General features: G+C 37.4%; 1 protein-coding gene and 2 long non-coding RNA genes across 9 annotated transcripts; 1 reads left to right on the forward strand and 2 right to left on the reverse strand.

The window, feature by feature from the left end:
• Nucleotides 1-14,902: 14,902 nt before the first annotated feature.
• Nucleotides 14,903-224,843, reverse strand: MSRB3 (methionine sulfoxide reductase B3). Of its 6 annotated transcripts, none has more exons than XM_054238310.2 (7): nucleotides 224,337-224,843; nucleotides 173,218-173,326; nucleotides 171,537-171,614; nucleotides 135,114-135,197; nucleotides 124,775-124,803; nucleotides 28,885-28,982; nucleotides 14,903-18,476 (listed from the first exon to the last, which is right to left on the reverse strand). In XM_054238310.2, exons 1-7 carry the CDS (start codon nucleotides 224,731-224,733, stop codon nucleotides 18,306-18,308), a joined length of 966 nt encoding a protein of 321 aa, XP_054094285.1. In that variant the 5' UTR covers nucleotides 224,734-224,843; the 3' UTR covers nucleotides 14,903-18,305. The 6 variants fall into 6 exon arrangements, with proteins under 6 accessions (XP_054094285.1, XP_078192249.1, XP_035112081.1 ...); XM_078336123.1 differs by lacking the exon at nucleotides 135,114-135,197 and adding an exon at nucleotides 191,712-191,838 and having other exon boundaries at nucleotides 224,337-224,502; XM_035256190.3 differs by lacking the exons at nucleotides 135,114-135,197; nucleotides 224,337-224,843 and adding exons at nucleotides 191,712-191,838; nucleotides 223,694-223,794.
• On the reverse strand, nucleotides 161,527-164,530 carry LOC144577591 (uncharacterized). The gene is made up of 2 exons (XR_013521773.1): nucleotides 164,415-164,530; nucleotides 161,527-161,684 (listed from the first exon to the last, which is right to left on the reverse strand). It is a non-coding gene; the product is annotated as an uncharacterized LOC144577591 (long non-coding RNA).
• On the forward strand, nucleotides 224,680-238,881 carry LOC103795294 (uncharacterized). 2 transcript variants are annotated; one of them, XR_008473792.2, is made up of 3 exons: nucleotides 224,680-225,024; nucleotides 228,209-228,366; nucleotides 235,691-238,881. It is a non-coding gene; the product is annotated as an uncharacterized LOC103795294 (long non-coding RNA). The 2 variants fall into 2 exon arrangements; XR_622834.6 differs by lacking the exon at nucleotides 235,691-238,881 and adding an exon at nucleotides 232,660-232,869.
• The last annotated feature ends 12,559 nt before the right edge of the window (nucleotides 238,882-251,440 follow it).

Consider the following 251,440-nt stretch of genomic DNA (forward strand, 5'->3'; position numbering starts at 1 on the left):
TTGTTTTTCTGTGTATAGATTAATTCACTTAGCATAATGTCCTCCAGGTTCATCCATGTTGTAAATGGCAGGATTTCCTTCTTTTTAAAGGCTGTATAGTATTCCATTGTGTATATATATTCCACATTTTCTGCATTTATTCATCTATTAATGAACACTTGGTTGCTTCCATATCTTGGCTATTTTGAATAATGTTGAAATGAACATGGAAGTGCAGATATTTCTTCAACATATTGATTTCAATTCCTTTGGGTATATACCCGCACAAAGCACTTTATTTTAATCCATTTTCTTCATATCACTGATTTAAAGGGGAAAGATGTGATGACAGCATTGTGAAGTTTTTCCTGTTGCCACTAAAACAGCCTCTTAAAAAGAAAGAACCCTGATTTAGAGAGAAAAATATGAGTACTAATTTACAATTCAAGGAGAATTGAAGGAACATTGATTTGATACCTGCCAGACAGCCCATCAATGTCACAGTGGCAAAAGACAAGACCTGTGGTAAGACCAAAGCTCTTCATTGGTTGAATGGACCCTAAGTGAAAGAGAGCTGTGGTCAGATCTGCCAGTAACCTTTTTGCAGGCCCTGAAGCAAGATTACAAATAGAAGCACTTATACCTTGTATATAAATATTTTAAAGTTTTAAATTAAGCTCACAGACTCTTACATAAAATATTTTTTCTGTTTCACAAATTTATTTTCATAATATTTAACAAATATTGCTTCATAAGAACAAAATGTTAAAATATGGGTAAATATATAGTTTTTATATGATGAAAAGTCAGTACAATAGCAAAAGAGTAAATTTTTTTGTTATTGGTCAGGTATGGGTATTCTGCTGATGGTCAATGATATTAAGGTGCATAATAAAATGAAAACATACATAATTCATAATTTATCATGCATGATTTTCATAAAATTGATGGTGTTTACTGTTAAGTAAAATCTATGTTCAATTGTAGTAATGATATGAAGAGTTAAAATATAAGTAAAACCATGTTCAAAATATATAAAATTTGGACGTTTTTTCATCAAAATATATATTAAAGTAAATGTTAAATATAATTCAAATTACTTTTAATTTATAAATTCAAAAGTTGTTACCAATAACACGCAACATTATCTCTTAAATTTAAAAAGCAAAATATAAATTATAACTGATAATAAAGTTTTAAATCATACTTATTTAAGAAAAGCTGGGTTTTTATCTAACTTTTTGGAAATCTTTTTTTTTTCTTTTCCGATGGAGTCTTGCTCTGTCACCCAAGCTGGAGCACAGTGGTGCGATCTCGGCTCACTGCAACCTCCACCTCCTGGGTTCAAGTGATTCTCCTGCCTCAGCCTCCCAAGTAGCTGAGACTACAGGCACACACCCACCATTCCTAGATAATTCTTTGTATTTTTAGTGGTGACGGAGTTTCACTGTGTTAGCCAGGATGGTCTCGATCTCCAGAATTTGTGATCTGCCCTCCTCAGCCTCCCAAAGTGCTGGTATTACAGGCATGAGCCACTGTGGCCTGGCCAAAAATCTTTTTTAAATCAATTTTTCTTAAGCCAGATGCCATGGCACACACCTGTAATCCTAGCTACTTGGGAGACTGAGTCAGGAGTTGAGGGCTGCAGTACATTGTGGTTGCATCTGTGTAGAGTCACTGCACTCCATCCTGGGCAACATAGTGAGATTCAATCTCTAAAAAAAACTAAAAATTAAAAAAACACAAACTTTATTGAGTATAAATGATATGCAAATAATTGCACATATGTAATATATACAATTGGATGAGTTCAGACATATGCACATGCCCGGGAAATCATCACCAGAATCAAGGCATCACCTTTCGAAGTTTCCTTGTGCCCTTTTATTCATTTTCTATTTTGCTTGTTTTTTGTTTTTGTGGTTAGAACACTTCATGTGAGGTCTACATTCTTAACGTATTTTAAGTACACAGAACAGTATTGTTAACTATGGGCACTGTGCTGTACTGCAGATCTCTAGAACTCATTTATCTTGTATAACTGAAACTTTATACCCATTAAACAACTCCCTATTCCCCACCTTCACTCCCTATCCTTGGCAATCACCATTCTTCTGTCTGCTTCTATGAACTCAATTGTTTTAGAGACCTCACATAAGTAGGATCATGCACTATTTGTCCTTTTGCGATCACTTATTTTACACTTAGCATAATGCTCTCCAGGTTCATTCATGTTGTGCATGGCGGGATTTCCCTTTGAATAATATTCTGTTGTATGTATATACCACACTTTCTTTATCCATTTATTCACTGATAGATATTTAGCTTGCTTCTATGTCTTCGCTACTGTGAATAATGCTGCGAAAAACATGGGAGTGCAGATTGTTATTTCAATCTATTTATATATAAACCAAGAAGTGAGATTGCTGGATCATATGATAGTTCTATGTTTATTTCAGAAACCCCCATAGTGTTTTCCATAGGGGCTACATCGTTTTACATTCCATCAACAGTGCGCAAGGATTCCAGTTTCTCCACATCCTCAGCAACACTGTTATCTGTTGTTTTGTCTTGTTTGATAATGGCCATGCTGAGAGGTGTGAGGTGATCTCTCATTGTGGTTTTGACTGGCAATTCTCTGATGGTGAATGATGCTGAGTAACTTTTTGAAAATCTTAATTAAACCTCATTCAACACTTTTTTAAAAGTAAAACTAATTTTATTAGTTGTATTAGCTATAACCAATTTTAACTAATATAGTGTCAATTAATTGCCAATGTAAAGAATTAGTGTTTTGCTTTGTGCATTTCAAGTTAAGACATAATATATACAAATTTGACAGAAATATGCATTGTTTAATGGCATAAAATATTCCTCAGCCACCATGTGCAACTGTTATGAATACACAAATACTTTTAAGCATTTCCTGAACCACCTTTTTGGACACAAAATGAGGCAAGTAAATGGACCCTCAGGGCTACAAAAATGACTTTTTGTTAGTCATAACAATAGATTATAAATTCATAATCTATTACATTCATGCCGAGAAAGAAGGAGTTGACAAGTTAGTGAAAACTGTGTTCTCCCTAACCTGGGTACTGCTGCCTCAATCCTTCCTTCACTCAGATGCTGTGTCATCTTCAGTCGCAGAAGTAGAAGGAAGCACAGACCCTCACAGCATTTGAACCATCAGTCATTGTTAAGAACAAAGGGCAAAAAATATGGAAAGTATATATCCTGGGTCCTGAACAAGTCCTGAGAACAGAATTCTTTTGGGGTGACAGTCGTATTGTCAAACACTCAGCATCAGATTCTAAGAGACCAAAATGCACAATTATTTGTGATATGCTGGGGTTTCCAAAGCCCAGAGCAGGACCTTCTTGCCTGGGTATAAGGAAGGTACCACCCGGTGGTTCAACCTCAAGGCCAAACAAAGGAAATTTAGGTTAGATTGTAAAATGGTATATGCTATGTTTATTCTTTTATTCATTTTTAACCTGCATATTTTTCCCTATGTAATTCTTACAGTGAATAGTTAATACATGAAATTATGACCACCCAGCATGGGACCTTGGGCCAGTCACTTTTTCCTGTTTTCTCATCTGTGAACGGAGACCAGTGAACTAACTATATAATTTCTGTCTTAACATTACTAGCTTTTGAGTTGCTATCTTCTTAAGAAGAACGTTTTAGTGAAGGAAAAGCAAGGGGCTGTATAGTTGATAAGACCTCATTAGCTCTGTGATTTGGGGCAAGTTATCTCATATTTCTGGACCTCAGATTTTATAAAATAGAGAAATTTATGACTGCATTGGAGGATAGTATTCAGGATTAAATGAATTAATACATACTAAGTGCCAAGCAGAGTGTTGTGTGCACCGGAAATGTATAGCAAAACTAACATTTGGAAGAGAAAGCAAGAAGAAATATGTGCATGCATTTATGTATGTGTGCATGATATGCACATGCCTGCACATACACATTTATTGGAAACATTTAGGACATAGAGCATGGGATCTGGGGTTGGAGAGGTGGAGAGTGGGTTGGAACTCAGAGAAACACAATGCAGAGTGGAGAAATAAAACATTTTAAATTGTCATTAACATTCTTCGAAAAATGAGAAAATATTCATTTTCATTCTCTCTTTCTTTCTTTTCTTCTTCTTTCTCCTTTTTTTTTTTTTAACGGAGTCTTTCTCTGTCACCCAGGTTGAAGTGCATTGGTGTGATTTTGTCTCCTTGCAACCTCTGCCTCCTGGGTTCAAGCAATTTCCCTGCCTCAGTCTCCCGAGTAGTTGGGACTACAGGCATGTGCCACTATACCTCGCTAATTTTTGTATTTTCTAGTAGAGACAGGGGTTCACCATTTTGGCCAGTCTGGTCTTGAACTCCTGGTCTCAACCCACCTGCCTCAGCCTCCCAAAGTACTGGGATTACAGGCATGAGCCACTGAGTCCAACCAAAAATATCATTTTCTTAATAAGAAAAGGAGGTAAAAATGGAGCAATGAGGGAACAAGAGCTGTTGTAAATGAGGGAGGAATATATGAAAGAGATATATACATTATATACATATATGTGTGTATGTGTATGTGTGTGTGTGTGTATCTAGATAGATAGATAGATAGATAGATAAATACAGATATATATCATGATAGGTGTAAAAAAATAAGTAAAATGGTTATAAAGTAATGAAAGAAAGTTTCCTAGAAAGGAAAACAAAAGAATGATGTTATGGAAATACAAGAAAAATATAAAAATTAAATCAATCCTGGAAATACAACATCTGACTAATAGAAGTTACAACAATAAAGAACAGAGAAAACAAAGGATAGAGGCAAAAACATAACATGAGAAAATTTCTCAGAATGGAAGAACACATATCTCTAGATTGAAAAGACCTACCAAGTGCTTTGCAAAACCAATAGGAAAAAGCCCTCACTGGGCACATCATCTTTTCCAAACTCTTACAAAGGATCAGACTCTCTCGTGGGTATCTCAACAGTAACCCTGGAAAATACAAGTCAGTAGAGCAATGCCTCAAAATTTGAAGAGAAAAAGGATTTCCACTTTGGAACTCTATACTCTGGATATATTACAAAGTATGAGAGCAGAATAGAGTTTTCAAACATATCAAACTACAAAACTTTAACCCTGCATGTGCCTTTTCATGGGAAAGCTGAAAGGATGTACTGTGCTGAAAAGAGGGCATAAGTAAAGGCAGCTGGTAACAAAGGACCCAGCACAGGAGAAAGGTGAAAAGGATGCTTAGGACAATGGCAAAACAAGGATCCAGGGCATCAGCTATACAGAGGACCTAGAAAGTAACCAGTCTTACTGGAGCACAGAATTGTGGAGAGTGTGTATGTGAGTGTGTGTGTGTGTGTGTGTGTGTTCTCAGAATGGATATTTCTTGGAATAAAATGTAACTAGTATATTTTCTGACATACTTTGGAAAGTAGAAAAATGTTTTAGAAGTTATTTTAGAAAGCTATCTTCTATGATTTGAATGTTTGCATTTGTCCAATGTTGAAACTGAATCCCCAAGGCAACAGTGGTAAGAGCTAGGGCCTTAGGGAGATGATTAGGTCATGAGAGCTCTACCCTCATAGATAGGATTAGTGCCTTATAAAAGGGTTGGAGGGAAATAGGTAGGCCCCTTTTTGCCTGTCTGCTCTTCTACTATTTAAGAGCACAGCATTTAACTCATCTAAAGGACACGGCAATAAGGCACCATCTTGGAAGCAATGATTGGGCCCTCAACAGAAGTGAAACCTGCTGGTGCCTTGATCTTGGACTTCCAGCCTTTAGAACTGTAAGAAATAAATTTCTGTTCTTTGTAACTTACCCAGTCTCAAGTATTTTGTTAAAGCAACACAAACAACTAAGACAGTGCCAGAAGATGTAGAAAAGCTTAACTAGAGAGTCAATGAAAGAAATAGTTTCGTAGTTTACCTATGAAGAGAGAATGATATGGGAACCAAGGCTCAGTAGTTGGGGTAAGGATGTTATCCAACTGGCCCTTCCTAAATTCCCACAGTACATATGCATTTAGGGGCCCGATTAAAATGTAAATTATACCTTGGAGTTATCATGATCACCTCTCTCATTCATGTTAGGAGCCCAGGAGTGAACAAACGCACATAACACGGTATTGGGAAGTAGGGAAAATTTTTTTAATAATTATAATAATTTTTATGTAAAATAATAAAAAATAAATAAAATAAGCTTTATCAGTATAGGTAGTCATCATTTTGCCTGATTCCATTATGCACAAATTTTAGTTACATCTTCATTAAATAATACTAGTCTACTAGCAACATAGCTCATATTTCAATTCCCACAGTAGGTTAACTGTGGGCAGCTTCATAAAGTATAAACAAATAGGAAAATGTAGCCAAGAAATGAAAAGTGATAATCCTGCAAGTGAAATAGAATCAAACATAAATGGCAATTATAGAAGAAACAAGGGACCATGGATGTCCACACTGCCACCCTTTGAGATACTCTAGGTTTGCAGACAGAGAATGTAGTGAAGGCAAACTTATTGACATAAATGAGGAAAGTGGAGGTGAGGAAAAGGATAAAAATGTCTCAGAAGAAGTGATACTGGCAAAAGAAAAAAAAAGTCACCTCTTGGAGATATTTTACAACATTGAAAGGGGCAAAGGGCGAAGTGTTGGAAGTGGATCCAAACATAGAAGGGATATGATCATTCACCCAGGCATAGAAAAGATGGCCTCTCTGCCACTGCTTTTCCTGCCGCACTGACAACAACAACCATAATCTGAAAATAAGACATCATCGATATCAAATAAAAATAGAGGGATGCATTTCCAAGCAAAAGGTTTTTAGTAAAGGTAAATATTTTTATGCCATATTAAATAACATTAAAATTATTTTTAAATTCATGTTTTAAATATTTTTCTCATCTTTTAAAATTATTCACTTTTTGCATGTATTTTGGAATGTGAATACTATATTACTATAGTGGTGAACATACATAATTTAGAAGTTAATGTACATATTACATGGACATGCCAACATTTTTTATTTATAGACGTGTAGGATCAAAAAGTTTGGTGACCTCCATTTAAAAGCACAGGCTTTACAGTCAAATGTCTTTTCTGGATGCTTTCTAGATACATAATCATGGTGAAGTTATTTGCTTCCCTGTGCCTTGGTTTCTTCATCAGCAAAAGAGGGATAATAATATTACCTACCACAGGGGTTACAAACCAAATGTCTATATGAGATAGGTAGGTTTAAAAAAAAGTCCTGTGGCCTTCATACTGTATATTTTATTTTTTCATTTTGATAGAAGCAGGGGTACAAAACATTTGCATATTTTAAGAAACAATGAAACTGTGCAAATATAAAGACAAATGGGAGCCCATGAGAAATGGCGAGGCTTGTGGCAAACTGGAAATGTAATCATTACCTCAAGTGTACAGCTGCCAATCGCACTACCTGGCAGCTACCCAGAACTGCCAGATTCTCCCTCTATTCCAAAGAATCAAAAAAGTGATATTTTTACGTGAAATCTCCTGGTTTTTAAATATTGGCAAAAAAAAATGTTCTAAAAGGAAGTCAAATACCACATGTTCTCACTTATAAATGGGAGCTAAACAATGTGTACACGTGGACATAGAGAATGGAGTAATAGATACTGGAGACTCGGGCATGTGGGAAGTTGGGAGGGGGATGAGGGATCAAAAATTACTTGTGGGGTGCAATGAACACTATTTGGGTGATGTTTACACTAAAAGCCCAGACTTCACCACTATGAAATATATCCAAGTAACAATATTAGCCTTGTACCCCTTAAATCTATTTTTAAAAGTATGTTCTAGAGAAGATTCAGGTAAAGAAAACTTGCATTAAATCTCCAGTCTGTGACTTCTATGTTGCCCAGAAAATCAAATGAGATCATAAATATTAGTCTAGCCTTTAATAAATGCTGGAGGTAGGTGGTAGCTATTGTCTAACAGATTAAGCTCCTAGTTCTGTGGGAATTGCTCAGAGAACAGACCTAGGTGGGGTGTTACAAGAAAGGATAGGACAAGGCAAAGAAAATGAGAGAGAAGAGGAGTGACAGTGAATTTCACCATCTATTTTGCTAAGAACGGATTCTAGCTACCCTTTTTTCCAGGCATTGATTTATTTAAAATGTCTGTCCTCAAGAGGAGCTCCAAATCTGGTGAGGGAGACAGTTATTCAAAGTGATGAACTCTAGAATCAAGACATGAACAAGTGAAAGTGGAAATACAGTCATGCGTCACTTAATGATGATACATTCTGAGAAATGTGTCAGGCAATTTTGCTGTTGTGCAAACATGATAGAGTGTATTCACACAAACCTAGATGGTACAGCCTACTGCACACCTAGGCTATGTGGTATAGCTCATTGCTCATAGGCTACAGTCCTGTACAGTATGTTACTTTCCTGAATAGAGTAGGCAATTGTGACACAACGGTATTTGTGTATCTCAACATACCTAAACATAGAAAAGTAACGTGCTGTGCTATAGCTACTACAACATCAGTAGGCAATGGGAATTTTTTAGCTCCATTACAGTCTTAAGCGACTACAGTCATATCTGAGGTCCGTTATTGACTGAAATAATAACCATGGAGTAGCCATGGCAATATCTGAAAATAAGACAATAATCCTCGTGCATCACATGATCATACACTTACGCCAGAGGAGGAAAGGAAATTGGCAGTATACATCACGAAAGAGATGCTATTGGAGTCTGGATTTGAGGGATTCCTGAAGCCTATAAATCAAAAAATGCAAAAGGACATTTCAGGCAGAAAATATTATAGAAAAGGATGTGCACCTTCAGTACATAGTAAAAAGTTTACAGTGAGGAAGAAATGGTGAGAGAGCAGCCAGGATGGACAGGTCGTAGCCAGACTCCAATGGGCCTCTGTAGACTCAGCTACAGTGTGTCTGCACCACATCCTACAGTGGATGCCAGGTGCTCAAATTTATAATGTCAAAAGATCACTGGCTGCATGGTGGAGGCTGAGAGGAGGGAAGAGAGCCTGGAGACAGGAAGCCAGTTTGGCAGCTGTTGCAACATAGTGAGAGGTCCAGATAAGCTCTTGATAGCCTTCCCTGAGCAGAGGGCGTAGAATAGAGGTGGAAGCAGATATGAAGGACCTTTTAGAGGCTGGTTTCTTCTCAGATATGGGATGCAGAAATGGAAGAAATGACACCGAAGCTTCTCTCTAAGATCCTCCTCTTCCTCTTCCTTCGGTTGTCTCTCTCTCTCTGTATATATACATACAAGGTATGCCTGTATGTGTGTGTGTGTGTGTGTGTGTGTGTGTGTGTTTATATGTGTCCATGCCACACACACATGCATATATATATATACATACATACATGTATATATACACACGCATACATACGTACAGGCATACCTTGAAGATATTCTATGTGTTTTGTTAGACATCGTGGCAATGAAGTAAATATTTTAGTAAAGCCAGTCATACAAATTTTTTGGTTTCCCAGTACATATAAAAGTTATTTTTATACTATTCTGTAGTCTAGTAAGCCTATGATAGCATTATGTCTAAAAAGTGTACAAACCTTACTTAAAAAGACTTTATTGTTAAAAATGCTAATCATCATCTGAGCCTTCAATGAGTCATAATTTTTTTGCTGGTGGAGCATCTTGCCTCAAAGTTGATGGCTGCTCACTGAGTGAGGTGGACATAGCTAAAGGTGGGAGTAGCCATGGCAATATCTGAAAGTAAGACAATGGTGAAGTTTGCTGCATTCATTGACTCCTACTTTTATGAAAGATTTCTCTATAGCATGCAATGCTGTTTGGTAGCATTTTACTCATAGTATGACTTCTTACAAAATTGGAGTCAGTACTCTCAAATCCCACTGCTGCTTTATCAACTAAGTTTATGTAACATTCTTTTGTTGGTGGGGGTGTTTTAGTATTTTTAATTTTGGCTCTTTTTTCCATTCTATGTACTTCCTTGTAAAAGTTTACATAATATTCTAAATCCTATATTGTAATTTCAGAGTTTACAGCCTCATCCCCAGTAGATGCCATCTCAAGAAACCACTTTTGGTGCTGGATGTAGTGCCTCACGCCTCTAACCCCAGCCCTTTGGGAGGCAAGAAAGGAGAGTAACTTGAGCACAGAAGTTTGAGACCAACCTGGGCAACATAGCGAGAGCCTGTCTCAAAAAAGAAAAAAAAAATCACTTTCTTTGCTCATTTGTAAGAAGCGACTCCTCATCTGTTCAAGCTTTATCATGAGATTGTAGCAATGCAGTCACATCTTCTGACTTCACTTCTAATTCTAGTTCTCTTGCTATTTCCACCACCACAATAATCTGCAATTACTTCTTCCACTGAAGACTTGAACTCCTTAAAATCATTCATGAAGGAGGAAATCAACTTCTTTCAAATTCTTGTTAATGTTGACATTTTAACCTTCTCTCATGAGTCATGAATATTCTTCATGGAATTTCAAATGATGAATCCTTTCTAGAAGGTTTTCAATTTACTTTGCCCAGATCCACCAGAGGAATCATCATCTACATCAGTTACAGCCCTACAAAATGTATTTTTTAAATAAAAAGACTTTAAAAATTGCGATTTGATCCATGGGCTTCAGAGTGGAGATTGTATTAGCAGGCATGAAAACAACATTCACCTTCTTGTACCTTTCCATCAGAGCTCTTGGGTAACCAGGTACATTTTTCAGCAGAACTATTTTGAAAGGAATCAATTTTCTGAGTAGCAGATCTCAACTGTAAGCTTAAAATACTCTGTAAACCATGCTGTAAAGAAATATGCTGTTACCCAGGCTTTGTTGTTTAATTTATGGAAAACAAGCAGAGTAGACTCAGCATAATTCTTCAGGGTCCTAGGATTTTCAGAATGATAAATGAGCATCGGCTTCAACTTAAAGCCACCAGTTACAGTAGACCTTCACAAGAAAGTTAGTCTGTCCTTCAAAACTTTGAAACCAGGTATTCGCTTCTCCTCTCTAGTGAGGAAAGTCCCAGATAGCATCATTTTCCAATAGAAGCTGTTTCATTTACATTGAAAGTCTTTTTTGGTGTAGCCACTTTCATCAATTCCCTGGGCTGGATCTTCTGAATAACTTGCAGCTTCTCTATCAGCACTTGCAGCTTTACCTGCACTTTTACATTGTAATGACTTTTTTCTTCAAACCTCATGAACTATCCTCTGCTAGCTTCAGACTTTTCTTTTGCAGTGTCTTCACTTCTCTCAGCCGTAATATAATTGAAGAGAGTCAGAGCCTTGCTCTGGATTAGGTTTTGACTTAAGGGAATGTTGTGGCTTGTTTGATCTTCTATCCAGATGACTCAAACTTTCTCCATATCATCAATAAAGCTGTTTTGCTTTCTTATCATTCATGCCTTCCCAGGAGTAGCACTTTTAATTTCCTACAAGAGCTTTTTCTTTGCATTCATACCTTGGTTAACTGTTTGGTGCAAGAGACCTAACTTTAAGCCAGTGTTGGCTTTTGACCTGCCTTCCTCAGTAAACTTAACCATTTCGAGCTTTTGATTTAAAGTGAGAGACATGTGACTCTTCCTTTCACTTGGACACCTAGAGGGCATTGTAGGGTTTTTCACTGGCCTAATTTCAATATTGTTGTGTCTCAAGAAATAGGGATGCCAAAGGAGAGGGAGAGAAACCAAAAAAGTGACTGGTTGTTGGAGGAGTCAGAACACACACAACATTTATTACGTTTGCCATTTTTATAGGCTCAGTTAGTGGTGCCCTAAGACAATTAGGAGAGTAACATCAAAGATTACTATATAACATATTGCTGTAACTGATGTAATAACGATCATTAAAAAGTTTGAAATATACCAAGAATCACCAAAAACCGACACAGAGACATGAAATGAGCACATGCTGCTGGAAAAATGGCACCAAAAACTTGCTTAATGCAGGGTTGCCATAAACCTTCGATTTAAAAAAAAAAATGCAGGATCTGCGGAGCACAATAAAGTGAAGCACAGTAAGATGAGCTGTGCCTGGATATATATACACATATATATGAATGCCTTGAAAAGGAGAGGGGGTGAAGCAAATGAAAAATAAAACTTCTGAGATGATCTTAGACAACCACTACTTCTCAAAATAACCAGAAATGTGTTTGAAAAAGTGACAGATCACACCCCTCCTCTTTCTCTGAACCACCTTGTTTTCTTCTCTTCTGTGTGAAAGACTGTGTATTTTTCAAGACCCAGCTGCACTTTCATCTCTAAGTGAAGCCTTCCTTGACTGCCACTCTCCCTGCTTCATCACTTTTCTAGGGGAGGATAATTCATCCTACTCCCAGTTGAGTTTTCATTACATTTTATTTGCACTTCTGTATAACCCTATGCAACATAGGGTTGATATGTACAATGAAAGGTGATATGTAAAGGTATTATGCATAATTAGCTACATTTCTGTTTTTCCAGCTAATTGCACCACACAGGGAGTCTTATTCAGTTTGGGGTTTCCTGTGCCAAGTATGGTACCTGGCACCCTAGTACGTGCTTAATAAATCATGCTGAATGTATGAACTTCATATTCCAGAGGGATAGGCTGGAAATAGAGATGGCAGTTGGTTTTGCTTGCAGTTTTTATTGTTGTCGTTCTTTGTCTGGTCTTGATGCTGTAAGTAAGGTAAAGTTTGTGGTAGTACCTAGTGGGGTAAAGATTTAGCATTTGTAAAATTTTGGCATGATCTGCAATCCATATTAGAATTCTGGGATTTGGTAGTGAAGAAAAAACACTAAGGAGATTTGAAGAGATCTCTGTTCCTTCCCTAAAGTTTCTCTGCCTTTTCCCTAAGGACATAAATGGAAGACTTGGGCATAAAGAATCAGGAACCCCACCGACCATGTGTGGGGAAAAGACCCCTCCTATGTAATTGGATGTAAAAAAAAAGAAAATCTCTTTTAGACAGGCACAGGGTTTTGGCTGAAGTTCAGCCACATACCTATTCTAAGCTGAATTTGGGTATAGCCCTAATAATTGCAGTTACTCTTTAGAGAAAGAACCCAAGAGGTTTACCTGGAGATTTTTTCCAGATGTAAGCAGGTATGTGAAAAGCGCAGTAATGAAGATGTAAACCGGATGAGGCCATTTTGTGCCCTATAGTCTTTCCTCCAATCGCTTGAATGCTAGGAGATGTTCCCCAGCAATCATAAGGATGATGCAACACAGCCATCTAACAAACACCAGATGCCTGAGTAGCCTTATAAGCTGTGGTGTTAAAGAGAAGGGGGGCAAAACCCCAAGTATGAATGCCTCTGCAGTTATCAATCTGTCATGAATTGTAATCAAACAGAAACAAACCTCTTTATTCCATCAGTTCCTGGGAGAGGTCCATCAGGTGTCCTGCAGACATGCTCTGAGTGTGGTGAGAGCTCACAGGAACCTGTCATCCTCCTTCACCCTCCCATGGCAGAGTCTGACTTAGTGACCTTGGTAAAGACACCCCACCCCCACCACCTGGGCTTTCTATCTTTCTGGATGAGAAAGGATGTGCTGGATCAGCTATGCCAGAAAGTGAGTATTTTGGTTAAATGCATCTTTAGTACCACCTCTATTCTTTTTTTTTTTTCCCTCCATGTGAATCCAGAATAGGAAAGAAAATGGAAGAGATGGGAAAGGTGATACATAAATTTATACACTGAGGCCTGCTCTCTAATTCTTGACATTACTGTGATGAACCCTGCCATGGATGTCCTGTGGTTCTAGAAAGGCACTGGGAAGCACCATTGGGAAGCCCAGGCTCAGCCCAGAAACGCAAATAGTTTAAGGTGGTGCTAGTGAATGAGGACAGGCTTGTCCTCCAGGACAAGATAAATGGGCAGTGAGGAACAACAAGAGCTAAAAGGCATGACATTTTGGGAAAACTATCCACCCACCGCCATAGAAAGAAAATTACTGATGAAAAAAAGCCATTTTTGAGGGTCAGCTATAAATGCTTTTAATATTAATACTAATTGAAGTTTTCTCACTAAAAGTTCCAAGGCAGTGGTTCTCAAATTTGAATAAGCACAAGAATCACATGGATGGTTTGCTAAAGCGCAGTCTGCTAAGGCCCCAGCCCAGAATTTCTGATTAAGGAAGTCCAGGATGAGGCCTGGAAACTTGTATTTCTGGCAAGTTCCCAGGTGATGCTGATGCCTCAGTGCCTGAGGACTACACTATGAAAAGCAGGGTTCTAAGGTACACTACATAAAGTTGCTGGCCTGTGAATTTTAAGATCCCAGGAATATGACTTTAAAAACGGGCTGAAAAATAAAAGTCTTCATCACTCCACTTCTGCCCCCTAAAGTAAATAAATCGACAAAACAACTCAACATTTCAACAACAAATAATACAATACCAAAACTCATCTGTAGAGATGGCTTTTAAAGGTAAAATCATCTGTGAGCAATGGAAAGCTCCTAATATACTGCCCTAGAATCCAACCCTCGATGGTAGCATAAGTTTCCTATCAATTTTTTTAACAGAGGCCAAAGCATCAGTGTGGTATCATTCCTGCATTTTTACTCACAGAGTTGTCCTGGTGGAACTCACAAGTCCATATTTTAAGCAAAAAACGTACATAAGCTGCTGAAGATTTTGCTGAGGTGAGGTGAAGGTTGAGTAATTCTACAAATGTTTCCCTTTCCTCTAGCCTTTCAGATCCCTGGAGAACTCTCCCAGGGCCTGTGGTATGGAGAGTTGAACTTGACCCTACTGTGAGAGACCCAACTTCCAAAGACTGCATCAGATGAAAGGCTCTCTATACAGACTGCAGACTTGTCAGCTGGTTAAGGAGGCAGACAGAGCAGTCTACTAAAAACTGCAGTCCATGTTTCTGTGCTGAAAATAAGAGGAGTCTTTAGGAAGCAAAGAAGAAAATATTTTATAAAGAAATTTTATTGCATAATTCTTGTATACAATAAACATTGGAAAAGGGTTTTAATTAAAATTCATGTCTTTTTTCAAAAGTTTTGAACTGTCTGGAGAAAAATTACTACAAAGCTATCTAAGGCAAAAATAATATTTAACCTTCAAAACAAAAGATAATCCCCTTCACCATTTTTTTTTGTATTTAAAGCAAGACATTTTAAACACAATTAACATGGAAAAGTTTTCAAATTGCTACATTATTTGCATTAAGAATTTAAATGCATCTAAGAAACACATGGGGCTATTCTCTAAAACAACAGATACTGCTGCCTTCTTTAGATCCATTCTGCTTGAATGTAGGTCTGTACTTTTTGTACACTAACAGAATCCTGCATCTTCTAATGGTACAGTAAGAGCTGGAATGCAGAGAGGAAAAGTTCCATACACTTCCTATGTTAAATGGCATAACTCCCACAGATCACATACACCTCGCCATATTGACTCACTTCATTGCACTCCATATCCTGCAAAAATAAATCTAGTGCTTGACAGCTGACATTATTACTCACTGACGTTTTAGTAATATATTTCTTTCACATAAGACAGAAATATACTGAAATTTGATGCCACTTAAACCCAAAAGCAATCTGGAATTAAACCACATGCATACACCCCACTTTTCTTCAATGGATGTTGCATTTTTCTTAAAGTTGATCCTGGAAAATGTGGTAGAAGAAAAACTGGCTTTCCGTGAAACAAAGACTAAGGATTAGAAAAAGAGGGGTTTTTTTTAGTGAAATGTTAAGTTCTATAATAAAAATGAAGGAAAATGGCAATACAATCTCTGTGGAGAGGGATCAGTACAGCCTCTCACCGATCCTCCTTGTCTACCCTGATACTGTGGCCTGCATCCCAGAGACCCCAGGGGAGGCTATCCCACAGAGCTAGAGCAGCCAAGAGATGCTGTGTGTGCCTCTGAAGGATGAGCTGCAGGCTATGGCAAAGCCCTAAGAGACCCATTTCTGTGGCCACCCCAATATGGAATCCTGGGGTCGTTAGGAAATATTGGAGCTTTTTCTGTGAGATTTGGAAAGACTTGTAGGATGGTCTCGATGTTGATGGCTGAGGTCTGGTCTTAAATTTTATACCTCATTTCTAGAAGCCTATTAATTCCAGAGTGAATCCAGGGCCTGGGGTGAATGTCTTGGAGCTGAGAGGGCATCTGGATGCTCAGATAGAAATCTCTTATGTGAACATCCAGATAAGAGTAGGGCTTACCTGGAATCACAACGTTGCAGCGTACGTAACTATGAAGAGGCCACTGGAATGTCAGGCTTCTTAGGGAGGTGCTTGTAGAGAGAGACATGGAGGAATCTGGACATGGCCACATTGACACTGTTTGTCACAGCTTTTCATTCTAATTTCCTGTTGTTTCTTTATAATTGTCAAATGTCCCTCTTTCTTTTTCTTTCTTTTTTTTTTTTTTTTGTCCCGGTGCTTACAAGGAAAGCTTTCAAAGATTTACAAAAATATTTTTTTTTTAAAAAAACTACAATTCAGGATTAGCATTCAAAGCTACAAACACAATGTACATTCATTACACACCATACCTTCACACCTGGCTACAGCAGTGTTGACTAATATCACCATTGTTTATACTTGTGAAAACTTTATTGTGCACAGTGACATCCATTCCACCAGACTCAATGTTATAAAGCAACGGAGCAGAGCTTCTCAAAGTAAAACTAGCTGTGTTGCTACAAAGGGAAATTCTGGCTCTTGGCCCAACTATTTCCATACCAATCAGCTAAGTCAGCCTCCTCTCTGCTTCTTTCCATTTCAAATGCCTGGGCTTTGGCCTTTGAGGCAATTAGAACCAGATCAGTTTAATTTTACAACACTGATCTCAATTGTCTAGCAATACCGTGAATTTGCCCTGAGAGTATCGATACATTTTACAAATATTATGAGTCCCAGTTTATACATGAAGAAATAGGCACAGAGAGGCTAAATGGCTTGTCCCTTGTCACACAGAAGATGATGTTGAATATGAAACTTGAGCTTCTGTTTTAGCTTTCCATGTGAATCCCCATGTCTCTCCAGAGGTCACTTGAAGCTCTGTGCACAAGAGCCCCCACTTGGATTCTGTTTGTTATCTGTAGTGTCCTGTCCACTTTTCAGCCCAGCACTGAATTTTTCAGTACCCAAAATTCAGTGCTCTCTGCTTGGTCTTCTCTGCTCTCTGTCATTCCTGCTGCCTTGATGAAGTGTGTCATCCTCAATATTTTATTTTACACAGTGGAATTTACCAAAATGCCCTTCCAGCTGCAGCTGCTTTTAGGTGTGGAAAGAAAGACTTATAAAAAGGCAATGGGCAGGTGTTCTTCTTTTTTAATTTTAGACCAAGTGGGCTCAATATTTTACAGTTGTCTTACATTCCAATGCCATTTTCCTTTTCTTTTTTCGACAGGATCTTGCTCTGTTGCCCAGGCTGGAGTGCAGTGGTGCGATCTCAGCTCACTGCAGCCTCTGCCTCCCAGGTTCAAGTGATTCTCCTGCCACAGCCTCTGGAGTAGCTGGGACTACAGGCATGCACCACCATGTCCAGCTAGTTTTTGTATTTTAAGTAGAGATGGGGTTTTATCATGTTGGCCAGGCTGTTCTTGAACTCCTGACCTCAAGTGATCCACCCACCTCGGCCTCCCAAAGTGCTGGGATTACAGGCGTAAGCCACTGCGCCTGGCCTCCAATGCTTTCAATGGAAAATAAAATAAAATAAAGGCCTAACAGTGAGGTAATGTTTACTTCTCTGCCACAGCATTCAGTATACCCCCTCGGATCTGGCAACAATTTAACATAAGGAAAGACTTTAGACCTTCACACCCTTTTAGTGAGGAAAAAAATGACCTTAGCTCAAACTTTCCACAAAGCTGAGCAGTCTTATTAAGACATCATTCCATCCTTATCTTAGGTGAGTCTGTGCAAAGGCCTCAAGGCCACATGTCTTGCAGGTCTCCATGTCCTGCACTTCCCAGCTCTGGTCTCTACACTGCAGAGGAGATCTCTATTTTCACTTTTGAAGACCACCAACCTTCTGCTTCTGAATCAAAGGAGGAAAAACTGCAAAAGAAGCCATGTGTTCAAAGAAAAGAATGCCAAAGGGTATAAGTGGCTTGTGAAGAAGTTTCACAAAGCTGTCTCCATTTTCTAAAGCTATAAACAGTTCTTGATCTAGTCAATAGCAAAATACATGGATGGCCAGGGCTTCTGTTTAAGCAAAAGAAGAAAAAATATCAATAGCACAAAACTGCCCTTATAGTTTTTGAAAAAATATATCTATTTAAGATAAACAATTTTGATTTTTTTAATAAGCTGTGCATTAAGTACACTTTGTTTCCATCATTCTCCATTACTCTAGAGCTCTGCTTTGTCTGCCTGGGCTGGGCTGGCAACCCCACTGCCTCCCTCGGCGGCGGCACCATCGCTATCCACAGGTGTGAAAGATAAGGCAGCCGAATTTATGCAGTATCTTTTCCCAGTTGGACGAGGCCCGTCATCAAAAATGTGCCCAAGGTGAGCACCACACTGAAAGAGAAGAACAAAATGTAAGCAAAAAGCATGCACAAAACAGGCTTTCAGAGGAACTCACATTAAACAGTTTAAATGGATGACCGACCTGTAGAGAAATGAAGGAAACTATCGTGGATGATTTCTAATCCGCCTGTCAATAGCCAGAAAGATGGTTTCTGGCAGGCTTTGCACCACATGCTGAGAATAAAAAACACTAGAATTGTGCATATCAGAAATCATTTAGTAGCCACTGTATTTTTTGATCTGTGAAGTCTCTCAGCCAGCTGAAAAATGACTGCCATAATTTTATGAATCAAGTTGACCCTTGATCTTCCCTTGTAAGAAACATGGCAGAATAAAATCTTTCCCCCTGGCATTACTTTTGGCTTTGGACGGGTGGGTTTCAGATATGCAGAAGTCCACTGAAAAGATACTGTTTAACTGGCCATGACAGAGGTGATGTTTGCTTTCATGGGCAGTAAAACTTAACATCAGACAAGCATTGGATGTTCTTGGAACCCAGCTAAGCAATGGCAAGGCTCAATAGATTTATGTCACAGTCACCAGTGCTGCAAATGTAGCAAAAGGAAACATCTCTAGCGCACACAATTGTTTTTTTCCTGGCTTCCAATAAGTGGACTGTCATGCTTGCTTCTTTATCCAAATGAACTATAATATAAAGAAAAGGAATAAGCTGTTTAGCTAAAATCAATTTTACTGACTACTCAAAAGCTGGGGAAGAAGAAACCTAAGGTCTAGACAGAGACAGAAGGAGTATCATTTTGATGTTTGAGAGAAATTCAGCTTCAAGAAAGTCTGTCCAAAAAAACTGGCTCAGTGAATATCTGTGCAGTAAGTGCTTTGACGCTGGGTACAGCTTCGGGAGATGAAGATACATCTCACACTCTGAATATCTCCTACCCTTTTCTAGCAGGGACGGGGTGAAGGAGATGGAGAAACTGGTGCAGCATATTCACAAGCAGGCTGTGAAAATCCATCATTTATCATGGAACAAAGAATCGAAAGCCTGAGGTAAATGACTTCCATTCACTCACTTATTTATGGAGTGCCCGCTACATGCTGGGCACTGTTATAGACTCTGGAGTACAGACAACAATCCCTGGCCTCATATAGCTTATATTCTAGTAGGAGAGACAGAGAGTACACACAAAAAAACAAGTGAACTATAAAGAATGAAAGGTAGAAAGCAATGCTAAGGACGGAAAAAAGAAGGTGATATGAAATGTCAGATAGGGTGGTCAGGAGAGGGCTCCCTGGACTGACTTTGGAATAAGGACCTGGAAGAAGTGAATCTCTAGGGGAGCGCACTTCGAGGAGAGGAAGAGTCAAGATTTAGGTAACAGTATGAGAGAAAAGGCATGTCAATGATTTGTTAATTCTCACTGTGCTGGTCTGGTGTATAAAACACAAGTTTCAAGTAAAGAGTATGAATTGACAAGGGACTGGGGCTGAGATACCAAATGGAGATGAAAAGAGAAAAATGAGGGAAAGTACTCATTACAATGAAAAGCACCAGAATCTTAGTTTCCCTGTTGAACATGCTAAGCTCAGTGCTCAAGCATTCCCTAGTTATTAATAAATAGCACAAATAGCAACTTTGACTGTATGGCACTTCCATGCTAAAGGTTCATTCTCATTTCACTGCCAGCATACTGTGTCAGTTTATTAAAGAGCTAAAAATGAACCCTGAACTGATTTGATCTATTGCCTAGAAAATACGAAACAGGCCTAAAAAACAAATCTTGTATTATTTTACCACATTCTATGCAGGTTTAGGTAATATCAAGGCTGACAGCTCAGATTGCTTTTCCTTTCTATAAACAATTGATACCAAATTTTTAGGCATCCACAGCTAAGATGAACCAGTAAAAATACATATGCTTGCCCAATTGACACAGGAAAACCCCCATTTCTGCCTGCCAAAATAGTCAAGGTGCTGTCCAACAGGAACTAGTGCTCTCGGTGACCAGTGTATGTGCACAATTATTGATCTCAGATGCAGCCCCAACACTTAGAGCATTTGGCATTTAAGAGATGAAGTTTTCACATACCTAAAAGCCTTAGGGGTGTGTGTGTGTGTGTGTATGTGTGTGTGTGTGTGTCTCTAATGAGAGAATACAGCTAGTTGGGAAAAATAAATAATATTGCCTTTGCTAATAATCTCTTGAGCATCTTGAGAACATAGTTCTATTTGTACTACACCAAAAATAAACTGTAGTAAGGATATATTTGAAGGTGTTTAAAAATAAGTTATATGGTCTTAATTTCCCAAATCATATTTTAAAAATCCAAATTACAGTAACTGCATCTGTTGAACTGGGTCCGTTTTCAACCTGTAGTTTCATTTGCTAATCTGGAACTAGTATTCTGGTTAAATAGAATGGAAAACACTGATTCTAGATGTGTTCTTAATCCAATGCAAAAGAAAAAGAAGCGAGGAAGAGAAATTATAGTAAGAAAAAGACAATAAAAACCATTTGCTAACAGATATATGGGTTGAGGATAGGGGTAGAAAAATCCTCAGAAACTGAGTCCCCTGAAAATGATAGTTACGGCTTCATTATACTTGCCACAGAGTGTTCTGGAAGTCACAGCAGCCTTAGGTTACTGAGGGAGAAGCAGCATCTCAAAACATAGAAAGGAGTTTATCTGATCTGTGGCACCGCACACATGCCCACCCCACTGCCAGAAAAGCCATTTGTCCGAGGGAAGCCTAACTTACATAGTGCCATTTGTGCCTCCTCCCAGGTAAACCTAGTCTCCCAGAAAGGAATGTTACCCGGTTTCTTTGAAAAGCACACAAGCCCCAATGGCTCCTCCCTGAGAGGTCGAGCATGAGGTCCATTCTTTGCAGCTTCTAGCCTTGGGAAAGCTGGGAGGATAAATGGAAGTTGTCAGCAATGCATTGTTTCTTTAGCTGGCTGCAAGCTCTGCCTTCCAGGCTCCAGCCAACTGGCAATATTTTGGGATCTCTCAGCACACCTGGTTGTAACTGAAACAAACTGGTTGCTCATTGAAGAAATCTCTGAGACCTGCTGTTAATGATTTATTTCAGGATGGAATCCTTAGTGTGAATTTCGAACATTGTTTTTAATGCTTATGTGTTTCTTTATTTCACAGGTAAAGGTACCTGAATATTCTAGTCTTCATTCTGAAGAGCATCAGATTGTTCAAAAGAAAACAATTGAATTCTCACAAGAATCCTTTATCACCTAAGCCTCCCTCTCAGAAAAGCTGGCAGCTAAAGAACCTGCAGAGAACCAAGGAAAAGGATCTCCCTAAAATAAGTATTTGAGCATAAAATTTAACATAATTCCTTAAAATCTAACTGCAGTTCTCAATTGTATGTATAGAAACACCAACAGTGTATTCAACACGGTTACATTTTTCTGCACTGATGTATTTCCCACTGTCTTAGAGGGTTTCTCCTAGCTATTCCTAGGATGTTTGGGCTTTATTATTGTCATTTTCTCTTAAGTGTTTGATCTATGACAAGAAGCACTTTCAAAGCAGGGCTTTTACACTTGGGCACATGGGGCAGGATGGGAAAGAGAAAACAGTTTGAAGAAGAAAAGCAATTTACTTTGCCAGTAGTATTCTGTTTTCTCCCACTGTTATTGAAGACACTTGTGTTTAAGTGGGGGCTTTTTTCCTCTGTGTTTGTGATATTAATCTTTTGCCAAGGAAATGACTGTGAAGTCACCAGTTTAGCATTATGATTTTACTGAAAGATCAAAAAAAAGAGATGGGCTGTGAGTCTGAAGCCCTATTGTAACACATGGGTATCTTTAATCATCAGCAATATATAAGTTGTCATCTGCAGAAGATTAATAAGGTTTGGGGGTTTTACCAAAAACTGCTTAACTTTTGAAAAATGTTTTCCATTGGTGCATATTTACCTTTCTGTTGATTTGGCTGACTTAGAACAAATTAATAATGATCTTAAACAAACTTAAGGGACTATACCATAGACTCAACAGTAATAGCAGCACTCATAAATAGACTCCAATGTGGGTAAATTCAAGAGATCTGATGGTTTCCTTAAAGATTATTACAAAAGTTAAGTGATTTATTAGACTCCCATTTGCTCCAGATGTAGAATTTTGATCTGAAGAAGAAAGAATTCCCCAAGTATTCTAGAAGGAGCTTACTTCACTGAGCTACAGCTTAAACCATGGAAATCTTACCTCTTTGCACTGAATTTAAACTCCTGACAAAGCATTGCTTAACAGGCTGGGGTTGAAGGATTAGGGAGAGGCTGTCAAATGATTATTCATAGTAGTCAGTGAAACTGGAATAGAAGCAATGTATTTTATCACTAACTGAAAATATAAATTAAATTAAGGAAAATTCTTTAGAGCTGAAAATTGTTACAAAATGGCTGCTGCTGAAGGGAAAATATATGTGCCCACAAAGTGAGCAAACTGAAGATGAAGATTCTCTTTGGAAGAGAACTAAAATGTAATTTCTCAGCTCAATATGTGGAATAACAAAAGAGAACAAATAAAATTGCAACAAAAATCAGAAAGTTCTTTTAGAAGAACCTCACTGCAAGACTTCTAGAAAAAGTGGTGGCAGGACTGAGCTAATCTTAACTCTCTCAGTAAAACTTTACTAAAAACATTATCTGAGAAGTCACTGGACACATGGACAAACCTCTTTACAATGTACTGTAAACAGGCAGTAGGCTATTAGCTCCCAGTGAGTCTACAATTCCTACACAAATATGAGGGCTAATTCACTGCATGCATAGTGTCATCCCCACCACAATTTTTTTAAAAAAGGATCCTAAACACTAAAGTGAGAATTATGTAGGAACCAAAAGAACAATGAAATACTGCCATATTGACAAACTGCTGAGGAAGTTGAGCCAATTTAGGTTTTGTCTATGAAGGCTCAGTTCATTTTTAGAAGTTGGTAGTTAAAGTTTCTTCCTATTTCTATATTTCATCTTTACCAAAGGAAAGAAGTATGCCACATAACATATCCAGCTGAAAATGTCTACAACATACTAAAAGCATCTAATAATTTTTTATAACACAAACCATATTGATGCAATTCAGTCCAGAGAAAAGACAAGCCATGTAAATTCAAAATATAACAAGAATTTTAGAAAGAGAGCAAACCAGAGAAGTTTCCCACACTATCTCACCAGCAAAAAGAAAAAGAACATCTTCAAAAATGGGAGAAGTTTTGAGCAGGAGAAGCAACTACATGAACTGAAAAACTATAAGGTAAAAGAAGATAAACAGATAATGAAAAATAGTGCAAAAAATGGGAAACTAGGAAATAAAATACAAATGGTTGCTCTAGTATGGGAACAATTAAATCTTTTATCAAGTCAAGGTGGAAAAAAAGATGCCTGACAAAAGAAAAATTTAAAAGAAAATCATAAAATAAAAGGAATATAAATGTGCATGGAATACACAAATAAAAGACAGAGAAACTGAAATGAAAGATACCCAGTCCACTTGAATTCGTTATGCTGTTTTTTTGTGCTTAGGTGGCAGACATCCCCTGCTCAATCCACAAGGGCACGTGTCTGGCACACATACCATTCTTTAGTGCTGGAACCTCATTCTCTCCTACATGAAACTTACTTCACTATAAAGCATGTATTTTTTTTCTTTTTTTTAATTGTATTTTAGGTTTTGGGGTACATGTGAAGAACATGCAACATAGTTGCATAGGTACACACGTGGCAGTGTGATTTGCTGCCTTCCTCCCCTTCACCTATATCTGGCATTTCTCCCCATGCTATCTCTCCCCAACTCCCCACCCCCTGCTGTCCCTCCCCTATTTCCCCCTAACAGACCCCAGTCTGTGATGCTTTCTTCCCTTTGTCCATGTGTTCTCATTGTTCAACACTCGCCTATGAGTGAGAACATGCGGTATTTCATTTTCTGTTCTTGTGTCCGTTTGCTGAGATTGTTCAACACCTGCCTATGAGTGAGAACATGCGGTATTTCATTTTCTGTTCTTGTGTCAGTTTGCTGAGAATGATGGTCTCCAGGCTCATCCATGTCCCTACAAAGGATACGAACTCATCGTTTTTGATTGCTGCATAATATTCCATGGTGTATATTTGCCACATTTTCCCTGTCCAGTCTATCATCGATGGGCATTTGGGTTGGTTCCAGGTCTTTGCTATTGTAAACTGTGCTGCAATGAACATTTGTGTGCATGTGTCCTTATAGTAGAATGATTTCTAATCCTTTGGATATATACCCAGTAATGGGATTGCTGGGTCAAATGGAATTTCTATTTCTAGGTCCTTGAGGAATCACCACACTGTCTTCCACAATGGTTGAACTAATTTACACTCCCACCAGCAGTGTAAAAGTGTTCCTATTTCTCCACATCCTCTCCAGCATCTGTCGTCTCCAGATTTTTTAATGATCGCCATTCTAACTGGCGTGAGATGGTATCTCAATGTGGTTTTGATTTGCATTTCTCTAATGACCAGTGATGATGAGCATTTTTTCATAAGTTTGTTGGCCTCATGTATGTCTTCTTTTGTAAAGTGTCTGTTCATATCCTTTGCCCACTTTTGAATGGGCTTGTTTGTTTTTCCTTGTAAATCTGTTTGAGTTCTTTGTAAATTCTGGATATCAGCCCTATTACCCTGTCAGATGGGTAAACTGCAAAAATTTTTTCCCATTCTGTTGGTTGCTTATTCACTCTAATGACTGTTTCTTTTGCTGTGTAGAAGCTGTGGAGTTTGTTTAGGTCCCATTAAACCATTCAGGACATAGGAGTAGGCAAGGACTTCATGACCAAAACACCAAAAGCATTGTCAACAAAAGCCAAAATAAGCACGTATTTTTATACGTACCTTAGTGGAACAAATTCCTCTCCCTGTTTTCTTTAAATTTAAGAGTTCTAGTTAAGAAAGAGTCACACACTTTTGAAATATGAGAAGTGAACTGGTGAAAAAAGAAGCCAAAAGGGAGCAGGTCAGTGTTGGTTTGTCACACAACTGTTAGGAAAGAACAGGAACAGTCACCTTAGGCTTTAACCACGGGGCCAACAGCTATGCTTAGTTTGGTTTGACCAAGCATGCCTGGTTTAACATTCTTTTAGGAATGTTGCCTAATGTTGGCATTGTTTGTGGGTTTTATTTCTCTTTGGTCACTGGTCACTGTAGGACATCTTCTTAATGATCTTTCCTAGACTACTACTGATGTTAAGAAAGAAGTTTATTCCAACAGTGAATGCATGTTCTCACTCATAGGTGGGTGTTGAACAATGAGAACACAGGGACACAGGGAGGGGAGCACTACACACTGGGGTCTATTGGGGGGAATAGGGGAGGGACAGCGGCGGCGGGGGTAGGAGTTGGGGAGAGATAACATGGGGAGAAATGCCAGATATGGGTGAAGGGGAGGAAGGCAGCAAATCACACTGCCATGTGTATACCTATGCAACTATCTTGCATGTTCTTCACATGTACCCCAAAACCTAAAATGCAATAAAAAAAAAATTTAAAAAGAAATTTAAAAAATAAATAAATAAACTTTATTTTAAAGCAAAAAAAAAAAAAAAAGAATTAGTCACAAAGCTATTAGAGAGTAGGGCCATAAGGAAAGTTAATATTATATGCTTCATTTTTTCTGTACCTTTTAAATTTAGTTTTCATAAGATTCAATGATTGAAAATGGGTTCTGAGTGAAAACAAGAAAAAACAATCATGTAACAGTATTTGTAGCTTAAAAAAGAAAAGAAGCAACTGTTAGTCTTAAATGAGGCTTACTAAGTACTATGTACCTAATATACAAATTAATGTGAGCCCTCCTACTTATAGTTTACAGTTTTGTGAAATATTTTAGATTGTTGGGCAGAGAATCTCAATTTCTTTTAGTGACAGTTATAAAATCATCAATTAAATTTAATTGAATTTAAAACTAAATTGTAGGTTGGGCGCAGTAGCTCACAAGTGTAATCCCAGCACTTTGGGAGGCTGAGGTAGGTGGATCACTTGAGCTCAGGAGTTCGAGACCAGCCTGGGCAACATGGTGAAACTCTGTCTCTACCAAAAATACAAAAAATTATCTGGGTGTGGTGATGCGTACCTGTGGTCCCAGCTACTCAGAGAGTTGAGGTCAGAGGATTGCTTGGGGCTCAGGAGGTGGAGTTTGCAGTGAGCCAAGATCGTGCCACCGCACTCCAGCCTGGGCGACAGAGTAAGCCCCATGTCAAAAAACAAACAAACAAACAAAAAAACCCCCAAAATTAAATTGCGTTAAGACAACTGCCAGGAGATCATGAGATTTTTAAATTTCAATGACTCTTTTCAATCTGTCTATCTATGTGGCACCATAAAGAGCTCTGGAGAGTGCCCTAATTCAAGTCTCAGCTCTGCCACTTAAATTTATATAAACTGACCCAAGTTTACTTGCTCTCTTTGTGCCTCCGTTTCCTCAACTGTAAAATAATAGAGAAAAAAAAACCTACCTCTGAAGGTTACTGTGAGCATTAACCAGAGAAGCTTTTAAAAATGCTGCTGCCTACACTAAACCCATCTAATTACATTAGACCCTCTAGGGGTGAAACCCAGCACCAGAAAGTTCTATTATCACCATCAGAGACTCCTTTCTGAGAAACAAGAGTGAGCTGAAAATGTGATTCAGATAAAATATGAAGTCTAATTTTCAAGACAGAGAGTAGTCCTCACACTTGGAGGATAGGACACTTGCCAGTCTTTTTTTTTTTTTTTAAATAAAATAAAAAATTCATCAGATGGTTAGGTTAAAACCAATCTCCCTCTCCACTTGGTGGTAAATATTCCATCTACTCCCTAAAAATCTTACGCCTGGTGGAGGGGGTTAAAGAAAAATGGATAAAAGGCAGGTAAAGAATGCTGAGGGAGGCCGGTATGGCAATCACTTTGCTATTACTACTGCCTGATTATGCTCATGTACCACTGATATGTCCAATAGATTCCCCAACAAAATACCAATGCCACAATGTTGCAGACTTAACATTTCACTTACTTAAAGCAGATTAGAAGAACAAGACTGCCTTCAATAGAATATGGAGCTGCTCTTATTCCATGTAGAAGGATATTCTATGTCTCTGTGTTTAAGCACAAAATACCCACAAGTTCAAGTCTCTCGATTGTGGGTGTCAAATTAACTAATTTTGCCTCCTCCTCAACACATGTTCATTTGCTTCCTTAGAGCCAGCATTAATTTGATTAGAGCAGAACAGACGGAACTAATTAGAAAATCCTTTGAAATGAGGATGTCTACACATTAGGTGAAGCAGAAAAGGAATTACCTTATCTCATAGCCAACCTACCACTGAACTTTCACTTCCCATATCCTCTCTTCAACCAGCTTTCTCACACCCACCTAAGAAAAGCCATTTCTAAGGTCTTCCTTGAATGTATTTGGATCACTGCCATTAGAGGCATTCTGATTGAAGTGGGTACACAGAACTGTAAGGTGAGGGAACTTATCAAAACATCAGATTATACAAAGCCACATAATGAAATCTTCATACGCCCCAAGAACAGCACACTCTTCACTTTACTGAGCCAACTGAAGATGATTTTGTTTTTACCAATGATTTTGTTTAATAGTGGTGAAGCCAGGCCGGGTGCGGTGGCTCAAGCCTGTAATCCCAGCACTTTGGGAGGCCAAGGCGGGTGGATCACGAGGTCAAGAGATCGAGACCATCCTGGTCAACATGGTGAGACCCTGTCTCTACTGAAAATACAAAAAGTTAGCTGGGCATGGTGGTGCGTGCCTGTGGTCCCAGCTGCTCGGGAGGCTGAGGCAGGAGAATTGCCTGAACCCAGGAGGCGGAGGTTGCAGTGAGCCAAGATTGCCATTGCACTCCAGCCTGGGTAACAGGAGCAAGACCCCATCTCAAAAAAAATATAGTGGTGAAGCCAATAACTGACTTTATTTATTTATTTATTTATGAGACAGAGCCTTGTTCTTTTGCCCAGGCTGGAGTACAATGGCATGATCATAGCTCACTGTAGCCTCGACTTACTGGGCTCCAGTGATCCTCCTGGCTCAGCCCCGTAAGTAACTGGAAGTGCAGGCATATGCCATTATGCCCTGCTAAGTTTTAAAATATTTTCTATAGAGACAAGGTCTCAATTACGTTGCCCAGAGTGGTCTTGAACTCCTGGCCTCAAGTGATCCTCCCACCTCGGAGGGAGTGTTGGGATTACAGGTGTGAGATATCACACTGGCCCTGACATCCACTAGACTTGCTAAACACTTGAACATAGGCATCCTCAAACTTCATATAGACTTCATTATGCTTGTCTGTCCTTCTTGTGACCAGTCACTTGGCCTTAGTTGCTCTATCTAGTACCACTAGGAGTCCTGAAAGTGTTTGTATTGCAGAGGGAGCAGCATATTGTTTTCAGAGAGGATGAACTCACCTGAGAGCAGCTTGTTTCCACCCTGTGCATCCCATAGGAAAAGTCATCTGTGAATGTGATTGCCTCAGAACTGATCACATCGTGGAATGAAGGCCAACCTGGAGAACAGCAGGTACAGGAATCAAAGCAGAGAGGAGAGATATATAGCCTTGGGTTAGAATGCATTTTAAAGAAATACTAAGCAAATAATTAAAATTCTTAGTGTTTGTTTAACTTTTCAACCTGAAAAAGAAAGGTAAAAAGCTGAAGGAAAATATATTTTATGAGAGTACAATTATTTTTTAACCCTTTCTCACATTCAGATTATAGTTCCATTGGGGTTTGGTGCTTCATGAGACATTCTTAGACCATCATATAGTTTTCTAGAGCATCCTTGAACTTAGACAGTTCTCTCTCACCACTCTTTCTTTTATCTTCAGAGTAACTGGGCATGGCCCTGAAGCACTATCTTCCGTTATGATGTTTTCTAAAGCACAATCAATTAGTCTGGCTGTTAACTTTTCAACCATTCCATGCCTCCTTAGAAAGCAAGCTTTTTCAGTACTTAGTTTGGACAGTTAAAATATTAAAAAAAAAAAAAGACTATCCTGTTGTCACTGTCTTCATCTAATTTCCTGGAACAAGGGCTATCTGGAAATCATAGCATCTATTTATTTTCATGGGCAAGAAGCTTGCTCACTTCATAGGAGAGACTCATAGAGCATCACTCCTCAGACATCTCCAGGTAGCACCTTGTCTCACAGAGCATCTTTTTCCAATTTTTGTTGATTCTAGTGATTTTAAAACTATATGTTCACTTTAAGAAACTTGATGGTAAGTGGATCATAAGATTGTACAAATGTTTTGAGTGTATGGTCAGGTTTTATGTTCAGTACTTATGGGCATGTTTTTATGTTTCCCCAAAATATGTCTGGAGTTACTGAGCTGAAGCCTGAACCCCCAAAATGATGAAATAGGGGTAATGTTGCTGAATTGCTGGTGCAATTTTTTATCTTTTTCACAAGCCAAATTTACTTCTTCAGAAAGGAAGAAGCCCTTTAAGAACTTAGTACTTTGTGTTAATACACCTATTGAAAAAAACAGAATGCAAACTTCAACAATATGATTTCCAGTTTCAAACAAAACATATTAGGGCAAATCCCCCAAGCTCCTTCATCCCCCACAATGCCAGAGTATAGTATTCATAGTCAGTGCTAGATTTAACACCAAGAGTTTTAACACTTTCTAATTCCTTGATTTGAGCTCAAAATTGCGACAAAGCACCAGGAAAGCCTGAACCTTCCAGACTATAACATTTCACAAAAATAGTTATGCTGAGACATACTAGCATTCTTAAGAAAATGAATTTCTTCCCATTTTCTAAATTCTAAAGAGAATTTGAATATATTCTAGGCTATAATATTTGGTTTACAATGGTTACTTGACACATTTAGGGGTTCTTCTTTGTTAATGACAGAAGTGCCAATTGCTAGTGAAAACAGGTTTAATGGTGATATTTGAGGACATTGAAAAATAAAGTCATTTATCTATGAAAATAAAGAAAACATTCCATATTTTCCTTTTCAACCCTCAAGGGCATAACTCATTTAATTGCAATGTAAGGTAACTAATATTATGGGAGGGACACACTTGATTCAGTAGTAAACAGGTTTAGGAGTTTCATTGTTGTTGTGTTAAATTTACCGTAAAGCTACCTTACCCCAGCACCACATAGTCCTATTCCTAGAATTCAAAATAGGTATAGAGAAATATATATACATATCTATTTTTCCTTTATGCTACATTGCATCTTATATTTATCTTATTCTAGGTATCACCCTGGATTTAAATTTATTTTCATGCTTTCCTCCCTTACTAAGTAGTGAGCACCTTAAAGGCAGAGTCTAAACTCATTGACCTGAGTATTCTCATTGCCTAACACAGTGTCCAGTACAAAGGCACAACTCAAATGTTTCTTAAACTTATTTTCAGTTAGCTGTAAATAAGCAAATGAGATAAATAATCACAGTACATCAGAGAGTTCTGCAAGAAAGAAAAGAATAAAATCATACTCCTTACGGACTAACTCAGGAAGTAGTGCTAGTTTCTCACTGCGGTATCAACTTGGCTCAATCATTGTAATTAAGCTTCTTTGTGTAGGGGAGAGGTATACTCTTGTGTATTTAGGAGAGGAGAAACATGAAGTTCATCTAGTTCACTAATTTTACAGGGTTTTGGGGTTGGGAGGGAGCAGAAGGATAAGTTACCTGCCAAGGTTACACAGGCAGCAAGTAGCAGAGCCTAAACGAGGATATGAATATTTTGACTTTAGGACTCTTTCCTTATGTTCCACTTTCTTCCTCAATTTTTTCTTCCTGAATTAGATATGTACAGAATTTTCCAGAAAACTATATTCAAGAATAGAGCAGGATGATGGAGGGTGAAACAGAGTGGAGGTCTCAAAAGATTTCAGTGTTTCTGGGAAACTGTTGACGCTTGAATAGTTTGTTGTTCACCATAGCAGTATTTAAACATTAGAAGAGACATTCAAAAAATAAAAATAAAGAAAGACATTTCAAAGCTTCCTAAAACTCATATGTCCCTTTGCCCTTTAGAAGAAATGGCAGATTTCAAAATGGAATATTCAGTATGTCAACCCAAATCTTAATTAGTGGAGATGGACAGAAGAAACCATGCTGGAGACTGTGGTCCCTGTGATGGAACACATTTCAAAAGAGAATCATGGCCAACTGGGCCAATAGGGTTAACAAAGGAGAATGCTGAGTTGCTCTGCTAAGCTTTCTCAGAAAAAGTGACATGCTATAAAAAGAGGACATCAGAAAGGTAAGTACTTAATGACAATCAAACCAAGAAGGACTTTCCCCCAATAATAAACTGTCTTACGGCAGAGAAGCCACAGTGATGACAGCACTTTGAAAGCGGAATTCCCTCATCATGTGAAACTATTTAAAGAAGGAACTCTTCACTGCTGTAAAAATCCTCAAAGGAAACCTTGCCCCCACTCCTAATAATAATGAAAGTGCTTCAAAGGGTGATAGGCAAAGACTGAAGCAATCTGCATCTTGTTGAGAAAATTATCTTGAGCAAAAGGGTGGGGGAAGGGGAGTGTGTTTATGTCAGTTTTGACATTAAAGAAAGATCATCCATCCTCCTTTCTCTAGGATTTTTCTTTTGGTCTTCTAACAAAACATTATTTGTTTTGGATGCATTCCATGCACTTTTTAAAAGAAAAGTCATGTGAAAAACTAAACAGGGTCAGTTCACCCCGCCCCCAACATATCCTTTTGTTTCTATTTGATGAGATTGGAGGCCTATTATCATTTCATTTCAAAGAATATAAACTGTACTTTTTAGATACTAGCCTATTATTACCAAGGATGCCTTATTTTCAATAAGTAGGTTCCCATCCCTAGATAGCAAATAAATACATGTACAACTGAAGCAGGCAAGTTGAAATATGGCAGTTCTGCTTAAATTTTATTCACCCATCAGGTCACATTCATCTGCAGATATAATGTCATACTTCTCATATCATGTCAAGCAACTCCAGGATATGCTCATTTTCATCTCAATTACAAGAGCAAGTAATCCAGATGAGTAGTCGTAGCTCCTTTGGTGCTTGCCATATCATCTACACTAGAATGGATTGTTTTTTTAAATTGCAGTATAAATAATTATTCCCCCTCCAACCCATAATGTAGCTTAATAAATCTGTTCCCAGTCTACTTGAACCCATAATTGAATAATGGCATAGCTTTCCACAAGTAGTATTCTATTGACCAATTCTAAATGTTTCATGCCAACTGCCTCAAAAGAAAAACTTTCCAAGGTCTCTATCACAATCAATTCCACCTTTAAGAAAAATCTGTGAAACAATTTGTTAAAGTTAGCAACAAAATATAACCAAGCTGAAGTCAATTCTATCTGAACCACCTCTAAAAAATGTGGCCCTCACTATCCTATTCTTAATTTAACAAGAATTGCTATACAGCTTTCACTTCCCCTAATCCTTCCCCACCCTAAAATAAAACTTAGAAGCCTTGGTAGTCAGCTACATGACCCATCAGTAGAACCTACCAGAAACTACTTATGAATGAGAACTTACTGAATTGAAAGATAATCACACGTTTTGTTATTTTCAAATGTAAAGTAAGTTTGAACACAATGAATCCCACTGGGTTTGGGTGATGGTTTAATAACAATGATACATATTTTAGCACAGTTTTGGTGAGACAAGTTGGAGAAACAGGTCCTTATTTTTGTATTAGTCCTCAGCTCTCTAATTCCTGGGCCATATTTCAAAATTTGTAGTATTTTGATTATTTGTAGCTGGAATCTGTTGACCTCACTGGCTACAATTTACCTTACTACCTAACTCAAGATAAATAATCCAACTCCTTATGTAGTCCCTCTGCTAACAAGAATTGTTTGAAGCTTAGAGCCCTGACTCTTGCCAAATTATTTAATACTGACTTGATCTGATGTTTCAAGTGAACTTCTATCTCATTTAAAAACATAATTCTTTATTCCCCTTCAAAGACCCATTTGGTTGCAATATAGTCTTCCAAAAACTTAAGTAGTAATCAACCAAATACGTTCATGTGGTAGCAAATCAAACAAAATGTCTCATAATGAGACATTCCGTGTCAATTCCCCCATACCCACAAGCAATCACAATCAATAGATTTTCTGTTTAAGTCTTTAAAAATATGCTTATGCTGCTATCTCTTATTTCATTTTTAACCTGTGCTGTCCAATACAGTAGCTACCAGTCATGTCACTGTTTAAATTTGAATTAATTATAGTTCCTCAGTCACACTAGCCACATTTCAAGTTCTCAACAGTTATAAGTATCTAATGGTGACCATATTAGACAGCAAAGGTGTACATATAGAACATTTCCACCAGGATTTCCAGAGACATAGAACATTTTCATCATTTAATAGTACTGTTTTAGACATTATGAATTGATTTCTTCTTATGAAAGAGTAATATTTAGTATTCATACCTACATAATCTCCCCTCCCTTCCCCTTTCCAATTTTTCGATACTTAGGTTATTTTTAGTTTCTTTAAAACCTCATTGGGTAATGTCTGCCTCTTGAACAAAATGTAAGTAAAAATTAAAACAGAGGTTGTTTAATTTACCACTGTACTGGCAACAAACTAAAAGAGTGTCTGCTACATAAAAGTTGTTCCAAAAAAATTATCTCATAAATGAACAATCGAATGCATGAATATCTGTAGCTGAAGAGAATACCATTCAGCTACCCATGCTGTAAGATGGCCTTAGAACCCTCATTTTTCCCTCCACCTATCCTTTCCCTCATTCCAATGACCAACCGTAATTAAGTCTTTGGTGCCTGTCTATAGATTCTAAGAATTGAAAACTAAGAAACATTATTCATATCATTCTGCCAAATGGTTACTGCAAGAGGTAATCAAACTGATTTTCCATCTTTTACACAGCAACACTTGTTAAAAGGCATGCCACACTTCTTTTTTGTCTGGATTTTGACTTCGTTGCACAACTGTACAAACTTCTGTATTCAAAATTTTATTTTTTGAGTTTTTAATTACAAACATTTCAAGCAAATTCAAAGGCATACAAATAACAGACTAGGTATCCATGATTTAACAGATGTTCACTGCCTAGGTTTCACAGGTATTACCTTGTTTTCTGTATTGTCTTCAGGTTTCTTTCTCCCCCTAACAATTACAGTGGATCTGCTGCTAACCTTGTTCCTTACTCTTACGCCTCCTGGTACTCCAAAGACAATTGCTTGCCTACCATTCCCACACTTGTTTTGATTCATCTTCTAAATTTGTCTATATTCAGAAGCAATAAATACTCTTTTAAATGTTTGGAATTTTATATAAATGACCTTGCATTGTAGGTATTTTTTGGCAACTTATTTTTTCACATTATTGTTGGTCTCTGGCTTTCTTGGTATCAGCATCATCTTACTTTATAAAAGAAATATCTTTTCAAATATTTCTGAGAATATTAACTAGAGAGTTTTTTCATTTTATTTTTTTTATGATTCTCTAAAATATCTCTGCTCCCTCTGGGGCAATTGCTCTTTTTATCTTGTTTTTAAATTTCAAGTTCTTGGTTTCCTTCATAATCTTTGATGATCTTTGATCAACAGTTCCTATTTAAACATGGAGGCCAAGGTCAGTTATCCTACACATCTGATGGAGGCTTTCTCTGCTATTAGATGTGGTATGGGTTTGTATCCTTAGCAGGCCTTCCCTCTGAATATAAAAGCTGCCTGGGAACTCCAGGACTGTTGTCATCAGTTGCTGATGGACAAAGTTTCGTCCTGGAGTTCCCTGAATACCTCAGGGGAAAATGGTTTACTCTGGAATATCAACGCCTCAGTAGCAGCCCCAATTATCCCAGACAGGCTGTTTAATAACTTAAGAGAGCAGTCTCCCAGGCTTGTTTTCTTGTGGGTAACTGATGATCTGTCATTCTAAATATGAAGATGAGGAAAATGTGAAACTGGTCTAGTTGTTCTTTAGACTTTCAATTAAGCACCTTGTGGTCAGGACCCCATTTTGCTCTTGCCAATTCTGAGTTCTTTCTGAGCCTTTTTGTAATTTGCTGGGCATCTGCAAAAACTCTTTGTACATATTTTGGGCTGCAAATTTCTTTAATTGATCACATTCATTAAATGCATTTCCACCCATTTTTTTTTTCCCTGGAAAAACTTTAAGCTTCCTTTTCTATTCAAGGTTCCCTACCCCACTCCAATTCTCTTTGCAATGAATTTCTTCTTCTTTTACTCCTCCTCTTCTTTTTCTTACTCTCACTTAAAGAGGTCTCTTGAGAGAGAGGGGAAACAAACATGAATGCTCAGTTTAACATCTTGAATAAGAAGGCAAGAATTCTTTTTAATAAATTGCAGACTTTAGTCTCTTGATCTAATATTTCATTTGAAGAAGCAACAGATTTGAGGCATCATAATTTTTCTACTAACTACAATTACATTTTAAAAATCTTAATAAAAATCGCAAAATCTGTGTAAGTTTTAGCAGCTTAAACTGGCTCAGATTTAACTCTGTAGCTAGAAACTTATTATGGGTTAGCTGTATAGGATTAATATGAACTTTTATGACATCTGAAATGGCAGCTGAGTTAGAATTGGCAGGTTAGAATGGTCTCTTCATTGTCTAGTTCAGTGGAAAGGAACTTCTTAGACCAGCTTTCAAGTTTATATTTGCTTGGTATTGTTTGAGAATTTATTGTGTTTCTGCCCTCCTGCCATTGCAAATATAAGGACATGTTGCACTATATGCTGATGACATGATTTCATTACTTCAAGCAAACAACAGTCTCAAGAAGCAAACTAGTTCAGTCCAGACAAAGAGTGTAAGAGTAAATGTGACAAAAAGAAAATCACTGGTTTTGGCAAACATTCTCCCATGCTTCATTCAGCTTTATTAAGAGGTACCTGCAATAAAAATGATACTTAAAATATTTATCTTGGCTGGGCGCAGGGGCTCACACCTGTAATCCCAGCACTTGGGGAGGCTGAGGCAGGTGGATCACCTGTGGAAAGGAGTTCGAGACCAGCGTGGCCTCGAACATGGTGAAAATACAAAAATTAGCTGGGCATCGTGGCACATCTCTGTAGTCCCAGCTACTTGGGAGGCTGAGGTGGGAGAATTGCTTGAACTGGGAGGCAGGTTGCGGAGAGCCAAGATCATGTCACTGCACTCCAGCCTGGGAAACAGAGTGAGACGCTGTCTCAAAAAATATATATATATACACATATATATATGTATATATATTTATTATTATATATATTTTATTATATAGGGAATTTAGAATATGCATAAAATTAGCATAACCCTATAGACTCTAAAATTCATGCAGATAAAAATGTAAACAAAATTTAAAATTTAAATGCAATGTACTTTTCAAAAATTAACTTTATTTTGGCTACCAGTTGCCTTGGTTTCTCATCTAGCTGTCCAGGAACCCAGTAGTTGTAAATGGTGGTGGCACTAACTGCCAGGGGCATTCTGGATAAAATGATGATTGGGGTCCAACTGAAGGCTTTTAAGCAGCCTAGTAACATGATCAAATTTGTATTTTAGAAAAATGTTTCTGAAAGCAAGCTGGAGAGATTCGGGATAAGAGGCAACATGGAAGTGGTATATCAGATGAAAGACTGCATACTGGAACAGAAATAATAAAACTCTAATAGGACTGGAAAGCAGGGAAGTTTACAGAGCAATGAACAGAGCAGAATTCACTGATTTTGGTGACTGTGGTACATGTGGGACAGTGAAGATGGGCAGAATCATATTATTACTAGGTTTCCAGCCTTTGTGACTAATTGAATCATGCTAGATATACATTTTTACAGAGAAAATAACAAAATTAGTTGCTAGTGGATGTAGGAGTCAAAGGAATATGTGGGATCAGAATGAGACCCAAGCTCAAGATGCAGATTGGAAAGTCATCCGAACATAAAAGACAGTAAGTAATTATCCGAACATAAATATCCTGGGTAAGGATATTTAGGAGGGGTGAATATGGAAGGAGGGGAGAACCAGACAGATATTTAAATGTTGAGCAAAAGAATAAAAGTCAGTGGGATGGAGGAAAAGAAAAGAGAGCACTTCAAGAAATAGGAAGAGGACGAGGGAATCAGGACAGAGTCTGAAAAAAAGAGAAAATTGCTTAAGGATGGAGTACAGACAACAGTTACATAATTTACAGAAAGGACAAGTTAAGTAAGGGCTGAGAGGATATTGCAGATTTCAACAATTAATATTAGATTGGAAAGCACAGTAAAGAAGAGACAGGGAATGGAGACTGTAAAAGGAAAGAAGGTAAAATAGGTTGATAGCCACAGGAAGAATACAATGAGGTTTATTTTAAGATATTTGGAATCAAGGTCCCTATCACTCATCCCATCTTTCTATTTTCTAAAGTGTTTAAAATGTCACAATATTATTTTCCTAATGAAATTTCTGCAATAAAATTAGTGATATAAAAATATTTAGACATGTTAAAAAAAACTTAAGCATTACTCAAATGCTCCTAAGGATACTGAACAGAAGCCATATTTGAAGAAAGACTACAAGAATCTTTTTTATTTTTCTTTTATTTTTAATTTGTTTGTTCTTGTTCCCAGTATCTTGTAGTCTACCAAACTGAGAGTCATGGCTGTAATGCTTTAAATGACCGTTGTAATCTGTTTTGCTTTCTGACACAAAATAGGTGCTCAATCAATATGGCTGGAGAAATTAACCCAGAGCTTTAATCCTAGGTCAGATTCCCATGTCAAACATGTTTGTGGCACCCAGTAGCAGTTTTTTAAAGCAATGTATCATGGTTTGCGATTATTTATTTATGTGGGGAATTTCTGATTAATATTTGCTTCTTTCACTAACTACTGTGAGCCCATGATTACCTTATTAACTACTACTATGCCAATACCAAGCTCATGGAAATATTTCTTAAGTGAATTATAAAGAAAATATCATCACATATTTCATTATTTACATTATATTTACAAGATTTGACATAATTAAAAGATAATTTCCCACTTAGAGTAGTCAAAATTATAGAGACAGAAAGTAGAATGACAGTTGCCAGGGAATGGTGGGAAGATGGAAAGGAGCATTATTATTTATGGGTCTAGAGTTTCCATTTTACAGAATGAAAAGAGTTATGAAGTTGGATGATGGTGATGGTTGCACAACAATGTGAATGTGTTTCATACCCCTGAACTATACACTTAAAATAGCTCCTATGCTAATTTTCTTATGCATATTTCACCACAATCAAAAATTAGAGAAAAGAAAGTATGATGACTGCCCATAAGCCAGGATAGAGTAGCTGAATCAGTGAGCTCCTTGATCTTCGACTTCCTAGCCTCCAGAACTCAGAGAAATACATTTATTTTGTTTAAGCACACTCACACTAAAAGATAATCACTTAGCCTGAATATGACTATCACTAGGCCAACTGAAAAAAAAATTTTTAAATAGGCAAAGAATTTCTACTGTTTTACTTTAGACATTTTTTTAACAAACATCAAATTTATCGTGTTTACGTTTCCCGCCTATCAAAAATAGTGCATTTCTTCAAAATTGATTACTAGTTTCAGATGTACAAACAGTGTAGCCGTATCACCCATAATCATTTCAGGCATTTGAATCTATTTAAGGACAATATGACTAAGACTGTCAAGAACACTGAGGTGTCCTTTGGGCAGTGTGAACATCTGGTATCTATTCTCTTCAGAGATTAATAATGTAGCTGTACTGCAGCAAGCTTTACTAATTCCTTTGAGCCCTGCACAACATTTTTAAATGGTTCCAAACACACAGGATCTCTAATTGGTATGGATTTCATCCACAGGTTTCTTGCGATCTCCAAATGTCTCAGCAAATCCTAAGCAGGAATTGACGGGCCAGCTTCCCTATTTCCCTTTGTGAAGGCAGCTATTAATAATATTTTTCCAGGTTCAATAAAATTACTGAACTCAAATCATTTCAACCAAAAAACTGGAGAGGGAGACTTTATTTTCCCTGGCCTGAACACTGTCTCTTGCTACTTTAAATCACAGTTAATGTTTTTAAAAATATATCTTACACAGAAGTCAGTTGTAGACCTTTAGCATCAAAGGACCTGAGCCACATCACATGCAACAGCCTGACCTTTAGCCATAATTTCTAAGTGCCATTAAAAAATGTCTCTCAAAATGGTTTTAAATTTAGTGTTGACCTAGTAACCTTGATCCAAAAACATTCAACTTTAGATGATTATTTTATTTTGCTTCCAAAAGCTCTTCAGTCCAGCAAGGCATCCATTAGGCAGCCTCACAAGGAGTTTGAAGTTTGCTTAGAATTTATTAGCTACATTAGACAGGAAGATGGTGATGTGGGTTGCTTGCTGAGCAAAGATTATTTACTGTGCTTAACTGACCTTAAAAATACCAAGTGAGATATAGGATGGGGAAATTCAAAGAAATACAGCAACATGCAATTCAGACTAAAAATGAAATAATGTACCATTCAACTACAGTCCTGAATTAGGACTATTCACTACAAAGCATTATTTGGGACTCTAATACAAACTATTGCTCACATTTCTTGGTTTGATACTTATCAAAAATTTCAGAGTAATTCCTCTCATAAATATATGTACCTGATGAAAATGTAAGATTACTTCTAAGGGGCAGTTAAGTCTTAACATTCTTTCACTTATCTAAATTTTCTCCTGACAGTTTTCTCTAACTGAAACCTCTCCAAATTCTGAATGGGGTTTAGATCTTTATTCTATTACATATATTTTAAGTACTACAATCTGAAATCAAATATTTCCTTGTTTTTATAAAACTTCTATGATTATTCATGAGTCTACATCACCTTTTTGTGATATGTCAAAACTTAGTCCACCTACTAAAATTTCAATTCTGAAAACCATTCTTGAAAAGATAGTTTGAAACAGAACAGATTGCTCAGAAAAGGTATTAAGAACATATATTTTAGGGCAAAATAATTACTTAGAATTGTTTACATGACAATTGATGTTTTGCCTTTGTGGCAGGCAGACACATGGCAAAATTGAAGCAATTTATCAAATACTATACATTCCCTAATATATTACATTTTAAAAATAGATTACTTCAAAATGGCATGAAGGAACCCATATCGAACCAAAGCATACTCTATTACTACCCCTTCTTTTTAAGATCCTTTAGGGAAATCTTTGCCAACCCCCAATGCTCTACTTTGTCACATATGTATCACTTTCTAATATACCATAACTGTTTATTATGCTTTTTGTCTCCTGGCTTTATTTACCCTGCTAGAATGTAAGCTCCAAGAAGGGAAAGATAATTTTTTTGTTCCCAATGTATTCCAAACTCCTCAAATACATTTTGGTTGAATGAATTTTCTATATGCACTTCTGTTACCCTGGAAATCTGAAATTTAAAGACAACACTAGCTTTGGTTTTAAAATACACAGATACAAGTCTTTATAACAGACGTAGTTATAGTCTCCAGGTAACTTATTAATATTTATTGAAAATTTTGGCACTTGATGACAGTCTTCTCTAAGTCCCAAACAACTGCCTACATTCTAGAAAATTTCAATGAAAGTAACCCACTCATCGCTCCTAATATTGACAGCTCTAGGAGTACTTCAGAGAACTAAAACTAAGTCCATGGCTCGAGCCTGTAATCCCAGCACTTTGGGAAGCCAAGGGGGGTGGATCACCTGAGGTCGGGAGTTTGAGACCAACCTAACCAACATGGAGAAACCCCGTCTCTACTAAAAATACAAAATAAGCCGGGAGTGGTGGTGCATTCCTGTAATCCCAGCTACTTGAGAGGCTGAGGCAGGAGAGTTGCTTCAACTCGGGAGGTGGAGGTTGCAATGAGCTGATATCCCACCATTGCACTCCAGCCTGGGAAACAAGAGTGAAACTCTGTCACAAACAATCGAACAAAGTCCAGAGAGCCAGGGCTCTGCATCAAGACCCGTAGGCACGGGGGGCCCTTGTAATTTGATGGTTTCAATGGCTTTGAAACCGACCACTGACAAGCTTAAAATGCGTTAAAATGAGATGTCATCACATGAAGAGTGTTGAATCTCAGATGGATACATTTGGCAAAGACACTATGGTACTGCACTCATATTTTAATGTGTCCACTGGACCTCTGTGACAAAAAAAAAAAAAAAAAAAAAAACAAAATTTAATAAAGGTCCAAGCATACCCATAATATAACCCATGACCTACAGGTTAACATATTATTTTGTCAGCTGGGCAGTAATATTTAAGTCTGACTCCACTAAATGGTAACTAATTAACAGGCAAAAGATACGGCCCCTTCCTACTGAGTAGGCACTAAATAGATAACTGTTAAATAAGTGAGCCAACATAAGGCTGAAGAAATATTAACAAAAATTGTGAAAATGATATTACAATCAATCAAAGTATATATTTCAGGATTTTTTTTTTTTTTTTGAGACAAAGTCTCACTCTTGTCCCCCAGGCTGGAGTGCAATGGTGCGATCTCAGCTCAGTGCAACCTCCGCCTTCCAGGTTCAAGAGATTCTCCTGCCTCAGGCTCCCGAATAGCTGGGATTACAGGTGCTTGCCACCACACCCAGCTAATTTTTTTATTTTTAGTAGAGACAGGGTTTCACTATGTTGGCCAGGCTGGTCTCAAACTCCTGACCTCAGATGATCCACTCACCTCAGACTCCCAAAGTGCTGGTATTACAAGTGTGAGCTACCACGCCTGGCCTATTTTAGATATATATATATATTTTTAATTTTTATTTTTTTCCTTATAGTGAAAGTGGTGTGGCAGTGTTTCTAATTTGCATTTCCTTGGCAATAAATGAAGTTGGATGCCTTTTCATTTTTTTTTTAAAGAAAAAAAGGAGAGGAGAGGAAGAAAGAGGAAGAAAAAGAGGGAGAGAGAACAGGAATATTGCTTCATTCTAAAAATGGGTATGAATAATGGCTGATCAATATTTTGTGTAAAGTGGAGAATGTACATTTTGTGTATTTAAAATGGAGAGCTCTATAAATATTTATTGAGTTTACTTGTTCTGGATCTGAGTTCAAGTCCTAGATGTCCTTATTAATTTTCTGTCTCGTTGAGTCTAAATCTCATTATGGGTCTTATGTATCTGGGTGTTAAGATCTCTTATTGTTGCATTGATCCTTTTACCACTGTATCTTTGTTGCTTTGAAATCTATTTTATCAAATGTGAGAATCGCAACTCCTGCTTTTTGTTTATTTATTTATTTTTGCTCTCTATTTGGTTGGTAAATTTTTCTCCAACCCTTTGTTTTGACTCTTTGTGTATCTTTGGATATAAAATGGGTCTGTATGTAGCATACCGTTAGGTTTTGGCTGTGTCTTTTGATTGGGGGATTTAGTCGATTTAAATTTAGGGTTACTGCCATTTGATGTTAACTGCCATTTGATGTGATATTTTTAATAAACATCACCTCTCAAGTGTTTATTTCTTACGTCACTAGACCAGAGTAATCCATAGGTTACTATTTCTTGGTAGTATACTGTGGGCATCTATGAAATCTCTCTGATCCTACCTAGTTTGGGTGGCATGAAAGTTTGGAAGCCTTAGTCAGCATTTGCAAACATAAAGTGTTACAGCAGTATTATAGCATTACATAGTCTTTTGATATTTGGCTTCCTTTTAGTATTTAAAAAATTACAAGAGTCTCAGGAAGGTATTATTAAGTTTTTATTTTATGCATTATTTGTAATGGCTTTTTCAAACAATTTTTACCTGCCAATTAATCTCAACTTTTTGCTCAGCCCCTGATGTTTCCCTTGGTTTCTGGCCTCTTAGATTGCTTAATGTTATTGCTTTCTTAATGTATTATTGCTCTTTAAGAATGTTATATGCACATTTATTAACCACATATAAATGCATAATTGTGAATATATCATATACATCTCAAGTATAAACTTTTTTTCCTTTTTTTCTTGGTCCCTTTCCCCATCTTAGAGAAAACGTATGTTAACAACCTAATGAGGGTTCTACCACATTATGTTCATGTCTGTATAGCCATACAAAAATAAATAAATATCTACATACAGATAAATGTGAATGTTCTAGTAGCTGCGTAATATTCCACCGTGCAACCATCTCCTGAATGATTGTTTCCAACTTTTTTTCCTCTATGAAACATAGGGCAATGACATCCTTACATATACGCTCTTACATATGGTGGAATTTTCTATCAGTATGGGACAAATTCTTAGGCCAAAGGGCAAATGCTAGGCCACAGAGTATTTTGCATTTAATAGATATTTCTAGATAGCTTTCCAAAACTAATACAGTTGAATACTCTTTGCTCCATACCCTCAGCAACAATAGGTGTTGCAGCTTTTATAAATTTCCAGCAAATTATTGCCAGTAGCTCATTTGAGAAAAATGTGTATTTCATTGACTACATGTAAGGGAGACAGCTCTTAATGTTGGCTATTTGAATTTGCTCTTGTAGAACTTGCATCTTCATATTCTTTGTCCATTTTCTATTGGGTTAGTTGTTTTCGTCTTAATTGGTAACAGTTCTTTGTACATTATAGATATTAATTACTGATATCTGCATTATAATTATTCTTCTATATCTATTGTTTCTGTATTTGACTTTGCTTATGATTATTTTATTCAAATATAGTGGTCCCTTTCTTTTGCAGTTTCTGGGCTACCAGCTTTGGTTAAAAAAAATTCCTGCCCATGAGCTATGCACACAGTATCCTTTATTTTCATATAGGATATTTGTTTTGTTTTGTTTTGCATTCAGATCTTATTCTGGAATTTGGCTACGTATATGGTATAATATTACAGTTTTATTTTCTTCCATACAGACTACCAATTGGGCTACCAACAAATTTTAAACTGTTCATTTTTGACTGAGTTGAAATACCACGTTTAAAAACTGTCATTTACACTGTTTTCTGCAAGTCTGCTCTACTAATCTATTTTATTTCCTATGCCAATTTATTATGGTGGCTGGTCTTATATCAGGAAAGGCAAGTATCTCCTACTGTATTTCTTTTTCATAGATATTTCTGCTCTAGGTTTTTTTCTTTAATCAGGTTATTATAAGTTAATCTATTTTTTGATCTTTCTAAGAAGCAACTTCGGCTTCATTTATTCTTTCTACTATTGTTTGATGTTTTCTGTTTCATTAGTTTTAGCTTTTATCTTTATTCTGATATTCCTGGCATTTTTATTGTTTTTTTTAATGAAGTTCCTTTATTTTTCATCTTTTCTCTGTAATAATAAAGGTATTCAAGATTACAAAATTTCCTCTAAGTTTAACGTTCATTGTCTCCCAGAGTTAGATGTTTATTTCTAGTTTTATTAGATTATTATAAAAATATGGCCTATACAAAATCCCTACTTTCTAAAATTTAAGATTTTCTTTGTAGTCACATACATGATATATCATCTTTTAATGTTCCACGGGAATACAAAATTATATTTTTTATTTGAAAGATGTTTTTTATTTGAAAGATACTTCATCTACTAAATCAAGTTGATTGTTCTATTTGGTTATCCTGTATCCTTAGTTTGACTATACATATGTCTCAATCTGAGAGATAGATCAAAGTTAACCACTATAACGATGTATTTTTAAATCAAGTTTTCTTTCATTTCTAAGATTCTGATTCATATATATATTTATTGTTTATGTTAATTTATTCCTACAGGTTTATGATTCTTCTATACTTTTCATGAATAGTACCTTTTTATTATCACATAATTCCCCCTTTATCTTTCTGTACTTTTTAGCTTAATTTTCACTCTAATATTAATATTGCCATTTCTGCTTTCTTTTTTAATTTGCCTTGGCCTAGTTTCTTTTAACCATAAAGCTTTCTTTATACTTTGTTTCTTGTAAGTGGCAAATAACTAGAACTTAACCCAACCTCTGACAATCTATCTTGTAATGAGGGAATTCAGTCCATTTGTATTTGACTTAACAAGAGACATATCTATTTTTCTTTCATTTTGCCTTATATTTATCCATTTTACATGTGCTTGTCCCCCTTTTCTGTTATTCAGATGAAATTCCTATTCATTTCATTTTTGCCCATTAAGTCATTTTTCTTTTCGTGTATATGTGCTCACAAACACCCAATTATCTACCGTCATTGGAAAATCAGATACCATTTCCTCCATAAATACCCAATGGCTTCCATATCGAGATGCTATATTCTTCATTTTCTGCTTCTCTTTCCTCCCACCCAAGTAAAATAAAGCCTTTGGAAAACTCTCATTTTCCTCCTCTCTGCCTTCCTCTCCCCATCTGTAGATGTTATCCTGCTATCTTTCTGTCTTCCAGGATGAGAAACTTAATACTAACCTGATACTTCTCTGGTAAATTTGGAAGCTTATAATATTTGTCTTTATCCTTAAATTTTGAGAGTATCATCTGGCTAGGCTTTACCTTCCTTATTAATCCTATGTAGAATTTAGTGAGCCTATTCAGTCTATAGACTTGAGTTGTTCTATAGGTCCAAAAATGTTTCTATTATTTGCATGTTAAGCCTCCTGGATCTATCTTGCAAGTCTCTTGATTTTTCTTTCATGATTTATACCTCTTTGTGCTTTTGCTCTGTGCTTTCAAATAGTTCTTCTAGGCAACAAATTTTGGTCTTGGATTCCTTCAATTCATCTACCGAATTGTTTAGGTGGGAAATTGTGATATTTTCAAATCTCCAAAACACTTTTTGGAGAGTCGACATGAATTCCCTTAATTGTATCAGACAGGATATTTCAGCTGCAAGAAATAAATAACACAAATAAAAGTGCCTTAAGCAATAAAGGAATTACTGTTTCACATAACAAGGAGTCATGTTTAAGTGCTTCCATGTTGGTCAAGTCAGTGGCATAATTATCTCATCAGGGCCAATGTCTGTCCTTCTCACAATGTCACTGATGTCCCCTCATGGTCACACGATGGCTACAGTAATTCCAAACACCACAGGCAGATAAAACAACATCCAGTGAAAAAGGAAGCACTTCAGCCAGTGTGTCTCTTCTTTTTAGTGACCAAAAATCTCCCAGAAGTTTTTTCCCTAAGATCCAACTGACCAGGAATGGAGCATCTGTCCAACTGAAATCAATCACTGACAAGGAAATGTAATTTTATGATTGGCTTAGATCAACTGTTATTCACCTGGGGAATATTCACTTTTACCCTGAGCAAAAGGGACGAGTATAACTGGAATATAACTGGATTATAACTGGATTAGACAACCAGTGGCATGACAGCTGACTTTTTTTTCTTGGTTTAGTTGTCATCTGTCTCTTGTAGGCATTCTGTTTCATCAGGTGTGTGTCTATTTGTTCAAACTGATCCTGTCTCACTGCTGGACTCCCTTAGATATGTTTTGTTGTTGTTGTGTGTCACTTGGGTTCAAGCCTGATTATTAATATAATCCAAAATCTGGTAGTCCTACAGATAGTGAAAATCCAGACACAGATGAACTACCAGATCTTGCTGAGAGAATAAGAGGATAAGAATAAGAAAAAGCCTCATGTATCCAAAATTCCTGTCATAAATAGTGATGCAGCTCAGATGTTTAGCTGCTTCTTAGTCTCTGGGAGCAAGAAGGCTGGGTACACATAGAAGTGTCTATGCTGATCTCTATTCTTGGGGTCCATAAATCTCCTTAAGTCAAACTCCTTCATGATCTGTCACATTCAAAATCCCACCACCATGCTCTATGACTGCTCTCTGGTCCCTTAGTCCACGGGGCAAAAACTTTACCCAAGTTGTCCACACCAAAATTACTGTCTCTATTTAACTCAAGAGGTTCAGAAAGCCTGGAATAGAAAGCATAAGGCCACACACAGAACCAACTTCAATGAATATTATTGTCATTATTTGTGATGTTATGCTAAGTGCTTTATATTTATTGTTGTATATATTGCGTACCCACCCTATTTTTCCCATTTTACAGGTGAAGAAACTGGGGTTTAGAGATTATTATGTACCTTTCACAAGGCCACTTTATTGTGCACCATTAAGTGAAGTTGGTGCACAAATCTAAGAGTGTCTCCAAAATTCTTTCTTCTAAATTCCACACCAAACAATATCTGTGGCAGGTCAGAGAGTTGATAAGTTGAGACAGTCTATTACAGAATATAACTAGTGATGAACAGAAATAATAAAATAGTAAGAAGCTAGAAACATTTCTGAAAGCTCGAAAAGTTCACATTCTACCAGATGAGTAATGATTTTTGTAAATTTTCTTCTCAATAAATAATATATAATGAAATCCTGAGTTGCTTGTTTAACGTTCAGTGAATTTTTTAAAAACTCCAGAAATGATGAAATGATGATGTAAAACCAAAATCAGGGTTTCTTGAATTTTTGTTGTTGTTCCAGGGACCCTTTGGAAGTCTAGTGAAGCCTACAGGAAAATGTCTTTAAATGCATGAGAACAAATACATGGGATTACAAGGAAAAAAAAAATCTTTAAATGGTGCTATCAAAATACTCAAAAAAAAAAAAACAAATGCGTTAGTAAAAATGTGCTTCTTTATTAACACATTACATAACAAGCATCAATGGTGTATCTACTAATTATTGTAATTTGGAAGCAGTAATGAGTATAAATGTTATTTTGAGATATCTGTGATGACTGTTTTATACAAAAATATCTGTGGTTTCTTTTCTTTTTTTTTTTTTCTTTGAGATGGAGTCTTGCTCTGTAGCCCAGGCTGGTGTGCAGTGGCGTAGTCTTGCTCACTGTAACCTCCACATCCCGGGTCCCGGTTCTAGCAATTCTCCTACCTCACCCTCCCAAGTAGCTGGGATTACAGGCATGAGTCACCATGCCCAGCTAATTTTTTTATTTTTACTTTTTAGTAGAGATGGGGTTTCACCATGTTGGCCAGCCTGGACTTGAACTCCTGACCTCGTGATTTGCCCGCCTCAGCCTCCCAAAGTCCTGGGATTACAGGCATGAGCCACCAGGCCCAGCCCTGTGGCTTCTATTGGTGACAAAGTCATAGGTATTTCTGTGAGTTATCTATAACATATATCATAATCGAAGGAAATTGTCATTAGTTAAAATAAAATATGGATTTTTCCCCATCCTAATTCATGGATCTTCTAAGTTTAATTCAAGGACCTCAAGTCAAGAACTCCTTATCTAAAGCCTATGCCTAAATATTCCAAAAACACTGTATTGAAATTTCTCATTCCTTCTTGGGCTGCACTATCATGACTCTTCCTAGAATATAACCATTTTTCATCTAAGTAGGATGTATTAAATGGAAAAAGCATGGAAGATACAGTTTAATTTAAACACACATACATAAAGGTTCAAATCACAGCTCTGCCATTTGCTGTCTGTGAAATCTCTGACAAGTAATTTAACCTCACTGGTCTCAATTTCCTCTTATATAATTTAAAATTAAAAATATACTTTCTAGAGTTATTTGTTATTATTGAAAAACAGACAAAATATCTTGACTCTCCCTAGTAAAAACTTAATCCAATTACATATACCAAACTTCAGGGTTCACAGACCTTGGGTTACTAATTCCAGCCTTATCTTTTATTGCTACTTTGATAAATTCCTTTCTTATGAGAAATGAATGTCAAGACCGTTACCTTTCAGAGTAGGAGAAATGTTGCCTCTAAATCTATCAACTCTTTCCTAGAAATCTTCACAGGACGTTATCAAAATTTTTCAAAGTGCTTTGTAGGAAATATAACCTGAATCTGGGTCATCGGTTTAGTGTAACATTACACTGGTGTGAATAAACAGGTGTACAAATTTTTAGAAACTTGATGTACTACTCTTTGTTCAAAATCAATATTGCTCAGGCTATAACTGACAAAGTATTATGTCCAAATCTGGATTTAACATCAAGAGAATATGTGGAGAAACTGGCAAAGATTCAGAAAATATTCACAAATATAATAAAAGCATTAAAAATCCCTGTACAAATGGCTAAATGAACTAGCAGCTAGGATTATGTAGCCTGGAAAAGAAAATACTAAAGAGTAAACCCAAAACAGTCTAGAAGTATATGAAAAATATTTAAAAATGTATATTTGATCTCAGCCAAAAGATGGAAAAGCAACACACAAAAATTTTAAACAAGGCGCAGTGAGTCAGAAAGAGATCTTTACTGCCTCTTACACAACAAAAGAAGTGGGCTTCAAATTACAAATCAGGGACTTGACTTACATATATTTTTTCCTGTCTCTTAATTATAGCATCATCACTCTTTTAGTTACCAATATTCAAAGCACATCTGTGGTACTCCTATATCCACTTAGTCATTAAGTGCTATGGAGCCTACCTCTAATTTCCATTCCACAGTCACCATCAAAATATGAAGTCTCACCATTTTCTATCTAGAAAACATCTAATTGGTCTCCCAGATACAAGGTTCTTACTGCCTAAATCAATCCCAGCTCTACTCTGCATGAGCTATGAAACTTCTGGCAAGATACTTAGGATGTGATTTACTCATCTGTTATTTCACAAAGCTGCTTTGAGGACCAAGTGATATAATTATATGACTGCATTTAAAATAGCTGATCACCACACACATATAAGGGATTTATATGATAGTAACCTCCAGATAGAAACAATCTTCAACAGCCTCCTATTTGCTATCTCACTAATGGAAGGAAAATAGAGTATTTTGAGGAGGATCTTCTTGGTTACATCAATATGCCAAGCTCCTTCCCACCTTCCTCCTTCATTCACGCTCCTTCACTGGACTGGAATTTTGACATCTCCAAATCCCAACATTGATTATTATGTTGCTCAAGTCCCATCTGTTCACTGAAGCTTTCCATAACTATTCTTCACTATTTCTGAATGGCTATGACATCTATCAACACCTATTATACAACCTAAAACTTACTCAATGATATCTGTTGTCTTATCACGTTGGACTTATCTTCCCAGCTAAATATTAAGCTGCCTGCATCCTGCGTGGACAAAGTGATCTAAAGGATATAACATAACAGAGGTAGAAGGGCAGATCAAAACTAAATCCTACAGGAGACAGACACCAGAATTGGGACAGAATGATCAAAGGAGAAATGCCAATTCCAAAGGAGCTGGACAGAAATTAGGGGATAGAGTCAAGAGCTTGAAATCAGATATAAACATCGATGTGTAGGTCTAGCTCCCAGGTATGGATACAAAGCAGACAGTAAAATTCTACTTGTGTAGTTTTCAAAAAAAAAAAATGGAGAAAGAATGGACCCCACACACGAAATAAGGAGCCCTTAAGCCAAAAGATTCCATAAAAGACTGCTGCAAGAGTAATTTGAGCATACTTAGAAAAGTAAGCACCTCAAACTACAAAGACTCCCCACCACTGAGGATTTTAAAGAATATGCCAAGATCTTTGAAAATAAGGGAAGTGATCAAGAACTCCCTGTAGATCAGGTGGTCCAGAAAACCTGAACTGCCACATCTAGTGAGGCACCAGAGATACACAAGTGGAATGGGTCATCTGTTGGTGGGCTGCAGGATAGGAAGCTAAAAGAGAATCCTGGAGACAAGCAAAATCCAAAGCCAAATAGCAACTCTGGGAAAGGGAGTAGTGTAGAGACTTAAAGATTTCCTTTAGTAGAAACCAAATGAAACAAAATGAGTTTTTGAAAAGATAAATATTTTCTCAGTCCTGAAAGCTAGGAAAGCTATCAACATCATACAACAACCTTGGAGAAAGGCATCACAGTGAAGCAGGAGGGTGATGAAATTGAGAAAAGCCAGAGTGATAGTTCCCAGGTCCGTGGGCTTATTTCACTCAAGGATCATTCAAGAAGTTCTATTTCTTAAAAGCAGTTGGATGTTCTATTTTAATTTAGTTTGATATATTGTTGCCATCCCTCCATTTTTGACTTTTGTGATATTTTGCTTTCAGCATCCTTTTTAGATAGGATATTCCTTTCAAGAAACTTGATTCTTTAAACCTGATATCTATCTATCTCTTAAAGGGAAAGTGTATCCCTAATATTTATATAAAAATGGATCTACTTCATCTCAACCTTTGTCATCTTATTTTTTTCTGATTTTATATGTCATTGTGATTTCCCTTCTCCTTAAATTGTTTCCTTAACTGAGGATACACTGGACTTTTTCTCTCGTGAGTTGGAAAACATATATAGTATTTTTCTTTTTAGAATTACCTTCAATATTTCACATATATTATAAGTTCCTTTGTATTAATTATACATTATCAACAGCATCTGTTGAAAACCTTGTGTGTAAGAAGAGAATATCAGGACACATTACTTACTGTCACATCATTCTTTCCTAATTCTACTGTTTTGTTTGGTATAATCTGGAATTTTTGACTCAAGTTATTACTTGTGAAACTGTCCAGTTTAACCTGATGTGCCTGTGCTTCCAAAAATCCTGTTTGACTTTGTATTTTGTGGGAATTCTATATATAAAACAATGACTTAAACTTAATTCTATGTTTATTGTTTTAATGCTCATAAATATGCTTATATGCTACAGTTTCTCCATAATGGAGGTCTTTATTTTGGTTCATTTCCCAGCTGCATGGAATATTTCATTTGGTAATTTTTTTCAAGAAAGTTATGTAAACAATATGCTTCCTAAATCACTTACATCTAAGAATATCTCCCTATTCTTTCATAAAGGAATAAATCTGACAGGATATAGAATTTAGGCATTACAATTTTCTCTTTCTCAAAACAAAGGTCAAATTGTTTCATTGTCTTTTGATGAATAAGGCTGATATCTGAAACGATATCTGAAACATGGCTGATTTTTTGTTCCTTCAGAGATTTGTTTTTTCTGTTCACAAGCTTAAAATGTATTTTTATGAGTTTTGCTTCTTGAAATTCAAAAATTTCACCCGAATATGTCTAGGTGCAGCTATTTTTTCACTAATTCTCATAGACACATAGTAATTGTGTCTTTAAAACTTGAAATTCCTGGCCGGGCGTGGTGGCTCAAGCCTGTAATCCCAGCACTTTGGGAGGCCGAGGCGGGTGGATCACGAGGTCAAGATATCGAGACCATCCTGGTCAACATGGTGAAACCCCGTCTCTACTAAAGATACAAAAAATTAGCTGGGCGTGGTGGCGCGTGCCTGTAATCCCAGCTACTCAGGAGGCTGAGGCAGGAGAATTGCCTGAACCCAGGAGACGGAGGCTGCGGTGAGCCGAGATTGCACCATTGCACTCCAGCCTGGGTAACAAGAGCAAAACTCTGTCTCAAAAAAAAAAAAAAAACCTTGAAATTCCTGTCTTTCTTCATGTATGTCTTATTGTTGTTTCCTTTATTGTTCTTTTTTTTCTGTTTTCTTCTTGAAGGATACCAATTTTCCTCTTAGTCGGATCCTTGTTTTCTATAGACCACATCTATCATCCTATTGCTGAAAATTTTCCAATCATTTTCCTTATCCTCTGCATTACAGAACAGTTTCTCAAGTGGTCCTCCACAGTATTAATCATATATTTAGTAGGTTCAATTTGGTTCTTCACTGCTTCTAGTGAGGTTTCCAATTCTGCTATAGAATTGTTAGTTTCTTTCCAGGATTTTCTTGATTCTACCAACTCTGTTATATCTTAGTCTGTGATCACATTTCATCTTTCACCCCTTTCATAGAATTTTCAAAATCTTTTCTTGAGAGCACAAATATTTTTCAGTAATAAATATTTTTAACATGTATATTTTCCCCCTAGAACTTTGTTGTTTTCATCTGCTTACATTGCAGAATATTTTGAGGTGCCATGTTTGTTTTCTTTTTCCCACATCAATGGGAAGAAGCATACTTAGGCCCCAAAGTAATATGAGCATATTTCCCTTCTATACATTATTGCCCACCTACATACTGTTAGAAGTAGTAACATGTATATACTGTTATATGTGCACCTATGTACTGTTATATGGAGGGTTAGAAATTTAACTAATTTAATTTTACACTGCCAGTTTGGTAATCTAGTACATTGAGGGAAATAGCTGACACCAAGTGGTACAGGTCATCCTCATTGAAGATATTGGTTTCTGTATACCTTTCACTGTGTTTAGCAAATCTTTTATGCCAAGGATCATTTTTCCACATTCATTTTACTCTCTGAGCTGGCCTCCTGTCCATGCTCATGATGAGACTGTGTCTGGTGTTCATTTGATTGCTAGCTATTGTCTGGCCCAGCAGGCAAAGGTCCAAATACCTCTAGTGTTGTGTAATGGTAATTGCCTTTAGACGTTTCCATTCAGTTGCTTCTCAATGTAATTGTTCCACAGTGTTTAAAGGATTTCCCAAATAGAAAGTTCCTCATGTGTCCCATGGACCAACCTGGCCTCTAGCTGTCAACCCTCCAACTTCAGAAGTATTTATTTGTGTTCTGATAGGAACACTCTTAACTTACAACCATACCACTTTCTCATGAAGAAGGATAAATTTTCCCTTAGTATCTTCCATTAATCACATTCTAGTCTACTTTATCTGGCAGAAATTCTCAAAGTTTAAAATATGTTTTAATTCCTTTATTTTAACTGAAAATTGGGAGAGTACAAATGATGTCTTTTCATTTTGCCATTGTGCCTCAAAGTCTAATTTCTCTCTTTTAAATCTCTAGGTATAGGTAGCTCATGCCTATAATCCCAGTGCTTTGGGATGCTGAGGCAGGAGGACCACTTGATCCTCGCCTCAAGATCAGGATTTCAAGACCAGCCTAGGCAACACAGTGAGACCCTGTCTCTACAAAAAAAAAAAAAAAAAAATAGAAATAAATACAAATCTCTAGTTATGACGGTTTTAGAAAATTCTTATATAGAACTTTTAAAAAAGATAATATTAAATAAAAATGAAGGTAAATAACATTAGATAATATATAAAATGTATACACATTATTATTGTGGTAAAATATACATAACAAAGAGATTACCATTTTAGCTATTTTTAGGTATACAGTTCAATGGTACGAAATACATTCACACTGTTGTGCAAGTAGTATCATCATCGATCTCCAGAACTATTTTTATCTTCTCAAACTGATGATCAGAACCCGTTAAATAATAACTCTCCAGACGCCCTCTCTCCAGTCCTGGTAACCACCGTTCTACTTTCTCTATATATAAATTGAACTATTCTAGGTACTTTACTAAGTGAAACCAGGTACTTTGAACTAGGTACTAAACTAGGTACTTTACTTAAGAGAAACTATAAAACATTTGTCTTTTTGTTTCTGGCTTATTTCACCTGGCATCATGTTTTCAGTGTTTATCAATGTGTGGCATGTAACAGAATTCAAATCATTTTAAGATTGAATAATATTTTATTTTATTATACACAATTTTGTTTATCCATTCACCAATGGATATTTGAAGTGTTTCTCCTTTTGGCTATTATGAAGAATGCCACCAAAAACACTGGAGAATACTTGTTTGAGTCTCTGCTTTCAATTCTTTTAGATATATAACTACAAGTGGAATTATGGGATTATATGGCAATTCTATGTTTAATTTTTTGAGAAACTGACATATTGTTTTCACATTGAGCATACCATTTTACATTCCCACTAGTAATGAACAATATTCCAATTGTTCCACATCCTCTCCAACACTTATTAATTTGTTTTTTAATAAGTTATCCTAAGGGACTCAGAATATATTTTTAATGAGTCACTGTCATATTCACAAATCCCTTTATCTCAGATTAACATAAAAAAGGGGTAGGAGAGCAATATTTGTCTGGAGAAAGACCTTTTCCACTGTAAAAAAAAATGCTTACATTGGCTATCTAACATGTGGCCCTAGCATCATTAGCAACGTATTCAAAGCAATTAGGCCAACAGGCTTAAACCATTGCATCTCTGACTGGTACAGATCTGTCTCTAACTGCTTTAAGAATTTACTCTAACTGATAGCAAAAAAAAAAAAAAAACTTTTACAGGGGATGGGGAGACAGGCAGGGGATAGGGAGACAGGCAGCAATGCCAGATATCTTTGTTCCTATCTTCATCTGCTCAAAAGGTGAGTCAACCCATTTACCTTAGGATTAGAAGAGCTAGGAAGGGATATAGATAAATAAGGAAATTAATTGCTTTAATTGTCACCATGTGTTAACATATATATATATCTAAACCTCCCTTTCAACTCTCTTATTTTGTTGTGGAACCATAAAGCTTTTTCTCCCTTTTTTAATTTTGGAATCCATTCATCTTACCTTACCATAAAACAGTCCTGTGCCAGAATGTGGTTCTTTTCTCAAGGGTCTAACATTTCAGTTTGTTATAAACAGCATATGGATATAGATTATGTAATAATAATATGTGCTACATTCCAAGGACTTATATTTTCTGCAAATATGTGAATAGCAAGTAATTTTGTATTGATTTTTTTCTACTTTCAAGATAATATACTAACCAACCAGCTAAAACATTAATTTGGTATATTTCTTTGTGGTTTATAGACAGAACCCCTTCTTTTATTGATTTAAAGGTTTTAAAAAGTTATGTGCTGAAGGTAGCCACAATACAAATAATATATAAGTACCTAGCTTTTGGGGTAAAATTTTAGATTTGTTCTTAAAAAAAGCAAAGATATTGAAGTCTAGTAAAAGATTTCCTAGTAACTAACTTCTGAACAATTTAATAGTGTCAATATTCTGCTAGCCTTACATTTTTTGTTTGTCCCATACTGGTTGAATGTAGCCAAAGAGCACACCCAGACTTAGGCTTCAGTCTCCTCTGTGCATAGTCAGTTACCGCCATTTATGAACAGAAGAGTTAGGCACTATCTTTTAAAACACACGAAGACAGGCACATGTAGAAGAAGCTCTGCACATAAGCGGAGTGTGTGTTACAATAATCACTAAGAATTTCTGAAACTCACATGTCAAAAAGTATCATGTTCACTTCCCAGAATTTTTCAAATAGGAACACACAATGGTTCTGGCTTTCCACTATAACCTGACTTTCACCTTCTTCAAAAAGAACCTTAAAAAAGGAAGAAGAAGAAGAAGTGAAAAGGATATCCAAAGACATTTCTTATCAATAGCTACATGGTCCAGTATATTTGTAATTCTATCCCCTTTTCCTTTATACCCAGTGAGTGATGAAAACCTGATGGGACTGGCAAGCAACATACTAACATCAAATCACTGGGGTGTGTTCACAGAAATAGACAAAAATGGTCCTAAGCAGGGACAAAACAATTAATGCTGGAAACTGTATAGGCAGCAAGTGAAAACGTATCTGTCATGAGAGAAGGAGGCTAAAAAGTTTAAGAAAATTTCTGAACAAAATTTCTAAGACTAAAGCAATGAAAGGGATTAATTTTTCAATTTTCTTGAAAAACAGGAGTCAACCTGTGACCCAGCTCCCCAGGTATTACATGCAGGCCTCAAGAATACAGTCATTTAGGAAGTAACTGCTTCAAAGAGTCCAGCTAAAACTACAAAGATGTGAAATTCCAGTCAGACACCAGAAATTCTCTGGGGAATAAAAGAATTTTATGACTCATAAGATGAAAATCTCCTGAATATTCACTAAAGTAATCTAATGAAGTATTGTCACTAGGAAAGGAGTTTGATGAATTTATGTGTTATGCAGGTAAATATTAAACAAAACAAGAAATTGAGCAAACTTTAACCTGTATTCATTTGTAAGTTTTCCTCTCAGGGTAAAACTAACTTTAAGGGCACCAGACTTTCCTGTATGAAATGGCATTCTATAGGATGTCACATTTTTAACTTCTAGGATTCCAAGCAAAATTTCATATCTATTTTTCAAAAATAAAACAGGTCCGTTTAGAAGTAGATCCAGGATTCCAATGTGGGTCATTTTGAAGGTTCTTAGTCTTCAAATTTAATACAATTTGAAAGAAGCTATTAGAGCTGAAGGTAAAGGCTTAAGACAGATGCCAACGAAATGAAAAAGAAGGAGGTCAAGTTTTTCCTGGGGAAATTAACAAACAACAAAAACTAGAGACGCTATCATTTTCTTGACTTTCAGACAATGCTTAAGCATAGGAGAAAATCTACACCAAGGAGGCTACCCTGACCTTACTACTTTTTCCATTTCTTTTTAACTTAATTCTAATTCAAAACTTTGCCTGTTCTGCATGAAATTCTTTTCTAGTAACAGGTTGTAAAAATAGAGCAAGCACCCAAATGCCTATCAATGATAGACTGGACAGGGAAAATGTGGCACATATACACCATGGAATACTATGCAGCCATCTAAAATGATGAGTTCATATCCTTTGTAGGGACATGGATGAACCTGGAAACCATCATTCTCAGCAAACTGACACAAGAACAGAAAATCAAACACCACATGTTCTCACTCATAGGCGGATGTTGAACAATGAGAACACATGGACACAGGGAGGGGAGCATCACACACTGGGGTCTGTTGGGGAGAACCAGGGAGGGACAGTGGGAGGTGGGGAGGTGGAAAGGGATAACATGGGAAGAAATGCCAGATATAGGTGATGGGGAGGAAGGCAGCAAACCACACTACCATGTGTGTACCTATGCATCAATCTTACATATTCTTCACATGTACCCCAAAACCTAAAATGCAATTTAAAAAAAAAGATATAAGAAAGTTAAAAATATTAGAGCAAGCAATGAAAGCCCTCTGTTTCATCTTTTCCAGTGACAAACAGGGTATAATGTGCAATATATATTATAACTACACATTAGATTGCAAATTACTCTTATTTAATTTAGTCTAGTGCTTAGCTGCACCTCTGAAACATCCGTCTGCATCCTTCTATTTTGGTTTGATTCTATAGTCCACTTAAAACAGTAAATGTTTACATTAAAAGGACAAGAGAATGTGTGATGTATTTTAACTGTCAAAAGTATTGTGAACAGCAGCAGCTGGAAGAAGAATGTGTCATCCACTTTACTGTTATCCTGAAGCCTTTCAGATTCTTCAGACAAGCAGTTATATCCTTCAGTACTCAGGAAAGAAGGAAGGAGGGAATTGCCTTGTCATCTCTGAAAAAAATGTAGTAAAATTTCTAGAATTTAAATGTGATCTTTGCATTGGATTCTACACTAACTTTCTGCTAGCGCAGGGACTGAACTTGTCACTGGAAATGGAGTTCTTCTTTAGTTATTTTAGCTCCCTGGATCATACTGAGACAAAAACCAGAAGCAAATGAAAGGAGCTCCATCTAGGGCTTTGCTTAGAGGTCTGTATGAACTGTGTGTATCCAGTTCCTCTGCAATCATCATTCACATCATCCTGAATTCATTATGATATGGCCGTTGTTAAGGGCCTACCCATAAGACCAAACACTGAAAACAAGTTGTTTCCCTTAATGTTTCCAGATCTGGTAAAATTCCATTAATAAAACTGAAGAGAGAAATGTATGACACTCTTACTCTATTGCAGTGGCCCCAGTGGGAACATGGCTGTAGAGAAATGAAGTCTAACGTTATATTGAAGGATAAGGACAATACATGCAGAATTAGATTTCAGATTTAACACATTTAGTTCAAGAAATATTTGAAGGTGGACAAAAGCCTGCATGATCCAACTCCTGCCTACCTCTCCAAACACATCTCGAACCACTCTTCCCCCTGTGCTTCAACCACTCTGGTCTTCTTTCAATTCCTGCAAAATATCAAGTACTTGCTTTTTCTTCTGCTTTGAACACTCACCCAAGCTCTTCATGTGGTTGTATTCTCACATTTTTGACCTTAGCTCAGATATTACCTCCCCAATGAGGCTTTCCATGAAATGCCTATGTAAATAAGTGTCTCCCTCTATCCATCACCATAATTCCCTATCATAGCATCAAAGATATCAAAATTAAATAAATCCTTTCTATTTCCTGTATGGCTCCTATCAAATATCATCCCATTGACTTGTTTTCTTGTTTAGTAACTCCTTAACAGCAGGAGCCTTGTCTGTTTGCCACTGTATCTCCTGTCCCTCAGATATTGACTTAATGGATGTGTTTAAAACTATGCTAGAGGCCAAGAGTAAAACAACATGCAGCCATAAAAAAAACTTATAAAGACAGATGGGTGTGGTGGCTCACTCATATAATCTCAGCACTTTGGGAGGCCAAGGCAGGTGGATCACCTGAGGTCTGGAGTTTGAGACCAGCCTGACCAACATGGAGAAACCCCATCTCTACTAAAAATACAAAATTAGCTTGGCATGGTAGCACATGCCTGTAATCCCAGCTACTCAGGAAGATGAGGCAGAAGAATCACTTAAACCTGGGAGGCAGAGGGTGCGGTGAGCTGAGACAGTGCCATTGCACTCCAGCATGGGCAAGAAGAGTGAAATTCCATCTCAAAAAAATTATATATATATAAAGACAATGGAGACTGGTAAGTAATCATAATACACTAAGACGACTGTTTTACAAGAGGCACATTAAGTCTAGTCGAAAGAAATCCCATGTCTTTCTTATGGGGGAAAAATAGTACATTCCAAGGGAGGACACCCTGTATGTAGGAGCACAGAAACAACAGTAACAGCACAATGCATTCTGGGGAATTCATTTGGGTTTTCTAAAATACCAATTACTAAAGATGGGGGTGGGGGAGTCAAGAAATTGATAACAGAGAGAGAATGGTCCAGGTTATGAAAGCCTTTGACTGCATGCAAAGAAAGTGATAGTTCATCCTGTAGTCAATTAGAAGCCCCTGGAAAAACTCTGGGCAGAAGGGTTACATGATCAGATTTTCTAATGCCAATAATGTTATACTCCTCTTTGAAAACTTATTTTGAAAAACTCAATTAGGGAAGGGCCTGAGTCTACACTGTACCTTATATACTCAATGCTCAGTTCATTAGAGCTGGTGTTCAACTGGTGTTTAAAAGAAGGAATAAATAATAGAGACATAACCACATTGGCAGAGTAGGAGATATCAGCCTTCTCCCTTTAGTACCCCCCCAAAAATAAACATAGAGAGCTATCTACAAATAAAATATCCCAGAGTCCCTAAGATCCTATCAAAGATTGTGCAACAATACGGTGGAGCAAAAAAATATACACACAGAAAATAAATTACTGGTAAGATCAGCATACCTGAGATGCCAGGAACAAAGAGGAATAGCAGAGGCTGTATCAGCCATGTGGTGGAGACCACCATGGTCCTCAGCAGCCTGTTCTGCAGATGACAACGGTATATTTTGCCACTAAGATAACAATCCAGTATTCTTCATAGGGAAGCCCAGAGAGGAAGACACAGCTGCACACACTTCTCCAACCCAAGAAGTGGTTACTGTTGTGCTGCTTCAGAAAGGGGCTACCAACTCTCCAAATCCCATATGTGCCTCAACTCTGGATACCTCTTGAGTCCTCACACTCTAGACTTGGACTCTGTGGCTGCATTAGGTTCGTCCACATTTCAGACACTGGAGCATTTCAGACACTGAAGCTTGTTATTATCATAGCAAGCTACTTTGTACCCCAGGACCTAGAGTTAAGCTCTTGCTGTGCATGGCTACACTCCAGGAACCAGCTCAGCCACCACAGAGAGCTAGGTCCTGCTCTGACTCCAAAGCCACTGTAACTGCACACATTTGTGCTCTAGTTTTTGACTCCCCAGCTACTTTACAAGAATCTGAGCCTTACATACTGTTATCAATGTGACAGTGAGAATGGCTGCATACTGGACACCAGTGCCATTATGTCCCAGATCCCAGAGCCATATTCCCTCCCTGTATGCTTCAGGCCTCAGCTCCATGGCTGCTCCATGGGCACCACTGATCAGACACTAATGCCATACCAAACTGCAAGTGGGCCCGAAAGCCAAATCCAGTGACCCTGGAAATCCCCTGTGCCACAACTTCTTCAGTGGAAGAAAAAGAGATCAGGAGGACCTTAACTGCCATTATCATAAAAAACCCAGAAACCCTCAGTGCCACTGTGGACATCCACAACAACAGCTGCCGAATATCACTGCTGTCTTCATCAACACTGACCTCAGCTGACAGATCTGCAGAGGCATACACAACTGCACCCTCACTGGTCCTAGAATTGCTACATCCCCATTCAGCAAGTTTCCTGGATGCCTTCCATAAAAGAAGGTTTTTCCTTCTAGCCCATGAAATCTGGAAAAGGTAATGTTTCACCAAATGTGCAAACATTAAAAGGCAACAAGAAACATAAAAAACCAGGGAGACATACCACTACCAAGAGAACACAATAATTTCCCAATAGATGATCCTAAAGAAATGAAGATATGCAAACTGCTTGAAAGAATTTAAAATAATTCTTTTAAGGAAGCTCAGCAAACTTCAATACAATATAGAGAAACAATTCCATAAGATTAGGAAAACACTGTATAAACAAAACAAGAAATTTAACAGAGATTAAAATTACATTACAAAAAGAAATTCTAAAGCTGAAAAACACAAGGAATAAAATTTAAAACTCAATAGAGAAGCATAAACAGCAGAACTGATTAAGCAGAAGAAAGAATCTGTGGACTCAAAGACAAGTTATTTTAAAAAATAGTCAGAATAAAAGAAAAAGAATGAAAAGGAATAAAGAAAGCTTAAAGGATTTATCAGATAGTATCAAAAGATAAAATAATCATTTATAGGATTTTGGAAAGAAGAAAAAGATAAAGAGCCAGAAAGCTTATTTGAAGAAATAATAACAGAAAACTTTCCAAATCTAGGTAAAGATACAAATATCCAGGTATAGGAAGGTAAAAGGTCATCAATCATATTCAATCCAAGTAAAACTACAGCAAGACATATTATAATCAAACTGTCAAAAATTAAAGATGAGAGAATTCTGAAAGCAGCCAGAGGAAAAAAAGCAATCACATTTAAGGGAATTCCAATAAGGCTCACAGTATATTTCTCAGCAGGAACCTTACAGGCCAGTAAAGAGTGCAGTGATATAAGTGCAGGGGGAGGAGGGGACTGCCAATCAAGAATGTCCAGCAAATCTGTCCTTCAAAAATAAAGAGATAAACACTTTCCTAGATAAGCAAAAGCTAAATGAGTTCAACATCACCAGACCATCCTAAAAGAAATGCTAAAGGAAATACTTTAAACTTAGCAAACAGACAAAAAGTAGAACATAAAAACATAACAGGTCGGGGGCAGTGGCTCACATCTGTAATCCCAGCACTTTAGGAGGCTGAGGCGGGCGGATTGCTTGAGGTCAGGAGTTCAACACCAGCTTGGCCAACCTGGTGAAACCCCGTCTCTACTAAAAATACAAAAAAATAGCCAGGCATGGTGGTGCATGCCTGTAGTCCCAGCTACTCAGGAGGCTGAGGCAGGATAATTGTTTGAACCTGGGAGGCAGAGGTTGCAGTGAGCCAAGATGGCACCACTGCACTCCAGCCTGGGTGATAGAGCAAGACTCCATCTCAAAAACAAAAACAAACAACCAAAAAAAATTACAGTATGCAACTCACTGATAAAAGTACCATGAGTACTTAAATTTAGAATACTTTGATGCTGTAATGATGGTGTGTAAATCATTTATATTTTTAGTATGAAAGTTTAAAGACAAAACTATTAAAAATAATAGCTATGATAATTTCCTGAGGGATATAGAATAAAACAGAAGTAAACTGTAACAGCAAAGTATAAAATGTGAGAGAGAAGGGTGGAGAAAAAGTGTAGGATTTTGTAATATAGTCAAAGTTAACTTGTTATCAGCTTAAAATAGCCCATTATGACTATAATATGTTTTATATAAGTCTCATAGTAGTCACAAAACAAAAAACTAAAGTAGATATATAACAGGTAGAGAGTAAGAAATCAAAAATACCACTAGAGAAAATTATCTACTTACAAAATAAAATCATAAAAGAGAAAGGAAGAAATGAATCTACAAAACACTCAGAAAATATTTTTAATGGCAGTAAGTCTTTAACTATCAATAATTACCTTGAATGTAAATGAATTAACTTCTCCTATCAAAAGACAGATTGGCTGAATTAATCAAAACACAAGACCTAACTATATTCTGCCTATAAGATATTTACTTCACCTTCACCTATAAGGACACACATAAATTAAGAATAAAAGGATGGAAAAATATATTCCATGCAAATAGAAACCAAGAAAGTATGTATAGCTCTACTTATATCAGATAAAATGGATTAAAAGTCAAAAACTGTAAAATGAGACAAAGAAGGCCATTCATTATACAGTGACAAAGCAGTCAATTCTTCAAGAGCACAGAACAATTGTAAATACACACACACACACACACACACACACACACACATATGTGACCAAAACCAGAGGACCTAAATATATATATAAAGCAAATATTGATACAAATGAAGGAAGAGATAGATTATAATAAAATAATAACAAATAACTTCAATATTTCCACTTTCAACAGCAGACAGATCATCCAGACAGAAAGTCAATAAGTAAAACACTGGACTCAAACTCACTTTACACCAAACAGACCTAACAGACATACAAAACATTCTATGCAAACAGCAGCATAATACACATTCTTTTCAAGCACAAGTGGAACATTCTCCAGGACAGATCATATGTTGGGCCCCAAAACACATCTCAACAAATTTTTAAAAAACTAAAATAATATCAGCCATCTTTTCCAACCACTATAATATGAAACAAAAAATCAATAATACAAGGAACTTCAGAAAATTCAGACATGTGAGGAATTTAAACAGCATGCTCTTAAACAACAAAATGGTTGAAGAAGAAATTAAAAGGAAAATTTAAAAATATCTCAAAACAAAAATAGAAACACACATCCTGACACTTATAGGATGCAGCAAAATCAGTTCTAAGAGGAAAGTGTATATCAATAACTGCCTCCATCAAAATAGAAGAAATATCTCAAATAAACAGCCTACTGTTACATCTCAAGGAACTAGACAAAGAACAAACTAGGCCAAAAGTAAGCAGAAAGAAGAAAATAATAAAATTCAGAGGGGAAATAGAGACTAGACAAAAAGGAAATGTTCAATAAAATCAAGTTGTTTTTTTGAAAAAATAAAACAAGATCAACAAACCCTTAGGTAGATTAAGAAAAAAAAAGACAACAGAATCAGAAACAAAAAAGGAGGTAGTACACAAATACCACACAAATAGAAATGATCATGAGTCTAATATGAACAGTTATATGCCAAAAAATTGGATGACCTAGAAGAAATTAATAAATTCCTAGACACATACAGCATACTAAGACTAAATCATGAGGCAAAAGAAAATGTGAAAAGACCAATAACAAGGATGGATATTGAATCAGTAATAAAATGTCTCCCATCAAATAAAATCCCAGGATCTGATTGCTTCACTACTGAATTCTACCAAACATCTAAAGAAGTACTAATACCAATACCAATCCTTCTCAAACTCTTTCAAAAAACTGAAGAGGTGTGAATACTTTTAAACATATTTATGAAGCCACCATTACTCTGATATCAAAGTCAAACAAGACATTATAAAAAAACAAACTATAGGCCAATATCCCTGATGAATATAGATATAAAAATTCTAAACAAAATATTAGAAAACTAAATTGAACAACACATTAAAAGAATGGTTCATTATGATCAAGTGAGATTTATCCCTAAGGTGCAAGGGTGCTTCAACATAACCGAAACAATAATATGATACACCACATTAACACAATGAAGGACAAGAACCATATGATCACCTCAACAGTAGTAGTAACAGCACTGAACAAACTTTGACATTCTTTCAGAATAAAAACTATAAACAAATTACATATAGCAGGTGTGTGCCTCAACAACACAATAAAGGCCATATATGACAAGCTTATAGCTTAAATCATACTCAAAGGTGAAAAGTTGAAAGCATTCCTTCTAAGATCTGAAACAAGACAAGGATGCCTATTCTTCCCACTTCTATTCAACATTGTACTAGAAGTCCCAGTCAGAGCAATTAGGCAAAAAGATGAAAAATAAAAAGCACCCAAATTGGAAAGGCAGAAGTTAAACTGTCCCTGTTTGCAGATGAAATAATCCTATATAGAAAAAAACCACCAAGCATGGTGGCTCACGCCTGTAATCCCAGCATTTTGGGAGGCTGAGTCAGATGAGGTCAGGAGTTTGAGACAAGCCTGGTCAACATGATGAAACCCCACCTTTGCTAAAAATACAGAATTAGCCAGGCATGGTGGTGCACACCTGTAATCCCAGCTACTTGGGAGGCTGAAGCAAGAGAATCACTTGAACCCAGGTGGCAGAGGTTGCAGTGAGCCAAGATTATGCTGTTATACTCCAGCCTGGGCAAGAAGAAAACAAAACAAAACAAAACAAAAAAGAAAACCCTAAAGATGCCACTGAAAACCTGTTAGAACTAATAAATTCGTTAAAGTGGGAGGATACAAAATCAACATACAAAACTCAGTTACATTTCAATACACTAATAATGAACCACTTAAAAAAGAAAACGATCCCATTTATAATAGCATAAATAAAATATTTACAAATAAATTAAACTATGGAGGTGAAAGAACTTTACCCTGAAAACTATAAAATATTGATTTAAAAAATTGAAGTAGATACAAATAAACAGAAATATCCTATGTTCATGGATTAAAAAAATTATTACTGTTAAAATATTTATACTACCCATAGCCATCTACAGATTTAATGGGATCATTTCAAAATTCCAATAATAATTTAATTATACATTTAAAAATAGCTAAAGGAGTATAACTGAATTGTTTGTAACACAAAGGATAAATACATGAGGTTATGAATATTATACACTGTATGCCTATATCAAAATATCCCATATACCCCATAAATATATATACATACTACATACTCACAAAATTTAAAATTAAACATTTTCAGGTCCTAAATATATTTGTTAATTTTCTACCTCCATTATCTGTCTAATACTGGCAATGGAGTGTTAAAGTCTTCCCTTATTGTGCGGGAGTCTAAGTCTCTTTGTCAATCTCTAAGGACTCGCTTTACGAATATGGGTGCTGCTGTGTTGGATGCACATGTATTTAGAACAGTTAGTTCTTCTTATTGAATTGAGCCCTTTGCCATTATATAATGCCCTTCTTTGTCTTTTTTGATCTTCATTGGTTTAAAGTTTGTCTAAAAATAGGATTGCAACCCTTGCTTTTTTCTGATTTCCATTTGCTTGGTAGATTTTCCTCCGTCCCTTTATTTTGAGGCTATGCATGTCATTGCATGTGAGCTGGTCTCTTGAAGAAAGTACACTGTTTGCTGGGTCTTGTTTCTTTATCCAGCTTGCCATTCTGTGCCTTTCAAATGGGGAATTCAGCCTGTCTATATTCAAGGTTAATGTTAATGTGTGGATTTGATCCTGTCATTGTGTTGTTAACTGCTTATTTTGCCAACTTGTTTATGTGGCTGCTCTATAGTGTCACTCTTCTGTATACTTAAGTGTGTTTTTGCATCAGCTGGTAATGGTCTTTCCTTACCATATTTAGAGCTCCTTTCAAGATCTCTTATAAGGCAGGTCCAGAGGTAACAAACTCCTTTGGTATTTGCTTCTCTGAAAAATATCTTATTTCTCCTTCACTGAAGAAGCTTAGTTTGGCTACATATAACATTAAGTGTAAAACTCAAAACTATAAAAACTCTAGAAGACGACCTAGACAATTCCATTCAGGACATAGAAACTGTCAAAAATTTCATCATGAAGATACCAAATGCAATCACAACAAAAGCAAAAACTGACAAATGAGATCTAATTAAACTTAAGAGCTTCTGCACAGCAAAAGAAACCATCAACAGACTAAACAGACAACCTACAGAGTGGGAGAAAATATTTGCAAACTCTGCATCTGACAAAGGTCTAATAGCCAGCACCTATAAGGAACTTAAACAAATTTACAAGAAAAAAACAAAAAACCACATTAAAAAGTGGGCAAAGGATATGAAGAGACACTTTTCAAAAGAAGACATGCATGTGGTCAACTAGCATGAAAAAAAGCTCAATAGTGCTGATAATCAGAGAAATGCAAACAAACACCACAATGAGATACCACCTCACAAGAGTCAGAAATGCCATTATTTAAGAGTTAAAGTATAAAAGATGCTGGCAACATTGCAGGAAAAAAAAGGAATGCTTATACACTGCTGGTGAAAGCATAAATGAGTTTGATCATTGTGGAAAGCAGTGTGGCAATTCCTTAAAGAACTAAAAATGGAACTACCATTACCCCCAGCAATTTCAGTACTGAGTATATACCCCAAAAAATATAAATGGTTCTACCATAAAGACACATGCATGCTAATGTTCACTGCAGCACTATTCACAATAGCAAAGACATTGAATCAACCTAAATGCCCATCAATGGAAGATTGGATAAAGAAAATGTGGCACATATATACCATGGGATACTATGAAGTCATAAAAAATATCATATCATATGCAGGAACATGGATGGGGCTGGAGGCCATTACCCTTAACACACAAGAACAGAAAATCAAACACCGCATGTTCTCACTTATAAGTAGGAGCTAAATGATGAGAACACACGGACACAAAGAGAGAAACAACAGACGCTAGGGCCTACTTAAGGGAGCAGGGCAGGAGGAGGGAAAGAATCAGAAAAATCACTATTGGGTACTAGGCTTAGTACTGGGGCAACAAAATACTCTGCTTATTTACTTTGCAAATATTACTCTGTACAACAAGCTCCTGTGACATGAGTTTACCTATATAACAAACCTTCACATGTACCAACAAACTGAAAATAAAAATTTTTTAAAAATAATAAAGATTTTTAAAAATTCTAATGACACATTAAACAGAAATAGAAAACAGTCTTAAAATTTGCATGAAACCACAAGTGACTCCCATAAAGCCAGACCAGTATTAAGGAAAAAAAAAAAAAAGCTGAAGGCATCACATTACCTGATTTTAAAATCTGCCACAAAGCTATAGTAAACAAAACAGCATAGTACTGGCATAAAAACAGACACATAGACCAATGGAATAAAAGAGTCTGTAAATAAAGCTACAAACTTAGGGTCAATTTATTTTTGAAAAAGATGCCAAGAACACACAATGAGAAAAGGATATTCTCTTTGATGCTTTTTAAAAAACTACATATCCACATTCAGAAGAATAAAATTCGAGCCTCATCTTACATATAAAAATCAACTCAAGGTCATTGGTAAAGACTGAATCCTCTCCTCTTGCTTTCCTCCCCAGACAGCATGAACTTCACCACTCGCTTCACCTTCTCCACCAACTACCCATCCCTGGGCTCTGTACAGGCATCCAGCTATGGCACCTAGCCAGTTAGCAGCAAAGCCAGCATCTACACAGGCACCAGGGGCTCTGGTTCCCGGATCTCCATGTCCTACTCCACCAGCTTCCGCAGTGGCTTGGGGTCCAGGGGCCTGGCCGCCGAGATGGCTGGGAGTTTGGCAGCAATGGGAGGCATCCAGAATGAGAAGGAGACCATGCAAAGCCTCAAGACCACCTATCTTCCTACCTGGAGACTGAGAACCAGAAGGTGGAGAGCAAAATCTGGGAGCACTTGGAAAAGAAGGGACCCCAGGTCAGAGACTGAGTCCATTACTTCAAGACCATCGAAGACCTAAGGTCTCAGATCTTCACAAATACCATGAACAATGCCTGCATCATTCTGCAGATCGACAATGCCCATCTTGCTGGTGATGACTTTAGAGTCAAATATGAGAAAGAGCTAGCCATGTGCCAGTCTATGGAGAGCAACATCCATGGGCTCTGCAAGGTCACTGATGACTTCAAAGTCACTCAGCTGCAGCTGAAGACAGAGATCAATGGTCTCAAGAAAGAGCTGTTCTTCATGAAGAATCACAAAGAGGAAGTAAAAGACCTACAAGCCCAAATTGCCAGCTCTGAGTTGGCCATAAAGATAGATGCTCCCAAATATCAGGACCTCGCCAAGATCATGGCAGACATGTGGGCCCAATACGACGAGCTGGCTCAGAAGAACCAGGAGGAGCTGGACAAGTACTAGCCTCAGCAAACTGAGGAGAGAACCACAGTCATCACCACATAGTCTGACAAGGTTGGAGCTGCTGAGATGACGCCCACGGAGCTTTAACATACAGATCAGTCCTTGGAGATTGACCTGGACTCAATGAGAAATCTGAAGGCCAGCTTGAAGAACAGCCTGAGGGAGGTGGAGGCCTGGTATGCCATGCAGATGGAGCAACTCAACAGGATTCTGCTGCACCTGGAGCCAGAGCTGGCACAGACCAAGGCAAAGGGGCAGCACCAGACCCAGGAGTACAAGGCCCTGCTGAACATCAAGGTCAAGCTGGAGGCTGAGATTGCCACCTTCTGCCACCTGCTGGAAGACGGCGAGGACTTCAATCTTGGTGATGCCCTGGACAGCAGTAACTCCATGCAAACCATCCAAAAGACCACCACCTGCTCGATAGTGGATGGCAAAGTGATGCCTGAGTCCAACGACACCAAAGTTCTGAGACATTAAGCCAGAAGAAGCAGGGTACCATTTGGGGAGTAGGAGACCAACAAAAGTTCAGAGGTTAAAAAAAATCAACTCAAAATGAATTAAAGATGTAAAGATAAGACCTGAAACTGTAAAAACTACTAGAACGAAACAGGAAAAAGCTCCATGACATTGGTCTGGGCAATATTTTTTTATATATAACTGCAAAAACACAAGCAACAAAAGGTAAAATAGACAAATAGCATTATATCAACTAAAAAGTTTATGCACAGCAAAGGAAAAAACAGAAGGTACAACTGAGAGAACAGAAGAAAATCTTTAAAAGCTCACAACAGATAAGAGTGTAATATACAAAATACAAGATAAAGAACTCCAACAAGTCAATAATAAGAAAATAACCCAATTTTAAAATGGACAAAGGACTTGATAGATAACTTCTGGAAACCCTGTCTCTACTAAAAATTCAAAAATTAGCTGGGTGTGGTGACATGTGCCTGTAATCCCAGTTACTTGGGAGGCTAAGGGAGGAGAATCGCTTGAACCTGGGAGGCGGAGGTTGCAGTGAGATGAGATCGAGCCACTGCACTCCAGCCTGGGCAACGAGAGCAAAACTGTGTCCCAAGATCCAGTGAAGATGTGGAGAAAAGGGAACCCTTGTACACTGTTGATGAGAATGTAAATTAATACAGCCATTATGATAAAAAATTAAAAACAGATCTGCCATATGATCCAGCAACCCACAACTGAGTATATATCCTAAGGAGATGAAATCAGTCTGTTGAGATATCTGCACTCCCATGTTTATTGCAGCATTATTCACAATAACTAAGATGTGGAATCAACCTAAGTGTCCATCAATAGATGAATGGATAGCGAATGTGGTATATAATCACACAATAGAATGTTATTCATCCTTTAAAAAGAAGAAAATCCTGTAATTTGAACACCTTGGAAGAACCTGAAGGATGTTATGTTAATTGAAATAAGCCAGGAACAGAAAGACAAATACCGTATGATCTAACTTATATATGGAATCTAATAAAGTTTAACTCATAAAAACAGAGTAGAATGGTGGTTACCAAGGGTAAGGGGTAGGGGGCCTGGGGAGATGTTGGTCAAAGACACAAAATTTCAGTCAGGAGAAATAAGTTCAAGAGACCTATTGTACATCATGGTGACTGCAGTAAATAACAACCTATTATATGCTTGAAAATCGCTAAGAGAGTAGATTTTATGTATTTTCACTAAAAATCATAAGTATGTGAGGTAATGTATACGTTAAAAATAGCTTGATTTAGCCATTCCACAATTTATACCTATGTCAAAACACCATGTTGTACACCATAATTATATACAATTTTTGCTTGTCAGTTAAAAAAAGGAAATTAACAAAAGAAAATAAACTATTATAATCTATTATCTTCTTACTAACACAGTAAAAGTTAGAGGTAATGTCTTCAAAGACTATTCCTCATTTACCTGCCTGCTAATGTCATTAATTCCCTTAATGAGGGGCAAACGTCAATTAGGCTAAGTATTATAGGACAAATAACTGAGGCACAGGCAAAATACTAATTAAAATTCATAATAAAAATGTATGAATAAGCCATGATCTTATAGTTGAACAAATAAATGTGTCTTGATTTGGGAACTAGTAAGGAGGGTCTTCCAGAATCAGAAAGTAAACTAGAATCTATTAAAGAGGATTCAGTACTTTTTATTTTATTAGAGAAAGAGGTGCATGTACCTTCAGTGGTTATGTTGCCTGAGCAGGGGATAAAATGGATCCTATATATGAATTTACCAATATAAACCAAGATGTACTAAAACCCAGCCAGGGCCAAAATAGAAAGAGAATCCAAGGCTACACACTATTGAGTTGGCAATGGAAGGGCAACTGTAGACCTTTAGGTTTCCCTGCCAGTACATGTTCCTCTCACAAGTGTCACAAAGGATAACATGGTTACATGCTAAGTAACAATAGTCAAGTCAACTATTGCCTGCATTACGGTACTAGTGGCACCTTAATATTATAGTGGAGCTGAAAAATTCCTATCACCTAGTGACATCTTAGCCATCATAACATCTTAATGCAACGGATTACTTTTTCTATGTTTAGATATGTTCAGATACATAAACACCAGTTATAATTGCCTACAGTATTCAGTACAGTAACATACTGTGCAGGTTTGTAGCCTAGAAGCAATAGGCTATATACCACAAAGCCTTGGTGTGTAGTAGGCTATCCCACCTAGGTTTATATACATTCTCTGATGTTCACACAATGACAAAATCACCTAATGACAGACTTCTTCAAACGTATTCCCATCATTAAGCAACATATCTATATATTGTTACACCGGGTCACAAACAGTCCTGGAATACCTAATGGATAGGTGTTTTTCAAATTCCAGGACTCTATTTTAGTATGAAGAGACAGAATCACAACCAGGGCAAGTCTCCCTGTGTTCTGAGTGGTGAAGAAGAGATGTATGTACACAGGCATAACTATGTGTGTACACAGGAGCTAACAGTGAATGGGGAATATTTACTGTTTTAGAAATTGGAAAAAACTAAAGCAAAGTTGTACCAAAGGACTGGCTTCCTTTAAGATGTATCCAAGTTGACTGAGACAACAAGCAAACCATTTGTAAGATGCCTCTGGGCTGCTTCATGCCTTATCCTCTGTACTTGTTGACACACTTTGTAACACAGTAAACTTTGTCCACACTCACCAATCCTCCCTGGAGGCCCCAACCTTACCCAAGTATGCACACACATAGGGCCAGATTTTGACTTGGCATTGCTCTCTGGACTTTGAACTGGTGGCCAGGGATGCAGTCCTTAGGTATTAGGCTTAAAGTTTGCAAGACACAACTTGGCACTATATGTCTGCCAGGGGCAGAAGTGAAGGTTAAATCCATCAGTCTTCTAAGGTCATGCAGAGCAGTTGATCTAGGATACGGATGGTAAACCCTTCTGGGAAGTGTACAGTCTACCTTTTTTTCAGTCTAATTTTTAGACCAGAAAACAGAAGAGAATTACACCCTTGACACAATGGTAGAAGCATATTGAGTAAACAACCTTATATTTTACTAGTTCAACAAATGCTTATTTCAATTTCTCTAAATTGTCTTGTAAGACCAGCAGAAATTTCAATCTTGTGCCTCAGGACCTACACAACCTGAAACAGTGTTAAGCAGGGTCCTAACCCAGGTGCTGTCTATGGGACATAAGAATCTGTCCTTCCTGTAGGTTGCAAGCTACAAACTTCAAAAGTCCATGGCCTTCTATCAAACATCATCTCTCAAAACTCCAGACAGCCATCTGGGGCTGCTGTCAGAACAGGCTGGAGAGATTCTAGATCAGCTTTCTCATAGCTCATGAAAAGAAATTCCTCTCTTAAGAAACCAGGAAATTCAGTAAAATTGCAATGACCTCACTTGGAGGCAGAGGGGTTTGGTCAAATTATAAAGCATCCTAAAGTGTAGTTAGTTTACCACTTTTGCAAGTGTTACTGTTGTCTTCTTGAATTTCCTCCTGTCTCACAGTTACTCCCTCCATGTATCCTGTGCTGGTTGCTTCTCTTTCCCCAACTTCCAAATAGTGCAATGCCCCCATACTCTGATCCTGATCTCTAACTAAAGCCATACCCCAATGGTTATCTTAGTCACTCTCACAGCTTTATATACCACCCGTATATCTTATGACTCTCAAATTTTTATCTCTAGTCTAGCTTTCTCTTCTAAACTCCCACATTTCCATGGGGATGACCCACAGACACCTCTAACTTAGCATGTTCAAAACTGAATTACTGATTTCCCTCCCCACTCCCCCAGGCCCCCACCTAAATTTATTCTACCTGAAATCGTCCTCACTTTTATTGCTGCAACTCCATCTTTCTGGTTGCTGAGGCAGGAAACCTTGAGGTTTTCCTCAACTCCTTTCTCACACAATTCATTTCCTACTGGGAAATACTATTGGCTCCATGTTTAAGTTACAGTCATGTGTTGCTTAGTGATGGGGATGTGTTCTTAGTGAGATATGTGCTGTTAGGCTATTTTGTTATCATATAAACATCACACAGTAAATTTACATAAACATAGATGGTATAATCTGCTACACACCTCAACTACATGCTATCGCCTATTGCTCCTAGGTTACAAACCTGCATGGCATGTTGCTGTACTGAATACGGTACGCGACTGCAGCACAATGGTGAGTATTTGTGTACCTAAACATATGTAAACACAGAAAAGGTGAAGCAAAAATAGGGTATTATAATCTTATGGGATCACCATTGTATATGCGGTCCAGTTGTTGACTGAAATATGATTGAGGTGCATGACTATGTATTGAGAAACCTACCATACCTCATTCCTATAGCTGCTACCACCTGATGTGAGCTACCATTCTCCCCAGGCTGTATTACTGCAACGGCCTTCTAATCATTCTCTCTGCTTTCACCTGAGGCTCTCTATAGCTTATTCTGTATATAACAGCCAAAGTGAGCTTTTTAAAATAGAAGTCATACCATGTCACTCCTCTATTCAAAATCAGCTGGTGGTTTCCTGTTTTACTCAGAGTAAAATCCAATGTGTTCACAGTGGCCTAAAATCCCCTACAGGACCTGACCTTCATTTCCTCTCTGACCTCCTGCTACCCCCCTCCTCACTCACTCAAGTACAGCAATACTGGCCTGCTTCTCTGTTCTTCATAAAAACCAGGTATATATTTATCATAAGGCCTTTGTACTGTTTCCCCCAGGCTATCTACATTTTCAGCTTCCTTGTCTTCTGCATATGCTTGCTTAGATGTCTTTTTCTCCCTGAGACCTACTCTGATCCTGTTTAAACTGTGACTGTACCCCTGTCTTCCCTAGCATTCCCAATCCCCCTCATTCTGCTGGGGTTTCTTTTAACAGCAGTTACCTCCTAATATATTTTAAAATGTAGATACTTCATATGCATTTCTTTAATTGTCTGCCTGCCTCTCGCCCCTAACTAGAATTTAAGATCTGCAAGGGTGGAGATTTTTGACTGTTTTGTTTACTAGTATACATAAGCACCAATAACAGTGATTGGCATATAGTAAAGCACCGGAAAGATATTTAGGATTACTGAATAAGGAATGAAACTAACCTGTGAAGAAAGACTAGAGTTCACGAAGCAAAAGAAGAGAACAAGCTAAAACAGGAACCAGAACATCTCAAAGCCAAAGAACAGTACTAGAAAGTTATCCAAAGTTCAGTATTTCTTTACTGAGGGCTGTCAGGCAACAGGCATTTGATTTTTTGATAGGAAGTCAGGCAACCAAGCAAAGAAGGATGCTGACCTCAAGAGTATTTATGATAAAGCAGCTACTATCTGCTAGATATTCATAGAGTTAGCATAAAGATGATGGAAGCAAATATTTTGGCCTTTCCACATAAAAGATACATGCCACTAAACACTCGTAGCTTAAGCCTGCCTTTTATCTCAGTCAGGAGATGGGTTCATCTTAATATCTTATGTACATTCTGACCTTTTAGCAATTTGAAGAGACACTGTTGACATAAGGTAAGCACTACTTACCAAGAGATGAGTGTAGGAGCTCTTAAGTACAACCTACATGGTTTGGCTCTGTGTCTCCATCCAAATCTCATCTTGAATTATAATCACTATAATCCTCCCATATCAAGAAAAGGACCAGGTGGAGGCTGCTGAATCATGAGGGCAGTTACCTCAATACTGTCCTCATGACAGTGAATGAGTTCTCAGAGATCTGAGGGTTTTATAAGGGGCTCTTCCTCCTTCACTAGGCACTTCTTCCTGCCACCTTGTGAAGCAAGTGCCTTGCTTCCCCTTCACATTCTGCCATGATTGAAGGTTCCTGAGGCCTCCTCAGCCATGCTGAACTGTTTCATTGAAACCTCTTTCCTTTATAAATTACCCAGTTTTGGGCAGTTCTTTATAGCAGTGTAAGAATGGACTAATAGAACAACTTACCATAGACCTCTCAAAGAGTGGGAAACCATATACCTCTCAAAGAGTGGGAAAGAAAATTAATAGGTTGGTGCAAAAGTAATTGTGTTTTTGCCGTTCTTTCAATGGCAAAAACCACAACTATTTCTGCACCAACCTAATAGTAGTATCTAGGGGGTACAATGATCAATGTAATTACACAGAGCTAGCTGTATTTTTAATATGTTGTTTAATAAGAAAGACACAAGCATTAAAACATCATTTTCAATCTTAACTATTGAGCTCAAGTTAATTATGATGGTCTTGAGTTACTTAGAAACCTTTGAATACAGTACACAATTTCAAAGTCCACAGCAGGCATGTGGCATGACATCTCCTGAAGGACATAGGTGAAGGAGAAATAAAGTAACTACTTATTCTTCTACTAGGGACACAAGATGGGAATATACATAACACTGCAAGTACTAGGGTGGTTATTTTGCACATTTTCAGTGAAAGCAACCTTAATCTTTTTAGTAGCTTCAGTGTCTAATAAGATGGCTCTTGTTTAAAGAAAATATGCCAAGTTATTGAATGGGAAAATCTTGAACAGGCTTAACCATGTAAAGAAATAACTGTGATATTAAAAATAAAGTTAAAATCAAAAGGGCTTGAAATTTAGTAAAAACATGACTATAGTCATAGGAAGTGTGGTCTTGTGAACACAGCCCTGAATTCTTGAATAGGTTCTCCCACATGAGACCTTGAGTAAGCCATGTGCTGCCTTTCTAAGCTTGTTATTTGTAAAATGAGAATGTTAGACTACATGATCTTTTATGTTCCGTTTTCAAGCACTAGCATTCTGTTCCTGTAAAAACAAATAATGAAAAATCACATCCTATGTTTTTATAAACATATAAATCTATATATTAAATAAATCTATATATAAAACATAAGTATATAATATAAATTTTTAGTCATATTACATATATTATATTTTAGAATATATTAAATGTAAATATACTGTATATAAATCTAGCTTACTTCTGCATTTACTGTATATAAATCTAGCTTACTTCTGCATTACGAGATTGAGTAGCAATACAACAGTGATCCTATCTTATTTCTCTTTTATTAATAACCTTTTTTTTGCCTTTCTATAAGGCATGAATGACTGAATGCCTGAAAACTACAAACAGCTAATAAAGGGAATTTCATAAGGATTTAACCATTTGCGAATCTAATTGATCATAAATATATGGTGATTATTACAAATTTTTCAAAGGTAAAAGAGTACAAATTTTACATTCATTTCTACATGTGAGGTTTTAAAAAGGAGTTCTCAGTATAATGGATAGCATATGTACAAAAGTTGCACTGGTGGTCATAGGAAGGACATATTTTATTCAACCACAGAATAGACAGATATGTAAAACATAAAAAGTAACAACACAAGTAAGACGTCCCTATGGAAGGCTCACATTCCCATTCCTCTAAACTTTTAAAAGAGAAAAAAATGTCACTAATCAAAAAAAGAAGTAAGATCTTCATGGCGTATTCAGAGCTAGAAACACCCATTATTCATTTGATATATCTCCTACTTGTATGATTGCCACTGTTACGTAAGTAGAAAAGAGAAACAATAAAAGTGTACACCATATCTGAAAATGGTCCTCTATTTACTGAGTTTTATTTATATATTTGAAAAGTATACTTAATTGAAAAACTGCACAAAGAGTATTCAACACATATCCAAGTCATTCAACAAAATGAGAATAAGATTATGTATCCCATAAAAGGGTGAAGGTGGGGAGTTTCACATGGCAGAAAGGTAAATGTGAAAAAGCCAGAGAGCGCAGCAAATATAACTCATATATTCCATAATTGAACAAATTCGCTTTATTTCTGCTTTGGTCACTGTTTAAAAAAATAAAAACAGTAATAGTCAGAAATGAATGAGTGTTTACTAAATTATGACAGGTATTATGCTAACCTTTTAATTAAATTCTCTCAACAACACTGTGGCACTATTTTTTTATATCAGTTTTAGCGAGAGCTAAAAATTATTAAGCAATTTTCCAAGATTACACAATAAGCAAGTGGCTGAACTGGGTTTGTTTTGTTGTGTTGTGTTTTTGAGACAGTCTCACTCTGTCACCCAGGCTGCTGTGCAGTGGAACGATCTCAGCTCACTTCGGTCTCAACCTCCCGGGCTCCAGCAGTCCTCCCACTTCAGCCCCCCAAGTAGCTGGGACTACAGGTGCACACCACCACACTCTGCTACTTGTTGTATTTTTTGAAGAGACAGGGTTTCACCATGTTGTCCAGGCTGGCCTCAAGTGATTCACCTGCTTCAACCTCCCAAAGTCCTGGGATTACAGGTATGAGCCACCATACCTGGCCTGAGCTGGAGTTTCAATACAAAGTCCATGCTCCTAATCATTTCCCTAACAAAATGCCAACAAGCATTGATCTGGTGCCAAACAGAAAAAACATAAATAAATCTAAAAACATATCAACCAGATAAAATAAGATGATCTAATATCCTTAATATACAAAGTGATCTTACAAAGCAATAAAGCATACAATACCCCGATAAAAAATACACAAATGACATAAACTGGCAACACATGAAAGAAAAAAATAAGTTGAATAATTATATTATAATATTTAAACTCAATAATTAAATAATCGAATTAAAACATGAATGACATACTAGGTTTCAAATATGGCATGCCACATATTATAAAGAATGAAGATATTAATATTGAAAAAAGAGAGAATGGAAAAATGGAAACACCCATAAAATTCAGATGGAAATTAAATCAGCACAAATTTTCTGGAAAGCAATTTGTCAGTAACTACTAAATGTGTTTATGACAAGACATGGAAGTACTCATTACCACTCCTATTCCGATTCTAAGCATTCTGTTTCTTAAAAATCAAAATATAAAGCTCAAGTAGATGACTTACTAAGAAACAGCTATAATAAATAAAACCCATAAAAGTTATTTTATACTAAATCTAGATAACTCTTGATAATATGGCTTTGAAGTATAATGTAACACATAGAAAAATTTTATAGTTGGATGAGGTATTTTGTTAAGAAAAAAATTACTAATAATCTGGAAGCAAATTCTCAATTATTTTAAAGAAACTGAAAAGGCAAAAGAGAGGAAAAGGTAAAATTATACAGTCATAGTGCCACATGATATTTCAGTCAACAACTGGAACACATATACAACAGTGGTCCCTAAGATTATAATGTCATATTTTGATTGTATTTTTTCTATGTTTAGATATGTTTAGATACACAAATACTTAACACTGTGCTACAATTGCCTGTAGTATTCAATACAGTAATATGGTATACAGATTTGTAGCCTAGGAGCAATAGACTATGTCATATAGCCTAGGTGTGTAGTAGGCTACACCATCTAGGTTTGTATAAGTACACTCTATGATGTTTGCACAATGACAAAATTGCCTAATAATGCATTTCTCAGAATGTATTTCGATTGTTAAATGATTCATGACAGTGTGTATGTATATGTGTGTGTATACACACACACACCTATATATATACACATACAGGTATATACTTGCAGTAACTACTAATGGGTACATATATGTTTTATATGTAGATATATAGATATGTATTATATATATACTATGTTACTGTAATTAACAAATTGCTGGAGGTTCAGTGTGAAAAAGCTTAAGAGTTTAAAACTCCAGAGAGGCCCATTTTTGGAAGGAGGGGACACACTTTCATAAGTTTTACCTCTGGAAGTCCTACCAGGTTGTCACAGCAAAAATCAGAGTAAAGTCCCCTGTGATTCCATCAGCGGGAAGGGAAAAAGCAGCCATTTTTAAATACACCCAGATGATTGCGTTCTATTTAACAAGGCCTGCCCTCAAGAGAAAGTATTTTACCAGAGCATAATCAATTTGTCATTTACTAATCAACCCGGGAGAAAGAAAATACCCTACTCCAGCCCACTCTAGCCTTCTGTGTTGGAAAAGGAAAATATCCAATCCTGGCCCTTTCTAGCTTTATTGTCTCAACAAATGTGGAAGGGTGAGACTGAGTCACAGCCCAAGGGCACAGGCTCACTGAAAGTCTAAGACCTAATTATGGGTTTCTAGAATGCATTCCCCCTTCCCATATCTTGCCACAAGATCAGAAGGGCTCCTGTGTAATAGCAAAAGATTACAATCAAAAGAACTACACATCTCAAACCATATTTAAGAAGTCTCTAGCCACAGAAAATAGTAAATGCAGTCTACCTCCTTGCCAGATAAACATGAAACTTCACACTAGAGGCCTGTTTACTTCAGTTCCTTTTACTCAGTATATCACATCCAGCTTTCAACAAAAAAAGATAAGGCATAGTGAAAGACAAAAACACATTTTGAAGAGACAGAGTAAGCATCAGAACCAGATTCAGATAGGACAGAGATTTTCTAATACTCAGACCAGGAATTTAAAACAACTATAGTTCATATGCTCTATTGGAAAAAAACAAGCTACATTGCAAGAACAGATGATAATGTAAGCAGAGCAATGGAAACTCTAAGAAAGAATCAAAGAAAAATGCCAGAAATCAAAAGCACTATAACAAAATGAAGAGTCCTTTTATGGGCTCATCAACAGACTGGACACAATTGAGGAAAGAATCAGAGAATTTAAAGGAAAGCCAATAGAAACCTCCAAAACAGAAATGCAAAGGGGGAAAAAATGAAAAAAAACAGAACAGAATATCTAAGAACTGTGGGATAATTTTAAGGGGTGTCATATTTGTTTAATAGGAATATCAGAAGGAGAAGAAAAAAAGGAATATAGAAAATGTTTAAAGTAATAATGGCTGAGGATTTTCCAAAATTAATGACAGACACCAAACCATATATCCAGGAAGCTCAGAGAATACCAAAAAGGATACATACTGAAAAAATCTATGTCTACAAATATCGTATTCAAATTGCAGAAACTGAAGACAAAGAAAAATTTTTGAAAAAAGCTAGAAGAGAAAAAATACTTTACCTACAGCAAGAATAAGGATAAGAATTATGTCACACTTCTCAAAAACCATACAATGAAGAAGAGAGTGGAGTGAAATATTTAAAGTGTGAAAAGAAAGAAAGATAAAAAACGCCAGGACAGAATACTGTACCCTAAAAGATTTTAGATTGAGAAAAAAAAGGGAGAAAGTAATAAAGCCTTTCTTAGACGAGAGAGAGAGAGAGAGAGAGAGAATTTCCCAATTATTCATTGAAAAGACTATCCTTTACCCATTGTGAGTTTTTGCCATCTATGTCAAAAATCAATAGACTACAGATGCATAGATTTAGTTCTAGACTCTCTATACTGTTACTGATCTGTGTGTCTGTTCTTATGCCAGTACTATGAGGTTTTGATGAGTACAGTGTCTTAGCCCATTCCCACAGCTACAACAAAGTATCTTAGACTGCATAATTGTATAAAGAGCAGAAATATATCACTCACAGTTCTGGAGGCTGGGAATTCTAAGATCAAGGCACTGGCAGATTCAATTTCTGATGAAGGCTGGCTCTTTTTGCTTCCAAGATACTGCCCTGTGTGCTAGGTCCTTGCATAGTGGAATGCAAAAGGGCAAAATGGGTCTAGCTAGTTCCCTCTAATTCTTGTACAAGGTACCAATCCTACACTTGAAGGCAAAGCCTCCTAAATGATCCCAGCTCTTAACATTATGACTTTGGGGATTAAGTTTCAACGTAAATATTGGGGAGGACACAAACATTCAAACCATAACATAGATTTGTAGTATATTTTGAAACCAGGTGGTGTGATGCTGCAATCTTTGTTATTTTTGCTCAAGATTGATTTGGTTATTCAGGGTCTCTTGTCCTTCCATATAAATTTTAAGATAATTTTTTTCTATTTCTGTGAAAAATGTTATTTGGATTTTGACAGAAATTGCATTAAGTCTGTAGATACTTTTGGTTATACAGACATTTTAACAATATTAATTCTTCCAATGCATGAACATAGGATATTTTTCCTTCAAATTGTTCCTTCTTCAATTTCTTTTTATTTTTATTTTTATTTTTAATTGCATTTTAGGCTTTGGGGTACATGTGCAGAACATGCGAGATGGTTGCATAGGTACACACATGGCAGTGTGTTTTGTTTGCTTTCTCCCCTTCACCCACATTTGGCATTTCTCCCCAGGCTATCCCTCCCCACCTCCCCCCCCCACTGGCCCTCCTCTTTTCCCCCCAATAGACCCCAGTGTTTAGTACTCCCCTCTCTGTGTCCATGTGTTCTCATTTTTCATCATCCGCCTATGAGGGAGAATATGCGGTGTTTCATTTTCTGTTCTTGTGTCAGTTTGCTGAGGATGACGTTCTCCAGATTCATCCATGTCCCTACAAACGACACGAACTCATCATTTCTGATTGCTGCATAATATTCCATGGTGTATATGTGCCACATTTTCCCAATCCAGTCTATCATCAATGGGCATTTCGGTTGATTCCAGGTCTTTGCTATTGTAAACAGTGCTGCAATGAACATTCGTGTGCATATGTCCTTATAGTAGAACGATTTATAGTCCTTTGGATATATACCCAGTAATGGGATTGCTGGGTCAAATGGAATTTCTATTTCTAAGGCCTTGAGGAATCGCCACACTGTCTTCCACAATGGTTGAACTAATTTACACTCCCACCAACAGTGTAAAAGTGTTCCTTTTTCTCCACATCCTCTCCAGCATCTGTTGTCTCCAGATTTTTTAATGATTGCCATTCTAACTGGCGTGAGATGGTATCTCAATGTGGTTTTGATTTGCATTTCTCTAATGACCAGTGATGATGAGCATTTTTTCATATGATTGTTGGCCTCATATATGTCTTCTTTCGTAAAGTGTCTGTTCATATCCTTTGCCCAATTTTGAATGGGCTTGTTTGTTTTTTTCCTGTAAATCTGTTTGAGTTCTTTGTAAATTCTGGATATCAGCCCTTTTTCAGATGGGTAAACTGCAAAAATTTTTTCCCATTCTGTTGGTTGCCGATTCACTCTAGAGACTGTTTCTTTTGCTGTGCAGAAACTATGGAGTTTGATTAGGTCCCATTTGTCTATTTTGGCTTTTGTTGCCAATGCTTTTGGTGTTTTGGTCATGACGTCCTTGCCTACTCCTATGTCCTGGATAGTTTTGCCTAGATTTCCTTCTAGGGTTTTTATGATGCCAGGTCTTATGTTTAAGTCTTTAATCCATCTGGAGTTAATTTTGGTGTAAGGTTTCAGGAAGGGGTCCAGTTTCTGCTTTCTGCACATGACTAGCCAGTTTTCCGAGCACCATTTGTTGAACAGGGAATCCTTTCCCCATTGCTTGTTTTTGTCAGGGTTATCAAAGATTGTATAGTTGTAGATATGTTGTGTTGCCTCTGATGTCTCCGTTCTGTTCCATTGGTCTATATCTCTGTTTTGGTACCAGTACCATGCTGTTTTGATTACTGTAGCTTTGTGGTATAGTTTGAAATCCGGTAGTGTGATGCCCCCCGCTGTGTTCTTTTTGCTTAGAATTGACTTGGCTATGCGGGCTCTCTTTTGGTTCTATATGAAGTTCATGGTGGTTTTTTCCAGTTCTGTGAAGAAAGTCAATGGTAGCTTGATGAGGATAGCATTGATTCTGTAAATTACTTTGGGCAGTAAAGCCATTTTTACGATATTATTTCTTCTTAACCATGAACATGGAATGTTTCTCCATCTGTTTGTGTCCTCTCTGATTTCGTTGAGCAGTGGTTTGTAGTTTTCCTTGAAGAGGTCCCTTACGTTCCTTGTGAGTTGTATTCCAAGGTATTTTATTCCTTTTGTAGCAATTGTGAATGGCAGTTCGTTCTTGATTTTGCTCTCTTTAAGTCTGTTATTGGTGTAGAGGAAGGCTTGTGATTTTTGCACATTGATTTTATATCCTGAGATTTTGCTGAAGTTACTTATCAGTTTCAGGAGTTTTGGGGCTGAGGCGATGGGGTCTTCTAGGTATACTATCATGTCATCTGCAAATAGAGACAATTTGGCTTCCACCTTTCCTATTTGAATACAGTTTTTTTCTTTTTCTTGCCTGATTGCTCTGGCTAGAACTTCCAGTACTATATTGAATAGGAGTGGTGAAAGAGGGCATCCTTTTCTAGTGCCAGATTTCAAAGGGAATGCTTCCAGTTTGCCCATTAAGTATGATATTGGCTGTTGGTTTGTCATAAATAGCTTTTATTACTTTGAGATACATTCCATCGATACCAAGTTTATTGAGGGTTTTTAGCATAAAGGGCTGTTGAATTTTGTCAAATGCCTTCTCTGCATCAATTGAGATAATCATGTGGTTTTTGTTTTTGGTTCTGTTTATGTGGTGAATTATGTTTATAGACTTGTGTATGTTGAACCAGCCTTGCATCCCTGGGATGAATCCTACTTGATCATGATGAATAAGTTTTTTGATTTGCTGTTGCAATCAGCTTGCCAATATTTTATTGAAGATTTTTGCATCTATGTTCATCATGGATACTGGCCTGAAATTTTCTTTTCTTGTTGGGTCTCTGCCGGGTTTTGGTATCAGGATGATATTGGTCTCATAGAATGATTTGGGAAGGATTCCTTCTTTTTGGATTATTTGGAATAGTTTCAGAAAAAATGGTACCAGCTCCTCTTTGTGTGCCTCGTAGAATTCGGCTGTGAACCCGTCTGGACCTGGGCTTTTTTTGTGTGGTAGGCTCTTAATTGCTGCCTCGACTTCAGACCTTGTTATTGGTCTATTCATAGTTTCCGCTTCCTCCTGGTTTAGGTTTGGGAGGACACAGGAGTCCAGGAATTTATCAGTTTCTTCCAGGTTTACTAGTTTATGTGCATAGAGTTGTTTGTAATATTCTCTGATGATGGTTTGAATTTCTGTGGAATCTGTGGTGATTTCCCCTTTATCATTTTTTATTGCATCTATTTGGTTGCTCTCTTTTCTTTTTAATCAATCTGGCTAGTGGTCTGTCTATTTTGTTGATCTTTTCAAAAAACAAGCTCTTGGATTTATTGATTTTTTGGAGGATTTTTCGTGTCTCAATCTCCTTCAGTTCAGCTCTGATCTTAGTTATTTCTTGTCTTCTGCTGGGTTTTGAGTTTTTTTGATCTTGCTCCTCTAGCTCTTTCAATTTTGACGATAGGGTGTCAATTTTGGATCTCTCCATTCTCCTTATATGGGCACTTATTGCTATATACTTTCCTCTAGAGACTGCTTTAAATGTGTCCCAGAGATTCTGGCATGTTGTGTCTTTGTTCTCATTGGTTTCGAAGAACTTCTTTATTTCTGCCTTCATTTCATTGTTTATCCAGTCAACATTCAAGAGCCAGTTGTTCAGTTTCCATGAAGCTGTGTGGTTCTGGGTCGGTTTCTGAATTCTGAGTTCTAACTTGATTGCACTATGGTCTGAGAGGCTGTTTGTTATGATTTCAGTTGTTTTGCATTTGCTGAGCAGTGCTTTACTTCCAATTATGTGGTCAATTTTAGAGTAGGTGTGATGTGGTGCTGAGAAGAATGTATATTCTGTGGATTTGGGGTGGAGAGTTCTGTAAATGTCTATCAGGTTTGCTTGCTCCAGGTCTGAGTTCAAGCTCTGGATATTCTTGTTGATTTACTGTCTGGTTACTCTGTCTAATATTGACAGTGGAGTGTTAAAGTCTCCCACTATTATTGTGTGGGAGTCTAAGTCTCTTTGTAAGTCGTTAAGAACTTGTCTTAAGTATCAGGGTGCTCCTGTATTGGGTCCATATATGTTTAGGATCGTCAGCTCTTCTTGTTGTATCGACCATTATGTAATGGCCTTCTTTGTCTCTTTTGATCTTTGTTACTTTCAAGTCTATTTTATCAGAGATGAGAATTGCAAATCCTGCTTTTTTTTTGCTCTCCATTTGCTTGGTAAATCTTCCTCCATCCCTTTATTTTGAGCCTTTGTGTATACTTGCATGTGAGATGGGTTTCCTGAATACAGCGCACTGATGGGTTTTGGATTTTTATCCAATTTGCCAGTCTGTGTCTTTTGATTGGTGCATTTAGTCCATTTACATTTAGGGTTAATATTGTTATGTGTGAATTTGATACTACCATTTTGATGCTAGCTGGCTGTTTTGCCCGTTCGTTGTTGTAGATTCTTCATTATGTTGATGCTCTTTAGCGTTTAGTGTGATTTTGGAATGGCTGGTACTGGTTATTCCTTTCTATGTGTAGTGTCTCTTTCAGGAGCTCTTGTAAAGCAGGCCTGGTGGTGACAAAAATCTATGAGTACTTGCTTGTTCGGAAAGGATTTTATTTTTCCTTCACTTATGAAGCTCAGTTTGGCTGGATATGAAATTCTGGGTTGAAAATTCTTTTCTTTGAGGATGTTGAATATTGGCCCCCACTCTCTTCTGGCTTGTAGAGTTTCTGCCGAGAGATCTGCTATGAGTCTGATGGGCTTCCCTTTGTGGGTGACCCGACCTTTCTCTCTGGCTGCCCTTAGTGTTCTCTCCTTTATTTCAACCTTGTTGAATCTGACGATTATGTGCCTTGGGGTTGCTCTTCTTGTGGAATATCTTTGTGGTGTTCTCTGTATTTCCTGCAATTGAGTGTTGGCCTGTCTTGCTAGATGGGGGAAATTTTCCTGGATAATGTCCTGAAGAGTATTTTCCACCTGGGATTCATTGTCTTCGTCACATTCTGGTACACCTACGAAATGTAGGTTAGGTCTCTTCACATAGTCCCACCTTTCTTGGAGACTTTGTTCATTCCTTTTTGCACTTTTTTCTCTAATCTTGGTTTCTCGTTTTATTTCATTGAGTTGATCTTCGACTTCTGATATTCTTTCTTCTGTTTGGTCAATTCGGCTATTGAAACTTGTGCATGCTTAGCGAAGTTCTCATATTGTGTTTTTCAGCTCCTTTAATTCATTCATATTCCTCTCTAAGTTATCCATTCTTGTTATCATTTACTCGAATCTTTTTTCATATCTTTTTTCAAGGTTCTTAGTTTCTTTGCATTGATTTAAAACATGTTCTTTTAGCTCACAAAAGTTTCTCATTATCCACCTTCTGAAGTCTAATTCCATCATTTCGTCACAGTCATTCTCCATCCCGCTTTGTTCCCTTGCTGGTGAGGAGTTTTGGTCCTTTCTAGGAGGCAAGGTGTTCTGGTTTCGGGTGTTTTCCTCCTTTTTGCACTAGTTTCTTCCCATCTTTGTGGATTTATCCACCTGTCATCTGTGTAGTTGCTGACTTTTCGATTAGGTCTCTGAATGGACACCCAGATTGTTGATGATGAAGTATTTCTGTTACTTGGTTTTCCTTCTACCAGTCTAGCCCCTTTGCTGTACGACTGCGGAGGTCCACTCCAGGCCCTGCTTGTCTGGGGTGCACCTATAGCAGCTGCGGAACAGTGAGGGTGCTACTAGTTTCTTTTTCTGCTATCTTTGTCCTAGAATGATGCCTGCCAAATGTCAGTCTTTTGGATATAGAGGGGTCAGGGAGCTGCTTGAGGAGACAGTCTGTACTTTATAGGAGCTCGATTGCTGAGCTGTGAGCCATGTTGTTCATTCAGGGCTGTTAGGCTGCTATGTTTAATTCTGCTGCAACAGAACTCATTTAAAAAACCCTTTTTTTCCCAACTGATCTTTCTGAAGGGGTTGGGGCTTTATTTTTGAGTGTCTGCTGTGCTGTCCTGCCCAGCTAGGAGGCAGTCTAGTCACTATTTTCCTGCCGAGGCTCCGCCCTGCTGGTGTGAGGTTCGCCCTGTTGCTGCAGGCTCTGCCCTTCTGCTGTGGTCTCCGCCCTGCTGCCACGGGCTATGCCCTGTGGTGGAGTCTCTCTGTTGTACCGGGTTGCCTCGGCAACGGCAGGCTGCGTCAGCAATGGGTGTGTACCTCAGTAGTGGCTGATTGCCTTGGTAATGGCAGACGCCCCTCCCCCACGGAGCTGCACTTTAAGGGAACCTCCTCACCGGGAGCATTTGGAATCGTTGTTTTGTTTGTCGCACTGCGCTACCCCAAACGCTGTGTCCCTGGGATTTCCTGGGCTGGCTCACTGTCCAAGTCCCATTCAGTCTCAAGTTCGGCCGTCTCAGGTCTCAGTTTGCCGGTTCAACAGGGCACCCCTAACCGTGCGCTTTTGTATGGAGCACTGTGGAGCGCCTCTGCACTCCGGCGTGGGCCACAGCCCCACCGGCTGCTGGCTACACCAGCCAAAACCTCTGCCTGGCGTCCCACGTCTCTTTTATACCTGGGAATTTCCCCATTCTGTGGGCAACTAAGATCTGTCTGGAAATGTGTCCCCAACTCACCCTCTCCGCGCATCCAGCGAGAGCTTCAATCCTGGGTTGTTCTCACAGTGCCATCTTGAGTCCTCTTCCCCTTCTTCAATTTCTTTCATGAACGTTTTATAGTTTTCAGTGTACAGAACTTTCACTTCCTCAGTTAAATTTATTCCTAAGTATTTTATCTTTTTAGTAGCTATGGCAAATGGGATAGTTTTCTTAATTTCTTTTTTGGATAATTTGCTGATAGATTATAGACATGTGACAGAATGAAACTGGACTCATCTCACACCATATACAAAAACTAACTCAGATTGGATTAAAGACTTAAATGTAAAACTTGGAACTGTAAAACTACTTTATCAAAACACAGAGAGAAAGCTCCATGACACTTGTCTGGACAGTGTGTTTTGGATATGACTCCAAAGGCACAGACAACAAAAGAAAAATAAACAAATGGGATCACATCAAACTAAAAATCTCCCACACAGAAAAGGAAGCAATCAACAAAGTGAAGAGACAACATACAGAACAAGAAAAAATATTTACAAACCTTATATTTGATAAGAAGTTAATATCCAAAATATATAAACAACTCAAATTCACTAATGAGAAAACAAATAACTCAATTTAAAAATGAGCAAAAGACATGAATAGATATTTCTCAAATGAAGACATACAAACAGCCAACAAATATATAAAAAAATGCTCAACATCACTAATTATCAGGAAAATGCAAACCAAAACCACAATGAGATATCATCTCATACCTACTAGGGTGGCTACTATCAAAAAGGTGAAAGATAACAAGTGTTAATAAGAATGTGGAGAAAAGGGAACATTGTATACTGTTGATGGGAATGTAAATTATTATAGAAGTTATGAAGAACAGTATTGAGGTTGCCCGATAAATAAAAAAAAACTACTATATGATCCAGAAATACCACTACTGGGTACACACCCAAAACATATAAAGTCAGTATGTTGAAGAAATAGCTGTACCTCTAGGTGTACTACAGCATTATTCACAATAGCCAAGATATGAAATCATATTGTTGTCTTTCAGCAAATGACTGGATAAGGAATATATGAGATATATATATCTTTCTTTTTTAAGGCCAAATATTATATCTATATATCTATCTATAGGTAGATAGATATATAGATATAGATGATATAGATATAGATATATAAAAAAAACTGTCATATGAGACAACATAGATGAACCTGGAAGACATTATGTAAACTTAAGCCAGGAACAGAAAGACAAATACTGCATGATCTCACCTATATGTGGAATCTTAAAAAGTTGAATTTATAGAAGTTGAGTAGGACTGGCATGGTGAGTCATGCCTGTAATCACAGCACTTTGGGAGGCTGAGGTGGGTGGATCAATTGATGTCAGGAGTTCAAGACTAGCCTGGTCAATGTGGTGAAACCTGTCTCTACTACAAAAAAAATTAGCCGGGCATGGTGGCACATGCCTGTAATCCCAGCTACTTGGGAGCTAAGGCAGGAGAATCGCTTGAACCCAGGAGGCTTTCAGTGAGCCAAAATTGCATTATTGTAGTCCAGCCTGGGCAACAGAGCAAGAATGTCTCAGAGGAGGAGGAGGAGGAGGAGGAGGAGGAGGAGGAGGAGGAGAAGGAGAAGGAGAAGGAGAAAAAGAAGAAGAGGAAGAGTAAGAGGAAGAAGGGGAAGTAGTTGAGTAGAATGGTAGTTATCAGGGGCTGGTAGTCAGGCATTGGGAGGGATTGGGGAAATGTTGGACAAAGTATACAGAATTTCAGTTATATAGAAAGAATAAGTTCTAGAGCTCTATTGTGCAACATGAAGACAATAATTAATAACAAGGTATTATATACTTGAGAAAATTACAAAAAGAGTAGATTTTAAGTGCTCTCACCACAAAGAAGTGATAAGTATGTATATATTAATTAGCTTGACTTAGTCATTCCACAATGTATACATATTACAAAACATCATGCTGTACACCATATAGAAGAAAATTTTTTTAATTTAAGTAATTTGTTGCCACTAACCTGAGTTGCAAGAAATCTTAAAAGAAGTTCTTCAGAGAAAAGGAAAATTGTATAAATCAGAAATTCAGATCTACATAAACAAAGAGCATTAGGAGGAATAAACATAGGTAAGAAATTTTTTTTCTTTTCTTATTCTACCTAATGGATAGAATAAGAAAATAATAGTTTGTTCATAATAGCAATAGTAATACAAGTAAATCACTTGGATTCAGTGTTTATAACCTATGGACAAGTGAAAGGAATGACAGTGATGACAGAAGGGATGAGATAAAATATTTGGGAATATTCTGTCATAAGACACTTCGCTACCCACAAAGTGCTATGGTGCTATTTGAAAGTAGAACTGGATTAGTTGTAAGTGTATATTGCAAACTCCAGGGCAACCACTATAAAAGTTAACAAAGCTGGGCACAGTGGAGTACCTATAGTCCCAGCTATTCAGAAAAATGAAGCAAGAAGATCACTTGAGCCCAGGATATGAGGTTGCAGTGAACTATGAGTGTGCCTGTGAATAGCCCCTTCCTTCAGTCTGGGCAACATGGTGAAACTCCTTCTCCAAAAAAGAAAAAGAAGAGATGGCTGGCAAGATGGCCAAATAGAAACAGCTCTGATGTGCAGCTCCCAGCAAGATCAATGCAGAAGGCAGGTGATTTCTGCATCTCCAACTGAGGTAAATGGGTCATCTCATTGGGACTGGTTAGACAGTGGGTGCAGCCCACAGAGGGTAAGCAGGGTGGGGTGTCACCATACCCAGGAAGTGCAAGGGGTTGGGGAACTTCCTCCCCTAGTCAAGGGAAGCTGTGAGCAACTGTGCTGTGAGGAATGGTGCACTCCAGCCCAGATACTCAACAGAGACCTCATACAGGAAAGCTCCAACTAGCATCTGATGAGTGCCCATCTGGGACGAAGCTTCCCAGTCTTTGCTGTTCTGCAGCCTCCGCTGGTGATACCCAGGCAAACAGGGCCTGCAGTGGACCTCCAGCAAACTCTAGCAGACCTGCAGCAAAGGGGCCTGTTGGAAGGAAGACTAACAAACAGAAAGGAATAGCACCAACATCAACAAAAAGGACATCCACACAAAAACCCCATCTGAAGGTAACTGACATCAAAGACCAAAGGTAGATAAATCCATGAAGATGAGGATAAACAAGTGCAAAAAGGCTGAAAATTTCAGAAAACAGAATGCCTCTTTTCCTCCAAAGGATCACAACTTTTCACCAGCAAGGAAACAAACTGGACAGAGAATGAGTTTGATGAATTGACAGAAGTAGGCTTCAGAAGGTGGGTAATAAAAAACTCCTCTGAGCTAAAGGAGCATGTTCTAACCCAGTGCAAGGAAGCTAAGAAACTTGAAAAAAGGTTAGAGGACTTGCTAACTAGAATAACCAGTTTAGAGAAGAAAATAAATTACCTGATGGAGCTGAAAAACACACCACAAGAACTTCATGAAGTATACACAAGTATCAGTAGTGGAATCAATCAAGTGGAAGAAAGAATATCAGATATTGAAGATCAACTTAATGAAATAAAGCATGAAGACAGGATAAAAAAAATAAAAAATAAACAAAGCCTCCAAGAAATATGGGAGGAACTATGTAAAAGATAAAACCTATGTTTGATTGGTGTACCTGAAAGTGACAAGGAGAATTGAACCAAGTTGGAAAATACTTTTCAGGATATTATCTAGGAGAACTTCCTCAACCTAGAAAGACAGGCCAACAATCAAATTCAGGAAATACAGAGAATACCACAAAGATATTCCTTGAGAAGAACAACTCCAAGATACATGATCATCAGATTCACCAAGGTTGAAATGAAGTAAAAAGTCTTAAGGGCAGCTAGAGAGAAAGGCTGGGTTACCCACAAAGAGAAGCCCATCAGACTAACAGCAGATCTCTCTGCACAAACCTTACATGCCAGAAGAGAGTGGAGGCCAATATTCAACATTCTTAAAGAGAAGAATTTTCAGCCCAAAATTTCATATCCAGCCAATTTCCAATGTTCTTAAAGAGAAGAAATTTCAATCCAGAATTTCATCTCCTTCATAAGCGAAGGAGAAATAAAATAAAATGCTGAGAGATTTTGTCATGACCAGGCCTGCCTTACAAGAGCTTCTGAAGATAGCACTAAATATGGAAAGGAAAAACTGGTACCAGCCACTGCAAAAGTGTACGAAATTGTAAAGACACTATGAAGAAACTGCATCAATAAATGGGAAAAATAACCAGTCAGCATCATGACAGTAACAAATTCACACATAACAATATTAACTTTAAATGTAAATGAGCTAAATACCCCAACTAAAAGACACAGACTGGCAAACTGTATAAAGGATCAAAACCCATTGGTGTGCTGTATCCAGGAGACCCATTTCACATGCAAACACACACATAGGCTCAAAAAAAGGGATGGAGGAAGATTTACCAAGCAAATGGGAAGAAAAAAAAAAGCAAGGGTTGCAATCCTAGTCTCTGACACAATAGACTTTAAACCAACAAAGATCAAAAAAGACAAAGAAGAGCCTTACATAATGGTAAAGGGATCAATGCAACAAGAAGAGCTAACTATCCTAAAATATATGCACCCAATACACAAAGCAAGTTCTTAGAGACCTACAAAGAGATTTAGACTTCCACATAATAATAGTGGGAGACTTTAACACCCCACTGTCAATATTAGATCAATGAGACAGAAAATTAACAAGAATATTCAGGATTTGACCTCAGCTCTGGACCAAGCAGATCTAATAGACATCTAAAGAACTCTTCACCCCAAATTAACAGAACATACATTCTTTTCGGCACCACAACACACTTATTTTAAAATTGACCACATAATTTGAGGTAAAACACTCCTCAGCTAAAGCAAAAGAATGGAAATCATAACAAACAGTCTCTCAGACCACAGTGCAGTCAAATTAGAACTCAGGATTAAAAAACTCACTCACAACTGCACAACTACATGGAAACTGAACAACCTACTGCTGAATGACTACTGAGTAAATAACAAAACTAAGGCAGAAATAAATTAGTTATTTGAAACCAATAAGAACAAAGACACAAAGTACCATAATGGGACACAGCTAAAGCAGTGTGTAGAGAGAAATTTATAGCATTAAATGCCCAGGAAAGATCTAAATAAAAAAGCAGGAAAGCTCTAAAATTGACACCCTAACATCACAGTTAAAAGACCTAGAGGTACAAGGGCAAACAAATTCAAAAGCTATCAAAAGACAAGAAATAACTAAGGTCAGAGCAGAACTGAAGGAGATAGAAACACAAAAAAGCATTCAAAAATCAAGGAATCCAGGAGGTGGTTTTTTGAAAGGATTAACAAAATTGATAGACTGCTGGCTAGACTAACAAAGAACGAAAGAGAGAATGAAATAGACACCATAAACAATGATAAAGGGGATATCACCACTGATCCCACAGAAATACAAACTACCATCAGAGAATACTATAAACACCACTATGCAAATGAACTAGAAAATCTAGAAGAAATGGATAAATTCCTGGACACATACACCCTCCCAAGACTAAACCAGGAAGAAGTCGAATACCTAAATAGAACAATAACAAGTTCCAAAGTTGAGGCAGTAGTTAATAGCCTACCAACCAAAAAACAAAAGTTCAGGACTAGACATATTAACAGCCAAATTCTACCAGAGATACAAAGAGGAGCTTGTAGCATTCCTTCTGAAACTACTCCAGGAAACAGAAAAAGAGGGACTCCTCCCTAATTCATTTTATGAGTCCAGCATTATCCTGATACCAAAACCTGGCAGAGACACAACAAAAAAAGAAAATTTCAGGCCAATATCCTGATGAATATCAATGCAAAAATCCTCAATAAAATACCAGCAAACCAAATTCAACAGCATATCAAAAAGCTTACCAATCACGATCAAGTCAGCTTCATCCCTGGGATGCAAGGCTGGTTCAACATAGGCAAATCAATAAACATAATCCATCACAAAAACAGACCAATGACAAAAACCACATGATTATCTCAATAGATGCACAAAAGGTCTTTGATAAAATTCAACACGCTTTCATGCTAAAAACTCTCAATAAGCTAGGTATTGATGAAATGTATCTCAAAATAATAAGAGCTATTCATGACAAACCTATAGCCAATATCATACTGAATAAGCAAAAGCTGGAAGCATTCCTTTTGAAAACCAGCACAAGACAAGAATGCCCTCTCTCACTACTCCTACTCAACATAGTATTGGAAGTTTTGACCAGGGAAATCAGGCAAGAGAAAGAAATAAAGGGTATTCAAATAGGAAGAAAGGAATTCAAATTGTCTCTGTTTGCAGATGACATGGTTGTATGTTTAGAAAATCCCATCGTCTCAGCCCCAAATCTCCTTAAACTTCAGCAAAGTCTCAGGATACAAATCAAAGCGCAAAAATCACAAGCATTCCTATACACCAATAATAGACAAACAGAGAGCCAAATCATGAGTGAACTCCCATTGACAATTGCTACAAACAGAATAAAATACCTAGGAATACAACTTACAAGGGATGTGAAGGACCTCTTCAAGGAGAACTACAAACCACTGCTCAAGGAAATAAGAGAAGACACAAACAAATGAAAAAAACATTCCATGCTCATGGATAGGAAGAATCAATATTGTGAAAATGGCCATACTGCCCAAAGTAATGTATAGATTCAATGGTATCCCCATAAAGCTACCATTGACTTTCTTCACAGAATTAGAAAAAACGACTTGAAATTTCATATGGAACCAAAAAGAAGCCCATATAGTCAAGACAATCCTAAGCAAAAAGAACAAAGCTGGAGGCATCACACTACCTGACTTCGCACTATACCACAAGGCTTCAGTAACTACAACAGCATGGTACTGGTACGAAAACAGATATATAGACCAATGGAACAGAACAGAGGCCTCAGAAAACACCACACATCTACAACCATCTGCTCTTTGACAAGCCTGACAAAAAAAAGCAATGGGGAAAGATTCACTATTTTAAAAATGGTCTTGGGAAAACTGGCTAGCCATATGCAGAAAAATGAAACTTGACCTCTTCATTACACCTTATACAAAAACCAACTCCAGATGGATTAAAGACTTAAACATAAGACCTAAAACCATAAAAACCCAGAAGAAAACCTAGGCAGTACCATTCAGGACATAGGCATAGGCAAGGACTCCATGACAGACACACCAAAAGCAATAGCAACGACAGCCAAAATTGACAAATGGGACCTAATGAAGCTAAAGAGCTTCTGCACAGCAAAAGAAACTATTATCAGAGTGAACAGGCAACCTAAAGAATGGGAGAAAATTTTTGCAATCTATCCATCTGACAGAGGGCTAATATCCACAATCTACAAGGGACTTAAACAAATTTACAAGAGAAAAAACAACCCATCAAAAAGTGGGTGAAGAATATGAACAGACACTTCTCAAAAGAAGACATTTATGTGGCCAATGAACATTTGAAATAAAGATAATCATCACTGGTCATTAGAGAAATGCAAATCAAAACCACAATGAAATACCATCTCACACCAGTTAGAAAAGTGATCACTAAAAAGTTAGGAAACAACAGATATGGAGAGGACATGGAAAAATAGGAACGCTTTTACACTATTGGTGGGAGTCAACCATTGTGGAAGATGGTGTGGTGATTCCTTAAGGATCTATAACTAGAAATACCATTTGATCCAGCAATCCCATTACAGGGTATATACCCAAAGGATTATAAATCATTCTACTATAAAGACACATGCACATGTATATTTACTCCAGCACTGTTCACAATAGCAAAGACTTGGAACCAACCCAAATGCCCATCAACAATAGACTGGATAAAGAAAATGTAGCATATATATACAGTGAATACTATGCAGGCACAAAAAAGGATAAGTTCATGTCCTTTGCAGGAACATGGATAAAGCTGGAAACCATCATTCTCAGCAAGCTAACACAGAAACAGAAAACCAAACACCACATGTTGTCACTCACAAGTGGGAGTTGAACAATGAGAACACATGGATACAGGGAAGGGAACATCACACATCAGGGCCTGTCAAAGGGGGCTAGAGGAAAGATGGCATTAGGAGAAATACTTAATGTAGATGACAGGTTGATGGGTACAGCAAACCACCATGTCACATGTATATCTATGTGACAAACCTGCACATTCTGCACTTGTGTCCCAGGACTTAAAGTATAATAATTTTTAAAAAGAAAAGGAAGTATAACTGTATTCTGTCAAATGATTATGGTAAGAGTAGAGAGAAAATGAAATCATATAAAATGCTCAATTAAAACCAAGATAGGCAGGAAAATAATGGAAAACAAAACAAAAAACCAATGTCAATAAATAAAATAAAATGACAGACGTAGTAGATATTAATCAAACGACAGTGGATGATTACAAGTAGCAATACAAATTTGCTATTACTACAGTGATTATATTAATAATCACTTTAAATGTCAATGTTCTAAATATACCACTTAAAAAGCAGAGATTGTCAGAATGGATCAAAAAACAAGACCCAGATATATGCTGTCTACAAGAAACCCACTTTTAATATGACAAGAGATACAGATAAAAACGAAAGGAATGAAGAAACACATATCATGCTGGCAACAATCAAAAGAAAGCTGGAGTAGTTATATTAATTTTAGACAGAGTGAACTTCAGGACAAAAAAAATTATCATGGATTAGAGGGGAACTATACAATTATAAAGGGATCAATGCTCCAAGAGGACATAACAATCCTTAATATGTGTGCACCTAACAACAGAGCATCAAAATACATGAGACAAAAACTGACAGAACTTCAAAGAGAAACAGACAAATGCATTATTGTAGTTAGAGACTTCAACACCCCTCTAGTAGAAATGGACAGATCCTGCAGGTAGAAAATCAGTACGGAAATAGTCGAACTCAACACCACCATCAATCAACTGGATATAATGAACATCTATAGCTTACTTTATTCAACAACAGTAGAATACACAGTCTACTTAAGATGAAATATTTACCAAAATAGACCACATCTGGGTCATAAAACATATCTTAGCTTTTTTCATTTCTTGAGATGGAATTTTGCTCCTATTGCCCAGGCTGGAGTGGAATGGCATGATCTCAGCTTACTGAAACCTCTGCTTCCTGGGTTCAGGAAATTCTCCTGCCTCCACCTCCTGAGTAGCTGGGATTATAGGCATGCTCCACCGCACCCAGCAAATTTTTGTATTTTTAGTAGAGACAGGTTTCACCATGTTGGTCAGGCTGGTTTTGGACTCCTGACCTCAGGTGATCCAACCACCTCAGCCTCCCTAAGGGTTGGGAATATAGGCATGAGCCACTGCACCTGACCCATAAAACACATGGTAACTAATTTTAAAAAATAAAAATAATACAATGTCTGCTCTCAAGCAACAACAGAATTAAAGTAGAAAACAATAACAGAAAGATAGCTGGAATATCTGAAAATGCTTGGAGATTAAACAACATACTTCTAAATGACACATTGATCAAAGAAGAAAACACAAGTGAAGTTAAAAATATTTAGAACCAAATGAGAATGAAAATACAACTTATCAAAATATGTTGGATGCAGTGAAAGCTGTGCTTATAGGAAAATTATAGCACTGAATACGTATATTAGAAAAAAAGAAATGCCTATAATCAATCATTTAAGCTTCCATCTTAGGAAACTAAAGAAGGAAGTGCAAATAATCTTCAGCAAACAAAAGAAAAAATAAAAATTAGAGCAGAAAGCAATGTAATTAGAAATAGGAAATCAATAGAGAAAATCAGTAAAACCAAAAGTAGGGTCTTTGAAGAGATCAATAATATTGATAATCCTCTAGCTAGGTTAACTAAGAAACAATGAGAGAAGGACAAATTACTAAAATCAGAAATGAAAAAGGGGTAATCACTATTGATCCCATGGACATTATCAGGATAATAACATAATATTATGAACAATTCTATATCCACAAATTTGATAATCTAGATAAAATGAACAAACTCCTTAACAGATATAATCTATCTGTTAGATTATCTAACATAAGAAGAAACAGATAATCAGAACAGGTTTATATCTATTAAAGACATTGAATCAATATTTAGTAACCTTACAACATGGAAAGCACCAGGTCTATATGGATTCACAGGTGAATTCTACCACAAATTTGAGAAATTAATGACACATATTGTCTACAATCTCCTCCAGAAATACAATTGATTTTGTATATTGATCTTTTACTCTGCAACCCTGATGAACTTGTTATTAGTTCTACTAGATTTTTACTGGATTCCTTAGGACTTTTTTTTTTTTTTTTTTGAGATGAAGGAATGCCACCCAGGCTGCTGCATGGTTGCAATTTTGGCTAGTGATACGATTTTGGATCACTGCAACCTCTGCCTCCCAGATTCAAGTGATTCTCCTGCCTCAGCCTCCTCAGTAACGGGGATTACAGGTGCTTACCACCACATCTGACTAATCTTGTATTTTTAGTAGTGACAGAGTATCACTGTCAGGCTGATCACAAACTCCTGACCTTGGTGATCCACCCGCCTCGGCCTCCCAATGTGCTGGGATTACAGGTGTGATCCACAACACCCAGCTAGGATTTTCTTTATACAAGATCATATCATCTTTAAATAGAGATAGTTTTACTCACTCCTTTCCAATCTGCATGCCTTTTATTTTATTTTATTTTTCCATTTTCTTTTTTGGCCTAATTGGCTAGAACCACCAGCAAAATGCTGAATAGAAATGGTGAAAACAGGCACTCTTGCTTTGGGGAACGCATTCTGTCTTTTCACCATTAAATATGGCATTAGCTGTGAGTTTTCATGTGTCCTTTATCAAATTTAGGAAGTTTTTTTCTACTCCTAGTTTGTTGAGTGTATTTATTATGAAAGTCTGTCATATTTTGTCAAATATTTTTTCTGTGTCACCTTTATTATTTTGGTAGCTTATTACATTAATAGATTATTCAGTATCAAACCAATCTTGCATTCCTAAGATAAATCACACTTGGCTACATTTTATGTGTTGCTGTATTTGGTTTGCTAGTATTTTGTTGAGAATTTTGTGTATATATTCATAAAAGATATTGATTTATGGTTTTCTTTTCTTGTGATCATTGTCTGGATTGGCCATCAGGGTCATAGTGACCTTGTAGAATGAGTTGGAACATGTTCCCTCCTCTTCTATTTTTTGCAAGAGTTGTGAATAATTGCTATTAATTCTTCTTTAAATATTTCATATAATTTATCAGTGAGGTGATCCTGGCTGAGACTTGTTTTTGTGGGTAGTTTTTTGAGCACCAATTTAATCTCTTTACTTGTCTATTCAGTTACAAGTATATGCTATTTCTCAAGTCAATTTCAGTAGCTTCTATCTTTCTAAGAATTTGTTCATTTTATCTAAGCTATCTAATGTGCTGGTATTTGCTTGAATATTTTAAATGAATGTGTTAGTTTTATTTTTTATTACATAAGTAATACATAAGTATATCTTCAATTCTAAAAATTCAAGCAAAACATGCTTTAAATAAAGTTAAAATTCAAGCATAAAGAAGTCTTCAATATATATATGTAAGCACATAGATGCATCTAATTCATATATATGCATGCATACATACAAACATGTTTTACATAAATGGTTTCATATTCCATATATAATTCAGTAACTAGATAATCTTTCCACCAGTCTACATATTCCTACTTAGTCAGAGTACAGAATAATTTATCTTACTTATAAATAAATACTTTGTATTATTCCTACTTAGAGTACAGAATGATTTATCTTACTTATTTACAAATACCTTGTATTAAAATGTATTTTAAAGCCATAAAGAGATATTATGGATAAATATTTAGTGGCATAATATTGAGCAGGTTACAAAGCAATATACTCAAGATAAATTCATTTTTATTAAAAAACTTTTTTAAGAATCTAGAAGTACACACACATCCATTCTCACACATCAACTAGTCATAGGATTATAGGAGGTTTTCTGTATTTTATAATATTTGCATTATATGTGTGTATGTCCTTTGAAAAGGACATACATATTTACCTGTAAATACATATATACATATACAAATATTTGTGTATGTATTCATAAAAGACACTGATATATAGTTTTCTTTTCTTGTTACCATTGTCTGGATTTGCCGTCAGGGTCATAGTGACCCTGTAGAATGAGTTGGGATGTGTTTCTTTCTCTTCCATTTTTTGGAAGAGGTAAATATACATATATATATACAAAACAAGAATAGTAAACGGAAACCATAAAATAAGATGGTAGGCATTCAATTTGAAAATAAATATTCTCATAATGGGTAAAAAGTAAAAATGAAAATTCAGCTATATTATATTTCTAAGAGGCATACATAAATGTAAGTGACAAAAAGATGGTCAAATATAAGACAATAGCAAAGATAAATGCATACTACACAAGGAAAACAGGGATAGTACAATTACTATCAGACAAAAAAAATCAATTCCAAAAACAGTGACTGAAATTAAAAAATGATATTTTTAATAGAAAGTAATAATTCACAAGATATAATACTAAAGGATTTTTATTTACTATAGAGCAGTAAGCTATATTTAACAAAAATTCTCTAAAATACTAAGAAACTATGTAATCCTCAAATATTGTGGAAGCTGTTAATGTACATCTTTCAATACAAAAAATAAAGGTAAAAAATGGGGAAGAAAACTGTATGAATAATAATTAAGTAACCTTACTGAACAATGGAAGTCTTTCTGTGCATTTACAACTACAATCAGTTCCAGAGCAACAAATCAACAAGAGGGAGTATGAAATGGAAGAAACAGAACACACTCTTGAGGAATCTTAGAGAAAGTAATACTGAAGAAGTCAAAATGTCAGCCAAATTTACAGGCTCTCAGCTATTTGGCTGAAATTCAGGGACAACATTCTGGATCTTAGAAAGTGAGTCTGACTTGAGAGGAAAGCAGTTCATGGCAGGTTCCTGACAACAATGACTGAGAAACAGTAACCAAGCAGGAAGGAATGAATTGGGGTACCAAAGGTATTACTTGGGAATCAGACAAAAGACCAGTTCTATGAATTGAGACACAGTCAGTAAACGACTAGCCATAAATTGTGCCCTAATGCTGAACTATAATACGTGGGATTAGAGCCAGATAAATCCATTCATTCCTCTTTCCTTGATTTACTCTTTTATTAAGCAAATATTCATTGAATTTCTATTAATAATCAAGAAGTATGGTAGATGCAGAGGTAAGATGGTAGAAAAAATAGACACCCATTACTTCTACCCTGTGTAATTTATTTATGAATACTTCTAACAATGACCGGCAGTTCACCCTCCTTCTACATGCACATTAGACTTATCCAGGGAGCTTTTAAAACAATGCCAGTGCCTGGGATCCGGCAGCAGAGACTTTGAGTTGATTGGTCTAGTATGGGCCCAGGCATCTCTGTTTTTATGTGTGGCTAAGATTCAGAAAAACTACTCTAAATGCAATTTGACCTGGTAACAAAAGTTAGGGTTTGGCTTAAAGTGAGTGTAAATACTAACAATTCCAGCTGCATGTCATAGTACTACAGTAGCAGGAAAATCAGGCCCTTTAGAGTTTTATCATTCAAGAAACTCTACTTTCGAAGTCTTCAATTATCCTCTTCTCCCCTCCATCTGTGAATTCCTGGGATACTATCCCATTTTCTTTTAGCACTTGGCTCAAATTTTCTTTTTCTAATCCAATTTTTCATGATCCTCTACAACTTCAACAATTATATTGATAACTCTTCCAGCACTCTGGCTTCCTCTTTAAGTACATTATAAGTTAAAAATACTTAGTGAACTAGCCTTAAAATCTAATTTTTCTGTTGTATTGTTCCTATAGTAAAATATATTCTAAGTCCGAAACAACCAATTTACAAATGAACTTTTGAAAAACAAGCTATTCACCTTTTTGAGAACATTCTGTTTATCACATACATACTGGCCATTATTTGATATGACAGTATTACTTGTATGAATATAAATTATGAACAAATAAACAGAGCCAGGGGACCCACATGATAAGTTTCAGTCTACATCTGTAAAGTCAGAAATTAAAAGTCTACAACCAGAAACAAATATCCTAGATATCTCTATTTAACCAACAGCAGCAGCTTCTGGCCTCTGAAGAGAAGTACACTCCTGTCACTAATCACTTTCTCACATTTTCTGGGAATCCAACTCATCTTTACTTTTAACTTAAATATGTTTCGCTGTTAGTCTTATATTCAGTGAAAATATTATGAGACAATCTACCCAGTGTTGAAGTAAATCTACCCCCTCTTAGCTTGAGATGATTGGTTCCTTTGTTTCTGGTTGGTTCTCTTCCTTCTCCTTTAATGCTTGCACCCTGCCATTCACTGAAGAGTTCCTCTTTTCCCTCCTCTAACATTCTGTACAGGTCAACACGTTCCTACTGTTCAAACACTTAATGGAAAACTCTATGCAAATCATGTTCCGTCTCCTTTTCATCATGAACATCAATACTTTATAAAAGAAAATTTAAAAACAACTGGAACATACTGAAAGCTTATGGACATACAAACACCATTTTACAAAAATTCCTACTCTATGGCAAAGACAGTGTGGGTAGAAGGATTAGGAATTAATATGTATAACTTTTGTCTTTCTGAATACATATTCTTTTAAATTAAACTAGAAAATCATAGGAAACTATAAGAAAGATAATAAATCAACTGTAATCTTATCACAATGAAATAACTCTCATTAACATTTTAGTGTATTTCCTTTTGGATTTTTTTCCATGTTGAGAGTGTGGTATCTGGCCTGCCCCTGTTATTGGACATTTAGGTTCTTAAGGGTTGTTTTGCCACAATAAATAATGTTCCATGAATATTCTTTCACATTTATCTCTGAATATTTTCTTCACAGTCTCCTAAAGTGGAATTACAGGGTTAAACAATTACTAAATTGCTTTTCAGAAAGATTGTGTCAATTTATATTCCCATTAGTAATATTTGACAGTAAACATCTCCCCATACTCTTAAAGCCCTAATTTTTGAGTAATAAAAATTATAGTTGATCCAATTTGCATTTCTATAATGAATAGTGAGGTTAAACTTTTGCAAATGCTTATTGGCCTTTAGTAATTCTTCAGCTCTCCTTTGTTCTTTTTTTAAATTAGGTTATTCCTATGAATAAAAGAAAATACAAACAGCATGGTGTACTGAGAAAGAAATTTCATTCCAGCGGAAAGAAGAGATAAGAGTTAGAAGAGGACAAAGCTGAAAAAGTTGTGTTTGGGGTTTTTTACTTTCTTTTTAAGACAGGATGGCTTGAGTTTATCTTCAGACTGTGGGGAAGAAGTAAGCAGAACCAAAGAGTTTCAGGAATTAGAGTAAATGACTGATGGAGTAACATCCCATAGGAGAGAATTGAGGGGACTACTTGGAACTAGAAAAAAGGACATCTCTTCCTCCAACCATATAGGAAAGAGGTTCAGTGTGGATATAAGCGTTCATTAGTTTCAGGAAAGAAAGGCTCAAGCTTCATAGCCTTAAATTTCTCTATCAAACAGGAGGCAAGATGATTGCTCAAAAAGAAAACGGTGGTAGAAAAGGGGATTTGAGACAAGTGATAAAGACACAGAAAGACTGCAGAATACTGCCAAGAGGCACCCTGAAATTGAAGACCATAAATCTCTAGTGGCAATTATCCCATAATTATACTCTTTCCTCCAGCAGGGCAATGCAGCCTGTGTGAAGGAGCTACAACTGAAAGCAGATGGTTGAAGATTTTTCTGGGGAATTTAACACAAGGAAAACAAATCCTGGACCCAGAGGGCACTGGCAAAAGTGGCAAAATGGTCACCATAGAGTCTAGGATGGATGGGAGAGAAGTAAAATGAGGAAGTACACAACAGACTGGGAAGAAAGGGAAAGGGTCAGGACTTGGAGGCTGAAGAAACTCAGTTATTGATTGAACTGTCCACATGGTCACTGAAATCACACATGAGGAGAGTAAGAATTAGAGTGGAAAACTGAAATCCTCAATAAATGCAGGGCATTACCAGGGAGCTAATAAATCACAGCAATAATGAAAGTTAACAAGTGGCTGTATAAGGAGTTCTTACATGAGAAAGGAAAAGTGAGGCTCTGAAGGAGGTAATGAAGAGTTATTGCCTCTATTCTTGCAGCTGCAAGAGGAACCTTGGGAGAGAGACAAGTCTTAATTAAAGAAAAAAATGAAGAAAACATTTTGTGAAGAGATTTGAGTAAAAAAAATGTATTTACAATGGAATCACAGCTCTAAAGAGCACAGTAGAAATGACTGTGAGGATAGTAAGAAAGAATCATGGGTAGGAAGCTTTGGGGTAATATAAGGGCAGAAGAGAGGAGAACCACAGGATGGGTTAAGTACAGTTGGAGTGTGAGACTTCTGCAGAGCACATTTTGCTGGATACTCCACACAATGCTGATCAATTTACCCATAACAAGGAAAACATGCAAAAGGGCATGGCCCCAGATGTGTCATTAACATCATTATATACGGGAGGAAGAAGCCATCCCTTAAGTGCTCATGGATTAATAAACAAGATAGAAGAAAAGAGGGGGGCATGATTTGTACCCCTCTAAAGATAAAGTTCTATCTTATTTTTTGCTCACAATTTTCAAATTAAAAGCTTTTCTTTTCTCTTCTCTTCTTTTTTATTTTCTTTCGACAGGTTCTCACTCTGTCACCCAGGCTAGAGTACAGCGTATGATCATGGCTCGCTGCAGCCTTGACCTCCCTGGGCTCAGGTGATCCTCCCACCTTGGCCTTCTGAGTAACTAGGACTACAGGCACACACCACCATTCCTCGTTAACTTTTATATTTTCTCAGAGAGACAGGGTCTCGCTATGTTGCCCAGGCTGGTTTTGAACTCCTAGGCTCAAGCCATCTGCCCTCCTCAGGCCCCCAAAATGCTAGGATTACAGGCATGAGGCACTGCATCCAGCTTTTTTTCTTTTATAAAACTGCCTGGATAAAATGCTGCTCAGTTCAGTTGAATTACACAAGTGGGTTTAGATAAAATAATCATTCATTTCTCAAATTATTACAAGAACAATTTTGAGAACACAGGCCCATCTTATAAAGTGGTGCACTCTGGGCAGTACACAAGGAACCTGGTGAAGAAACAAGTGGGAGCTGAACTCCAGCTCCTGTTCCCCTCACTCCCAGGGCTGTGTACCTGCCTTGACCCACAGGAGTCATTTAACTGCAGTGTGGGTGAGGGTGTGGGGGCGGAATGAGGGGACCCTTTTTCTAATTCATTGGCCCAAGCACAACGTCATTCGCTAGTGGACACAAAAATACTGCAGAGAATAACAGAGACTCTTCCTAAATATACAAATAATCCAGGGGAATTTATTGTCAGTCTTAAAACATTTTTTAAAAACTGGTTAAATATGTGAACTAATGTTTCTGGATTTCTTCAACAACAGTGAATGCTAATATTTTCTGAAATAAATAGAAAAATTATAGAATTTTATTATTTTATTTTATTTTTTGAGACGGAGTTTCGCTCTTGTTACCCAGGCTGGAGTGCAATGGCGCGATCTCGGCTCACCGCAACCTCTGCCTCCTGGGTTCGGGCAATTTTCCTGCCTCGGCCTCCCGAGTAGCTGGAATTACAGGCACGTGCCATCATGCCCAGCTAATTTTTTCTATTTTTAGTAGAGATGGGGTTTCACCATGTTGACCTGGATGGTCTTAATCTCTTGACCTTGTGATCCACCCGCCTTGGCCTCCCAAAGTGCTGGGATTACAGGCTTTAGCCACCGTGCCCAGCCAAAAAATTATAGAATTATTAGTTTCTTTCTTAGTGTGAATAACTAAAATTGATGATTCTATTTTGAACTCAGTTACATTCAAAAATACTTTCATCATATTTTTATACTCTTGGGCGTGAAGAACAATTTTCTTAGTAGAAACCCAAAGTAAATACTATAAAACAAAGAAAAGACTGACATACGCTAACTACAATATTTTTAATTTTTGTAGAAAAAAAATCTTAAGCAACTAACTGGGCAAATATTTCCAGCTTTATGTTTTATCGGCAGCAGCATCTTAATGTATGCCAAGCACTTTGGTAAGTGACTTAACTACATGTTATTTTATTTAATTCTCATAACATTGAGGTAGGTATTATAATTATAAATATTGTTTTACAAATTAGGAAACTGAAGCTTAGAGAATTTATATTACTTGCCCCAAATTACACAGTGCTTAAAAGACAGAGCCAGGATCCAAATGATGGTCTCTCTGACTCAAGGTCTGCTCTTATTTCCAGACTCACCAAAGAAAAAAAAGTTAATAAGCAATTCACAAAGGAATTATAAACTGCCAATGTACATAAGAATAAAAATATTCAACCTCCCTTGTCATAAAAAATGCAGGTTAAAATAATGAGATTCTACTTTTTACCTATCAGATAGGTAAAGAAAATACAGATCGAAGTATTCAGAGCTGGGAAGATAATAGGAAATAGTCACACTCAAGAGATTGTCAGTGTGTCCAGGGGGACAAAAATATACTACACACAGCTGATGAGAACAGAAATTGGCACAATTTTTCTGGAAAGCTATTTCACAGTAAAACTTAAGAGTCATAAAAATGTGTAGACTCTTAACTATTATTTTCATTGATTTTATATTTATTCATTTTTTTTTATTTTCCCTTGTTCATTGCCTTTTATTCCCAAACTGTATTCCTTGTTGTGTCAAACTTAGCTCCTTGAGTGCTTTTAAAATAAGATACTGTTGTTGTACTGTAATCCTGTCACCCATTAGCTCTACAACAGCCTTACATAAATAAACTCAGAACTGAAATAATGAGATAAGACCAAGAAATATCAGGAAATATAGTCTATATTAAAGGCACATTTATCTGTGTAACCGATAGTTCTATTCTTTCACTTATGACAAAACTGACATTGAAAGGTCTCTGTACATTAATCTTTGTGAAAAATAAAATTGTATCATCCCTTAAATTGGTCTAACATATTGTTAACTAAGTATCCAAAAATGGTAATGATATTTAAAAATTGATGCAATGTATATTTTGATTTAATCAAAGATGATAGAAAAAAGTTATAATCTGATCACACTGAGTTCATATCTACTGGCATTTTGGTGTATGCCTTCTAATCTTCTTTGCATTTTGGTACAATATGTAATAACCATAAAAGTAATAAAGCCAACATTTTTGGCTCATGCTTCCCCAGCCAAAAAAAAAAAAATGATACTATTTCTTTAAAATTTAATTTGTATGTATTTAATTTAAAGATACTACTCTTAGAGAAAAACAAGAATTATCAAGTCCAAATTTAAACTACAACATTAAGAAATGCATATCTTAATATGCTAAACCAGATAGTTATTTAATATGTTTCTTCCCAATATTGGATATGTGTTGCATAGAAAAGAAGCTTATGAAGTATTGTTTAAGTGTATTTTTAATAGAATGATACCTAACAAATTCCTTCTTTTCTCCAAGATAAAAACTTTAGAAAATGAGTTATGAAAACTAAATTCAAATTATACCTGTGAAAAAGTTTATCATTCAAAAGAAAAGAGTCCACCCTTAATGGAAGCACACATAAAAATCCTAGAATCATATAAGTTCTCTTTACCAATTACTACTCTTGAAGAATACATGTGTAATGATGTGTCTTCTGCCTCTAATCCTTTTTGATATCATGAGAGGTGTGAATAAACAATCTAAATGTAAAATAATCCAGATATTTGCTATCTAAAACCATTTCTGAAAAAATATTCAAAGAAGTACTACAGCACAATGAAAAATGAGTTTTAAAAAGGCAAAGACAGGACACAAGAAACAATAATGAGTAAATAAATAGGTAAAATTAAATAGTTTAAATAGTTAAGTTTAAACAGGAGTCAACATGAGGCTATAATGCTTAATGGAATTCTTAAAACATGATTTTTATGTAAGTAGAGGCACAATGGGAAACATGCAGGAGTCAGAGGCAAATTTAAAATATACTAAAGTTCTCATACTGAAATAAAGGGAAGGACGTTATAGATATTAATTAATTCCCAATATTAACAGAAAAAAATATAAGGTGAATTATGCTCATTAAAATTAGATGGTAGACAGAATAAATAGAAATAGTGTGTATAACTCACAACTAGAAGTTTTCTTAAAAGGGCCAAACTTTTAATTAATCCAACTAAAGGAAAGAAAACAATTACAAGGAAGCATAATAAAGAGGAAACAAGATGACAGAAGTAACATCAAATATATTCGTTTTCACAATAAATATAAGTAATCAAATATAAGCAATTAAAATTCATTTTGATTTTTTTTAGTGCCAGGGATAAATATAACAGATGAATTTAACAGGGCCTCTATCCCAAAAGAATTCACAGTGTAGCAAGTTAAATAAAACTATTTTATTTAATTTTGTGGAGTTTTAAATTCAGAAATAATTAAAATAGGAAACAGATATAATTAGGAGAAGTTAACACATTCTTTTTCCCATACTGGAATTATAAATTCATATATATATAGCTTTCCAGAAAATGGTGCTATAAGATATCTAATTAAAGATTAGCTTCAGATTTCTGTTAGAAATCAACACAAGTTTTCACAAATATGAACATAGGAATGAATAAATATGCAAATAGTAATGAAAATTAAGAAGTGCTGAAACAATGTCAGGTGGGGTTGAAGTGATTCCCCTAAGCAGAAACAATCAGAAAAATGTATCCAATTTTCAAAGCAAAAATACGTGGCAATTTACCACGTATTTTTGCTTTGGTCTTATCCATCCTCCTCCTTCTCCGACCAAATAAAACCCGTATCACTATCCTTTCAGAGACAGGCTGATGTATTTGTTTAAGATGAATGGTATCTTTAGACAAAACAGACTTCCTTCCATTTGGTATTTTATGTAGTATTTACACATAACCTCAGTGAAGGAGAAAAATGAGGGATTAAAAAGACTTCCTCTAGGTAAATATGACAGAGATTGAATACACATCATTATCTTTGGATAAAAAAGACAGAGCCACTAGAATCAATGGGCAAAACTCCAACATTAATAGTTATACTTGCCACCTATTTATGTACATAGGAAACATTTATAGTTAAACCTTCTAAAATGGCCTATTTCCAAGTGATGAAGATCTGCCTAGATGTATGTATAAATTTTTTAAAGTTACACATTGATTGAAGTGTTACCCTAATTGAAAACATAATCTTAGATCTTTTATGTTAAACCTAGTAAATATTAACACTTTAATGAGTGTATTTAAGAATAGCACAAAAGCTACATTTCAGTTAAAATTTATTTTAAATTTATGCTATTTTTGGCTAAAAAGAAGGCACAATTTGATAAGGCAAAACAGAACTTCAAGAGGATTATGAATGATATATTTTTCCTATAATATTTTACTAGTTATAAATTTTAGGGTAGAAACTTAAGATAGAGGTCATTAAAAACAGAATGTGAAAATATTTTAATCTTCTGTAGTCATTAATCATGTCATTTTTACCAGATTGCCCTGCTAAGTTATTTGAAACACATTAAAACATTTTCTAAACCACAGCTTTCCTGTTTCCGATCATCCTATGTAAAGCCATCCAGTTAACTCTTAGTAACAAATGTAGATAACAGATAAATATAGAGGCTTTCATCTTTTTGTTACATAGACCCATTACTTGTATGGTGACACATAATAGATAACAAAATTCACATGAATTGAAAAATATCTTTAGAAAAATCATGCCAAAAGAAGAAAATTATTAAATCTAGCAGTAAGAATAAAATAGAAAAGTAATTTCCTACCAATATTTTATATGACATAATTTTTATAAAAGGCATAATGTCCTTTGAATTTGTATAGAACAAATTACTTTGAAAATGCATACAATATTATTTCCTTTAAAGCTGATTACAAAATAGAAATTACATTTAATCACATTTAAGAATGTAATCTGTCTTTAAACATTTCCCTCAAAATATATAGCCATGTATAGTAAATGATAAAGCTTGTTGCTATTGAGCAGCAGCATATCTCTACATTTAAAATAATTTGGCCGAGCATGGTGGCTCACTCCAGCACTTTGGGAGGCCGAGGGTGAATCACCTGAGGTCAGGAGTTTAAGACCAGCCTGGCCAACATGGTGAAACCCCATCTCTACTAAAACTACAAAAATTAGCCAGGCATGGTGGCACATGCCTATAATCCCAGCTACTTGGGAGGCTGAGGCAGGAGAATCACTTGAGCCAGGGAGGCGGAGGTTGCAGTGAGCCGAGACTGTGCCAACTGCACTCCAGCCAGGCAACAGAGTGAGACTCCAACTAAAAAACAAAAAATCTACTAACAATGCATCTTTGTTCATTTATGTGATTTCCTACTTTAGATAAAAATATCCATTTATCATTACTTTATTGTTACCTATACCACCAAGAAGTTTACAAATACTAAAATATTGTGAGCAGTAAATAGCTATTGAATCAACAGTTAAATTAATGGTATAATTAAAGTGACACTGGGATCTGTGGTTATTTTTTCCTTAGGTATGTGTAGGCACACAAGCAAAAAATAATCAAAAGCCTCCCCTGGCCTTGTTAACTACAAAATAAACAGGCTTCAGAAAGAGACAATCTTCTTTCATACTTATCACAATCATAAAAGACTATCCTACCATTAGCATATTTCTATGCCAAGAATTATTTCTGCTAGATACTACATTATTCTACAATAATTTACAACTAGCTTGTTCAAGGCAATGCACAAAGCTCAGAGTGTGTGACCAGCAAACATTTGTGAACTTGAACATGGGTAAATTAAAATTAAAAATTAATGAAATCACATTCATTTTGACTTAAAATTTTTTTAATTTGTAGATTTGGTCATAAAAATTTGTATCATTTTAACAAAAAAAATCAACTATATATAGTTCTAGGAAGTGGCTTCCATATTTAACATAACTGTATTTGCTATTAATAAAACTCTTAAATTGCATAAAATCCATACTAATTTAACAAAGAAAACATTTGAAAAAAAACTATATTTCTTCATAAATAACCTGAATTTTAAAATGTTTTGGCAGGAAATTTTTATTCACATATATATACATATTTATACACATATATACATGTATATATACACATGTACATATATACATGTGTGTGGTGGGGGTGTGTGTATATAACATATATGCTGGAACCTATAGGCAGTTCTAAGTTCTAGATATGAAGTATTCTTCTACAACCCTGAAAAAATTTTAAAAAAACCATAAAGCTAGAAAAAAAATATATTAGTACATTACTTAAAACAACAGAAAAAGTCCCAACAAATCGTCTAATAAATCAGTAAAAGCCACATATCATCACAACATTTCAAGGAATACTGCTATCTAAACAGGTGGTCATGATGAAAAATATATTGAATAAATACCTGTGTAGTGTAATTTAAAAAGCAAAATATGCAGATAAAAAGTGATATCAAACAAGCTACAAAATACAAGAAATTTAAACAAATTCCTAAAAAGATAATTCTATTGTACAAATTTAAATTAATTTTAATGCCACTTTGATTCACACTGTAAAAACATATTTTACTGACTATTAGTATATCACACCACAGGGGAAAATAATTTTAATAGACTATTCTAACATATAAATAAATTTTAATCTAAGTTAGGATAAAAATCCAAAGTCTATATTTGATTGACTGGGGAGCCTGAAAGTTACCATTTTTGGTAGAAAAACTACTGATAGGCCATAAAACTTGAATCTTTACATTGTTTTGTGTTCCTATGTTCTGCCACAAAATATTTTTGTTGTCATTAAATTTTCTTGTCTTTTTTATCTCTTACCATCTACATAGGGCCTTCCATCCACAATGTGAATGATTAAGATGCAAGGTAATCTATACACACATTTTATGAAGAAAAGGATGATATTTACTAGCGTAAATATTCTACATTGGTTGAAAATGGCAAAACAACATAATTCCATATGTCATTCATTCACTTATCACTTATTCAACAAACATTATTACATGCTATTGTGTGAAAATATAATGTCGATTATACATCCTAAATATGTATCAATTAAGTATGTCTTTAATATTAACAAAAAGGAAAGTACAACTACAATAGAAGGTTACTAATTTGCAACATGGAATGCAAAATAGGCCATAGGGCCACTTAAGTTCTTAATTAAGGAATATTTGAATATCTAAAACACAGATATTGAAAATTCAGTAAGACTAGTGATTATTAAGCAAAATTTGTTAATTTTTGATTTGTTAATCTTTGATTCCTATCCTGGGAAATTAACGAAAAATCAAAAGAACCTCTTATAAAATGTTCTTAGCATAGTTCTGTAATAGAAAAGACTCAATGGAAAATGTATTCAGACATAAGAAGAACTAAAAAGTCATTATCTTTTTAAAAGATTTTAACTAGAATATTTTGATATTATAAGCAAATAATGGATAGTTTTACTACATTTGTACATGTTTCTTAATAAATAAATATTTTCATACTGGAGCAAGATGTTAATCTTAAGCCTGCAACCAGCTAATGTGCTACAGCAACATTTTCTACACATTGCTGTTGAATGTAGTTTATTTCTGCCCAGGAATGAGCAAGATATGTCAATTATAATAAATAGCCAAATATCCTTGTTCTACTGCCCAAAGAAGGTGACCGTGATCACCGATTCATTCCATTCTATAAATATCTACCAATATAAGATATGTACTTTGACCTCCTGTCAACCATAGTGAACTGTATAAAGTGAATTATGTTAATTTTGATCTATGTTAAAAATAGAGCCCTAGCCTAAAACAAATTATTATAAATTCTCTAGAACCAGTTAACTCTCCCTCTATCATTTCTTTGTAATAAATCCTTCATGAATACTTTTCTCAGCAGGCAATTTAATGCTGGAGGAATAAATCCATGTTATTTTAATTAAAATTTTTATATTACCTTCAAAATCCATTTCTCAACAGACTACTGAATCTGAGTAACTATTTGGAGGGGAAGAAAATTTCTACAACTACATGTGACTGTGTGAGCAAGTATGTAATGTGGGAATAGGGTGTATGACTAAAAATGCATAAAATATTGTTTTCATCCCATCAACTCATATTATAGGTTTTTAGACTGCATATTGGTTAAGACTCTGGAATCAGACTACTTAGGATCAAATCCCAGTTCTGTCACTTACTAGCTATGTGACCTTGGGCAAAATATCCAAACTTCCTGTGTTTTGGTCTACTCATTTATAAAACGGGAATAATAATGTATGGTCTATGCAAATTAGATGAGTTATTAAGTATTAAACTCTTAGTACAGTGCCTGTTACATATTAGGCAGAAAGTCAATTTCAAAATCGTTTTGTTGTCATTGTTGTTGTTATTATTATTAGCCACAGAGTTAAGTAACAATTCTTTCTCTTTTTCAGACAGGGTCTCGCTCTGTTACCCAGGCTGGAGTGCAGTGGCATGATCTGGGCTCACTGCAACCTCCGCCTCCTAGGTTCAAGCAATTCTCCCACCTTAGCCTCCTGAGTAGTTGGGACTACAGGCATGTGCCACCACGCCCAGCTAATTTTTGGATTTTTTAGTAGAGATGGGGTTTCACCGTGTTAGTCAGGCTGTTTTGAACTCCTGATCTCAGGTGATCCACCCACCTTGGCCAAACCTGTGGTCTCTAATAGACTCCCAACTATACCAGGACTCCCCAACAAAAATACTCCAGTTCTGGCAAGTTGGTTTACTTACTGTTCCTCAAATACATTTAGCACCTATGCCTCTGTGCTTGACCTTAAGGGGCTCTCTGTTTTAAATTATCTCCCTCTTTATTTATATCTACCCATATTCTACCCTTGAATATCTCAGTATTACCTCTACCATGGAACTGCCTTAATCAATCGCCATACCCTAATGTAATTCATGTCTTCTAAATTCTCCAAGGATTCCATTGCTGAAACCATTCATATTGCCCTGAACCTACAGATATCTTCATGCATACATATCTCATCTCTTTAACTAGATTATAAGCTCCACAAATGTAGGAATTATCTCATACTAATACGTCCTCCACCATGTTTTAAATAGAGTAAGTGCTCTATTTAAGAGTACATGCAAATTGACTGACTGATCACGACTGATCACTAAGTCAAAGGAAAAATGCCTACATACTGGTTTAATATATTAATAACAGTCTTCTGGGCCTGAGAATACTAGAAACCAAGACTGCTCAGTAAATACAACTGCATCAACTGTAGCCAAATTTGGACCAAACATTCTTCCCAATTTATACTATTCAGTCATAACTACTGATTCCTACAAATAATATGAATAAACCTCAAAAAGATGATAAAAATAAAGATGAGAGATAATTTAAAACAGAGAGCCCCTTAAGGTCAAGCACAGAGGAGCAAAAGCTATCACACACAAAAAGAGTATATACTATATAATATATATTTTATATATATATAATTTCTATTTTATATGAAATTCAAGAACAGGCAAATCTAATCTGTGGTGACTGAAGTCAGAACAGTGGTTACCTCTGACGAGTGGGGATGGACTAAAGAAAGATATGAGAGAACATAACAGATGAAAGTGTTCTATGTCTTAGACCAGGCGCTGTGGCTCACGCCTGTAATCCCAGGACTTTGGGAGGCCGAGACAGGTGGATCTCGAGGTCAAGAGATCAAGACCATCTTGGCCAACATGGTGAAACCCCGTCTCTATTAAAAATGCAAAAAATTAGCTGGGCATGGTGGCACATGCCTGTAATCCCAGCTTCTCAGGAGGCTGAGGCAGGAGAATTGCCTGAACCCAGGAGGCAGAGGTTGCAGTAAGCCGAGATCACGCCATTGCACTCCAGCCTGGGTAACAAGAGTGAAACTCCATCGCAAAAAAAAAAAAAAAAAGTGTTCTATATCTTGATCTATATACTAACCTTGTTCTATATGTTAATTTAAATATACTGAAGTGGTTTGTTAAATCACTGAAATTCTAATTTTTTTCGATAAGGTAGGAAACATTCAAACTGTAAATTGTCAGCTTTATGATTGCTTTCAAGGTCTGCTCTTTGAATGTGGAAACACTCTTAGGCAATGAATTTGCAGTATATTGTCCAGGTCCAACAGCAAGGCTATCTTTTATATAGATGGATGGGCAGATGGTGGATAGGTAGATGGATGGATGGATGGATGGATGGATGAATAGATAAATGAAGTTGTGGCCAATTAAATTTAAGTCATAAAAGACCTCACTATCCAAGACCATTCCTATTTTGAGATAGATAATTGTTAACATAAACTCATAAAACTAAACATTCAATTTGTTTTTCTTTGTTCTTAGTCTGTACTCAACAGGAATCCTCCATTATGATTCAACTTCTCAGAGATCTAGCTTTAGGGTGATATATGTTACAATAAGGAAATTTCAGTCCCAATATTAATGATTTATTTTGGTAAACTGATCAAGTGAATTTTTATTGTGATTTTTTGTCTCATGTGACTGGATTACTTACAAAAAAAGAAGTAAGTAATCATGAAGATGTAAGTATTCTCGCTCAAGTGAAAAACACATTTGTCATAAAGAAACACACTGGCATTCTGGCTTCATCCATCAGTCTTCTGGGTTTGTCCATTTGAGTCCACCCCTGAGAGACAGTGAAACACTTAGCTTTCTGAGCCTGATTATTAACAGCCAGATACTAGACACAAAAAATTCACCAAGGCAATTAATGCTATGTTTTGTGTGTGGCCAGCAACATTTTCAACGGTCTACTAATAGCCACATCACAACCATATACAAATCTGTACTACATTTTACATTTTCAAGGTGTTATATAATCATATCATTATGTGCTTGCATAGTTGGGCTTGCCCTCTTATCTTCTACCGTCAGTGACAAGTATGGAACAGACCTGGATCCAACCTGCAGCTAGCATGTGCCAGCTACCACCCAACAAACCCATAGACATGTAAACATGAATAAATCATAATTGTTTTAAATCACTGCTTTCTGAGGTAGCTTATTATACTGCATTATTGTGATAATCTCTAGCTGATAGGCTTGGTGACTACATAGAACATAGCATTTTATTTTTGTATGAATCTTGGTTTAAAGAATCATCTTCAGGTTAGATAATGTAATTTCTGACCACTCATTCAATCATTTGTCCAAAAAATATCTAGGGATATTTAACACTAGATAATAATTACAGGCAAATAACTTTTTGCCAAGGACTACTCTAGGCACTGGGCTAGTCAGAGTAAGTAACACTAGCTGCTATAATAAGTGATAGCAAAATCTCAGAGGCTTATCATTAAAAAATTATTTCAGAATACATGAAGTCAAATGAAGATATTCTAGGATGAATGGCTCTCCTGCATGAATCTCCTCCAAGCATGATGTATGGATCCAAACTCCTTCCACACTGTGATGACATCATGTTCAACATGTAACTATGAATTAACCTCAGAAGAGGAAAAGTGATATAGGGAAAGCATATCGGCTACTTAAAATCCCCTTAACCTAAAAATGATATACATTTCACTGCAAGAATTTAGTTACATTTCTCCACATAGATGCAAAGGGCCTGGAAATTGTCAACTCTAGCCCAGTAGCCACTTCCCAGCAACAACTCAACACTATAAAAGGGGAGAATAAATCTTCCATCGTTAGTTATGTGTTTCTATTACTATTAAAGACCAAAAATGTCCAACTTCGTGGAATTTTTATTTATTAAGTAATTATCTCATGTAAGACATATAGACTATAGGCCAGGCCCAGTGACACACCTGTAATCCCAGCACTTTGGGAGGCTGAGTTGGATGACTCACTTCAAATCAGGAGTTTGAGACCAGCCTGGCCAAAATGGTGAACCTCCATCTCTACTAAAAATACAAAAATTAGCCTGGCATAGTTGGGTGGCAGGGGAACCTGTAATCCCAGCTACTAAGGAGGCTAAGGCAGGAGAATCACTTGAGCCCAGGAGGCAGCAAGCCAAGATTGTGCCACTGCACTCCAGCCTGTGTGACAGAGCAAGACTCTATCTCAAAAAATAAAAAATAAAGATATCAAGACTATAAAGGTAAATGAGACATGGCTCTTGCCTTCAAGAAATTCACAGACTTGGATAGAAAGAAAAGATCCACACAAATAATATGCTGCAGATGATAAGTGCTACAAGATCTAGCGTTTGCACAGAGAAATGGATGACTGACAGCTGGAAAGGTGTCAAGGAAGGCTACGTTTAATTGATATGGTAATGTTTGAGGTAAGCATTAAGAGGTAAATAGAACCTTGCCAAACAGATGGAGTTGGGAAGAACCGTAAGTAGAGAAAATGAACATATGAATCATATAAAGTCTCAGAGCCTCCTTCCTTATAAAGCTATAGGATATGAGGGAGGAGGAGAGCACTGGTATTTACAGGTGGTACTTGCAGCAACTTCTTGCTTCACATATGACTTTGGAATAACATGTTTCCTCTTTACAGCAGCCTTCATTCCTTTCCCTTTTTAAATATATACTTTAAGTTCTGGATACATGTGCAGAATGTGCAGGTCTGTTACATAGGTATACATGTGCCATGGTGGTTAGCTGCACCCATTAACCCATCATCTACATTATGTATTTCTCCTAATGCTATCCTTCCCCTAACACCCCACCCCCTGACAGGCCCCGGTGTGTGATGCTCCTCTCCCTGCGTCCATGTGTTCTTACTGTTCAACTCCCACTTGAGTGAGAACATGTGATGTTTGGTTTCCTATTCCTGTGTTAGTTTAGCAGCCTTCATTTCTATGAGCATTGCTTTGCAGTAATGTTCTCTGTGAGGAGCACTGCTATGAGCATTGCTTGCAGTAATGTTCTCTACAATGCATGATCCAAGTAAATTGGCTGCCACCAGACTTATTGAGTATGTGGAGCTGAGAACACAGGGATGGTGATATCTAAAGATGTAGAATTTATTTTAAAAAAGAATCAAATGACAAACTCGCTCATTTTACCATCCTTGTCAGATAAAATCAAAACCAAATAAATAATAATTCAAAGGATAAGTGATCATAAATCAGGTTGATCTAATAAATGTCCATTAAAGACTTTACATTGCAGAGAATATAGTTTTCAAACAAAAAAGCCACAAAAATTAAACACATGGAGGGCCCAAAAATAAAACTTTAATAAGTACTGAAATAATACTCTCTAAAAAGTAGTAAGGCCAAATTCTTTGACTACCAAGCAATATAACTGAAAAACATTAATAAAAGTAGAAGGTAGAAAATTTGGAAATTTAAAAAACACTTTACTAAATAACTATCATGTCCAAAAGAAAATCAAAACTGCATTTATTTAAAATATAATATTGGGCTGTGCACAGTGGCTCATGCATAATCCTAGTGCTCTGGGAGGCTGAGGCAGGAGGATTGCTTAAAGCTGGCAGTTTGAGACTAGCCTGGGCAACACGGCAAGATACAATCTGTACAAAAAAATGTTTAAATTAGCCCAGCATGTTGGTGTGCACCTGTTTTCCCTGCTACTTGGGAGACAGAGGCAAGAGGTCACTTGAGCCCAGAAGTTAAAGGTTATGGTGAGTTATGAGACCCTGTCTCTAAAAAAATTATAAAAATAAATAAAATGTTAAAACTCTAGGATTCAGCTAAGGCTCCAATGAAGGAAATTCGTAGCTTTTAAATGCTCTAAGTCTAAGAAAAAAACACAAAAGGTCAGTATGTGACATAATGGTACAAATGAAACCTTAGCCACTATGCCTTGCTGCTTTATGGTTAAGTTAGTTTATAAAAGGGGATGAAGAGCCACATCCCCTCTACTTGCTTCTACTCAATCAGGAAAGATTTCTGTAGAGACGGTTGCCTGATTTTTCAGGCTAACTTGAATAGGATCCTGTAAAAGAAATAAACAAAAGCAAAGGATAGAACAGTAATCACAAATATTTGTCATTGTGTTCTCTTCTAAATTGATTTTTAAAATAATAATCCAATGGAAAATGTTGCTTCTTATTGAAAACTCCAGAAAAATTACACCCTAACCATTAGTATTATTAGGCTGTTCTCTTAAAAATCTGTGTAAAACAGAATAATATGGCTTGAATAAAGTAAACAAAGGTGAATTTGTCTAAATCTAAAATATATCGGCTTATGTTTCAATATCAAGAGGTCTTTGACTCACCATTTAGATTCAAGTTTTAGTCTTATTAGGCCTCCTCAGTTAAGTATGCAGGTAAGTTCATGTGAATTTGTGTAATGGACCAACCAATCAGTGTAAGATTCCACGACAGAAGGAATTGTATCCACCCTGTTCACAGCTATAAACTCAACATCTGGCATATGATATGTCCAGTAAATATATGTTGAAGGAATGAATAGATGAATAGTCAATATTTTCTTACTTCCACTAATAAATGATGCAGATTTCAATATTCTTCTAGAAATATTTATATTTTATTTCCTTATTCTTCCATGTTATGAGTTTAAAATAAGAAATTTAAAATTAAGAAACTGAACTATACAGCTAAAAAGTATTATCAACACATTCTCATGCTTACATAAACTGAAAATAGTTTCCTTATTAATATTTACTGGGGAAAGTTTACTATGTTTGGCAAATTCTCTCATTTGTTAATAAGCTTTCAAAACTCTAGTTCTACTGCATTCAAATTCCTCATTTCCCTTCAACTTAGTGACCACCTTAACAGCCCCATTCTATTTTTCCCTGCCCTTAGGTTTTTGTCTCAAGCTTTAACTGATTATGTTCTTTGATTTCCTTATCCCGGTGTAGATTCCTTTTTAACTACAGATCCTAAAAGCGACACTAGCTGCTTTTTGTTCCTTGAATTTTTCTCCCCTTCAGCATAATTATATTCTGTTGTGCCTTTTATAATCATGTCTTTTAGGATCTCCTAACCTTCTACACTCTCAGCTTTATTTAATAGTGAGCTCCCTCCTCAACTCCCCTCACTAAACCATGCTCATTAGGTTTCTTAATCCTCCATAATTTGCTTTCATGAAATCTTATATCTTTGAGTTGCTGTGTTCTATGAGCCCATTTCCTTAGTATAGCTATTCCAAGTGGCCCAGAATCAACAAGCACTAAACATAAGCTTATTCACTTTCTCAGCCAACATGACTCTATAGAAAAGAAATTCTTTGTTTAGAATGTTTATGGACCATGAATCTATACCATTTAACATGGTATTTCATTTTCTCACCCAAACATTGCTTGATAAGGTTGGGACCACAGAATTATAGTACAAGCTGTTCTTAACATTCAGTTATTAACTTATAAATAAGTTAGATTATTCTTGGTCAGAAAGCTATTCTACTTTAATAGAACAGAAATAACAATACCTGACGTTATGTTAGTGACTAGTAAATTCTACCTATATCCTTATACCCAGAATTCAGAAGAGAAAAACACCTTTTTTCAGTTATTCTTCAAGAGCTCTGCTTTTCCAGATGGGTTGTTTTTGAAAGACATGCACGCTCTCAAAATTTGGCAACAGAGCCAATTCTTGGTCTTTTTACCCTCATTCCTCACTTTTTCTTCCATCCTACTCATTACTAGTTCATTACCCTTTGCCAGTGAGTATGTACAGAGGGCCAAAAGAACACATATTTTGGATCTTTTTTAACTTCCCAGGGACTTTGGTTTTTGAAAATATATGTATGTTAGCAGTGGACTGAAAGAGTTAATGAAATTTCCAAAGGTGCCTAGCTTATTTAAGCAAAGTTTACACTTCCATCCTGTGAATGTTAACTTGTGATCCTCCCCATCCAGATGATAGAAAGCAAAGCCAGTAAGTTCTTTTATTTAATTGGTTTGCATCCACACACTGACCTCCAGGGCTCTGTTTATATAGCCTATCATGCAATATGCTCCACAGTTCTCTGCCTTTTTCAAAAGCATGTTTCTCCTGAGATTTGATATATGACTTTCATGTTTAATCACTACATTAAACTCAATGCTCTGCTTCCTCCAGCATCAACTAACTTCCCTTCTTGGGAGGTGGGGAGAAGAGTATAGATTCTTGCTACTTCTGAACATAAAAGGAAGTCTGTTTTACTCTATTAGTAAAATCACCAACTCCACACAATCCTAGGCAATCAACATTAGTACATCGACTGGGAAAAGGTAGAAAATGGAAACCTTAAAACTCCTTTAGAAAAGAAGGTAAGCTGACTGTTCTCAATTGGCAAAGCCAAAAACTTAAGGTGATTGAGTTGTAAATCAACAGAAAAGGTTTCTAATCAGTATATTACTCAGTACAGAGACCACAGCTAAATGGCAGCTAACATTTTAATTAAATTAATTTTGAGAATAGAAAATTTCTGGAGTTCTCAGGCCAAAATTAATTCAGGTCCTCTGCCTTCTGGTTGAAGGTTTTCTTACCTATGCAATTCACCATAAACAGAACTTTCAGAGTCTTCAGCTGGATGTGGACATGAAAATGCCACAATCCTTTCCACAATAATTTGTATGCGACTCAAATTCCTAAAATATGAAAACCTCAAAACATTGACTCCTTTTGATAAGTCAAGACCATCTATAATTTCCAGACTTTAAAAATCACATGAAATATATGTATTTTACTTCAAAATATTTTAAGCAAAAAAGAAAAATGGTAAAACAAATTTGGCAAATATTTAACAAAGGTAACATTTAGATGATGGTTATATGGGTGCTAATCACACTATACATTGTACTTTTATACATGGTTGAATTTTTTTCATTATACAAAAATTGTTAATTCAAAAAGCACAAAGAGGTTGCTCGAGGATTTGCTTTTGTAGAAAAAAATAAGGCAATTCTGATAAGAAAAAATTTAAATCAATTTCTAGGTTAATCATTTGGTATACATCTAACAAATGAAATTTTTTACCATGCACTGGCAATGAAAACTTTCCTTCCTTCCTCCTGAATATCACTCCACAGCTTAAAACTTATTTACACAAACTAAAAATGTTGTGCAGTAAGCTCTGCATAAGTTGGGCACTTTCCTTGATATACTTGTGAGTGTGTGTGTGTGTGTGTTTACATATAATTTGACTTTCAATTCCTTTCTGTTATGGCTAGTCACTGACCATAGTATTTATTTTTTATGTTTTTCTTTTTCAGTAAGACTGGCATATTCCTTCATTTAAAAATCTTACTTTGTCACAGCTGTATACAACATTAAACAGACCTAGTTTACTTTTTGTATTTGATGAACAATAGAGAATCTGAACCTATTAAAGTCACACATTTAATTGTTCCAATATGCTACCTTCTTTTTCTTTTTTTTTGAGTCGAAGTCTTGCTCTGTCGGCGACATCTCTGCTCACTGCAACCTCCACCTCCTGGGTTCAAGCAATTCTCCTGCCTCAGCCTCTGAGTAGCTGGGACTACAGGCACGTGCCACCACACCAGGCTAATTTTGTTGTTGTTGTTGTTTTGTATTTTTAGTAGAGACAGGGTTTCACTGTGTTAGCCAGGGATGGTCTCCATCTCCTGACCTCGTGATCCACCTACCTCAGCCTCCCAAAGTGCTGGGATTACAGATGTGAGCCACCAAGGAGGGCCCTATGCTACCTTACTTCTAACCAAAATTTGCATGATATAGGATACCAAAGAATATATTTCTAACTTCCTTTGTCATGATTTTTTCATTCAGTCATAAGCTAAAAGGAGCTTATTAAGAAAAAATAATTCCATTTCTTAATTTGAAAACATCTGAATTCTTTCCACAATCTATTTAAGTTTAAAATTAAAAGAATAAACTTTTAATCAGTATTCCCCTATAAAACTTTTCAGCATACAGAACTTTGTAGTTTTCAAAGACAGGCAGATGTTGTCCATGACAGATTTTTTTTTAATAAGAACTTAAAAAAAAAATAAATCATGCACAAAATCTTTGCTCACAAGAGTGAAAGATGTATGCCTGTACAGATGTTATAACTATTTTCATGATAAATACTTACCTTCAGTACAGGAATTTAGCAGCACACTTTAATTTGGATTTGAAAAGTTAACATAAATTATCTGACTTTGACAATAGCTGCCTAATATTTCAGTCTTGTACATTATTTCCAGGTTCTACCTTCAAAATGAACCGAGTGGACTTACTCATTTTTAAGAGCTATATTCCAGACCCTGTACCCTAAAACCACTTTCTCACTTGATGTTTAGGGAATTACATCAGATCATAAAAAAGTGGTTCTTAATAAATATTTTGTGACTGGCAGAGAAAAAAAAAGACATGTAATTTTAATGTAAAAATGTACTTTCCATCAACTTTATTCATTTATTTTTAATTATACGTAAATATTTTAACTGTTAAAGAATGAAAAAGATTTTTGGCCTTATCTTGAGTCCTTTGTGAATCAATGAGTCAAATAGTTCATACAATGCCATCCCACCTTTAGTCTCTACATAGTCAATGTTTTCAACTAAAAATGTTTATTTTATACTATCATTCATATATCTGATTCAGAAGCTGCAGAAGACACAGAATAGAAAGATTTTTGGAGTCGTGGTTCTCAAACTAGGTGAATTTGTTAACTCAAATGTACAGGCTTCATAATTAATGAATCTCACCAAATTCACAAAACCATATAAGAAAAGAAAGAAAAGCTTATAAAGAAAAAGTGTGTTGTCTCCTTAACACCACTATCAAAAAGAATATATAATAATTGTTCCTTTGTGAACATAGTAAGTAAAAACATTTTTAAAGTTACAATACAGTGAAACTTGAACCAGAGTAAAAATGTTACTTTTAAATTAAACAAGTTACATATTTTTTGTAAAATATTTTCTCCTGGAATTCAAAAACTAATGTTTATTTATCTGTTAACAGTTTACCAAAGGACATACATAATTCCTTTGTATGAAACATGAGGCAATTTTTGTCTTTTAATTGTAAATGCCATCAGAAACTTGGAAGTACATAAATCTCAACAAGTGACATAATAACATAGTCAAACCTGAGAATTATATGGCTACATTCATGCTTAATGAAAAGAAAATGTCTAATGAAGCTGATATGCCGCTGCTTGTGAGAATATAAATTTTGTCCTAATAGATTCAAAATAATGGCTTAATGTAACCTTCATTTTCTATAGCCCATCTAGCAATAAAACATTTTTTTAGGAAAAACAAGCTAATAAATCATAGACAAATTTCTGTTTCTATTGGCTGGAACTCTCTATAGTTTGCTGAATTAAATGCATCCATCTCCCACATTTGGTGATAAGCTAAAGAGAATTTTCAAATTACTCAGGATGCTTTGTCCACTGAGAAAATAATCATCTATTTTGAGCAGTAAGAATGAACAACTCCCACCTCTGCTTTTGAAATGAAACTCTGCAGATATAGGGAATGTAATGCTTATTGCAGAACTATGAAGACTCTAAAGTGAACATCTCAAATTATGATTTGAAGCAGTCAATAGCCCTGCTTCAAAACAGGTGGGACTCACATTTTGAAAAGAGACTTCCCAGTCTGTTTAAAATCAAAATGATTCTTGATCTGATTAATTGCTCCTCAGATAATAATGTAATAAAATATATTTAGAATAGCACTATTAATGTAAACATACCTGAACCGGAGTCAAATTTGGTTTCTGATCTGCAAAGAGAAAGAAATGTATTATAACATAAAAACTCTTTGTAAAAATACAGTTATTTCACGGGGGGAAGGGAGGGGAGGTAATAGGTACATTTTTCAGTGTACATTTCTAAAATGTAAATATATATGTATCGTAACCATTTTAAATGCAGGCATTACCCTAGACCCTCTAAATATGCAAACATCAATACAGATGGCACAATATAGAAAAGATATTAACTTTTTAAATTGGCTTTTGAGTGAAACAGGATAAACTATGTTTTTTAAAAGGCATCTGATTTTACAGATTAACTTGTTTTAGTAGGACAATAAAGCAGTAAAAAAACAAATTCATAATTATCCTCTTTATTATTCAAGATTTGAAATTATTCAACACCAAGTAACTTTTCACTAAGTTCTTAGCACACAGCAAATGAACCTAGTAACCTCATACATTTAATAAGAAGGAGAAAAAAAATCTGAGCTCTTGTGGGAACATTATGTTTCAGATATTGGTTAATACTAGTTGTAAATTCAGAAGCCTTTGAAGCTCTCAGTTTGGCTGTGGGAAAACTTCTGTTAGGTAATTGCTCTCAAGATGCTGCAGATGTGCTGTCAAGCAGAATTAACCCTATGACTAGGCCTATCTACACAAGCTACTATAAAACAGCATTGTCTATATCTAGCTCTCAAACCAATTAGTGGGCATGCTGCAGTCGGATTTATATCACACATCAACAATCAATAGTATATATGTTCACAGCTGCCACAGCAAGATACAAGAACCAACCAGCAGGAGTTCTGTTAAAGGATGTTACATTGACAGAGAAGACTCTTTTTTTCCTGATGAAATGTAGTTAACTAAGTGGGAAAGGAGATTTCTTTGAAATTATGCCAGGGTACCAAAGCACTTTTGGAAGCAGTGGCTTTCTGTACGTAAATTAGCCTTAAGAAAAGTCATCAAAGGGGGAAAGGGAAGGATAAGCAAGAAGCTTCCTTGGTCATAAACATTCATTTTCTGAAGTCCTCCCAAATAAAGTTTCAGCTGATGCTTATAATTGTGTGATTGTGTGTATGTATGTGTGAATATATTTTACATATATATACACATATATGTGTAATATGTAATACACACATATTGCCCTCTCTCCAATTCTGCAAAGCCTTGTCTCATGCCCTCCTCTGTGTTTCCACCATCTCCTAGTACAACTGTAACAACACTTGCCACATGTTATCTTGCTGATTTCCTTGTCTAGCTCCCCCACTAAACTATAGCCATACCTTATTAACCTCTGTAGCCACAACCCCTAAACTGTGCCTACAGTTTGTGTCCAAATGTCTGTCAGGATAATTTTTTGCATCTATGCATGCCCTTTCTCCTTCATAACTGTATAGAAGACAACAGTGTTCTTCCTTCTGCTTAAGTTTCCCTCCTCCTGGCTCCTAAAATGCATCTCTCCTCTCCCTTGAAACCAGTCTGTATCAATTACTCCTTTTCTTTGCCATATCTTCAATATCTGGTTCTCCACAGGTTCCTCTCCCCTTCATCATATAAGTGTTCCAGAATTGTTTTTAAAGGCCTCCTTCAAATCTATGCCTTGCTTTGTTATCCCTCTTTCTTCTGGCTTTACAATCAAATTTGCGGGAAGCATATAGATTACATCCTATATCATCTATCTCCCTTTCCTAATCTCCCAACATACTCACTCCTTGAACCACTACAATCTGCCTTTGCTAAAGTTTATCAGAAGCTTCCCACATTCAATGCACAAGCCCTGTCACCGTCCTTTACTAAACTTTACTAGACTTCTCTCTTTGATCCGACGTCTACCCACTTCTTTCCAGTATCTGTCTGCTACTTCCCTTCCTCCTCCTGTGAGCACCAGAGTTCAGCCCTCAGGCCACCTGAAACTCTGTTCCCACTCTCGAGGGTACAGATGTGGCTCAAAATCACCGCAGGAGTTTGCTCACCTGCAAGCTCCCAGGACTTCTCCTGGTGATTCTGATTTAGTAGATGAGGCCTAGAAATTCGCATCTTAACAAACCATCCAAATGAAAACATTTCTTTCACCATATCATGACCCATATATCCAAATAACAAACAAAATATTACCTGAATGTCACACTGTGGCCTTAAATGCCACACATCAGAAATCATGGCATTATTCTAGGTTTCTTCTGCACCCCCAGTATCTAATTAGTCATCAACACCTGTGGATTCTACCTGTTGAATTTCCCTCCCTCCTCTCCTCTCTATCCTCACTTTCACCATCTTTAGGCCTCATAACCAGTGTCCTCCCTCCCTTCAGATTGACCAATGGTGGGCAAGAAGCTTTTGCTCTGGCCTTCCTCTTCCTGTACTCTTTTCCACCAGCCAAGGAGTTCCTGTTTCCACCTGAAGCTCCGACTACCAAGGTTGCCATCATTCTCTACCCAAATGGCCTAAAGCAGCCTCTCTGACCTACATGGGCCCCTTCTTCAGGTCAGGTGGTACTACTAGCATGTGTGTACCTCCAGTCCAAGGAGTGGCCAAACGTTGTCCACTAATGACAGGGCCTGGACCTGAGGGCTAAAGTGATCCTTTGGGCCTGGACCTGAGGGCTAAAGGGATCCTTTGGCCCTGGAGGAATGGATAACGGTGTGGCAGAGAAGGTAGAAGCCAGCTGTCTCACTACTCCTTCACATTCCTGCTCAGAGAACTCTTAATGCAAAGCCTCCTGTGAGGGTGGGTGGCTGAGAGCACCTGGGGGCCAGAGGTTGTCCTTGGACTTGATTGGCATGGACTAGATCACTTTGGAACTCAATGCCTGACTGTTAGGTGTAAAGAAGGAGCCTCTGGCAGAAATGAAAGAGCCCCGCCCCGAAAAAATACCAAGAGAAAGGAAGTATTTATCTACAGATTCCATGGCCATTGGAAGAGAAGGCTGAGTGAGCCTTTCCCTCCCCTCCTCCAGCTTGGCCCATTTACCACTGCCCTGGCATTTCCTCAGGGTAAATTCATAGTCTTTTGGCGGAATAAAAATTGATTTTAAATTTGCACTACTCTCAGTTATTTGGTATAATTTTTCATTATAAGGTATATTTGTCAAGGTAGGTTAGTATATCCTTTTTCTAAGAGTTTTTTGCCTTGAGTTTTAAATAATTAGCCATACTGTATGTATCTATGCTACCATTTGTCCTTTTGCCCAGGCCCTGAAAATGTTAGGCCCAGGCCTAGTAACAAGTCACCATGTAAAAACATCAGCATTACTATGGGTCATGGACAAAAAGGTTTGAAAGCCACTGATCTGGGGACATAAAGTCCCCACTCCTCTGCATGGTGTAGAAAGGGTCCTCCATGATCCAGCTCTCCAGATGCATCTCTAACTCACACTTAGTATCCATCACTCCCATCAAATGGAACTATTTCCATATTATTTCTCAATGATCAACACTCACGTGAGTCATGTTGGCATCCCGCCTGCCCCCATCATCTCACAAGCTCCTTGCTTCCCCCTCGGTTACCCCACAGTGTGGGCCGGGCACAGCACTCACTGACGCTAAGCTGAGTGAGGTGCAGACGAGGTCTCAGGTATATTCATGTTCCCAACACTGAATGCGGCACCTGACACCTGGAATGTGAATGTGGTTCCAGTAGCTGAAGCAGCCATCCTTAGCTCATGAGGGCAAAACTGAGTTATTCAAAATATGCAGTAGAAATTAACACAAGAACAAATGAATCTATAAATTAATAGAAAGCCAAAAACAAGATAAATGAACAAAATATCTGTAGAATAGCTAATTCTGAGATACCAAAAAAAAAAAAAAAATGTCGGAACACTTTTATTCCTCAGATTCCCTTATCTTCTCCAGGGATAGCTAGCCAATACATAAAACATACAAATAAAGTACAGAGAAAACATCTTCACAAACCAACTAGTGGCCTTGGGTATCAATTTTTAAAAAATCTTCAGAATTCTCAGACACAGTACTAAACATCAGAAGAATACAGCCACTCTATTGATAATTAGAACATGATAACAAGAAGTTAAAACTGTCAGTTTGGCAATAGGGAAAATTGGTCCTTTGCTGTTATAAGTTAATTCAGATTCCTATTAGATTTTAAAATCAGTCTTAAACACAGAGATCCAAAGTACTCCTCTATCATACTATGAACTATGATCAGGTCTACTCTTAAATCCCCTTTGAGAAGGGAAGTGAAATATGGATAGGGACAAATATATGGCAAGTGAAAAACAAGAATACATACCTAATAAAGATTGTACAAGAAAGGAAAAGAAGGATGGTTATTTATTCCAAATATATTGTTATGTGTTTTAGTAGTATACTATGCCAGATGGTAGGGATACAAAATTGCATAAAATAGGGTGTAATATGCATAAATATAATTGTGTTTCCACAGTCACCCATTTTACTCCAGATTATATAGTCACATCTAAGTTTAAAACTACTCAACCACTTTTATGGCAACTGCCAAAAGATGGTGATTATAACACAGAATGTCACTGCCTTCCAATATTCATCCTCCCATTTTTAATTTTAGCAATACAATCTCTGGGTTTTAAGTGGGCACACAGACAATATTTCCACACTATTTCCCAACTGTCTTGTTGCTAGTTGTACACATGTAACTAAGTTCTTGCCAAAGGGATGCAAGCAGAAGTGAGGTGATAACATCTGAGTTATTCCCTTGTAGGAAAGGACTGTACCCTTCCCTTCTTGCTGTTCCTTACCACTGACTGGAATGTGAATGTGTTCCAGTAGCTGAAGCAGCCATTCTTAGATCATGAGGGGAAAACTGATATTAGAACAGTAAAGCAACAAGATATAAGGTGCCTGTGGAACTGCCACATGAATGTTATTTTGTTTTTTGTGTTTGTTTTTAAGACAGATTCTCACTCTGTTGCCCAGGAGTGTGATACCAGCTCGCTGCAACCTCCACCTCCCCAGTTTAAGCAATTCTCCCACCTCAGCCATCCAAGCAGCTGGGATTGCAGGCATGCACCACCATGCCCGGCTAATTTTTGTATTTTTAGTAGAGATGGGGTTTTACCATGTTGGCCAGGCTGGTGGTGAACTCCTGACCTCAAGTGATGTGCCTGCCTCAGCCTCCCAAAGTGCTGGGATTATAGGCGTGAGCCACCATGCCAGCCCCAAGCTATTATTTTGTTTAAGCCACTATAAAACTTGTTTTGTGTTTGTTTATAAAAATTTGGAAGATTTTATAAATAAAAACTACCAAATTTTTAAACATGAAAATGAGCTTTTTATTAATTGTAAGCCAGAAACACTAGACACTAGGAGAATTCAAGTATCACGAATACTTTTTAAATCATTAGGTTATGTAATACATGCATTCTTTTGATAATAGAGTTGCAAATTTTCAAAAGATGTCATTTTTAGTCAGTGGTAACAGCTGTATACTCCTGGACACATTTATAAAACTACAGTTTTCTCCTTATAGAGAATAGCCCAGTGTCCACAGAAGTTCTACATGTATTGAAGCCAAAAAAAAATTTTATTTTACTTTATTTTATTTTATTGTCTCCCTTGGGAAACACACAAAGTCTCAGAGAACATTTCTTTTAATTTAATGTTCAACTGTATCAAAAATTTTAAAATAGGAATCATGTAAGTATCAAGTACAGAAATTAACATTGCAGGTGTCAGAGAAGTGAGGGTACTGTTCCAACTGTTTTTAACTGATATCGACTAGAGTCTAGCTGCAGGCAACTGTTAGAGGGAAGAAGGAGGGGTGATAGCCTGATTTTTTGCCTGTAAGCCCATTATTTAAGGCAACTACACAGCAAGGATTTTGTAAAACAATCCAAGTCAAATAATCTGTCCTGTTGTCCCCCCAAAACATGGAAATTTTTCAGAAATTCCAGTATTTCAGGGTCCTACGTGTACACCTACAAAGTCTACCAATCTCTTCTACCCCTACAAGTAATTCAAAGGCTTTCACTAGACCAGTGACCAGTGAGAACAGCAGTGAATATTTATGTGCCCTTTTAATTTACATAAACACAATATGCTTCCTCTGAGTGGAATGCTTCCTCCTCCCTCCCCCACTCTAGTATACCTTAACCCCTTTGCCTACCTAACTTCTGAAACTTTCTCCACATCTTAGACTAATTATCAATTATTTGAAGAAGAGTGAGCAGACTAAATTCCTTTCATTTCATAAGCACCAGTCATTCCTTTGCACTCATCAGAGTTGTAATTGTACATTTGTGCATAATAGTTATTTGATCATACCAAAGGAGTTCAGTAATAGTGGCAGACACTATTAATTGCCTACCTAACAGCCTGTCTTAATAACAGAATTCCCATTTGTAAGGGTGCTAAAAATGTGCACTCCCCAGGGATGAATCATGATTGGGCTAAGCCAATCGCGGCAACCCTATTTGTTGTCAGTGACTGGAACAAGGAGAAGCACTTAATCCAGTCCTGAACAGTGAGAGGAAAGGCAAAGGCTGCTGGTGATACTTCTCAGATAGGTTTTTTTCTGCAGAAAAGGGAGAGAGATGATTTAGGGAGAAGACCTTTTTTCTATTCTTTCCTGCTTTCCTGCCTTTGAAATTACCACATAATGATACGTCACTTAGAACTGCTATAGCAATCTTAGAGCCCTGAGAGGAACACCAAGAGAATCACAAAATGCCAGCCCATAACTGATATCATTTCTATTCCAAACCTGCCTTTCTCTAGAGTTCTCACTGAGTTAGATCATAGGTTCTGGCATTGCCAGGCCACCTTTGCTTGAGTATTTCTATCCTCTTAACCCAACATATTAACTGACATTGTTATAGCAGCAGTAGGTTATGAGTTAGCTATTTACTATGTTTAAAACTTGGGCCTCTATGTTCCATTTCAATAGTGATGATTTAAATAAAAGGTGCCCATTAACTGTATGGTTAATTTTTTTTAATGAAAAATACAGAATTTTTAAACCCAGAAATTTAAGAATCAAGATAATCATGAGTAAAAGGGCAGCAATAATTAGTCAAGCCATTCTGAAAACATGATACAATTATAACCACCATGACAAATCATGTGGTTTAACAAAATATAGTATTATACATCTTTTCACTTTTATGTGAAAATGAGATTTATGGTTTCTTGGTTAAGATATATCACTAAATTAAATCATGCCAAAGTCTTAAGATTTGCCAATATCAAGAAGGAATAAATCATGTTCCAAGAAGAAGTCTAAATTCATTACAAAATATTAATATCTGGGAGAACAAATTGAGAAATAAAAATGACTCAAGAAACTAAAAGAGCAAGAGGTATATAAAAATATTTTTAGAAGCTGTAGGCCACATTCATTTTTCCACAAATATTTTATTGAGCTCAGAGGAAGCAGGCTCTATGTAGGCACCAGAAGTATACAGGGTAAGCAAATAGGTCTATTCCTTGTCCATACTCATGTAACAGTGGTGGGAAAGGAGCCAACAGAGACAAACAGAACAAGCCAAGTCCCAGCTTTCCCACCTTCCACCCTAGGCAACTTTAGAGAGGTCAATGACCACTTTGAGTCTCACCATCTATAAAACAGGTAACATTCACCTTTAAAAATGTTTGTGTAGATTAAATGAGATGATGCCATAAAGTACCTAGGTGGTCCTGACACATATTAGAAGTTGAGTAAAAAGTAGCTTTCATCAAAACAATGATACTAAGTGAAGTTTACCTATGGCCACAAGTACAATTAGTAACATCATACTCATGGTACTAGTAAAGCTAAGTTTTAAAAAAAGCACTATATTATAAAAGAAAAAAATATTACTTTGGTTAAGATCTAATGTGAGGTGAAACTTTAATATGGGTGCCAAAATGATGTAGAAAAAAATAAGAGAGTAATAATAAAAATAACTGAAGAAACTGAAAATGTTTAAGAGGGAAGACTAATAGAAAATAATATAAATGACCTGATTACACAATATGGAAAGGCAATCTTATTTGTTCTTAAAACACAAATAAAACATTCTCAGACTAAAATCGTGGTACAATGCACTTGAGAGCATAGTGCAGTACGAATCAGGAGACCTGGATTCTAGGTCAGAAACCTCGACAAATTGTTTAACTTGTGAACCCCATTCTTCTCAGTGAAATGAGGTTACTGAAGTGAGTCAATGTTGCCCCACACAAACTATCCCATTAAAATGGTAAATGACCTACTTTTTCTCCCCTGTATTCCAGGAATGAAGAAAGGGGGAAACAGATAGAAGAAAACAGAGGAAAAAGTGAGTGTGAGGGGACAAAAAGGTGCAACTTTTGAACTCAAACCTATAGATAGAGAATGCAGAAAAAAATAAATAATTTGTAAGGCTATTTTTGGCTCCCAGGTTCTACAACTCTTCCCTAGGCCTTGTTGATATTCACCTTGCTGAATTCCTGTCTATGTGATTTATGTTTCCTTTAAAATAATGTAATTGTTTCTTGTGTATATTTATATCTCCATAGAGAATGAGGCTTTTAAAGTCAAGACTCTATCTACTGTGAATAAATTCAAAATGCTAAGAAAATAACATTAAAGAGAACAGAGTATACCTTCATGTTATTGGATGAATTATGTTCCCCAAAATTCATATGTTGATATTTTAACCCCCAAGTATCTCAGAATGTGACTGTATTTGGAAAACACACACACACATTTTTAAAGAATTAATCAAGTTAAAATGTCATGAGGGAGAACCTAATCCAATATGACTGGCGGCCTTATAAAAAGAAGAAGTTAAGACACACACACACACAGAGGCAAGGCCAAGTGAAGACACAGGAAGAAGATAACCATCTTTAAGCCTAGGAGAGAGACCTCAGAAGACATCAGACCTGATGACATCTTGATCTAGACTCCTAGCCTCCAAAATTGTGTGACAATAACATTCTTCAAGTGTCCCAGTCTGTGATACCTTGTTATGATGGTCCTAGCAAACTCATAAATTTCACTTCTTCTACAGTCAGCCAGTTGGCAACCCCAGACCTCCAATAAAAGCCAAAAACCTACAAGTTAACTGAATCAAACAAAACATATACAGTTCTTCCATACTTTAATTCATTTTACAAAATGTGTTTTACTTTCCTATTCTTCATCATTATTTTCAAACATATTCTGCAGAAGTGCTTGACCTGCATATTGGCCATTGGGCAGTTGCTTCTGTGGATTACTGGAGACCACCAGTAGCATGCTAGAAGATTCTAATCAATGGGATCTTTGTCTCTTCATCTCACTTTGTGACAATTTCCAAAGCATTTATTTGTTTGGTGTTTGTTTCTTAGCCTTGTCTTTCAAGATTGGTGTTGTGTACACACTTGCCATGTGTTCTCTGGGGGATGAAGCAGATTAGGAGGTAGTAAAATTTACTCTTATCAGTTTTTTTTTAAATTGTATTTTAGGTTTGGGGGCACATGTGCAGAACATGCAAGATAGTTGCATAGGTACACACGTGGCAACGTGCCTACTCCTATGTCCTGAATGGTTTTACCTAGATTTTCTTCTAGGGTTTTTATGGTGTTAGGTCTTATGTTTAAATCTTTAATCCATCTGGAGTTAAATTTAGTGTAAGGTGTCAGGAAGTGTGATTTGCTGCCTTCCTCCCCTTCACCCATATCTGGCATTTCGCCCCATGCTCTCTCTCCCCAACTCCCCCTGTCCACGCTGTCCCTCCCCTATTCCCCCCAAGACCCCAATGTAGAGTGCTCCCCTCCCTGTGTCCATGTGTTCTCATTGTTCATCACCCACCTATGAGTGAGAACATGTGGTATTTCATTTTCTGTTCTTGTGTCAGTTTGCTGAGAATGATGTTCTCCAGGTTCATCCATGTCCCTACAAAGGACACGAACTCATCGTTTTTGATGGCTGCCTAATATTTCATGGTGTATATGTGCCACATTTTCCCAGTCCAGTCTATCATTGATGGGCATTTGGGTTGGTTCCAGGTCTTTGCTATTGTAAACAGTGCTGCAATGAACATTCGTGTGCATGTGTCCTTATAGTAGAACAATTTATAGTCCTTTGGATATATATCCAGTAATGGGATTGCTGGGTCAATTGGAATTTCTATTTCTTTTTTTTTTTTTTTTTTAATTTTCATTGGATTTTAGGTTTTGGGGTACATGAGCAGAGCATGCAAGACAGTTGCATAGGTACACACATGGCAGTGTGCTTTGCTTTTCTTCTCCCCTTCACCCACATTTGGCATTTCTCCCCAGGCTATCCCTCCCCACCACCCCCTCCCACTGGCCCTCCCCTTTTCCCCCCAATAGACCCCAGTGTTTAGTACTCCCCTTTCTGTGTCCATGTGTTCTCATTTTTCATCACCCACCTATGAGTGAGAATATGCGGTGTTTCATTTTCTGTTCTTGTGTCAGTTTGCTGAGGATGATGTTCTCCAGATTCATCCATGTCCCTACAAACGACACAAACTCATCATTTCTGATTGCTGCATAATATTCCATGGTGTATATGTGCCACATTTTTCCAATCCAGTCTATTATCAATGGGCATTTGGGTTGATTCCAGGTCTTTGCTATTGTAAACAGTGCTGCAGTGAACATTCGTGTACATGTGTCCTTATAGTAAAACAATTTACAGACTTTTGGATATATACCCAGTAATGGGATTGCTGGGTCAAATGGAATTTCTATTTCTAAGGCCTTGAGGAATCGCCACACCGTCTTCCACAATGGCTGAACTAGTTTACACTCCCACCAACAGTGAAAAAGTGTTCCTATTTCTCCACATCCTCTCCAGCATCTGATGTCTCCAGATTTTTTAATGATCACCATTCTAACTGGCATGAGATGGTATCTCAATGTGGTTTTGATTTGCATCTCTCTAATGACCAGTGATGATGAGCATTTTTTCATGTTTGTTGGCCTCATGTATGTCTTCTTTTGTAAAGTGTCTGTTCATATCCTTTGTCCAATTTTGAATGGGCTTTTTTTTTTTCTTATAAATCTGTTTTACTTCTTTGTAGATTCTGGATATCAGCCCTTTGTCAGATGGGTAAACTGCAAACATTTTTTCTATTCTGTTGGTTGCTGATTCACTTTAATGACTGTTTCTTTTGCCATGCAGAAGCTGTGGAGTTTGATTAGGTCCCATTCGTCTACTTTGGCTTTTGTTGCCAATGCTTTTGGTGTTTTGGTCATGAAGTCCTTGCCTACTCCTATGTCCTGAATGGTTTTGCCTAGATTTTCTTCTAGGGTTTTTATGGTGTTAGGTCTTATGTTTAAATCTTTAATCCACCTGGAGTTAATTTTAGTGTAAGGTGTCAGGAAGGGGTTCAGTTTCTGCTTTCTGCACACAGCTAGCCAGTTTTCCCAACACCATTTATTAAACAGGGAATCCTTTCCCCATTGCTTGTTTTTGTCAGGTTTATCCAAGATTGTATGGTTGCAGATATGTTGTGTTGCCTCCGATGCCTCTGTTCTGTTCCATTGGTCTATATCTCTGTTTTGGTACCAGTACCATGCTGTTTTGGTACCAGTACCATGCTGTTTTGATTCCTGTAGCCTTGTAGTATAGTTTGAAGTCCAGTAGTGTGATGCCTCCTGTATTCTTTTTACTTGGAATTGACTTGGCTATGCGGGCTCTCTTTTGGTTCCACATGAAGTTTAAGGTGGTTTTTTTACAGTTCTGTGAAGAAGGTCATTGGTAGCTTGATGGGGATAGCATTGAATCTGTAAATTACTTTGGGCAGTATGGCCATTTTCACGATATTGATTCTTCCTAACCATGAACATGGAATGTTTCTCCATCTGTTTGTGTCCTCTCTGATTTCGTTGAGCAGTGGTTTGTAGTTCTCCTTGAAGAGGTCCTTTACATTCCTTCTTAGTTGTATTCCTAGGTATTTTATTCTTTTTGTAGGAATTGTGAATGGCAGTTCGTTCCTGATTTGGCTCTCTTTCAGTCTGTTATTGGTGTATAGGAATGCTTGTGATTTCTGCACATTGATTTTGTATCCCAAGACTTTGCTGAAGGTGCTTTTCAGTTTCAGGAGTTTTCGGGCTGAGACGATGGGGTCTTCTAGATATACTATCATGTCATCTGTAAATAGAGACAATTTGGCTTCCTCCTTTCCTATTTGAATACCCTTTATTTCTTTTTCTTGCCTGACGGCTCTGGCTAGAACTTCCAGTACTATATTGAATAGGAGTGGTGAGAGAGGGAATCCTTGTCTAGTACCAGATTTCAAAGGGAATGTTTCCAGTTTTTGCCCATTCAGTATGATATTCGCTGTTCGTTTGTTGTAAATAGCTTTTATTATTTTGAGATACGTTCCATCAATACCGAGTTAATTGAGGGTTTTTAGCATAAAGCGCTGTTGAATTTTGTCAAAGGCCTTCTCTGCATCAATTGAGATAATCATGTGGTTTTTGTTTTTGGTTCTGTTTACGTGGTGAATTATGTTTATAGACTTGTATATGTTGAACCAGGCTTGCATCCCCAGGATGAATCCTACTTGATCATGGTGGATAAGCTTTTTGATGTGCTGTTGCAACCAGCTTGCTAGTATTTTATTGAAGATTCTTGCATCTATGTTCATCATGGATATTGGCCTGAAGTTTTTTTTTGTTGTTGGGTCTCTGCCAGGTTTTGGTATCAGGATGATGTTGGTCTCATAAAATGATTTGTGAAGGATTACCTCTTTTTGGATTATTTGTAATAGTTTCAGAAGGAATGGTAACAGTTCCTCTTTGTGTGTCTGGTAGAAGTCGGCTGAGAACCCATCTGGACCTGGGCTTTTTTTGTGTGGTAGGTTCTTAATTGCTGCCTCAACTTCAGATCTTGTTATTGGTCTATTCATGGTTTCAACTTCTTCCTGGTTTAGGCTTGGGAGGACACAAGTGTCCAGGAATTTATCCATTTCTTCCAGGTTTACTAGTTTATGTGCATAGAGTTATTTGTAATATTTTCTCATGATGGTTTGAATTTCTGTGGAATCTGTGGTGATTTCCCCTTTATCGTTTTTTATTGCATCTATTTGGTTGTTCTCTCTTTTCTTTTTTACCAGTCTGGCTAGTGGTCTGTCTATTTTGTTGATTTTTCAGAAAACCAGCTCTGGGATTTATTGATTTTTTTGAAGGGTTTTTCAAGTCTTTATCTCCTTCAGTTCTGCTCTGATCTCTGTTATTTCTTGTCTTCTGCTAGGTTTTGAGTTTTTTTTATCTTGCTCCTTTAGCTCTTTCAATTTTGACAATAGGGTATCAATTTTGGATCTCTCCACTCTTCTCATGGGGGCACTTTTTGCTATATATTTTCCTCTAGAGACTGCTTTAAATGTGTCCCAGAGATTCTGATATGTTGTGTCTTCATTCTCATTGGTTTTGAAGAACTTCTTTATTTCTGCCTTCATTTCATTGTTTATCCAGTCAACATTCAAGAGCCAGTTGTTCAGTTTCCATGAAGCTTTGCAGTTCTGAGTTAGTTTCTGAATTCTGAGTTCTAACTTGATTGCACTGTGGTCTGAGAGACTGTTTGTTATGATTTCAGTTCTTTTGCATTTGCTGAGCAGTGCTTTACTTACAATTATGTGGTCAATTTTAGAGTAGGTGTGATGTGGTGCTGAGAATAATGTATATTCTGTGGATTTGGGGTGGAGAGTTCTGTAAATGTCTATCAGGTTTGCTTGTTCCAGGTCTGAGTTCCAGCCCTGGATATTCTTGTTAATTTTCTGTCTGGTTGATCTGTCTAATATTGACAGTGGAGTGTTAAGGTCTCCCACAATTACTGTGTGGGAGTCTAAGTCTCTTTGTAAGTCATTAAGAACTTGCCTTTTGTATCTGGGTGCTCCTGTATTGGGTCCATATATATTTAGAATCATTAACTCTTCTTGTTGTATGGATCCTTTTACCACTATGCAATGTCCTTCTTTGTCTCTTTTGATCTTTGTTGCTTTAAAGTCTATTTTATCAGAGATGAGAATTGCAACTCCTTCTCTTTTTTTGCTCTCCATTTGCTTGGTAAATATTAATCCATCCCTTTATTTTGAGCCTTTTGTATCCTTGAATGTGAGATGGGTTTCCTGGATACAGCACACCAGTGGGTTTTGGCTTTTTATCCAATTTGCCAGTCTCTGTCTTTTGATTGGTGCATTCAGCCCATTTACATTTAGGGTTAATATTGTTATGTGTGAATTTGATACTGCCATTTTGATTCTAGCTGGCTGTTTTTGCTCATTAGTTGATGCAGATTCTTCATTTTGTTGATGCTCTTTAGCATTTGGTATGTTTTTGGAGTGACTGGTACTGGTTGTTCCTTTCTATGTGTAGTGCCTCTTTCAGGAGCTCTTGTAAAGCAGGCCTGGTGGTGACAAAATCTCTGAGTACTTGCTTGTTCACAAAGGATTTTATTTTTCCTTCACTTCTGAAACTTAGTTTGGCTGGATATGAAATTCTGGGTTGAAAGTTCTTTTCTTTAAGGATGTTGAATATTTGCCCCCACTCTCTTCTGGCTTATAGGGTTTCTGCCAAGAGATCTGCTCTGATTCTGATGGGCTTCCCTTTGTGGGTAACCTGACCTTTTTCTGTGGCTGCCTGTAGCATTTTCTCCTTCATTTCAATCCTGGTGACTCTGACAATTATATGCCTTGGGGTTGTTCTTCTTGAGGAACATCTTTGTGGTGTTCTCTGTATTTCCTGGACTTGAATATTGGCCTGCCTTGCTAGGTTGGGGAAGTTTTCCTGGATAATATCCTGAATAGTTTTTTCCAGCTTGGATTCATTCTCTTTGTCACATTCAGGTACACCTATCAAATGTAGATTAGGTCTCTTCACATAGTCCCACATTTCTTGGAGACTTTGTTGATTCCTTTTTGCACTTTTTTCTCTAATCTTGCCTTCTCATTTTATTTCATTGAGTTGATCTTCGACCTCTGATATCCTTTCTTCTGCTTGGTCAATTCGGCTGTTGAAATTTGTGCATGCTTCATGAAGTTCTCATGTTGTGTTTTTCAGCTCCATCAATTCACTCATATTCCTCTCTAAGTTGTCCATTCTTGTTATCATTTCATCAAATCTTTTTTCAAGGTTCTTAGTTTCTTTGCATTGAGTTAGAACGTGTTCTTTTAGCCTACAGAAGTCTCTCATTACCCACCTTCTGAAGTCTGATTCCGTCATTTCATCACACTCATTCTCTGACCAGCTTTGTTCCCTTGCTGGTGAGGAGTTGTGATCCCTTGTAGGAGGTGAGGTGTTCTGGTTTCAGCTGTTTTCCTCCTTTTTGCGCTGGTTTCTTCCCTCTTTGTGGATTTATCCACCTGTCATCTGTGTAGTTGCTGATTTTCAGATTCAGTCTCTGAGTGGATGTCCAGATTGTTGATGATGAAGTTATTTCTGTTTCTTAGTTTTCCTTCTAACAGTCTGGCCCCTCTGCTTTAGGACTGCTGAGGTCCACTTCAGGCCCTGCTTTCCTGGGGGTCACCTGCAGCAGCTGCAGAACATTAAGGGTTGCTACCAGTTTCTTCTTCTGCTATCTTTGTCCCAGAATGATGCTCACCAAATGTCAGTCTGATCAGTCCTTTGTGAGGTGACTCTTTGGATATACGGGGGTCAGGGAGCTGCTTGAGGAGACAGTCTGTTCTTTATAGGAGCTCAAGTGCTGAGCTATGAGCTCCGTTGTTTATTCAGAGCTGCAAGGCAGGTATGTTTATGTCTGTTGCAGCAGATCTCATGAACCCCCTTTTTTCCCCCAGGTGCTCTGTCCTGGGGAGTTAGGGCTTTATTTATGAGTATCTGTTGTACTGCTGCCTTTTTTTTTTTTCAGGGCTGTCCTGCCCAGCAAGAAGGCAGCCTAGTCACTGCCTGCAGAGGGTTTGCTGAGCTGCTTTGGGCTCTGTCCTGCTGTCGGCTCTGCCCTGCTGCTGTGTAAGCTTCCCTGCAGTCCCGTTTATATGGGTGTGGTTAGAACTGCCTCGGCAATCATGGCCCACCTCTGTAATCATGGACGCTCTCTGTTATGGCGGGTTGCCTCAGCAATGGCATGCTGTGTCAGCAATGGCAGACTACCTCCGTAGGGGTGGAGTGCCTCAGTAATGGCGGATGCCCCTCCCCCACAAAGCTGGACCGTCCTGAGTTTAGCTGTGCTTGCCATGAAACTCTCAACCCCGAGCATTTCCAATTGCTGTTTTTTTTTGTTTGTTTGTTTTTGTGGGCATGAGACCCACTGAGACTGATCACCTGGCTCCCTGCCGCAGAGCCCCCTTTTTTTTTAAGTTGAACGGTTGACTCTTTCCCAGGTGTTCCAGTCACCTGCTGAAAGGGCACTGGGATCTGTGTGATTTCCTGTGTAGTGACCCACCACGCCAGCTGAAACAACGTCGCTGCCCGGGAATCTCCTGGCCTGGCTTTATGTTTCAGTCCCATTTAATCAGATGAATGGGCTAATCTGCCTTCCCGGATCTCCAATTGTCAGTTTAACAGGGCAACCAGACCAGTGTATTTGGTACAGGGAGCTGCTGTGCTGCAGCATCAGCCGAAACAGCCACGCCAGCCAAAACAGCCACACTGGCAACCCATGGGGCTCCTCCACCTGGGAGTCTCCTGATCTGTGGGCAATAAAGATTCGTCTGGAAATGCAGCATCCATTCACCCTCTGTGCTTTCACTGGGAGCTGCAATCCTGAGCTGCTCCTACAGTGAGCGTCATCTTGAATCTTCTCCTACTCTTATTAGTTTTATACATAATATTTATTTTCTTATATTCCCTGTAAATTTTCATTTCTGCCTTAGGTTGTAATCAAGAACCAAACAATATAAGTTATGGCTAGCAGGTTAGTTCTAGACACAGTTTTTGACAGATTCTAAAAGCTTAGAGCTGTAAAAGAAACTCAGACAAGAGCAATACAGAATTGACTAAGGCTTTGGACACTTTAATAGCCTCTGAGGACATAAATGTAGATGAGAAGATAAAGGAGGGGCATACTTTTCACTTTACAGAACTCTGTAGAATTATTTAGAGGGGAAAAGAGAGTCCTGTATGGTTCATTAGGGCCTAAACACACCATTTTTATGAGACTCAATTTATTATATATAATAATAACTAGAAGTCATAAACTGAATCATTAAATTATTCATTTTACTAAGGAAGGTAATACTATTTAGAAAAGATTACATTAAAAATTATTAGTTAATAATTTGGGGGTTAAAATTAGGAAAAAAGGAGGAGGGGAAGAAGAAAGAAAAAAGGCAGAATGAGGGGAGGCCAATGCATCCAAGAAGGAAAGAATAAGAGAGATGATGGTAAGAGATAAAGTCACAGTAGTAGGTAAGGGTAGACCACAACTTTATAAGCCATTGTAAGGAGTTGTGATTTTGAAAGATATAAGAATAACCCATCACAGGCTTTAAAGAACAAATTTCAATACAATTTAAATGTACTTAAATCTTCACCCTACTATGTGGAGAATGAAATACAATAGGACAAAAGCCAAAGCAGAGACCCCAATTGCCACTCAGATTTCAGTTTCCAATGCCATTCTCTAATAAAGAAAAGCAGGCCTCCTTAAAGAAATGGCTAATTGTAGGACTAGGGCAGAAAATATACAAGATAAACCTGGATCATCAAGAAGTGCCAAAAAGTAAGAAGCACTCAAAAACACAATAACAACCAAAAAAACACCCTATATTGATGTGAATATATCAAAAGGACACCAGAGCCAACTGAAAGAGCTCTCAATGGCCAAACCTGGAATAATATGAGGAAGAAAAATAAATAAAATAGTATTGATTATAAGTCAAAGTACAAAATTAATTTCCATGAATCTTTACTAATATAAATAAGTGATTGATTGATTAAATAAAGAAAAGACTTGAGCCCAGGAGTTCAAGACCAGCCTGGGCAACATAGTGAGACCCCCTTCTCTACAAAAAATAAAAAACTAGCTGGGCATGCTGGTGCACACTTGTAACTCCAAGTACTCAGAAGACTGAGGTGGGAGGGTCACTAGAGCTCAAGAGTTTGAGGTTGCAGTGAGCTGTGATCATGCCATTGCACTCTAGTCTGAGTGACAGAGCAATACCCTGCCTCTAAAAAATAAATAATAATAATAATAAATAAAAATAAAAGAGAAAAAAGAGATATCTCTCCTTTGCAGAAGAATTCCAAATAATTTACGTAGAGATACTCTGCCCTTAAGGATGGGGAACATAAATCCCTACTCTTTTTGAAGTGTAGGCTGTGTGTAATGAATTCCTTCCTAAGAATATAGTAGGGAAATGGGCAGTGGTGGGGGGAATAAGTTTACAGAGGAGAAATCTAACAAACACTACCACAGCCATGTGGTCAAGGTCAATATCAAAAGTGATGACATGTTGTTTGCATGTATCTTTAATATGATGTGATGAAAGTGATACTTAACCTCTTCGATCTTCCTCCAAAAAACCAACAACCCCAGTCTAGTTATGAGAAAAATACCAGACAAATTCCAGTAAAGGAGCATCCTGCAAAATGCCTGACCACAACTCCTCAAACTTGCCAAAATCTGCCATCATCAAAAATAAGAAAAGTCTGAGAAACTGTCATAGCCAAGACAAAACTAAGGACATAGAATGACTAAATGTGTGGTATCCTGGGTAGAATCCTGGAACAGAAAAAGGACATTAGGTAAAAACTAAGAAAATCTGAAAGAAAATATGAGTTTTAGTTAATAATTATGTGTCAGAGAACAACCCAGGATTGGAGCTCGCGTTGTGTCCGCGGAAAGGTGAGTCTGAGCTGCATTTCCAGACTGATCTTTGTTGCCCACGGAACGGGGAAATTCCCAAGTGAAGAGGAGACACGGGACGCCAGGCGGAACCTCCGCCTGGCGAAGCCGACAGCCGGGGTGGCAGCGGCCGGCCCTACCCAGCGCTCCCCACAGGGCGCGCTTGTCCGGGTGCCCCGTTGAACCGGCAACAGGAGACGTGAGAGGGCTGGACTTGAGACTGAGCTAGACTTGGACAGTGGGCCAGCCAGGGGATCGCAGGGACAGAGCGTTAGAGTTGGCCGAGTGGGACAAACAAAACCGCGATTTCAAACAAGCCCCGGGCAGACGGCCCGAGACGCTCTGAGGGGGAGGGGCGTCCACCATTACCGAGGCAACCCGCCCCAACTGAGATACATGCCCATTGCTGACACAGCCAGCCGGTGCCGAGGCAACCCGTCCCTACTGAGATACACGCCCACTGCTGACGCAGCCTGCCATTGCCGAGGCAACCCGCTACAACAGAGAGACTCCGCCGCAGGGCGTGGCGGAGACCACAGCAGAGCCTGCAGGAACAGAGCGGATCACACAACAGCAGGGCGGAGCCTCGGCAGCCAAACAGTGGCTAGTCTGCGTCCTAGCTGGGCAGGACCTCAACGGACATCCAAAAATAAAGCCCAAACCCCTCAACACAGAGCATTTGAGAATAAAAAAGGGTTTTTTAATGAGCTCTGTTGCTGCAGAATCAAACATAGCAGCCTAACAGCCCTGAATGAACAACAGAGCTCACAGCTCAGCAATTAAGCCCCTATAAAGTACAAACAGTCTTCTCAAGCAGCTCCCTGACCCCTCTATATCCAAAAGACTGACATTAGGCAGGCATCATCCTGGGACAAAGATAGCAGAAAAAGAAACTGGTAGCATCCCTCGCTGTGCCACAGCTGCTAGAGGTGCATGCCAGACAAGCAGGGTCTGGAGCGGACTTCAGCAGTCGTACAGCGAAGGGGCTAGACTGGTAGAAGGAAAACCAAGCAACAGAAATACTTCATCATCAACATTCTGGGTGTCCACTCAGAGACCCAATCGAAAAGTCAGCAACTACGCAGACGACCAGCGGACAAATCCACAAAGATGGGAAGAAACCAGCGAAAAAAGGAGGAAAACACCCGAAACCAGAACACCTCGCCTCCTAGAAAGGACCAAAACTCCTCACCAGCAAGGGAACAAAGCTGGACGGAGAATGACTGTGACAAAATGACGGAATTAGACTTCAGAAGATGGATAATGAGAAACTTTTGTGAGCTAAAAGATCATGTATTAAATCAATGCAAAGAAACTAAGAACCTTGAAAAAAGATTTGAGGAAATGATAGCAAGAATGGATAACTTAGAGAGGAATATGAATGAATTAAAGGAGCTGAAAAACACAATACAAGAACTTCGCGAAGCAAACACAAGTTTTAATAGCCAAACTGACCAAGCAGAAGAAAGAATATCTGAAGTCGAAGACCAACTCAATGAAATAAAACGAGAAACCAAGATTAGAGAAAAAAGCGCAAAAAGGAATGAACAAAGTCTCCAAGAAATGTGGGACTATGTGAAAAGACCTAACCTACGTTTGATAGGTGTACCAGAAGGGGACGAAGAGAATGAATCCAAGCTGGAAAATACTCTTCAGGACATCATCCAGGAAAATTTACCCCACCTAGCAAGACAGGCCAACACTCAATTGCAGGAAATACAGAGAACACCACAAAGATATTCCGCAAGAAGAGCAACCCCAAGGCACATAATCGTCAGATTCAACAGGGTTGAAATAAAGGAGAGAACACTAAGGGCAGCCAGAGAGAAAGGTCGGGTCACCCACAAAGGGAAGCCCATCAGACTCACAGCAGATCTCTCGGCAGAAACACTACAAGCCAGAAGAGAGTGGGGGCCAATATTCAACATTCTTAAAGAAAAGAACTTTCAACCCAGAATTTCATATCCAGCCAAACTGAGCTTCAGAAGTGAAGGAAAAATAAAATCCTTTGCGAACAAGCAAGTACTCAGAGATTTTGTCACCACCAGGCCTGCTTTACAAGAGCTCCTAAAAGAGGCACTACACATAGAAAGGATCAACCAGTACCAGCCATTCCAAAATCACACTGAATGCTAAAGAGCATCAACATAATGAAGAATCTACAACAACTAACAGGCAAAACAGCCACTTAGCATCAAAATGGCAGTATCAAATTCACACATAACAATATTAACCCTAAATGTAAATGGACTAAATGCACCAATCAAAAGACACAGACTGGCAAATTGGATAAAAATCCAAAACCCATCAGTGTGCTGTATACAGGAAACCCATCTCACATGCAAGGATACACAAAGGCTCAAAATAAAGGGATGGAGAAAGATTTACCAAGCTAATGGAAAGCAAAAAAAAAGCAGGAGTTGCAATTCTCATCTCTGATAAAATAGACTTTAAAGCAACAAAGATCAAAAGAGACAAAGAAGGCCATTACATAATGGTAAAAGGATCGATACAACAAGAAGAGCTAACGATCCTAAACATATATGGACCCAATGCAGGAGCACCCAGATACATAAGGCAAGTTCTTAATGACTTACAAAAGGACTTAGACTCCCACACAATAATAGTGGGAGACTTTAACACTCCACTGTCAATACTAGACAGATCAACCAGACAGAAAATCAACAAGGATATCCAGGGCTTGAACTCAGACCTGGAACAAGCAAACCTGATAGACATTTACAGAACTCTCTACCCCAAATCCACAGAATACACATTCTTCTCAGCACCACATCACACCTACTCTAAAATTGACCACATAATTGGAAGTAAAGCACTGCTCAACAAATGCAAAACAACTGAAATCATAACAAACAGCCTCTCAGACCATAGGGCAATCAAGTTAGAACTCAGAATTCAGAAACCGACCCAGAACCACACAGCTTCATGGAAACTGAACAACTGGCTCTTGAATGTTGACTGGGTAAACAACGAAATGAAGGCAGAAATAAAGAAGTTCTTCAAACCAATGAGAACGAAGACACAACATGCCAGAACCTCTGGGACACATTTAAAGCAGTCTCTAGAGGAAAGTATATAGCAATAAGTGCCCATATGAGGAGAATGGAGAGATCCAAAATTGACACCCTATCGTCAAAATTGAAAGAGCTAGAGGAGCAAGATCAAAAAAACTCAAAACCCAGCAGAAGACAAGAAATAACTAAGATCAGAGCTGAGCTGAAGGAGATTGAGACACAAAAAACCCTTCAAAAAATCAATAAACCCAAGAGCTGGTTTTTTGAAAAGATCAACAAAATTGACAGACCACTAGCCAGATTGATTAAAAATAAAAGAGAGAACAACCAAATAGATGCAATAAAAAATGATAAAGGGGAAATCACCACAGATTCCACAGAAATTCAAACCATCATCAGAGAATATTACAAACAACTCTATGCACATAAACTAGTAAACCTGGAAGAAATGGATAAATTCCTGGACTCCTGTGTCCTCCCAAGCCTAAACCAGGAGGAAGCTGAAACTATGAATAGACCAATAACAAGGTCTGAAGTTGAGGCAGCAATTAAGAGCCTACCATACAAAAAAAGCCCAGGTCCAGACGGGTTCACAGCCGAATTCTACCAGACACACAACCAGCAGCTGGTACCATTCCTTCTAAAACTATTTCAAACAATCCAAAAAGAGGGAATCCTTCCCAAATCATTTTATGAGAGCAACATCATCCTGATACCAAAACCCAGCAGAGACCCAACGAGAAAAGAAAACTTCAGGTCAATATCCATGATGAACATAGATGCAAAAATCTTCAATAAAATATTGGCAAGCCGATTGCAACAGCAAATCAAAAAACTTATTCATCATGATCAAGTAGGATTCATCCCAGGGATGCAAGGCTGGTTCAACATACGCAAGTCTATTAACGTAATTCACCACATAAACAGAACCAAAAACAAAAACCACATGATTATCTCAATTGACGCAGAGAAGGCATTTGACAAAATTCAACAGCCCTTTATGCTAAAAACCCTCAATAAACTCGCTATTGATGGAACGTATCTCAAAGTAATAAAAGCTATTTACGACAAACCAACAGCCAATATCATACTGAATGGGCAAAAACTGGAAGCATTCCCTTTGAAATCTGGCACTAGACAAGGATGCCCTCTCTCACCACTCCTATTCAATATAGTACTGGAAGTTCTAGCCAGAGCAATCAGGCAAGAAAAAGAAATAAAGGGTATTCAAATAGAAAAGGTGGAAGCCAAATTGTCTCTATTTGCAGACAACATGATAGTATACCTAGAAGACCCCATCGCCTCTGCCCAAAAACTCCTGAAACTGATAAGCAACTTCAGCAAAGTCTCAGGATATAAAATCAATGTGCAAAAATCACAAGCATTCGTCTACACCAATAACAGACTTAAAGAAAGCCAAATCAAGAGCGAACTGCCATTCGCAATTGCTACAAAAAGAATAAAATACCTTGGAATACAACTCACAAGGAACGTAAGAGACCTCTTCAAGGAGAACTACAAACCACTGCTCAACGAAATCAGAGAGGACACAAACAGATGGAGAAACATTCCATGTTCATGGTTAGGAAGAATTAATATCGTGAAAATGGCTATACTGCCCAAAGTAATTTACAGAATCAACGCTATCCCCATCAAGCTACCATCGACTTTCTTCACAGAACTGGAAAAAACCACCATGAACTTCATATGGAACCAAAAGAGAGCCCGCATAGCCAAGTCAATTCTAAGCAAAAAGAACACAGCGGGGGGCATCACACTACCGGATTTCAAACTATACTACAAGGCTACAGTAATCAAAACAGCATGGTACTGGTACCAAACCAGAGATATAGACCAATGGAACAAAACAGAGGCACCGGAGGCAACACAACATACATACAACTATACAATCTTTGATAAACCTGACAAAAATAAGCAATGGGGAAAGGATTCCATGTTTAACAAATGGTGTTGGGAAAACTGGCTAGCCATGTGCAGAAAGCAGAAACTGGACCCCTTCCTGACACCTTACACTAAAATTAACTCCAGATGGATTAAAGACTTAAACATAAGACCTGGCACCATAAAAACCCTAGAAGGAAATCTAGGCAAAACTATCCAGGACATAGGAGTAGGCAAGGACTTCATGACCAAAACACCAAAAGCATTGGCAACAAAAGCCAAAATAGACAAATGGGACCTAATGAAACTCCACAGCTTCTGCACGGCAAAAGAAACAGTCACTAGAGTGGATCGGCAACCAACAGAATGGGAAAAAATTTTCGCAGTCTACCCATCTGACAAAGGGCTGATATTCAGAATTTAAAAAGAACTCAAACAGATTTACAGGAAAAAAACAAACAAGCCCATTCAAAAGTGGGCAAAGGATATGAACAGATACTTTACGAAAGAAGACATATATGAGGCCAACAATCATATGAAAAAATGCTCATCGTCACTGGTCATTAGAGAGATGCAAATCAAAACCACATTGAGATACCATCTCACGCCAGTTAGAATGGCGATCATTAAAAAATCTGGAGACATCAGATGCTGGAGAGGATGTGGAGAAAAAGGAACACTTTTACACTGTTGGTGGGAGTGTAAATTAGTTCAACCATTGTGGAAGATGGTGTGGCGATTCCTCAAGGCCTTAGAAATAGAAATTCCATTTGACCCAGCAATCCCATTACTGGGTATATATCCAAAAGTCTGTAAATCGTTCTACTATAAGGACACATGTACACGAATGTTCATTGCAGCACTGTTTACAATAGCAAAGACCTGGAATCAACCCAAATACCCATTGATAATAGACTGGATTGGAAAAATGTGGCACATATACACCATGGAATATTATGCAGCAATCAGAAATGATGAGTTTGTGTCGTTTGTAGGGACATGGATGAATCTGGAGAACATCATCCTCAGCAAACTGACACAAGAACAGAAAATGAAACACCGCATATTCTCACTTATAGGTGGGTGATGAAAAATGAGAACACATGGACACAGAAAGGGGAGTACTAAACACTGGGGTCTATTGGGGGGAAAAGGGGAGGGCCAGTGGGAGGGGGAGGTGGGGAGGGATAGCCTGGGGAGAAATGCCAAATGTGGGTGAAGGGGAGAAGAAAAGCAAAGCACACTGCCATGTGTGTACCTACGCAACTGTCTTGCATGCTCTGCTCATGTACCCCAAAACCTAAAATCCAATAAAAATTAAAAAAAATAATAATAATAATTATGTATCAATATTCATCTATGATTATATCAAATATACCACACTAATGTAAGATGCTGATAGAAGAAACTGGGTGAGTATATGTGAACTCTCTGAACTATCTCAATTTTTCTTTAAATCAAAAACTGTTCTAAAATATGAAGTCTCCTTTTTAAAAAGCCAAAGAAGACAGGCTCATTGTAGTTCAGATCAAAGAGGATAAAGATGATGGTGTCTTCGACTACAGCTGTAGCAGTGTATATGAAAAGGAGTCAGATTCAGAATATATTTTGAAGGTACACAGAGCAAAACGCACTGGTAGATTAGATATGGGAGGTGAGGGAAAGAATAATTAAAGATGACTGCTAGGCTTTTTGCTCCAGTAACAGGGTAGATAATTAGTATTACATTCACTTATATATGGGGAAGAAACAAAGGAGGAGTAAGTTTTGTTGCTTTGGAGTCGTTTGCCACCTCAATTTGTTTCTTATTCCCAGTTTGTTCTTGTGAGCTAGTAGGATCAACAAGAAAACTTCAAGCTGCATGGGTCTCACACAGGATATCAGATTCATATAATTTTCTTGTTTTTTAAAAAAAATCATAAGAATACTAAAAGCCCACTTTATAATAGAATAATATGTAACTGCTATGAAAATAGATGATATAAAATGACCTTGGGGAACTTTACCTAGCTTGGGGACAAAAAATCAGTACTAAACCACTTGTTCCCTGGGCCCAAATCAATAATTCAGGAACATGTATGCTTATCTGAATTACATTAAGCTCTTGAAAAGCACAGATTGAAGAATTTGAAAATCTATACTTTTAAGTTCCCCAGATAATCCTGAAAACCACTAATCTTCCTTGTCTACCTTAGCATTTCCTACGTATGTTTTCAGGAACATTACCTTCACGACATGTTTTTCAAAGCTAAGAAAACCTCTTTTATTTAAAATAAAGCAATCTATCTTTCTAATTACTCCAACTTGTTTATATTAGTAATTTCCAAAATAACATTTTGCCTAATGAGGAGGTAAAATGTCTCCTCGCCAAAATCCAACAAATCACCACTAAAGAATTTACATGTAACCAAATATCACCTGTTCCCTAATTATCCATGGAAATAAAAAAAAAATTTTAAGTCCCACATTGTATCACATCGACTATCACATTGACAAGTTTTTAAGCATCACTGTTATAAAGTTGTCTTTGTGAGGAGCACTGAACTAAGCACCAAACAAGTGAAAATCCATCAGAAAAACATCCAGGGCAAAAAATAATACATTTGCCACTTTCTTGGTGAACTTATTAAAACTATTATTTTATTTTACAGCTATTGTCTCTGAACACATGAATCAAATTATAAAACCTTAGATTTCATTGATTGCTCAGGCCCGGACAACAGACCACCTAAAATGATTCATCACTAAAAAGATAAATTTCATGTGGTCAGTAAAATTACATTATAGTAAGCCCCCAAGCAAAACTAATAAGAAAGGCAAAGATTCAATATCAAAAATGCTTCCTTCAAATCTGGAAACCATGAAAAGAAGTTCACTGGAAGGTCTAAATATTCATTAGGTCAAGAGCATTTATGGAGTGCTCACTATGTGCAAAGCACTCTATTTGAAGGAAGAGATCTTGTTTAAAGTAGACATAATTCAGCCTATAAAGCCCTTTATAGTTTAAGATCAACAGTTTGAACCTCAATCAAGAGCAAATGGATAGCTCGTTCATACTGAAAGATGCAGGTGTATTTGGTCATTCGGTGCTGCTGGGTTTTTTTAAGTTCAATAGGTCCTTGCAGTCTCTGTAAATTTAGACTTCTGGGTGGTCTTCCAGAGCAATCTCAAAGAGGGCATACCACAGAGGTACTGGATTTAATTTATGCTATGCAGACTATGAGTCATGCGACTGCCATTAACACTATATACTTAAGTGAGTACATAGAAGTAAAATGTGCAAATCTCCAGCAGCATAAAGCAAGTTTCCTTAGAGCAAAAAAAAAGAAAAATTGCAACTAGAATGACCACTGAAAAACAAATCAAGACATGAATGAACAAAAGTGTAGATTGTTTCAAGCACAATGGAAGATAATAAAGATGAAATATAAACAGCAGAAGGAATCATGGCCAGCCAACTTATGATTATGAAATATAGTACTGATAAACCAAATAGAATTAGTTATCTGCTTTGACCTCAATTGACTCTCCTTTTACTCACTGGTGGTGATAAGGAGCAACAGCATGTTCAAATAGAGAAAATAACAGCATCATTAATGAGAATGGCTCTGTATTGAACTCCTACTCTATGGCAAGCATACTTGACACTAATACACAAGCAAAGAAACCAGCTAATCCAAAAAAAATGGAATACTGAAAAACTAATCTCATAGATGGACAATTATTCATCTAAAAAATCCAATACAATTATTCATCTAAAAAATTTCCTATCCCCCAGAAGGAAAAAAAATAATCTTTTAAAAAGTTTATTCTACCTGTTCCTTAATCTCTTTCCTTTATTTCTGGCACATTAAATGCGTCTCTCTTTACACCTTTCTTCAGTTTATCCAAAAAATTAAAATTTTTCCTTGAATCTACTTTCCCTCCTATTATAAGGAGTTAGCTTTACCATTCCTACCTTAACTATGGTAGCATAACTATCATGACTATATTTTCCAGGATAATTTCAATTTTAAATATTTTAACACATTTTCTCCATTTAAGCTCATGATTTGAAAACATGAGATTGTATCCTAACATCTTCACAACCTTACTTTCACTACTAATTCTACTAAAATTGTTTTCTAATATTGCCAACTCAAACAACTGGTTCTAATTGTGCTGAGTCTCTGCAGCATTTCACTGCCTTATTCCTCCTTTCCATAAAATATATACATCTAACTTTGGTCTTTGTAGTAAACTTAAATATCTTCCTTATCTACTTTAGCATTTCCTACAAGTGTTATCAGGAACATTAGCTTCATAACATTTCCCCAATTAAAAAAATTTTGAAAGCGCTACATATATTTTACCCCTGGAGTTCTACAATGAACATTAGTGTAGGCTCCGTGAGTTTTATAATAGGCAACCATTTGACTTGTTATAATTTGGTGTTTCCCAATAAGCCATCTTTTATTTTCCTATTCCATGGCACTCTTTTTTTTTTTTCCCGCAGAACACATATTAACATGTCCCGGAACTAGCGTTATATAGATGTAATGGTCTGATAAAACAAATATTCAGTGGAACACACTTTGGGGAAGACTGATATACCTAAAAATTTATGTTAACATCTCAAATCTATCAGGCTTCCAAAACTGAATTCATCATCTTTCTTTCCAAACTAGGTTTTAAACATCAAACTGATCTTTAGAAACAGCTTTTCACCAGCCTTGCATTCAGACAATTGATAAATCTTTTCAGCTCTCCATGCCTATTGTTTGTAGTGTTTGTTGCATGACTACTGACATCACCCTAAGGCAGGGGTTCCTTAACCTTCACCTAGACTCTTGGGAACCAACCATAAGAATTATGGGAGAGCTTTTTTTAAAAAAAAGAAATCCTGGAATGCACTATAATTTTGTTAAATCAGAACTCTAAGGAGAGTATGATTCTAACGGCTCTAATGGACAGCAAAGTTTGCAACTACTGAAGTAGACCCTGCCAGCGCAACAACTTTTCCCTTTAAGCTAAGACTTTTCAGTTCTCCTCCATTGTCTTTTCAAAATGACATGGGTTTGAATCTCCTAACCATCAGTTGCTCTTCTCTGAATGTAACTTTTTGCCCAGTGGGGAAGTCAAAAAATGTCCCTTCACACTGTATAAACTCCCACATTGAAAACTTTTTAAGCAATGAACTAAGCACCAAACAGGTAAAAATCTAGAAAAAGACCCAGTCTGGGCAAAAAATAATACCTTTACCACTTAATGTCCATAAACCTTTTAAAGTAAGGATCTCATACTAAACTACACAGTGCTCTGGATATAGGCTGGCCAATTGGTAAGATATTACAACTATCAATTATCTATTGTCTCCTGAGTTTCTCTAGATCTCTTTTTACTCTAAATAAGCAAGATTACTCTCTTCCCCATCCCATCCACTGTGGCAAATTACCACTAGTTATCATCAATACCAATTGGCAATAACCAGAACTGACCCAGAAGACGACCAACAACAGAATATGATGCAGCAAACAGACAAACCTTCCCAGCATTTTAAAGCAGTACTTACCTAACAGATCTCCTGTCTCTTCCAATAAGCCACATGCCTCCCTTTCACTGATGAACCTTTGTTCTGAAAACTGGTATGTATGCCAATCCTTATACTGTTTAGTATCAATGCTCCACATTTACAGTGTTTTTTCCACTTACAAAACATTTCGACATTATTTACTTAATCCTCTCGAAAGTTCTTGTGACAAGGGTATTATCCTCATGTTACAAACGAGGAAATTAAGGCTCATAGAGGTTAAGTAGCTTATTCAAAGTCACACAGGGAAGTGGGGAAAATTGTGACTTTAACCTCACATGTATTACACCTTAATCATAGCTTTTTCCACTTTAAAATCCAAATATAGCCATTGGCCATCATCAGAAAATTAGCACCAATTAACACCAGAATGTGATAGCTACCAGATGGTGAATTACTCAGCAAAAAGAAGAATCTGCCAGAATACAGGGAAGCATTATAACATAATATCAGAGCTGGGAAAGGATGCCTTAGGGGCCACACTGATGAGAATCTGTGTCCTAGCTCCATCTCTTACTATCTGTGTTACCGTGAACATATTACATACCTTTTGTGAGCTTTGATTTTCTATTTAAGTTGTAAAAAATAAAGGAGGCAATTTTCTTTAAAATGCTTAGCAAAAATGCCTGGTAAGTTCTCAACCAATAATCTTGGTGGCTTTAAAATATCCCCAATTTTAGAATATCCAAACATGATAAACAGTTAATAAAATAAATCTGTTTAAAAATAAATGCAAATCTTCTAACTTTGGTGTTCCACCCTTCATCGATTGCCTCTAAGTTTCTGGGAATAGGACCGTGTAAGTACTACAGGAAGAAGGAAGATACCCATCTTCTCCTCCCTCATGATGAGGGAGAGAATTTGAAACCAGAAGGTTTGAGCTGTTTAAGCTTCCAGTGGCTGCCTTTCATTAAGATGTTATCACCATTACCAGTCACTTAGGGATAAAAAAGAAAAGAAGCACCAACAACTTAGAAGACCCGGGAGTGGGCAAAGTATCTACCACAAATGTGAGTAGATGGGCAACATGAATTTTGGCCATTAAAAATAAATGTGGAATTACATTCTAATTCATTCCTCCAAATTATCATCGGGAAAAGATAACTTTTGTCATAGAGAGGTGATGTATATTTATTTTAAAGTAAGTTTTTAAAATAAATTGTTTAGTGTTTGTAACACATTGAGCAAAAGTAATATTAAAATAATATTAGTGTTTTTCTGATACCCTAAAAATACATGCTAATTTTAGAAAAACTTAAAAGTATAGATTTTACAAAACACCTTTAATTGCACCATCCAGAGATAACTACTGTTAACATTTGGTACAAAACCTTTTAAACTATTTCCTATGTATATATGTATAGGTATGCATATTTTATAAATATGGGATCATATGTTAGTACTCTTTTAGACTTATAAATGTATTTTAAGTCTATTTCCAGATAATTAAACATTCTTTTGCACTATTATTTGAAATGTCAGATATGTTTTCACCATATAGCTCATTTACATAGACCCCTATTTTGGATATTGAAATTATTTTTTGCTATCATAAGAAGAATGACTAAGAGCATTCTTATAGCTATATCTTTATGCATAAAAATGATTTTTGGAATAAGTTCCTAGAAGTGTAATTGCTAGACCTGTGGCATGCAGAATTCTAAGACCTTTAAATAACTTATTAAACTGCTATCCCGAAAGGTACTACCAATTCACACTCTACCCTGCAGTATTTGAAAGTGCTAATTTCCTATCCTCTGATCAATATTTAATTTGATGGTATTGGAAATCTTCACTAATTTGGTAGGTAGAAAATTATTCATCCTTTTACTTCATTTTTTATTATTAATAGGTAAAATATTTTTTCCTACGTTTGTGGATCATATGTATTTCTTATTCTGAAAAGTATCCATTTATATCTTCTGCCCATTTTTCTAATGTTTTCCTTTCTCAACTGATTTTAAAATTAATCTTTTGTCCATCAAATGGGTTGCACATATTTTTCTCAGTTTGCTTGTTTGCCACTGTCTTTTTTTTTTTTTTTTTTTTTTTTTTTTGCAATATAGTCTATGGTGTTTTTGAGCTATAGAATTGTAAAATATTTAGTAGTCCAATCCAATGTCTTTTACCTTTTGATTTCTGCTTTGGGAATTTTGTTTAGAAAGGCCTACATCACCCCAATGTTATACAAGTTCCCACTTATGTAGGACTTCTATTGTAGTGTTGAGTGGTCAGAGAGAATAGAAAAAAACACTTTTTTTTCCTATACCCTTACAAACTGTGTAGATTTGATGAAACACAGTACTCATTTATACTACAGTTTTTTAAACTAAAGAATACATTTTGAATGTGTATAAAATCTCTTCTGAGTACATATTAAAATGATTACATTTTTTTTAAGATGTCCCAGTATTGAACCATTTGTACATCCCTGAAATAAACTTTACCTTGTCATGACATGTTACTTATTCAACATATTGCTATATTCCATTTACTAATATTTTAGTTAAGATTCTTACATCTATTTTCTTTTCTACTTTTAATTTTTGTGGATATATAGTAGGTATATACTTATGAGTTACCTAAGATATTTTGATATCAGCATGCAATGCATAATTACTACACCAGGGTAATTACTGCAAGCATTTATCCTTTGCTTCAAGCAATCCAATTATACTCTTTTAGTTTTTTTTTAATGTAACATTATTTATTACTATAGTCTCCCTGCTGTGCTAGCAAATTCTAGGTCTTATTTATTCTACTTTTTTGTTCTTTGTCAATATTTTTTCTACACATTAATCATCCTCCCTTTCCCCCAACCGTTTCAGCCTCTGATAACAATTCTTCTACTCTCTGTCTCCATTAGTTCAACTGTTTTAATTTTTAGCACCCACAGATAAGTGAGAACATGCGATGTTTGTCTTTCTGTGCCTGGTTTACTTTAACTTCACATAATAAACTCCAGTTCCATCCAAGTTGTTGCAAATAACTGAATCTCATTTTTTATGGCTGAAAACTACTCCACTGTGTATATGTATTACATTTTCTTTATCTATTTGACTGTGATGGACACTTAGGTTGCTTATGAATCTTGGCTGTTGTGAGCAGTGCTGAAATAAAATGTGAGTGCATTTTATTTTCATAAATCAGACTGACCTATAGTTTTTCTTTGGTTGAATATCGTTTATCAGCTCTTGGTTTTAGGGGTACTTTACATTTGTCAAGAATTTTGTAAGACTTATTCTATTTTCATTAATTGACCCAGTTTATAATAGCATGGGATTAATTTATTTTTGTGATAACTCAATTTCTTCTGAGGTTGTTGCTCTTGTAACTCTTCCTGAGTCAAATTTTGTATTTCATTTTTAGAAAATTATCGACCTGAGATTTAAAATTTATTAGAATTGGGTTATACATAGTATTCTCTTACATTAAAATTATTTTTTTCATATCTTTGGTTTCATTCTATTCTCATTTCTAGTGTTTTAAACATTATGTTCTTTCTCCCTTCTTTCTTGACTATACTTGACTGAAATGGTCAAATTTGTTGGTCTTTTTGGAGATCATTCTCTTGAATTTATTTAAGAGTTCCACATTTTTTTTCACATTAATTCATCTGGATGTTTTTAAAAATTTCTCCTTGCCTTTGATTTTCAGCAGTAATAATATGCATATAATATATCAAGATATGGCTATTCATCTTGTTTCAGATTTCAAGCACTTTTTGAATCTGTAGCTTGATGTTTTTTCTCAGTTTGTCAGCTTTAGAAAATCCTTGGCAATTATCTCTTAAATGTTGCTTCCTTCCCATCATCTTTTCCTTCCCTTTCTGCAGCTCTAATTATATACATGCTATAACTGAAACATATTTCTTATCTTATCTATATTTTTTTCTTGCTCTCCTAGCTTCAGTCTGAATATTTTATACTAACTTGTTTTTTGTTGTTGTTGCTGTCTACCAGTCCTACTTTCTTGTGTGTCTAATTTGCTGTTAACATCTGTTGTGTTTATATTTTCAGTTATTGCATTTTTCAGCCCTAAAAATACTTAATTCTTTACAATAGATTCCAGCTTTCTTGTGAAATTCTCCATCTTATCATCTATTTTCTTGGATATTTTAATCACACTTATTTTTAAGCCTAACTTAAATATCTATGTAGCTGGGTCATGTATAGACCTGTTTCTTTTGTCAATTTATTTCCCTTGATCTTGTACTTTGGTATGCCTAGTAATTTTTTATAAATGCCAGGCATTGTGCATGAAAAGTTGCACTCTGGATAATTTAATCTTCTTCCATAAAGGGTTCATCCTATCCTCTGGTAGCCAGCTATACTGGGAAAGGGAGGTAGAAGATCACCTTAATTCATTCAGGGACTGAGCTAACTTGAGGTTGAACTGTAGTTTTTGTTAAGTCTACCTTTTGTTTGCCCCTATTACAGTAGTGTGCTGAAGCTTGGAAGAACCTATTGTTAACATTTAAGGAACCTGTTAAGCTAGTTACTAAACATAGCATTATTAAAAATAAGTTATGTAAATTTATAATTAAAAACAAAGACAATATTCAAAATTCATCACTGCCCAATTATTTAACTACATTTAACTAAATTATTTATAAATATCACATCTATATTTAACAGAAATATTATGTAATGGCATTACCAAATATCTCTTCCCAACCCCACATTTAGTGATGTCATATTTTTACTTGAAATAGCCCACAGTGGAAGTATTTGCACCACAGAAATCAGAAAACACTAAAAGTCAGTGTTTGATTTATTATTTGTTGAGGTAGAGCTAGATTTACCATTCTATTGGTTGTCTAGATCAGTTGTTCTCAACAAGAGACAATTTTGCCCCAGGGAATATTTGAGAACGTCTAGAGGAATTTTTGTTCTTCACAACTGTGGAAGAAGTGGAGACAATGCTACTGGCATCTAGAGGGAGGTCAGAGATGTTACTAAACATCCTACATGTATAGGGGAGCTCCCCGCAACAAAGAATTGTCCATCACAAAATGTAAATCGTGCTGAGGTTGAGAAACAACTGTCCGTTAGTATCTCTGCTTCTCAGGAGTATGTCTCTGTCTGGAATGTCTGGAATCATTTTTTTTTTTTAGACAAAGTCTCACTCTGTTGCCAAGGCTATAGTACAGTGGCATGATCTCAGCTTACTGCAACCTCCGCCTCCCTGGTTCAAGCAATTCTCCTGCCTCAGCCTCCTGAGTATCTGGGACTATAAGCACATATAATCGCATCTGGCTAATTTCTTTTGTATTTTAGTAGAGATGGGGTTTCACCATGTTGCCCAGGCTGGTCTCAGTCTCTTGACCTCATTATCCACCTGCCTCAGTCTCCCAAAGTGTTAGGATACAGGCATGAGCCACCATGCCTGGCCTGGAATCTTTACGTCTCTTCTCATGCTTATCATTGGCAAATGCCTGGAGGAAAAATGACATTTTATACCATTTTCTTTTATTGTTTTTGTTGTTATTTTTCTAACATTTTAAGATGAAGATTTAGTTTTATTATTTTTTAATCTTTCTTATATTTGATAATAAAAAGGCTTGACTATGAATTTTTCTTTCAATGTACTTTTGGGTGGTTGATCCTATTTTTTGTGACTTTTTGCTGTATTTACCATTTTGTTGTTAAAGGTCCTAACCATAGACATTGTCACCACTCTCTTTGGTGAGACAGGTAAAACTTTACAGTTGCAGGCAATGCTATTGTTGAAATAAGCATCCACTGAAAGTAAGTTCCAGGAGTAGTTTACAAAAACAATACTTCAGAAAACATGGTAGGGAGTTAATAATTATGAGAATCCATGAACAATTATCTATTTACATTTCCACCATTTAGTGTCAATTCAAATCATTTTATTCTGCTGTTATTCTGATCAGGATTAAACTGTATTTATTTAACAAATAAGTACCTACGATTTGCAAAATCCTATGTCTCTGTAATGGAGTAGAGGTGGGGGCTACAAAAACCCTACATCACAACTTATTATCTCAAGAAGTTTACAGTTTTGTTGAGGAGGGAGACTTGCAAATGACAAATGTATTAAAACTCTGTTACTCATCTAAGTCATAAAATTTGGAGAATTTAGAATCCACACGAAAGCATTTTTAAATTATTCAACAGAAACCAAAAATATTTTGGATGAGATGGATCACTGAATCAAATAACATGTTATAAAATATGCAAAATGTTGACATCAAAAGCCAATTATACTGAATTCATTTTGAGAATTTCAGATTTGCATGCTGTTTATAGCTTACAGTGTAAGCTTAAAGTGGTAGTTTTCACAAATCTTAATACTTCCATCTTTATATTCTAGCATGTTTCTGTGATTCTTCATTTGATATGGTAGGGTTATAAGTTAGAAAGAGTTGATGTTATTTTCACTATTTAACAGCTGAGAAAAATGAGATAGAATGTTTAAATTACTTGCCTATGGTTATGCAACAAATTTGTGCTGAAACTTTTTTTTTTCGATGTAGTCTTGCTCTGTCACCAGGCTGGAGTGTAATGGCATGATCTCAGTTTACTGCAATCTCTGCCTCTGGGTTCAAACAATTCTCCTGCCTCAGCCTCCTGAGTAGCTGGGACTACTGGTGTGCGCCAGCATGCCCAGCTAATTTTTGTATTTTTAGTAGAGACAGGGTTTCACCATGTTGGCCAGGATGGTCTCAATCTCTTAACCTCATGATCCACCTGCCTCTATATCCCAAAGTGCTGGGATTACAGGCGAGTGCATCCATGCTTAGCCTACGCTGAAAGTTTTAAGACACCATGTTTCCAGTTGGTGAGTTGGATGGCTTCTGCATTTTTGTTTGACAGTGTTATGTGATGGGTCCTTTATCCACATGTAAAATACACGGAAGCCATCTATCTGATTAACATTTGTGCAATTCTCAATAACCACTTTTCAATAAAAGAATTATTCATTTACAAAAAGAGAAACTTTGTGAATTACCTCAGAAGTACTTGCTAAAACTTGTACATTATTTTTTATAAACTGCCTTTAAGTAATTTAAAGTTTTTGAACTAGAATAATATTAATTAATTTCTTGATTCATGTTTATTCAAACAAGATAAATGTACATGAATTATAGTTAAAAGTTTTGCCTACTATGTTTCCTGGTTTATTCTAACTATCCATTCTAATTTGCTGAGAAAAATGTAATGCATTTGGAAAATTAACTAAAGAACTGAGAATGTGATTTAGGTAATATGAGACAAGGCAAGATTATTCTTTCCTCATGTTCCTTTCCCCGAATAATGCACACACATACACACATACATACACATGCACACACTCCCCCACACACCTTCAAGCACCTAGGTATTTTATATGTAGGTATTGTTTCAGTTCTTTTCCATGTGTGCATATAACTTTTTTTAAAAAATGCAGTTATAATTACCTTTGCATATTGTTATCCTTTGAATCATGCCTTGCTATAGTTTTCTAGTTTTTCAAATGGAGTTGTTCTTTCCTTTTTTTATGCCATGCTTTTAATGTTCTTTTCTTTCTTCTAAAATCACACGTTAGTCATATGTTTGTTCCCTGTCTCAAGCAAGTCCTTTTCTCCCAATCCAGACGTGGTCTCTCTCTGGGCTTTCAGTTGAGTTGAAGATAGAAAAGTAACTGTATCTATTACAAATACTTTTCCTATAAATCACTGTATGTGGGGACAAGACAGGAAGAGTCAGTGGGCTGAGAGAAAATTTGTGCAATTGTGAGAGAAGTCAATTTTATATTCTCTTCAAAATAATATATGACTTACTCAGCCATAACACAACTTTAAGTAAGCTGCCACTCAGAACTCTAGTTTATTTCATAACAGTTTCTTTATGCTGGAAAGCTTTCTTTGTTAAAGGATTTTGAATAAGGTGAGAGGCAATTCAAATCTTTTAAAATTCAGGTTGAATGTAGTTTGTTAGAGGTTAAGAAACATTTTCTGGAATTATGAGCAATTTCCAGCTAGAGTTCCATAAAAAGAAAGCTTAAGTTAAATCCATTTTATTCTACTAACAGAATTCCACAGTGACTGAAATGGTCGGTAAATATCACAAAGAGAGTTTTTAAAAGGTTGAAGAGACAGTATTTGCGTAGAGAGGAAAATGGGAAAACTCTATCTTCCCACTCTCCTCTTACATCCTCCTGCACCACCCCCCCACACACACACATACACACACACACAACTGCATCACAGAGGGAAAAGTTCATGTTGAAAGTCTTCTTTAGTGGTGAATGGAATAGCATGCATGGAATAGCACAGTTGAGTGAATTGTGTGTGGCACTGGACTGAAATTTCCTCGGTGAAAGGGCTTACGTACTTAAAAAGCTGAAAAATGGCTTAAATTTTCTGGTAGCCTAGAATAAAGTTGCACAGGAGGCTCGTGTGAAATATAGCATGTGTGAACAGTCTTGTGGCAGAGTTTCATTTGAAATGTAGCAACACAGCTGGAGCTGTGACTCATCACACTAATATCCATTGTTAACAGACAGACTCTGTCTAATAAAGCCAGTACTTTCTCACATTGTAAAGATTTATTTAGGCTGCTGTGATAGTACGATATGTTCCCAAAATTTGGGTAGAACAATTGTATTTAACATTTGTTGAATACCTGGCATATACGAGGCATTTTTCTGCATTTAGTTTTTACACCTGTTTGGTGTTATTTACCCCATTTTACAGGTGATGAATCTGAGATCAAACATCTGGCCTGATATTCAGCAGGCACCACTAGCTGCTATTAGCCAGAGCCTGTTCTGATTGATGAAGATGAAGACACAGAAATTTCCAGATAGTAGGATACACATTTAAGATAGTTCATGTCAGTTGGTGTCAATCTTCTTAAAAAACGTAGGGAGAGAATTTTTTAAAGAAAAGATTAGTGAAAATTTGGAACACAGCTATTTGAGAAAATGTGACAGGGAATCAATAAGTTAAAATAAAATGACCTCCCAGTTTCAGTTACTAAAATCCTGCCCATAAATCCAGCTGCTGCCCTACCTAGCTCCCAGATGTTAAATGGCCTGATGACTTCCTGAACATTGGCTCCATTTTCCTGTCAGTATTCCAAGTGACTTCCCTAAGGATAGATAATAGCCAGCCTGAAACTGAGTCCTTGATGACCTGCCATGATGGATCTCATTACTTTTGGGCTAGCCCTTCCCACATTGAGACAGTTTTCAATTTTGAACTTAAGTACTTAAGTACTATGACAAACAGATTTTTCAAACAATTGAGGGGTGTGTGTGTGTGTGTGTGTGTGCATATTTGTGTGTGTCTCATTTGTTCCAAATACTAAAATTTCATTCTAATATAATTCTTTAACTTTCTTCTTTTTTAAATGTTTGAGTGCTACTACTCTAAATCCATTTGTTTACTGGCTGTGTGATCTTCACAAGTTACTTATCCTCTCTCAGATTCCTCATCTGCAAAATGTGTTGTTATGAAGATTAAATGAGTTCACATATATGAAGTACTAAGAACCCTGTGGTATATGGCAAGTAATGTGTGTTAACCATTGTTTTAGCATTATTATCATTATCATTAGTGAATCTATAGAAAATGAGCTATTCAGTGCAAGGCCTGCTGAATGAGTGTATACAGTATATTAAAATGTCCTATGTGGTTCTTCAAAGTCTCAAACAAAATGATCAGAAGCTGATTGCACATGCATAGTGTTGAGGTTTATTAGCTAAAAAGGAGAAAAAAGTTCCCACTGAGGCTGTTAATTTCCTTCTTTTTTTACTCCCAGAATCTATCTTGTGCACTGTTATGATTTACATCTCATTTTCATCATGCTATTACCACATTCAAAATTTCTTCACTATTTATCTAAACAAAGTTCAGATATGCAGGTGATCAACAACTAAGTATTTAGTGATTATTATGTGCCAGGGGCTGTAGATATAAAACATGACTAAGGTATGGCCTTGCCATTGTGATATTCACTCCTAGAAGGCAGAAAAGCACATAAGCAGATAATTATAAAACAAAGTAGAAATTGCGATGATGGAGGTCCGTACAAAGTGCTATGGAGCAGAGATGAGGAACACCCAAGTTCACACTAGAGGGATCAGGTAGGGCTTTATGGAGGAAAAGATTCCAAGGCTTCAAAGATTTCTAGTAGGAATTTAGATGCCTTCTCTGGCATCCAAGGACTTCCTTAATTGGTCCCCTATAACTCCCCAGCCACATCTCCCATTACTCCCAACATAACCCACATACCCACTCCTTTTGGACTAGTGTTCCATATCCTTGAAAAATCCATTTGTTATCCTATCTCTGATTCCTCTTCTCATATGGCATTCTCTACTAGGCATCCTCCCCCTGGACAAAACTGAACCCTTCTCTCTGCCTGGTAAAGTGTATTCTTATCTCCTCATGAAAACTTACCTGACTTTGATGTAGTCATATTCTTTCCGATTACACATAAAAGCATTTCAAACAGGCACATGCAGAGAGACACTACCACTATTTTGTCATTTTTTTAGTGGTTTGTTGTGTTTTTCTTACTATGCCAAGAAAAGTAAGTACCTTGAGGAAAAAAAATTTTATAACTTTATTTTATTTATTCCACAAAACCTAGGAAAGTGTCAACCAAAGCAAAATATAAATAGTCAAAAATACTTTCTAAATTAAATTATTTTGCCAGTGCCTTCTTTGGTTTATCTGATGTGCAATAAATCTACTTTATGAAATTTTAAAAGTTCAAATAACCAAGGAGAAAACACTCTAACTTCTGTCAGTTAATTTACTAACTGAAAGTCTGTAGTACTATGTGAGAAATAAACTAGCTTGGTAAAATTTGTGAATGTGAAGAAAATGTGAACCATGGAATAAATTATACATTTGGTTTATAAGAAGGCTGTGAATGAGGTTCTTGTACTTAGAAAGCAGTAAGAAAGCAGTATATTGTTCAGAGAGGGAATGTATTTAGAGTACAAGTTTGAAAATGAAATGAGAATAATTGAATAGCCTATTTTGTAAGGAAGTAAAATACACACAGCAGTCAAGTAAATGATGAGGATTATGCTTGTGTGTGCACGCACACGCACACATGTATTTTAAGTGTGAATAAGATAGCAGAAATAGCAGTTGGGGAAACGAACTTTTCATAATGATTAGACAATTTAACGTTGGCACTCTTCTTATTTCTTCTGTCTTATCTATTTCCCTCCCACTATTATTTCTCATGCTGTTCCTCTAGTTAATCTCTTCTGTCTAGTTTTCTACCCTCACACCTTTCTAACAAACAGAAACTCCACATACTTCACATACACACACACACACACACACAATTGTTTCCTATATTTTGTGTTCAAAGCATAAAACCAATTATCTACAGGGCCCCTGAAAATGACAACATTAATTTACTAGACTAGTGAGTGGTTTTGAAACTTTTGCTCTTGAACCCCTACAATAATTTTGATATCAAAAAAATAGACTTTGTGCCAGTTATCAAATAAAGTTAGAGCCTCTCACCACTAAATCCATCTTCTTTGCCTGCTCTGCTAAACTGGGGCTGGACCCTTTAAAGATTTTTTCTTTATCAGCCAGCATGATGTTTATCTTTGCCAGCTGAGGGCACAGGAGACCAACTGCAGGAGGAAAAGGTCTTTCCTTTCTGGTTTCAGGATGCTTACTTAACAAGTTCCTCCAGTGCTTGCAGCATCTTTCACATCCAAATCCCACAGCCCATGCAGTTTCTCCACTCCAGGCTTTTGCAGTGTGTGCAGCTTCTCTAGTGCCAGGCTCCTGTTATGTAACTGGATTCTTCTGTATCCATCTACTCCCGTGTATGCAGCTTTTCCAGCACCCGACTCCTGCAGAACACATAGCTCCTTCTGCATCCAGCTTAGGTAGCATAGTCTGCTTCCCGGCTATATGCATGGCTTCCTCAATGCCAGGTGCTGCTCTCTGTGCACAACGATGAATAGCACCCAGCAGCCAGCAGCTTCCCCTGACACTCCACTCAGATGGTTTGGTAGTGAAGTGCCTCCATTGAGACACCCTGCAAACAGCTTTCCACAGCATCCCAGAGGGAAATTTCCAGCAAATTTCAGATTTCAGAAAACCTCTAGCAAGTTGCACCATCATAACACTATACGAACTTCTCTGCCATTTAGTGGCTACAGCCATGCCCTCTCCAACAAGGTCTAGCCCTCAGCCCTGTGTGTGCATAGGGATGCATGGGATTCCTTGAGCTGTCTATCTCAGTCCCAGGAGTCATGATTGTTTCCTATCTCTGTGATTCCTGTATTCTTTAGAATTTCTCTTCATTTCTTACTAGCCAAACCCTTGTGACCACAATCTTCTCTTACAGTTCATAATTCTGTAAATTAAACTTTACTGTTCAAAATACTGTATATTCTATGTCATGACTGGGTTCTGACACATGCTCCCTCATATATTTTAAATTAAATTAAAACTTCTTATCAGAATTTTTTTAATTGCAAAAGATTAATTTTCTGGTGTTTTGTGTATTTTATACATATTTAAAATGTGTATTTGTTAAAACCTTAGAGCTACATATTTAGATCACTTAGCAGATGAATAAGTCCACCATATAATTTACAAAGCCAGTCCTCACTGTCAAATTAACCAACCAAATCAGATGTATTCTGTGTCCGAAAAAAACACTTTCATTTATTTCTTTTTTTTTTTTCATTTGAATAAAGATGTGAATACATGTTCTCATGGCAACCCTCTCACTTAAGTAGTCTAGTAAAAAAATAAATGGACAGACAGCAGATGGAGAGACAGACAAGCAGACAGGCAGGGAGGTGGACTGCGCTGTGCCAGGAGCCTTGCCAAGGTGAAATACTATTTCACTATTTTTTACCAATGCATTTTTACCTTGCTTTCAATGAGTCTCTCTAAAGTAATGCATTCACAAACTTTCATTTTGTTTGATGCCCTGGAGATTGTACCCCAGGGCCATACATAGTAAGATTTGGGCTAGGTGAAAGCTCTGTCATCTTTTCTGAAGTGGGAAAAGGGTGGTCATTATAGAGGAGATGGGGAGGATGACGCAGCCAACCACAGACTCTCAGACATATCAGTTTCAGGAAAATGCACATACAGAAGTTGGCACTAGACCAATGAGCTACTCTACTACATTCTCCAGTGAAGGATACATCAAGGAATGTTTTCCCAAAATAGACAAGAAAATAAGTAAAAAAAAAAAAAAAGCAATTAAAAAAAGAAAAAAAGTAGAATAAAAGTATTAAACCACATTTCTTATAAATGTGGAAAATAAAAGCTCTCCTTGTAAGTACAGAAGTAGATGAAATAGAGGCAATATCACATCAAATGTGAAACCTGACTCCCACTAGCACCTATGTTTGGATAAGCATCTTGCTTTTAGGATTTGTGACTCAAAAATTTCACATGGGTTAAATCCTTCATTTGCAGTGGTTCTGTTTCTTATTTAAAACATTAAGTTTTCCTCAGACCCCATTCTTCAGTGAATCATATGATAGAGAAGGAAATGGAGAATCTGAAGCAAAAAGTAAAGGGGATGTGGCCAATTTCTACCATTTGGGATACTAACAAGTTTAACATGGCTCAGCAACTATCTTAAGTGTTATATCATAACTATTTTAGCTTATGCCATAACTATTATGGCATAAGCTAAAGGTGTTGAAATATTATATAAGGAGTGTGTTTTCTGAGAGGAAATGGGTGAAAATTTGAAGGGTCATTTTTTTAACAGGAGGAATACATAAGAATTCAGAACAGATTCTCAACCCATGCTAATGTTCAATAATGTTTGCGCAATGTAAGAAAAGTTTTAAATCTTTTTTTTTAACTTCAGAGAAACTACTGTTTCCTGTTATTTCTAGAAAATCGGTAAATGCTGGTGTTTTAAAAGAAGAACATTTATGGAGAGATATTAAGTGTGTTTTAACTATAAGTATCAGATCCTTATTTATTTCCCCTAAGAAACTCTGTAATTCTGTTTTAAATAAATGGCTTTTTCTTTTCTTTTCTTTTCTTTTCTTTTTGAGACAGAGTCCTACTCTGTCATCCAGGCTTGAGTGCAATAGCATGGTCTTGGCTCACTGCAACCTCCGCCTCCCAGGTTCAAGTGATTCTCATGCCTCAGCCTCCTGAGTAGCTGGGACTACAGGCACACACCACTACATCTGGCTAATTTTTGTATTTTTAGTAGAGAAAGGGGTTTCACCATGTTGGCCAGGCTAATCTCGAACTCCTGACCTCAAGTGATGTACACAACTTGGCCTCCCAAAGTGCTGGGATTACAGGCCTAGGCCACCACACCCCCAGCCAATGACATGTACTCCCAATTAAGGTCTCTGCCTTCTCATTCCCCCAAATCAGCAACCCATGGGAAGTATAGGACTTCTGGAATTTTCTCCACCTAGATAAATAAATTTCTGGTAAAGACTTTCCTTTCTTGAATAAGATCCAAAATCTTCAGAATACACTATCTGAATGAACTATTTCAGTCAGAAAGTCCAATGTGCTGCCTATTTTATGGCAAACTGTTGGAATCTTTAAAATAAAGATTCTGAATCTATGCAAAAACTTTTTTTTTTTTATTGATCCTTTTTTTTTTTTTGAGGGAAAAAGAGAAGAAGAAGGGGAAAAAAAGAAAAAGAGGGAAAAAGGAATATTACTTCATTCCTAAAATGGGTTTCAATAATGGCCGATCAATATTTTGAGTGTTTAAAGTGGTTAATGCATATTTTATGTGTTTAAAATGGAGACCTCTATTGTGTTTATTTGTTCTGGCTCTGAGTTCAAGTCCTGGATATCGTTATCAATTTGTTGTCTCATTGAATCTAAATCTCATTAAGTGTCTTATGTATCTGGGTGTTAAGATCTCTTATTGTTGCATTAATCCTTTTACCCTTGCATCCTTGTAGCTTTGAAATCTATTTTATTAAGTGTGAGAATTGCAACTCCTGCTTTTTATTTATTTATTTTTGCTCTCCATTTGGTTCGTGAGTTTTTTTCCATCCCCTTGTTTTGAGTCTTTGTATATCTTTAGATATATCGTTAGATTTTGTGGATAATGTATATTTTGTGTGTTTAAAATGGAGAGCTCTATTGAGTTTATTTGTTCTGGATCTTAGTTCCAGTCCTGGATATCGTTATCAATTTTCTGTCTCGTTGAATCTAAATCTCATTATGGGTCTTATGTATCTGGGTGTTAAGATCTCTTATTATTACATTAATCCTTTTATCCTTGTATCCTTGTAGCTTTGAAATCTATTTTGTCAAATGTGAAAATTGCAACTCCTGCTTTTTATTTATTTTTTTTGCTCTCCATTTGGTTGGTACGTTTTTTTTTTTCCAACACTTTATTTTGAGTCTATGTATATCTTTGGATATACCGTTAGATTTTGTCTGTATCTTTTGATTGGGAGATTTGGTCGATTTAAATTTAGGGTTGCTGCTGTTTGATATTAACTGGCTATTTTGTCCTTTTGTTGATAAAAATTCTTCTTTATGTTAATGCTCTTTACTTTTTGGTGTATTTTTAGAAAGGGTCATACTGGTTGTTCCTTTCTGTGTATAGTGCTTCTTTTAGAAGTTCTTGTAAAGCAGGCCTGGTGGTAATAAAATCTCTGAGTACTTGCTTGTTCCTAAAAAATTTTATTTTTCCTTCAAATGTAAAGCTTAAATTGGCAGGATATGAAATTCTGGGCTGAAAGTTCTGTTGATTAAGTATATTGAATATTGGCCCCCACTCTCTTCTAGCTTGTAGGGTTTCCGTTGAGAGATCTGCTGTAAGCCTAATAGGCTTACCTTTATGGGTAACTTGATCTTTCTCTCTGGCTGCCCTTAATATTTTCTCCTTCGTTTCGATCTTGGTGAATCTAACGATTATGTGCCTTGGGGTTGGTCTTCTTGAGGAATATCTTTGTGGTGTTCTCTGTATTGCCTGGGGTTGAATAGTGTCCTGCTTTGCTAAATTAGGAAAATTTTCCTGGATAATGTCCTGGAGAGTATTTTCCAGCTTGAATTCATTCCCTCCGTCACATTCAGGTACACCAATCAAGTGTATATTAGTTCTTTTCACATAATCCCATATTGCTTGGACACTTTGCTCATTCCTTTTTATCCTTTTTTCTCTATTCTTGTCTTGTCGTTTTGTTTCATTAAGTTGATCTTCGACCTCTGATACCCTTTCTTCTGCTTGATCCATTCGGCTGTTTAAGCTTGTACATATTTCACTAAGTTCTCGTGTTGTATTTTTCAACTCCATAAGTTCATTTGTATTCCTCTCTATATTGTCTATTCTTTTCAACATTTCATCTAACCTTTTTTCCAAGTTCTTAGTTTCTTTACATTGGGTTAGAACAAGTTCCTTTAACTCCCAGAAGTTTCTTATCATCCACCTTTTAAAGCCTTCTTCAGATAATGGAACACAGTCCTTTTCCATCAGGGCTTGTTCCGTTACTGATGAGTCCTTTTCCATCAGGGCTTGTTCGGTTGCTGATGAGTCCTTTTCCATCAGGGCTTGTTCCGTTGCTGATGGGTTCTGATTTTGAGTATACACGGCCTTCTTAGGCTGTTTTTTTCCCTTCATTGTAGATGAACCGCCTTTCTAATTAGTTTTCTGAGTCGACGTCCGACTTATTGATTCCCAGTGTTGGGATCCGAGCAACCCACTGTGGCGGCCTAAATAGCAGCGATAAGACTGATGGTGCTCTTCTGCCTGGGAATCTCTGGTCTGGCTTCCCTCTTGAGTCCGCAACAAGCGGCTCTGACTTCCCGGAGTTCCAAACTCCGGTCAGTAGGGGAAGCGGTCCCGTTGGCTCTGCATGAAGAGCTGCTGCGCCGAGACGCTGGCAAAACCGCTGCGGCGGCCACAAGAGTCGCGCTGGAGACCCGTGGGGCTCCTCCACTGGGAATCAGCTGATCGGTGAGTGACGAAAATTCGTCCAAAAGTGTGGCATCATCTCGTTCTCTGGGCTTTCACTGGGAGCTACAATCCTGAGCTGTTAGTGGTCGGCCATCTTGGATCCTATGCAAAAACTTTTAACCTCATATTACATTTTGCTTACCTATGTAAAGGTACGTTCCCATATTATATTCAATACAGGTACTTCCCTTTATTGCAAAAATATAATCTACTTGGTTGAAATTATTCAATGTGAAGGATATACATGAAGAACTTTTCATTATGTTCCAATAAATATTTAAGGCCATCATTTGAAGATTTAAAAAATCAGTAACTGCATAAACATTTCTATGCTTGCCAAAATCTCTTTCATAGCTCTGCTAAGCACCACGGTTATTGATATGAACAAGTTAATCTTGGGTATTTTAAAGATCCAAGTAGTGTAAAATCAGCCAGTCTGTCACACTGGTAATTTATCATGAAATCAATAATCACTTTTGTTTTGTGGGGGATAAATGAAAATAGAGAAAACAAACAGAAGAAAATTCAGCAATGGAAAGATTCTAAAATGAACGAGCAATAACTAGTTTGTTGCCATCTGTGATATAGTCATACCTACAAGTTTTCAACATACTTACTTAAACAATGGAGTTCCACAAACAACACATTTATATATTCCAGGATCTTTGTGATGTGTGTATTCTCCTTCGAAGGCACTGATAAATAATAAACAGATCATTTAAAAAATCAAAGTTAGCACTATTTCTTACAGAATGTGTTTGCTTAAAATACATTTCTCTAATAAATCTTTCAAGGGCTTTTTGTCCTAAAATGAGAACAAACCAAACATATGGAAATCTGAACTTTACTAATATATTTCAAATCTATATAATAAAATGTACATATAACCACTCCAAACTAGTGCAGGTTACATAAAAAAAAAATCAAGCCATCTAGTTATGTAATGCCTAGAAAAATATTTTTTTCCCTATTTAAAAAAAAAGCCTGTAGTTTAGATTCACAGAAAGACCATTACATAAGATTTTGCTACTTTACAGTGTGCAAGAGTATATATCAGAAAATGCAGACAGGTCCAAGACTTCAAGTGGAAAGAGTCTTATTTTTTGGTCTGAAAAGGAATATTGCAGCTTTAAGGGAATATTTTTCTAAGTTAACAATCTTAAAGGCTAGGAGGTCATTCAGCTAATACAAATCAGCTGTGCTAGCCCAACAAAAAGTCTATGTGCTCTGCAGCTTGTTTTTATTATCCTTTCACCCTCTTTATGAGGTCCAATTTTTTTATAAACAGAATTTTTAAGAATGACCTAATCTCTGGTTGTTTGTGTGCATTAAATCATTTTGCTAGTCATGTACACAACAGAACGGATAGAAATCCTTGCAAGCTGAGACTGAAGTCCACTGCTAGCTCATTGTATGCTAAGGGTGGACTGCAACAGAGATTCAGCATTTGGTAAATTCAGTAAACAGCAGATACTGTGACAGGAAGGGAGTGTTGCCTATTAACAGGGATCCCATGTGTAGCAGAGAGCTCTTTCAGTTCATGAATGAAAACAAGAAGTTACATCATTAATAAATTTGGATCAGGAGTAAGCTACGGTCTTACGCCAAGCTCCATGGTCTAAATTAGACAACAAAGTCATTGGACCTTGGCAAGTTACCTTTGAGCTGAAATCAGCTGAGAGAGGCTTTATTCACTAAAAACAGTCTTGGAAGTGAACAAACTCTTTTTTTCCGGACTTAGGGCGAACTTCCAAGGACCAAAGCCATGTGAGGGCAGTTATTGAAAATTTTTGACATTCCAACCACAAATGAGCCAATAAATACTTTCTCCACATGTGCTTCAAAAAGAAATTGGAGTGGGGTAGAAAAGAACTAAATTATGCTACCTTCTTTTTGCAGCCAAAACGTCTATACTTACAATGGCCACCTTCAAAATTTCAGCATCCTGGCATAGTGCCAAGTCCCTCATGGTTTTGCTTACTGTGATGTCTTCCCAAAAAATGTACCTAAATCGCTATTACTTCCACACATTTTGAAGTAAACTAAAAACAGGCCCTTAACAAAAGCTTTGTGACTTTACATCAGATATGTAGTGTTCATTAAATGGAGAAAAAAACAAGTAGAACTCAGTCTTAACCTAAACAATACCGTTTCAACCTTTTCAAGTATACAATTTGTAGACTTTAGCAAGTAAGTATAAAATTCTCTAAATTAATTGGCAAGGAAGAGGATTGCAGGGGGCAGGAGGAGAAGAAATCTAGCTCTTACTTAATGACTTTTTATTAAAGCTCACCTTACCTTTCGGTCCCTTTCTCCTGAGTGACATGGTACTGCAGGGGTGTTAGCCGCTTCCTCAGTTCCTGCTGGGAAAAGACCACCTTACAGTTCTTTTTATCCCTACATGACCCTGAAAAGAGAGAGGATATGGGAGAAGAAGGCTTTTTAGCTTGAATCCTAAATAATTGCTTTGGCTGGCCGCCACAGCACAGCTTCTGCAGTCACTTGTCAATGACCAGACCAGTCTCTAATGCACTGGAAATGCTTACCTGAACTGCAGGTCATTATTTCTCTAAGTTTAAAAAGAATGTTTCTTAAAATTCAGATGATTCCACTGGAGCAGTGATAATATGCTATTGCCAAAGTCTCTAGCATACGATACTAAAACCTCACTGATCATTCACAAAATACATCCTTTATATCTCCCAGTATCTTGAAAACCTTTTTTTTTCAAAGAGATTCAAAAACATAAGTCTATTTACAAGCATTTACACTGTATATATAAAATGGTGGGCATATTAAGTTAAACATAAGTCTGCAATAATTTTGCAACTTAGTAGAATAGCCTAAAACCATTCAAATTCAATTTCCATTCTGGATGATTTAACTACCATCGTATGTTTTGAACCCTAAAAATATATTTTTCTATGACCAGGAATGGCTGTCATTTTTCTATGACCAGGAATTGCTGTTCTCCATGATTCCATCAGAAACTTCACTAGATTCTGTATACATAACTCTCTCTTTAACACTGTATCTTACCATGTGAAATAGGCAGCAAGAAACTTTCAACAAACTATAGGAGAAGGCACTTTCACTAATGTAGATTCAAGAAGTTTCAAAGAAAGTGAGAAAAATAGAAAGGGGAAAGACAAAAAAAAAGAAAACGTGAATATGATTTTTAGAAAGCTACATTTCCTTTTTGCAAAGTATATCTAGGAAGACTTCACTGATTAAGTGTATTTGAATAGTGAAATAATTTTAATGTGATTCTAATAACAATGGCAGCTTTTATTTCAACCTATACAGCCTGCAGTAAAATGTTCAGACAACACCTGTTTATATGCAGTATTTTATTTTACCTGAGCAAATGACTGAAAAGAAATATAACTCCAGGACAGGGCAGCCATTACTCACTGCAGTAAAATTGCTTTTCTTTGCCATCCATCACAGTGGGAAAGAAATCTGCAGATGGTCCTAAATGTAAAGAGTTCTTGCCACGTTTTGAAATTACTAGAAGAAAGCTTGCTTAGTTTCCTAAATATTAAATTCAACTCCTTTTGAAATATGAAGAAATACAATTTAGGAATGGAAATGTTTCCCACTTTTTTTACTTTCAAGGAACCTAATGTCATAGTATGAGATCACTGACCTGAAACTAGGAAAACATTATCTAGCCAGTTACCCTGACTGTGGGGTTGAAAAGGGATATCAGCTTGCAGAATCAGGGCCACCAAGATAGAGTGGCTGATTCTCCACAAGTGGAAATGGAGGCAGCAAAAGAGCAAGCCAGAGCCAAACAGCAAGATATACCTTGGAATGGGCCTGCAGGTTGTCAGACAGCACCTCTGCTGACCTTCCACAAATACTTCGGCCCTTCCCTGGCCTGGAAAGATCCACAGGCACAGCTGGCATGTCACTAACAGCATGTTGATCTCTCATCTCACTGGACCCTGTCTTACCCTAGGCTTTAACCAAATACCTACAACTTGTATTTTTGCTGTTGTTGACGGGTTAAGTAGAAATGTTTCCCTGAGAAATGTCTGTCCTGTCAGAACAAGCCTCTCAATAGCTTGAATGCAGAGTGGCTCTTTCTTAAATAATAAGTCCACAGTGATAGGTGCGTTTCTGCTCAATTCAGTACAGACGTCTTAAAAATTGTTTTATTTTCATTTATTTGTTGGAAGAGTTGTCTCTTAGTTAACATTGTCACAAAAACATTAATTGCAAACATAACATGAAAAAACAACTTGGTTAAAATTGTTCTTTCCAATGGCATAATTAAAATATTTACAATTAAAATCAAACAATTCTATCCAAAATATTTTTGTTAATATATGTTCATTCATACAAAAAGACCAATTGTGTTCCCAAAGTTGAGAGAACTAAGCTACCCATCTGTATGTCATTTAGTACAAGAGAAGCAACTGCAGGTTTAAATTACATGGTATTGGATTGCAATTTCCTAACATTGGATGCTTTTCTGCTTTTTTACCTTGAGTCATTTACTAAGGAGTGTTCATAAAAAGTAGCTTAAAGCACAGATGCTTGAAAATCGTTTAGGCAAAGATGTTTCTCTCTTTTTCATTCTCCCTCTCTCATGAATCTCTCTTTTCTGAAGAAAGAGAATAAAACTGTTGGTCAGTATTGATGAACCATGTCAAGTATTTGTACAAGAAAAAAACGTAAAATTGAAAACATCTGATTGAAGTAAATAATACAAACATAAAAGCCTTACTAGTGAATGAAGGGTATTGAAGAGACTTTATTTCATAGATTAGAAATCACTTTTGATCTAAACATTCTTAAAAACAGATTGTTTTCCACTATGAAACATCTCATTAACTGTGCTACAGAGACCTGGTTTTAATGGCAAGCCTTGAAAGAGTGCTGCTGTATTCCTTTGTTGGTCTCCGTCTTATTTGGGAAGGGAATAAAGATTTCATTCCAGCTTTCTTTGTTTGTCTTTCAAGAACCACTAAAGCAGTATTCACACAAATTTTGTAGGAATGTGCCCTATGTCATAGCCTACAAATTATTTGGTTTTGGTGCACTTAAAGGTCATCTTCCAAATTAGCAAAATTTTTCTACATCCTGGCTTTTCAACCTTAAATATAAATATTGTTTCCTAACTGTAAGTGAGGTTTGTCCTTTAAGAAATAACTAGTGATTATTTAAAGTTGTCAAACTTTGTAAGTTTTCATTCTTTGGTTATACTATATTCTCAAAATAATTAGGTTTTTAAAGTATGTCTAGTACCGAAAGGAAATATATGTAGACTAGAAACAACTATTGTGACTTTACATTAAGCAACTCAACGAGAAGTTAGTCAGATTTTAATAAATGTCTTGCTACACCATTTAATAATAATGTACCTCCTGGACAACTGAAAGCTGTTAATATTACATTAGCTCTTCTATCATCAGAACCAAATATTGGCATATATAAACACAGAAAAGCTTCACTTTGTTTCTGATTTCCTTTTTTCCTACCAGAATCACTTTTCTAAAGTCATATGGTGCCACTGGTAATCTTGAAAAAATCATTTCATTTTGAAATTCTATAGTAATTCACTGGACGGTTTCCCTTTACTATCTTCACTTAGGTACTGTAATTTTCTTATTACACAGGGTAATTTAACATTAGTATTATATGACATCTGTTCCATGACCTCTAAATTGGCTTAGTAGTATGTTTGGGAAAGATTTTTCCTTTTATTTAAATATTTAATAGAGTCTTTTGAAGGCACAAGTGAGTATGTGTTTACACATGTAACACAAGTACGTATTTGAGGAGATAATACTGCCATTTGGGTATCTAATCATAACACCATTCCCTACAGAGCAGCTTTGGGATAAATCAGATCCATCTTGAACCCAGTCCAAGTGTATTTTATTTATTAAAATATGCCCAAAGTCTATTTTTATATCGAGTCTTGTCCTGTGTTGTTGCCTTAAGGCCAGTATTGTTTCAAAGCCCCAATATGAAGCTCCTGCTATTAGTACAAGTAAACGTACAGCAAGAGTTTGCTTTCTGGCTCTGCCTGCTTCCCAGCTACGTGACCTGAAACAAGTCAGCTTCGCTATGTATTGCCATCCTCACAGATCTCCTGTAAGGATCATAGCCATTAGCACTTACTTCATTTTGATTACAGTGAATTCTGAGGTTAAATTGTCTTTTAAAAGATAGCCAGGTCCAGTATTTCAGTGTGCTGCAACCTTTTTATTGGTAATTCTTTTTCTGCAATATTTCCCTGGGAACAGTATCTTCCTCACACTTTGTCTTTTTTTTTTTTTTAATAGTTAAAGTGGGAAGTGAAGGAAGAAAATAAAACTAAAATTTGAGTCCTCCTACATGCCAAGTGCATGTCTAGGCACTTTTGCATAAATACACTTAATCCTCTCAATAATTCTAGAAGGTGGCTGTCATGCCTGTTTTACATACACAGAAACTGAGGTTTGGTGAGGTTATAACATACCTTTCTAAGGACAAACAGCAAGTAGACATATCAATTCAAACCCAGGGCTGTATGACTGCCCTAGCCATATTTTCTTTTTACTAATCGTATACTTTTTCTTTTCTTTTTTTTTTTTTTTTTTGAGACAGAGTCTCACTCTGTCACCCAGGCTGGAGTCCAGTGGCATGATCTCAGCTCACTGCAACCCCCACTTTTCAGATTCAAGTGATTCTCCTGTCTCAGCCTTAGCCTCCAGGGTAGCTGGGATTACAGGCACCCACCACCACACCCAGCTAATTTTTGTATTTTTGGTAGGGACAGGTTTTGCCATGTTGGCCAGGTTGGTCTCAAACTCCTGACCTCAGGTGGTCTGCCCACCTCAGCCTTCCAAAATGCTGGGAGTACAGGCTTGAGCCACCACACACCCAGCCAGTCATCATATTTTCGATCAGGAAAAAATACATTACAACTTCCTTCTTTCTTCTCTAACTATACAACAGTTTTCAGCTTAAAAACTAACAAAATAATAAGGGGGAAAAAGCAATAATCACCTCAGTACATCAGAAAAGTTACATACATTTATCTATTAGCCAATGTCTCTTTTCTCTGTATTTACTCCTTCAACAGGGTCAGTGACAGGTTTCACATGGGATTCTCACAAAGTCTATAAAACACTGAAAGGCTTTTGAACTTCCTGTTAAGAAGTAAATTAGATCTGTTACCTAAATCTTACAGTAATTTTAAGTCATAAATTTTGTATTTTGGTGTGAAAAATCAAAACAAAACCTAAGGATCCCATAACTTTAATTTTGGTTCTTGGATCAGAAAAAATGAAAACTATTAAATATTTTCCCAAGATAATAAATGAATAAGAGATAAGAATATCTTGTTTTGCTTTGAGTTTAGTAGGTTAAAACAGTAAAGTTCATGTTGAAATGTCTTCCTGTTATATTTAAATGTGACATACTTTATTTTTCACTGTAAATTTGGCTGCTTATTAATCTGTCCCTGGAAAACTGAGTAAATTTTTACTTCAGGCATAGTACAGTAGTGTTAGAACTTCTAAATAATGGGCCATTTGGAAAAGCCAAATCTAGTCTATTTTCAGATTAAAATATAAAATATATGCCATAAGCCATCATTTTTGTTTGTTTGCATTCTAATAATTCAATAAAGGCTTTATGATAAGACAAAACAAGAAAGGACAGAGGGAAGAAAAGCTCCCTATTTGTAGAACCATATTCAATTCTGATTTTTCTCTCATAGTAGACCTATATAGGAAAAAATCCCTGAGATTAACATACAATCTAAGATGTCAGGACACTTTTGCTTCAGTCCTCTGGTTTCCACAAAACTAGGGCTGCAGGGCTTACTTTGAGGACCACTGATCCAAGATTTTTTCTTAAATTGTTTGTTCAAGTCATCGAAAATGTTGAGGGTTTACAGATTGCCAGATACTATGCTAAGTAAGATATATTCATTCATTCAATAATTATTTATTGAGTACTTATTATCTGCTGGCATTATCCAAGGACTTAGGATATACCAGAGAGCAAAATAAAGATCTACTTTCCGGGAGCCCCCGTTCCAGTAGGGGTAAAGAAAGACAGAAAATACAATGAAAATAAGTAAGTAAATTACATAGTCTCTTAGGTAGTAAGTATTCAGGAAGAAAACAGGAAAACTGGAGGACTGGGAGTGAAAGGAATAAGCATTATAATCTTTAAACAGAGTTGTCAAGAAGTCTCACTAAGGTGATATTTGAGCAAAGCCCTGAAGAAGGAGAGGAAGTGGCTGTGCTGATCTCTGAAGGAAGAGCTTTCTGAATACATGGCATAAATGGCCAATGCAAGAGATGAAAACACTAACAAGTTCATATTCCACTGGCAGAGACAGAGACAGGTAGCTTCAATGCAAGTGCTAAAACCTGAATATAAATGGAGTAAATAAGCAAATTTAAACATAGAAGAAATATGCTTTTAAACCAGGAAAGGTACAACTACATATCTTAATACAGACATTGTTTAGCATTTACCTTTTTTACTTTCAAGAGAAAGTTTAGTGAATATCCATCCAGCAAAGTGCTACACTCAAAATAACTCTTGGAGAGTATTTTTCTGGCTGAACTTTGAACTATGATCAGAGTGCAGGTTCTGCTAATTTGCATTGTTTACTTGAAGTCATTCTTTTTAGACTACAGATCATTATTCTCAACTTGGAGTAATATGTAAGAGGATACACAATGGCCGTTTCTGGTGATGAATTTTGGATGAGCCTAGAGAACAAAAACCCCTTTGGCCAAACAATGCTATTACCCTTCTGTAACACCTAACTCTCCCCTTCAGAGTGATATTCTGGCTATGGCAGGAAGCATCCATAACCAAAGAAAATATCAGATTAGCACCTGTTCTATTTTTTAAAACATTCTTAATTTTTACATTTTGGTTCAGTTTAATTTTATCTGTTCTCGAAGCCCTAAATATAAAACACACAAAAACAAATCTATGAGTTCCAGGACTCAGAAAACAGACAATTATTTCTTCTTAAGGTAAAGATTTGTTCTTTTCTATATGTAAGAAAAAATCATATCTTTATCTGTCATAATGGTCATATTTAATACCTTCTTGCTGTTTTACTATTACTTCACATATGACAATTTCACAAGGTCAGTTTCAGTTATATTCTATTGATGCATGCACAGTGTTCTAATTAACATCAATGGACATTATAAGCATGCCAAGGCAACATACTATTGTAAACTTCTTGAATTAAACAAGACCATATGTTTCAGCGGTGCATAGTTGAATGATAAAATTGGCCTTTAGTATGATTCTTATACTGAAGGTTTGAATAAATACACTCAGAAGATGTTGTCAAGCAAGTTTTCCTTCCAAGGATACACATCCTGATAAGTTCAATGCTATAAGCACTTTTAGTAAGTATTAGTGTATTTCCTCTATAAGACACTACTTAAATGGGCAAATACAGTATTATGCAATTATTCTCAAACATCTTCATTCCTTTCCACTTTATTTTCCCAAACACATTGTAATTCTTTGAAGAAAAAAAACTGTTGAGCCTAATATTAATATATACTTTCTACACTGTTTATTAAATATCTGCAGTGAATCAAGAACTGTGATAAGCACTGGAAAGTTAAAAATAAATCAAGTAGTGTTCTTGTTCTAGGAAGAACACATATTTCTGGTGATGAATTTTGGAAACTCATCAGGAAATGGTGGCAGGAAAGATAAGACAAACAATCTATACAATGTACAGCCTAACAGTAAAGGTATGTGCAGTTTTGTGTAAAGAGAGTAAACAAAAAGGACGTTAACACTTTAAAATTTTTCCCTACTAGATTTAATCATATCTGATTATAACTGAAATATAGAAAACTCAAATAATTAATACCAACAGCATTTACAGGATGCCAGAAAAGATCCAAACAGAGAACTAACTACCTCTATACATCCCAGTGGATATAATATGATCAAATATGTACAAGTCAAGGTGGTCATTACCTTATCCTGATGAAAAGTATGCAGTCTTTCATGTAAGCAGTAGCAGGTAATTTTAACAAAGCAAAAACAATCAGGATAAAATGTAGGTTCAGATTGGAAAAGGGAGAAATTGAGGAACTGAGAAGTTTAAAAATCAGTTTTAAAATCAAGGGGAAAAATGTGCAAACATTTTCTTACTGTAAGTCAAGGAAAGTAAATGTATTTTTCACAGTGCTGAAAGGTTATTCATGTGATTTAAAATTCTAGCCTTAAAAGTAAAAACTCATTCATGAAGCTGCATTATTTTCTTGATGGGAAACAATAGAGGTTTAGCACTACTTTCATCCTGACAAAAGATTTATTAATAATTCACCTGAATGACTGTACAATAGAAATCACATTTTACTTTTCTGTCTTACATTTGTGTTATAAATTTTTAATTGTTGAATTCAAGTGTAGTAGTCATTTTATTAGCATTCTTAAGCACCATAAAAAACTAAAGAGTATCTCATCAACTCTTCAAAATTTAATGCAAATACTGAGGAAAAATTTTTGTGTTAATATGGACCATAAAGCCTAGAGTTTAGTGAAATATTTAAAACATGTCTTGATCCAAAGAGTATTTTCTTGCTTGCAAGACATATAAGTAAAAAGAAAATTTTTAAAGGCACTGCCATCATCAAGTGACAACAGTGGAAGAAAAGTCACTTAACTTCAATTCTATCTGATTGCATATGAAACGTCTGACAAACTTGGAGTTCCCTGTTTTTAATTTTTATTTTCTAGGGGTCTTAACTAGAACATCATAGCACATAAAAAAATTAATAACAGACAGGCTCATTTCCATTCTATGTTTCATATGCAATCAAAAAGATTTGCAAAAAACAGCTCACTCTCTCATCCTCCCTTTCCCCTTTAGGAGCACTGACTGCTAGGGAGATGAGCAGTAACCACCCACAAAAAGGAAGGAAAGGAGCCCTCTCTAAGATTATCATGCAGAATTTTATTTAAATATAACATTGAGTATACTTCACCAGAAACAAAATAAAATATATATTGTCAAAAACTCAGCTTTGCAAATTTCCAAAATTACATTACCATCCAAATCAAATTTCAGATCTAAATTAATTAAGCATAATGCCCAAAAAACAAGTCTTCAATTGCCACTCAACAAACAGATAAATCTGAATCTATACATTCCAGAAAAACCTGAGAAATTGTGGTGAAAAAAAAAATTCCACTTTACTTTTTCACTCAGATATATCAAGAAAAGCCATGTCTTCCTCTGAGCTATTCAGTATCTTCTTGAGAGATGGTGCTCATACATCTTTTAATCATCTTTGCATCCCTAGCACCTAGTAATGTGGCTGGGAAAAAGGACTAAACAAGTATATGTTGTATTTAAATACTTACTCAATCCTCCACTTTAATAATTGCTATTTAAATCTTTTTTCTAAAAGATGTTTTCTTTTTTTTTTTTTGAGACTGAGTCTCACTCTGTCACCAGCGCAATCTCAGCTCACTGCCACATCTGCTTCCTGGGTTCAAGAGATTCTCCTGCCTCAACCTCCCGAGTAGATGGGAATATAGGCATGTACCACCACACCAAACTAATTTTTGCATTTTTTAGTAGAGATGGGGTTTCACCATGTTGGCCAGGATGGTCTCGATCCCTTGACCTCATGATCCACTCGCCTAGGCCTCTCAAAGTGCTGGGATTACAGGCATGAGCCACTGTGGCCGGCCAAAGATGTTTTCTAACTAATGACTTTGACTATGTTTCTTAGAAATTAGTTTAAAATCAGTAACAATAACATTTGCTTAATAAATAGTGAAATTTTAAGCATAAATAATGACAGAGTAAAAAAATAATTCAGTAACTTACACTACTATTCTAAATCCTATATTATCTAGAGGGTTTCACATTCAACTCTTTTATTATAACTAATATTTTCTTAATTCTCTGGATTTAAGACTATGAGATTACTTGGTCCAGCCTTCCCCAAAATGCATTCTCTAAAACACTGGCTCTGAAAAAAAAAAAATGCTAACAAGTTATTCCTCTTGCAGGGTGAGAAGGGAAAGGTTCCACAGTCAAATCAGATTTGGCAAATTTAGGTGACATGCGTTTCTTGAAGACCTTCTCAGAGACTTTCTTATGCTGATGTGCACTGTTAAACATGTGCTCATTTGATACACCATTATTTTATGCTCCCCTAGAAAAGAGGGGGAAAGGTGGCCAAACTATGATACATTCTTGTCACAATGATTTTTGAGCTGTATCTAGATTACCAAGATAGTAAAATGTAAAAGTAGTGCAACTTAGAATTTATGAAATAGGGTAGTATGCATGGTTTCTCAATTTGATGATGAGATTCATTTTACAAGGTAAAATTAGTAGAATCGGTATTCAGATTATAATTTGAGAAATGATTAATTTCTAGTCCAAAGCCCTCAAAAGGAAACCAGGAGCCAAAAAGTTACTACTCACAGTTGCATATCTGGTTAATGACAGCCAGGTCTCTTGTCTGCAGCTTTCCTCCTTTAATTTATTTGTCCATTCTGTTTCTCTCTTGAACCCATGCTTGGTTGCACTTTACCATGCCTATCTATTGCTAACCTTTGTGCCCACAGTCCACTCCTACCCCCATTTTCTCATTTTCCACTCCTACCACCTCCCACTAATTACATCTACACATTCCTTCAATATCCTTCAGAAGAACTGTCATTGCTTGAAATCCTGTTCTGAGAATCCAGCCTGCCATTCTGGGAGGAAAGAAGCACAATGTTTCTCACTTCTTCTACTCCCAGCCTCTATGGCAAAACAAAAGAGAAAGTGTTTATACAGAATCATAAAAGTTTCAAGTATATAACTCCTTTCATCCTATAGATAATAAAATTTGAACCCAAGGTGACCATCTTTCTCACCAGAATGTAGATCCCTTAAGAACAGAGATCACATTACTTATAATGTGGCATTATTTTGTTATATAAGATGATGTTACTTATTCACAAGCATTCATTCATTCAACGAATATTTATTGAACACCTTTTATGTGACAGACACAAGTGTAGTTGCTGAATTGTGACACTGAACTAAACAGACAAAAATCTCTGCCTTCCTGGAGCTTACTTTGCAGGAACCAAGGACTTTCCATAACAGAAATAGATTTTGCCTGATCAAACCCATCACATCTCCCAGAGACATTTTTTATGTTCTCCCTTCCACCTCCATCTTTTTCTCCCCAATTTCTTCTCCCTTAAAACAAGGCATTTAAATTACACAAAACAAACTTTGGAAAATGTCAACTAATATAATATAATGTAATCTAATGTAATGACCCTCACCTGAAGGTCATATCTAATTATAAAAGATTTGACAAGAATGTTACATAAATCTCAGTTTACAGATGCAGAATAGGAATAAAAGGTACAAAACAAAGATTTCTGGGGCCAGAAAGCAAGTTGGTGGTAGAAACAAACTAGTAAATACAGATCATCTAATCTCTTTCTTCATCAATACCAATAACATGATGAGAAGCTCTGAAATTTGCTGTGATATCTAAAGTTTGCAGAAGAAAGATTAAAATACTATTCAAGTGGAATATAATATAAACAGTCTCACTGTGTAGCCCAAGCTGGAGTGTAATGATGTGATCTTGCTCACTGCAATCTCTGCCTCCTGGCCTCAAACGATTCTCCTGCCTCAGCCTCCTGGGTAGCTGGGATTACAGGTGTCCACCACCACGCCCGGCTAACTTTGTATTTTTAGTAGAGACAGGGTTTCACCATATTGGCCAGGCTGGTCTCAAACTCCTGACCTCAAGTGATCTGCCCACCTCGGCCTCCCAAAATGCTGGGATTACAGGCGTGACCACTGCACCAGGCCTCAAGGTGTATTTTTATAACATGCATTTTTAAATGACTAATACAAGTGTAAATATACTAAATGTTTTTTAAAATCTAGGAAACTGAAATAAATAAAATGAGGATTTAAAACTTTCAAGTAAATAGTTCAATTCAAAAGCAAAGGCACAAAAGGCAATTTCAGATAATTTGCTACTGCATCTTAATACAATCTATTTTAAAGAATGTTAAATTACACTGTACCTAGCAGAAGCAGTCATAAGAAATTCAATCTCTAAATAAAATATTTAGATGAAATTGTAAACTAGGAAAGGGTGATAATAAAAATTCATCAAATATCTACCCACAATGTTAGTGAAACTGTGAGCTGTCATTCATGGCTCATTCCTTCATTAAACTTGTGTCTCTTGAGAGCAAGAGTTAGCTCATTTTAATAAACCCTTCTATAATCTGTTACATAACATTATTGTGAATATGTTTAGATAAATAAGCATCGAATTACCTATACGATTCCTCCAAAATCCATATTGTGTAGATACTCTAACCCTGTAGAATTTTCATTTATTTTCAGAATTTATATTTTACACACTTTACAGTCATCGTTAACTAATCAATTTCTCAAACAAAACTAAAATTTACCTTTTCTGTTCATGCCTATTTAAACTCTCTTGTTACTGTATTTTATAATTCTTAATGTATATAAAGAATGTATTCCATATTTAACAGAAAATCGAAAGAATCCACACTTAACAAACCATATGCCCAACATCTTATTCATACAGTCTTATTGTTGTATAACAATTTAGCCTTAACTAATATTCATTGTCCACAGATAATTAAAATTCATCTGGTAATTGGATGCTGCACAGTAACTTTTCAAGATTAACTAAAACTTTATTATATCATAGAGCTACTAAAACAGTGTGTTTTAGAAAAATATAGGTGTGGCAGAGTCCTGTTAATCAACATTTTAAATATAATTTTTCTTAGTCTTTTAAAATATTTTCATTCATGCAAAAATCGATTCATGCTTAACAGTCAACATGTTAAACTAGTAACATTTTCAATATTCTATAAAAATTCAAAACAAAGCAAAACAAAATGTGAAATTTTCTTTAATTCTTGGGTGGTCTGCTGAAGAAAATTTAACTGCATATAAAACTATAAATGACTGTTAAATCAGCTATTTGGATACAAGATAAGTTAATTTATGAAAACTTGTTTCAGTTTATAGAAAGTCTACACATGAAAGACAATTTCAATGAGATGTCCAAGCATAAGGGAGTTAGAATTCTATTGAATATGGAAAAAGGTTTTGTGCTCTACAAATACTGTTTGAACATAATATAAGCAGAAAAATTTGTGGTTTATAAATCCATATGTTCTTAACTGGATATTCTTTATATAATTTTGTTTAACTTTTCACAATGCACCTATGTGCTAATATCAATCATCATTCATGCTATGAAAGAATGTAAACCTAGTGCCATCTACTGGAAAAAGTGGATACCATTTAATCAACTAATTGCAAATTATTTTGTGAATTATGAGGTGAAATTTGTATATCCTTTTTTTAAACTATTTGTTTCTTTAAAAATATCCTCTCCACAGCATTTTAATAAAATTAAAGAAATTAGATAAGATAAAGTTAGGTCAGAAGTTCGCTAAGAATGGTGAAATTGGAAAACTGAGGGCATTAATCTGAACACAAGGGACAGAATTCCTTTGGTGACACCAATACAGAAATCAGAAACACTGCGTTCTGATGAGAGATTTATATTAGGTTCATGTGTATCTTTTAGAACAGATGTTCTGGACATGTGGTCAAAGAGGCCTCCTTGAAGAGTTGCAGCAGACCTAACAAAAAATTTCTTGAGATGATATGAAAACATGTGTAGATGTATACATGTCTTTTCTGGAAATAAGGTCATAACTTTTATCAAAGCACTATGTATGTGGTCCATATTTTTCATGACCCAAAAAAGTTTCTGAAAAACTAATATAGAAAGTCAATGCATTCAGTAAGTGAACAGCACACTGACGACTTTGATTATTTTTTAAGTATATCAATTCTATTAATGAACTATTGCCAGCTCAAACTTGAGTAAGTACTTATTACTTATATACATGGCTTTAATGCACATATCTGTAGTATTTTCTCTTTACAAATGGAGACTTTAAAGTACAATAAACAATAATTTGCTGCAAAGAAGTGATTGAAAGGGCCAGAGTTCTTAATTGTTATGCTAAGTATAATACATACTTATTCACTGCCTCAAACAGTTTACTACCAAAACTCAAACTGTTTGCAAGAAAAGGTAAAAGCAATTCTGGATAATACGCATTGAATCTGTTGCTACTTTTTGTTATTTGTTTGGCTACAATGTGATTTATGCTTATGGTATCCCCTATATTGTATTAATGCAAAAAACTGAGAAAAAAAATTGTCAGACAATAAATTCAAAAGTAAGCCAAACTATGAACTTTACTTTTAATCTTCCCCTATAGAGGAGTTTCAAATAAATTTGTATTCTCTTACAGCTATGACTTCACCTATATATACATGTTCCAAATGTTTACTGATTCATTTAACAAATATTTATTAAGTGCCAGGCACAGTGTTAAGCTCTGGAGCCATAAACCAATGATTCATAGAGTTCTAGTTACACAGATGATAGTCAACGACTTTCTAATGCCATTTGCAAAATATCTCTAAGACTTCTAATTGCTACATTAGAAAACTATGATATATTTATAAGCTATAGCCATGTGACTCTTCGATTCATAGAAACTATTAAATATGCCACTAAAGTCAAGAATCACAACCACATATTATGTGTATGATGGTAGAAAAGTATTATTTATCACTGTAATTAGTACTATTCAGACAAATTTTGTTTCACCCTCACTTGACTGAAACCTACAGTTACACTTAATTTTTATCTAGCATTAAAATTATGTATAAAATTGTGCTTCCTAATTCCTCCTCAGATAATGCTTCAGTCTTGATTAAAAGGCAAGGAAGTCTAATGTTCAAACATGGAAACTGTGTCCTTCCCACACAACCCAGCAGACTTATCTGTAAGTTCCCAGCATTAGTTAGTACCGAGTTTGTTTTTTTTTTTTTTTTTTTTTTGAAACGGAGTTTCGCTCTTGTTACCCAGGCTGGAGTGCAATGGCGCGATCTCGGCTCACCGCAACCTCCGCCTCCTGGGTTCAGGCAATTCTCCTGCCTCAGCCTCCTGAGTAGCTGGGATTACAGGCACGCGCCACCGTGCCCAGCTAATTTTTTGTATTTTTAGTAGAGACGGGGTTTCACCATGTTGACCAGGATGGTCTCGATCTCTTGACCTCATGATCCACCCGCCTTGGCCTCCCAAAGTGCTGGGATTACAGGCCTGAGCCACCGCGCCCGGTCAGTACCAAGTTTTAAGATCCGATTAACCTAAAGCCAAAAGTAAAAATAAGTGACAGTTAATTAAAATCACAGAATTTAAGAACTAAATAGATTATCTAATTTTAATTCCTCATAAAGATGAAGAAACTGTGATCAGGAAAAGTTTATTGTTCAAGGTCACCCAAGTTAAGGAAAGAGCTTTGGTTAGAGTTTTCTAACTCCTAATCCAGTGCTCTTTTTAATACGTAAAAGAAACTGCTGTAAGAAATTAAGAAAAAATTCTGAGAAAGAAAAATTACCTTTAATTACAAACATGAGTGAACCATAACTCAGTTGCACTTAATAATGTCTAAATTAAAACTATACTTTATTAAAAAAGAAGTAAAGCAAGTCAAAGCTGAAAAATAATAGATCACTATTCTGGGATATGGCCTTCAGGCAGGTCAATCCGGTTATAATCAACTTTAAGAGCCTGCTCCAATTATATTTTAGTTCTGGAATTATTTCATATTGAACAATACTCAAAATTAGTAGTGTACTGGCTAGTGAACAGACATCTTTTTGAGATTTCTGTTGTAATGGGTTTTGACCAACAACAGCATATTAAAGCAAGACTTCAAACTTTCACCTTCACTTCCTATATTTCCAGTTTTGGCCTCTTCTCTCCCTACCCGTATAAAGTAACAAGGACTAGAATTCCCATTTCAATTTCATCTTTATTTTTCAAAATTTAAACAGTTTGTTTCATTATTGTTGAAGTTAATTTCTTCAACATTACTATATATCTCAAATCCTGTTAGAGAAATTAAAGATTTTGCTAAATCCAAGATAAAAAAAGTAGACACTGGAAGACTGACTTTGATAACTTTAAAAACTAAGTGGTGCTTGAATGGTCAAGAAACTGTGGAATACTATTCTAACCAATTCATTTTTCAAATTCAAATGAGTTTACAAGCTCTAGATAAGAAACATGAGAGTTTCTTTGGGCATTTACCACTACTGGGTAGTAAGAATAAAATAAATCTGTTGTATATTTATTGGACTTGAATTCTGGTTCAGCTGGATGTATAAAATAAAGAGATCAGAACCACAGATCAGCATGGTTATTTCTCAAACATAAAGTTTATCTGTGAGTCCCATGAAAGTAAAAAATAGTTACTTGAAACATAGGACGTATTTTAAAGTTTGAAAAGTCTGTTGTATTAGAAAAACATAAATCTATATTAATACAAATACAAGAATTTCCATATTGAACATAGTGAAGGCATACATGATATTTACTAAGTGCTAGCCACAGTTTTAAGTACTTTTCATTTCCCAATCTATTTAATTCTCACAGTAACCTTTTCAGGTGGGTACTACTGTTATTCCCATTTTACAAACATGGAAGCTAAGGCACACAGCTAATCAGTGGCAAAGCCAGATTTTAAACTCAGTCTGACCCCAGACAGAATTTGTTGTTTCAGCACTGTAGCATAATGATTGACTTCTTAAAAACTATCAGCTTTGTGGAATTTATCTTTAAATCATTTTGTTACCAAAATTTAAAGATACTTATATTTCAGTTAAACAAGCTCATTATGAAACCCTTTAATCCTTGACTGTCCTATCTTGAAGAATACACTGTTAACTAATGTTGCTTCTATAAACATTTAGCCCCCTTTCTATTTGGCAAACCCATGTTACAGGAACTATGCTGGATACTTTTAAACATTGAACTTTTTCCAGAGGAAAACATCATTATGGATAATCTAAATAACCTCTATAGCCCACCTGTGATATGTACTGTACAGCAATGAAAAAGTTCTGCCTCACAAAAGAACTTGTGGTTGAGGTTCTCCCTCAAGATCATACAAAACAACTGACAAATCTTGTCAGTTCTGCAGCCTGAATCTCTCCCAATTATAATCTTTCTTTTCAACTCTACTGTAATGACCACAATCAAGGCTTCAGCACTTCACATCTCCTTCCAGCCTCAGACTCCTCCAGTACCCTTTATGGTGGCAGTGCAGGGGGATGTGGGGCCAAGGGGCATACTGAGAAGAGTGGTTGGGGCCTCTATGCATTAAGCTTCACTAGACCCTCATGTCATGACAAATGGACATAAAATCTACTTTTTTAAAAAGCGTATTACCTTCAAGACAAAAATACCTTCCTCTGTCTAATCAAGTTGTCATACCAGCCTCTCTCACAGAAACATCTGGAAAACCAGCACTGACCTCCTACAATACTAAATCAATAATCTTTGTAAAATGCAAATGAAGTCATATTATTCCCATTCATCTCCCCAAGATTTAAATTCCTTAGAATATTATATAAAGTGCTTCATGATTTGGCTACCCTTCCTTCCTTACCTCATCTATTTTCCCTTGCCCATGCAAACAAGCCATATGAATAACTGTATTTCTCTGAACATGGCTTGCTCTTTCAGGCCTTCATGTTTTCCCATGCTACTCCTTTTGTTAGAAATGGCATCCCCACTACCCTGCTTAGAAACTCAACTAACTGGTGCTCCCAGTCTGAGATTCAGCTCAAGCACCATATCCTCCATAAAGCCCTCCTTAAACGTCAGAGATCTTCCCTTCCTTCCAACATTTCTTTCCCTTAAAGAAAAGATCTAGGACCAACCTCCTCTGAATTACCATAACACACCAAGTATAAATACCTCTAGTCTAGTCAGGTCAACATAATTCAATGGTCCTCTCACAGTTTCATTTCCACCTTGTACTTGTTGAAAAACTCAGCTTTACCTTATTTATCACTGTATCCTCACTGTTTAACACAATGCCCGGCACTCATAGTTAACATTTATTGAATTGGAATTAAATTCTCTATACAATGTAGTAACAGATATGTACACTAATGAAAAAATGTAAAAATATTGATAATCGTGTTCACAGAAATAAAATACTTAACCACTGTGGTTTTCATAATAAAATTAAAATATTAAGCTTATGATATAGACATATAAAATTTGGGACTTTCATGCTTCACTTGTTTAAATTCTTAAAATCACATTTTTAAAACGTGCAGTGATTCTAATTTGAGAACCCACTGATGCATATTACTTCTGTTTATTTGGTCATTGTTAAGTAGAACTTTTTTCTTTTTAACTACAATAAATTGGTAACTTAATTATGCTAACATTGTTCATTTTCATTTTTTCCTAAAGGAATGGCCACATGTGGAATGAAAAGCATTTTCATTATTCTTGATGAATGTCCTATTTTGTGTGATTGGGGGCAGTTTCTCACTCACACTGCCAGCCTCTTATGAACGTTATGATTTGCAGATGTGTAGTGTGCATTAAAGAACAAGAAGATATCATGAAATATTAGTGACAATTATACACTGAGCAAGGAAACTGGACAATGTTCCAAAGGTTGTAAGGATTGTGGAAATGAATGTTACTCAAAGCAGAGTGGTGATTTATAACCAATTTCCGTCTTCAAATTAGGGCTCAAGTAAAAGAAAACGAAATTTAGCAAAGCATGATGGTGTATCATTTCCTGCAGCAGAAACACCCAGTTGGCCCAGTGCCTTCACTATGTACAGTACAACAAGCAGCAACCTGAGGGAAGCCCACAGGCTCGAAGGGCTACTGGCTGGCTCTTTGTCACCAAATGCAGCAGGTTGAATGCAGACATCACTGTGATATCTTCACCAACAAAACGAGAAGCAAAGAACAGGGGCAAGAGCTGAGTAGGAGAAAAAACAAAAACAAGAAAAAACGAATTAAAACATCACAAATATTGAATATATTCATTGCACAACTGATGGCTACAGTTTTATCTGGAACTAAACAATGCACATACTGCTAATAAATTTCAAATGCCTATTTTTCAGCCAGTGAGCTTACTTTCAATCTAGCTTTATTTGTATCTTAAAGATAAAACACACGCTATGTAAGAGCAGTGTAATCTGTGAACACAGTTTGCAAGAGGTTGAGAAAAAAGAGGAAGTTTAAAACAGTTGAAAGGAATTCGCATTTTCTGAGTTTGTACCATGTGACAGGAACTGTCTGGAGCCTAATACACACATTGTATCATTTAATTCTTACAATAAACCCAGGAGGTAGGTTTTATGCCCCAATGCATATGTGAGGAAACTGTGACTCAAAGGTCCAAGGGCACAAAGCAAATAACCAGTGGAAAAAGGACTAGAAAACCATAGACTGCAGAGTCATGTTCTTTCTTTACACCATGTTGCCTTCTAGCAATTATTGCCAAATTTCTCTCCCTGGAGAAGGCTATAAAATATTATAAGATTAAGAGATACATTTTGTTAGAATTTCATTTTGTAAAATAGAGAACCAGAAAACCTAAGGACAATTAAGTGACTTCACTTTCAAAACAGCATTAAGTTTTAATAAAGCATGGCAAATATGAATTTTCATTTAATTGTATGTTTTATAACTTCTAGGTCAATTCTGTGAATAATATTCATAATTTAGCAATAAAAAGTGTAAAATGTTTTTTAATGTATTTGGAAATGAATTAATTTTGTATTTGGAAATGAATTATGTGGAAGAATCTAAAAACTGTAGATATTAAACAGAAAGTTCAATTCTTAGGATTTTCTTAAAAGTTTTGTACAATCTTTCAATTGTACAAAATATTTCAACTTTAAATGGAAATGGAAAATATTAGATTAATAAACTTCATATTTGTTATTTCAAATTATCATTTTAAGTGACTTTAACCATTAAATGTCCAAAAATTAATATAAAATTAATGTTTTATTCATTTCTTGAACACTTCCCCTGCTCCCCACCCCAAAATAAATGTCTGTTCTGGACTCTTCCAACCTCCTTGAAGAACAAACATATAATAAACAGTAATATGTTTTACTAAATCACTCTGGAGTATATCTGACAGAAATCTGCTTGTATTAACATGCCTGAACTCTGACTTCCCCAAACTAAACTCACTACAAGACTAAAACATTTTTGTGTTACTAACTGGAGACAAAGGGGAGGAAAAAGGAAGGTAAGTATCACAATGCACAGCCTGAAAGAACCATTAAACATAAATAAACATGTCATTTTCACGAGTGACTCCAGAGCAGGGAAAAGAGAGCATTCCTTTGGAGCAGACTACCGCACAGACTAATAAAAGATCAAAGGTCTATACCTCACAACACTATAAATAAAAATGTATTTTTTCCTTGTGACCCTTCTCTGTGAGGAATAAAGTGCACACGGTAAATGTAATTACTTAGCAAAGCTGCAGCCTCACTCTGATTCCACAGCTGACCATAAAATGTCTTCCTATTCTGTTTCATCAACTCCTGTACCAGGCAGCCTGAGCGCCTACCGACCACTGTGGCCATCTGGCTTATGTCAAAGCCATTGCACAGGAAGAGAGGCAGTGATGTCACTCTGCAGGTCAGGGAAAGAACAAAGATGCATTCTGCAATTAAAAGCTGAGGGCCACAAATACCGGGAGCCCTCCAGCATGACATGACTGTGTGATTTAATATTCTGAGTTGCCTGTATTTCTACCCAAATAGCCAGGGCTCCATCTAGTGGCAAATTAGTTTTGCCCAGTTTTTTGAAAACAGAAGACGCAAACAGTATGGCATTAGCGCCAAGAAGATGGGGCAATGACAATGACTGCTTTTAGAGCAGTCTAGTTTTTATACTGAAGAATGCAACAAGCACAATTTTTCACACTGTTCTCCATTTTCTAATCCTACAAGGAATGCATTTCATAGGTTAGGATTTGATATTATCCGAATTATTTTAATGCTTGCATGGATAGTAGAAAAGGAGTGAAGTTTGCAAAATGCATGCAAAGTTTACTCATAAACCACTCTGAAAATACGTAGCTGAGATGCAAAGTGAAAAACAGTTCAAAAAACAGATGTATGCATCTGGATGCCTTGGTTAAATCAAACTCATAATCTTACACTTCCACAGAACAAAAGAATCATAGTTAATAAGGTTCTAACATGTATTTTTATGCTGAAATGGTTTAACAAAATTATTTTTAGCTCATGTTTTCCACCTCATTAATGTTTACACTTCAACAAACAGAGCTAAAATACATATGTTACCGTGAAAGATGGAATATCACAAGAGATGTGTGTGATCCATGGACACAGACTGTCTGGGTTTGAATGCTAGTCATGCCCTTAACCAGATCTTAACCTTGGACAACCTGCTTGCCCTCTCCAGGCCTCAGCTTCCTCACTTATACGATAATTATTAAATAACTTAGTTGGTAAAAAGTACTTGGTACAGCTCTCAGCACATAGTATATGCTCAGGAAATGTTAGTTACTATTATTATTTAAATATGCCAAATATTTGCTGCAGTTTTAACTGTATGAAGTAGAAAATTTTAACAGTACATTTATATCTACCCTTACTTACAGTTAGCAAGCTATTCTCCAAAGAATCCTATTTAGGCCAGAAAACTACTACTTGGTAGATTTCTACAGTAAATTATCCTAAAGAAAACAATAGAACAGAGAAATCCTAAAGATAGCAGTTGGCTGTGCAGAGTATATGCCATGCACTACTCTAAGCACTTCACATTTATTAGCCTTTTAATCCTCACCATCTCATGAGGCATATACTATCATTTTCCCATTTTTAGATATAGAGATTGAGGCATAGGGAGGTTAAGTAATTGGCCTAAAGTGTTACAGTTAGTAAGGGACAGGGACCTTAAGTAATTGGGTAATCTAATTTATACATGTAAACTCGGGCCATTTAGCTCCAATGCCAGTGCTCTTGACCACCACACAACTGGCAATGAAAAGCCTCAGGATGCACCAGCTAACTCTAGATATTCTGATTCTATATTTCCCTACTAGGTAGTGTGATAAACATGTAATAAGGAAACTTAATTCAAGAAGATTACTTGATGGCTAGGTGAGGTGGCTCACACCTGTAATCCCAGCACTTTGGGAGGCCAAGGTGGGCAGATTACTTGAGGTCAGGAGATCCAGACCAACCTGACCAACATGAAGAAACTAAAAATACAAAATTTAACTAGGCATGGTGGCAGGCACCTGTAATCCCAGCTACTCGAGAGGCTGAGGCAGGAGAACCACTTGAACCTGGGAGGCAGATGTTGCAGTGAGCTGAGATTGTGCCACCGCACTCCAGCCTGGGCAACAGAGCTCCTGACCATGATACAACTGGCAGTAAAAAGCCTCAGGATACACCAACCAACTCTAGATATTCTGATTCTATCTTTCCCTACTAGGTAGTGTGATAAACATGTAATAAGGAAACTTAATTCAAGAAGAATTCACCTTTTAATTTTTTCTCTAAATTCCTTGGATATACCTTCAGAATCTATAAAGCTAACTCTACGTTAATCTACTAAAACTTCAGTATGTTGATAATATGGTACTTTAGAGGACCAAATAAATAGCTACTTCCACTCCCAGACCCCCTAAATTCAAGTTTCAATTTGTTAGCTTTCTTCCATTTGTACTCCCTGAACTGCCTGAGTGAAGACCATTGCCAGAAACAATCCTAGTCCAAAAGGAGGCAAAAGCTTAGCATTAAACACCCTGTAGAAATCAGCACTGAGCAAGGATTACCAGAAAATCCATAATTCTCCAAGTTTATTCTCAAATTCCTCACTTTTGCATTGCCTTTTATTCAATTAACTACATGGATGAAAAACATTTACAGATAATCCACCTGCCTTGGCCTCCCAAAGTGCTGGAATTATAGGCATAAGCCACCACACCCAGCCTAATCAACATGTTATTTTTTAAAAAGCCAGACAAGATGTCTCATGAATCTTTCTAATCTCCTAAAATATCTGGTAGATAATTTTGAAAATAGTGGGTATTTAAAATACTGAACCATACCTAATGAGCAGTATCACATCATGTGGTAAGAACAGAATTAGATTCCATAATTGTCTATAATTTCCTGCTTAAAAAATTTTGATGATTCCCCATTGTATATCACAAGTTTCTCCAAACCATGTTCTGAGAAACACAAGATAGCCCTTCAAACAAGTTAAGTGAACAAATAGTCATGGAAATTCTAACCAATATAAAGGGTCTGAGACGTCTTCAGCAAATATACCTGCTCAACTTTGTCTCAATTGGTGCTCTGAAATGTTTTTGATCATATAAAACCCCTTTCTGTCCTATCACCCAAACCCCAGGAGAAAGAGTAGCATTCTAGTAAATTCTTCTGAGAAAGCCCAAATTCCTAAACAAAGCACCTAAAGTATCTAAAGTTCTGCATTCAGCTGCTGCCAACTCTTTAGTCTTTTGTCTTGCCACATCTCCACAACCCACCGTACCCACACTCCTGCCATACCAACATGGTGGTAATTTTCCTGACAGGTCAGCTGTTTCCTATTTCCACCTCCATGTCTTCATTCCAGATCCTTACTATCTTTGCCACCACTCCCAACCCCCACCATTCCTAATGCCTCCAATTCTAGTCCACAATATAGCACCAAATATACTATCACAACCCCTGTAACAATTTTCAGGGCACTGATCTGCTTAGGTATCTCCCTCTTCTAGATTATAAACCCCTTAAGGACAGTGACAGTGTCTTTCATTCCTGTATCCCAGTACCTGGCACATAATAGTCATTCACTTATCAAGTGAAAGACTATGAAAATGACTGACTATATGGAATTGGTTGTTCAGGATCATCATTTCCAATGGCGCTATTTCTGCCATTTCAACTGCAGATAATGCTTAAAGGTAATAATTTTAATTAAAATCTATTAGTTATATGATTACTAGTTCCTATGAAGAGGTGGAAAGTTGAAAATGTAACCTGACTTGAAATCCAAAAAAAATTCAAATGCCCTATTTTGGTCAAAAATCTCTTCTACTTCATCTCCTCCATGAATTCTAACTTCCAAAAATTTGATTAAAGTTAGTCTGCTAGGGTTTTGTCTTAGGGTTATCTTTTTTCCATTTTACTTTCTTCCCTGTAGTTGAACAATAATCTTCCAAAGAAAGATAGTAAGGAATCTAGAGAACTTACAAAGTTGATAATTAGCTCCAGAAATAATTAGCTGATTGTACTAGGGGTTTTAAAGTGTCAAACATAAAGGTCAAATTCCTTTCCAATAAATGCCAAAGGAATATCTACATCAGTGGTTTTCACAAGCTAGTAAAATGCTCCCTTCCACCACACCCAGAACTATAGGAGCCAAGAGTTTTGAGTTTTGTCAAATAATGACCAAAAAAGTCTCAAAACCCTAATCTCACCATAATATCAGAAAAGACAGATTCTGTGGAAACAAAGAACTAGAAAGAGATCTCAAGATTAAAAAAAAAAAAAAAACGTTATTTTAAGTAAAATATATTTAGTTTTGTGGGGAAAAAGTTCTATTGTTGCTATTTTTCATGCTATTATGAACAGAAAAACTTCATCATGGGAACTACTAAGTGTCTACTATAAAGTTCTATAAAAACATCTTTGTTTTTATCAGTGCAGTGCCTAGCAGTTTATGCTCAAACAGTGTTTGTTGAGTGAATTGATCAACCATTTAACTACTGCTTGAAATCCATAGCTCATTGTCTAGGATTTGGCATTCCTTTTGTTAAACAGAGATCCTTTTGTGATTGAATTTAAGAAACAACAGAATCCTGGCTATTCAGAATGCTTAGTCGATCTTTGAAGTGATTTTAAGAGATATTTTTTTTTTAAGTTACTCAATTCACCTATATAAATTGCTACTACATGGAAAACAATGTATCAGGTGCCGATGAACATGCAAAGATGTAAGATACAGTCTGTGCTGTTAAAAAACATACTACCTTAAGTGGGAACATGAGACATAAGCTAAATGAGCAGAGGTAGAAAGCAAGTGTTAGGGAATTTTAGAGGAAAGAGCTTCCAACTTTAGAAAAGAGAGTGGCAGGGATATATCTAGGCGTTTGGAGAACCAAACAGAAGGTGTATGAAGACTTTTTATTTCTATTCTTTCATTTCTATATCTCTAGGGTTACCCATTCTCAAACTTTTCGATCTCAGAATTCCCAACACTCACCAAATTTATCAAGAACTCCAAATACCTTTTGTTTACATCATTATAAATATCAATATTTACTTATTAAAAATTACAACTAAGAAATTTTTAAAATATTTGCTTACTCCATTAAAAATAATAAATAAAAAATAATTTACAAAGTGACTATTCTTAAAATAGTAAAACATTATTTTAACCTGAGAGCTTAAATAATTTATAAAAATGGCATCTATAGTAAAAATTAACTGTATTACCCAAAATAAAAATATATGTATAATAAAAAGAGTTTTATATTTTTGCAATCTCTTTAATATCTAACTTAACAGAAAACAACTGAATTCTTCTCTCTGCTTCTACAATCATGTGTTGTGATGTGTTGTTTTGGCTGAAGTACATACATGAAGAAAATCTGGACTCACACAAATAAGTAGTTGGAAAGGGCAGGAATATTTTAATAACGTTTTCAGATAATTGTATGTTTTCTTTGTTATCACATCAAAGATCAACAAATGGTAGTCTGAAACCATATCAATGAACCTCATACTGTTACCTTAAAACCCATTGGTCTGTCTTGCATTTTGAATGGACCTTCTAACCTTGCTTGATTTTGTAACACCCTGCACTGTTCATTTGGAAAATATTGGTTCACTGAGTGATACAGATCTTTTATATGTTGAAACATTTCATTACATGATATCAAAAAACATACTCATTAATATCATCACTGATTTCATCAGAAAAGTTTTTAAATATTAAAAAGCTGTCAAGTACACAGTAGGAGATGCAAGTTTTCCAAAATTTCTATGTAGATTTTACATATTCTTACAACTTCAACCATCACTTCTTGATAGATGAATACGAAGGTCTAGCACCAACTTTGAACCAAGCTCTAATGCTTTATCTGCTAACATGTAGTAGATAGTAATCATATCAACTTGCACTTTTGTACATGTTATGATAAAGTCTTATAAACTTATAATAAAGCCTTTAGTCCCCCTGTATGTTATTTAATATTTGCATGTATACATCTATGATGAGATTGATGATAATCATTTTTGAGCACCTGTACTGTGTGTATGTGTATCTGTGTGTGTCTTTCTGTATGTGTGTATGTGTGCAACCTCATTTAATCCTCACATCAACCCTGAGATAGGTATTCCTATATGTAGTCGGCATCACTACTCTGTACACAGTATTTCTGGGCCTTCCACAGTATTTCTCCTCCTTCCAGGCACATGGTAGAAATGCACTTTTTGGCCCCCTTGTGATGGGTGGGAACATGCGGCTAGCGCTGGGCAATACACTGTGAGCAGAAATGATGATGTGTATTACTTTCAAGCCAGAGCACTTAACTGTTGGTGTAAGACCCTCCAGAGCTTTCTTTCCCTCTGCAGCAGGGACCAGCAATATTCTATTATTAGATGGTGGCTGCTCCATTAATCACGATCCTGGGACAAGGAGATACGGAGCAGAGCTCCCATCTGGCCCACAGTGAACACACAGTACAAACAAGAACTAAACCTTTAGCATTTTAAGCCATTGGGATTTGGGGGCTATTTGTTCCAACAGAAACCGAAGTTTAGAGAATTGCCTGCTTGAGGTTATATGGCCAGTAAATTATGGAGCCAGAATTTGAACTAAAGTTTATTTTAATCTCTTCTACTACATTACAAACTTCTCAAGGGCAGGGGCTCTTGTGCCCCCAGACTGATGTCCTTGTTTTAGAAAATAACAGAGTCAGGAAGGATGAGAAGTCTAATGCCAAGGACAATGAGATCACTTCCAAAATTCCATAGTTTCTCTCTCATTAGTCATCCCTTCTATCCCTAAATATCCCAAGAAATACTTAATTTAGTCAGAAGATAGAGCTGCCCTCTCATATTCAAACATTAAAGGCCAGGAGACAGCTACTTTACTTTGATCACTCAGAACTCACAAACTGTCTCAATACCAAAAAGTAAACACTTTCCTCAGCTGCAAAACTGACTGAGTAGCTTCTGGTCACAATAAAATGTCAATGTGAAGATCTTATTTCCTGAAGCAACTGGAAGCTTCCTGGACACTAAGCACATTCACTGCAGCTTTCTTAGTGATCTCACAAGTCAATGCCTAAATCCAGACCTTATAGATACAACGTTTGATTTTAAATCAATCAACAAATACAAGGAAAATCAATCCATTTGCCATGATGCCAGAAAAATGTCTGTTCCTTCCAACAGCTGAGATCATGACCCTGGAACTAATGAGAAGGAACTACATTATAGCTCACATTGTGACCTGGAAGTAATCAATGTGTACATAGTCATAACAATATAAGCTTTTAGAGGTAACCTATGGACAAATATTTGGCTGTGACTTCAGAACTGACTGTGAACATTAGCAGCTTCACATTGTGAAACAAAAAGTATATAGCAACAAAATGTAAAGAAGGCTGGAAAGAAAGGAGAGGAAAGATTCAGAGTATCAGTGTCCTCTGCTTATGAAGTAGAGAGTTTAGGAGACACCAACTAGACTGGAAAATGCTAAATGATCCCTAGAATCCATGGTCCCTTCTTTATATTAGTAATAGAAACCCCTGAAATTTTAGCTGAACATACAGCCTCATTTCTCAGCTTCCCTTGCAGCTAGATGTGAACATGATACTAAGTTTTGCAAAATTGAATGTATCTCAGTATCACGTATGATCTTTCAGGTCACCTCCTTTAAAGACAAAGTCACTTGCTTTGCATTTCGTCTTCCCTCCTAGAAAACGGCAATAGCTATATCAGCAAACTTGAACCATGAGAAGGAAGGCACTTGATGAGGAAGACAAACCTAACAGGTCATGAAGCAAAGCTATTCACCAGCCCAACCTTGGACCATTATCTGAAAGGGAAACTTCTACTTTCTGTAAGTCGCTCTACTTGTATCTCTTCGTCAGAGCCACTTAGCCTATAGTCTATCAAAAGTATAACAATTGTAGACAGAAAGGTGAAAAGATAGCAGATAAATACTTACATTTTATAACTGATTATTATCTGAAATTGATGCATCAATAAATAGCACTATAACTATATTAACCAAAATTATGAAAATAACTACTATAATAGTGATTTTAAAACATGACTTCAGAGAAGTGAGACAGAAATAGAAAGAGGTAGAGTTGTAGGCAGTTTTTTCACCTTAGTTCCCTGTACCACAAGCCATGTGCAGGTTTTTTAAATAAAAATAAAGCTTATACATTAAAAAAAGATCCAGTGCCTCAATGGACCATTTTATCTAAAGAAAAAACCTGCTAATGCAAACTGACTAAATCCTATGCCTAGGACTACAAACTATAGTACCAATATCTACCACTAAAAGACTATTTTTGATGAGCTAAATACAAGCCTTAAAAATATATAGCCTTAAATCATATTTTGTATATTTTAAGTCAGAACTTTGCCACCCATTCATGGAATAAAAAGTTTTAGCATTGGAAACTACAAGTAAGTAAATGCTCTTGTATTTGAATTTTTGCATCCCTCCCCATAAGTTTACATACTGTTGCAGAAAATAGAAAATTATTAAATAAAATTATAATGATGGCTTGCATCTGATACAGCAGATAAAAGAGAAGTTTTATGAAAATGGACTCCTATATTCCACTAAAAAGTATATTTAATCACTTCTATCAACTACCCTTTGACATGATGTCGGGCTTAGGAAGGAAGAAAAGTCCCGAATGAGATCTTAAAGTAAAAGTAATAAAATATTTCACAGAGAGGGGAACATCACTCACCGGAGCCTGTCAGGAGGTGAGGGGATAGGGGAGGGAGAGATACCTAATGTAGATAACGGGGGGATGGATGCAGCAAACTACCATGGCATGTGTATACTTCTGTAACAAGGCTGCACATTCTGCACATGTACCCCATAACTTAAAGTATAATTTTTGAAGAAGAGAAATAAAATATTTTGCAAAATTTCTACTTTGTCCTACAGTGGTTTTCTTCACGAATTTTAGGTGATTAAAAGATGTTTTTAAAAAAATCTGAGCATTCCATATCTTCTTCAAACTGCTTATCGTATCCAAAACTCAATTCATTTCTTACTTTCTTTCTTCACTAATTTATTACTATTTCTGTATTTCCTCATTAGAAAGTAGTCCCATCAGCATGGTGTGGTGGCTCATGCATATAATCCCAGCACTTTGAGAGGCCAAGACAGGAGGATCACGTGAGCTCAGGGGTTTGAGACCAGCCTGGTAAACATGGTTAATCCATGTTTCTACCAAAAATACAAAAATTAGCCAGGCGTAGTGATGCACGCCTGTGGTCCCAGCTACCTGGATGGTGGAGGTGGGAGGATCTCTTGAACCCAGGAGATCAAGGCTGCAGTGAACCAAGATCAGGCCACTGCACTCCAGCCTCCATGACAGAGTGAGGCCCTGACTCAAAAGAAGAAGAAGAAGAACAAAAAACAGTACACCCATCCATCCAGGCACTAAAACCACAAACCTGGGAGTCACCCTCAATTCCTTTCTACCATAACCATTCATATCCAAACAATACTATGTGCTGTCAATTTTATTTCCAAGATACTGCTCAAATACATCCCTTTCATCTTCCATCTATAATCAGTAATGGCCTCTTATTGGTCTTCCTGCCTCCAATCTAATTCCCCTCACATTCACCCTCCACACTGCTGCAAAAGTGCTGTGTGCTAGCTTCGACCATGCCATAAACCTGCATGACATGTTTCTATGGCTCATTAGAACCCACAGGGGAAAGAAATCCAACCAATGTATTCCTGGTGTTCACGACTTATCAGGTTTCTTTCTTTTCCTATGTATAGAACTTCAACCAACACTCTCTGGTACACTATATGCTTCATGAACTTTCTTGTTCCTTACTTTATTTCTCCTACTTCACATGATGCCTAACCCTTAGCAGGCATTTAGTAAGTATTTGTTAAATAAATTTAACATTCTGATGATAGCCAACCATTTATAGTTTCCCATAACGGCCTTGTCTATCCTCACCATAACACCCATATCCTCTATCTCATGTGCAGAATGGACTCTTTATTTTTATTTTTACTTTTAATTTAAATTTCAGGGAACATGTGCAAGATGTGCAGGTTTATTACACAGGTAAATGCATGCCATGGTGGTTTGTTGCATCTATCAACCCATCGCCTAGGTATTAAGCCCAGAATGCATAAGCTATTTTTCCTAACGCTCTCCCTCCCCCACCCCACCCTCCAACAGGCCCAGTGTGTGTTGCTCCCCTCCCTGTGTCCATGTGTTCCCATTGTTCATCTCCCACTTACAAGTGAAGATATGTGGTGTTTGATTTTCTGTTCCTGCATCAGTTTAATGAGGATAATGGCTTCCAGCTCCATTTATATTCCTGCAAAGGATATGATCTTGTTCCTTTTTATGGCTGCATAATATTCCATTATTTTTTAACCTTCAAACACAGTTTAGGTATCATCTATTCTGGGCAGGATATTATTTACAAATCATTTATATTTAGGATATATTTAGATATAATTTCTTTCACAGTTGTCCCCCACTTTCTTCTCCCTATCACTTCCATTAGAAAATGGATCAGTTCTTCATCCGCACTACTTCCTACTTCAGGATCTCTATTACTACAGTTTGAAGTTTAGGTTCATAAATCTGTTTCTCTTATAAACTCCTTGACAGTAGTCAGTGGTCTTTCACCTCTGGAAAATAAAGGCTCAATAAATGTTTTACTATCACTGAACAAATGGCACTTCCTGTTTTTCCCCATCTTTGTGCATAGTGTCCTAGTTCTTTAGGACTAGAGTCCTGTATTGCTGTCTAGGCAGTGCAGTATACAGGAAAAAGTCCAAACTGGGTTCAAATCCTGACTCTATCACTTAACCAGCTGATTTATTTTAAGCAATTTAGTTACTCTCTAAGATCCTCAGCTTCCTGCAGATCTCCACAGACCCTCAGTTTCCTTACCTGTATGACGTAGATCATAACATATACTTCATTAAGTTTTGGAAGAAACAAGAGAACGTTTTTGAAAGCATCTAGCATCATGCTCAGTGGATTTTACTTCCCTTATGAAGATTAAAAAGTAAGGAAGTTTAAAAGAGAGAGAGAACGTATGTATGGAAGAGAGAGAGAATGTATGTATGGCTGTGGTGCATACATGCATATGAGTGTTGCAGGATTGAATTAATTTAGTTTTGCACAGGGAAAGAATGAGGTGATTGCCTAACACACAACTTAACTAAGATTACTTTTTCCACTTCAGCAATTATGTTTTAGCAACTGTCAGAGAAGTTATTATATTTGACAAAAGAAATTTCAAATTTTGCGACCAATGATTTCAGTGAATCATGTAGGGTGATCTAAGATTGTGTATGCATGAAAAAAATACACTAATAAAATAAGTATTTGATAAAATTAACTGTTGGTCAACTCCAATGTGAATAACACAACAGAAATTATAAAACATTTGTTGCAATTCAACTAAAACTGACAATATTGCTCACTCTCATTCAAAAACAAATCTGTTCTAGGGCTTATAACTAATTTTACATTATGGCCCAATGAATTATTTAGGACATTACAAGTCTTTTTTTTTTTTTTTTTTTTTTTTTTTTGTGAGACGGAGTTTCACTCTTGTGACCCAGGCTGGAGTGCAATGGCGCGATCTCGGCTCACCGCAACCTCCGCCTCCTGGGTTCAGGCAATTCTCCCGCCTCAGCCTCCCAAATAGCTGGGATTACAGGCACACACCACGATGCCCAGCTAATTTTTTGCATTTTTAGTAGAGACGAGGTCTCACCATGTTGACCAACATGGTCTCGAGCTCTTGACCTCATGATGCACCTGCCTCGGCCTCCCAAAGTGCTGGGATTATAGGCTTGAGCCACCGCGCCCAGCCCATTACAGGTCTTGAATTCCTAGCAATAACCTTGTGTCTGATATAACTTGCCACCTGAATTTGTAGTAAATCCTTTGTTCTTAGGTTGTTTTCTGTATAGAATGCTAGCAATTTTTTTTTAAAATGCTAGCAACATTTTATATTCCATAATTAAAATGCTATTTGCTTTAGGTTATTCTAAATGGAATCTTCCAGCTTCCCAATTATGCATCTTTGGAATCCTCTTATCAATTAAATGTTGTTTTGCAAGGGAGCGTTAACATGTTATAAAATAGTCTTTAATTCCCTCATATAACAAACGGGCTCAGGAAATAAACAGGCATATATCTTTCGCTATCAAAAATAAAAGAGACATCAAAAATACACTCTAGCCAAATGATGTATGACTCAAATACCTTAAGGATAGTTAAAATAACATATAAAAGTTGTGGTGGTAGTCACTGAATGCAGTAAATGTATGATTTTATGAAATACATAAAAATAATCCTTAAAAGGGAGAACATATACTACAAAAGTCATATAGAATGATCTATAAAATAACAACTATTCAACAAGAGTCATGTGGATCTATAGGCCCCACTCTAGCTAACAAAGGCAAGGCAGAGAAAAAGACAAGAATCCTAAATTTCTCCTGTAGAAAAGAGTCAAACGCTACTGCATTATTTATTTTTTCAATTTAATAATTAGGTAAGGCTCAATGATGTTTTTAGACACTTTTTCAAGGTCATAGAACCTAAAATAATCCTTCTGAAAGATAAAAGTGAATAAAACATAGAAGTTCAGGCATAGTGGCTCACGCCTATAATCCCAGCACTTTGGCAGCTGAGGCAGGAGGATCACTTAAGCCCAGGAGTGCAAGACCAGCCTAGGCAACATAGTGCCATACCTTCCTCATATAATTTTTTTTAAGTAGCCAGGTGTGGTAGGCATGCCTATAGTTCCAGCTATTTAATACTTGGGAGGCTGAGGTGGGAGGATCATTTGAGCCCAGGAGTTGAAGGCCACAGGGAGCTGTGATCGCACCACTGCATCCCTGCTTGGGCAACACAGACCTTGTCATAAAACAAAACAAAAAACCCCACAGAAACCACATGCCAAAAGATTGAAAACTAAGGTGGGTAAATCACTAAAAGAGCATAAAACTACAGTACAAAGGGTGCCATCAGATATGTCCATAACATAAAATATAAATGATTTAAATGTGCCTATTAAAAATAATGTCTCTCATACAAAGTTATGAAACAAAGAAATGGCCTAGAAGGATTTTTTTTTAAAGCAAAGAGAAAAACAAATTGCTTGCACATGAATGTGCACAAATGCACAAAGACAAAGGTGGCAATGCAAATAAATACCTTTCAAAAGAGAGCTCACTCATGTTCTTCATCAATCAGATTCCAACCGGTTTCCACCAAAATGATGAGTATAAAAATAGGGGTAAATGGCCGGGCGTGGTGGCTCATGCCTGTAATCCCAGCACTTTGGGAGGCCGAGGCGGGTGGATCACGAGGTCAAGAGATCGAGACCATCCTGGTCAACATGGTGAAACCCCGTCTCTACTAAAAATACAAAAAAATTAGCTGGGCATGGTGGTGCACGCCTGTAGTCCCAGCTACTTGGGAGGCTGAGGCAGGAGAATTGCCTGAATCCAGGAAGCGGAGGTTGTGGTGAGCCAAGATAACGCCATTGCACTCCAGCCTGGGTAACAAGAGCGAAACTCCGTTTCAAAAAAAAAAAAACAGGGGAAAACCCACAACAGCACTTGAAACTAAAAAAGCATAAACCCACTTGGAAAAACTGCCGTTATCGTGCAGAGAAAATATATTGAAAAAAAGGCCAACTTCTAACACATCTCATGTACAAATATTATTACTGTAAACTAGTGAGATTCAGCAGATTCCTGGTGGGATTCTAAATAGGAGGAAAGGCCAGAGAGCAGGTAGGCCATGAGATATGGAGAGCTTAATAACTGTCACAGGGACTATCTGAATCCAACAGGAAGCACTAACAAGCACCTCTGACATTGGAAGCCACATGAAACAAGGGTTCTGTGGCAATGCTCATGCCTGGATTTCAAAGGATTTGGGAAGCACTGCCATGCCACCTCTTGAAAAAGACAGCCAACCTGACAAATACTGGGGGCATTGTCTAGAAATCCTGGGTACACTCCAACCAGAAGAAAGAAACTTCAACTCCAGAACAGCACTTCCTCATTAGAGCCTGACCTTCAGTCTGATGCTGCTTCCTTCCCCTCTACCTGGAGGCTGCAGGAGCTCTGAAAGTAAACCTAAAGAAAAGTGAAACTTTCCTGTTCCTCGCTTTTGTCACATTGAAAGATTAAGATAAACACATACCAACCCAGTTAGAGACCTCTCATTCCCCAAACTGGGCATGCCCATGCTGCATTTATTCCTCATTCTATTTAACAAATAGATGATGGGGACAAAGTGAGACCCAAGATGCCATGGTCCCCACCATCATGAAGCTTACATATTAGTGAAGCAAAAGACATTATGAATAAGTTCAGTAAGGATCACACAGAGGCAGAGTCGAGAAGATCCTACATGACAGAGGGATGTAATCTAGTTTGGGGGACATGAGAAGCCTTCCTAGAGGAAGTAACATTTAAACTAAGAGTAAAGGCTAAGACTGTTGCCCAGATTAAGAATTAAGAAAGAAGTATTCTGGACAGAGGAAAAGATGAGCAGTAGCCCTGAGATAAGAGTGTAGCTCATTGAAGATTGGGAAAGAACAGTGTGGTGGAAGATGTCAGTGGGAGCAGATGGGGAAATGATGAGGCTGACAGGTGCAAACCTTGGAAGCCAGTATAAGAATTTGGAACTTCATCCTAAAAAGAAAGGGAAGTAAGTGAAGGAGAATAACACAATCAGATCTACAAACTAAAAACGTAACCATGACTGAAAAGTGTAAAAATGGATAGGAGCGGTGTAAGAACAAAGGAGGTAAGACATTTTAGGAGGCCATTGCAGAAATCTAGAAATGACACAGGACATGAGATCAATAAAAAAATTTAAGAGGACTCCAATTCTGGCTCAAGCAACTTGACAAATAGAAGTACTATTTACTTAGCTAGAGAACAAGGTGGGGAGGCTTAAGTTCAGGCAAAAAAATGTTCAGCTTGTGATATATTTAAGGTATCTAAGACATAGCTATTTAAATGGAGATGATATAGAGGCAAATGAATATATGGACTGTGTCTCAGGAATGAGAACTGGGCTTAGGGGTAAATGGGGAAAGTTGATCATATACAAACGGAACTGAAGCCATGGAATAAATAAGATTGTCTAAGAAAGTGTACTAAATGAGAAAAGTAAATGTCAGAGCCCTAAGGAATTCAACATTCAGAAGTGAGTAGGAGAAAGAATTAGCAAAGAAAATCAAGAAGGAGCAGAGGCCAGAGAAAGGAGAGGTCAAGGAAACTGTTGTCTCAGAATGACAATGATGACGATGACTTGATGATGATGATGGATGATGATGATGATGCTAGTTAACACTTACTGGGAATTAACCCTGTGAATTACTGTGCTACATAATTCACATATTCTCCCATTTAATCATTACAATAACCTAAGTGGTAGATACAATATTATCTCCATTCTATAAGTGACAAAACTGAGGCACAGATAATGAATTTGCCTAAAATCATGTATCTAAGAATAACAGTTAGAAATGAAGAGAAAAGACAACTTCTAGGAGTGGTCAGTGTATCAAATACTCCGAAGTCAGGAAGACTGGCACCAAATTGAGCTCACTGGGTTCAATGATAGGAACACCATTAATGGCTTCAACCAAAACTGTTGCAGTGGAATAGTATAGATGATTCTTCTCTTTTCCTTAGACTCTATCAAATCAGCAAGGTCTCAGTTCTGTCACCACCACTGTGGTCCAAACCATTATTAATTCCTATCTGAACCACTGAAGTAGCCCTGAATGGTTTACCACCTCCACTCTTGGCCTGTACAATTGACACACATTGACCAGAGTGATAATTTTAAAATACAGATCAGTTCTTGCCACTGCCTACCTAAAATCCTCTGATTACTTCCATCACACAGAACATTATCTAAACTCCTCATAATGATCTAAAAGCCCCATATAATCTGGTCCTCCTCTTTGCCCTAAACTCTAACCCTGTTCTCTCTTGCTTCTGCCACAAAATAATCTACTTACTTTTTCTACAAAATGCCATACTGGTTCCAAACTGAGAAGAAAAGACCTGAGAATGAGGTCCTGTGCTTCTCCAGTCTATACTGTAACAAGTTAGTGCCTGACATGTAAGAGGGCTCAATACATATTTGTAGATGAATGGCAGATAAACAGAGACAGCAAGGATGTAAGCAACTTGTAAAATAGATTGATAGTGGGGTGCAGGCAGGTTTTTGTTTGTTTTTTAAGATGAGAGAAGTTTAAACATCTTTAAATAAGGGATATTGGGAAACTACCCAAGAGCATGGAAAAACTAAGACATTGAAAAGTCAGAGGCTGATGTGGTCACTTTGGGAGGCCAAGGCAAGTGGATCACCTGAGATCAGGAGTTCAAGACCATCTGGCCAACATGGAGAAACACCATCTCTTCTAAAAATATAAAAATTAGCTGGTCGTGGTGGCAGGCACCTGTAATCCCAGCTACTCAAAAGGCTGAGGAAGGAGAATCGCTTGAATCTAGGAGGCAGAGGTTACAGTGAGCCGATATCATCCCATTGCACTCCAACCTGGGTGACAGAGTAAGACTCTGTCTCAGAACAAAAGCCACAGAATTTAGAGAAAAAAATAATTAGCTACCTTAGGAAAAAATTAAAGCTGTAAAAGAAAGTTGTGGTACATCTCTGCCAATGTTTCTTCTTCTGTAATTTGAAAGGTTTGGGTAAAATTGGTAGTTTCCAATCACTGTCAAAAGCTTTCTTTTATTTAATTATTTCCCTTCATGATCTCTCTTGGTTAGTTCATACTGAAAAGGAGTCCTTATTAGCAATTATATATGTCTGGTTTTAAATTTTTCATTACTTAACAGATAGAACTTACTTGAAAAATTCAAAGCTCAGGATGATTAAGTGATTCATCTAAGGTCATATAAATATTTTTCAAAAGAGAAAGACATTGTCCAAATATAAAGAAACTAGTCCAAACTAACATAGAAAATCAATAGAATCCATTCCAAACCACAGACCCAAAGTAAAAAACTGGAATATTTTAGAAGGATAATAAATAAGGCATACTTTTCCCACCAGTTAGGAAAAAGAAAAGCAATAGTGAACCCCAGATAATTTTTAAAAGACTCACATAACAAAATCATGGAAAATTAAATTATGTCATGGCTTTGAACAACTGGTGTATAGCAGAACCCATTTGAACATCACACTGGGGCTATTCTCTTTGAATGCCATAGAAATGTTTAAGTATCTTAAAAAGCCAAATGCGAAAAAGCATAATTAAAAGAAAAGACTACATAGCAGTCAAAGTAGTGTAATGATTAAAAACATGGACTCTGGAGCCAGACTGCCAAATTAAATCACAGTCATACAAATTACTGAACACCTCTTGTTTCAGTCCTTAATCTTAATATATGATTTGTCATAATGATATTGTACCTCCTTGATAAAACTGAAATAAATAAATGAATATTTAGAACAATGCCTGACACATAGCACATGTCTATATGTAAGTATTTGCTATTATTATTACTATTATCATTACTATTATTGTAAGATATATAGATAATGAAGCTTGAAAGCATAGGAGAAAATACAAATTTGACTCCTTAGGAAAACAAAGAATCCTAATGGATAAATGTCCAAGGAACATAAATAAATTAAAAAGTAGAAAAACATATGGATAATAAAAGCAATGCTAAGTTTTAGAAAGACATGTCATATACATCACTATAGATAACATAAATATAATTTTGTGGGTGAAAAAGCAATTTACACTGGATAAAGAAAACATGGTACATACACATCATGGAATGCTACACAGCTACAAAAAATGTGATCCTGGCCTTTGAAGCAACATGCATGGAACCAGAGGCCATAATCCTAAACAAATTGATGCAGGAAAAGAAAACCAAATGCCACATATTCTAAGTGGGAGCTCAACATCAAGTATACATGGATAAAAAGAAGGGAACAATCGACACTGGAACCTGTTTGAGGGTGGAAGGGGAGTAAGGATTGAAAAATTATGCTATACTGTTTACCTGGTTGACAAAATTACCTGTACACCAAACTCCCATGACATGCACTTTACCTACATAACAAACCTCCACATGTATCCCCTGAACCTAAAATACAATTTAAAAAGAAAACAAAATGCAGGTCACAGAGGATACATAGAGGATGATTTTTTTTTTTTTTTTTTGAGCCAAAGTCTTACTCTGCCACCCAGGCTGGAGTACAATGGCATGATTTTGGCTCAATGCAACCTCCACCTCCTGGGTTCAAGCAATCCTCCTGCCTCAGCCTCCCAAGTAGCTGAGACTACAAGTGCACGCCACCACGCCAGCTAACATTTGTATTTTTAGTAGAGACAAGGTTTTGCCATGTTGGCCAGGATAGCCTCGAACTCCTGACCTCAGGTGATCTGCCCACCTCGACCTCCCAAAGTGCTGGGATTACAGACGTGAGCCACCATGCCCAGCTGATGACATTTATATAATGTTCTAACATATGCAAAACTAAACAATGTAATATAGAGAGCTACATCTATGACAAAACTATCAAGAAAGCAAGTTTATCAGTTATCTGTGTTAAATGATAATCACAAAATATAGGACTGTCGGTACCTCTGAGTCAAGGAAATGTGTGTCACACAGGCATCTTTCACATTCCATTTCTGCAGCTGGATGAGGGTACCCAGAATTTTAAAAAAATAGTATTTAAACCTTATATAGATACTATATATTCTTTTTTGTGTATAAAATATTTTCTAATAAAAAGGACAAAACACATAAGTAAATTTTACAGGTAAGAGAAGATACTTTTTTTAATCACCACATTAGCTAAGTTTTTTTCTTTAAAACTCATAGTGAAGTTTTTTTTAATGATAAGACCAAGATTAACTAATCTTAAGAGTTAAATAGATTTAATAGAGTAGTCAGAGGCAAATTCCAGCAGTACTGTATCCTGATAAATGAGGACTTTTCTCATCTGAAATCTATTGTCAAGCATAAATAAGCAATTCTCAGCTGTACATTTAGAAAGACATAATTTCTAGTGCTTAATACCACACCTTCAGATGGGATGTTTAATATGATGCTTCTCAGACGCTGTAATCTAGCCTTTAAACACTAAATCTTTAAAAGGGTTGTGTAACTTTGCCAATAGATCAAATTACTGGGCACGCTAGGCTATGAAGTTTGAACATAAGATCTTAGAGGCAGTGTAACATAGTGAGTTGCACAAGATCGCCAACTTGAACAAACTATAACAAAAGAAGACATAATTTTGTATAAGGTATTAAAAATATTTTCCATTAAAAATTATGGAAAGTTGGAGACTTTAAGACAATCCATAAATTACAGAATCTTAAAGGCAACATGAGAGGTATTACCTAGTCCAATTCATTCATTCTGCAGATATGAAAACTGAGGCATAAGAAGCTTAAATGACTCAGGCAAGAACAGGACTAGAAAAATTTAGTTTTCCAATTCACTATCTAATGCTCTCTTCATAATACTACACTGACTCCCCTGCAACACGAATTGTAAACAATGATGCAAATATGCAAATGAACCTACAATTTTACAAGTCACTCAGCAAACAGGTAAACATGCTCTGCACTCAACCCTCCTTTCCCTGGTCCCCTAAGGCGATCTGACTAGAAGGCATATTCGCATCAGAAGCAGGCCAGGAGCAGTGGCTCAGGCCTGTAAACCCAACACTTTGGGAGGCTGAAGCAGGTAGATCACAAGGTCAGGGGCTCAAGACTAGCCTGGCCAAGATGGTGAAACCTCATCTCTACTAAAATACAAAAATTAGCCAGGCATGGTGGCTGGCGCACCTGTAATCCTAGCTACTTGAAAGGCTAAGGCTGAGAAATGCATGAACCCGGGAGGTGGAGGTTGCAGTGAGCCAAAATCACACCACTGCACTCCAGCCTGGGTGACAGAGTGAGACTCCATTTCAAATAAAATAAAATCAGAAACAAAGAGGACTATAGTACACGTTTTCCTTTTTTGCTCTCAATTACTGTTAGACCAGAGTTGCAAAACAACTTATGGCTTCTCACCCATTGCCCTATCTAATCTGGACTATTACAGGAAGATTTGCCTTATCTTTCCTTAACTGCACACCACTAATCTAAGATAAAATAAGTACTCACCTATAATAGACCCTATAGTTCTCTCTCAACCCCAACCAAACTCAGGTTCTCTGACAATCAAACACAATAAAAACAAAAGAAATGTACTGGGCATGAAGGCTCATATCTATAATCCTAGCATTTTGGGAGGCCAAGGTGGAAGGACTCCTTAAGCCCAGGAGTTCAAGGCCTACCTGGGCAACATTGCGGGGGAGACCCTATCTACATAAATTTTTTTTTTAATTAGCCAGACATGGTGACACAAGCCTATAGACCCAGCTACTCAGGAAGCTGAGGTGGGAGGATCACTTGAGCCCAGGAGGTCAAGGCTGCAGTGGGAGACTTGTCTCAAAAACAAAAACTGCCACTGCACTCTAGCCTGGGCAGCAGTGGGAGACCCTGTCTCAAAAACAAAAACACAGGAAAAAAAAAAGAGAGAGAGAGAGAGAGAAATGAAAGAATGAACATAAAATTTAGGGCTCTCTAATTTATACAAGGACTGTCCTGAGTTGTTTTTGGTTTTGGTTTTTATTTTTTGTTTTGTTTTTGAGAGAGAGGTCTCACTCTGTCACCCAGAATGGAGTACAGTGATGCAGTAAGAGCTCACTGAAGCCTTGAACTCCTGGGCTCAAGCAATTTTCCCACCTCAGCCTCCAGAGGAGTTGGGACCACAGGTGCTGCCACCACACTCTGCTTTTTTAATTGTTTTCATTTTTAGTAGAAGCAAGGTCTTGCTATGTTGCTCAGGCTAGTCTCAAACTCCTGGCCTCAAGTGATCCTCCTTCCTTGCCTCCCAAAGTGCTGAGATTACAGGCATGAACTACCGTGCCTGGCCTTGAGGGTTTTTTTTTTTTTTTAACAGATTCTACCATGTATCACAAGCTCATTTTCAATAATGCCTTAAGTCTTACATATGTACTGAAAGATATTTTTGACTTTAAATAAAATAACTGACCCAAGAAACCTTAAGAATTTGTTATGTAATTTATAGTAACAGAAGACATGTCCTGGCTGTAATGAAGACCTGTAGGTGTATACTCACATGCAAGTCAACTAAATTCCACTTTAAAATAGCACTGTAGTTCTAATAATGATGCTCATCTATCTAAAAATACAATTTTTAAAAAGCATTTATTTATTGTATCTTCTAATCCCTGAGACGGTTTAATAGTCTGGTCTGAATATAAAGTATATTGTCTGGCATAACATACACAAATGCTATTGTAAGAGGATTCTGAGAAGTTTTCCTGTCATTCCAAAATTCCAGCTATGGCTCATATTTTTAAACAGAAGTTTCCCCCATACCTCACATTCTAAAGTAAGAGGACAATGAACTATTCGAAGTTGAGACCAGAACTTCCCTAAGAGTATACACAAAGCAAGAAATCAAGTGATGTCCTTAGACTCTATACATCATAGTTTCCACATGTATACTTTCCAAATATATGAGAATGTTTATATATTTATAAGAACTTATTTCAAATTTTTAGGGCAGCTTTTGTTGTTATGTATATTCTCAATCAACAGATACTAAAAACACAATTACTAGCACATGGAAGGGTCCCCATTATTTTTAATTTAAAAAGTTGGAAATTACTCAATACTGTATACTATATGTAAATGTGTCACTGTAGATAAATGTTATGAACAATATACTATTTTTATAAACCTAGTATCATTCATCTGGAAGCTAGACTCTGAGAAAACACTTCCTGTTTTTTTTTTTTCATTTTTGGCTTTCTGTTTTGTTTTGTTTTCTGAGACAGAGTCTCACTCTGTTGCCCAGGCTGGAGTGCAGTGGCACAATCTTGGCTCACTGCAACCTCTGCCTCCCGGGCTCAAGCGATCTCCTCATCTCAGTCTCCTGAGTAGCGGGGACTACAGGCATGCAACAATGCCCAGCTAATTTAGCGAGATAGGTTTCGCTATGCTGCCCAGACTGCTCTTAAACTCCTGGACTCAAGTGATCCACCCACCTCAGCCTCCCAAAGTACTGGGATTACAGGCATGAACCACCAAACCCAGCCAAAAACACCTCCGATACCAACATTCTTTCTCTATTTCACCTATATTCATCTCCACATTTTATAAACCTCTTTAATCTGTGTAAATAAAGCCCTCTAATAAAATTAATTCCCTCAACTTTCCTTTAGGAAACCAATTATCAATGAATTGCCCTGAGGTTTCCAAATCAGCACACAACTGGGTGACTCAATCATACAAAATGCCAGATAACAAGGCTGCTCCAGGCTACCACAGCCAAGTGTCAGAGATTAGGGTATAGTGACCAGAGTGGCCAACTCAAGTAAGTGTACAGAAACCTTGCAGTCAACAGTTGATGAGTCAAGGAAAGCAAGGCATTCTGTAAAAAGGAGGGAAATATGTGATGAATCATTATTTTTTTATTTTGGATTAGGAAATTGTCAATAATTATTTTGTGGATAAGAACCCGACCATGGCAATAAAAAGTGATGATAAAGAACCCCAAAAAAGTATAAAGAGTAATCCCTCTGGTGGAAATCATATCTTCTTCACATTCTGCCCATTCTTGGGGAAGAAGAGGGATGAACGAGGAGGAGTGTGAGGCAGAATGTGTTTTCAAACTGGTGATGATGAAGACATTTAAGAGCTAGTTCTTTATCTGAAGAAAGATGAGAAGCCACTGAGGGAGGGTTAAGCAAGGAAGGAGGAGAAACAATTTGGTAGTTTAAAAAGGTCATTCCAGATACAGTATCCTTTTTCCAGCATTTCCCATGTATTATCTCTCAAGTTAGTAAATGTGATGTCCCCTCAACAAGGAAAGCTCATGAACAGAATGCCATATACTGACTGGACATCTTCTAAAGTCAGATCAAATTCTCTCCTCTGTAATGCTTTTCCTGTACTCTTCCTTTTACTCCAGCGAACAAATGCTTTCTTCTCTCTATTTTTAACTCTCCTTACTCATACATGTTTTATTTCTAGCCCTGATCTCTCCCTCCAAGTTCCAGTTTCACACTTCAGATTCTACTACACATCTCCACAGGAATATCCTGCCAGCACCTCAAAAGTAAGAGATCTAGAACAAAACTTATTTTTACCTCCACCCACAAACCTGCTGAGATCACATTCTCTCCATTACCCAGGCTTAACGTCTTATGTCACCTTTATTCATCCCTTTCTTTCCCAATATTCAATTGCTTATTTCTGTCCAATGTATTTTAGCAACATTTTTCCTCTTGCAGTGCTGCTACTCTCATTAGGTCTTCATTCCTTAAGAGAAACTTTTAAAACACTTCTTTATTGGTCCTATGACATTTCCCAATTCAATTTATTCTCTAAACTATTAGATTATATAACCCATCATTCACCTGTGATTGTGACATTTCAAGGATAAAAACGTCATTCTCATAACTTACTAACCCAATCCAAATTCCCTAACAGCATTAAAAGACTTCCATGTCCTAGGCAACACTTAATTTTCCATCTTTGTACTTTATTGTCCCACTATTCCTCTTTATACATGCTCATTTTCTTCTACACCTGTCCTCCCTGATCTGGTAAATTTTGTGTGCTCAACAAAAGCTGATTTCCTTCCATATGAGTTGCTGTCCTCTCCTTCCCCATGCCATCTCAGTTACAGAAAAGCATCCTATCATTTATATATTCTATCTTCATACAGGAAATTAGAGTGTTCATGGAAAAGCCTATAAAATCTAGGAAACAGACAAGTATTAAGAAAGAAGAGCAGTGTGACTGAACTCCAATCTCAAAAGAAGACAGCAGCAAGCAGGATACCATAAAAGTATCAGTGTATTTGAAAAAGTCAGAATTGAGGGAGAGAGATCCAAGATGGCAGATTACTGGCAACTCAGGATTGTAGCTCCCAGTGAAAGCACAGAGAACGAGAGGATGCCACACTTTGAGATGAATTTTTGTTGCTCACAGACCAGTAGATTCCCAGCAGAGGAGCCCCACGGGTCACCAGCGTGACTCTTGTGGCCAACGCAGTTGTTCTCTGTGCAGAGTAAACGGGACTGAGTCCCCTTCTGGTCGATGTTTGGAGCTCCAGGAAGGCAGAGTTGCCTATTCAGCTGATTGAAAAAGGGACTCAAGAGGGAAGCCAGACTGGAGATTCCCAGGCAGAGAAGCACCACAAATCTTAATGCTGCTGTTTTAGCCAGCGCAGTGGGTTGCTCAGATTCCAGCGCCGGGAATCAACAAGTTGGACGTCCACTCAGAGACCTAATTTGAAAGTCAGTAATTACAAAGACGACAGGTGGATAAATTTACAATGATGGGAAGAAACCAGCGTAAAATGGCTGAGAATACCCAAAATCAGAATGCCTCTCCCTCTACAGGGGAATCACAGTTCCTCATCAACAGGGGAACAAGACCTGATGGAGAACGAGTGTGTCCCATTAACAGAATTAGGCTTCAGAAGGTGGATAATAAGAAACTTCTGTGAGTTAAAAGAACATGTTCTAGCCCAATGTAAAGAAACTAAGAACCTTGAAAAATGGTTGGACGAAATCCTAATGAGAATAGACAATTTAGAGAGAAATATAAGTGAATTAATGGAACTGAAGAATACGATATGAGAGCTTCACGAAGTATGCAGAGGTTTTAAGAGTCGAATTGATCAAGCAGAAGAAAGGATATCAGAGGTCGAAGACCAACTTAATGAAATGAAACAAGAAGACAAGATTAGAGAAGAAAGAGTAAAAAGGAATGAGCAAAGTCTCCAAGAAATATGGGACTATGTGAAAAGACCTAATTTACGTTTGATAGGTGTACCTGAATGTCATGAAGAGAATGAATCCAAAGTGGAAAATATTCTTCGGGATATTATTCAGGAAAAGTTTCCTAACCTAGTAATGCAGGACAATACTCAACTCCAGGTAGTACAGGGAACACCACAAAGATATTCCTCATGTAGAGCAACCCCAAGACACATAATCGTTAGATTCACCAGGGTTGAAATAAAGGAGAAAATTCTAAGGGCAGCTAGCGAGAAGGGTCAGGTTACCCATAAAGGGAAGCCTATCAGACTCACAGCAGATCTCTCAGCAGAAACCCTACAATCTAGAAGAGAGTGGGGGTCAGTATTCAATATCCTCAAAGAAAAGAATTTTCAACCCAGAATCTCATATCCAGCCAAACTAAGCTTCATAAATGAAGGAAAAATAAAATTTTTCACAATCAAGCAAGCACTCAGAGATTTCATCACCACCAGGCCTGCTTTACAAGAGCTTCTGAAAGAAGCATTACACACAGAAAGGAACAACCAGTATCAGTCATCCCAAAAACTTACTAAAAGGTAAAGAGTGTCTCCATAATGAAGAATCTATATCAACTAATGGGCAAAATAGCCAGATAGCATTAAATGACAATATTAAACTCACAAATATCAATATTAATCCTAAATTTAAATGGATTAAATGCCCCAAACAAAGACACAGACAGGCAAATTGAATAAAAAGTCAAAACCCATTGGTACACTGTATCCAGATCCATCTCATAAGCAAGGACACATAAAGACTCAAAATAATGGATTGGAGGAAGACTCACCAATCAAATGGAGAGAAAAAAAAAAAACAGGAGTTGTAACTTTTGTCTTTGACAAAATAGACTTTAATAGTAACAAAGACTAAAAGAAACAAAGAAGGACATTACATAATGGTAAAAGGATCAATGCAACAACAGGAGTCAATGATCATAAATATATATGCACCCAATATAGGAGCACCCAGATACATAAGACAAGTTGTTAATGACTTATAAAGAGACTTGGACTCCAGCACAATAATAGTGGGAGACTTTGACACCACATTGTCAATATTCGACAGATCAACAAGATAGAAAATTAACAGGGACATCTATGATTAGAACTCAGACCTGGAACAAGTAAACTTAGTGAATATTTATAGAATTCTTCACCCCAGGTCCACAGAACATACATTTTTCTCAGTATTACATTACACCTATTTTGAAAGTGACCACATAATTCGAAGTAAATCACTCTTCAGCATTTGCATAGCATTTCACAGACTTAAATGAAATATTGGTTGGCTGTTTGTTATTTTCTTCCCTTATTCCTTCCTGTCTCCGCTGTTAAGCACAATTATCCGCATAAAAGAGGTTTTTAATACCTATTTTTAGATTGCATTCCAGCCTGGGCAATGGAGCAAGACTCCTGTTCTCTCTTCCCCTTTCTCTTTCTCTTTCTTTCTTTCTTTAAAAAATAAAAAGTCAGAATTATTATATCTGGAACAATGGATGATAAGAGCCCATCAGAATTCTTCCTGCTGGGTGCAGTGGCTCATGCCTGTAATGCTAGCACTTTGGGAGGCTGAGGCTGGGAGATCACTTGAGGTGAAAAGTTTAAGACCAGTGTAGCCAAAGTGGTAAAACCCCATTTCTACAAAAAAATACAATTAGCTGGGCATAGTGGCAGGTGCCTGTAGGCCCAGCTACTCAGAAGTCTCTGGTGGGAGAATCACCTGAGTCCAGGGAGTTCGATGCCACAGTGAGCCATGAGTATGCCACTGCACCACAGTCTGGGTGACAGAGTGAAGCCCTGCCTCCAAAAAAAAAAAAAGAAGAAGAAGAAGAAGGAAAAAAAGAAAGAAAGAAACCATTCTAGGTGATTCACTGACATAATATAATTTATAGTTTGGTGAAGAAGATGAATATATATGGACTTAACTATAACACAAGACAATATTGTAAAAGTTGTACTCCAACCACAGTCCAAAATGCCTTAGAAGCACAAGGAAATTACAAATTCTGTGATATGAGGAAGACTTCGCAAACTACCAACTGACAGAGGCCTTAAGTACTTCTTAAGTTCTGAAAGAGAAGAGGTCCAGGCAGTAAGAACAGCCTAAAGGAAAAGTAGAGGCAGAAAATGTTAGCTACATGTGAGAAATAGGAAAACAACTGATGAATTATCGTTCCCTAAGCTATCACTATTTCAAATATCTCTACCAATTATATAGTTTTAATAAACTTATCCTAAAGAGCCAGTTGAGGTAAGCATTTTATTCAGTGAATTCTCGAAAATAAGCAGATGGTTATCTGCAGAGTGAATTAGTTGTTATCAGAGAATATGGTCACAATTCAGCTGGATCTCAAGCACCACAATTCCTGAATGTGGTGCTACACCCCGGTTACTCTCCATAGGCTTTCTCTTCAGCATTCCTGCAGCAGTAGGAACTGCTCTAACATCCTAGAATCGGTGACACACACTTCTACACACACCATAATCAAGAGCAAAGTATACATTTTAAGGACTATGAACTCATAACATAAAATGGAAAAATACAAAATCAAGCCATCTACATGGCTGTACTATGTACACCAGATAACTCTAGAATTAGAAGAGACTTTAGGGAAAATCTAGGTCAACCATGTGACCTAAATTGTGTCCATCAAGTTCTACCTCTCTGGAATTTACAATCAAGCTAAATATTACAGCCTCTCCTTATGTAGGGACACATAAATACTCAGGAGCTGCTGAGTAGCCACATCCAACTATGAAGAAGAAGAAAAAAAAAAGTCAGCAAAGAAAAACAATGAAACAAAGGCCAAGACTAGAGAAAGGGAATGTTCTAGGTTTTCCAGTCCCTGATCTCAGGCCCCAATAAGGTCTGCCTGCATTTGACTTCTAATCGGTTTCCAACAAATTCCTTTCTTCCTTTTTGCTACAATTAGTTCATTTCTGTTACTTGCAACAGAAGCTTAAATGAAGCAATAACCAAAATTTGTCATAAAGTCGATTGTTTGATGCATTACTGATCTTTTCCATACTTTCCTTCTTTGTATTTCCCTTAAAGCCATAAATATGACTTCAGCATACTTTACAAACAAATACATGAACAGGGATTAGGGACTGCACTGAGCATTTTAAAAGGAAAATCTATTATGCCCAGGAAAGAGAAAATACAGAATATTCAAAGTAAATCCTTAAGATACAGCAATAAGAAATGCTAACAAGTGGCAAATTAAATAGCTGATTACCCTCCTATCCAAATCCAATTTAATTCTGCTAAGTCAGATAGGTAGATCCAATTCAGTCTTCTCTGAGGTAAGATCAAAAGTTGACAACCCATTATAGGCTATTTCATCTGGAATGCTCCCAGATAACTAGACTTTCCAACCACAGGAATGTTTGGATGCTCTCTGGTGGTATCCCTAATCCAGACCTAAGCAACAAAACTGAATATCAAACTGTCTTAAGGCCTGGGCTTAACTATCTCTGAAAAGCAGTTAGGCATTTACCCTATGACATAATCAGCACTTTCTGCTATTAGATGAGGAAGACAAAGTAATAGAAACTTAACATGGAATCCATCCAGGTATGTAAACGTCTTTGTGCACGTTCCGGGTATTAAGACAATTCTGAGACAGATCCGGACTCTCCAAAGCTGGACCACACCCACCACATCTGGCTATGGTAGACGAGTTTGACATGTATAGCAAGTCATAGGCTGACAATCAGAATTTTGAACCACATGTAGTAGGTGGCTCTGCAGAGTTATATAAACAAAAACAGTATTATAGGATCTTGGAGTTAGAAGAGACATGGAAATTGTCCAACTTAATAATTTTACCAAGAAAGAAGCAACACATGGGAATCAAATTCATCAACCAAATCCATAACTATGATAAATTATACAGGTGCAGATAAATTAAAGAGATTGTGACCAGATTATGACAGAACCAAAAATGCGGTGGTGAGACCATGGCTCAGCACAGCCTCAATCTCCATGGCCCAAGCAATCCTCCGACTTTGGCTTCCCAAGTAGCTGAAACCACAGGCATGATTCACTATGCCCAGCTAATTTTTTTTTAATTTTTGTAGAGACAGGGTCTCCCTATGTTGCACAGGCTGGTCTTGAACTCCTTAGTTCAAGTGATCCTCTCGCCTTCGCCTCCCAAAGTGCTGGATTTCAGGCATGAGCCAACACATGTGGCCTTAAAATCTATTTTTAATTAATAAATGGCATATGTATTAGAAAAACTGATTAATCTCGCTGTTGAGATAGTCTTTGGATATTCTTTTGACTTGAGTAAAACAGTAAGGATTTCTGACTTAATAGATTAACATCTTAGTTAAAATATTGGAACAAGCACTTTTAAAAACAGAAAGCAATGTGTTAATTCAAAATCTAAATTACATTGTATGCTGCAACCTTGGCAGATGGGCATTTTCGGCACTGTGACAAAATGCTAAATGGCAAAGAGCTACTTATCTTAATACAAAAATTTCCAGATATTCATATAGGGCCCTAACAAAAGTCATCAGAAATTAGACTGATTATATCAACTGGGACCAAAATTAAAAGAATATATGTTTTAATGGTCCAAATATGAACTTGGTGTTCAAAATTATTGGCAAGGGGCCACTACAGTGGATTTTGGTCTTTGAAGGCCATTTCACAAGTATTAGGTAAGTCTATCACTAAGGAAAAAGAAAGCAAACATATATTTCCTGGCAATAAAATCCACTGTTCACTATCCAGCACAGTATTTTTCAGAAATCCATTGATAAAAATGTGAAATTAGAACTTGTTGTATTTCCCAAGAAGTGCTATTGAAGTTAATCCTAAAATATGAATCTATAAAAAGCAGTGTTTTTTTGAAAAACAATACTATGCAGAAACAAACATGAAACTGATATCACTGCTCAAATTACTATTTCAAATTACAAATTTAATCAAGTTAAATATTGAAAAAATCTGCCATTAATCTGAACTGACAATTTTATAAGTTATATGAACCCTGAAGATTTTTAATAGACAAAACCTTCTTTGAAACTTAATTTTGCCACCAGCCCTGCAAATGAAAATATGAAGAGATAAACCAGAGAGTACTGAATATAATCTATGCTTCATAGAGTCAGCTTTCAACTAATTTATGAGTCCTAGTTTGATACAGCTTATTTGACAATTTAATCTATTAATAGCAAAAACAAAAGCAAATTAAAATCTCCTAAGTAGTCTCAGCTCTAAGGAATTATAATTTATGTTCCTCCACTCCAGATAAAAGAAGCAAGAAGCTTTGATGACCACTCATCACAAATGTAAAAGTCCGTGCAATTTCACATTTACCTTTAACTTTACCTTTGTACTTTTAAATAATTGCTTTTTAAAATAATAATCTGATATTAAATTCCCCCTAATATTTTCCACGTGACTCAAGAAGATTATCTTATAACATCTTACTGTAACGACTTCAGAACTGCCACTTTCGATAGCTATTAGCCTGAAACCAAATAAGGCAGGAACAGCACTTTTCATTCACATAGTTAGACTTGAAATAGTCCAGTGTAAAACTTTAAAAATAGACTTCGATGTCTTTTTCTATTTAAAAACAAAGCAAAACCGGTACCTGGCAAACTCAGGGTTCTGTTCGATTTTGGCCTGTGAAATGCCAGCCGGGCCCGCGGGAGCCTGGCCCAGCAGCGTGGCAGCCGTGCAGGGAGGGCAAGCGGCGGGTGCGCCCCCGGGGTGTGCCCCTCCCCGCCGCCCGCCCGCGGCCCTGAGCCCCAGTCCTCACGGAGGCGCAAGGCGAAAAGCGCAGGCCTGGCGGGCCAGTTCCCACGCCCCGGGCCCGTTATCCGAGCGGCAACCCTGGCCGGGCCGACGCACGGAGCAGAGGGTTCGGGATGGTCCCCTCTCCTGGCTCCCGCGGGCTGCCCAGCCAGATCGCTCTCTCAGGGGCCCGCGCCTGGCGAGAGGCTCCCGTGGTTTCAGGCTTGCTCCCGGGACGGGATAAGGTGTCAGTGAGGCGGCCAGACGCCTCCCGTCGGCGGGTGGGGGTGGGGGGGTAGCCAGCCCTGACCTCCTTCCGTTCCGCCCCTCATCGCTGGCGCGGGGCGCAAACCTTCTGCTCCCCTTCTCGGCAGAGGCAGGGGCTGTCCCCGGAGAAGGCCGAAGGGGCGTGGAGGGGATCTGGGCTCGGGTCACACCCTAACGTGGCAGGGTCGGGTTGGGAGGAGTGAGGTGAGGAGGGGAGCAGAGCCCGAACTTACCTGACTGCGCACTTCCCAGAGCCGCGGCCGCGGCCAGGCAGAGGCAGGGGCAGAGGCAAAGCGAGAGGGGGCGCGGGAGGGTCTGCCGCGGGCTCATGGAAATGCCAAGCAGCCGCCGCCGCTGTCCGAACCTCTCTCCCTCCCTCCCCGGCTCCGGGCGACGGACGGGGCGGCGGGAGGCATGACGGGAAATTCCTGGGCACGGGCCGCCGAGTCCAAATATGAGCATAGGAGAAGAGCGAGGGAGGACCGTGGAGCGCGCCGGCCGCGGACGGGGCCCGCTGCCCGGGACTCCGCGGCCGCCAACTCCCTCCTCCTTTGCGCGGTCCTCCAGCTCCTCCTCCTCCTCCTCTAACGCCCCAGGGTTACCGGCCGCCCTCTGCCAGGGGGCAGGCATCCCTTTCCAACTAGAGATCCCAGATCAGAGCCACCTGGCGTGTTCCACCTGAGACCCCTGAAGGAGTGGGAGACGGACAAACCAACACGAAGAGACCGGACAGCCAGCCTGTGGGAAGACGTGTCAGGGGTTGAGAGCGCTGGGGGTGAGGGCATAAAAAGTTGTGGCAAATACTTCTCTAAGTGTGGGAGAGTAAGTCAGGAGCAGCGCTGCCAGTTAGTTACTTGGCCATCCTGTACATACTGAACAAGCACTCGCTGTAATACAGAGAACCAGCCGCCCGCGTTCCAGGTGAGCCGGCCCTCTCCAGCAGAGTGGGGGTGAGTGTGTGTGTGTGTTCGTAGCCAGAATTGCACAGGGGCTCATTCCAGACTTATATTTGAACATCGTAGATGCAGCCCAGGCAGGTTGGCTGAATAATAGTTTTTCACAACAAAATGCTTAAGTTTTCACCGGTCTTTCCACCTCCAATCTCTATTCATCTCCACCCCTACCCCCCTCCACACACTAGTTTTATATTTATTGTAGCTTGTCTAAAATGCAGTGCTGTAATTCATTCAGAAGGTGCCACCTCTGATGAACAAAATGTCTGTCCTAGATGTTTAATTACAGGCCCAAGCCTGTAGTTGCCTGACTTTTCCTTGGCACTGATAACTCCTTGGGTAATCAAGTCCAAATGACCCTTAGCTTTCAAGACAACATAATTATGTCTTAATTACTATAATATATTTTTTCCCTCAAACTAATGGGGCAGGACCTGGAGATGTAGGATGTTAAGTAATTACTTATGAACATTTTAAGATGCTAAATGCTACAGAAATGATTTATTGATCCAAAATACTTACGGGGTAAATGTCAAACAGATTTAGAGTGTGGATTATTTCAACATAAACTAAAGTGACGGTAATTTTTAAATCACACTATTTGTTTAAAATGCTATATCTGAAAATCCGAAACCTTGTTTCAAAACAAATTCAATTCTGGCGAAGTACTAAAACACATAAGCCAAAAAACAGTCCATTCCAAGTGGCTCCCCTCAAAACATCTGGTACTGAAAAACACCACATCCTGTGAATTACATGTGGCAAATGGGCAAATTTCACCATTAATGCACTGGCAGTTATAATGGGACTAAGGGTAGATGACCCAGATAAAGTAATGATGACTAAATTTTAGTGCAATGAATGATTTAAATGACACATAACATATGACTATTCAATTAGGTACCCAGAACCTAGGTAGTTGGAAATACTGAAGAAACTCTTCAGTATTCCCTCCATTTCCTCTTTTTTTATAGCCTTGTGTTACATAAGTGTCTGTTTTTCTACTTCCCCCACAACACCTTACAAAGTTCTTCGCCCATAGTCCAAATGTTTGTTTAAAAACAAAAATAAAATGAGCAAAGCCATTTGTAGACCATATAGGAGCTCCCTAAGTGTAAAGCATGTTTCAAAGGTTTATAATAATGACTATATTTTAAATATTTCAGTGAAGAACCTTACATACAAAAACACAAAATAAAGAATAAAGAATGCAATATCATTACAACCTAATTCATGTTAGTAAAAATAGAGAGTTCATTTTATTAACATAGCTGACATCACTGTCAGCCATGCCAACAGCTATTCTAAAGGCTTGAAAAAATATGTTAAGTGTGGCAAAAAAAAAAACACTAAAGTTACTGTGTGCATGATAAGTGCCAGACACTGTGCTAGATGTTTTATACCTGGTATCTCATTTAATCCTTACAAATATCTCTGAGATTATGTTTATCCCTATTTTACAGCTCAGGATACTGAGGCATAGATAAATAATATGCTACCAGGAAGAGGTGAAGTAGTATCAGAATTAAATCCTAAATTCTAAAGTGTATATATACTTTTACCATACTAATCTGTCTTATTTTCTCTACATTAAAAAAAAAAAGAAAAGGTGACATTCAACAACTGTATTCATTGGGCGCCTGTGGTTTTAAGTAACTGATATGCACTCGGGTTACCTCAAGTAACCAAGGTAAAGAATACATGTGGAAATAAGGCGAGAGGCTTACCTGGCTTGTCAGATCATCCTTTGTGGGCATGGTGGGTGGGGCCTGTGCCTTTGATAGCTAGGGAAACAGGAAAGGTACCACCCTCTTGACCGCATTCCTGTGAGTTTTGTAGTTTAACTACTGATATTTTAATCATATATTTCACAATTCTTTTTAAATGTGTTAATAACAATCATGTTACCATATTCCGTTCAACACATTGATTTTAAGGCCAAAGACCCAGAAGAGGTAGCTGCTTCTGCCTGCTTTCTACACCATCCCTCCCCCAACCCACTGGTGTGCTGGTAAACATTTAACAACCAGATCTGGATGAAAGGGGTAGAGGCCCTGATTTGCAGCATTAACCAGTTCACATGGTATAAATACTCCCACCAACCAGGTGTCTCTGAGGGCAGGGCTGGGAAGGGATGTACACAACCAGTTCTCAGGGCCATAGAGCCAGCTCTGGCATACCACAGCTGCAACTCATGAAATGTCTTCAGAACACAGAATAATTCAAGTTGCACAACCACAGCTCTTTGTCTCTCTGCCTGTCTTTCCACTTCTGCTCCCATAACAAGGTGCCAACTCTTTCCATATATCTCATAACCAAATGCCCCAGGGGGAAGAATCTGATTCTATCACTATTCTTAATATTGAGTCTGTCTCACAAGCCACTGAACAGCCTATAGAATGGCCACCCCCCAGCCAGGTGCAAGTTCTTCAGTTGTAGCTGAGATGGAAAGGTCACATATCAACAGAACATGACCACCTATCCTAAAGAAACAGACTGTTGCTATCTTTTTATAGGGCTGTGCTTGGGGCAGCCTCTTTCAAACAGAATAGGTAAACATCACAGGCATCCAAGCTGTAACCTCCCCGAGGAGCTCTTCTCAGCTCTTTAATAAAATCCCCTCAGACAGTGCACAAAGCCTTGGGACAGCCCCACTTCACATACCCCAAGAAGCATCTTACGTGGATGCCAATGACTGCAAGACGAGTGCCACTATTCTAAACCAATTAATGCTCAATTGAAGAGCAAGAGTAATACCTCTTAATGGGATGTAATTCTTCAAACTACACTCAGTACAAACTCCCCAAATTCTGCTTTCCTATAGTGGGAAGTGGGCGGTTATTACTCTTACCGCTGAGAACACTGTTTTATACTGATAGAAGCATGTCTCCTGTCTCAGTGCGCTACAATGGGAATAGGGTTGAGAACTGTTCTCAACAACTTGGGGGGCACACCATCAATACTGACCAGCTAAGGGAGATGCCTGAATTTTTCTCTCAGATTCTGAAAAATGATCTCCATTGCCATGACACCATCCAGCCCGCAGTCACCAAGTGCATTAACATAATAAGCACTCACTACCGGGAAATCAGGTAGGACTCCTAAGCAGATAGAAGACCAAATTAACTTGACCATTTTCCTTCTTTTCATAGTGAAGTGATTTGGCTGCATCTCCAATTGTGGTATTTTCCATTTGTCAAAGTCAAAGCTATCCCTTTTGTTGATTAATTCTGGAGAAAGTTGAAGTCTTTGTACTCCTGTGATTGACGTGGTGCCTGACTCTGCCAGATTTTGCCTTGGATATGCTGCAGTAAGTAATAAATATTTAACAAGATTTTCCATATTATAAAGAATTAAGTAATCATCTCTAGACCAGCAAAGCTGCTTGGCTTTTGGCAAGGTTTTATAATACAAAGCGAAAGAGGCAAAATCAACTACACACCACATACACACACACACACACACACACACACACACACACCAGGACAATGGGAAGAATTAACATTTTAAATGGTACAGAAGCATTCTGATAGGAGACTTGATTCTGCTCTTTAATTACTCAGTCTCTGTTCCTAAGTGCTTCTTGTATTGCCAGTACCTCACCCTATTTATGTGTATGTCTAATTCTAAAGGTGTGTATTTTTCAAACAAGTTGGCCCTAAATTCAGATCAGCTCTTTTATCCGATGTTCAGCCAAAATGGCTACAATCTGGTCCAGTGGTAGAGGAAACTCTGGCTGTGTTACATTTCCTGGAAAATGGCATGTTACTCTCCAAAATGGTGCCTCAGGATATTTTCATTCACCCTGCAAGCTGCTATTACAGCCCAACCACCACATAAGAATCAGGACCACTCAGGAGTCAGGGACTTGGGCTTTGGTATTAGACAGATCTATCCAAGTGTGGCTTCTACCATGAAAGCTGTGGGCAGTGGACAAGAAACTTCTCTAAAGCTTTGATACTTCTGTCTATAAAATGGAAAAGCAAAGGTACCTACCACACGTAGTGCTTAGCACTGAACCCCGTGCTAGCACATGGTAAGTCCTTAATACATATCAACATAGTCCTAATATTATTAATTTGTATCATTACTTCCCAACTTTCAATCACTACAAAGTCACCCTTTGCCTTTAAAGCCTTATCTGATATGATTTCCTCTGTCTTAAATGACTCATGATTCATAGTTTCTCTTCACAGCTGAGTCCTGTGTTTGTATTCATAATTACCTCTTAAAGAAATCTGTTTAGATTTAGTAATCTCTTCACCACATTTTTCTTCAAAATTACTTTTTATATTTATATCTAGTTATTAACAGTAATTATTTTTATAATTTTTTTAAATCTTTAACTCCCTCAAAGCAATACTATTAGAAGACTACACACACATTTAATTATTCAAACTATTTTGTGAAAAATCACTTTTAGAATTGCCATCAAAATATATGATGCAATTTTTTTAAATATCTTTAACAAGAAAATCATCTTTGCAGTCATTCATTCACTCAAATATTTACCAAATGCTTGCTATGTGCTAGATAGACAATAAACAAGATAAATCAGTAAAATATTTAGTAAGTTAAAGAGTATTAACTACTGATAAGATAAATAAGGCAGAAAACATTGCTAAAAGTGTTGGGGAAGTAATGGTAATGACCTGAAAGAAGAAAGCAAGCCAATATCTGGGAGGTAAGGGAACAGCAAGCGAAAAGTCTGCGCCCAAGTCTGCGAAAAGTCCTGCTCCGTAGGAGGCCCATCCCAGAGGCCAGGTTAGAGAGTAGAGCATAAAAAGGGCAGTGAGCCGGGCATGGTGGCTCAAGCCTGTAATCCCAGCACTTTGGGAGGCCGAGTCGGGTGGATCACAAGGTCAACAGATCGAGACCATCCTGGTCAACATGGTGAAACCCCGTCTCTACTAAAAATGCAAAAAATTAGCTGGGCACGGTGGTGTGTGCCTGTAATCCCAGCTACTCAGGAGGCTGAGGCAGGAGAATTGCCTGAACCCAGGAGGCGAAGGTTGCGGTAAGCCAAGATCGCGCCATTGCACTCCAGCCTGCGTAACAGGAGCGAAACTCCGTCCCATAAATAAATAAATAAATAAATAAATAAATAAATAAATAAATAAAGGGCAGTGAGGAGATAGGGAGAGCATTAGGAGCTGCGACCTGGGAGGCAATCTTGTAGGAGCTTATGGGTCATTATAAAGACTTGGGCTTTCATGGTGAGACGAGGCTATCATAGTGTTTTCAGTGCAGCAGTGACATGATCTGACTCACATTTTAAGAATAACTCTGGCTATTCCGATAAGGCTTGTACATACCTTGTTAGGAGGTCTTGAAATAACCTAGGTGAGACAGGAGGTGATTTGGAGTAGAAAATATGTAGTGGCGGTGGTAGAAAGTGATAAAATTGCAGATATATTTGGAAGGAGAAGCCCACTGGATTTGCTGACAGACAAAATGTAGAATGTGAAAGAAGGAAAACTTAAAAGTTTAAATTAAAAATTTTTAATTGTGGTATATAGGTGCACACTGACTGGAAGCCAGTTTGGAAAGCAATAGGAGTCATCATCATTTCTTGAGTAGAGGAGAACCTAATGAAAGTAGCTTCTAGCCAGGTGTAGTGGCTTATGCCTATAATTCTAGCACCCTGAAAGGCCAAGGCAGAAGGACCCCTTGAGTAGTTTGAGACCAGCCTGGTCAATAGAGGGAGACCCCATCTCTACAAGAAAAAAATTTTTTATTTAAATCAGCCAGGTTGATGGCATGTCCCTGTAGTCCCAGCTACTAGGGAAGCTAAGGTGGAAGGACCACTTGAGCCTGGGATATTAAGGCTACTGTGAGCCATGATCATACCACTGCATCCCAGCCCAGATGACAGACAGACTGTCAGAAAAAAAAAAGAAAGAAGAAAGAGGAGAGAGAGAGAGTGAAAAAGAAAGAGAAGAAAGAAGGAAGGAAGACAGGGAGAAAAGGAGGGAGGGACGGAGGGAGGAGAAAGAGAGAAAAGAAAGAAAATAGTCTCTAAAAAGTGGCCAGTGGGGCAGATCGGAGAAAGAATAGTGTTGGGAAGCTCACCCAGGTAAGTATTGCAGATACCCAGACTTGAGATGATGAGGACCCCTAGACTAAATGGTAACAGTGAGACTCAAGATGAACAAGGAGATAGGGTAGGAATAAAGTTGCCAGATAAAATGCAGAGTGTCCAGATACATTTGAAATTCAGATAAAAATCAAAAACATTTTTTAGTATAAGTATATCCTAAGTATTGCATGGGGCAAACTTACACTAAAACATTATTCATGGTTTACCAGAAGTCCAAGTTTAACTGGGCATTGTGTATTTTCATTCGCTAAATCTGGCAGCCCTAGATAGAAACTGGTAAACTCACTCCCACCCCTGTCCTCATATTTCCATCAGAGACAAATTCTGAAACAAACAAAAAACTTGTGTAATGTGACCAGTGTAAAATGGAGACAAATTCATTGTTAGTCCAGCTGTCTTGAAGATCTTGAAGAGATCAGTAAAGATGTCAGTTTTCTTCCCAGATCTATTTATTTTCCAGCCAGGGCATGAGCCTTATTAACATTATGGCTATATTTATTCTCAATACAGGTTTGATACTACACTGTATAATTAAAAATACTACACTGTATAATGTATATGAATATGTATATGTGGGTGCATGTGCATGTTTAATGTATGGGTTGGTTAGCTAAGGAACTATAAGGTCAGAGTTCCTGCTGGAGAGAATATTGAATAGAAGCATGGATTGGAGGGCCCACAGTCAGTTCACTCATCATCCCCCAACCTACACACATGAACACACACACACACACACACACACACACACACACACAACACGAGGGATATTTTCCCCATGGTTCTCTAAGCCTGTGGCCTTTCTTGATTGACAGTGTATGGCTTGAGTGGGAAGGAAGAAGGGCTCAGACTATAAGGCTCCTTTCAGTGGAGGAGTAGGGATAGTTGAAAGATTCAAAGAAGGGGATCCATTTGGAGTCATAACTTGAACCTACAAGCTGGTCAAGCAGAAGCTTTCAGGAAGGTGACTCTCTCTCTGAAACCATAAGACCCCTGGGTGATGCAAGGGGAAATTCAAAGTAGAGCTGCAAAACTTTAACCCTTTTCTCTCCTACTTTGTAATTCTGTTCTGGAATTGCCTTGCCAGGCCCTGATGTCTAATTTTGTGGAGACTGAAAGGTCAAAGCAGCAAGGAAAAGAGACATGGTTTCCACTCACTTCTCTTGTAGATACAGGGAAAGACTGTGATTCACAATTAATGATTGACAGTGCCCAAGAACAGCCCACAGTGAAGCTAGAGGCCACAAAAGACCTGCAGTCTGAATCCTTGGGGAGTATTACTTCTTTTCTTTTCTGTTTTTTGTTTTGTTTTGTTTTTTGTTTTTGTTTTTTTTAATGGCACAGTCTGGCTCTGTTACCCAGGCTGGAGTGCAATGGCATGATCACAACTTATAGCAACCTCCACTTCCCGGACTCAAGGAATTCTCTTACCTCAGCCTCCCAAGTAGCTGGGACCACAGGTGTGTACCACCATGCCTGGCTAATTTTTTTTTTTTTTTTTGATAGAGACAGAGTTTTGCCAGGTTGCTCAGGCTGGTCTCGAACTTCTGGGCTCAAATCCTCCTGCTTCAGCCTCCCAAAGTGCTGGGATTACACCAAGTATGAGCCACTGTGCCTGGCCTGTTGGGGGTATTTTGGAGAAGACAAGTGGAAGAGAAAGTAAGGTCAACCTTCACAACTGGCTTGTGGCCTAATAAAGGCTGCTCCTGAGCAAAAGTGAGCCATGCTCATTTTTGGATATATGGATAGTAGAGATATAGGGGAACACTTGGAAGGACTTGGATACTGACTAAATTCTCAATAGTAATAAAGAAATTTGCAGAGGAAGTGAGAGTCTTCATCCTTTTGTGACTCCTCAAAGGGTAAAGGATACTTAATACATGCTGTTGACTGACCCTTCATAGTGGTGGGAGGAATGATTAAAGTACAATTTATGTGTTTCAACTCTCACAGAGAAAACAAATACAGCAGATAAACTATCAGCCACTTATCTTTTCATGGTAACATAAAATGAAATAAAACAAGAGTTCCTTCTAGAAAACATTTATACTCTGTTCCCAGTGATAATAGTTACAAGAGCAAGTAAAAATGGTTCATGTTAATAAAAATATGTAACTGTATCGCAACCAGAGCTCTGAAAAATTCAAGACATTTTGTGGAAAAAGACCCAAAAGAGATATTTACTATAGTATCTGAAGTAAAAGCAAAGCATTAAAACAATCAAAACATCTTCCAAGCGAATCAAATGGGAGTCAGCTAATTTCATGTTACTTCATATCAATAAGGAAAAATACATTGGAAACCCCGTATACAAAGTAAACACTGATATTGTCAACATGAATAAAATAGCTCTTAACTGTTTCCAACTTTGCCTCTAAAATTCCTTTGGCCTGAGGGCATAACATATTATTTCCTTTCTTCTACTTTGTGGGAAGTAACACACCCATTTCAATCTTTGTCACTTTTTTCCGAATATCAACATTCATGGGAAGAATTATTTGGAGCTGCTCTGATGATCCTCCCTAGATTGATACCACAATCAGATTCAGAAACTGTATGGCAGTAGGTCTCAAACTTTAAAATCAGAATTACTTGGAAAGTTTCTTAATATTCTTGGGTCTTTCCCAGATACAGCAATTCAGCAAGTCTGGTGAAGGGTTCAGGAATCTGCATACCTAACAAATACCCAATGTAATTCTAAGACGGGCTGTCCATAGATCATTCTTTGAAACACTCTGGTTTAGAGTTACTGGAGTAATTTTCAAGTCTGCTTTCCAATGGGGCATAAGTTTTAATCTCTCTTTTCTATAATGCCCATTAACAGGGGTAAGAAAGATTAATAGATAAATACAGGAATGTATATATGACACAGCTTTCATGACCTTTCCAAAATACATGGCTTATTCAAAATCCAACTAATCAAAAAAATCAAATAGCTAGAATTTTTAGTTTTATCCTATAATAAGTGAGGGTCATTATGAAATGAGGCAATGTAAGTTTGTGAATTGTTTCCTAATTCATCAAAGATTAAATTAAGCTGCTTATAGTGTCAGTGCTATAATTTTCTGAAATTATCTTTTAATTCAGTTATAACTCTTAGGTAACTGTGATATTAAATTTACCAGGATACATTTTTAATAATTATTCCAGGTAAATAGGAATTCACTGTACCAACCTAATACTAGAATATCATATACTTTATTATATCAAAATATAAAGTCAAATTTTTTCTGACATTATGAAAATAATATGCCTTCTCTACACATTTTAATTACACAGAGACTATTTCTTCGACCAATATCTATATAGGATAAGCTTCTGTTTTATAACTAAGTTGTGTTTTAAGTACATTGAGCTGTCCTTGGGGAAAACCAAGAAAAGCAATTTTGATTTTTCCATGTTATTAAAGCATAATAGAACATGAAAATGACAAATTGTTATATAATTAGAGGTTTATTTAGATATAATACAATGTAATTTTTGAAAATGTGCTTTTATTTCAATGTGATGTATTAAAATGTGGCTAATATTAAATGTAGAACAATGTAGAATTCATAATGACGGATAACAGAGTAAGTGGCCAATCTGCACGGCTCATGGCTAGTTCCTTGAGGTTGCAAATGGGATTCAACAACCCACATGGCTGCTTATATAAATAATCACTCTTGCTGTCTGCTTCTCTCGTTTATATTGCTCCCTATTATTTTCTAGGGACGTCGCCATACAACCAAGCCATATTGTTACAAGATGTAATCACATGAATTAATTTTTAAGACTCCTATGGTTAAACAAATATTACACTAGCTTATATGTTTAGAGGAACATTACGGAACATTTTAATAACACAGGACTAATTATAGACAGTCATTTTCAAGATTTAATGTCTTCTGTTGGAATGCACAAACTGGTCCATTGCAGTCAGATTGACAACTCTGTAATGAATGACACTATCCTAGTTCCAGTGGTAATAATTTTTCAACACTGCCATACATGGTATCTGATCTCAATGTTATTCACATTGAGAAAAAAATTACATTTTGATGTTTGCCTTTTTGAAGCAGAAGTACTAAGCATAAAAGAAAGACATTATGAACACAGTAGTTGAGGAAAACAATGAGATGAATCATTTAGCAAAGATGAAAGACAAGGTATACCATTTCAAAGCAAACAAAAAGGATATAGTAGTTTCAAAAGTACAAAAACAGTTAAGAGTGAAAAGCAACAAGTTTCAGAAATAAAGGACTATATCAAAACTTCTGGGCATTCAAAACTGTACTCAAAAGGAATACACCAGAGAATTCACCATTAATATGATGTTTGCTCTGGGTCTTTGGTAAATATCTTTTATCAGATTTAGGAAGTTCCCTTCTACTACCAGTTTGCTAAGAATTATTTTTTGCAAAAGAATGTACGAACATTTAATTTCATCAGATGCTTTTGCTATATCTATTTGAGATGATCATATTACTTATTTCATTTATTTTGTTAATGTGACAAATTATACTGATTTTCTTTTTTCTTTCTTTCTTTTTTTGAGATGGAGTTTTGCTCTGTCACCAGGTTCCATGATCTCAGCTCACTGCAACCTCCACCTCCTGGTTCAAGAGATTCTCTTGCCTCAGCATCCTGAGTAGCTGGGATTACATGCAAGCACCACAACACCTAGCTATTTGTGTGTGTGTGTGTATTTTTAGTAGAGATGGGGTTTCACCATGTTGTCCAGGCTGGTCTCGAACTCCTCACCTCAGGTGATCCGCCTGCCTTGGCTTCCCAAAGTGCTGGGATTACAGGTGTGAGCCACAATGCCAGGAATGTCAGACTGCATTCCTGTAATAAATCCAACTTGGCCATGATGTGTAATTCTCACTCCATGTTGCTGACCATTGGTTTGCTGACCAATTTGGTTTGTTTGGGATTTTTGCTATTTTCTCTATTTAGTGAAATTGGCCTGTGAATTTTCCCTTTTTGTCTGGTATTTGCATTAAGCTTATGCTAGTCAGGAGTGTACCCCCTTTTTCTATTTGCTGGAATAGGGAATATATCATTTTAAAAGGAAGCACTGAAGAGATAATACATTTTCTGAAGTCTTATGTGTGAGCATAGAGTTTTGAAATGTTAAGGGATCACAATGAAGAACAGCAAAGGAATGTTAAAAAGTAAGTCATATTATCAAGTTGTTGCTTTCACAGACCAGTTTAGAAATAGTAACAGTGATGTTACATGATAGTCATTTTACATTATTTCACTGAGTTCTCTTGACAACACAATTATTACTGTTTTAAAAATGAAGAAAATGAAACTATTTAAGTAAGTTGCCTAAGGCCAAACCACCATCAGTATGTGTCAAAGCTGAAATCTAAGCATGGTTCTGATTCCAGAGACAACGCTCCTAACCACATATCCCTCTTTACCCTGCCCCACCCGCCACCTGGTCTCTCAATGGAAGGATTGGCTGTGTTTCAGAAGTCCTTTCCTACACCTGCTAACAATAACGACCTATGGCAGGCAAAACAAACATAGTCCTTTTCCAAAGTGCTGAAATTATTAATATCTCCACTGACCAGGCCTGGGGCTTCCTCCTGGAACAAGGCCCAGTATGGACTCAGAGATAAGGAATGCTTCAGGTCTGAGTTCTGAATGCTGGGCAGGGACCACTGGGGTTTTTCCTGGTGGCAGGACTCACACTGGCTGGGCTAAAGGAGACAACTATGGAGTGGGTCACACTTTATGTTGGCTTTTAACAAAAGCTTCCAGAAACCACTGGTACAAGGACAGTATCGGGTGGCAAGGAGCAGCCATAAGGCCCCCCCCACTAGCATATTTGCACCACCAGGGCCGTGATTACCCCCAGGTCCCAACCTCAGAGCTGCTGCAGGCACAGACTTGTCAGCTGTGAGCTTCAGGTTTCTTCTGAGGAGGCTGATAAATCAAACTGCCAAGTTTAAAATTCCTCTCCCCTCAGGAAAAGAATGAGCTTAATAGTCACAGGTAAAATGGGGCAGTAGCACATTGCTGTGGCTGGTCAGGATGGAGGCATTGGCTCACTCATCTCTGTACTCCAGCCCTCCAGCTTGGGGGCCTTTCTCTCTAAAATTCTGCCAGTTGCACATCCCTCGTGATATGGTTGGCTCTGTGTTCCCACCTAAATCTCATCTTGAATTGTAGTTCCCATAATCCCTACGGTTTGTGGAGGGACCAGGTGGAGATAATTGAATCATGGGGGGGTGATTTTTTTTTTCCCCATCTGTTCTCGTGATAGTGAGTTAGTTCTCACGAGACCTGATGGTTTTATAAGAAGCTTCCCCCTTCTCTGGGTGCTCAGGTTCTCTCCTGTCACCCTGTGGGGAGGTGCTTTTCATCATGATTGTGAGTTTCCTGAGACCTCCCCAGCCATGTGGAACTGTGAGTCAGTTAAACCTCTTTTTCTTATAAATTTCCCAGTAGTAGGTATTCCCTTCATGGCAGTGTGAGAACAGACTAATGCACCTTCCTTTCTCAAATGTCCCAAGTTTCTCCTTAATAAACACTATGGCCAGGTGTGGTGGCTCCTGCCTATAATCCCAGCACTTTGGGAGGCCGAGGTGGGTGGATCATTTGAGGTTAGGAGTTCGAGATCAGCTTGACCTATGTACTGAAACCCCATCTCTACTAAAATACAAAAATTAGCCAGGTATGGTGGCAGGTGCCTATAATCTCAGCTACTCGGGAGGCTGAAGCAGGAGAATCACTTGACTCAGGAGGCAGAGGTTGCAGTGAGCTGACACTGTGCCACTGCGCTCCAGCCTGGGTGACAGAGCAAGACTCCCTCTCAAAAAACAAACCCTCTTACGCCTGCAAACTATAAAGTGAAACAACTAATTGGATGTGAGAACCAAAAGAGAAATGAAAGGTGTGTGCTTAGGGACAGAACAACAATCCTCCTCTTCAGAGTGGGGAGATAAAGCAGGGTTGGGCCAAGCTCCTGTGGGAAAGCAGGGTGCTGAGCGGCAGGGTCAGGAACAGGCACAGGGTAGTGATGGTGCATAGGTGGTGCTTGGCGTGCAGCCTTTCCCAATCCTCCCACTTCCAATCTTCCACAAGCCTTTTTATTTTTAAAACTGGGAGTAGAGACTAGGGTCGGGCCAGGTGAGAGGAGTTGAAAGTTAACTGCTAGAGAATAGCAGAATCAAAGGCACTCAGTCTGCAACCTACTCTGCTGAGATGCAGCCTGAGAGGAGGGGCTCCTGGTTTTGAATTTGCAGCTCCTCCTCAGGTACCATCTGAAGGAGCCTCCATCACCTAGGATCTTGTTAAAACAAAGCGTTCTGCTTTTGTGGCATGGCATCCCAAGGGTGTGAGGATGGAGACAGTAGGAAAGAATACACCACAGATTTGTAGACAGCTTTGAAACCAACTGGTTCAAAGGTGCTTTTTGCCCTTCCTCATGGCTGGTCTGTCTACAATTGTTGGCACTGGCTTTATTTTGAATTTTAAAATGGCAGCTAGAGAGGTTGGTGGAATAGGATAAGCCCCGACTCTTAAGTTCCACTGCTTTCCAACAGAAATTGTTAGACAAGTTACTTTGACCTCAAGGAACCTAAGTTCCTCTTCTGCAAACTGGGGTTATCACCACCCACTTCAGTCACTGCCCTTAAGAGAGATGACAAAAGAGAGATGGTACCTATTAGATAATTATTATGCACAAGGTGCATACATCGATGTACGAAAAGAAGAAAAAATTAAAAAAAATTATTATTGTCTGAGATTCATTGCCAAGGATTGGCTGTAATTTGTATTACCAGAGGAGATCAAATTTTGCATATAGAATAGACAATCATGAGAATCTCAATTAAGGTAAACATTTAAATATGTGTAACATACTCATAGTGAAATTTTGTAAAATACATATGTAATCCAACAGATTTGTCTCCATTGCTAAATTTTTGAGCATTTCCTTCCATTTGCATGTAGAGAATACACTCCATTTATTTTAAACATATAATTTTTCACCTTTTAACAGCTCTAATATAGAAATAATACATTTCAGAATCAATGATACCTTAAAATTGTTGTCAAAATTACAAACAAAGATAAAATTGCTGCCTACCTGCATTAAGGTTCATTTCTGCCAGGGGGATGGATGTTTTCTTCTTCCTGGAGGGAAATTTACTTTTTATTTATTTATTTATTTTCAGAGAAGTATTGAAAGTTTATTAAAAAGCTTTAGAACAGTAAGGAAAGAAAGGAAAGAAAAAAAATGAAGGAAAGTACACTTGGAAGAGGGCCAAACAGGCCACTTCAGATACCAAGTACATAGCTTGACCTCTTGGCTTGGGGTTTTAAATGTTGGCATACTTCCAGGATCTTGCCTGCCTTCTCCCTACTTCTGAGATCTTCTTGGGAAGCTGCTGATCAGTTTCAGGTGTTTGAGATGGCGGCTCACTCTGTTGCCCAGGCTGGAGTGCAGTATTGCTATCTCAGCTCACTGCAACCTCCACCTCCCAGGTTCAAATGTTTCTCCTGCCTCAGCCTCCTGAATAGCTGAAATTACAGGCATACACCATCATGCCCAGCTAATTTTTGTATTCCTTAGTAGAGACGGGGTTTCACCATGTTGGCCAGGCTGGTCTCTTAACTCCTGACCTCAGGTGATCCACCCGCCTTGGCCCCTCAAAGTGCCGAGATTACAGGTGTGAGCCACTGCGCCTGACCTCAGGTGTTTTCTATTAGAAAACTGCCTTTGCCTTTCCCTGGCAGTTATTACCTATCTATTTAGCAATTATTACTTTCAAGAAACTGTTAACCACCTGACCATAAACTAATGGTCACCCAACACTCCTAGTATATGTGGTATCCTGCCCTGCTCATACCTACTAGCTACCTACTGAAACAGTCTTTCCTGATGCCTCAGAAGTTTTCAACACCATTGAACACTAATTCCCTCTGAAAATGCTTCTTTATCTTTCTACCTCACTAGCTCCTCCAACTTAGTCTCATTTGCTTGCTGCTCCTCTTCCTCCTTCCATCTTGAAATGTTGGAATACCCAACACTCCTCTGCCCTGTCTGTCCTCACTTCCTGTGTTGATCAACACAGGAATCCAGTTATGTGGCTTTAAGTTCCATCTGTATACAATGATTCCCAAATGTATAGCTCTATCCTTGTCTCATCCTTTGAGCAGTGATTTTTCTGCTCTAAATCTCCTCTTGGATATCTAATAGGCTTCTCAAACTTAATATATCCAATTAAATTTTGGGTATATTAAGTTTGAGAAGCCTGTTAACCAAGAAAAGATGTAGAGCAGAACTACTTGGTTTTTTTCTAAGACAAGGTCTCTCTCTGTCATCTCTGCTGGAGTGCAGTGGATGGTGCAACCACAGCTTGCCCCTATGAGCAGTTTACATTTTCTCTTTGCTTAAGCTTTGTAGATGATGCTGGTAGTAGGAGTTGAAACCACAATCTGAACAAAGAATGATTGGTTTCTTTACAGTTCCCTTCTAGAGATAGATCTACTTCTCATTTACCCTTACCCTACTTTATGCTAGGGTCTTCTATTACAGTCTACACCTTGAATGTAATTTTTGTTGTTGATTTCTGTTTTGGGGGCCAGAGAAAATAATGGTGCCTCTTACAACTGACAGTGTCTTTCATGAAATATATTTGAGGCCAAGTGTAGTGGCTTACACCTGTAATCCCAGTGCTTTGGAAGACTGAGGTGGGAGGGTAGCTTGAGGCCAGGAATTTAGACCAGCCTGAGCAATATAGCAATACCCTCTCTCTGCAAAAAAAATGTTTTAATAGTGTACATGCCAGTAGTCCTAGCTACTCAGGAGACTGTTTGAGCTCTGGAGTTTGAGGCTACAGTGAACTATGATGGACTCACTGTACTCCAGCCTTGGTGACAAAATGAGACCTTGTCTTTCTCTATAAAATGTATGTGTGTGTGTGTGTATATATATATATATAGATATATACACACACACATATATATGAATGATATAGTGTACATGTAACTTAAGCAGTACATAGTCACTATTTTCCACATCTTAATCTTCAAAAGCACTATTTTAATGATTTCCCAGAATTCTATTTAATCATGTTACTTATTACCATATCTGTAGATTTAATTGCTTTTAATTTTTAATCACGATATAAATAAAGTTGTGATGAATATCATTTTAATCTATCTTCATGTTATCTCTGGTAATTTCCTCAGAATAGACTCCTAGAAATTAAAACAGAGGTCAAAGGATATGAATGTTAAAATATGTTTTGGTTGCATATTGCCAAATTGACCTTCAGAAATGCTCATCACATTACACAACAAGCAACTGATTTATAAAAGGCCTATTTTCCCTAAACCAAAGTCAGATTTATCCAATTACTTATAAAAATACCTTCTCAATTGTTCATTAATTTGCCTTTATTTCTGTGGCTGAACGTTTCATGTATTTATAGACCATTTGCAGTTGTTCATTTGTGGATCATCTCCTGATGTCATTTGACTACCTTTATGTTGGAATATTGGTCTTTCTATGTTAGAATATTTTTTAAGAATATTTTTGCAATCATATTTGTAGCTAATTTCTTGTCTTTTAATTTGTTCTTAGAATTTTTGGATTCTGGTAACTTTTCTTTTTTTAGTTTATTTTTAATTTATTTATTTTTAAGACGAAGTCTTGCTCTGTCACCCAGGCTGGAATACAGTGGCGTGATCTCGGCTCACTGCAATCTCTACCTCCTGGTTCAAGTGATTCTCCTGCCTCAGCCTTCTGAGTAGCTGGGATTACAGGCACGCACCACCATACCCAGATAATTTTTGTATTTTTAGTAGAGATGGAGTTTCACCATGTTGGTCAGGCTGGTCTTGAACTCCTGACCTTGTCATCTGCCCGCCTCAGCCTGTTAAACAGCTGGGATTACAGGGATGAGCCACTGTGCCTGGCCAATTTTTCTTTTTTAAAAAAATTTTATTTTACGTTCTGGGATACATGTACAGAACATACACGTTTGTTACATATTGTAAATATGTGCCATGGTGGTTTGCTGCACCTATCAACCTATCACCTAGGTATTAAGCCCCACATGCATTAGCTATTTATCCTAAAGCTCTCCCTCCCTGTGCCCCATTGAGAGGCCCCTGTGTGTGTTGTTCCCTGTATCCATGTGTTCTCATTGTTCACCTCTCACTTATAAGTGAGAACATGTGTTGTGTGGTTTTCTGTTCCTGTGCTAGTTTGCTAAGGAAAATGGCTTCTAGCTCCATCCATGTCCCTGCAAAGGACATGATCTCATATCTTTATATGGCTGCATAGTATTCCATGGTGTATGTGTACCACATTTTCTTTATACATTCTATCATTTGGGTTGGTTCCATGTCTTTGCTGTTGTGAATAGTGCTGCAGTGAACATACACGTGCATGTATCTTTTTAATAGAATAATTTATACACTTTTGGGCATACACCCAGTAATGTGATTGCTGAGTCAAACGTTATTTCTGCATCTAAGTCTTTGAGAAATCGCCACAGTTTTCCACATTGGTTGAACTAATTTAGACTCCCACCAACAGTGTAAAAGCATTCCTATTTCTCCATAGCTTCACCAGCATCTGTTGTTTCTTAACTTTTTAATAATCACCATTCTAACTGGTGTGAGAAGGTATCTCATTGTAGTTTTGATTTGTGTTTCTCTAACGACCAGTGATGCTGAGCTTCTTTTAATGTTTATTTGCCACATGTCTTCTTTTGAGAAGTGTCTATTCATATCATTTGTCCACTTTTTAATGGGGTTTTTTCTTGTAAATTTGTTTAAGTTCCTTGTAGATTTAAGTTACTTGTAGATATTAGACCATTCATCACATAAACAGAAATAAAGACGAAAACTGCATGATTATCTCAATAGATACAGAAAAGGTCTTGGATAAAATTCAACATCCCTTTATGTTAAAAACTCAATAAACTGGGTATTGATGGAACATATCTCAAAATAGCAAGAGCCATTTATGGCAAACTCATAGCCAATATCATGGGGAATGGGCAAAAAGTGGCTGCATTCCCCTTGAAAACTAGTACAAAACAAGGATGCCCTCTGTCACTACTTCCATTCAACATAGCATTGGAAGTTTTGTCCAGGGCAGTCAGGCAAGAGAAAGAAAAGATATTCAAATAGAAAGGAAGTCTCTGTGTGCAGATGACATGATCCTGTATGTAGAAATTGTCTCAGCTCAAAAGCTCCTTAAGTTTATAAGCAACTTCAGCAGTCTCTGGATACAAAATCATTGTGCAAAAAAAATCACAAGCATTCCTATTCATCAACAATAGACAAACAGAGAGCCAAATCATGAATGAACTCCCATTCACAATTGCTACAAAGAGAATAAAATACCTAGGAATACAGCGAACAAGGAAAGTGAAGGACCTCTTCAATGAGAACTACAAACTGCTGCTCAAGGAAATAAGAGAGAACACAAACAAATGGAAAAACATTCCATGCTCCTGGATAGGATGAATCAATATTGTTAAAATGGCCACACTGCCCAAAGTAATTTATAGAGTCAATGCTATTTCCATTAAACTACCATTGACATTCTTCACAGAGTAGAAAAAACTAAAATTCATATGGAACCAAAAAAGAGCCCATATAGCCAAGACAATCCTAAGCAAAAAGAACAAAACTGGAGGCATCATACTACCTGACTTCAAACTATACTACAAGGCTACAGTAACTAAAATAGCATGGTACAAGTACAAAAACAGATGCATAGACCAATGGAACAGAATAGAGATCTCAGAAATAAGACTTCACATCTACAACCATCTGATCTTCGACAAACCTGACAAAAACAAGCAATGGAGAAAGGATTCTCTATTTAATAAATGATGCTGGGATAACTGGCTAGCCATATGCATAAAATGGAAACTGGATGACTTTCTTATGCCTTATATAAAAATTAACCCAAGATGGATTAAGGACTTAAATGTAAAACCTAAAACTATAAAATCCCTAGAAGAAGATCAGGCAATAGCATTCAGGGCATAGGCATGGGCAAAGATTTCATGACGAAAATGTCAAAAGTAATTGCAACAAAAGCAAAAATTGACAAACGGGATCTAATTAAGCTAAAGAGCTTCTGAATAGCAAGAGGAACTATCATCATTGTGAACAGACAACCTACAGAATGGGATGCAACTTTTGATACAAGCAAACATAACATTTTTATCATTTCTTGATCTCTGTGCTTAGACTCATATCAAATGTTTTCCTCTAATTTTTCTTTTGCTTATTTTATGACTATTTCTCAAGTCTGTATTCCTCCTGGAACTTATCTGGGTGTAAGGGTTATTGTCTTGTGAGGTTTATTGCCGAGTTTAAAATGAGGAAACTGAGGCCTGCATGAGAACAATTAGATGCCAATTTATTCAGCTCTCGGGTGAGGATCTGTGGTCCCGGGTAAAGAGGCCAGAGAAGTCATGCCCGACTTCTCTCAGGCGTGGGGTTTTATAGGGAGTGAAGGCATTTGATTGGCTGTGGAGAAACAGGACGTGGACAGGGCAAGCTGCTATTGGTAGGTAGGTGGGATTTCCAGTGAGCAGGCTAGGTGCTGAATGCAGAGCTTAGTGCTGAGTGCAGAGGGGATTTCCAAGGCAGAGCTAGATGATGGGCATACTCTGGTGAGGTAATTTTCAGGCGGGGAGAGGGATGGGTGTGTCTGAGCTCCTGGCAAGGCAACTGGCCTCACATTCCGACCCTTTTAATGATATATAGGATGCCACTTCTTTCTGGCTACTTCCTGCTGAATAGGGACAGAGTGAGGGGGAGGGGTCAGTTGGCTGGTGCCTCGATTGGGAGTTGGACATAGGGGTGAAGTATCATCTGGTTTATGGCCAACCTGGAAATTTCTCTCATGTGGGCCTGTAAAAACTTGAGGAAAAAGGGGGCTAGCATTTGAAGATACACAATGATAACGGGGGTGATAATGGGAGCTAGACAGGTAAGCATGGGGGATTGCCACTAGTTGAGAGATGAGGCTGGTGTGCTCTGCTTCCTGCAGAGGTTCTCTTGGGAGACGACAGAGAGTGTTGACATTTTCTTCCACAAGGCCTGTTTCATTGATATAATAAAAGTACTGCACCTGGAGAAACAGACAGGTACCTCCTTTTTCTGCCATTAGCAAGTCTGGGGCCCATCAGTTCTGGAGAGTCACCTCTGCCAGTGACGTGGTTTGTCGCTGGAGGGAGGCTAAAGAGGCAGCTGATGCTTCAATAGCCATAGGGAGCTTGTCTTCCAGTTGAGCAGCTGAGGTGATGCTGTAGCCCATGGCACCACTCCCTATTCCAGCTGCTACTAAGGAGGGTGCTAAAGAAGGGCCAACTACTATCAGGAGGAAGACTGCTCATTTGCTTCAGCAATTAGGGGAATGATGTGATGAGGGATAGGAACCCAGCTTGTCCGTACACTTCTAACTGCGGGAGTAGTGTGATGGGCACACAGGGGAAAGGGAGGGATGCATCAATAACTTTGGTTAGGGTTCCATTACACCAAAAGTATCCTCCTGGAAGCACATAAAGGGAGGATTTTACTTCTACCATGATGTTGCACCTGAGGCTGAGGCTGCTGGCTGTCCTATAGCAGAGAGAGAGATTTTGAGAATGTACTTTGAACAAGGGGATACCCATTAAGGTGGTGTCAGGCCCTGTGGAAGATTGTGACAGGTTGAGTCCTGAAGGTCGAACTACCAGACATAGTAGGAGTTTGCTTTAAGAGGAGATACCAGAAGGATTGTTAGGAGGATAATTTGAAGGGTTAGGAGTTGACGGGTAGGGGTTACAGATGAGGCAGAGGCGAGTGGGGCCCAAGGGTTCAGATTTCCACTGATTGTTTTTTTGGGAGCCAGTTTGAGGCAGGATACATGGTACCAATGGGTGTGGCCTAAAAGTTTGGTGGCAGTCGGGGTGGTTAGGATAACGATGTGGGATCCTGACCACTTGGGCTGCAAAGACCATGGCTTGAGTTCCTGGAGGAGGACACTGTCACCTGGCTGAAGAGGTATAGTCGGGTGGGAGTCCTCTGGTCCTGGAACCTTGGGGAGAGTACGGTCCGTGTGTTCCCTGAGTAAGTGGCGGAGGAGAGAGAGGTAGGGAAGGTAGGAAGCCAGAGGAGGTGGTTATACCAGGAGATTATGAGAAACCAAAAAAGGCCTGCCATACAGCAACTCAAAAGGGCTGAGACCTGTTGGCTCCCATGGGGTGGCTCAAACCCAGGCTAGGGCAAGGGTTAAGAGTGTGGGCCAAAAGAGTTTTACCTCTATGGTGAGTTTGGCCAAATGATCCTTGAGGATGCCATGAGCCCATTCAGCCTTACCCAATGACTGAGGGTGGTAGGGTATGTATAGTTTCCAGGAGATGTTGAGAGACTTGGCAAACAGCAGGACCACCTGAGCTGTAAACGCTGGACCATTGTCTGACTGGATGTTGCCAGGTAAGCCAAAATGAGGGATAATTTCCTGAATTAAGAGGGAGACCACCGTGTCTGCAGTTTCCCTGGAGGTGGGAAAGGCTTCAATCAAACCTGAAAAGGTATCTACAAAGGTTAGAAGGTAGCAGAGTTTTTTATGAGTGGGCATATGGGTGAAATCAATCTGCCAGTCTTGTGATGGCAGGTGGCCACGCATTTAGTGGGTAGGAAACTGTTGCCTTAAGCTTCCCTGAGATGAGATTTTAAAGCAAGTAATGCATGCCTTGTGTACTTGCTCAATGTCTGTTGCAGGCCTGGCAAGAAAAAGAGGGGCTGCATGAAATGGTACAATGCTTTGGGCCCTATATGTAAGGATTGGTGGATTTCAGCAATGATTTTTGGGGCCTGTTCTTGGGGAAGGGCGATTCTGTTGTTTAGGAAGATCCAACCCTGATCAGACTCTGTTCCCCTTTTTAATATGAGGGCCTGTTTCTCTGATGGCGAGTAAATTGGTGGCATGGCTGTGGTGAGAAACAGGACTGGAATGGGGGCTAGCCTGGTATTAGTTAAGGATTTTGCTGCCATATCTGCCCTTGCATTGCCCCAGGAAACAGCATCCTGCTTGGCTTGGTGCCCTCAGCAATGGATGACAGTGACTTCTTTGGGCAGTGATAGGGCCTGTCGGAGATTAGATATTTGGGTAGCATTGATTATGGGGGACCCCTTTGTGGCGAGGAATCCCCGCTCTTTCCAGAGGGCAGAGTGGCAGTGGGTAATAAGCATACTTTGAATCAGTATAGATATTTTCCAGCTTTCCCCATGCTAGGGTGAGATCTCAGGTTAAGGCAATGAGCTCTGCTTTTTGTGAGGTGGTTCCATTGGGGAGGCGACATGCCTCAAGGGTGGCTGAATCAGTGACTACTGCATAGGTGGCTTTTTGCTGCCCCTCGGCTGTCACTATTGAACTCCCATCTACATAACAGGGAAGGTCTGGGTTAGATAGGGGAAGGTCAGACAGGCCCTCCCGAGGTTTAGCAAATGTATCCATTAGTTCAGGGCAGGAATGGGCTGGGGAGGGAGAATGGAATGGAAGGGGAAACAAAGTAGCTGGGTTGAATGGAGAAGTGGGATGAAGGCTAACTGAAGGATTTTCAATGAAGAGTAGATGAAACTCCTGTAGGCGAGAGGGTCCTAGATGAGCGAAAGATTTGTGAGAGAGAAGGTCGGTCAGTTAATTAGGAGAGAGCACTGAGATAGGCTGGCCCAAGATAAGAAGATAAGTTTTAGGTATTCCTTGGTAAGTTCTGTTACCACTCCCAGGGCCCATAAGCAAGGCTGCCATCCCCTGACTGTGGGATCACTTGTTTTGATAAGTATGCTACAGGACGATACACAAGACCTAGGGGTTGGGTCAGGACTCCAACTGCAACACCCTGTTTTTCATCAGTAAACAAGTGGAAGTGATGGTTAAGGTCTGACAGTTGAAGTGGAGGTGCTGTGGACAGCAGTTTGTAGGGTTTTGAAAGCTTGTTTCACAACTCCAGGATGAGAGAGGGGTCTGGTGGGTGTGCCCTTGGCTGCCACATACAGAGGTTTAGCTAGAGCAGCAAAGTTAGGTACCCAATGATGGAAGAACCCTACAAATCCCAAGAAGGAGAGAATCTGGTCTGCAGTCTCCAGAGGCTGCAGCACAAAAAGTGCCTGCTAGTGGTCAGTTGTTAGGCTTTTAGTTTTAGGGGTGAGGCAAATGCCTAAGTAGATTAATGAGGTGACTGACAACTGTGCTTTACAGGGAGATACCCAGTATCCCTTGGATCCAAGAAAGTTAAGGAGAATGGCAGTATGCTCTTGAGACAGAGAGAGGGAGGGGCTACAAAGTAACAGGTCATCCACATACTGGAGAAGGAGACTGGGATCAAGGAAGTAGGAGCTGAGGTCAGCTGCTAAGACCCATCCGAAAATATGGGGGCTGTCTCTAAATCCCTGGGGCAGGACTGTCCAGGTGAGCTGCTGTGATAGGTTGGTGTCAGGATTGGTCCAGGTGAAGGCAAAAAGGAAGTAAGACTCTGGGTGAAGGGGAATAGTAAAGAAGGTGTCCTTGAGGTCAAGAACCGTAAAATGAGAGGTAGTGGAGGAAATGTTGGATAATAGGGTATATAGATTGGGGACCACTGGTGGAGGGATACCACCCCCTCGTTGATGAGGCACAGGTCCTGAGCTAGGCAGTAGTCACTGGTTGGCTTTTGGACTGGTAAGATAGGAGTATTACAAGGGGAACTGGTGGGGATAAGGAGTCCCTGGGCCAGAAGTCAGGTGATGTTAGGCTTTAGGCCCTGGCAGTGGGTTTTGGAGATAGGAAACTGAGGATGTGAGGGAAAGTGGGAAGGTTTTTTGAGAAGTATTTTAACTGGCATGTGATGTCTGGCCACCACAGGCTGGAGGTATACCATACTGAGGGATTAACTTCATTAGGAGGGGTAGGGGGTTGAGGCAAGGGGTCAAGACAGGGCATGGTACGGGTTAGGAGTAGCAATAGGAGGTGGGCAGATGATGGGCTTGAATGTGGGGGGCCAGTGAGTTGGAAGGTGGCCCCTACAGTCTGGAGAATATCTCATCCTAAAAGGGGGACTGGGCATGAGGTTATGATTAAAAAGGAGTGAGAGAATGGGTGTCCCTCAAGCACACAGGCTAAGGGATGAGTTTCGTTAGGAGAGGACAGCTTTCCATCAATTCCCATGACTGAAACCTGGGAAGGTATATTAGGCCCTGAGTAGGAAGGCAGTACAGAATAGGTAGCCCCCATATCCATTACAAAGGAAATGGACTTACCCACTACCTGCAGCATTACCCAAGGCTCTGCAAGGGTGATGGGAGTCCTCAAGTCCAGGCTGCATCAGTGGTCAAGAAGGCCGAGAAGTTCAAGCAAAGGGACTGTGTCCTGTGGACCAGCCTGCTCTCCACATAGAGGGGGGGCGGTGAGCCTGCAGCCCAGGATGGGCAGTCAACCTTCCAGTGTCCAGTCTGTTTGCAGCTTGGGAAGGGTCAAGGAGGTGGACAAGGACAGGGGCACTCCTGGCCATATTTGAAACAGGGCCCAGGTGGAGCCTTTGAGGGTTTCAATGGACCCCCTCCACCAGATGTTCAGTGGGCTGCCAGCCTCAGGGCTGCTACAAGAGCTCGGGTTTGGAGGCCTACCTTTTGCTGTAAACAGGCCTGGTAGGTAGCCTCAGTCTTTTCCTCTTGGCCATTGAAAACTTTAAATGCCCTGTTTACCAGGTCCCATATGGGAGTTTGGGGGCCCTCCTCAGCTTTTTTAAATTTCCTCCTTATATCAGCTGCTGACTGGGAGATGAAGTGGGTGACTAGAACTGTAGCCCCTGCTAAGGCGGCTGGATCTAGCCAGGTATGGAGGATTATAGCATTAGTTAATCAGTCTAGGAATGCAGCTGGGTTTTCATCAGGACCCTGGGTTATTTCCCTTAACTTGTCATAATTAACTACTTTTTGAGCTGTGCTTTGCATGCCTGCTAGGAGGCATGTAGCATTTGGTCTCGGCGGTGGGGGCCATCTTGGCCATTTTGATAGTCCCAATTAGAATCGGCCTCAGGGACTGCCGCTGCTCCTACTGGCATATGATTCTTTGTGAGATGTACCTGATCAGCATGAGCTCAGGCCACTGTAAGAATGCAGTCATGCTCATCGGGAGTAAGAGTGGAGGACAGGATCACATAGGTGTCATGCCAGGTGAGGTTGTACACCTGGATGAGGTAACGAAATTCTTTGGTATAAGAGGTAGGATTGGTAGAGAATGACCCTAGGCGTTTTTCAATGGCTGATAGATCAGAGAGAGAGAGAAGGGAACTTGCACTCAGACAACGCCTTCTCCTCTGGTTACCTCACGCAAAGGGCAGAGGAGCGGGGGGTCATGAGAGTGGGTGTGAGCACTGACAGGGGAAGTCATATTAGGGCTTTGGGGAGGAGGAGAAGAGGGAGGAGGGAGTTGAGGCCTCGCATAAGGAGGGGGGTTGGTAAAGCAGGCGGGGCAGGACAGGTCTTCCAGGTTTTTGGAGAGTGCAGAGCCGGGCAGGGCTGAGGGAAAAGGCGGGGTTTTGGCTAACAGAACCTGAGCAGAGGAACAAGAGGAGCAGAGGGCAGGACAGGAGCAAAGGTACCAAAAGGCCTGCACATAGGGGACCTCTGACTATTTGCCGTTCTTTTGGCAAAAGTTATCTAAGTTTGTCAGGACATTAAAGTTGAGTGTGCCCTCTGGAGGCCACTTAGACTGGTTGTCTATAGGATACTGTGGCCAGGACACAGAGGAAGAGCAGCCAGGTAGAGAGGAAAAGCAGCCTTTTCTTTTTTATGGAAAGACCCAGTTTGGGTAGATTTTGGACTGGGCATGGTGATTTTATGGTGATTTAGGGTCTGGGTGGGACTTCTGATTGCCCATGGTTCACCTTCTTGTGGGGGTAGTTAGGGGTAAGAAAGGAATATGGAAAGCTATTATACCCAACACAGGCAGAAGTACTCCTTTCCTGGGGTGGGGAGGGGAGAACTTACAGGCTGCAATGATTATAATGAGAAAGAAAATAAAAAGAGACAGGGCTAGAGCTATCTGCCACATGGCAGGATTGACAGACAAAGGGTGGGTGCCCCCGAGATGGGAGACCAGTCTGATGCCTTCCTGGCCATGTCCCCAAAGGGATGTTTCGGAGTGTCTTGGCTAAGGTGTACTCATATAACCCCTGGGCCCGGTCACCTCAGAACTTTCCATCCTGAGGTGAGTCACCATTATGCCTTACGATGTCCCCATGGAACCATGGATTGAGGCCCACACAAGCCTCATAGCCGTTAG

This window comes from Callithrix jacchus, chromosome 9 (assembly GCF_049354715.1).
Source record: "Callithrix jacchus isolate 240 chromosome 9, calJac240_pri, whole genome shotgun sequence".
In the NCBI taxonomy this organism is placed as follows: Eukaryota; Metazoa; Chordata; class Mammalia; order Primates; family Cebidae; genus Callithrix; species Callithrix jacchus.

Excerpts from the sequence above, each read along its gene's own strand:
- MSRB3 (XM_078336122.1), bottom strand. The coding sequence starts at position 170,583 with ATGAAGGGAAAAAAACAGCCTAAGAAGGCCGTGTATACTCAAAATCAG.